Below are 264,352 nucleotides of genomic sequence, written 5' to 3'. Positions count from 1 at the left end.
GCAGCGAGGACTTGGAAGCTCCTACAACCGAGCAAGCCAAGGTAACTTTGACTAGACGAGCAAGCATCGGCCTTCAATACACAACGCAAAGCTCAATTATTGCCGCGCAAGCTTAAGTACGTCTTCTGTCTACAAAAATAAAAGCCAAAATGGAATGTTTATTAAATGCATGCATTTAATAAGGCAGAAGCAATAGGAGAGGCCATATTTACCTATAGGAGTTGCCAACAGGTGTACCACCTTAATATTGATTACTCTGGATTTAGAGAAAGATGTTGGAAGTTTATTTTTCACTTGGTTAGACTATAATAAATTTAGTTTAATCATTTATCCAAATGTAAGCAAACAAAGTTTGCACCTGAAAATATCTTCAGGACTGAGGTAAGGTAGTGCAACTCCGAGCAAAGGTGGACCAGGCTCTCATCACTCCTTGTCTCGGTATCTCCCATAATGCAAAGCACATCTCCTTGCTGACATGTATACTGCTATGCATTAAGGGAAGGGCCACTACCCAGACCGGTTTCAGCCTTTATTTATGATAGTCTAACCAAGTGAAAAATAAACTTCCAACATCTTTCTCTAAATCCAGAGTAATTCAATAATAAGGTGGGACACCTGTTGGCAACTCCTATAGGTAAATATGACCTCTCCTAATGCTTCTGCCTTAGTATCTCCACGTTTGGGTCTGCTTCCCACTGACGAGACCTCAATAAAAGTTGAAACCGGTCTGGGTAGTGGCCCTTCCCTTAATGCATAGCAGTATACATGCCTGCAAGCAGATGTGCTTTGCATTATGGAAGATATCGAGACAACGAGTGATGAGAGCTTGGTCCACCTTTGCTCGGAGGTGCCTGGTGTTGCACTACCTTACCTCAGTCCTGAAGATATTTTCAGGCACAAACTTTGTTTGCTTACACTTGGATAAATGATTTAAGTTAGAGTAGTAATTACAGAATTTATTGTCTTATGTTAATACAATGAGATAAAAAAAAGATCTCAAGTAGTGACCGCGGGAGTCCATACTCCCCCTCCCCCCTTGTCGGGCCTGTGACAGATGCCGAGCATTACGAAGTAAGCATAATATAAATATCCTATAACGATCTATATAAGTAGGATACAAAGTTGTTTTTCGAGTCTTTGAGAATGCATTTTAACAAAATATTTACCTGCGACTAATTTTCTTCTAATCACCTAAACTCGGTATTATATGATTTGTAGCGTTTACATTTAGCTTACTTGGTGGCATTCACACTAAAGGCAGTAGTCAATATTTAGTTAGTACAGAAAACTGAAAAATGGATATTATGTCTGAAACACTGAAAAGGGGTATTTTTCGTACCCCATTTAAGATTTTACAAAAGGGGTATTTTATAAATTTAATTCAGTGAATGGGGTATTATATCCCGAAATGGGGTACGTCTGGTCACCCTATGTGTGTTACACCACTGGTTATCTTAAATCTTGCAGATTCATATCTCACTATTTGATATCTGTCAGCCATCCTCTTATCCATGCTAACATTCTATAATCCAAACCATATTCTCCAATTTATGCAACAGTCTACTATGCTGTATTCCGTCAAAAGCCTTAGCAAAATCCAAAAGTATGGTGTATCCATTCCTCTTGTCTAGTTCAGTGGTAACATTATTATAGAATGTGTGCAAGTTGCTAAAACATGACCTTCCCTTAATAAACCCATTTTGCTCATTGCAAAGTAGAGATTCACTGTTAACCTATTTCTGAATGCGAGCCTAACCAATATTTTCAAAATCTTTCACCCACTGAGATACAAAAATTGGTCGATAGTAGGCTACATCGACCTTTGCACCGCCCTTGTGTACTTCCATTGCACTTTCTTTCCATTCCCAGAATCTTCCCTGTTCTGAGACTCATTAAACAGCCTGGTCAAAGGAATAGCCAGTTTAGCTGAACACTTTTAACACATGATGATATCCGATCAGTCCCTATTGCTAAATTTTTATTCATTTTTTTCAACAGCTCATACATTGTTCTTATATGCCTGAGTTTCTTCATCAATTAAAGAGGTAACAATTAGCTCAATGTTGCATACACCAGGTTAATAGCTTTTAACAAAATGGGCACTCAGTTGAACAAGCTCTTTATCTGCTATCATTCATTCTTTCCTTTACTTGCAGCATATCGAGAGAATTCTTGTTGGTTGTCTTTAGCACACAGAGCCAGTTTCTTTTATTCTCACGCTTACTTTCCGTACAATTTATTTGTGACTGTTCTAGTCTGCTGTATATACTTTTCATAACGGATTCATCCTTATGTACACGGTATTCCTTCCACATCCTTTTCTTATGAATCTTGCTTAATAAGATTACACATCCATTTGACTTCCTACCCTATTTATTGCTTTTAATTTTCCAGGAAATGACAACGTATACTAGAATATTAATTAAAAACTTTAATCAATACCTTCCTATATCCTATATATCCCTGAAAATGGAAATTCCATTTTCAGCGATCACAAAACAACATGTTCCTGCAGGCACTAACACTAAGCAAATGAGTATGAAGAAAGGCAACTGAAGTCGGTCTTGGAGATAATGCAAGCCTCCCAAATTTGGGACAGTCTCATGTACCCAAAATTGTTGAGCTTTAGGAAGTTTTTCAGAGCTTTAGACAATTTAGTTCTCTAGTGGACACCTTTAGGACTCTTGGGCTGACTTCAGTTGTCTTTCTTCAGCCTCATTTGCTTGTTGTTAGTGCCTGTGTGCATGTATCATTGTTTTGTGATCCCTGATGATAGCAATGTAACACTACCGAAATATAGGAAGGTATTGATAATAAATAATGATAAGCTAACGCCTTTTATTCCCTTATATAGGGAATAAAATGCCTTTTAATCTGTATAGCTTTTTTTGGAGACTGAATGGGCAGTCTTAGTCTCCACTAGTAGCCAATCACACTGATTTTGCATCATTTAAGCATAAAGACATAACAGCCAATCAGAGATAGCTGGCCGTTGTCTATTACGAAAGGTGGCCACCAATGAAGAGACTGGCAAACAACCTAACCCTAACAGGATATATTACTGTCTGAAACAATGTGGGTTATATGGTCGATTTTCTTCAGTTTGCTGGACGAGAAACCAGATTTTCCGGGAGAAAAAATCCGCTTGCCCGTGCCAAAGATCAACTAATTCGGGAACCAGTCGAAGAAAGGCTTAGAAAAAGTTCCTCCCTTTGGCGCCTATACTTGAACTATAAGTCCAACTTTGGGCAGCACTTGCATCAGAGGATGCAAGTGCCACTTCCACTGAGCTACAAAAGTATAGATTCAAGTTTTTAATTAAATTCTAGTAATAACTATATTCTAGTAATATTCATTTCCTGAAAAATTAAAAGCTATGTATAACCAACATATAAGTTTATCTACAAGAATTACCCTATTTATTCTTCGAACTCTCGGTACATACTGATATCGCATCATTTAAGCATTGTTTAAATGCTTCCCATGCACTGTCGATATTCTACTCATCCATCAACCGTTCCAATTCCACTAAACTTAGTATACTGCTCAGTTGGTCATAATTTCCTGGTTTGTAGTGCAGCATATGATATTTTCTGAATGAAACATTCATAAAATTAGTAACTTCCCAAGTGAGTACTACATAATCACTATCATCAACCAGAGACAGAATAGTTACATGTTTAACTGAAACGCCCTATGACTATAAATCAAATCTAACACTCTTTGACTTCAAGTTCCTTCTGTCACATGCTGCTTGAGGAAGTTGTACCACGACATCTCAATAAATTCATTTTCATTCTTCTCATAAGATTACTGCTACCCAATCAGTATTTGGATAATTAAAGTTTTCCATTATGATTACTCTTTTTGCGCTCATCTCTTCTGTTTGGTGATGCATTTCTTCATCTCTAGCAACTGATCCACCAGGTCTGTAACAATCACACTATGTAATTGGCCTTGTTAGATTCGACTTCACACCAGATGACTTCAAACTCACTGCCACATGAAATACTGTTAGTAGTAGTACTAAAATCATAGGTCTCAACTCTAACTGGATTCAAGTCATCCGATATTATTAGCAGCACGTTCCTTCTCATCCTCTCTGTCCTTCCTAGAAATACTGTACCCCTTTACGCTTCATACCAGTTAGTATTTCTGATTCTGATAGCCAGGTCTCACTAATGCCTACAATCTGAGTCCCATCATATTGACTAAGGCAACAAACTCTACTCGCATGTTCTTTTGTATACTCTTGACTGCAGTCTGCAGAAATGATGTTGCTATGTAACTATGTAAATTCTGGGAATGGGGATTATCACGAAACTTACGAGAAGAGAACGATTTTATGTTCTGTTTCAGACTTAATAAGCATGTGCAAGGGTGTCTGCATAAGTAAGGCACTAGATAAGGACAGAGATTTGAAAGGTGTCTGTGTCATACAGACTACAGATGAGTATACAAAAAAAAGCATTCATTAATTTATTATGCATGTATGCGAATGCCAGGAGCATCAGACACAAAGGGATAGAGTTTGTTGCCTTGGTCACTGCGGTGGGAAGTCAGATTACAAGCATTTTTGAGACGGACTGTGAAAGGCAGATGATGATATCGAGTATAAAGGGTATGGTATTTTTAGGAAGGATAAAGAAGAGGGGCGTGCTGCTAATGATATTGGATGACTTGAATCTAGTTAACATTGAGACTTTCGACTAATACTAGTAGCAGTTTTGTATGTAGTAGTGAGTTTGAAGCCAGCTGATGTGAGAAAGCGTTTAACAAGATCAAATGCACAGTGGGATGTTACAGACCTAATCAGTTAGTACTGACGAATTAATGGATCACTAAATAAAGACAATGGGTTTCAAAAAATAATCTTAATGAGAGACTTTAACTATTCAAACTTTGATTGGCTAGGATTAAAATCTCACGAGGAGAATGAAACTAAATTTATTGAGCTGTTGCAAGACAACTTTCTCAAGTAGCATGTGACAGAAGGAACAATCGTTCAAAAAGTGTTAGAAGAGGTTTCAGTTAAAGATGTAAATATTTTGCCTTCGTTTAGAGCCAGTGATCACAGTACTCGCTTAGAAAGTGACTAAGTTTATGAATGTTCCATTAACAAAACAGTTACATAATACAGAACTTCAAAGCAGGAAATTGTGATCAATGCTAGATTCTGCACCAAGGTATCAGTTGTTGGATGGAAAGAATATCAATCGTGCATGGGAAGCTTTTTAAAAAATAACTAAATTATGCAATATCGTAATATGTCGGTGAAGATCGAAGAATAAATAGTGTATGAGTTAAATGAATGTGTAATCTTACTAAGCAAGAGATCCTTATGAAAAGGATGATATGGAAGGAATACCACGTGCATAAGCATGATGTCACTTAGGAAAATTATAAGGAACAGGCCAGAAGAGTAACAACTGTTGTACTGAAGGCTAATTAACATAAGTCTTAGTATGAAAAGAAATTGGTTCTACAAGCTAAAGACAACCCAAAATAATTCTATTGTTAATGCTGCAAGTAATAGAAAAAATGAACATGAAAGAATAACGCCAGTGAATGAATGGGCACTCATCAAGTAATGAGTGCCCATTTTGCTAAAAGCTCTCAACCTGGTGTTTGCAACATTACACTCACTCTTACCTCTTCACAGGATGAAGAACTCAGGTGTATGAGGAGGATGTATTAGGGCTATTGCACAAACAGAATAAGAATTCGGCAATGGAGACTTAGGATATCAGTACATATGCTAAAAGAGTGTTCAGCTGAACTTACTATTCCTTTGACCAAGCTATATAATCTGAGTCTCAGAACAGGGAAGATTTCACAGGAGTGGAAAGAATGTATGATTTACTAAGGGGAGGTCATGTTTGAGCAACTTGCTCACATTCTATAATGTTTTCATTGAGTTAGACAATGGGAATGGATATCCCATGTTACTTTTGGATTTTGCTAAGGCTTTTGACAGAATACTGCATGGGTAACTGTTCCATAAACGTGGAATATTGGATTCGATTATAAAATATTAGCATGGATAAGAGGATGGCTGACTAGCAGTTATAAAAAAAGTGCCACACACGGGGAGGTACAAGAATCCATAATACATCAGTGCTGTGTGTAAGGTGTAGATGAGGGCTGAGAAAGAAGAAGCCTATTAACATCCTTAAAGAGCCGTTGGTTGAAATTGTTGGGAAACATATTTGAGGAAGCCTATTCCAGAGGACGGGTAGATGGAATAAATGAGGAAGAGGAGAAGCAAGTTGGATAAATTTACAGTTGCACTGTAAAGGGATGTTGACGGTACCTCCATAGTCACTGCACCAGCAGTGACTATAAAAGAGACACAGGGCTGAAACTTTGCACCTGTGAGATAGAGGTTGAAGTGAAGTGAGAGGAAGGTCATCTATGAGTCAAACTCCTCTGGACAGCAAGAATATTTAAGGAGGTTTTAGTTGTGTGTACAGTATTCTGATGATGGGCAGATTTGGATTTATATAGGTTATGGTCATCTGGAAGTTTTGTTTTATTGATTAATAAGATAGAACCTTCGTAAATGAAACTGAATGGAGAGTATCAATACAAACATTTTTTCATAATTATCTTTCCTTGAACTATAAAATATTTGTGCCTTTAAAAAATGAAGTTACATTTTTGAACCTTTTATGATAGGCTTCGCAGAAATTGATCTCTGAGTCTTCTCACGTACTTTTAGAGATTCGACTTTATCTATTCGTACAGACTGCTAATTCTCTACAAATCACAATCCAACTAGCCATTGAATATCGTTTTAGCTTTTGGTATAATACTCCTAAGACATTTCTCTAAAACGCGGAAGAAGGCAGTTTAAGGAATTTACACCATTTTATTAAACCATAGAGATTATATTCCTTCTACATTCATTTTCTAAAGGTTTTTCACCAAAATTGATAGAGGAAATGATGCATGCTACAGCACTTTTATAGTTCAACTCTAAACTCAGTGAACATTTCTCTGTCTTTTATTCTTTCTTGAAATGTACAACTGGAATCTATAAATACAATTTTTTTAGAAAAATTCTTTTAGTTAAGTATTATGTGTATTTTAAGTAAAGCTTGTATGTATAATTGCTTCAAAGAAATTAAAATCAAAGAACTTGCTTTGCAGAGATAGACATTGTTCGTAACAGTTTATTTTGCAGCATGGTGCAGAGGACAAGTATATATAGTTTAAGTCTGTTTCAGTAGCTTAGTTGGTAAAAGTCACTTTAATGAACTTTTTTATTTTTTTTTTATATAAGCCTCTGCCTTTTCGAATCCTGCATAGAACACTGATATTTTTAAATAGCCTGTTCTGTGCCAGTTTTGCAAGATTACATTTTTTTAAAACATTGCAAATCATAGTAACTTTGTTGCTGTGAAGCGTGGCGGCTTCAAATGAGCTTCAAAGGGGGATAAAAATGTTTTTCTTGGTTATCATGATTGCAGTGTTTAGGGAAAGATTTTTATCCCCCTTTAACGCCAGATTTAACGCTGGTGTAACTGATGTCTTGATACAATCCACAATGTGGACTATGCTGAATGTTGGTGGTCCAGTTAATAGCTTTGGATATCCCACATTTCTTAGAGGAAAGTCGGATCTTCCGTGATACCAGTATTTCGCTTATTGGAATATTAGTAGAAGTAGCTTATTGGATTCTAGAAATAAAGACCCGGTTTACATCTTTTTTCCTCCCATTTCTTTCAGCATGCACTTATAACTGATGTTTGAAGAGTTACATCAGACACCATGGAGAGACCCATTATTTCTTTTTGAGGACGCAGCTTTAAAAAGGTTTCTCCAAAGACTGCTACATAATATACTACTGGACCGAACTTATGGTAATGCTTTAAGAGGTTTCTAGGTCATATAGAAAATAATTTTGCTGTCATTATTCTAACAGGGAGGCCTTTGTAGCTCAGTGGAAATGGCACTTGCATCTTCTGCGCTAGACCACCCGAAAATAGACTTCAGTTCAAGTCCAGGAACTTTTTCTAAGCCTATCTTCGATCGGTTCCCGAGTTAGTCGATCTCTGACACGGGCAAGCTAGTTTATTCTCCCGGAAACTCGGATTTTTCGTCTCGCGAACTCAAAAAAATCAACCTTAGAACCTACATTATTTCAGACAGTAACATATCCTGTTAGGGTTAGGTGCCAAGAGATGGCAGCACTTGTTTGCGGGTCTCTTCATCGGCGAAGACTTATAATTAGTGATAGTCACGGGCCAGTTATCTCTGATTGGCGACCTGTCGAAATTGATTTTCCCACTCTATACTCCCTATACTTCGTATAAGGGAATAAAAAGGCGTTAGCTTATTATTATTATTATTATTATTATTATTATTATTATTAACAAAGCACTATGCCAAAATATACTAAGATATGCTATAACAACGTATGCTTTCTGTGCGGTCAATAACGACCTTATATACATTGCAATGTCAGAACACAAAATACTGACAGCAAAACATTTATGTCACTATGCACCTTTACTGAAACATTATTTCGATGCCAACTACAGGACAGTCAGAAATACATACCGTATAACAAGACCTCAGACTACTAATTATATCACATATAAATACAATAATCACTAAGGAAAGGCCATGCGAAACTTCTACATCCCAGACATGATAAACAAATTACCTTTTGAATACAGAAACCTTATAAACTACAATAGCCTGAAAAGAGCTCTAAAGACATACTACGAACAAGAAACACGCACCCAAAATACCATACAAACTTAATGAAACACAATATATTCGTTCAGGTTTCCAGTTCAGCGACGCATCAATACATTCCAAGTTGTGTGTGTGTGTGTGTGTGTGTGTGTGTGTGCGTGCGTGTGCGTGCGTGCGTGCGCGCGCGCGCGAATTTCTCAATCATAGATTTCGTAGCTTCCCAACACAGCAAAAAAAAACAACAATAAATAATTAAATAATAACCAACTGGTGTCATCCTCAGATAAGCTTACATATAAGCTTCGAGGATGAAAGCAGAGAAATTAGTTTTCATCCAAGATGTATCATATGTAACCAAATGTATGTAATGTATGTATTATATGTAAACAAATGTATGTAATGCAAGTATCATATGTAAACAAATGTAAGTAATGTATTATACGTAATCAAATGTATGTAATAACCGTAACAAAAGTATGCAATATAGAGTGATTATACAATATTTTGATATTGTATATATAGAGTGTAAAATGGCAAAGAAACATCTGTAATAATCATCATTATGACTATTATAATAATATATGTTGTAAACAGTTATTGTTATTATTATTATTTTTAAAAAAAAATTATGTACGAGAAAGTATTTGTTATGCATAATTGTCTTCATTTAACGTATGTAATTTATCTGAAAAAAAAATTATTATAAAAGTTAAGTGGGGAGAGACTTTCAAGGACAAAGATTTGCTAAATAGAGATTTGGGTAAAATTTTCCATGTGTACAGTTAGTAAGGAATCAATTACTCTATATTTCGTGTCCCTCCCGATTTCATTTGAACTTAAATTACCATGAAAAGTCAAGCCAAATGGAAATAGACTGGAATTAGAATATATGCGAATAAAGGCAAGCCGTACAAACCTGCACATTCACTTTAAAAATATACATATAAAATAATATGAAATATAGTATGATATAATATAATATGAAAATATAAAATAAAAAAATAGAAAATTGATGAACATAGATGCTATGTTCATTGCGATATACTATGTCGCAGAGTATCCAGTTTCATTTTTCCATTTTTGATCTTCTTTAGCTAAAAATACCTCTGCTTGTTTCTATTAAATTCATTTGATGTCTGTCGAAAGTCTTAAACGCTGATTTAGCTGTTGTCTCCCATGCCAGCAACCGTTTTGAATTTTCTGATTGCCTATCTGGAAATGTTAATTTTCTCCAGTCAACATTCCTAATATTGATATCATCGTCCTTGGAAATTTCAGCCTTCATAGCTCCAACTTTTAATCTTCCAACTGCTGATCAAGTACATCCTTCAATGTTGACTTTTTATTCAGAGTAATAGCAAATATGCTTAAATATTTGCTATTTCTCTGACACAACTGTATGAAGCTGACCAACTCACTCTCAGTTTAAAAGCCCTTATCAAATTCTTCGAGTCTATAGAAGGTATTCGAACCAAGACCTTGCTGCCATTTGTAGCTGGTCTGGTAGATGATCAGCCTTCTACTATTTCTGTAGATACATCTATAGTGTATACTTATAATACATCTATACATATATGTAAATACATCTATATATATAATGTATTCACAGTATCCACTCGGCCAACCAGGTGTCGGCCTGGTTGGCCGAGTGGCTAGCAGCATCTCCAACCAAAAGGCTGCGGGTTCGAATCCCGCCTTGGGCATGGGTGTTTGTGATTGTCTGTGAAAATACTAGTGGTGATGGTGGTGGACAGTAGATGGTGTTGGTGTAAATGACGCGGTTCTCTGTAGTTGGTGGATTCAGTGGTGAGACGGAGAGTGGTAGAGTAGGTGCCCTCCCTCGATGAGCCCTTGGACTCCTTGGAGGTGTTAGGTAATAATAATAATAATAACTGAAATAATGAAGACCATAAAAATAAAGGAAATTGCGAAAAAGGACAAGAAATTAGCCAAGTCCAGCCAACCAAATATGTCTATCATAAACGGTGATTCAAAACCAGTTGATGCTAGTCGCTTAAGTTTTCAAATTAGGAAAATATTACCAGCTGAAAAGCATGCTGATGCAAATTCTCTTTACACATAGGTATGTCGAACAAGTAGATGTTGGGGAAAAAAATTCTGAAATTGTTGCTTCAGGACGTGGTGACAATACCCCAAGCCTCAAAGTGCATGGGGTATTGTCACAAGCAATGTGATGGGCATCTACAGAAAATGTTGAGATTTTGACTCCGCCTTCTGCTGTGCTCCTATAGAAAAGGTAATAGTTAAAGAATATGAAGAATATGAAGGATAATTAGATGTCCATCTAATCCAAAGAAGTAGATATTTGAGCAGGTCGCACCTGATTTAAAAATAAATGATTTGCTTCATATAAGGAAACCTCTTTGTAGTAGGTGATAAAGGCGTGATAAAAGCTACTTCCAGGACAAATTCACAGATTAACTAGAGAGTTAAAGCAAGTTTTACTGTATTAATTTTCATACTGAAGCAAGTGAACTTTGTATAAGCATGATAACATTAAAACTGTTTTGTTTTGAAAATCAATCAATCAATAAATAAACTATTGAAGTTGGCGGTTACTAAACTTTTATTCAAAAATTCGAAGCACACCGCTGATGTTTTACAACTGTAGTCATTTCGATATCAACCTGATAAATTACATTAAATGAATAACGCATCGTTATTGAGGAAGACAGTAATTAATGATAATATTACTTTTTTTTTTGTTTTGATAATTACGAAACTACCGGATTTTGTTTATTAATAACATTTCAAGTAAAATATGGTTTCGAATTTTTCAGTCTTTCCAATCTTTCTGTCTTTTATGTTACAGTGCATGAATAATTATAAAGGATTAAAATACTTTACCAAGTTTTTGTTTTGTTATATTGTTCGAAAAACTAAGCAAAATATATTCTATATTCGCGTATTATTATACACATGCCAGCAACTAAATTACAAGGTGTCCCAAAATTCACGCAAGAAGTAATTTTGATAGAAAACACAGGTTTTTAATTAAAAATTGTAATTTCTTATTGATTCATAAAGTATAGGGTTATGCATGGAATAGCATATCGGGTAAATGGCCTCCACGGCTTTACTGGCACATACGCACTCTTTTGTCGAAATTTTCCATGACCGTTTTGCATAAATGTGGCTGAATTTCGTTGATACAGCGCTCAATTTCCTCCTTCAAGGCGTGGGTGGTCGTGGGCTTGTTGGCATAAACCTTAGACTTCAAAAAACCCCAAAGAAAAAAGTCCAACGGCGTTAAGTCACATGATCTGGGCGGCCAATTCTGATCACCAAAACGGGAAATTACACGACCAGGAAATGACTCGTGCAGTAATTGAATTGTTTCTCAGGCTGTATGGCATGTGACACCGTCTTGTTGAAACCACATGTCGTCCACATCCATATCTTGCAATTTAGGCACAAAAAAAATGGATTATCATGTCGCGATAGCGAGCACCATTAACTGTTATTGCCTTACCAGCCGCATTTTCGAAGAAGAATGGACCGATGATACCTCCAGCCCAAAATCCGCACCAAACAGTGACACGTTGTGGATGCATTTGTTTCTCAACAATCACTCGTGGATTTTCTGAACTCCAAATGCGACAATTTTGTCGATTAACGAAGCCATCAAGATGAAAATGAGCCTCATCGCTGAAGATGATTTTGTTCGAAAAATAAGCATCCACTTGTTGTTGTTGTTCCATAATCCATTCAACGAACGCTCTTCGCTGTGTGTGGTCATTTTTAATAACCCTGAACTGTCAGCTGTCACGCTGTCTTTTTTCCCTCGTTGGCAACACTTTACCGCACAAATGGCGCTAAATTTAAATCTTGCGTGAATTTTGGGACACCCTGTAGAAACCTCTATGCAGATATTCGTAAACGTTACTTACACTGGATATATGCAAAAATACTTGGTCATGTGTTCTAGACAACTATTTAAGCTGGTCACTAATCGTCAATAGTATAGTATTAATCACAATGGGAAAAACAAAGGATCTTTCCAAGTTCGATAAAGGGTTTATTGTGAGTGCCCGTCTGGCTGGAACCACGAATTTAAAAGCAGCATAGTTGACTGGTTTCTCAAAAGGTGAGATATCCCGGATGTTTAAGCAGTGGGAAAATAACCCACATTATTTGTTCTAAGAGGTCTTGCAGTGGTCCTAAGAAGACGTACGTCTGAGAAGGCTTAACGGAGACAAACAGAACTTCCTGTGTGCACTAACTGACCGAAGCATTTAATGAGAACTATTCCTGATTCATATCTCACTGAACGATGTGCAGGGAATTGAAGAGGATCGATATTGGCATTCGCATGCCTATATGGAAATCATTGAAGAACCAGAAAGTTCGTCTACAGTGGTGCAGGAACATTGACTGGACACTAGAAAAATGGAACAAAACTCATGTTGTCCGACTAATCACCGTACTCCTTGTTCTGTACCGACGGTAGGCAGAGAGTTTGTTGGGAACCTCATGAAGCAATGAACTCAACTTGTCTTGTAAACACAACTGAAGGTTCTGTAGGTGGTGTCATGGTGCGGGGCATGTTCTATTCGTACGGAACAGGTTTACTGATATTGCTGGAAGGTCGGGTGTCCACCAAGGAATATCTAAACATGGTTGTCAATCAAGTCCATCCTGCAATGTTGACTTTTTATCCAGCAGTCGAAGGTTGTTTTATGGAAAACAATGCTACTGTCAATATCGCAAGAATTTTTCAGCCGTGATTCAGCGAGCACATGACAGCGACTTCCACCATCTTCCCTGACCACCACAAAACCCGGATTCGAACCCCATTGAAAATGTATGGGACATGTTAGAAAAACAGATCTGGGAGCAAAGTCCTCTTCCATCAAATCTGAGCCAGTTAAAGGATTGTCTGATGAACTCTTGATATGCTGTAGACGTAGATGCAATCCAACACCTTGTGGAATCTATGCCACACTGCCTATGTGCTGTAATTTGAGTTAAAGGAGGCTCAACACGGTATTAAATAAGTTTCTAATTCAGTAGCCGGTATGCTTCTAATATGCTGTGTAAACGTTGACCTTTTTTAAATAAGCTCGTACTTTTCTAATATATTTCTTAATATATTCGAATAAATATATGTAGTACAATATGTATTTATTATTATTTTTTTTTTAATTTATGAATTTGTTTTCACATACTCCATTTCTTTTGTTGAACCGGAAAAATAGTCCTCCCCACTGGCAGTTTGTATACAGTTATATCGTAACCATAGAATCACATTTCGTAAGACGAAATATCTGCGTAATAAATTTAATTTTTTACTGTGGTATACGAATGATTCTATAGTTACGGATATCCTACAAGTCTCATAAAACAAGAAAGTCTTATTCCTTAATAGCAGTATCGTATTTTCACTCTTATTTTAACAATTTAAAGTATTGTGTTAAAGTAGGGATATCCGCAGTAGCGCAGAATTTATCTTCCATTTTTTATTTTTTATCGTGTCAGTTTATTCATAAGTATAAGGGTGACGTGACGTGCTACATTAAGAAAGAAATATGAAGTTTGATTCTTGTAGCACTTTAGATACAATGTAATCTTTTATTCATGCCGTCGTCGAAAGAGAAAAGATGGCCAAAAGACTATAACAACCCATTCTGTAGGTAACAATTTCGATGTATTTGAGCATGTTACAAAAGTGAAACAGAAAAGTTAAATATTACGATTGTATTGTAAGTCCACACTCCATAGAACCGACCTTGGCAATGTGCCAAGAATAGTCAATTCATGCCGAACGGGAGAAAGAAATATAGGATGTATGAATTGGTCACCAACACGCCAAATCACGTGCTTTGTACGTAAATTTTCCAACTGTTGCACAAGCAAAATAGTTACCACTTTAAGAATTAAAATTTTCATAAAAGAAAAGCTTTTTCCTAAGTATAATAATAAACACTCATCCCACGAAATGCATTGATTACCCTATTATCGGAATGGATTCTCCTTCTTCTGACATTAGCAGAAGTGTCGAAGGGTTTTGCATCTGTCGGCGTACAGTACACAGTGCTCACAACAATGTACGAAATAATGTCATTTCGTACATTGTTGTGAGCACTGCTATGCTTAATGTCAAGTTCGGAACCAGATGCGGTCTTTCTCACTTCAAAGATTTGTAGATTACAAAGAAATTTGAAAAGTCACCATATATGTGATATGAATTAAATACTGCTGTCTTTTTATTTTTTTGAGTCTATTAAGCATGTCTCAGTATACACCAGGAAGGTTTTAATCGCATCTATCAATGTAGAGAAAGAATGGTTTCTTTCTCGGAGATTTAACTACAATGTTGGATTGTTAGATAAAGGTTGGGCGGAGGATGAACTTCTAAAATGTAAAACACTAATGAAAAACATCATTCAAATTTGCCGTTGAAAATACAGATTACAGAGTGGACGCGAGAAGCCCAATAATCTGTTCTTTATCTGTAGTAAGGACAGTCCACCTTTTGTCAGTTATTACGTTTTGGTCTTACCAAAAATAAATAAATTAAATTATTTAATTTAATTTAAGAAATCCTTTTTATTTTTTCACTTCAAGTAATAAATTCCATCTATATACAAACGAGTTTCGATTTATACCTATTAAATTTTAATTTTTATAGTATTATGACCTTAGAAAATTATCTAGGAAAATCATATTTTAATAGGCCACACTGTTAGAGTCGCAAAGTTTATATAATACACAACACGCTATGGCACGGAGAGAGAGAGAGAGAGAGAGAGAGGATATATCATAATATAAAGTCGAAGAATTATTTTAAGAAAATACTCAACTTTCAGATCATAACATTTAACATAATGATAAGTTAACAAACACTCAGCATAGAAATGAAACAATTCTGAACAGGACCGTTGTTAGGATATATGCCACCCCTCGGCAAGTACTACTTTGCCGCCCCTTAATTCCAGAAAAAAATACGATAAACGTTTATTTTAAAAAAATGGTGTGTTTTATGGTTCGAATACAATTTTTCCATTTATTTATTTTTTTTTTTGTCTTTCTCCAAACTTGCTGTCCCTAAACATTGCCTTAGTAGGTTACGATGGTTTTGACACGTATTGGAGTCCTGACTCCAATAAGTCTTGTATTGAAGAATACAAGAGAGAGAGAGAGAGAGAGAGAATAAAAATAAAAATAAGAATATATTTATTATGCTTGAGTTTTCTAGACTTATGGGAACATATCATTTCGACTATTTTTAGTGTACGTAAGAAGATGAAATGTGATTGTTAACTTTCTCACCTATGGGAAATGTTGCTTTGCTGGAGGACATGACTTAGTGCAAGTACTTTGGATTGTGGTTTAGACTGTCCAGCATGTTTTTAGCACAGTGTTCCAACTAACATGATGGTTATGATCAGTTGAACCCGTTGCATCTTTATGGTTTGGAGAAACACGTACTCTCACTTATGATGTTTCCAGAGCTTTTGATTGGTGTGGCATCGAAGATTTCTAAACAAATTACTATGCTATGATATTCCTATCACACTTTGTAATTGGGTAGTCAGCTTTTCCCAGTAGATTCATTGAGTCTCATTGTCATTTGAGCTTTGCCACTAATTCAGGAAGTGCTGGAGGACTTTGTTCTGTCGACATCCTTTTTCTCCTATGTATGAACGGCCTTCTCTCAATCACCACGAATTCCAACCACAGCTTTGCTAATGACAGCACCTTCACCCATATTACTCATTTCACAAACCATGCAGTGTTTAGATACCCTAAGCCTAAAGAGTATCTTCAACCAGTGCCTTAAACGCTGATTTCCATATCCTTCAATGGGGTGAGGAGAACCTAGTCACCTCTAATGCCACCAAAACGCACGTTTGCCTTTTCTTTCACAAAAGCGATCTCTATTCATTCACTCTCATCTTCAGTAATACAAAAATAAATTGTCAGCCAGGATGAGATCTATCTGTTCGGAGTGACATTTCCTTCCAGCTTCTCCTGGCATAAGCACATTACATCAGTAACTTCATCATCATTTAAAGAACTAGGTATTCTCTTCCGCTCAAAATGCTATTTTTCACCAACACCCAGCTGCTAACTCTATACGAATCCCCAATCCGCCCATTAGAATACTGCTGACATGTTTCGGGTGGTGCATCTCATCCTTTCCTAAAAAATTCTCGTTGCTGTCCAGAGGAGAGCAATTCGCTCGTAGATGATCTCTCCCTTACAGACGCACATCGGTCTCAGTCTCACAGATTCATTTTTTCTGCTCTCTGTCTGTTCTAGAAATATCAACACAGCTCCAATAGACAACCATCATTGCATCACTTTCTGTTAGGCCTATTAAAACGAGAGCGGCAAACTGTTCAGCATCCTTTCTCAGTACAACTGTAAACAAATCGAACCTACTGCTCCCCTTCCTTTTTATTATCCCATCTCCCTCTGTCCTTTTAAACAGCCTTACTCATGAAGTATTTCCAAACACTTACAACCTGAAGCGGTTCAAGAAAAAAATCAATAAACTTCATTTTCCAAACCCTCGCCTGTTTTATACGTTTTCATAATCATTGCTGTGCGACATCAGTGTTATGAGGCGTTTCGGAAGGTGTAAGGACCAGTACCATTAATAATTGCCACAGTGAGAGCACGAACAGTTGTCCATAACATGAAATGTAACATCTAGATGCCGTGATCAGATTTGATCAATAACCACTGGATCAAACCAGCATCACGAGAAGCACTCCTGTATGTATAGTTTGGAGTGGAAGTACACTTCCACTCCAAACTTCATCTTTTGGATATCAAAGACAGATAAAACATTTTTGCTAGACATGCTCCATTACCCCAAACATATTCGTCAGACTGAGCACAGAGTGACTCATTGCTCCTCAAGGCTGGTTTCTATTGCTTCATAATGTGGCTAATGCGTGCTGTGCTCAATACTAATCGACAAAGAATAGTGATTATTATAAAGGATTACAGACTTCTTTTAATTTCATGACATGTGACCTGGCTCCCTAAATTTCGTAGATCACTTGAAGAATTGTTTATGCTGTTTGTAAATCAAACAAGGGGGGGAAGGGGGATAACTGGAATGATGAAGTAATCTGCCTTCTCAAGAAGTGTCAGCTCTTGGGAGGGAGAGTATTATAGGCCAACCTATTAGCATCATAGGACCGGTGTCATCTGTAGATTTCTTTCTTCCGATACGTTACCGATTATACTTTATAAAAATTAATTGCTTCTGGTTTGAAGTGATATTTTCTTGAAATAACATCCTACATCCTCCCACTCTTAAATAGGGTTAGTGCTTTTCGTGTAATCATCGTTCGTCGCACAAGGGCGAAACGACTTCTTAAAGATACCTCTTGTATAGGCCACAAAATTTGCATATCGCATAATGTCATCTCTTTATGGGACACACAGCCTCCAGTTTCGGATATAGGATATGAAATTATTGAAGTTACAAAACAACAACAACAACAACGACAACAAAACATCAACTTTATGTGGAAATTTTAAAAGCAAAACGACGTATTTCTTTAATTGTATGTTTGCAAACCACAGTGGCGAGACTAGCATTTGGAGAGAGTTGTGCCACCTTAAATTATTATTTCTTAAAATCCTGAAGAAAAAAAAAGTGTGAAATTATGATCTATTATCTTGTTGAAGAAAATGATGTAAAATCGGAAAATACACTGGGCCATAAATACTAAAAAAAAAAAAAGAAGGAAAAAACCTTTTCTTGTGCAGTTTTTTTTTTTTTTTAAATCGAAAAAGAAACCTTTTTAGTTTCAACAACAATGTACTCAATACATACAGGAACGTGTCTGCATATTATCTTGCCAATTTTACAGTTTCATCGTTAGAATCAGCTAATGAACAATGACAGATAGGCCATATTTGCTCTTGCTATAGTAGCTAGTGGTCAGCATTGGAAGTCAATTTGGTTTCCGCAATTTGAATATTGAAAATCAGAAAGGTTAAGAATGTAAAAGCTTTTGCAAGGCTCAATATTACCCGCATGCATGAATTAATCTAATTCCCAAGACCAAAGACAAATAGATACCTGTGTTATGGAATAAGTTCCACAAAGGCCCATTATAGGACATATGCATCTCTATTTGAAAATCTGGAAATTCCTCCCCGGAAATGAGGACAACACAAGTGGACAACCGATGACGGGAGACTTCGCCATGGTGAGATCATGTACACTTCCAAATTGTGATCAAGTTCCTAGCCAAACATAGTATTTCATTGGTGTGACGATTTCCTCGCTCTTACCAGATGTGATTTTTTTTCTGTCTTTTTTCCCATTGACGTATTATCTTCTTTTCTTTTCTTTTCTTTTCTTTTCTTTCTTTCTTTCTGTCTCTTTTTTTTTAAATTACTTTGCTTAGAGACTGCTATAAATTTCATCTCAGAATATTGTTTAATAGGTTAATCACAAATAATCACAGCACTACAATCGGCATTTGTGTTGAATAATAATAATAATAATAATAATAATAATAATAATAATAATAATAATAATAATAATAATCAGTGGCGGCTAGTGGCTTGAAATCGTGGGGGTGCTGCAAATTTCGAAATATACATACACACTGTAAGTACAGCGTGTATGTATATTTATAATAAACAATACGTGTTTGGATAAAATATCAAAATTATGATAAAAATTAAAAAAAAATTAAACATGAAAAAATATTGTTTATTATCGATAAAATTATACAGTTTGGTATAATTCAAAATTACTTAAAAATAAAACCCATTATCATAAGCTCAATAATGTTCTAAAATAAAAACTATAACAAGTGTTATGTCTTTACTTGTAATGTCCAAATATTTAAAGAGACGGAGTGAACACGATAAGCACTACGAACATTCTACTACTGGCGCAAACTGCATATAAACAATGCACATGGAACTGCGCGATGGACAGTGCCGCATGACGCTAATAGTTCAAATCTCACTATGACGTGCATATGCTTGCGCGCGTAGTAATATGACACTGTAGTAAACACAGCGCTACTAGCGTCCTTCGCCCTCCTAAGTGCTACAAGATGGATTTTTATTATTTTTTTTTATACAAAATAAGATGTTGTATAGGATTGTTGATGATAAAATTAAATATTACAAACAAATATAAATAAATTAATAAATATATTTATATATCGAGAAAAACTGGGGTGCTGCAGTTCCGCAGTGCCTATGCAGGAGTCGCCCCTGATAATAATAATAACCCACTCAGTTTACAAATGTTAAAAGGTTAAAAGGCCTCGCCTACTCCCTACAGGGGAATAAAAGGCGTTAGCTCAATAACAACAACAACAACAACAACAACAACAACAACAACAATAATAATAATAATAATAATAATAATAATAATAATAATAATAATAATAATAATAATAATAAATATCTAATTCCTTTAGAATGAGAAAAACGCTAACTAAACTCAACAGAATTGTTTTGAAGTGACCGTATAACCCTTAAGAAACTGTATTAACAAATTTGCTACTCATATCTGCGATTACTCAGTCATGTTATGTACCCTCTCCACCTTTCTTGAAATTCATCTATCACTTTTTTATTATCATTTTTTTCCCAAGACTAAATGTCCTTTCATGACTAAGTAATTTAGCTTTTTTGAAACATAATTAATGTATAGCAGGACGGATAACCTGTCTACCACTTCGAAAAGATTCTGAATATTCGAAAACATCCTAATCTCACAGTGCGATTCGAATTTATAGCTTGTTGAGTGGAGAACTGGTACTATCCACTTGGTCAGCTTGTCAGGTAATTATCTTCATCTTCGTTGGTTTATCTCTTTAATTTGCCAGATTTAAACTGTTATGCACAAGGAAAAAACTCATGTTTTTGGAAAATATATTATAATCATACTAATCAATATGTCACAATACTGTTACAGACTGGATTAATGCGAAATTCACAGAAGATATTAGTTGTAAAAAAATTAAAATTGCAGTTGTTATTTCTTAAAGCTCAAAATGAAATTCTTTCTTATTAAAATGAAAATCAAATCTTAAAATTAGACCAATTTTTCGTATTAAATTCTTTGTACAAGGTTTCAGTTGAAAATCTCGAAAGCTGGAAAAGGTTGATCTGCTACATTTGAAAGAGATGATAGCTGTTCTGAAACTGAATACTGTAAAGAAAAATGGACTCCACTATTAAGTACACAATTTATTTTTATTAACACGCGAGTAGGAATAATTTACAAGAAAGTTCGATAGCTTTGAGTATCAATAAACAACACATAAAGCTCTATAAAAGCTTGTAAAACCATGTATGTTATTAAGGTTTCCATCATATCACTCTAAACTGAATCAATACAAAAGTCAAATTACATTCTAAGTGTCATACGAACTGCTGTTTATTTCTGTGAATCCATCTTTATGATTATAATAATCCTTATTCTAGTTACAGCATTATTCTGATACCAATTTTTTTTTTTTAAATTTTCCGAACATTGGAAACAATACCATGAAATAATTTAATTAAGATAGTTTATTTTAACAGTTTAAAGTGAATTATGTTTTTAACAATATTCTCATATTTTTATATGTTTAATATTTTTATACGTTTAATATCAAGATATGAAATTAGTAAAGATGTGTGCGTCGGTTGCCACAGAAAAGAGCGCCAGCCTTTTAATTTTCATTTTTGAAAATATGTTTAGTATATTTCAACATTTCGTTTTTGTAGTACTGCGTCATAAATCAGTGTTTAGGTGTCGTTAAAAAATATATAAAAATGTGAAATTACTACTTGCCTTTGCTGATAATTCTAAACATATTTATATCTTTAAATTTATTTGAATTAATATTTTAAATATTGTTATTAATTATTATGTCGACACTTGAAACAAATTGCAATTATTTAAAAATAATTCCAATTATTGTACAATAAAATTTAATTATTTCTACAATAACAATTCATTCCAACTATTTTAAGTTGTTATTTCGATTTATTTATAATGTTCAGTTGCAATTTTTAATTATTACTTTAAAATGCATTTAATTCTTCCAACTTCATAATATGATTTTAAGCAACACACAAAATGTTTATTTATACTAGTTGACATAACGTTTTACATTTTAGTATCTATTTAACATACTTAACCAAAGCAAACATTTTGATTATTTTATTTATTATTATTTTTTTTTTAAATCTCTGTATCAAATAGAAAAAAAAAACTATTTTTTGAATAAAATAATTTTTGCTACTTTTTAATGACCTAATTAATTACGTTATGTCTGGAGATATATTTTATAATAACTACTTAATAAATGAGAAAAGTTAAAACAGAAAGTCTGAATTAATAATATACATTCATCCTACGATAATGATATTGTAAGCTTTAATATTTTATGACTCTGTCTTTCCTCATTCAGAGCACAGCCTGGCTTTTTGGTTTTCTCATCAGAATAAGAAAAGACACAGATATTTATTATAATATTAAAGTCATTTGCGAGTGCTTCGTCGGTGAATGACTTCCAAGCAAAATATGACTAATACTGTATTATGCACGTGATGTTAGTGTTAATATAACATACAGTGCTTTAATTTTGCCTACAATTTTGAAATTGTTTACATGTTGATTCATAAAATACTTATAGTTTGTAACAATAGGCCTGGTAAGATACAGCCAATTAACTGATTCATTTTTCGCTAAATAAAGATGATAAGAAAAACATCCAGTCTATATCTTCGTGGATTATGGATACATTCATAGTTTTTGTCACGACAGGAGTAACTCGTTCTATTGGACATTTCTCATTGCCCTGTGGACCGCGCCCTTATATTACCATGGAGTAATAAACTAAGAAAATTAAGTTTATAATATCTGATACGGGAAGAGTTCTCCTTCTCTTAATTTGAATAATAATTTCCCAGAAAATTTTATTTTACATAATCCAGAGAGAGAGAGAGAGAGCACAAATTGGCCGATTTGTACTTGATTTGTAATATAGATAAAAATTAACTAACACCCACTCCGAAGTTGGTGCTCCCAAAAATTAGGCCTGATTTCGGGCATAGAATGTGACCAAGTTGAATGCACAAGCAGCTATTTAAGATTGAAAAAAAAAAAAAAAAAAAAGTCGGCGGTTAGTTATATATAAAAATGGCACACGACAGGCCGATTCAAGCCGATTACAAACCGAATATTTTAATTTATTTATTTTGTTTCTCTCATCCATGAAAGTTAGTGAACCTATAGTACGTTATTCTCATGTGTGGGCTAAGAATGCTTTTATTTTAAAATATAAAAATCCAGGATTCCAATAAGTAGGGCAGTGGTCTCATACCAGGATGAAATTCATATCGCTGTTACCCTCCTGCCATGATCAGAGCTTTAATAGCTCAATAACACCTTATCCCTACACTGTCCTCTACAGATAACGGGTAAGATGAAAAGCATTCTTGCTTAGCCCCTTTAAGCCAGTCCTTATAAGGACTAATTTTATTTTTAGTGTTAAATAACTATTACCTTTCAAGTATTCACAATTGTTGCCATTTTTTTTATTATTTTATTTTTTTATGCATGTGACCGTTTAAAATTTAATGATGAAAGGAGCCTTTTCTCTAAGCAACCTCATGAAATACGACATCAAATATTGTTGAATTTGAGCCGATATTGCTTAGTGACATCGCCGCTATAGAAAATCCAAAAATCTAGAGTGCAACGATTTGTTTAAGGACAATTCAATATGACTATTAAATAATCCAGACATAATTAATACCGGTGAAACAATTCTTAATTAGGGTTATTGTGCCTGTTTACGTTACTGTTTTCGCTTTATAACTCGACCTATAGATCAGTCTGAGTTTGTGTCCAATCCCCATCGTACCTTCACTCGAAACCGTGAGTGACCCCTCAAAGTATATTTCAAAATTAGACATACATTTAAGCATGTTGATAAAGTTATAACAGCTCGGTAAATAATGAAAAAAAAAAAAACTATTTTAATCTAAAGAACGTCTGCATGTCTGTCCACTATGGACATTTTTTATTAACTTCAGTTATTAGCTTGGCTCATTTCATAACTTAAACTTTATTTGAATAGATTCGTCACATTCTTTATGGCTGAACAATTTTGTTCATTGAGTCGAAAAAATTATGTGATAAATTTATATTGCTTTATTGAAATGTATTAAATTTATCTAAATTTTTTGTATTTCAAATGGGAGAAAAGATAATTAATATAATATATTCTTCCTAGAGTGCAACGAAATTCGAATCGCATCTAGGACACGAAAAACTTTTAGCAAGGTTTTTGAATGCCCACGTGGTCTCCCCATGAGCGTAAAAACAGGAAGAATCTTATTACAGAGTAAAGGATTAGCAAAAGATGATCAATAAGCAAAGTAAAAATATTGAGGAAGGCAGAATCAAAGCTTTTACAAGCTAAAAATTTTAAATAAAAAATAATAAATTCTCTGACTCCATTTTTATTCCCTAAAAGGAGTAGGCAGAGTTCTTTTAGTCGTAAGTAACATTTTGAAGACAGATTGTGAGATAGTTTCCATCCTTCAGGTCTTTACCGATAATGGCCTAAAAGTATCAAGCGAATGTATTAAGACTTTTCAGGAGGAGAGAGTACAGCAGACAACTGCCGTCACTTGTGTTCCCAAACCCTAACACTCGTATTATTATGTATAACAGTACGAGTTCTGCAGTCGGTTTTTTAAGAAGCCTAGTTATAAACCCAACTTTCCCAGAGAAAACTTGGTACTTACTCGTACCAAAAATCGACTAACTCGGGAACCGGTCGAAGAAAGGGCTAAAAAAAGTTTCAAAATTTCTCTACTCAGCGACTAGAATCAAATGTGTAACCGTCTTTTTTTTTTTTTTTTTGACAGATTAGAGCAGCGCTAGGGCTGCACAGGCTCAGGGAAAAACAGTTTTGATATATATGTTTTGGTTAAATTTTTTAACAAATTCCACCACATCGTAGTTAATAGTTAGTCAACCCCCAAATGATTGATATATTTTATGTCATTTGTTTGATTTTTTTAAATATCTTATATGAGTGATTAACTGCATGCAAAATGCCTTACACTTCAAACCAAGCCGGAAATGTGAGTCACTTTTTTAAATTTAGAATGAAGTGAAAATAAATTGCTTTTACACACGAGTAAATATTCCGTTTTGAATTCAAGTTAATCTCAGCTGCTGATATATTTTCCCCTTTAAGTGAACCAACTTCGAACAGAGATGTCTGAATAACTTATTTCGCAATTATGTGTAGCTTTTTTTTTGTTATTATTTACTTATTAACGTTTGGCTCAAAATATGGAAGTGCAATATTATTGAATTTTATTTTATTTTTTTATTTGATTTTATTTATTTTTATGAAAGAAAATTCACAAGGAATACTGCCATATATTGTTACCGTCGCGTATTTCAGATAGGTGGAATTTTTGCTTCTTGAACACAATAATTTTTATGTGTATTTATATATTAAATATAAATATAACTTCTCTAAATAAAAATGTTCATCATTCTAATGTGCGCATGTCCGTTCTCGATTCACGCTCAATATCAAGTATTTACGCACGAGTTGTGTTGTTTTGAATTATTGAACAAGCAACTAAGTGTGGCGCTAGGGTATGTCTGTCAACGGCATGCGTTCTTGCTGTTGCCAAGAGTTATATGTAGGAAGGAAAACTTGTGGACAAAAAATAATAATAAATAAACTTCCTAAGCGTGCTTTCAATATATCCACAAATGTAAATTGACTGGCTGTAGTTTTATAAATACAACAAATTTCATTTTTCATTTATTTTAATGTCTTGCTTTCATTGTTTCTGAACTAAGTTTGTAGCTTTTATTTTGACAGATTGCAATGATTTGTCAATTAGCTACCATACTACTTGAATATTACCAAAATTTAACATTTTAGTAAAAAAAAAACTCTCTGCGCTGCCCCAGATGTTGCAATCCCAAACAAAAATGTACATTAATTTTATATTCTCGTATTTATTTTTTATGTAGAAACCCCCCACCCACCCCTCCGAAATAGGCAATTAGCATAGTGGATATTAATGATAGATTGCTATGTTCATTAACGTAATGTCTGCTGTAATCAAATATGGAAGACACCCAATAAATTAAGTCTACTGGTGGATAGAGCCCACGAAACATTATGAAAATTGCTCATCCTACATGCGAGTAAAGCTGCGTGGGTAATAAGCTACATTTATTACTCCATGATAACCCCCTTCCCCTGCTGTTATAAATATTTAAACTGAATAGAGAGAGGGGGAAAAATACAAGTGACATGTATTTATACAAACAGAAAAAAATAGCTAACCATTATAATATTTTAACAATATTATTCTGCAGGTTACGAATTTATCTTAAGTTCGTACAACTTTCCTTTTCAACAAAATGCCCTCAAATTATAAACGCAACCCTTAAAAACGGGTAAAAAATCATAAATATTATTTAAATTACAAATTTATAAATAAAATAAAATTATAAATATTATAGATAACTGTGCTCTTTAAATAAAATAAATAAATCCATTAATGCCTTTTAATTACATGTTTAATTTATTTTCATAAATAGCCCTTAACATCTGAGATATTGGTGCAGTTCGATTGAAAATCATAGCATGTAACTTACCACAGAACTTTTAAAGAAAATGCAATGAACGAAATGTTATATTACACATGCATTTTAGGAATCAAACGAAACTTTATCATATAAACAATTAATAATCATAAATATACTCGAAATTTATATCATTTCATGTATAGGCCTATTTCAGATAATAATACTGTATATAATGTTAACAGGGATCACGAGATGGCGCAGCAGTTGTCTGCCGTACTCTCCTCCCTGGAAACCTTTAGATCATTGATAGTCTTGGGCCGGTTATCAGCGATCACTACGGAGCGGAACCTAACTGGGCATCGATCTTCAAAAATAGTTAGGGATGGAACGGTCTTGCTACTCATTTTTAGGAATAACAGACATTAGCTGATCTGTTTATGCATTTATTTTTATTTATTAGGCCTAATAACCAGATGCAGCTAACTACTTGGCTTTTATGGCCCCCATTTTAATGTTACTTGCTAAAATGCACCTGTTAGCTTATCACGCGTGTCCGCCCGTTATATAGAAACGCCATAAACATGGAGTTATTCTGATGAAACACTATCAATATTTACAACTCAGGTAAAATTGTGTAGTAATTTTATATTTGTTATAGTTACGATATACTACGACTTTACGTGAAGATTACATTTCAACAAAAAAAAAGTGCCCCCTTCTAATTTCATTTCTGCGGATGGAAGCAGTGGAGTTATTAAAAGTGTGATTCTGATGGTTTTATTCTCTCCCTTAGGGTATTAAGTGCATCAGTGAATGTAATTTCATGCTAATTTTCTTGTCATTTGTTTTTTTAAAAACAGTCACTATGTAATGATTTGCGAGCCCAACACTGTTGTTGCTTTGTATGTACGTTTACTAAGCTGTTCCTAGTATAAGAAATCTTACCCTCACTTCTGGTGTGCATGACAATTATGTGTGCTCTCAGAATATGTGACAATTATGTTGCCATCAGAATATCTAAGTTAGCCATGTTTGTAAAAAAAAAAAAAAAAAAGCCTAGAAAATACCTCATGCAAGGAAACGCTATCGAAAGTTAGGTTTTTATAATTTCTTTATTTGTTAATCTGTATTTGAGTTGTTTGTAGTGAGTTTATTCTGTTGAAAAGGAAGTCTGACGTCTTTCACAAAGTTATGGAATCTCAATAATTTAAATTTTATATTTAATTTTATTAATTTATTTATAATTTTATTAATTTTCTTTACGAATTTTATTTTAAAAGTTTTAATAAATTTAAAACTATACTAATTTTACTTCATTTTCTTTTAAATAAAATTTTATTTTAAATTTATTAACTGCGGGTTAATTTTACTTGTAACACTTTATTTTATTCTTTAAAATTTATTCGTTGCAGAATAATTTTATTAACTATTGGAAAGTAATTGATTCCTTTCAAATTTAATAATGTTCAATAATTTTATGAATTTGAAATATCAAAAAATGCCAAAATTGATTTATTTTTATTTTTTCGCGTAACAAAATATTCGGCATGTAAACATGTTTTGATAGTTTTTTGGCTTGGAAATTTCTGCATCGTAAATAAACATAGTAGAATTAGCAGGTAATTTATAATCTCAAAATAATACCTACATACATATAAAGTGAAACGATTTCACATAAATAGGAAATTCGATGCAGATGACGTTTTGATGCTGTAACATTTATGAAATCTAATTTTCTACACCTTTTTATGTGATAAATTAGATAAATACATGGTTGTTATCAAAGGAAATATATTTTTTAATTTGAAATCAAATAAATTAGTCGTAATTAAAATAAGTTAGTATTACGAAAGTGGTTCTCAGATAATTATTTTAATTTAGTTAGAATTCACTTTACGATCAACGATATATTCATAAATATGTGGACTTGGTATGTGATGCATAAATACTGTGCCTTTGGTAACAGGAAACATCTTATCATTAGGTTTCTCAACCCTTAACAACTATGAAATAACAAGTAATAAAAATAAAATATAATGCTGTAAGAATTGCTTATTCTTATATATATTTTCAATAGCACCACTTTATATTTTTATTATAACATTAAAGTTAGAGATAATCAATTTTTTTAACCGTAAATTATGGAATTAACCAAAGTCATCTAACACGTCTTTCTCACCACAGTTCAGCATTAAAATATTGCATTTTGAGTCTTCGAGTTGGTCATAATCCATTTTCTTTTTGCTTCTCTGTCCCCAAAATCGTACAAATCACAAATGTATAATTCTTGCTACAAAAGTTTATTTTATTTTATCATCATCATGATTATTATCCTTCTGAATCAACAGAAGTTTATATTTTCTGTACACAACATTTTATTTCTTCATTTGGTAAGAAATCGGCACTTCTTCCACTTCATTAGCTAAATGCCTTATAACACTCTCCAACAAGAGTACATTAAGATGTTTGAAGTGGCAGCGGCATCTCGGGCCGAAGCGGGTCTACTGCTCAAGGTAGAGTTCATCTGTTGTTTAAATTAAGGTCTCCATTTTCTCTGTCATAGAGGTGTCGTTTCCGTAGAGTAGTCTGGATAATGCTGTTCCTGTACGAAATGAGAAAATGTAAATGTTAATTCAGATGATTAGAATATGATGTAAACAGTTTAATAATGTTTAAGCTGTTTATTAATGATTTATCAGTTTAATTGTAATGCGTATGGACTTTCAGGTAATAGAGTTCGGCATCCAAGTAGTTACCTAATCATGGGGTGTACCATAGGAATGTAAAACTCGATGTAGCTTAAAAAATACCAAAGCGCTTTACATCGATTTTTACAGAGGTCAAGTCTCATGAGAACTGTTACAAAAATAACCTTGTTTGTCTCTATGTATTCTATGTTAAATATTAATGTAAATAACCTTATTGGAATTTATTGTATTTACCGTTTTAACTAAAGTTTCTAGAATGTCAAAACCAAAGACAATGCTTTGCCTTTGAGTTGAGAAAGTTGTTTGTAAGCTCTGCGCATTAACACCTTCAAAGCTTAGTATCAAAGAGGTCCGCTGGTTTCAGAGAAATTTCCACTGCCCGACAAGACAAGGAAAAAAGATCTCACGGGAGGAGAAGAAAGAACGGGCTGGCCTTAACAGAAAGATCAAGGAGAACTACCGATTTCTTCGGGTTTACAACCCTTGGTGCAAGGTCCCGAGAAGGGAAAATAAAAGAGGACTGAGCCAAATATCAGAGGCAGTTTTCCGGCAGAGAACCAGAGGCAGTCGAGAGGAGGCGAGGTCCAGTTGCTGACAGAGGAGAGGCGAGATCCAGCTGCCGAGAGAGAGCAGAGGCGAGGTCCAGTTACCGAAGAGAATCAGAGGCAGTCGGCGGAGAATCAGAAGCATACTGACCCAGAGAAACAGACTTTACGGCGAACCCACGCCAGAGGGAAAAAAATTGGGAAGTCAACTGAAGCCAAAAGCCGCAGAACGATCTTCAAGCCTGTTCAAAAGCTCAGAAAATTTCTTTCCTGAACTTTTGAGTACCGTGAAAATTTCAGTCCAAGAACCGCTAATACTCCGACGAAACGCCCCCCTGAAGCAAGGCCAAAGATGAAAGAAGAACCATAGAGACGTTGATGCAGGACCTTAGGAAGGTATCGTGACAAAGAGCCTTCGTAAGTGTTTTCCAACCTCTAATATACATTCCTTTTGTAATATAGGAGATATGTCATAGATGGACTGATAAGAAATAGTAATAAGAAATATCTATAAGAGAGTCCTCTGAGTTTAACTGAAGTTTCTAGAATATCGAAAACAAAGACAATGCTTTGCCTTTGTTAACCGAAATATAAATTGTAAGATAACTTAGCTAGCTAATGAGTAAATTAGTCTCAGCAATTTAATTATTTTAAGCAGAGAAGTAACAGAGTAATTATATATATATCGTATAGTCATTTAATCTTGAAAAGGAAAAATTTGTTTCTTTATATATTACAGAAAAGAAAAATCTCGCCTCGAGCTTATCCAGGTATCTTAAACAATCTCATTGCGTCTTCCGATCGTCTCCTCGTATTCAGTTTCTGGAAGTATTTTGTCAAATAAAAATAATTTTAGAATTCTGAGCAAATTCCCACTCCCTAGAATAGCTCTGCATATTCTAGGGAGTGGGAACTAAGCATTTCAGTTTTCTTTTGTTGTCATTTTTCAGTAGAATTATTCAGAAAATAACTTAAATAATAAAAATCGAGTTGATTTAGAAGTGATTGGTTTGTATGTTTATGTGTTAGGCAAATTTACGCTGGAAAAGTTCATCATTTGTACTAGTCTTTTCAAAGAACGATTTCAGGCTTACAAAATACTTAGTTCATTGGAATTACAGTTTATTTATAAGAAATAAAGTGTAATTTTCTTATTTAAATCAATTCAAGAATCGCCAAGTTAAAGTGTTTCAAAAAAGACCTGTCTTAAGGAATTTGTTCGAACGCAGTTCTAATATTCTTACAATCCGTAATATGCTGCCTGAGGAAATTGTCCCTCAGTAATTCTATCAATGCGCTTTCCCTTTTCTTGCCCCTCTAATGTGATTCTTAACCACCTTGGAAATGGTGCCTCTAACATTAACTCAATGTTCACTATTACCCACTTTAACCTCAACAACAATTTGCAGAAAATTCCCATTAATATGATACTCAGTCTGCAATATCTTCAGCACAGATTGAATAACCTTTCAGGTGACATCATTAAACTGATACTCATTAACATTTTCCCATAAAACCAATCTGTTCAAGTTAGCCAGCAAATAATTCTGTCATAAATGTCTCTTATCACCCAACCCAACGTAGCATCGTTCGCATATAATTGAATGTTTCTCCTCCAGGCCATTATCAATATTGCTAATATACAAGTTAACCATGTATGATCGAAGCACAGATTCTGTAGTACCTCACTACTCACCTTGATTTTCTTAGATTCCGTACCTCCATGTATTAGTCATTGATACCTGTTAGATAACCACGTTTCAATTGATGCCCCAAGCCTGATTTTTCATATCCATCCCTTTGAGTTTGTATAATAACCTCTTGTTGGGAATTCTGTCAAATGCCTTGCCAAAATCTAAAAGAATCATCATGTATCCATTCCTTTCTCTTATCTAACTCTGCTGTGAATCTATTGTAAAATGAGAGTAGATTGGTAAATAAAATATACCTTTCACAAAGTCACACTGTCCTCTATAAAAAGATCAAAGCATTATCAGCACACTTCTGGATTTGATTCCTTACTAGATACTCTAGAGATATAGAATTGATGTAAATTAGCTGCGTCCGTTCTAGTTCCTCGCTTGTATAGTGGAATTATTTTGCCCTTCTTCCACTTATCAGGAGTAGTGTTGAAAACTCAAACAAACAGATTAGGGACATCTTACTCTCTATTCACATTCCTTTAGTATGCGAGTTGATATCTCATCCAAACCTACTGTAGTGCTAACATCAAGCTCTTGCAATATTTTTAACACCTCCATCATGATTATGCTGATGAGGTAGAGGTATTAAACGTTAGATCATTACTAACTTCCTATCAACAATTTTCCTTCAAATTAATCTATTATTCGTCAAGACTCCAATATTATCCGATCACACCACTTGAGATAAGCTTTGCTTCCTGAATGTTTACAAGTTCTTCACTATCCTCATTTTTAATATGATGCTATCATTGATACTATTAAGTTCATTCCCCAAATCTTTCTCAGAACTGCGGCTTACAGTCTTGATCATGTGTTTTATTTCTAATCCAGTTTTCAGATTTATAAGTTAAAATTGGTCTGAACATTGTTTTATATTGTTTTATATTACAGCTATTTTTGTGTTTTGACTAATTACCTCTGCATCTTCCACGTCAATCATTTCATCCAGATCCATCTCAGCTTCTACAGGATACATCAAGATATTGGATACATTCTATTGGATACATCAAGATTGTATACGTCACCGAAACGATTACTTAAATAAATCAGCTATTTCACCACTTCCTCCATTGATTAACAATCTGCCACGATCATTCTTTTTACTCGTCGCATAGCAAAAGAATTCCTTCAGATTTCTTTCAACCCGTTAACTAACTTCCTTTCATAGTTTGATTTCACTTTCCTCACCATGGTTATTACTTCATTCGCTTCGCATGCTCTTTATACTGCTCATATGACTGATCATCATGGTTCGCACGATATGGGTTCCATAACTTTTTTCTTTTCATCTAGCTCCTCATTGTTCAACACTTCTCATTCTCACGACTCTGGGAATGCAGTCAGTTATAGCTTCCTTGAAATATCCTTTGAGCACTTCCCATGCGCTACTAATTCTTCTACCATGTAATTTCCCATACATGGCAACAGCTGCAAGTTGCCTTGAGCATCATAAGCGCTGTTTTATAGTTCCAGATATATCCCTTCTTAGTGAAAGCTCTTACATGCATCGTCCCTTCCAAAACTTTGTGATCACTTCCACCAACTGGAGGCAAAATAGTTCTCTTTTATCGTCAGATTCTCAGTTGCTATTACAAGATCTAATATTCTGACAACATGATTCCCTTACGTAATGTGCTGAGTGAGGAAATTGTCCCTTAGTAATTCTATCAATCCTCTTTCCCTTTTCTTGCATGCTTTATTCTCCCTCCAGTGCATATTCCCATAGTTAAAATCACCCATAATAATAGTCCTTTCTGAGTTCGCAAAGTTAATTTGCCTGTGGAGTTCCGGGTCCTCTTCAGTTGATCCTGGTCTATAGCGTTACCCGACTATGCATTTTTTCCCCCTGCAAATTTCTGTTTCTCAACAAACAGCCTCAAAGCCTCTAAAATCACTAGCAACACTCCCCCATTCCCATCTTTCTTTAAGTCATATATAAAATCAGCCATAGCAGAGTGTTAATCCCGTAATTTTCACGAGTTTCCACTAAATTTAAAAATATTTGTGATTTTTTTGACGTTACAAATAGAATGTGATCAATTTCACATAGTAAACAAAATAATAAACGCCATCTAAACAAAAATAATAACAAATTTAACAATGCGTAAATATAACAGAGTAATTAAGGTTTAATGCCAAAATTAAGTTCGGGTGGTGCTTTGCAAGAACAAAATTTAAATTATCACCCAGAATCTCCTCTGATTTAAGTGCTATACGAAAGAAGTTTTAATTGCAAAGTAGGTTAATTGCTAAATACAAAAAAAAGTTTGCAAAGAAAACAAAAAAGTGTCCCAGTTCTTGACTTTACTTTTTAGTATAAGCGGGTCTCAAAGGAAAAAAAAAAAAAACATAAATAACATAAAAACGAAGATAACAAAGACACAAAAATGCAAAGTTGATAATTGCCAGTCATTTTTGATTTGTTAACTTTATCAAGAATTTTAAAGTTCTTTATCAAGAATTCTTCGAATTCTTCTAGAATTGAACTTGTCCATGAGAGTTATAAAAATAATTTAGCAATATTGATTTCGTAGTCAATCTAACAATAGTAATAGTCATTAATCGAAAAAATAAAAAAATAACAGAGCAGAATTTCATCGAAAAAGTAATTAATCGAAAAATTTGTTGACCGAAACTCAATTCACCGAAAATTTACAATTTATGCAAACACCATTGAGGAAAGCAATTCGCAAAAATCAGTTGAATTCTTCAAAATAGTAACAGATTGAGACCTGAAATTCTTTCAACACTTCTCGGATTATTGAATGTGTTATGAACTTTTGGAGCTCGTATTCTTTCATTAAGTGTAGATTATTATTATTATTATTATTATTATTATTATTATTATTTTGATACTTTTTCATTGTGGGATTCCTTGCTTTTCTGGATTGCATTTCTTATTTTGTTACTTCATAAATTAGGAGTCATTCTCAATATATGCATTGGTTTTCTATTTATTAATAATTTTGCAAACAAAAAAGTGCAGAAATAAAAACATGTCTTTATTTTCGCACTTTTTTTAATATGAGTTTACAATAAATAGATAATGAATATTTATAAATGTCTATTTACAATGATTTCACATTTTTATTTACTTCATGCTTTATCAGCAGATGTGCTAAAAGAAGGTTTCTTTATTCCTTCCTTTATTTTATATATACTGCCTAGCAAAAAAGTTCCGAACACCCATCCGGACACCCCACAGTGAAGGACTGTTCCGATGAAATCATGGTAAAAGCAATGTTCTGTTCTGCAGGTGTGGGTACGAGAATCAATGCCTCTAGGTACCAGGAGGTGCTGGCTAACCATCTTCCTGGAGCGATGGCGGGGTTCTATGGGAATGCAACCGATTGTTTTTTTTCCAGCAGGATAATGTCCGATGCGTACAACACAAAGGTGGTTCACAGAGGTTGACATTTATTTGTTGTTGCCTTGGCCGGTCCATCATCCAGAATTTTAACCCGATTGAAGTGATGTGGGATATTCTGGAGTACCGCGTACGCCTGTGCAAGCCACTCTCACTAACAACCATCATCAATTTCTGGAGCGTTTGTAGGCCGAATGAAAACGTATCCCATTTACACGCACGCACGCACACACACACACACACACACACACACACACACACACACACACACACACACACACACACACACACACACACACATATAATATATGTTTGTCATGTATATATATATATATATATATATATATATATATATATATATATATATATATATATATATATATATATATATATATATATATATATATACAGTACTGTATATATATATATATATATATATATATTTTTTTTTTATTTAACAAAAATAATAACTTCAACGATGATACAGTATTATTAATCATTGGATCTTGGGCCAGTAAATTTATAGGTATTAGCAGTCATGCCGCCATAAAAAACTGCCGGGCACTGAATAAGAAACCTTTATGAAGATTCACGTCACTTACCCAGAATATATGCAAAATACTTGGTCACGTGCGTCACCACGTATTCTAGACAACTATTTAAGAATACGGCTGTCGGTAATCATCAATAGAGTTGATCACAATGAGAAAAACAAGCGAAGCTTACTGTGGGTGCCCATCTGGCTGGAGCCACGATTTTGAAAACAGCAGAGCTGATGGTTTCTCAAAAACTGAGATATCCTAAGTGTTTAATCAGTGGAAAAATAACCCACATTGCTTGTCTAAGAGGCGTAACTGTGGTTCTAAGAGTGTTCGTCAAGAAAACGAGATCGCCTTCGTCTTGTACGGACGACGGACGAATGGAACTTCATTTGTGTGTGTGTGTGTGTGTGTGTGTGTGTGTGTGTGTGTGTGTGTGTGTGTGTGTGTGTGTGTGTGTGTGTGTGTGTGTGTGTGTGTGTGTGTGTGTGTGTGTGTGTGTGTGTGTGACCTCAAACAAACTTCAAACTTCATATGGACTACGCTTGTTCCAAGTGCTAACATAGGAGAATCCTAAATCTCTCATTGGAGAATAAAAGTAAAGTAAAGCACAGGTGTTTCAAAACCGGGGACAATTTCTCAAGGAAAAATTAACGAAGAACTATTTTCTTATAAGGTTACACTATTTAGAGAAATAGATGGTGTAATTAAGCACTAAAAGTTGTAGGAGTCATCCATTATACTTTTTAAGCTGAAGCTGAAATGATTCTGAAGAAAGCGAGATATTCTCTAAAACTGACCTTGAGAAAAAAAATTAAAGTCTCTATTTTATATGACAAAAGTAAATATGAGTTGTTTCCAGAAAACAATATAAAGAGGACGAAAATTGGGAGTCTTTGCGATTAGCAGTTATTAAAACTGGAATTCTGACAAGGGGAAAAAAAACCCTCAAAGAATGTTTTCATGAACAGGACTTCTCACGTTTTGTTCTTTGGCTATTAGAGTAAGTTAAAACATTGCCATTATCGAAAGATAATCTTCTGAAGATAGTTATTAAAATCCTCGATGACTGCATAATCGTGCTGTTTCTCTTAGATCATTTTTGAGAATTTCATCCAAATCATTAAAACACTATCTCAAGATAGTAAATTTAGTGAATTATGGATAGCAAAAATTGTTGTTCGACGAACTGTTTTTTCCATAATTTTTCATTTAAATAAATTCTTATTTTATTTTATCGATAAATTCGATAAACTTATCGATGTATTCTTTTTCGGTGAATTGTCTTTAGAAGAATTGCCATTCGGTGAACTATTTTTCCGATAAATTTTTATGGAGAATTTTTATGGGACATTTATCAATGCTTTGCAGTAATGAGTTCGAGTAAGTCAACTAATCTCAAACAGAGTTGAAAGGATTTTTGTATCTGGAAAAGTGGGCTTCCCGTCCACCGACAATAAACACACGACTGCAAGACAGAATCCACATTTTTTAACGAATCCAACCCATAAGCGATTGTTGCGTTAAATAATTTGAAATAAAACAAATTCGCACTACAATCTTTCGTAGTGCGAATTTGTTTTTCTTGCAATTTTTCTAGTCTTACCTTAGTATATTTCCTAAGTGGTAACGTGACAATATTTTCTAGAGGCACCTTTCCTTTTTGTTTTAAACTTTCAAATGGAATTTCGCTTGTCCTTGTGTCGATATGCTCGTGTTTTTCCTCGCTAATATACGCTGAAATAATAATAGTAAAAATTAGAATTAAGTTCATTTTGTACAACGTTTAAAAAATATGGAACGACATAAAATAAAATAAAAATATAAATAAAAAAAATATATATTTCATTCTGGTCTATTGTTTTAAGAAATAAATAATTAGTACAATCAAAGTATTCAACAAATCAAATGGCTTTTTTTAAGAAGAAATATTCTTATTAGCTATGCAAACAAAAAATATTGTTTTTAACGTAAACTCACACTCGTCTTAACTTTATCTTTTATTTTAATAGCTCATATTTATTATCTTACAATACGGAGATCAGTACATAATTTTCTATTTGTTATATAAATATATTTAACCTGCAAGAACGCAATGTGTTTAAATTAAAAAAATAATTCTTTCAAAATTGCAATTTCAGCTCTATTTTTACGATTTAAATAGTTTCTAAGGGAATTTTAAAGACCGCAACTATTTCTGATAATCATTTACTACAAAAGTCTGACCAAACAATGAAATAATAAGAATCAAGTCATAAAATACCGGTATACTTACTTTGAGGGTCATTTTTAGCTGGAATAACATCTGGACTTTCGACTGTCGTGTCAATAGGTTCTTCTTTGTATTGTTTGAGAGGAATATCGGTTCTGGAAATAAAATTAGACTTTTATACAAAAGAATTTTATTATTATTATTCAATAATGTAGATAGATACATATATATTAGTTATTCATTGTAAAAAATCTTTATAGTCATTATTGTTGATATTTTAATAATATGTATTGTAAATACATAATATATACGCAATAAAATATTATGATAAAAATTATTATTTTCAAACCTCCATGGAGTCCAAAGACTCACCGCGGGAGGTCCTAATGTCGAGTACACAGTTATAAATCTGCACCTTAAATACGAGTATCTTCACCATCTACGCACTTACCACACTCTATCGGGCAATGCATTCCAATCACTAACCAGTCTTCATGCAAAAATCCTGATCCTCACCAACATGCTCAGCCTCACTTTGTATGGCTTCCAGCGATGACCTCTTATTCTCTCCATGTCTTCACCCATTCTATGCAAATCTCGTTCACATTAATTCGGTAACAACAACAACCCTTTAATAATTCATGTCTCAATCATTTCCCCCTCCTCCTATCTACCATTTTTTGCAAATCGCATTTCCTCAATATGTCTTCGTACTCAACATTCTAGAAACCAGAAACCATCTTAGTCAATGGTCTCTGGACCCCTTTTCAATACATCTTCATCTTTGTGACCAACTCTGTGCACAGTAATCCATTTATGGCCTGATCAAAGACTTACAGAAAACCATAACGTCGTGACTTCTACAAGTCAATTCCCTCCGCATCCCCATTATCCGCTTTTCTGTCATCACAATATTAGCAATATATCCCCGAAACTTTAGATCTTGTCCACAGTCACTCCCAGATCGCTCATCTCCTCTACCTCTTCCAAGATATTTCCACCGATTGTATACTCTACACCCTATCTCTACTTCCCAAATTTTAGAACCTTAAACTTCTCCGTATTAGACGGATAATCCCCCACTGACTTGCATATTCATCCAGTGCATTCACGTCCTCTTGCAAAGCCACAAATCCACTCTACTCCTGACAGTTCTCTCCACTTTTGCATCATATGCGAACAACTGCATATCATCATTCAGACCTCTCCCAATATCATTAACATAAACGTTGAACAGCAACGGTCCCAAAGCAGACTCTTGGGGTACACCACTAGTGACTTTCCTCTTCTAGGATTTCGCTCTTCTATATAACTGATTGATACCTATCAGACAGCCCATCTCCAATCAAGTGCACTAATGTACTGTTCCAATTTAATTACCAACTTATCATGTGCAAATTTATCAAAGGCCATTGCAAAATCTAAATATACCACCTTATTCTTAATAAGCAAGTAGATGGCTGAAACGCGATCTTCCTTTAACCCATGCTGACCATCCCTCTCCCTTATGAATAATACACAAATGACATTCTACAGAAAGATACTGTACATATATTTAAATAAATGTAATATCATCTGAGTGTCGTGTCATTAAAACATGACACATTTATTAAACCAAAAATAACTTTTGGCAGTGATCCTTTGAAGTTTCTGTGAACTAGGAAATGAACTACGTTTTTTTTTGTATTAAGTTTACATTTTAAACCAACTTCAATAGCATATCACATTCGTCATGATGATGATGTGTACATTGTTCTTTATCCTTTACTATCTTTGTTGTTCTTCATTATTACATCCCAAAAAAAAAAAGAAGATCCTTGAAAATTGTAGACATTTAAATTCTTTTGGTATAATAATTTATATTCTATAAATGGCAAAGGGACCAAACCGGAATACATTTCAAAATCCATTAGAAAGTTCCATCAGAAACCAAAAGCTGAGTTGAAAACAACGTGCAGAAATTCATTTTTGAAGCCAGTTATATATTATTCTTGACTAGAAGTGTATTGTCACATGGTGTAGTCATTTTGATAGATGGATCTCGCCTGGAAACAAAGACACTGCAGATGAAAAATCAACTGTTACAAAAACTTAGGTTGGGTTAGCTTTCATTACACTCTTCACCCGTTGTAGCCATTCACTTGAAAAATGAGAAATTCTCTAAATTCTTGATGTCTTTTTCTACGTTAACCGGATTGAACATTTTAATATTCAGAAACAATAAACACAATATCAGTTGGGTCATTTGCTCGTGATACCTAATGCTTCTATTGCGTCTTAACTCCGAGTTCAGTCAGTGTGATTTTAACAAGGTCGTAGTGGTGCGACTATGCATACCCTCTGAACGACAACAGAGGGCCTTAGAAACTCCTTCCAAATCTCATTATCTCTTGGGAACTAATCTTCTCTTATCTATGGCGTCTATAGCCCTCACACCATCTGATGCTTTATTGTGTGAATATATTAAAAGCGCAAAGTATCTCGTGACCGCATTCTTTGAACCAACAACATCACATCAACGTAGGCATGTTTGTGGAACATTTTCTACCATTATTTCGAAGAATAACGACAAATCTTCAAAATAGCCTTTGGACTATGTCATTATTCATTGCTAAGTTACAGTTTAAATCAATGCAGTACCTAAGTTTTAATTACTGTTGTGTTATTTTGGTGCATAATGTATATTCCATATTTTGGTGATTTTAACGCTTAGAGACTTCATGTATGAGATCAGCAACAATTTTATAGAGACAAGTTCTGATATATTTGTTCATTTAATTTCGTTGTTTAATTAAATAATAGGTGATCAAATCAAAAATATCACGAATATTATTATGTACAAATGATAATGTCAAAATTCAAATCAAATATCCAAATAATCCACGCATCGATTATATTTAATTAACCCAAACTAAATTTAACTGAATTCCATTAAAGCTATCGATTAAACACACAACAAAACTCTTGAGATTTGTTTATGAAAAAACAATTTAAATGATTAATATTGTAAGTCGTCTACTTACTTTTTAATTTCTTCTTGTATGAATTGACCTGGATGCGTAAGAGAAAAAATACGTATCAAAATATCAAAATAATATAACTAACAAAACTGTTACAAAATATACACTGTATTATTAAAATAATTCGGGAAAATATTGTAATTTAATCCAGAATAAATAAAAAAATGTGAAATCCTAATATGTGTCATGCTAAGCGATAAAAACAATAATATGACAAAAGATTAAATCCGTTATCAGAGATAGATTTATGAGCACTAGATTCTCTGATGCTGTTGTACTAAATATGATATAAGAAAATCAACAATGCTATAAGTCCGTTAACTATAACTTCAAATAAATGAACTGGTATATTAGCTCGGTGTCAACTGGGCGACAGCCAACTAGGTGACAGGACAACTAGTTTACTGGGAGACAACCAGGTTAGGTCAAAGTTTTTTTAAAAAAACTTTCTTATACATAAAATAAAATATGATAAAAAGATAACTCTAACCTATCCAAGAAGGGTTCCAAATTTAAAAGGCTTTTATTATATATAAAGAAAATTTTCTTTGACAAAATAAAAGTATAAGATGTCTAAATTAGGTCCAATTATGTTTGGAATCTTGCTACTTTTTGAAGTCTTTTGTAAAATGTCAAAGTAATTCTCTTTTCGTTTATTATGCACTTTATGCACGAGGACGTATATGGTTTAAGATTACAAACTGGTGATGTTATTAGGATGTCAGCTAGTTCGAGTGGAGTATTATGGATAAGGAATTCGGGAAAGTACAGTGAGACATTGTGAGTGATGATGAACCTATAAGAGATGGGTGGGGTGGGGGGGCTAGTCGTTTGAATAGGGACCTAGTGGTCCTTTGTTTTTTGAGCCGGCATCTCAAATTGTTGGTCGTCAAGTCTGCCTCCCAGTTGTTCGTGAACTATATATATTATTTAAAAAAAATAAAAAATAAATAATGAATGGTCCAACTCACCTTTATGTTTTTCTGGTGCTCTGGCCTGCCACCTCATGACAATAACAATTATAATAGCTACCAATACTAAAGCTGCCACAATACCTATTAGGACTCCCAGGATTGGACTTACAGGAGAATTATCAACGTCAGCTACAAGAATACAACAGCAATTTATATTTCATTATTTGGGGATAGTTTCACATTTAAATTAATAATATGATAGATTTTAGCATTAGTAAGCCAAAAAAATACAGTATTTTGTTTAAATAATGATGAAAAATTATCCAAAGTGGAGCTTTCTGTATGGTGAGATTTTCTTCTGTGTTTCTTCTCGGTGCACTAAAACTAACTGCATGACATTTCTCAGCTCTAATATAAATATAACTTTATCCGTCTCAAGATTTTTCTTAATTAATGAAAATATGTCGGATGTTCTGTCTCTGGTGCACGGGAGGAAACTGTGAATAACAATTTGGTCTACAGCTGAACATTATTAAGTTGACGATGGTAGCATTCTACCAAGAGTTAAACAGCAGTAAAAAATATTTCACAGCTTTTAAATAGTTTAAAAATAAATTCCATAGTACTCATCCTTTCCTTAGTCATTTGTTGGATTTTGTTTTGGCTTTTCAATTTCTGAATAGGAAGCTAAATCAAAATAATCCTTAAGTGATCAACGATCTCATCAGTTGAATACCAAATGGGGAATTTTCTGTCGCGAATTCGATTTTCTCGTTATCATTGATTCCCACATGGAGACCGTAATAACATCATTGTCAGTCATTGAATTCGTTCACTGGCTTTCTCTGTAATAACCGTTACGTTTATTAACGAGAGTACTTAAATGCTTTATTGTATGTTGATTTTGTACTCAAATTGGTCATCTCTCTCTCTGAAGATGGAAGTTCTTTAGTAATCGTCTCGTATGTTTGATATCCTAAAAGAATAGAATTAATTGCCTTAACGATGAACTGTTTTGTAACATGGATGAAAAAGACAATTAACATGCCCAAAGAATTCTCTAATTTTATCCCGGGCCACTTATATTCAGTGTACAGCTATGATGAAGTTCTAGTATGCAGTAGCATTGGAAAACGCAACACACCAAAAAACAAAATGAACTTTTGTTCTTTTGTGGTGTTTTTTTATACTTTTAAACAGTAACGGCAACATTTAAGTTTTGTTTTACATCACACGTTATTTCTAAACTGGTCTATTCATTGATTGTCTTGAACTTAATCAGATCTTGTGAGACATTCTTGTTCTGTCTCTCGTGTTGTCTCGAACTCATGAAATGTGAAGATTGTTCTTCTGAAACTATCCTTTCTGCAAAACATAATGACCACACGCAATTAACAGACAGACACACAAATTATACGTTTGCCGTAACGACAAATAACCAAATCTAGTTAGGTGGAACTAGTAAAATAATTTTGGAGGCATGGAGACTCTTGGAGAAGTTATTTGATCTCTATAATTTCGATTATCTGACCCTTAGTTCATCCACAGTACGATAGGGCTGCAGCCTTTAATAGAAGGAATTCATATGAAGTTATCTCTGCTCACCTATTTTAAATATTACGTGTTTGAAGCCACTTGTTCACTACCTTAGTTTTACCCAGAGGCGGCTCGTGCATAGGCACTGCAGAACTGCAGTACCCCCAATTTTTCTCGATATATAAATATATTTATTAATTTATTTACAGGGTTCGGGATAAATTTGACAGTTTCGTAAGGAAAAAGAAAATCTTCTTTGTATCTATTAAATTTAATGAATTGACAAAAAAACATTACAGGCAGAGTTAATTACAATACTATCAACAAGATTTACTCAAAATAACCACCATTAGCATCGATCACAGCTTCAATTCTGCTTCGGAACCTCGAACAAGCTGATGCTACAGTCTCCCTGGGAAGGGCCGCAAAAACTGTTTTAATTTTATCCATTAACTGGGCTTTTGTATTACTGGAAGTGCGATTGGTGTCTTTTTCAACTGCGCCCCATACAAAATAATCCATGGGGTTAAGGTCTGGGGAGTTTGGAGGCCAAACATTTGGACTGGTGAAGTCGTAGAAATTTTCAGACAACCATTTTTGACTTTTCCCAGAGGTGTGGCAAGGGGCCGAATCCTGCTGCCATACATACGGCCTACCATTGGCTACCCTTGTTATCCAGGGCTTGACTACAGTTAGCAACTCCACGAACAAAGCCCGAATTCCAATGCCAGGGTTCTTCAACACCTGTTCCTGCAGATTTGCGAGGAATTCTGCTGTACGAACGCAATCAGATCGTCTGCTAGGGATCTTTCTTCTTGCTACATCCTCGTAGTCACCATTGCAAGTCTCTAGTTCATGCCTGATTGTTTTTACTGTATTCAGGGAGCATTGGGCAGCAGTCGTAATATCCTTATTTTGATGGCGGGCACGAATCATCATGATACAAGTTATTCTCTTCCATGATTCAGGTGGGTTCCAGCTATCCATCCTTTCTGACATCTTGTATATGAATGAAGAAGGGTCCAAACTTTTAAATGAAGAGAAGTGTGTGTTAATACATGTAACTTACGGAAAAATATAATTAATTATAAATATGTCAAATTTATCCCGAACACCCTGTATGTTTGCTTGTAATATTCAATTTTATCATCAACAATCCTATACAATTCTCTTATTTTGTATAAAAAATAATAAAAATCCATCTTGTAGCACTTAGGAGGGCGAAGGACGCTAGCAGCACTGTGTTTACCACAGTGTCACACTGCTACGCGCGCAAGCATATGCACGTCATAGTGAGATGCGAGCTATTAACGTAATGCGGCACTGTGTGTCGTGCAGTTCCACTGTTGTTTATATGCAGTTTGCGCCAGTAGTAGAGTGGTCGTAGTGCTTATCGTGTTTACTCCGTCTCTTTAAATATTTGGACATTACAATTAAAGGATTTAATTGTAATATCCAAAAATTGTAAATCCATAACTTTAATTACAATTACAGGAAGGATTTTATTTTTTAGTAATTTTGAATTATACTAAACTATATAATTTTATCGATAATAAACACTATTTTTTCATGAAACAAAACAAGAAGAATATAGTTTAGTTTTAAATAATTTTGAATTACACTAAACCGTATAATTTTATCGATAATAAACAATATTTTTTCATCCTTTCTTTTAAGCTTACACGGTGATCCGAATACATTTTTGAAAATTATGGAGACAACGTAGAGAATGTAGTAAGATAATGTAAATTTTAGTTATATTAAACTAAAGTTTTTATTTGAACACTGTAGTTGTCCATGATTTTCAAAAATATTTTTTCATGTTTATTTATGTATTTTTTTACCATAATTTTGATATTTTATCCAAACAGATATACACTGTACTTACGGTGTGTATGTATATTTCGAAAATTGCAGCACCCACAAGATTTCAAGCCACGAGCCGCCACTGGTTTTACCTACGATTTTCACACCACTATTCTGAGTTGTTCACCAACGGTTTTTTTAACCTACTTCTCCTGTTAAAATCTGTCAATAAGGATGTACTTAGCACAAGTTTTTCTTCTGTCTCCAAGTAAATTGATTCATATATATGCTGGAACGTAATGTCAGTCCTATTCAGTGCAGTTATCAAGAATTTATCATTATCATCTGCAGCCTCTTCTCTTAACTCTTCCAAATTATTTCTACATGCCTGCAATTTCTTTCTTGTGCTCTGTTTAAACATACAAAAACGTATTTTTGGATCTTTCTTAATGTAATTTGTCTTTTCTAATGACGCAGAAATATTCGTCTACTTCATTAAACCACTTTCAATGAATACAAGTTGTACTGTTGAAGTTTCTATTTCGAAGTATGTCCACTTTACGAAACTTATAACATTGGAGACTTTCTTTAGTGTCATTGTATTGATTTATTTCCGCGCATTCTCTCTCTCTAAGAGGAAACGAACTGTTTTTCCCTAAAAGTTGAAAACATCATGCATTTGTAAGTTGAGATATACTGGAATTAAGGAAGGTGAAGAACAATAATCATGCTGGCTTAGCCAAATATTTATGCATAGATAAAGCGGGATTTTTGCTGTAATCCATCGTATATTCAGAATTTTTGTCTTAGTGCCTTAGTATGATCCAAAGAAGATTTCCAGTTGGTTAGCTAACTCACGGATGATGCTCAGATATTGACCATGAAAATATATGGATCACTATCTATAAGTTGACTAACAACTGGAGTTTATTTTCATAGTTCAAAAATGGATGGGATTGTTGACGATGATGGTAGTTGTGAGCTTCCATTAATCCAAAAAAGCATGAAACCCATCAAATATTTGGAGTTGTGCTGATTGTTTCTTCTTCGCAAACAAGTTTTAACATCTGGGGGGGGCGATTTATTTTTTTCCAGTTTAGAGCAAAATGTGGTGCACGTCTTGTGCTCTTTGAATTTATGTGATTTTTTGATGGAGTAAACATCTCTAGGTAAGCACCGCATTTATCTTCAGTCCGGTTGAAGGTGCTTACTGGAGGCCTGAAGTGGCTTGAAAAAGTTCCATGAACTCCTTATCTCCATGTTTTGTTTCTAGTGCAGGGTTTCTGGACTATATAAAAATACAAAAAGAAATATATAAAACTGATAAAAATAGAAAAATAATCCTCAGCCCACTCAAAGTACCCAATGTATTATAGGTTTACAAATACCCTTTCGTGGGTGGTGACAACATAAAAAAAAATTAAATAAATGCCAAGTGAATTAGATTTCATAATATCTATGTCTTGCATAGGAGATAGAGAATTTTTACCATTTTATATTTTTATTTATTTTTTTCGTTTACTTATTTTTTTACATAGTCCTGAAACCGTGCTCTATAAACCAAACTTAGCTCTTCGGTTTTTAAATAATCCATTTATTTATTATTTTTTATCAGTTTGAAAACGATATTCATTTCAACTGAAATGAATTAACCGGTCTCATTTAGAGATGGAAAGATCTATCAAGACACTCGGATTTTTCATTCTCCAAAGCAGGCTAACATGTAGGAGAACACAAGCAATTAGCAGTTGGTAATACTGGCCTCATAGCACGAAATGCTTCGGAAGTAATACAACTGTACTTTGTTTTGAACACGGCAATTCCATTTATGTTATTGTTTGCGGAGGTTCTTTGCAGAAATCTAGAATAGTTAAGCAGTGAAATTCTAAACAACTAATGAAAGTCACATGATCCTATTATGTTTAAATTGACTATAAATGTTGGCTTACATATAAATTGAAATATATAAAAACTGTACTGAAATGCAATACCATCATAATTTTAATGAATTTCTACAAACATTTAAAGCTTTGAATAAACTTTAATTTCCATATAACGTATTTGGAAATTAAATACACTAGATGAAACTATTTCGAAAATATCCTTCAAAGAAAACAGTAACTATTTTTTTTTTTTTTTGGCGTATTTATTATTCAGATAATTTTCCACATTTCCTGAAATGCAATCAAAAATTGGCAAGCGAAATATGTTTAGGCTTATCTAAACACTTATCTGCCATGAAACGAAAATCGTCTGCCATTGCTCATTTCATTATTTGATCTACGAGTATTTGACCAAAAGACTTATTTTCTTTATAAATTTCGGTTAAACTTATCGTATTTGTAAATGTATAGTAATTATTAACTTAATGTAAACAGAATTTTAATGAGAAGAAAGGGTGTGTAAACGGAAATTATGTTCTACGTATATTTAGATAAAAAGTAATGGATAAAGTAGGTAATTTGAAGGCTAAATTATAAATTAGTTTATCTGACTTGCAGATTTCTGCACTTTCGCCTGTCTCTAATGGCTCTTAATGATAGAGAGAGGTAGAGAGATTGCTTAAAGTGAACTGCGATCTAATTACCACGCAAAATATTATCATAAAATCTGAAATATTATTAATATCTTCACTTGCCTGTTCTTCTCTCTGCAGGAAGAAGAGTACTAGCCAAGAGAGCAACAGAATTACTCCGCCCTTTCGCGTTCGAGGCATACAGTACAAGAATAAAAGATGTACCGCTGGGAAGCCCCTCAACAGTAAAGACGGGACTGTCTGATGTCATATTAGCCTGCAGGTGCTCTACGGCAGAATTGTAGACTTCCAGATGAAATTGTTGTCTCAAACCTCCATCATACCCTGCGTCACACTCAACCGTAAGGGAATTTATCGTTTGATTTGTCACGATGCAATTTCTGATTGTTTCTGGAGGACCTGGATGGAAACAGTAAATATTTAGCCTGGAAAAAGAAAACCGACTGTCAAGGGCGTTAATAGCATCTATAAAAACTACAACTTATTTCTTTTTTTTTTATTTGTCTTCTTTTTTTTATTAATGTTATTATTACGACTAATTTGTGTTACCTATTAGTTGTTAGTTTATTTATTTATTTATTTATTTATTCGTTTTCCTTTCTATTTGTATGCACGGTATCGAATTAGCCTTTATTAAATGAATATTACTATTTTAAGAAGAATTAAAACAAGAGATGGCGCCACTAGTATACACATAGTTTATAATGTTAAAGGTCGTTGGTTTGTTATTGAAAATATATTATAGCATGCAATTGAAGAAATAATAATTAACTCTAAATTGCGTGCATTTATTTTTTGCTGCATGAACTAAAGGCACAGGGTATGTGGAAGTTAAATCTTTTCTTCAATGAGCGAGTTAAGTTTCTTTCTTTCATTTTTTTTTCTTTCGTTGTAAAACAATCATTTATTTATTTTTAGTTTTAAGCAAGGAATACAGTTTGGTTACACGTTTTAAACTGCAGAGTAAGAACATAGCAAGAACGGAAGTTGCTATTTAGAAAACGAAATGTAATTACTAACAAATTATTCAAAAAGAACAATTTAGAAATCACTTCTGATTTTAACAAAAATGCACACATCTTATTATTTTATTTATTATTTTAAATATATATTACAATCGCATGAGCACGTTTAAGCAATCTCTCAACATTTTAAATTTAAAATAAAAATTAATATCCTATCTACACCCAGTGATTTGCGTTTTATTTGTCACATAATACGTGAAGCTATAAAAAATTATATTATTTCATATGCATATTTCGAGTTAAAAATGAAAAGTTACTGTTAAATTATAGCAATATTCTTTGATTTAGAAAGTTGAAGTAAAAAAAACAGTTGATGTGTCAATCTAGATAGTTTAGAAGGGAAATAAGTGATTTTTTAATCGTTTACAATAAATAAATAAATAACCAAGATAAATAAATAATAAATAAAGAAAATAAATAATAAATAAATAAATAAATATATAAATACAATTTTATTAATCTAGATATATTAATAAATATAATAACGAAAAAATAAAAATAATAAATAATGATAAATTTAACAAAAATAAAAAAAATAAATAAATAAACTGAAATATCACATTTAATAATAAAAATTTTAACAAAATATAAAAAATAAAGATAAGAAAAATGTAAAATAATGACAATTATTATTATTTGTTTATTTCAGATGGTCCGTGAAAAAAATTGCAATAAGCTGTGTTTTGTTGATGATATTTAGCAAATAAGACCATGATAAAGTGCATTTCTTCACGAAGGTATTTTTTTTTAAAGTCGTATTTTTATTAAATATACTGAAATATAGCAGCAAAATAACATTTATTGTTTTGTTTGTCTATTTTACGTTCATGACAAAAAAATATATCGAAAGTGTGTAGGGAAAAGAATTTTGAAGCTGGCAATATTTTTACCAAAATCATAAGTTTTGAATGCTCGCTGTTGTTGATCTGAGTAAAACACTGTTCGGAATAGAAACAGGAATGAGGAGAGAAAAGGTGCAACGTAATGTACGGAAAACATTTGCGAAACTTCAAACCAGGATCAGAAAATGAAACTGAAATTATAATCAGCGGATTAGATTTTAATTTTCAATATTAATTCAATTAAATTGCCTTTAATGAGTAACAAACAATCAAATTAAAAATAAGCAGACACTTAAACAAATTGAGCCTATAATATTTTTCTTCATTTATTTAAAAAAAAAATATATAAATATTATTGCAGGACACTTCCAAGAAACTAATTGTGAAAGGAAACTCCACACAATCCTCCATCTACACACAACGTCGCTGTCCAACATCTACTTACAACGCCATCTACCGCCCATTAATAACATTTTTAGTAAATAGTAAATTTTTTGAAGTTCATGAACTTCGCAAATTAGAAGCATCTAGCTAGACCACTATGATGGAATGCAGGGGCGAATGCTGGTCTTGAAATTCAAGCTTGCTCTTGTTATCATTGAAGGAGTGAGAGGTGTGATTGAAGTCTGATTAGCGGGATAATGAATTACTGGCCGTTTAAAACGATATATAGGTAACCTTCGTATAACGCGGTACTTATACAACGCGGTTTCGATATAACGCGGTCTACAAATTGTAGTAACCCTTGTTGAACGCGGTACTTATACAACTTTGATAAAAACAGTCTACAAATTGTCTTTACACCGTGTTTATCATGTTTTTACATGTTTTTCACCGCGCGACTTAAATCAAATTTTATCTTCGTTAAATTTGCGTCCGCCCGTATCGCGCATGTAGTTATAAGTAGCGAATTTATATTAGGGGAAATACCCTTTAGCACGCATGTACGTCAATTGTTACCGTATGAAATGTTTATTACTGAAAATTGTCTTCGTTTTCTGCCAGGAAAGCGCATTAAATATCATAAGTGTGTTCATCTCAAGCTGTGCACGTTATTTTTTGGTGAGTTACGTACAATATGTCATTTTTTTTATGTAACAAAAATATTTTTATAATAATAGCCACTTAGAGCGCTTTTGCGATATGGTTGAAAACGAAATTAGTGAATTAACTGATGGAGAAATAAATTTAAATGAGGAGGAACTGGTACAATTAATAGATGACGTCGAACCACATGACGGAGAAAGTTCTCCCGAAGATTCTGATTGTGATGAATCCGTTAAAGAATTCAGTTTAAAGAAATTAGCAGAAGGATGGCAAGAAAGTTATTTTATGGATAATAATCTCCCAATGGAGCGCTCCGGAAAATTCACGAGGTAATTGGATATTTGTTTAACTCCGTATTATGAACTTAATAAAAAATTGCAGCATAGTAGTAAGCAAGGTCTTATTACTGACTTCTTGATAACTAAACCAGCCGAAATATGCAGTGAGAATCATACAAATGATGTCCAAGAGATTTCAAATGATGACATCCGGCCACTCGTAAATAAAGAACATCTACGAAATGTTAGTTTTGAAGAGAGTGATGACGATTAAAATATACGCTTTATTTTATTTTGCCTAAAACATTTATGTATTATGTGCAATGAAGTTTACGTACAATTTAAAGTTTTTTATAATTTTATACTATGTATTTGTTTCATAGTTTATTTGTTTTCTTAACTTACATGAATTACCTGAATTAAATAAAAATATTTTTTTGTTGAATATGTCATAGTTCATATAATCTTTAAAAAAACTATTTCGGAACCTAACCCTACTTTTTTTTTTATGTGATCTGAGTCTCGCATAACGCGATTTATATAACGCGGCATTTTTGTGGAACCTAACATCCGCATTATACAAGGGTTACCTGTATTTAGAAACTTATGAGAAAAAAAAAATCAGCTAACGCCTTTTTATTCCCGTATATATAGGGTGTAGGCGAGGCCGTTTTTAGCCCTATCTCACTTTTGGAGACTGAGTGGGCAGTTCAATCTCCACTGGTACCCAATCAGAGGTAGCTGGCCTAAGGCTCTCACTAATTAAGAGGCACACAGTGAAGAGTGACGGCTCAACAAGTGCCGCCATCTCGTGGTCCCTAACCCTAACACTCGTATTTAATGTCTAAAAAATAATGTGGGTTCTACGGTCGATTTTCTTGAGTTTACGGGACGAAAAACCCGAGTTTTCGGGAGAAAAAACCAGTGCCAGAGATCGACTAACTCGGATTAGATCGACTAGAAACTTATGTACATTTAATTATACACATACAACATTTATTTTACAAATGATATTCTATCTTTTTCAATTTAGCTACTTGAATACAAATTCTACCCTACGGTTCTTTTTTTTATGAACTGGTCAATCGTCATAAAAAATTGGTTGTAACTTAATTTTCCCAAGAAACACGCACACTTGTAAAGGTTGACTGAAGCTCACTGGCTAGAGCTACTTTGTTTGCGTATGCCCTTGTGTTTAAGACGACGTGAAGGGAGCGGAAATGGTTATGCGCGCGCATGAAATCACAGTGCCACAGCGAGGACCTGGAAGCGCCTACAACCGAGCAAGCCGAGGTAGCTTTGCCTAGACGAGCAAGCATCGGCCTTCGGTACACAACGCAAAGCTCAAATATTGCCGCGCAAGCTTAAGACGGCTTCTGTCTAAAAAAATAAAACCCTAAATATAGAATACTTATAAATGCATGCATTTATTAACAAATAAATATTACTTCTTTCTCAGTTAATGAGCTTGCGCAGCAAGCATGAAGAATTCGCCACAGATGGAATGGTAGAAATCTCTCTTTTTATGTTTACTTTAAGAATAGCAAGACAAAAGAAATAATTACATTGTGATTAAAATGCCAAAGGTCAATTTTTAAAACTGTAGCGGTAAAAAAGCTACTTCAGCGAGCAATTTTTTTGGCAGCCTGCACATGCATAGGCCACCTAAGAAAAACAGATCAGTGATGTTTGCAATAAAAATGGTAACGAGTTTTTCCGCTTTTTTTATTGCAAACATCACACATTTATTTATTTCATTCAATGAACTACTGAACTATCAGAAAACCCGTTCTTTACTTTATTTAACATAAAAAATGTTTACCAAATAGTGATTAGTCTATTCCTTTTTTATTTGAGCCAAGGATATTTTAAAAAATTATTTTTAAAACTTTTGTTCATGTTTTTTTTTTCTTTTTTTTTCTAAATATTTTTATTTAACGAAAATCGCTCTTAAAAGATCAAGGTACTATCCCTGTTTGCATTTCGGAGTTGGTGGACGTTGGTATAACGATCTATTCCAAATCACACTGCAATTGCTTGTAAGTAGAAGAAATAAATAACGATTTTGAGAAAAAAAAAAAAAAAAAACTAAACATACGAAGGCATGGTTTAAGCATCAATGTATGAACATTTACACGACTACACACAGAACATTTGTTTCACAAACCTTATAAAAATGTCTGAACTTTACCTTAAATGAATTACATTTTTTTTTTTTTTTTTTTTTTAGGCAATCCAATGCCTATTGGTTATGGATAGCCAATAGACTATGGATTGGAAACCCAATGTGGATATGGCAGTTTTGTGAATGTCTGTAGGTGGTGGGACGGGGGGGGGATGAATTTCATCACGTGTGAAATCAACATCTTGCTTACTGAAGGTCTGAAATATCATCAAATAAGTTCCATGTTTGGTATTTAGACAGCTCAGAGCTGGAAGAGTAATTTCCTTAGCCTAACACTGGTATACTAATGCAGAATGAGCATACAAGTCTACATTTCGCAGAGGGATACACACATAAAAATTATCATCATATATACATTAATAAGCATTGTTTATTGACGACATGAAGATAAATAAATAGAATAAATAGAAGGAGGAAAAAAGCCTTCCTTTTTATTATTATTATAATAAAATAATGAAAACATATTGAAGCAAGTAAATAAATAAATAAAACAACTGTTTAAATCAAGTAATAAACGCAAATCAAGAAGAAATATAATGCTATTGCAAAAAATTAATAAAACTCAATTAACTGTTCTTATTTTTAAATATAAAGACTAATATCATGATGGAACTTCTCACCTGCCGGTATTATCCTCACGACACAAGGCTCTTTTTGGACACCGATGCTGTTTTTCGCCCAACATAATAAGATCCCGTAGCCTAGCATAGTTTTCGGAGTGTACGTCACTATGCTTGTGGTTCCGTTGTTGACGAAGGAATGAATATCCACCTTTTCCACCGAATTATTTAGAGCCCATCGAAAATTTAAATCAGGCGGATCTGCTTCCACCTCGCATGAAACATTAACCGATTCATATCTTGTGACACCGTACACACTTCCTTGAATATGTTTGCACACGGGAGCAACTGAAAGTAAGATATAATTTGGTATGTATTCAAATCTATGCATTAAAAATGGAAGCGAAAGTAATTTGATGGTAATAGGACGCATTTGCCATAAAATAATATTTATGAACTATAATATAGAAGGCTAAAATGTCTATAAATATTTTAGACAGCATTTCTCTTTCTTTGTTTAATATTATTCTGTTTTTGACAAACAAAAACACTGGTATTGGAATAAAGTACAAAATACGTGCATTAGCAAAAATGCATTTGGCTGTAATCTTTTGGCTGCATTTCAAGTATTATGTTTCCGACAACCAATCATTTTCGCTTGTATTTTTTTATTTTATTTTATTTTTTATCTCGTATTATTGTTGAACTGAAGCTTATTCTTACTGTTGGTTGATATAAACGTGCGCTATCATATCTCAATCAGTTTTGCAATTCCAATCTAAAAAAAAAAAAAAAAAAGACGTTTGTGTGTAAGGAATAAAGCAGATGAATATTTTTAGTCATAGATTTAGATATGTAGACTTTAGATTATTGAGGATTATTGACTGATACGTCAAATGTGCTTTTGAAGTGTCAGTCAATTGTTGGAAAACGTCTGTGGCTATTTAATTTTTAAATTTAAATGTAATAATATTTATATCTTATTATTATACAGGAAATTTTTTAAAATTTTCCCTTTCAACTAAAATTAGCCTTAATTTTTCAACTCACAAAAGCAATGTATTATGTTTAGAACTTGTTTGTAGATGCTATAACAAAACGAAAGAACTAGAAAAATTAAAAAAAAAAAAATAAGCCCTCACATAACATCTTAAAGGGAGTAGTTCATTCGGTATGGGCGAAGCCCTTTGGTTGGAAAGACCTGGATTCGAATTCCGTGTATGACAGAGGAACCTTTATCAGGGTTTTTTTTCACTCAAATGTTAGCCGGTCTCATGGGATTGGATGGTTTTTTCTTCCCGGAAATTCGGGTTTTTTCATCCCTCAAAACAAGGATTAGGAGCCTCAACCCTTCTGAGGACGAACGAGAATGTTGAAAGGAACACTTCCAGTGGAGTTTTTAAATAAATGAAGGATTAACCTTTGAACAATCTCGTGAGATAATACACGGGAATCTTTGTCATTTCCCCATGTATTAAGAAAGTATAAAATATCCTAATTTCTTAATAATTTTTTTTTTTTTTGGTGGTTTGGCTGGTTGAGTTGGTAGTACTGCTCTTTAACCAGTAGGTCGTGGATTCAAATTATTTGTAGACAGGTGTCTGTAAATGCCTTTAGGGTGGAGATGAATTTCACCACTCGGTGTGAAACTAATTTTCTTTTCTAGGTTTTAAATTAATATCCCAATATTAATGTTATGAGTTTTATTGAAACTACTTAGTACTGATAATATTAAAAATAATAGAGAAGATAGAGCGTAAAATAATTTATATTGGTTGTTATTACTCAATAACTATAGAAGGAAGGGGGGAGGGGATAGTAAGGATAACAAATAAATTCACACTTTTAGCTAAGTAGATTATCCTATGGAAATGCCCGATGGAATTATAAGAGTTTCTTGCTTTTTTACGAGTTGCCTGTTATTGTATTACTTGAAAGACACGATCCTGAGGTTTTCATACTTGTCTTTCATTGATGTTTTTTTTTTTTTAATTTATCCTGTGATCTTTGCTTTATGAAATGTTAAGGCTTTTTTTTTTCGGGAAAATTAATCCCAAAAAAATTTCCAAGATGCAGCAGCAATTTCTGATATCCCAATTTTAACAGTGTCAGATTAAAGATTATCTTAACATTGAATCGAAATACGGCACTAACTAGCTTCACGCGATTTTTTCCCTAAGAATATATTAAAGAACAGTTGACTTACGAGTATGGACGCTTCAAATTTTGAAAGAATTATAACATTGAATTTAAGTGTACTACAAATTCTAGAAACAGCATGAGAAGAATTAAATGCTGCTCATGGGGGACATTTTAATTACCACTCATGGGACACCAAATGATGCGTAATAACAATTTATAGAGGGTATGTTCATGATTTGAGTATATTTCTGTTAAAAGATTCATCTTTCGTCTTTCATTATGGACTTTCTTGAAATATAAAGATACAAGGATAATAGACGAAAGTGAAAAATATATATCAAGAATTTGTAATAGAAACTACGAAAATGAAAAATGAAAAAAAAAAGTACTATTCGATGACGGATTGATTCTTTATTCATTCCCTCTCTCTCTCTCTCTCTCTCTCTCTCTCTCGTAACAATATTGAGCTTATATTCTACTGAATATATTTTTTGTTATTTTTATGATTGTTTCTAGTGCCAGTTTTCAACTATTGGAATGCCACAATTTTGAGGAATGTAGTCTATTTATTCGTCAGTCTGGGTCCTACACACACACACACACACACACACACACACACACACACACACACACACACACACACACACACACACACACACACACACACACACACACACACACACACACACACACACACACACACACAATAAAAAGGCAAGGAGCGAGCAAATCATTCAAATGGATTCAGCCCTCCCATCTTACTCGATTACCGTATATTATATTCACTTGAAATTCCGATTTCTAACAAAACACCGTTTTATTGAAGTGTTTTTTATTATTTAACCTCTCAGTGTAGTTTAGAAGCCTCTACTTACACTGAACATCCAGTAGAACTTCCTCGCTTTTTCCCTCTCCTTCACTGTTTGTAGCCACACATTGGTATTTTCCTCTGTGATGCTTCTTTACGCTCTGCAATACTAGCGACTGGTTGCTGATGATGATGCCGGCGCTTTTATTACCATGCAAAGGTCTATTCTCAAATCTCCATTCCATTTCCTTAATCCAAGGTGTAGCCCTTATGTTGCAGTCGAAGTAGACATCACTGCCTTCTTTTATGGCGGTGTACTGTATATTGGCACCAAGGGCTAAGCGTAGTTCGGGAACATCTGTAACAGAAAGAGCCAAAAAAAAAAAGTGTATTTGCAATTAAAAGAATAAAATACTTGCCTAGAGGTTAGGAATAAAAACTTTTGCAAGAGTAATGCTATTTAAAGCTGTCATGATTTATTTGTTACGCTATGCAGTTCTGAAAGTATTTAGCATTCAAAATATTTTTTCTTACTCTAGCAGGCTGCTGAAAAATGTTTCAAATTATTGACGAAAAAGTTTCTAGGAAGGATTATATATTTTTTTTTTCTTTATATATAAGTCCAATATCTTATTGAAACAAATTTTCAATTCTTTGGGGGGGGGGACATGAGACTCTATTTTATTTAATAATAAAATAGAGTCAATTTAATAGTATTACAAAATTAATATTAAATATACAGTATATGTGCGTCAGTCTGCCATTCTATCTTCATTTGGTATTCGGCCTATTTCTCTTTACAATCGAGCAATTTCTTCTTGTAAACTTAATTTTAACAGTAAATCTTCCAATCTACATAGTCTGATGTACCTGATGCGCGTGTGTTCTCTAGCAGAAGTTGGAGTTGCTTAGAATTAGAATTAATTGCGTATGTCCTTCGAGACAGTTTGCTTGTTATGAGTATATTTTTGTTAAAAGATTCATCTTTCGTCTTTCCTTATGAATTTTCTTGAAATATAAAGATACAAGGACAACAGACGAAAGTGAAATATATATATATATATATATCAAGAATTTGTAATAGAAACTACTAGCGAAGAACCCCGGGTGTTCAGAGAAGAAAGTAGAACTGGTTAGCTTACTTTCAATTGAAAAAGTGCATATAAATGATCTTCGAATCCCAGAGGGGATTAAATCCTAGTCTTTCGAATCAGAGGGTGTTGTCAATACCCACTATGGAAAGCGATGAGAGTTACAATAAACAAATTGTCTGCTTAATGGGATCTAAAACTAAATATGAATTTTCTAAAACGGGTTTCATTTATTATATTTTTATCTTTCCCTTTTTTATCTCCTTTCCTACCCTTCTCATTCTAACACGAATAATGATGTCAGAATAAATTCATTTATTCTGACATCATTATATTGGTTAGAAATCTATTGCATCTATACATCTATTTTATTGGTTAGAAATCTATTGCATCTATACATCTATTTTATTGGTTAGAAAACTCGTGTTTTCTAACCAATAAAATAAAAAACAAAACTGACCAGAAGAACAAACGTAGTTATTTATTATATTATATATAGTCCAATATCTTATTGAAACAAATTTTCAATTTTTGGGGGGAGGGTAAACAGACATAATTGGAATCTTCGCAACCTTAGATGCTTGGGCCATAATTAAAAACAATATAAAAAAAATATAACATCTTCTACCACTGTTATTGCTTTATAGTGCTTACTTAGCTTAAATTTTGTATGGTCGTATTAAATAAATAAATTATCCTCACATTTAGATTTCAGCCTATATTCGATCATTTTAACACACAACCAGGCACGAATCCACCTAATTTAGATGCTTCAATCATTTACGTCTCGTTCTTCTAAGATATCCATGAAATACTTTTTTGTAATAATAATTATTATTATCTATTATCTGTTGTATGAATGCGTTTTGCATCATTAGGCAGGCCAAAATGATAATTCTGGAACGCTTTCTAGAAAGGAGAAGGAGATCTTCAGTGTTATATTAAATAAATATATCTTAAAGTCACCGGTCACTCCTTTACATCACGATGCACATCGAGTTGCTTTTCATCTCTTATATTGCATCCTTCCTCCTCCTTCCTATCTCTATTGACACATGTCAGTTAGAGAGAGAGGAGTGTGTGTGTGTGTGTGTGTGTGTGTGTGTGTGTGTGTGTGTGTGTGTGTGTGTGTGTGTGTGTGTGTGTGTGTGTGTGTGTGTGTGTGTGTGTGTGTGTGTGTGTGTGTGTGTGTGTGTGTGTGTGCAGCAACATGAAGAAGAAACGGCAGATAATATTACCTACACTACTCGGTCATATGTTGATTTAAGTGAGAACACGAAATATTGCTTAAAATTGAGAAATACGTCTTTTGAAATGGAAGAAAAACGTGCCATGAACGATTTCTTTTAGAATGATGTGTGTGTGAAATTGCCCCACTTTTTTTTGAAATTGGTTTCGTGTAGCCATGTGTGAATGTGAGATTCAATATACACGAATTGGCAACCAGTAAGTTGTCAAAACAGTGACGAAGGCATGTTTGTAATACTGGCGCTTCTACAAATGAAATCACGAGTTCAACCTCATTTTCTCGGATCATAAATTTAACATAAATTCTCCAAAAATAAACTAAGGCTGGAATTGTCTGACACACAATTTAGTGTTAATAAATTTTTCTTCACTTCTGAATGCGAGAATGATTGAGAAATAGATCAATTATTCTCTTTCTCTCCCTATGGTGTGTGTGTGTGTGTGTGTGTGTGTGTGTGTGTGTGTGTGTGTGTGTGTGTGTGTGTGTGTGTGTGTGTGTGCGTGCGTGCGTGCGTGCACACACACACACACACACACACTTGTGAATTGACTTCAGAAATTGAGGTTGTTTGGAATTACAGTCAGAACAACGTAAGTATGCTTGTATTATGTGTTAACAGCATGAGTTTTTCGATTTATTTGTTTGTTTTGGAGATTTTAATGGCAGCATTTTTACTTCTGGAAAGAAAGCCTATTTTCTACCACCATGAGATCAAATGACTCATTCTCAGTTATACAAGTCCTCATAAAGAATTTTTTTCTCTTCATTGACGGACAGACACACGCACATAAAGACTTTCACTTGCACTAAATCTCCCAATGGGAAAACGAAGAAAACGAATGCGCTTGTCCAAATTAAATCCCACTAAATATTACAGTAGAGAACAGAGATAGCGTACTAAACAATCAATATTTCATCTTGTATTCTAGTGACATATGGCAACACTGTGACTTCGAATAATTGATTGATTTTTTCTATTAGTTCAAGAAAAGTTCCTAGTTATGTGCTGATATAGGCTATATCATATATAGAATGTATAGGATGTATACAGCATTATTAAGAATATTACTCATCGATGAGCAACTTTAACGGTATTTGAATTCTAGTAAAATATTATAACTTCGTTTAGATAAAAATATCGATTTCATGTCTAAAGATGCGACTAGTTGTTATGATTTTAAATTTCTAAAATATAACTAAAAAAACTTTTATGATTAATTCCTAAATGAGCTGCTTTTTTATATATATTAGTCCCACTTTCAATGTCGAAAACGCTGCACTATACTAGTACAGTTCCAACTTCTAACTTAGTAAGTAAATACTGTAGTAGTTCATGCTGTAGAATGAAAATCATCTGCTGCCTAGGAATATGAGCTTCCTTTTAACAGTTTTAATTTAATGCTGTTTCCATTGTGCATTACTTTTTTAAAAAATAAATGTAACGTAAAGAATGGGTAATACAACAGGGCAAAGTTTTATGGAGAGGAAAATATTATAATAAAATAGTTTATAAAGAAAAAAAAGCTTCAGATTGAAGACACGCACTTGCATTTGAAAATAATTCTTGATTTTTATTTATTCATTCGAGCAAGAAGAATGCAATGAAAAATATCATCTATTTAGCTGTTTCCATTTCACTAAGCAACTCCCTAAGCTCATTAACAGAAACTTATTTTTTTTTATTTATCTTAAAAAAAACGTAATCCAAGAAAGGATCGCTAATGTGTTACTTTATTACTTCAATAAATGTAAAGAATTTCTTTCCTAATTTTTGACATCGGTGGAAGCCGCATGTTTTTTCGCTCCGATGATTCAGATAACTACCGATTTATTTCTCTTAGAGTAGAAAGAAAAAGAAGCCTTCTCGCAGACTCATCCTAGTGGAGTAACATCTGGCATAGCATCAGCGATATTCCGCAGATCACTGCAACATCTTTGCTTGTCACTATAGCCGAGTTCATTAATTCAGTGATATTTATAATTACTAATACATCTGGAGGTACATTCAGCTACAACCAACACTCATTACATGCTTATTATTATCGTATATATTTCTGTGGAGGAAGTTTTAATTAAAAAAAAAAGAACTTGTTTTGACATCTAACATTGTTATACAAACTAGTGTTTTTACATATATTGGATTACCGTATCTGATTTTTTTAAAAATGTCATTTTTTTAATAACAATGCCAAGCATAATATTAATAGAGCATGCGCATGCGTACAATACCGCTTTCCTGACAAAGAATCAAAATCGTAGTGAGTAAAATGCACAATAAATGAAAAGACAAATCTCTTTAACAATTACCTTTTCAACATTCATTATACTACATTTATGAACTCAACAACTAGTTGAAAGAAATACAAATAAAAAACTTAAAACAATTAGCACCATACCATTGAAAATTACATAATGTCTAAAACGAATTAGTCTGTCTAGCGCATGTCTCTTGTGGTCAAATAAATAAATATTTTAACGTGTATTTTTATTTATATGTTTTTTACCGGCAGAGGTCAGGCTAGACAGATTAATTAGTTTTAGACATTATGTCGTTTGCAGTGGTATGGTGCTTAATGATTACGTATATGTATATATTCCTGAAGTTATAACCAATATAAATAAATAAACTACATCATTTTAATTAACATATTAATAACTCAATAGACATTTGGGCTAACTAGAATTTATCATTACTTTCTATTATGATTCACTTACAATGAACACTAACAATTCTTTCGTCCTCAAGTGCGCTATCTGGAAACGATGGGTTTTCCGCTCGGCAAACAAATCGCTTTCCGTTATCTTCAGGTGTTGGAACAAAGGTTAGGGTGGTGAGGGTCAAATTGCCGTTATCAGAAACCACGTCATTTCCGCTGTGTAGTTTTTTGCTTCCTTTCCACCACGACATAATAGCTCTTGGACGGGATCCTGAAGACTCACATTCCAGCATCGCCTTCCTGCTGGCCGACAACGGATGTTGCGGACTTGTGATTCGCACATCTAGGGGTTTCACTGCAGAGGCGTTCGTTTGGTGAAAAAGAAAACGAAAAATAAAATAAATAAAAGGAAGAAATGCTATCTCAGAAAAACAAAATGCAGCATTAACAGAACTGTTAATGTTGATATATTGGCTATTTTTATTTTTTTTTATTAGGGTTTTATTTCTATTCAATTTATTTAAATTAAAAAAAAAACATTTAGTACTGAAATAAACTGTTCAGCTAATTTTATAATATGGCGGTGTTCATTTTTTATAAGTAATTTTAGCGAGACATTTAATCGAACATTTATTTTAACCAAACCATACACACTTTATTATTATTAAAATATTATTAATATCTCCCTATGTTTGCCGTTATATTATTTACATATCTTGAAACTGGGTTATTAGAACCCTCAAGGCGACCGATCATTTAGTTTAATCTGATTACTGATGTTAGTTGGATTAACAGAACGTTAAAATGCGAGTATCGCTTGGGAAAAAGCAGCTACTTAGCCTTTTTGGTACTCAGAGTAACAACATATATATATATATATATATATATATATATATATATATATACTCTTTAAGATACGTTGTTGTAACTAAACCATAACTTCGGTTTTTTTTTTTTTTTAGATTTCTTCTGGTTTTTATTTCATATCGTTTTAGTTCTATTCTTTTAAGAATTATCTTATATTTCATCCGCGTCATGGATAGGCAACTCCTTCAGATTAAGAACTAGATCAGATCGAACGTAATTTAACACCACTTGGCAAATAATTTGATTTCAGTAATCACATCTGATAATAAGAATTTTCCTTTTTTTTTTTTTTTCCACCGGTAAACACGAAAATAAACTGTACTTTTCTATCAGGGTTTCCATAAAATCCCATTTTCCCCTTTATTTGTTTTAGACATAAAATTCGCTTTTATCATATAATATTATTACCAAATCAATAATATTTTTGTTCCAAACATTACAAATTGTTCTCAAAGGTTACAATCCACCTGATTTATAATTCCTCACGTTTTGTTTTGTCCAGAATAGTCCTTTTGGAGTACAAACGAACTTTGCTTTTCTTCATCAGAAAACCGCTCTATTTCTTATATCCAAGATCAATATCATCTTGTAAACCAAGTGTCCAGCTGATTTTCTTAGGTTATTTATTTCACTCAATAGTGTGTTATTCCCATATATTATTCTTCATTCGACTCTTTTCTTTTCTTCTTCTTCTTCTTCTTATTATTATTATCAGTAGTAGTAGTAGTAATATTTATTTTATTCTTCTTGATTTTTTTTTTTTTTGACATTCGGAGGGAAAGAAGTAAAGCCCACTTTTGAAGAATGGCTGAAACGTCAGTATTCTTTACGGTTAAGGTGATGTCCAGCAGAACACCATTAGTACCAGAACAAAAACGTCTTACGAAATTTTAAAAAAATATATGTATTATTTAGAAAATAGCGATGAGTAGATATCCTTGGAAATTCTATTCTTGAAAAAGAGATTTAAATAACTTCTAACTCATCGAAAAATTCAAATCTAGAGTTTGACCATTAATTTCAAGCTGAGTTATCAAGTTATGTTCTTTCTGTTGGATTGGTGGATGCATATGTTTCATCCTTATCAGTACCATAATATCATAGGTCGTTCATTTCAACTTATTCTTGCTACAAGGATTACAAGAATTTGAAACTAGTAAGCTTTCACAGCTACTAATCGTACGTGAAGGCAAGTAATTTAGGGTTGTAGAATATCCGCAGATTTTCTATTAATACGAAGATCTTTTAAGATCTTTCCCGGTTATAAATATGAACGTGAATCTGATTCTCAACTGTTGTAGAATTCTATTTGAAAATTAACATGACATGAAGAAACAAGTATTTACTGAAAAAATACGCTTTGCAGTTCGATTTCCTAAATGTTCAAAATGGTGTTGTTAGCTGTTAATTCATTTCTTTTTAGCAATCCTGAGTTCACCAGAGGAAAATTTTGTGGACCGACGCGACCGATCCATCTATCGATTAGGGAATTGCTCATCCAGTGACTTATGCGAGCGACACCTCTACTAAAATATAGGAAGGGATGGGTGTGTCATTTCCTACTGGAAGTTACATGTGCAATTACGTTTGCAGAGGAATCTTCTTAAAGACGGTTGCCATGTTCTTTCTTAACAATTACATAAATATCACTGTTAGAAGTTGCGAGAAGACGTGTTCGTAGAATAAGTTCGTCATTAACAATAACACGCTACACATATACACAAAAAAATACGTTGAAACTTTTCTCCTATTTTGTGTGAGTTTTCTCGAGCTCTGCTGATTCAATCGCCAGTAAACAGCCTCATCGGTAAGCGGAGATAATCGAATAAACCAAAGACAGCAACCTCCTTCTCAGTTTCGTAATGAATTCGTTGGATGCAGTCCTTCATCATGTCGCTTATCCAAGACTCTTAAAAGCAATTTTCTTGGTTATTTAAACAGCGAGTGGGGTTAATCACGTTATCTTTCTGTGGTGGCACTAACTGTAGGTGGTAGTTGGTGAACATACCTGAATCTGCAATTCTTTGTCTAGAAATCACTGCTCTATTTACCAATAACAGTCGTATTGGTGTTACAAAACTAACAAACAAAATTCATATTTGCTTAATCTTTATTGGAAAAATGTAAATGAGTATTAGCAGTTATTTTTATTAATGATGTAAGTCTTAGTATTACACATCGCACAGTTTGACGCCTTAAATGCCAACATTGTGCTGGCATGTCTATGAAAACGTCCACAATTGCTCTCGCAAGATATGAAGTTATATTTCAAATGCTCCATAATCGTTTAGAATTGGATCCGTGGTCGTATGAAGGAAAATGGTCTTCTGAGTTAATATCCTAATGGGCTGACACAAGATTTCTTAAAACCCTAGATAATTTTACTTTCATTTTTTTAGGAAAGAAATCCATTCCAGTCCTACCATATCATAAAATACTGTTATATAATGTAAATAGGAAGATAATAAAGGAAACAATTCGTATGAATTAAAGATTCAAAAAAATGAAGAAAAAAAAATCCTAACATTGATATACGTTGGGTGCAATACTGACTAAAAAATAATTTGTCAAAATACTTCTAACAAAATTCTTCTAATTTACAGTGGTATACTTGTAATGAATTTAGATTGTGGTTGACAAGAGAACTTCCTGTAATGTTTTTATTTATTAAAATTTCTTAGAAATATCTTCATGTGATGTCCACTCTGCAAGTTTTTTCTTTTGTAGGAATTACAGTAGTGTGATCGATAACAAGTTTGGCGCACCACTAAGAGCATTTGAAGCCCAGCTACTGCATTAAGGAGAACCAAATATCTAAAATTACAGTTCGAAATACTGTCGTAACTTTTAAATATATCAACATTTGTTTATTCAATACTTGTACACCCTTCAGATACTTACAGTTCATTTCTAGGGTTATGGTGCTCGACGTGGGCACAGTGAGGTTAGTGTTTGATGCCTGACAAGTGAATACAGCCATTAGATCTCCCCTTTGTAAGAGGGGGATGAACAGTTCATTGCGTACAATACCCTGAGTTGTGTGTAAATAGCTGTCGTCCAGCAGTAAGGAGGCTCGCCACCACGTCACTGATGGCGATGGAACACCTGGAATTAAATTTCATTATTTTTATCGATCACCTAATTAGCCTTTATCTGCAATATTTAATTATATATTACTGTTCTTGGATTACTTTTATTGCTTGTTTTACAGTCGTTTCTTTACTATGTATATTTATTCTATATTCAAATTTACTACTACAAAAATTAATTTTATTATCACTTTCTCAAATTTTTGAATTAAAAACATTAAATTTAAATAAATAAAAGCAATACATCCGCTAAGGAAATTAAAAATAAATTAAAAAATTAAATTAAAAATGAATTTAAATAATTGAAGTAAAAATCAGATTTGAATTAAAAAAAATAAAAGCCTCAATTTTTAAAAAACACTAGATAGTTAATTTTTTTTTAAAAATTAAAAAATAGAAGATTTTTAAAAAGATTAAAAATAAGAGATTTTTAAAAAGATTAAAACTTGAATTTTAAAATAATAAAAATTAATTAAAAATTAAATATTTAAAACAAATAAAAAACAGAATTTTCAAAAATAAATAAAAATTGAATTTTCAAAAACAAGAATCGAATTTCAAATTTTAATTTAATTAATGAAATTTAATACTGAAATTAAATTAAATTAAAGTATTAATAATTTAATTAAAAATTAATTTAATTTTCAAAATTAAAAATTAATTTAAAATAAAAAGTGAATTTCAAAAAAATTTCCAATTAAATTTTTAAAATTCTTCATAATAGTATTTCCTTACTTACGACTACCACTTACTACATAAATTACTATCTACATACAGATACAAGGGGATGGTTTGGACAGTTTTGATAAACACCTAGAACAAAAATGATATGAAAGCAACTGATGTAACCACAAGAAAGAACAGACAAGAATTCAAGAATTAAGTGATCTTCATAACTCTCTACTAGTATGCTCTTTCTTGTTATATCAGTTGCTTTAATATCCTATATATATATAGATTTTTTTTTATTATTTAACTTGTTAAAATAAACATTTACACGATAGGTAACAAGGACTATTTATATATTATAAGTATATAAGTGTATATATTACAGAGAAAGAAACATTTTCCTTTCGGGTGTGCAATAGAGAATGCAATAAATGAATTCAAAATTTACAGTTCAGTTTCAGTCTTAGTTATCTTTCAGATGAAGCACATTGTCGTCGCCAATCCAGAAGAGGGTACCAGTTGGATTCCACTCCTCTATGAATTTCGCGACAGTTCTTGTTTCTTTGAAGTACTCAAGTTCCAATAAAATCCTGCTTTTTAGTTTCCGACGGCGGATGTACATGAGGGTTTGTGCAGTTTCAGTGATGGATGGGTGCTGGTTATTTCTTGTCTGTTTTAGGTAGAACCTGTAGATGACGGCCTTAGCGCAGATGAAGAGGAAATTGCATGTTCTGTGTCTGTTTTTCTTTTGTGTGGACTAAATTCCAGTAGTCTTCTTGGCTGTGTGAGTAGTTACAGGTGCTAGAGGCAGTATTCAGGGGCATAGGTGATTATCACTTTGTTTGCGGGACAGGTCATATATATATGTTCCAAGGTACCTGAAACGTCACAGAATAGACACAGATCCGTTTCTCTTAGCTGAAATTTGTAGAGCTTTGAAGGACTTGGCAAGATGTTATGCCATAGTCTCCACTGTATGTCGGAATCTGATTTGGCACACTTCGATTTATATGGCAGATCCCACTGAAAACTGAGTGGCATATGCAGCTTTGTAGATGAGAGGGTTAAGGATGAATATAAGAAGGCCGAGGTTGGAGAAATTGACACCAGGAAGTGGTATATTTTCTTGTAGTTGGAGGGAAGAATTGGAAGTGAGGCTTCAGATTGTACAAGATGAAATGTCGGCCCCGAGCAGTTTCTAGAAGGAATACGGATTTCCTGAGGTGTAGCGATATCTGGATAGGCTTTTATAATGGAGGCTTGCAGCTGTTGATATTGCTTTTCAGTTTTGGGGGTTCTTCATTGGTAGGCTTGTGAATGCTTTCCACTTTAGGGTATGGGTTAGGAGGTCCCCTGACTCTTATTCCTGCCCAGTTCCATGTAGGGAAAAGAAAGGGCTGGCAAGTTGTGAGACTTCTTATGTTTCTGTTCGAAAAAAGTGGTTCTGTTAGTACAGCTGACTCTGTTGATCCTGTAAGTGTGTGATGCAGGCCTGTGTTTTTCCACCGCTGTACAGCATCTTTGTAAAAATGAGGTAGTTTAAGAGGAGATGGTGCAGGACTGGCCATTCGGAGGATTGTGGAAAGTGTAAGTCCTCTGGTGGATGATTTCGTGATGTAATCGAAGGTTTGTAGAGCTTTGAAGGACTTGGCAAGATGCTATGCCATAGTCTCCACTGTATGTCGGAATATGGTTTGGCACACTTCGATTTATATCGCAGATCTCACATAAGTGTGATTGCATTGAAGTGTCTTTATGAGGAGGATTATCCTGAAGGATCTAATCTTGTTTTCAAGGGAAATCAGACCTTGACCTCCCTTGCTGAGTGGCTTGCAGAGTTGAGGGTATGTTGTCCAGTGAGTTTTGGTCCAGAGGAAACGTTTGATTTCCTTTTGAATGTGGTGGAGAAATTCTTCAGGAGGTGTGAGTACTTTGAGGGTATGCCACAAGACACTCGCAGCCATCTGGTTAACCATTAGTACTCTTCCTCTAAGTGAAGACATGGAACGAACGCTGTTCCATTTACCTAGCACCGGTTTAAAACGGTTGTGCAGCTGTGTCCAGTTCAGTGTGTTATATATTTTGGTGTTGCCAAGGTGCACACCTAAGTATCTTTGTCCTTCGCTTGACCAGGTACGTTTTTGCAGAATTTAATTTGGCCCCTGAGGCTTGTGCATATAGTCTGTGTGCTTCCTCGGTTACTGTCATTTCTTCTTCATTTCGGACTATTACAGTGACGTCATCGGCATATGCTGATAGGGCAATTTTTTGATGTGGCTCTATTATGCAAGTTCGTTTGGAGATGATGGTGTCGTGTACTCTTTTTAAGAAGGGTTCTATGGCCAGTGCCGAGAGAGGACATCCTTGCTTAATTCCTCGAGAGTATGACAAAGTGCGAGTGAGCCTGTTGTTGAATTTTAAACAGAAGTGTACACACAGTTATTCAATTTAGTCAGAGAATCTCGCAGACTTGTAGCGGATTTATTTAGAAGTATAACATCATCCGCATAAAGCAAAGCGCTGACATTAACATATAGATAGATATTCATTTTATTATCACTTTCTCAAATTTTTGAATTAAAAGCATTAAATTTAAATTTAAATATATATATATATATATATATATATAAAATACTTTATATATATATATATATAAAGATTTATATATATATATATATATATATATATATATATACACACACACACACATACACACACATACACGCAGTCAATCATGTCCTTTTGTATATATATTTTTATGAGTACTTCTAAATCAGCATACAACTTCTCAAAGACGCCATTATACCTCGCAATGCGCTTTTGTGGAGTTGTATGTAAGCTGATTTAGAAGTACTCATAAAAGTGTATACAAAAGCTCTTGTGGTTGACTATTGCACAGCATCTTTGGAATCGACGTATTATTCCATTACTTGTTGTTGTTAGCGTATAGAAGCATCCAAGATACCATTATTGGCATTTGAATCCGAGACAGTCAGAAGTTACTACTTCCTAGCCGGAGACTATTGCAGAGCTACCATCATTCCCAGGAGCGTTCTATGTCTGTAGATTTGCGTGTATAAAAGGGTAGAAAGAAATCGAAGAATCTAGGTCTTTCCGAACAAAAGGATTCGTCTATATCGACTGAGCTAAGAAGGCTCATTCTATGGCTTAATTACCGTATTTTCCCAGGAAAGAAAATAAGTCTTCGCTAAAAGAAAAACACCACTTTAGTTTCCTTTGACTTTTGTATATAACAGTCGATTTTCTTTCTTTCTTTCTTTTTTTGTTATATATTTTAAAAAAAACTGCTGTAAGTTCTGGTTTCGAAATAACTCATTCCGAAATAAAGATCTCATGAGATCTGAAATATTCATATTTCAGATCTATAATTTATAATTTATGTTAAAATTATTAATTATGCTTACATAATGAAATTAATACATTGCAGAAATTCTTGAATTACTAATAAACAAATGGATCTTCATCATCATCATCATCATCATCATCAAATTCCTGATGTATACCCCTCAAGGGGTGTACAGGATATGATAGTACTACATGAAAAATTTACATCATTACTAACTTCCTATCTACAATTTTCCTCCAAATCAGTCTGTTACCTCTCAAGACTCCAACATTATCCGATCTTATATTTCTATCTTCTAAGACACTTTTCAGTATCAATCCGCCTATACATTGGTCTTCCTCTGGGTCATCTTCCTGTCAACCTGGCAGGGAACACTTGTTTTGCTAATCCTTTCTCTCCCATTCTGTTTAAGTGACCATACCACCTGAGATTAGCTCTGCTAACGCATTCCTGGATGCTGACAATATCAAGTTCTTTCCTAATATCCTCGTTTTTAATATGCTATTGCCATTGATGCCATCTGTTCACCCCTCTAATGTTTCTCAGGACTCTCATATCTGCGGTCTGAAGTCTTTGGTCAAGTGTTTTATTTCTAACCCAGCATTCATATCCATAAGTTAAAATTGGTTTGAACACTGTCTTGTATATACAGCTAATTTAGTGTTCCGACTAATTTCTCTCTCATTCCATATGAATTTATTCAATTGACTTCCCACCCTACTAGCTTTGCTGATTCTGCTGTCTATTTCTATATTTAATTTACCATCTTCACTAAAAATCGTGCCTAAGTAGCTGAAATGTTTTACTTGTTCCACAAGTTCTCCATTCACAACACAGTTGACATTTTCAATGATTCTGCCTATTTTCTTTGTCTTTGTCTTTTTATTGCTGACCTTCATACCATATCTGTTACAACAGCAATTGAATTTAGTCAGAGAATCTTGGAGACTTGTAGCAGATTTATTTCGAAGTATAACATCATCCGCATAAAGTAAAGAACCGAGAAACAAATGGATATCTGTCTATATTAGTGTGTGTGTGTGTGTGTGTGTGTGTGTGTGTGTGTGTGTGTGTGTGTGTGTGTAAATAAGCATTCTTTATAATGATTTATTTATAATTTCGTGCTAATGTAATTACATATTAGCATATTTTGCAGTTATTTTAATTCATTTACCATTTAGTTTTTTTAAATATTACTTGGTTTGTTTTGCGCTTATTTATAAAATGCAAATTGTATTATTTTCTCCAGAACTTTCGGCATAACAATGATTAAAAAAAATGCTATAATAATACATCCGAAAACTCACTTTGCAATTGAGATAATTTATTTAGCAGCAACACGGTTGCACTGCAGAGGAATCTCTTTCGAAAAGTACGTTAATGTAAACATCGATAATCGATTAAGGTTGAAATGCCAAACGAGAAACTTGAAGAGATAAAAAAAAAATCATTGGAAAATTTCGTACTATCTACTTTCGTGTAGAGATTCATCTTTAATTCTTAATGTTAGATGCAATTAAGTTTTTTTGTTGTTGCTTGTTTTCTGTTCTAAAATATTCCGCGAGAGATTACTTCAGTGAAACATATTATGAAGCCAATTGAACATCCGAAATCAACTCTAAAATGCTGTGAAAAGCTGATTTATGAATGCATTCGTTGGCAAGATCGAACTCAAAAGTGTAGCAACACAAACGGGATGATAAGATGAACAGTATTTAAGCTTACAACACACATGTAAGAGTTTGTTTTCTTTGCTAGTTGCCGGGAAGAAAGTAGATTAATTCTATTCGTGTCGCAAAACAACATGCTAATGACTTCATGCATCAAAGTGAAGCTGGAATTTTAATTCCCTTTGTTCGAGTTCCAGCAGTGTCTCTTCGCCGCAAGTTAATTCTGGATACTCCCTAATGGTACGCGCCTGCTAACAGGGGTGGAATCACTCGAGAACTTACGTAAAAGAATTAGAAACTCAGGTGAAATACAGAAATCACCGAAAGTCTTTTTGGCCTTTCGCTCACAGTTCAACGAGGTGAGAGAAAAAGTACTCAATACGTCTTGGCTTTCTAAGCTCTTGTGTAACATGATATATTGTTTTTCAAGAAATCTGAATCTCCTTTTTTTTTCTCCTCATACATATTAAACTCATGCAAACAAGGAAGCAAAATTTTATTATTTTTTTTTAGACAGGATTTTATTTGATGCCGATAGAGTTATTAAGTCTTTGTTTACTTCTGATGTTTCCAGTAATGGAATACATAATCACATGACACTGCTTTTTTTAGGAGCCTTTTAATTCCTAATTTCATAGAATACGTTAGCGACTGACGTCTTATCAAAATATTGAGATCAAGTTGACAACCGTCTATTACAAAAATTGCCGAAAACTAACACATTCGCAAGAAAAGTTAGACATTTATAAAAATGCAATTTTTCTAACCTGATTTTGCCATTGAGCAATATTTTTAGACCTAATTTTTCTCAGAAATCTCAAGTCTGTGGTCAGTCTTCCATCAAGTGCTTTATTTCTATTCCAACCCTCATATCCATAACTTAAAACTGGTTTGAACACTGTCTTGTATACTGCTAGTTTAGAATTTTGGCTAATTTCTCTCTTATAATTCAACTGATTCTCGACCACCCCAGCTTTTCTTATTTTGTTGGATATTTTCAGATTTCACTTGCCATCTTCACTAAGACATATTTTACTTGTGCCATACGTTCCCATTGAGAATGCAGCTCAAGATTTCTATATGCCTGTCTATATTCATAGTTTTGCTCTTTTCATTGCTAATTTTCATGCCAAATGGATTACAGCTGTTATTCAATTTAGTTAGAGAATCCTGGAGACTTGCATTCGATTGTTTAGGAGTACAACATTATCTCCATAAAAGCAAAGAGCTAAGTTGTTTAATTCCACTTTCTTGAATAATGCGATCCATATACACTGAGTTATCTTTGCATTAGGAATGCAAGTTAACTTTGCATTGCGATTTACATATTCAGCGCGAATAATGAAGTACTACGTGATAATAATGTCACGTGCAGCTAAATTAATGGCACACCTGTCCTCTGTACATAATCAATAAACGTAGCTTTGGCCGTGTGCAGATAGTTGGGGGCCATGGAGGACAGGTGTCAGTATTTCGAAAAAAAGCTGCAGTTGTTGGTTGTTCCCATACTAATGAATTAAGGGTGTACCAGGACTGGATTAACCATGAACAGACATCCAGCAGAAGGGCTCACATTGCTTAGCCACGCGTGGTTGATCCTAGAGGTGTCACGCTGATATCTCAGCAATCACGCGCAGCAGTCACACGGCTCACCTACTAGTACAACTGATAGCCAGATTCCCATTTGGCGTAAACAGCATGAAGTCCTATCCCCTGGTTGCACAGTTGGGGTTCGACAGGCTGGTCTGGGGAGCTCTTTCCTGGCACGTCTTAGGTCCGTTGGCTATCATCCCTCAAACACTGAATGGCTAACGCTACAGGGACCTATTAGCCAACCATCTCCATCCATATTCTGCAGGTGGTCTACCCCGACCACAGTGCCATCTTTCAACAGGACAACGCACCTCGCTGTAAGGCTCGTACAACTACTGGGTGGTTGAAGGAAAACGACAATAAATCGCCATATTGCTTTGATCTTCACAATTCTCTGACTGTAACCTAATTGAACATGTGTGGGATAAGCTATGACGGGAGATAAGAACTGCTGATCCTCCACGGAATAAGCGTGATCTGATGGGATTGTTGCAACAGACATAGGTGGAGTTACGCATTGGAGGGTGTTTAACAACACCTTGTGCGTCTGCGAGCCGTGACTGCACAGAGGTGGGAGGGGGACCAATGTGTTATTAGATGGATGTTCCTAATGCAAAGCTAACTCCGTGTGTGTGTGTGTGTGTGTGTGTGTGTGTGTGAATAAGGATAGAGATAATGTGCGTCCTTGTCTCACACTGGATTTTACCGGTGTGAGACAAGGATGTGAGACAAACCATCTTCCTGTATTTCCTTCAGTTGTAACTGCTCATTTAAAACTTAAATATAGACTACACATTTCTGCTGTATATAATGTTCCATTGACTTCATGTAACTGTATTGTTTTGAAAAGCATTGTTTTGTATATATTCATATGGTTTCTTCTATATTGTTTTTGAATGTATGGATTTGAACACTGTCTTATATCAGGAAAGAGAACAAACACGAAACAAGATATTTGGTCTAATAAGCAAGATAGTGGTTTCACATCGCGCAGTGAAAGTCGTACCACTTAAAGCCTTAAACAAGCATCAACGTTCAGTGAGATTCGAACCCACAACACAGGCAGGAAAGAAGAGACTATCCACACATTCAGCCGGACTGGCTATATTCTTGTTTTTATTAGTATTTCAACCGATGCTTAAGGAAACATGTGATGATTTGGTATATAAAAGGCACTTGAAATCGATTAACGTGCTAAGATAAATATACATGAATAGCATCAGACTATGATTGTTTAAACTCATAAATTAATTTTTAGCACAATTACTATGTTTTTCCCTTTTATTCTGTTTGGAAATGATCTCATTACTTCAATTGCAGTTCGGAAATCATTTACATTTAGCCTAAATATTTCAAAAACAGATTTGAAGGAAAATATATCTCTAAAACTTGGCTGTCAACAATTGTTTCTTCCATCATATCCTTAAAATATCTCTACAGTCGGCAGTCGTGAGACAGAAGCTTCGAAAGACAGAATGTTGTACTTACAGACACACCAGGGATTTCATTTTTTTAAACTATACTCCTTCTGCATGCACCCACACTTCCAATTTGTGTCAAAATCCAACCGTTTGCCTTTCAAGTTTATCTTGAAAGGCAAAGGTTATCTTGAAGAAAGAGGGGAAAAAAGACCATACGAAAACATTAGTATGGAGGATAGCGAGCTATGGGATAACTGTTATTGTTCAAAAAGTTTGGGACTGATGTTGTCGTTTACAAATCACGTGATTATCGATGTATTTGAGGAAGTTCTTGTGAATTTCTGGCTACTCGTCAGATAGAATTTCCCCATCTAGAAATAGAAGTATTTGTTTATTTACTTATTTAATGCCATATGCACATGATTCCCCTTTCTGTACGATTCAACTCGATGAAGCCCCTCGATAATAACTTCAAAGGCGGCAGATCAATCACTATAGATGCGTCAGTCACTGTGCGATTCTGGTGCAGCTTCTTCATCAAGTTGCTCAAAGCGTTTGGCAGTGAACTTTTCAATGAGCAAGACTCTCTTTCGCTCATAGCAAAAAAAAAGTGGAAAGTAATGGAATAATTGTATATCGTGTAGATGATGATGATGTAGCATCATCATCATCATCTGGTGATAATTTGTGACACTCATGTCGTTATGTTACTCACAGTTTATTCACTAAATTTTGTCAGTCTGGCATTATTTCTTTTAGTTTCCTGTACATTACGACTTTGTGAAGATTTAAAAGGAAACAAATGAAACAAAACCTCGATTTTTTCTCCCCTCGAAACAGTCGTTTAAACACTCGCGATTTCCAGATATCCATAGCTTTGGCCATAATTAGCTTAGTTTCCTTATCTATAATTCCAAACTAACCAAACAACTGCATTTATCCATCTGGTAGAAGAGTGCAGAGTGTTTCGTCGCCCGAATTCGGATTCCAATCCCATATTTGGATTTTGTTTTTTACATTACTAGCTAGTCGCAGCAAATTTGAACAACAGATAGTTCAACAGAGGGATGTATTTTCGTCATACGTGTTTATTTTATTAATGGATGAGTTAAAAAGTGTCCATAATCTGAAGACGTTTTTTTCAGAAAACGGCCAGAACACCGTCGCATGTGCTTTAATTACTTTACTATTTTTTTGTTTCCTTTTCTTCTTTAAATTTGGTTTTACCAAATTTTAGACATTATAATTTTAAATTCAGAATGTATAGTTCAATTCTATTGATCAATTTATTTGTTTACTTTTTATATTCATGTTTTATTTTAGGCCATTAAACGTACGTTTAATGTATGTAAATAATGTAATATTTAAGTTCACATAAGTGAGTTTCATTCTCAACACTTTTCTCATATTGGACGTTTCGATTCATCCAATTCAGCTGCAAATATTTTATTATCCCTACCAAGCATGTTCTTTTAATTATCCTTCATATCCTTTAGTTGCAAGCTGGGTAGTTCCACCACCCAATACATCATTACTGCTATTACAGGAGCAACACGAAACTAAGTTTCAGAAAATTTCTGTATTAACAAATTTTCCAGTTAATTTGGAATTGTGAAGTAAAAGAAATCAAAAAAGTCAACAAAACAACGGGAAGCTGACATTCTATAACTTATTATGAATTTCATTTCATTTATTATGAAAATCAAAATAAATAAAAGGCTTCGATTGTAGTTTTATGAAAGTCTGCTTTACAGAGGGCTAAATGCAACAGTGGCTCTCAGAGGGGAATTTTTAACTTTGGCAGCGATAAGTAGTGTTAAAGATTGAAAAACGTTGCCGATGTCCATTTGCTGAATGTTTAAGTGTCAAAATGATTATTAGAACCAATTTGCTTTCGAAGAGACCAAATTAAGATTTATCCCTAAAAGAATTAGGGAGATGGTTTATATCAAACATATCAAAAATTGTTCCATAGCTTTGCTTATTATTGCAGGTTACTCAGTAGTAATATGATGAGGTACGATTATATTCACGCGATATCCTCATAGGTACTTGGGTAGCTTTTTTTTTTTTTTTTTTTTGAAGATACCGTAACAAACACGTGACACTTTATCACTTCATGTCGAATGATGTACTTTCCAGAGCATCTCATCTATTTATAATTTCTTAGAGAGAACCCTTAAAGTACACTTAAGAGGTTTCTGTAAGAAAAGATTGTTTGCTGGTTCAATGGAAGTGCATTTAACAGAGATGGTGTATTGTAATTTCTTAAGGTGCTTGCCTTGGGTGTTATTGTAGCCCCTGGAAATGTATTGCTTTGTGTGTTGAACGAGGTAAGTTGTTTTTCGTGTTGCTGTGTTATTCTTCTTCGTCGTAGTGCTGTAGCATTACCATGTAATGTCGTAAAGAAGGAATATTTAGGATCTTCTGTCACTGGACTTCTTTCTTATAGCTGTGGAGAGTTGCTACAATTGTAATTTGTCCTTCGTACAACTCTCTTTCTCTCTCTCTCTCTCTCTCTCCCAGGTTATCGAGTTGTATCGCGCGTCTATTCCGCATCAATCACGCCATAACGGATTATTGCTTCACACAAACATTTGAATATCACATTTGTGATGTTTGATGGAACTATGCCTCTAATATTAAAGAGTTTCGTTGTGATAATGCTTAATTTCTTTTGAAGGTAGTTAATATAATCCACTTCGCATGGTGATCTATGTGGTTAAGACATTTTTATCATTGTAACCTGTGTTATAGCAAGACATTTTCCTAAAAGGACCAAGCGGCGCTCTTAACATTAAGTTTTGAAAATTTGTTGGCAGCAAAACTCCACGTTCATCATTCATCCAAAGATCAGTGCGATCTCTACTGACGAGTATGGGCGAAAGTGTAGGAGAATGACAGAGAACTCACTAACATTTTGTGGTCGTCATTTTGAGATGGTATCATTGTGTGTGTGTGTGTTAGGTATTAAAAAAGATCCTCAAGTTCCTCACGTCTTCGCTGGGAATCGAACCTGGGATACTCCTTCCCCAGGCATATGGTTGCGAAGCGCAAAGCCACTAGGCTAACCGCGCGGACAATAATAATAATAAAAATAATGCATAGAAAAAGTTCCTCCTTACGGTGACTAAAATCGAATGTATAAACCAGCCTTTCTTCTGCCAGTCTAACGTCACACATGTCACGAGTTATAAGCTAACCTTTTCTACTATATAATTCATTAATCTGGATGGCGTATCTTTCAGATTAATCGAAATCTTCTGAATGTAATATAACTAGACGTGAATCTTTGCTGAGTTTTGGCTCGTATCGAGTTCAGTCCGCACTGAAAGAGAACCTACCGAGATCGCTACTATAGTCAACGGCTACATTTTGATATTAGTAAACCATTCAAGGTTCAAATTTTATATCAAATAGAAAACAATTTGTTTACATAGGATTAAATATTATTGTTCTTTCTTTTAGTAATTTATTATTAAAGTATTAAAAGAACTTATTTATATATTATTAAAGATTTTATTATTAAACTGTTTTGGCCCTTTCCTTAATAAGTAAAACGTTCATTCCATGAATTTATGAAGGCCCTTAATAGAATTCTGTAACAGAAATATCAATCGTTATCAAAGTTAAACGCTGAAATAAATAAATAAGTTCCGTCGTTATTTGACAGCTGTTTCGAAAATTAAGCAATTTAAAACGTACTTTTAATTTTTAGGACATTCAAAAAAGAAAAAAACTATTTTCATTTAATTACGAAAGAAAAACAGCAAATGATTGACATTGAATTGAATAATAGGCAATTCCCTATTGCATCTGCATTTGCCATTACAATGAACATAACACAAACTAACAGAAACTGACATCGAACAAAAAAAAGTCTGATTTAAATCATGATCATTGTCTTCAAAGAAATTCGGTAATAAATGTCATCTATAGGGGTAAAACGTCAAAATCATATTGTACGTGTATTCACCAAAACGACATCTTTTGAGTGAATGCACATGTTTGCATTTTATATTGATTTACGTTCGAGGCTTAATTTCTGCAAGAGATGCTCGAGTATCGCGTGTCACCATAATTGAAAGACTTAGTTAGGGAATGCGTTATTGGCCTGGGCAGTCATATGCGAAGTAAATGACTGTTCTGCTTCAAAACTGGATACTTGGTGTTCAGTCATTCAAAGCGAACAGAAAGATAACTCCAAGAGATCGCCAGAGCATTGTCTGTCAGTTGTGTATGTTGTTATTATTACACTGATTCTTTTCCAGGAACAAAAACCAGAGTTTCAGGATATATATCAGGGAAGAATTCTCTATGCTTGCTGCGCAAGCTCATTACTTGAGAAAGAACTAATATTTATTTGCTAATAAATGCATGCATTTATAATCATTCCATTTCGGCTTTTATTTTTGTAGACAGAAGACGTCTTAAGCTTGCTTGGCAATAATTGAGCTTTGCGTTGTGTATCGAAGGCCGATGCTTGCTCGTCTAGTCAAAGCTACCTTGGCTTGCTCGGTTGTAGGAGCGTCCAGGTCCTCGCTGCGGCACTGTGGTTTCATGCGCGCGCATAATCATTTCCTCTCCTTTCACGTCGTCTTAAACACAGGCCATACGCAGTCAAAGTAGCTCTAGCCAGTGAGCTTCAGCCAGCCTTTACAAGTGTGCGTGTTGCTTGGGAAAATTAAGTTACAACCAACTTTTTATGACGATGTTATTGACCAGTTCATAAAAAAGAACCGTAGGTTAGAATTTGTATTCAAGTAGCTAAACAAGTAGAATATCATTTGTAAAATAAATGTTGTATTTGTACGATTAATCGTACATAAATTTCTAAATATATAGTTTTAAATGGTCAGTAATTCATTATTCCGACTTCAATCGCACCTCTCACTCCCTGAATGATGACAAGAGCAAACTTGAATTTCAAGACCTATATATACCCGTAAACCAGTACAAGTCTAGGCAACTCATGGTAAAGTTGGAATAAGCTCTGATCACTACTCTTGATATTTACCCTTAATGCAAAGCCCATCTCCTTGAGGAGATGTATGATGCTATGCATTAAAGGCAAGAGCCACTACCCAGACCGGTTTCGACCTTTATTGAGGTCTCATCAGTAGGAGCCAGGCTTAGAAATACCAAGGTTAAGTAATACAGAGCTTATACGTATTTTACCAAAACAAGTCCAAAAGGTGCTTTGACCTTATTAAATAAAAATCTCAGGATGAGAGATAGGTGTAGAAAGTTTTTTAAATGGAGTAAAACCAGGAAATAGCTTGGCATCTTTAACATATATTATACCCAAGGTAAAAAACTTTCTACATCTATCTCTCATCCTGAGATTTTTATTTAATAAGGTCAAAGCACCTTTTTGTAACTTGTTTTGGTAAAATACTTATAAGCTCTGTATTACTTAACCTTGGTATGGTATTTCCTAGCCTGGCTCCCACTGATGAGACCTCAATAAAGGTCGAAACCGGTCTGGGTAGTGGCCCCTTGCCTTTAATACATAGCATCATACATCTCTTCAAGGAGATGGGCTTTGCATTAAGGGTAAATATTAAGAATAGTGATCAGAGCTTATTCCAATTTTACCACGAGTTGACTTCCAATACGTGCAGGCGCAAACTTGACTTATTTGTCTGTTTGCTTACTTGGGAAAATGGAGTAAAAACCAGGTTTAAAATAGCTTGGTATCTTTAACATATATAAAGCTCTATCATCTTGGTGTGAGAAAGCTAGTTGTGTTTTAGGTGGTAAAATATGGAATTTACTTCACCTTTGACATGAGTTGCCTCGGTATTGCCTGTACATGGATAAGACTAAAATTTGGCTAGTAAAAAGTGCTTTCAGATAATGTCTTCAAAGTAAATAAATATGTTAATCGAGGTTAATACTATTATATTTTGAATTAATAACGAAATAAGTAACCTAACCCGATTCTATTATCAATTAATAATAAAATCAATTATAATATACTTAAATATTTTCGCTAAAACCGGAATCTTGTTAATAGAAGTGACAATAACAAGACAGATTTAAAAAGTATTTTGTTTTATTTTCAATTCGCTCAGTTAATTAATTTAGCTTGGTATTTCGTTAGATGCACAATGGAGAATACATTCTTGTGATAATGAAGAGGTACTTGCTAAATTATAATGCTGATAGATTCTTGAGTAGGTTCTTATCCGTCATGTAAATCCCAATGATGGGACTTGTAGTTTATTGATATTGATAAGAAGTTAGCATTTAAGTATCCAGAGATTCCTTTTCTCACACGTATTTTTCTATGGAAAGATCGATGGGACAACTAACCAAGGGAAAATTGGACTTACAACTTACATTTCATTTTAAGTTGAAGGCGAATTTATTAAGGAAGTTATCTTAATTAGCACTGAGAATACTTCTGTAAGAGCCAGTGTTATTAAAGGGTGTGAAATCAATCGTTTCATAACAACTGCTAGGCGAAAACAAACGGTAGATGGCGTTGACAGCGCAACGCTTGTAAAATTTCTCGTGTTGCCAAGCGAAGCTAGTTATTTGTGTTTCTATGTATGTAAAAGGTTATTCGACGATAGTGCAGGTGCATTTTTATGGTAATGATTTTGTTCCAATTTTTTTTTCCACTTTTTCTACGCAGACTCGTTATTTCTTATTGTTGTTGACTTGTTTGTAGCTTTGTCGCAATTCCGAGTTTGGAGCAAACGTCTGTTTAGCTGCACAGAGGTAAATGAGAGAATACGTTTTGACACTTTTTTCCCCTCTGAGTTTACTAAGTCGATTTTTTTTTAAATTCCTTAACAAAATACGTAGCTTATAAGTTTTTTTTTTTCCAGTTGAAATAGGAAATGTCATCTCATTTTTTTCAACGAAGATAAAAATTCTTTCAGCAGTTACAGCAATGAATAAATAAAACATGGACCACATCCCTGCACCTTAGCTGAATATAAGGAATAAAAGTGATCCACCTTTTCAAAATTCATTTACTTGTGTAGGTGTCTTAATTATGAATCACAAATAATAGGAAAAATGGTTATGAAAAAGGCTGAAATAATGTTTAACCTCAATTGCTGTTTTTCTTTATCTTGAGGGCATTTCTTTTTATTCAAAGAATTTCTAAAATACATTTTTAGGGGGGGGGGGTAACTCCTGTCATACGTGATTTCGTTTTTTACGGTTTCATTATTACAATACATAAAGACTATCGCTGTTTCCTATTGCAGGTATGGAAGCTTCTGCGCATGCGCCTTGTTTCCTACTCCCCCCCCCCCCCTTAAGTCGCTGTGCTTGGTGTCCATTTTATGTACTTACTGCCTTATCGGTCTGTGCAGTATGTCCGTATTTATTAAAAAACTTCTGCATCTTTTGAAGACGCGTTGTATACGAGTCCTCAACTTCAGCACGCACATCAATCTTGAAAGATCGGCATTAACCCTGTTTGGGAACGTAACTTCTATTATCCCATGTTTCAAGCTTTCCATTTTAAATTAAAATGGAATTTGAAAAATTTTCGATATACGCAGCGGTTTTCGAGAACTCCATCCACTCGTATAAGGAGACTTGCTCCTATTCTTGCCACAAAACAATGAACTATGTGTGTTTATGAAGTAAAACTGACAAAAGAAGTAATCCTAGAAAAAAAAAAAGAACTAAAGCCTGCTTGCAAAAGCCACACATAAACAAGTTTTTTGACACCTGTTGAAATATCAAGTATTCTATAATACCCGATATCCCCTATTTTGAAATGACGCTTGGCGTGGCCACGAACTGAGAACCAAAACAAACGGGAAAACTAGGTCGAAATGAAATCCAGGCTTTGTTCTATAGATAGTCGAGAGCGATTAAAGATATGAGGAATACAGTCATGGATAACAAAGTTGAAAAATACAGGTAAAAAAAAAAAAAAAGTTTAAAAATACGGAAAACGACAAAAAGAATGTCTACTCAATCGGAAGCTACAACAAGAATAATTCCTAGCAGGCATTGGGGAAGAGATTAAAGGAGTTAATAGTTCCACTCTAGTCAGGTAGGCCTTTATAGACGAGAAACAGTGGCATTCATCATCATGCGAACTTCCTCTATAGACATTTTAGAACGTGGAACTGACGCGTATGTGCCTCATGACCTCTGTAGTAATCATGCCGCGAATGTCTGGCTATTGTTATTATTTAAATATCAAAGCATGGAATATTATTGCGATATCATTGCTGCGAAAATGGCGCCAAATCGCAGCAGTTGGAAGATAAATATCTGAGAAGTAGATGATGCAGCTAAGGTATTGCAACAGCTGCGCGCAGTTCAATCGACCTGCTTTTGTACAATATTCTTATTGAGATTAATTTTAATGGGTTCGTTTTAAAGACAGCGGAAGTTTATTACATTTTATTAAGTTCAAGTGTAGTCGCCGACTGGAGGAACTTCTAAGTCTATCTTCGACGGATTGTTCCCGAGTTAGTTAATCTCTGGTACGGACAAGCGGGTTTTTTCTCCTGGAAACTCGGGTTTTTCGTCCTGTAAACTCAAGAACATCGACATTACTTTTTCAAACAGTGGCATATCCGGTTAAATAGATAATATGGATATCCATTCATGACAATTAATAATAAAAAAATAATAAAAAAAATAATAAAAAAATTAATAAAAAAAAGGATAAAATATTTTTCAAACGACTATTGATATTTTTGTATTATTTTAGCAGTTTACTTCTTAAAATTTCATCTGATGTAATATTAGTCTGAAATTCGATACTTTTCAGCTAAGATAATTAGCTAAAATTTAGCTAAGATAATTTATGTAAGATAATTTGCATCGTGTAAGATAATTTATGACAGAAAAACGGAGAAAAATCACTAATGATAATTTGAAATTTAAATAAATAAATTTGAATTAAATAAGTCTAGAATTAAAGTATATACTTCATTGCACTTTCATTACAGATAAAACTTTTGGTAGAATACTAATGGGACTTACACATTTTACTATGCATGCGATTCCCTATAGTTTAGTAGCTCTGAGAACATACCTAGAACGTGTTGGACAAATTAGAGTGCATAATAATGAAATCATTATCCATACTACAACACACAGGGCTAAGTACCAAGCAGCAACCATTGAGTTATTAATTACACAAGATGATTCTCTCACCTACCAACAGCGAAATTTTCATATTTGATATGGAGAGTGCCAATGGCGGTTCATTAGTTAGCTTAGTAAACGCGTCTTCAGAAATTAGCCACAGAGGACTCTAATAGCCGTGCTTGACGAGAGCCACGCATTTGCAAATGGAACATCCGATAATAATGCATTATTCTTAAGGAGCAAAGAAATGAAGCGATTCCAATTCTTCATTGAAAAGTGTGGTCCTCTGGGTTTCCGAGTGTCTCAATAGGGCCATTGGGAAATTTTTGTTATTGTTTTTTCTTCTATGAAATTGAATAAACGTTTCAAGTTATCCTACCTCTATGGGACTTTGCATGATATTCAACAGTTGCACAACACCATTTGCATAAAAACGTGCCTACGTTATTTTAGACTGTCCTTGATGTAGAGTCGTAAGAACTGAGAATGTATCGCTATAAATTGCTTCTTCAACGCCAGTATTAAATTTTCTCCCGTGCTGTGCTAGTATTAATTCCCAGGTGCAATATTATGCCTACACAAGACGCGTTGGGATAAAGTAAAATTTTTTTACTTCCCATTTGTCTTAAGCCTATTGGGTACTTTTTGACTAACCTTATTTACCTGATATAAATAGACAAGTTGATTTAGGAAAAAAATAATAGATACATAATAATAATATAAATAATCTGCAATATACTTCCTCGCTTTTAAGGTCAGGTCCAGGAAAGGCAAGTTTTATTCTTGACGCATCAGTCAGAATAAAACATCAAATTAGTATCTTATCTATCATCTATGGTAAGAAAGCAGGAACATCTTCTAGTTGTTGTTTTTTTTTCTTTCTTTTGTGTAATCCTTCGTATTCTATCCGTTTTTTTCATTTTGTTTATTCTTTTTTTTAACTAAAAAAACTGATTGGGTAGTGTCAAGATTGGTATTTTTACTCGCACGTATGTTTGTTTACTGATTGTATTCCTGTTTAACATTGGCATTTTCATTTTTTTTTTCAATGTTTGACTTTCTCTTATAACAGATTTGTTGATGAAAGCAATGGAAAACAGAGTAAGCGCAAGCTTGCATCTTCTTCTACTTATACACGAGCGCATTTGTAAGAGCAAGTTTGTACACTCCAACAAATCTGACGAATATATTTTTCCTAATGCATTTTAATCAACTTTTCTGCAATCAAGCAACACCAAATAAATAGCATGTTTCGTGGCTAAAAATGTAATCGCTGGTTTTAGCAGCTTATTCCACCAGATGCTGTCAAACACTGTTGAACTCTGTTTTAATGTGGTGCATATGAGAATAATAATTCCACTAAGCCTTATAAGTTTGATGATTAATTCATGTTGGTAGAATTTCGCCAGTTCGATTAGGCTCTCTGCCCGGACTTTTATTTTTTATTAGACCATGTCAAGCCTCGGAGAAAAACACAATTTGCATTTTTCTTATAAAAAATCGGCAAGACTGGTCTTTCTACAACAAAAAACATTAGCATATCTATTAGATTTTTAACCAAAGAGTCCTCAGGGCTCACTGTTTTCTCGTTTTTTTCTTGGAAGAGTATAACATTAGCAGAAGTGCATATCTGCAGCTTCGCATTGTCTGTAAAAGGAAGAAAGTGTAATTGCATGTTTATCTGGTACCCCTTTTCTCTTCTTCTATTCACTTTTTCCCCCCTTCGTTCTATTTTCTTTTTTGTTGTTTTGACTTCTCTTTGCGGGTGTTGACCAGAAAGCGATAATAAGAACGCCTTACAGACGCCTCTTCTTTGTCGCATTATTTATTTCTTAAATTTGTATAGATCTCCATGTTAAAATTCCTCATTCAAATAGAGCTTTGGACTACGTCACTTAATTGGACATTCATCAATTTAATTAGATTTCGTTTTCCATAGATTCTTCATGGACTTATTGCAGATGTGCTAATAAATCATTGGCATGTTGGATTCTAAAAGTTGAAACGAAAGCAATATTTTTAAACTTTTATCTAGCAAACATCGAACGGAAATTAACTTTCAATAAATATCCTAAGTAATAAGCGTATGAGTATGATCAACTGCCATCAAAAGCAAGAGTACTTTTTTTGCAGTTAAAAATCACTAATATATCGCATATTTCGTTATTTTGATCCAATTTAGAAAAACTCGTTATAGTATAAGTTGGAATAGGACTCATAACGTTTCTAAGTAGCAAATAATCTTTTATTTATTTACATTCTTTCACTCACAACACCACTGCAGCATTAAGGCGCACTGTCTTAGTCAACAACAAACAAAACTCTTTTATTATATAGATTGATTTCCGTTTTTAAATTCTTGAGATATTAGCAAATAACTGCTTGTAATGTTCTTTAATATAGATCACATTATATAGTCACGTTGGCATGTATTCAGTGCTAGGCGTACTTGAAGGTCATAGCTTTTTTTAGAACAGTTATGCAAATACAACCCAATTTACAATAATTAACCTTACATTTGAATTGCAGTTCGTATATTTCTGTCTTTCTTAGTCAGCAAGCATAGTTCCAACGGAAATATCCCCTTAAATATTTAAATCGTCTTCAAGTTCTAATTAAATATCTTGATTAATTATTACTTTTTAATATGTAACAACCGTGGATTTAAATTATAATTCCAATTTCAACATCGCATCGATGTAAATAATCGATAACTGCATGAGTTATGATTTCATTATTAAATAAGAGATGGCGCTACGATCGTCTTTCTTTCAACTGCGTGTTTAAGTCAAATATAAAGTATAAAATAACGAATTTGTATGTAACGTTTGAAGCTGTCTCTAGGTCAATTTATTAATTTCTATTCATGCTCAAAAAGCAATGAAATTTAATTTCTTTCGCTCAGTTAAGTTGCAATTTTCTCTTAACTATCACAGGATATCAATTATTCATAACAAGCCTCCACAATGCTTCCAAATTAAATCTCTTGAGAACACTTCTAAACACATTTCATAAACAAAAGAAGGTTAAGCTTACCTCCTTCGGCTTCACAAATTAAGGATAAATTGGATCCCTCATCATAAGGACCGATGACGTCAGGTACTCGCTGCTCATCTTCATCCATTATGATGACTTCTCGAGGTGGAACTAAAAAAAAAGATAAGTGTTAACGTCTTAACTCGAATGTTCTTAAATTGAATGAAGATTTATAAGAAGATTAAAATTTTAATCCGCTTAATAAAGGCAAACTTCATGAAAAGATTTTCTCTGGAATGGTATAAAAAGGGTTGCATGGAATTCTAAGAAAGGATTTGTTTGTTTAGCAACATTTTTTTTGCTCAGAGTTTGCAACTTTGGGATGTGTTATAGAAGAGCCCTCATCGACGTTCTATTCTATTAATCAAAGCCAATCAGTGAAGGCCACAGAAGGAATGTCTTTCTCTAAATAAATTGGAGCCAATGAGTCCAAATGATTTAAACTATTGTTCAAAAGATAAGCAATCGCTTCTGATTTATTAAAAATTACAAAAAGAATTTCTAATTCAGAGTTAAACATTATTTTCAATTAAAATTCAGTTCAAGTCATGTAATTTGTACCCCGTGGGTGGGCCATAGTGGTAAATAAAAATTATCCTTCAAAAATATATGATTAAATAGCTCGATGTCAGTTTCTTATTGTATGGATGTAACGCGATGATTCGTCCTTTACAGGCTTCCCATATTTCAGTTCCTAGCTCGTATCCTACTTAGGCAGTTCCCTAGACATAGATTTAGGCGTCCATCATTCTTTAGATTACTCCTAATCAGGGGTGGCTAGTGCATAGGCACTGCAGCACCCCCAGTGAATAAATATATTTATTCATTTATTTATATTTGCTTGTAATGTTTAATTTTATCATCAACAATCCTATACAATTCTCTTATTTTGTGTAAAAAATAATAGAAATCCATCTTGTAGCACTTAGGAGGGCGAAGGACGTTAACAGGACTGTGTTTACCACAGTGTCATGTTGCTACGCGCGCAGGCATATGCACGTCATAGTGAGATGCGAGCTATTAGCGTAATGCGGCACTGTCCGTCGCGCAGTTCCACTGGTGTTTATGTGCAGTTTGTGCCAGTAGTAGAGTGTTCGTAGTGCTTATCGTGTTTACTCCGTCTCTTTAAATATTTGGACATTACAATTAAAGACATAACATTTGTTATAGTTTTTATTTTAGAACATTATTGGGGTTTTGATAATGGATTTTATTTTTAAGTAATTTTGAATTCTACTAAACTGTATAATTTTATCGATAATAAACAATGTTTTTTCATGTTTCATTTTTTTTTAAATTTTTACCATAATTTTGATATTTTATCCAAACACGTATACACTGTACTTACAGTGTGTATGTATATTTCGAAAGTTGCAGAACCCCCGCGATTTCAAGCCACGAGTCGCCACTGCTCCTAATCAAAATGTTTTACCTTCAGCCACCTATGTTTGGTCAGTTTCATTGTCAGGCCTTTTTATCTAATTACTACATGACAAAATCGAAGGGAAATCTTCACACTTTCATATAAGAAACCTAACTCACCTTCTTGGGGAAAAAAAAAAAAAAACTTTTTCATTCCGAAGAAATGTTTCTAATCATCACCTACGAGAATCGAACCCATGTCTTTTCCAACCGAAGGGCATGCTTCGTCAAAAGTGTGACTCTCCGATGCAGGTGATTAGCATCGCTACATACATAGATCCCCCAGTGATTTGAAGACTATTCTTTACGCGCAAACTAAATTTAAGCTCAAAATGTCAACACCGATGCGGAACAAAGTTACTGGTAGACGCTCCCATAGAGACTCACTTGAATCTGACGAGTGAAGTAACTACAGTCGTAGATATTTTCTACCGCTGTTGTCCGCAGAATAGTAGGTAAATTTGTTGAGAGTGAATGAGCTAGGATTTCTCCAGAGACAGTCGTAGGAATTTTCGACTGCCAAAGGTTGATAGAATGGGACTCTGTCAGTTCCATTCTATCAACAATTGCCAGACTGTGAACAGAGGAGAAAAATCCGATCAACGATGTACCATTTTTCACGTAAGAGTGAATTACACATTTCATATGTATAGACTTTCGACACGAGCGAAAAAAAGAAAGTTACTAAATCGTATTGCAGAATAAAAAACAGAACATGAAGTGCTCTATTTTATTTCACAGTTGATTTATTTATTTTTTGGTTATAATTATTACACGAAAGGTCGAAGACCTACAATATACTATCGTGAATAAACCAAGGCTCGAACAGATACACGAGAAACATCATGGAAACAACAGTAATATTTTGGGAACGGAGAAAGCTTCCAAGAACGGAAGAAACAATAAGAATGTAGAACTAGATTTGAATATAATTGGAGGATTTGAAACGGGACTTGGAATGAATGGTGATTGATTTCCATTTCGAGTTCAATAGGTTTTGAGGAGAGTAGAACGCCACTGCATGCAAATGGCAAACAACAGTACCGAAGGCACAGGAGTAGAATGCGTTACTAAGAAAGAAGTTATTAATTCATATGATTGCTTGTTATAGAAAAACGAATAGAATTTTTAATGAAGGTCGGAAGCATTACCTACCTGGATGGATTTGGAATTTTTCGAGAATAAGCAGTTGTTTGGTAAAAACCATTTGAATTGAAACTCTCAAGAGTGTTACTTGTGCAAGAGGATAACAAAGTCCTCTTGCATGATAAGAAAATATTCGATTATATTATCAACTCAACAATTCCGATTTTTTTAAAAATAAGATTAATACACACTTAATAATTAATTATGCTTTTTTAAGGGAAACATTAAGTGCGAAGATATTTAATTTTGCAATCACATAATTAGTTCCACTGAAACGAACTGAATTCAGCTAATTAGGAGGAAGTTTTTTTTTTAAAGCAAGAAATACAATGCACTCTTTATTTTTCAATTCTGTTCGATTTTTCATCATTTGACAAACCCCCATAGCACAATTTATGTTTATTTTTGAAAGGCTGAGATTTTGTACAACCAAATCCTTCGGTTACGTTGTTTTTGATCTGCAATTCTAGTTCCATCACCTGTAGTTTAATATGTATCTATAATCTGTAGATGTGCTACTTTCATGAAACTTCTGAAAAGATAAAATGGTAGCAAGTCATCCACAGTTCAACTTCGAACTTTATTTTCCTATTATTCATCTCACCTACTTTTTAAATCTTTTAAAATATCTTTTTAGATCTTTTAAAATATACCTTCGATTATCAGTATTACCCAGATATCACAAAGCTACAGTGTTTATATCAAATAGCTATTAGTGCCCTTTTGCTCTATCTTTAATCTCCATGATATTAGTGTAATGTAAGTTCTACGACTTTTCTTACGTTGGAAAATTTCAAGAATTCTTTGTAATCCATAAAAGTACACTTAAAAGGAGAATTCTGAAAAACGCCATTACGATATCACATGTTACAGGATTCTACTCCGAAAAAAATATTTTTACGTCACTTTTAACTTTTAACGACTAAGTGCATAACTCTAGATAATGCATTTTATTTTACAAATCTCTTCATTTACTTATCTCATTCTTCATAAGACAGATAACAGTTATCTGGAATAGTTCATACTCATATTTCTGAATTGACATAATTGCCTGATCCAGAGATGAGGCCATAACAGAGAACCCCGCTTCCAAAAGAAACCATATATATATAAAAAAAAATATTGTGCATTTTTAGTCTCTGTAATAAAACTGTTTCATTCTGTTGTCTAAGACGGATATGGCATGTTTCTCTAGGGAAGATGGATTCAGTTTGAGCACAATAATCAGTGCGTGGTTCAATATCAGCAATTAATGATTTTTTTTTCAATGAATCTTTGAAGTTGGAGTTTGTTAATTGCAAGTAAATGAAGTAGCATGCGTTATGCTTCGATGAAGAATGTAACTGATTTTTTTTATATATGCGTATATTATGTGAATATGAATGTTATATTGTGCTCTGTTTGGATGTTAATCCCACTCTTAAAATTTCATTCTTTAATATTTGCCACTTAACGATGTTTATCAATTTTGTTTCTTTTCCTTCTCAAAATTAACTTACTTGAATTACTTATTTCAGTCAATCCCGAATGCATATGGACCAATCAGGTAAAAACGAGCAAGCTATTCTGTTCAGCTACGTGTAATTATAAGCCAATACGAAAAAGCCTGACTTAATCTGTGTAATGTGGCAAATCATGAGTAATTATATTTTCATCACGAACTGATAAGGAAAGTAAATTAAAGCTCTCGGCAACCTTCAAAAAGAAACTGAGATAATGAGAAACAGACCACCACGAATAATGTTCTATGTAGCATGATCATTGCAGACTACAAGAAAAAGGCCAACTGTTTAATAATTAATTCCACAGTTGATTTGCGAATATCTCAGAAACTTGTAATGGCCTCTAAAACATTCCGTTTTATGAATATTGAAACAAATTTATATTGTCATTATTATTTTACTTTTGTCAACTACATATTTAAATTTAGGATATATTTTATACTCTGTTGTTTACAGAAAAGTGGCTACAGAACATATTCATTATCAAAAAGTATTAGTTTCTCTTTTTATTACGTTAATTTTTTTGAAGTTTTCTTGTAGCTGTCAGTTATGGTCACCAGCTTCGTGAATCTCGTTAGTAAGATGTGATTGTGATTGTGGTTCTTTCAACTCTCAATTCAGTGTTCGCCATCCACGCAGAACAGTATTTTATTTTATTTAATTCGTTTAATTGGTGAATATATAACCTCGCAGGAATATGTACCATTGAAATCTCTCTCTGTGTACAGTGTTTGGTATTTTGAACACGTGCTTCAAGGAACTTGCTTCCAAACGTCTACAAATGAACAATTCTACTACTTATCCATAGAAAACAATTCTACTCTTTTTTTAAATGAAGATTCGTTAGCTCCATTTCAAGACAATTCATATCCGATGTAACTGTTTGTAAGATAAGATAGAAATTTCTTATATCAATTAGAAACAGAATTTCTAAAATGACAGATAAATCAGTGTAAGAACTCTGAACTAAATGCAGAGTCCGTTACAATTTGTTGAGAGTAAAAAAAAATTCTTCATCTTAGATCTCTTTGGAAGAGCCTCAGTTTATTTTGTAAAACGGATACGAGTTGTTCTAGATGAGAAACAGTTTACCATTTCCTTGGAGAGATTAAATTTAGGAAGGCTAACATGTTGTACAACATCCGTTAAAAAAATGCCATCGCTCTCTTGTAACCATTGAACACTTAGTCGAGGAGAAACTGCCCTCGTTTGTAGGAAACCCTTTAATTGGTTCCAACAACAAAAAAATGCTTAACACGTTGTTGACTGACGACCACTTAATCAAACAAAGCCACAGGATATTATTAAGAAGTCCTTCATCAATTTTTGGAGAAAGTTTTTAAGCTCCTGGAGTGTTTTTGCCTTCGTACAATTATAACTGACGATTTTCCTAACTTTCTCCATTACATTTTCATATTTAAAGGATAGGGCTCCCAAATGGTCTCAATAAATCGGGAGAAAATCAAATATTGAAACGACAATAAATCGAATTTGTTGTTGTTGTTTTCAAGATCCTCAACAGAAATTACTTCTAAAACGCTTTCCTTAATGAACCCTCCGTTCGATTAGGGGGGAGGGCACAATATTAAGAGGCAAAATAAGTCCTCCTTCGATAATAAATTTAGTTTAATCCTTTATCCAAGTGTAAGCAAACAAAGTTTGTGTCTGAAGTATCTTCCGGAGTGAGGCAACTCGTGGTAAAGATGGACCAAGCTCTCATCACTCCATGTCTCAGTATCTCCCATAATGCAAAGCACATTTCCTTGCGGACATGTATAATGGCTCCCACTGACGGGACCTTTATTGAGGTCTCGTCAGTGGGAGCCAGACCCAGAAGTGGTGATACTGAGATAGAAGTCATATGAGAAGTAATGGAGAAGTCATATTTACCTATACGAGTTGCCGAAAGGTGTACCACCTTATTATTAAATTACTCTGGATTTAGAGAAAGATGTTGGAACTATTTTTCTACTTATTTTTCCGTTGTGACATCTGCTCTGTAGTAAACGCTGAACAGGACTTTGCTTCATTTTCACCTTAAGATTTCAAAGAATGTCGCCTTATATCAGAACCGGAAGTTCTCGGTTAAAGTTAGTGCGATGGGTGTAATGGTGATGATTCACATTATTTGCCTTAAACTGGGATGATGTAGTTTGATAATAGCTTGCTTCTTTTTTCTTTTTTGATAAACATACATTATTTCTTCCCACTGTTCCTTAAATATTTTCTTTTCTTTTTTTTTTATTTTTTAGATAACATCACTATACCTTTGCAATAATGATACAACGACAAAAAATATTATATCAGAATAGAATGGTTTAAATCATTAGATCACAACACATCGACGTCCATGCAGCAAATAAACTTAATCTGACTGTCAACAACGAAGACTCGTTACTGTCCTGATTTATCAACACCGAAATGTCACCCCCCGGCTCTTGCAGATGTTGACCACTAAGTGCCACTCTCGAAGCGTGACTAACTGGTCTTCTCTGATATATTTTTGTGTCTACAGAGTCACTTTAAATTTTAGTAATTACGTTTGGTCATTTTCGGCAGACGACAAAGTTGGATATGAAGCATTAGGAGACTATTTACCACAACGGCCTCTGGTGTCAAAGCTTTTATCGCTCTCATCTTTACAAATATTATTCAGAATAGTTAAAAAATACCTCATATGAAAACAGATCGGATACCACTAAAATAAATATTTGATAAGTGATGAAAAAGTCCAGCATACATAACAAATATATACATTTTTAATAGCGTTGTAATGTTTTTAATTGACATTTCCATTAAAAAAAATCGAATCCTGTGGTACATCAATACTCGGACAGGTATAGGATTACATAATTGAATACTGCTCAGTTGATCAACTTTTTTTTTTTTTCAGATATGTATGCAGGTCGGTTGTATCACGCCGACCGATGAAAATTATATATTTTCCTTTCACAAAATATTCATCGCATAATTCAAACCCATAGCTTTCTTACTAGTAAAAGAGTGAAATGTTTACACACTAAACTCAACCTCAATATTTGCTTATTTCTTCGGAGAATATTAAAATAGGATAAACGCAGAACTTTGTAAATACGCTATAAAAAAGTACGATATGGAGAAATTTTTTTATTCAAATCATAAGACCGAGGTGTGAGACTTGAAAGTATTCAAAAATCTAGGCGAGAAGCTATGAGATTATAATAACCGTATTTACATAGACATTTTGGGACTTCATAATTTGTATCTAAGCTACTCAGCTGAGGAAATTTAATTATTTAAATTTTCACCAGTCTCTTGATGATCAGTATTCGTCCACACTCAAAAAATCCATGTTGTCCACTGATGTGATATCCCTCATATCGAGAGCGAGTGTGCTAGTTAAGCCTTTTATTGTAGACAAATGAGGTTAGGCAAACATTTTAGGTAAATTTATCCAGTATACCGCAGGAAGGCTCAGTGAAGGGGAAATAATAAGGGAAGATATTTTAAAGAAAAAAATATTAAGGTATAAAAAATTCCTAGAATTTCAATTAAATGTGAATTTTGGGGTATTATAAAAAAGAAACCTGTTTCGTAATGAGAAAATAACTATTTAGTTACTTCAAATAGTATTGTCGAGTTTTTCCACAAGGAATTCGAGTTCAATACAGGTTCGTTCTTTCAATCTCCCTCTACGAATCATTCAGTAAATGAACTGTTTGCAAACTTATCGTGGGATATGAGATTGCAGAAATCCAAATTTTAAAATAAAATCTGATTCAGAAATAGAGATGTGGTAGATGGAGTTGAGTAGTAGAAGGGTAGCCACTTCTGACAAAATCAGGATCAAGATAAGATAAGGAATCGTGACGTGATTGGTTATTGAGATGATGACGTCATTGTGTGTGTGTGTCATGAGTTTGGAATGTTAGGAATTTTTCTGTAAACCATCTGCGTGTGTGACGTCACGTTGTTTGTTTTGTTCGCGTATGGAATTATGGGTGATGATGAGAGATAAGATTCGTGACGTAATTTGTTAGTTGTAAATAAGTGACGTCATTTGTAAGTTGTAAATAAGTGACGTTATTGTTTTGAATGGAAAAGGAAGATATTAGTGGATAAAGATTCGTGTCGTGATTGGTGGGATACTATGAACAAAATAGGGGTAGGGTGAATGGGGGAAGCGACGTCAGTGTCTTGGATGTGTATTGTTGTGAGTTATAGATAAGTAAATGGCTTGCGTATGGCATTATGGGTGATGGATAGTGACAAGATAAAGTTTGGAATGTTTGGAATTTCTCTGGGGGCCCTCCTTCTGTCAGGGACATTCTTTATAATTTTTCTTTATTTCTTTCTTTCATTCTGAGCTAATTTTCATTTGAAATAAGAATAAATAATTATTTATTTGTATTAGAAAGAACATCTAATATAATAATTGCATTAAAATATATATATAAATATCCCTACTGTGAAATAAATGTCGGGCTGAGAGGACAACAGTCAATTGGGACTGACAGAAATGATTTTTACATAGTTGAACTATGTAAAAACTATAGTTCAACTTGTTTTGAAATGTCACATGGAGAAAAATCATGTGAATTACACGTAAACACCAGTAGCAAATCATACACTATGAACATCAGTGCAAATGTTAAAGCAGAAGAATAAGGGGGGAGGGGGAATACTCTCTTTTTCACTTTATTTAATTTCTGTATGTTAGATTCAATAAATACAATTTGTTAATAATATTACAGTCAAATAAATGGTAACATAGAAATTAACAAAGTATATGTTACAGAGCTAATACTCATTTGAAATAATAAGAAATAACTATTTATTTGCTGTGTAGGCAAAAGAAGTTTCTAAAAGAAAATGCTACAGCGAGTTCAAAACCTTATTTGTCTCATATCCGTTACTTAAAATTACTAATGCTAAAGGAAAAAAATAAATAAAACGAATTTCAGTTACAGAAATAGGTTAAGAGAACAAGGAATGGGAGGTAAAATTAATAGTCATATTGGTTTTAAAAAAATAAATGTAAGCATTAATTTACTACAGCAATAATTTCCCACAGGAACGAAGAGTTCCAACCTAAACTTTACACACTTTCTCTCACCTACGTACAACAAAATTGGCGACTGGTAAGATAGATATCATTAAGATAAGACTTAATGAGAAATCTACAGTGGAAAATAAATTCATACATTTTATTTATTTATTAATTTTGCTCAGTTATTCTGTTAGAATATGTAGTTAAACTAAATTTCAAAAGAAAAATAGAAAAAATAACCAATGAATTTGAAAAAAAATATCATTTCACTTGTCAGAATTCCATATTCTAACAACACTCTGAATTCGAAACCGGAAATAACACTAACCATAAACAAAACGGCAGATAGACTTTCCTACCAAGCTTGGAAAAACATAGCATGAGCAATTGTGGGAAGGAATTAATACAGAGAACTAATCGGATAGTAATCTAATTTAAGTAGTCAACTTGCTTTTTTGGTTATTTACAGAAACATCTTTCAACTCCTATGTTTTGTGTGTTTTTGTGCTGTGAATATATGTTGGCCCCAGAAACCTATAATGAAAAAGTCAACTGCATTTTCAACTTGTGTTTGTGCTCTTTGCTGTGAATATATGTTAAAAATCAACAATTTGGAATATTCAGAAAACACCTAGATAGTACCAAGATGTTCCCATTCTGGAAAGAAATGTAAGTTAATTTTTTTTTAACTTAAACATAACAATTGATAATTGTAATTTCAATAATCACTGCTTGGATGTTTTGGTAAGCGTAATTCTAACACTGAATAGTTTTTTTTTTCATAAAAATAATCATAGGGTACATATTAGAGTATCAACATGGATACATTAGCGACTTTTCATGTCTAATGTGTGTGTGTGTGTTTGAGGGACACCAGAATATAATTAAATTATTCAGAAAAGCCTAATCACTGCCGCCATCACGACTCTACTCTAAGACCACCCATTAACAGGAAAGAAATACCCCAAGATGTATTGGAAAATTAGTACAGCCATCTATATACAACCAAAAACAAAACATGATGTCAATGACAGATGTGTGTGTCACCCTGGGAAAATTCCAAGATATCTTATCTCAAAAACATCGCCAACAATTCCATTGGCAAACCAAAACAACATGTGATATCACAGAGAGACATATGTGCCCCAGAAATTTCCAAACTTGTGTTTGGAAATTTCTGGGGAACGTCACGATTCCTTATCTCTAAACAACCCCCAATACTTAAGCGAACCAAACACACCATGTGATGTCCCTGACAGATGAGGGCCCAGCGAAATTCCAAACATTTACAAACTTTATCATTCACTATCCATCACCCATAATGCCATACGCAAACCATTTACTTATCTGCAACTAATAACAACACACATCCAGGACACTGACATCACTTCCCCCCATTCACCCTACCCCTATTTGGTTCATAGTGTCCCACCAATCACGACACGAATGCTTATCCACTAATATATCTCCCTTTTCCATTCAAAACAATAATGTCACTTATTTACAAATAACAATTACGTCACTTATTTACAACTAACAAATACCGTCACTTATCTTCATCTGAAAACAACACACATACACGTCACGATTCCTTTTCTTATCTTGATCTTGTCAGAAGTGTCGCACCAATCACGACATGATTCCTTATCCACTAATATATCTTCCTTTCCATTCAAAACAATAACATCACTTATTTTTCAACTAACAAATTATGTCACTTATCTACATCTCATAACAACACACACCCACGTCACGATTCCTTATCTTATCTTGATCTTGATCTTGTCAGAAGTGCACCACCAATCACGACACATCTGATTATCTACATCTGATAATAACAAACATTCACGACACGATCCCTTATCTTATCTTGATCTTGATCAAAGTGTCCCACCAATCACGACAAGAATCTTATCTCTAATCATCACCCATAATTCCATACGCGAACAAAACAAACAACGTGCCGTCACACACAGATGGTCCCCAGAAAAATTCCTAACATTCCAAACTGATGACGTCACACACACAATGACGTCATCATCTCAACAACCAATACATCACGATTCCTTATCTCGATCTTGATCTTGTCAGAAGTGGTTACCCTTCTACTGAGTTGGTGTAGTCGCGTTTTTTGTAGTTGGTGGAGACAGAGCTGTAGAATAGGTACCCTCCTTCGATAAGTCTTTGGATTCCGTGGAGGTGTCACGTAATAATAATAATTATTATTAATTTAAATGATTTATTTGCATTTGTATTTATTGGAACGTAGTTGGAATGATTACTTTACGTAAATCCCACCCAGGAAAGCTTGAGTCCATAGGATTAGAACAATATTCCGAACATGGAACTTTTTTCAAGCTACTTCATACTCCAATAAGCACGGAGGTGGCCCCACACTGAGCACAAGGCATCCATGCCCACGGTAGACTTCGCGCGGATATCGCCAACCATTCATTTTTTTTTTTTACTAGTCCAGCTTAAGCAAATGTTGATGTTTACTTTCAGATGTAGAAGATAGGTTCCAATAATTTATTTTCTTCTTCTTCTTGAGAATTTTGGTCATTACTAACATCATTAGATGGCTTGAGATTATATAGAAACCAAAGTCGTTTCTTACTGATCATTTAGAAACACGCAGAGAAAGCTGCTGGTATTTAGGATTCCACGGAAGAAACTAACTAGAAAGGAGTTTATCTTGTCTGACAATTGTGTTCTCGGACTTATTTGTCTGTTGTTGTTTTTTTTTGGAGAAAAAACCCTGCCATCTTTATAAGGTATGAGATCGCCTAACTTATCTTCTACTGCACAGGAAAGTTGTTTGCTTTATCTAAGTCTACTGTTATCTTTACTTTATCCGTGAGTTTTTAAGTACTGCAGTGAAACTCATGTGGATAAACAAAAATACTTCATGAAAAGAGAAATCTGTGTAGATGTTTCTTCTAGGAATACTGCTAATTAAAGTCGAGTCAGAGATATAATGATGCCTTTACTGATTAGTCCAGTTGTCATTATCATAGTAGTATCAAAATACAGATTCGGCTAAAATGTAGAATCAAAATTTAAAACGTAAATTTTGGCTGTCTTCTTGATGGAGTAGAGAGAGGTTTTTGTTGTATAACTAGACTTTGGGTCATCAGTCTAGGATACGAGGAACCTTTATAATGATTTTTAAAATTGAAATTGAGTTACCGGTCTTGTAGAGAGTTGACAGGGTTTTCCCTCCGGGATGGAACTCCAGTTTTTATCCAACAAAACAGGAAAGTTGCCGAAGAACATACGCAAAAAGAAAATACGTAATAGCACGCATAGTGGGTTGCTTCAGCCTTACAGCCTCCTTAGCTCAGGCGATATAGACGATGTCCTTTGGTCGAAAGACCTGGGTTCGATTCCCGTCTATGACGAGAAGAACCTTTATCTGGTCTTTTTTGACTAAAGATGAGTTAGCCGGTCTCAGACGGAAGTAGAGGGGTTTTTCGTCCAGAAACTCGGGTTTTTCATCGCTCAGAACAAGCAAACTGGCCCTTGAACACACACACACACACACTGATTTACAGTCATAAATACATACTTAATCCCTCATTAGGAGGGCTCAATCGGTCCTAAGGGATGGGTGAGGAACAGGTGATCCCCATAAGAATAAATAAAACTTAAGCTTTAATTCTAATCAAGCTAATCCAAACAAAATCCCATGTGAATATCGTATATATACCAAAAATAGGATTTTTTGGTACATTAGTGTATTCTTAAGTTTCTTCAACTGCTTTTTTTGTGTGTGACTCAAACTTGTGTCAAACAAAGGCCACAAAAAGTTAATATAAATGGCTCTTCTGCCCTCCTGCCACAGCCTTGACTGTGAATTGGAATCTGGTTTAGTGGTTTTTACTTTAATATGATTCAATGAGTCTCGGTGAGATGAGTTTGTAGGGAGTCTTGAGATTGCATAGAAGATAAAATTTTTAAAATTAGTAATAAATATTTTTAAGTTTAAAGAACCTACTATTTTTATCTTGACTAAAATACTTATTTTAATTATAAACTTAATTATAATATTTTAATTATAACTTTTTATAATTATTAAAATAAAAGCAGCGAGAAAATTAATACAAGTGCAGAAGAGATTACTAGTTAAAAAGTAAGAAACATTTGATAGACATAAAAAGTTTTTTTAACTAATATGTTATTTTTTTAAATAATGAAACTACTGACCACGTTAAGGTTGCATTGAAATCTTTAATAAATAAATATCGAATCAACCCCCCCCCCCCTTTCTAACAGACACGCGATTTACTTAGCGTGAAGGTCTCATACTTTTATGTACACTGTCGTCGTAAAAGGTTATTTATTATTATTATTATGTAGTCGGAACTTGCATAGTGCTTAGCGCTTTTCTCGTGAACCTGATGATTCCATGTTTATCTTAGATAAACATGGAATATCTGAAAGAAAACGAGTCCTTTGATGGCCTTTAACATCTTTATTTCAGTACTGATTTGCAACTAAACTATTATTGTATACAACAAATATAACATGGGAGATGGTTACGTACCTTCTGTTTGCTACGAATGCTGGAAAATTTAACAAAGAGAATTTATAATAAATAAACACATCGAAAGGTTTCGCTTTACCAGTCTTCTCTGGTGTATATAAATCGGACCTGATGGGAAAAGACTGTTGCAATGAAAATATAATTAAACCAACCTAATAGTACTATTGTATTATTTAGCGAATGCTATACAAAGAATACAAAAGAGAATACGGTAAAATGTAGTTCCATAAATCACCATCAGGTGGAGTGGTGATTGAGGCTGGAATAACTAAGATCGATATTTAGTACATTTGTCTGAGAAATAATCTAGTGTTCATGTGAAATCATTGTGCATTCAGCAGTATAAAACAAACTTGCACCAGTACGAAACAAATCTATGACACTGCAGGTTTTCTCCTGGTGGTGATGTCTGGAACTACTTTTGTGTGGAATTGTCTTTTGTATTCTTGGATTAGTTAGTAAATTGTGGCCTGCCATCTGCTGGTATTAAAATATTTCATACATAATTCAATGCCCGAAATGATCACTGGGATTTATTTATACTGTAAAACTGAATTTTTAAAGAGAGAATAATTGAATGTTTTTCTCATTAAATATTCTTCAAAACTACTTCAAGCTTATGATTCAAATTATACCAGAAATACAAAAATGAAAAATAAAAATAAATTGTCTCAATTTCTTTTTGAAAATTAAAGCAATATTAATAACTCAGATTACGTATCACTTCACGTGTTTCTGTTTTTAGTAATTATTCAAGAGAATGTTTATTGACTATGCCATTCGGGGAGAAAAAAGTGTACAATTTTTACTTACGAGTACATCACACAAGCAAATATTAAAAACTAGACCATAATATAATGAAGTTTTATTGAGATTAGTTTATTTTTTCCAAGAGACGTCTGATTTGGTTGTAGATTGAAAATAGTTCCGGTGATTAGAGATATTAAATATTTATATATAAAATGCATGCCATTTAATATAACAAAACAGTGAAGCGGAAATCAACGAATGTTAAAAAGATTAAATTTTACAAGTACTTTTTTTCTCTAAAAGATCGTCGCAATAATTATAACTTGAATAAAAAAACACATGGAATTATTTAGAAGTACACGTCGTTTAAAAATGAAAATCCGCCACTAGCAGATATAAGTGAATCTATATTGAACCAAGACAAATGCATCGTGATTTTTAATTTAAAACAGTAAACAGTTCGTAAGGAATCTTTGAATAGATTGTCATTCAAAACATGACAACATATCCTTTCATAGCACTAATATATGCTACAGATTTCCAAAATTTCCTGAACAGAATTCTAATTAAAAAATCAAGCCGATTAAACATTAAAATGATCTAAACACTTTTAGCTCGCCATTGAATCCTTATGCCTGGGTGCATAATAATAGTTGTAATGTTTGGTGCTGAAAGTGTAAATGGTTTAGAGCTGTTTCTTCTCGTATGGACTTTGGTTTCAATGTCTAGAAGGTTGAACAGGGACTAAGAAGTTACACTTTTGGATATCGTAGTGTTTCCTACGCAGTGCTAGTATTAATTAATAATCCTTAGTCTTATTCAACACAATAATACGTACTGGCGATCACGTTGGATGTAATTTCGACGTTGTTTGAGGAAAATGATGTGCAAAATTTCAGTGGCTTAAGCAGAATCCTCTTATCAATCCACTAGACGAATTTTAGGACAAATGAAACGTCAGATGCTGGCCAGATTACCACAACCGTACTTGGATTAGTCGTCTTGTTGAAGGAAGCACGATCCAAAATATCTGATTCATAAAAGGTGGTGAGTATGTTTAGAAGGATGAAAAGGGTGATCAAGGTTAAGGAGGAGGGACCCACATGCCTTGAGGTATGAGAAATTATGATTTTTTAATATAGTGCTCTCCCAATACTTCAATATGAATGTACCGTAATTTATTTATTTCTCAGTATCAATGTCGTTCATTAACTTGCCTCCAAAGCTAAGCCAGGATTCCTTATTAAGACTTTTTAACTTAATGTGAGGATCCTGCCAAGATGTAGCAGGATTCTTTACCACCATTACCTTCCGAAACTCGGATATTTTACTCCCGAGAAGCAGATCAACTGGTTAAGAAAATTTAAGCAATTAATATATTATATATTCTTCTTAGGCTCAGTCACTTGAGTAATTGTGAACACCAACATATTTCGTATATTAAGAATAAATCTCGGCTTTCTTTAGAACAGCCTTTCCAAATTTTTCCTACTACGGAACACTTCACAAATCCTGAAATTTTAACGGAACATCTTGATTAGAGTCGAATATCGTTGGTCTCGTATTTAATGTAAAGCTAAGCGCACACTATCGCCGAAGCAAGCTGTATCGCATCGCAAATATGCGACGGCACACTACAGGCGTGCCGGGTCGCATCGCATCGCATTGACCTTGATTGTGACCGCACGTTTCCTAGAATAGATACCTCCGTACTTCATTCGCGCTCGGAGGTGTCGATAACCGCGGGCGGCTGAGTCAAGGCCTTAATAGCACAATCCACACGCAAAGTGAGGAGCGCCTGATTTTGAAACATGTTTGAACTTGTCGCAGCACTTAAAACCATTCCAGGCTCATATTAATTTTGATAATTTTTCACCGAACACAATTTAAGAAACCCTGCTCTAGTAGATACACAACCTCTCTTATAAGTCGATCCACTTGGACGTGCATATGATGCCAACCAAAAGTTGAAGGTGATGGGATGTTCAATAGCGTACAAAACATACGCGTGGTTTTATGCTGATCAATACTTTTATTTAATAACATTGGCGATTTAATAGAGGAAGAACATAGGTAGGGGGTTCATATCGCAGCAAACTTGCACATGCATGTTTCCATTTTCCGCCACTAGCAGACGAGTGACGATATAAGTGCAAGCGAAATGAAATACAAACATTTACCGGTTATGCTTCTGACAGGAGTGTAGCGCTCTGAATTAACGAAGGTTTATTACACTCAGAGCTGCAATGCAGAGGCAGCTGTACTCGCATATCGACGTGTGCTTAATTTCTGTCGTGGTCCGTGTTCGAGTCAGAGCGTGCATGATTTGATAAACAAATTTGAAGCAACAGGTTGCACCTGTGACAAGCCATGTGTGTGATGATTCTTACCCCCCCCCCCTTTTCCCCAGACTCTTTTGGAAGCAGTTGCTCAGATCTACTGGTAGTGAAGGGAAAGACTAAAACAGCGAAGATATACAGTAGAAAATGTTTAGAGTTTATCGTGACAATTATATATCGCCTTCATTTAAAGCTCTGTATTTGTCAAAAACATTGATATATATTTGTATTTGACTTTGAATTTGTATTTGCTATAAGTTACAGTAATGTAATTATTGAGTAATTTTTTAAAGTTTTTTTTTTCTTTGTATAAAGAAAAAAAAAAAGTAGCCAAGTTTTATGATCTGACGGAGTGTTTGCGCAACTAAGACCAAAGATATCCTCTTATAAATAGTGAAAGCTTGTGTTCCACTCCCTTTATTTATTTATTTGTGAAAAAAGCAGAATTTCTGAAGGCAAACAGTTTGACCACTTCCGTCGGAAATCAGCTAACTCAGCTTTGGCTCAAGAAATTTAGACATCGAATCCTTTGCAGGAAGGAAATTCGATTCTTTCCCACTGAAAGAAGTGTAATCTTTCCAAATGTAGCACAAACGTGTTCCTCTAGTTATACACATTAAGAAAAAAAAAAAACATACTTCTGGTGCAGCGAAAAAATCAAGGGAATCACCGCAGGTAAGATGACGGAGTCCCAAGAATTTTTTTTTATTATCAACTAACTGAGTAGAGAATGATTTATTTATGCTTTTACAAAAATAAATAATTAAACTTGACTTCTATGCAATGAAAAACGTTTAATCCTGACGCATTCTTGTTATTTGGGCTCTTTATTACTTAAATTGGAGCTCAAGAAGGAATACAGATTTACAGTCTTCGCATTTAAACTGAAAGAAATGGTTAGAAAACATAAAAAAATTTTAAAATAGTTAATGGCATAGGACGAAATAAAAGAAATAGCTAAAAAAACTCTTTTTCCTTCAAAAAAAATCTTTTTTTTGAAGGAAATTTTCCCCCGCTCCACCCCGGTTTCCTCCATTTTAACTCAATGAACAAATTCATACCGTAACATTTCACTGGTTAAGTCACATGTCCAAATTTGTCTCTCTCTGGGGATATTTCTGCACTGAAGGCACTTCCACTACTCCGCTACTTAATTTTGTATAAGGGACATAATCAAACACATTGCCTTTCAATTTTCTTATTCCTGTATCCCTGATGATGAAATTCTCTTCGAAAACAGCTTCACATCAAATCATTCTCGTCTTTGATGACTCGCCGAGTATAACCAACATTTTAATTGCATTTTCTGAACTCGTAGATTTATTTCTCCAATTTTACATTAGAAATGTGATCAGTAAGTTGGAATATCTACAGCTCCTACCCCCAATTTAATTCCCCAAATAACTTTAAAATATTAGAAGAATTAAAATTAGGAAAAAAGTCCATATTTTTCTGCTGTGATTCCGTACTTTTTACTGTTATCATATTGTCGTATTTTAATTCAAATATGGCATGCAGACTTATTATTTTGGATGGGTAAGCTGTGTAATTTAATAATCTATAGACGAAAGTTTTGTATAGTAGTCGTCAAAGTATGTATGTATGTATCGGCCAATTTTAGTGGCCGATACGTAATTAAAAACATCGTAAATAATAAAACCTAAAAGGATAAACCGCTTGGGGATGCCATAATTGTAAGAAACTCTTTTTCACTTTCTTTCTTCCTTGACATCTGATGACAGTTAACCAAGAAACGAACTGGCATGCCGTTGATTCCAAGACATTTTAACCTTTTTTGCTTTTATTAACCGCGTTTTGGATTACGTCATCTTCTAAAAGATGATACAGTTTTAATTCCATTTTTAAGTAGTTTCAATTCTATTTCTTATTCATTCTTTCCTTCATTTTTATCGTTTTGAATTAATTTAGGACAACAATTAATGGAACTGCTAACTTATGACAAATTGTTAAACTATACAATATAATTCACCCTTCTAAAATAATTCGAACACCGGCCCTGCATTGTCGGTGTTTGAATTAAAAAACGAATGTATAATAATAATAACAGTAAAATTACGAATCGCAACTTTTAATGGTATGGATTTTTTTTTTCCCTAATTTAAATACGCTAACCACTCGGCCAGCCAAGCTGGCCGAGTAGTTAGCGTATCCGATCCTCAGCCAAAAAAAGACTGCGGGTTCGAATCCCGCCGTGGGCATGAATGTTTGCGATTGTCTGTGGAAATACCAGTGGTGGTGGTCGGTGGTAGATGGCGTTGGTGTAGTTGCGCTCCAGTAATGCCCTCCCTGGAGGTGACTAATAATTCTAGTATTTTAAACTAGTTTGACGATTCTAATCAGGGGATAACTACCATTTCGATACACATCTGTTCGAATTTACCTTTATTTCGGTATTTGAATCTGGATCGATAAAATTAAAGAAGATCATCTTATGTTAAGAGAAAATGCAATATTATCTTCGTGTGCTGAACAAATTGTGTCCAAGGCTGTCTCCAGAAAACGTTTACATATAAGTATTATAATGTAATTTGGTCATCGTAATAAATGAACTTTTGAAATCCTTATTACACTCAAATAACTACATTCGTATAAGGAAATGTTTTTACTTTGTTATACCGAATAAGAAAATTGCTTCAAAACTTTAACAGCCCTTCCTGTCTTCAGAGCGTTTTCGTTCGAAGTACGCATTAAGATACATGACGAAGACTTGCATTAATAACATTTGTCATTTATTTGATTAAAAATGTATTTTAAAAAAATAATAAATATTGGAACTCATTTTACAGCACGAAATTTCTCAGAATGCGGTGTACTTAATTTACAAAATTTCCTTACAGCGTTGAGGTAAATGTACACATCTCAAATGGTAATTGTTAACTGAATAGTGTTTAAAATATCGAATACGACGGCTTTATTTTATGTGTCTACAGATTTAAATGATAATACCCATTTGACTTAAGTAATTTATATGTATAAAGTAACAATTTGAATTAATTTTGTTACGGTTAAAATTTCGTGTTATTCGTGAAAATTGCGTCAGAAGTTTGTTCAAAATTTACATTTTATGACAATTTATACAAGTCTTATAGCTGGAGAAATGGGGTTTCAGATTCCATTTTCACGGGCACTATCCAATGGAAACTTTCTCAAGCCATTTCAGGCCACCTGTTAGTGAGGCGATGGCCTTAGATGAATAGAATCGTCTGAGACGATGAAATTTATCTTCCACCTAAAGGCAATCACGGACATCCACACCCACGACAGACAACCGATAGCCTGTTGGTTGGAGAGCTGATAGGCTAATCATTCGGATAGCCAGGCCAGCAAATTTGTTTAATTTAAATGTCATTCGTGAATCACTGCAAGAGAGAGAAAGAGAGACATTACATCAATGTATTGATGTACACTACATTGTGGTGCACTACTACGTTTTACTAAAATGTAAGGTCATTTATTAATTTGTCAAATAAGCAAGCATTACATTTCATTGGATGGTTTATAGTTTCTTTCTAATTACACACCAAGAAAAGGGTTGACCAAATCGATAAAATTTTATATCTTGTTTTTGGTTTTTCTTACATTTTCTTAAGGTTACTTATCCGTTCTGTTAATCTCCCAAACTGGATAATAAATGTTCGATGAATAAAGACAATGCATCAGAGATAGTAGTTTCTTGACACACGGCAAAGAACCACACCTACTTCGATGTGTGTGATATCAAAAATATACCGTTACGTTATTAGCGAGGTCATCTTTATTTTATATGTGAAAAAATTAACAAATTTCTTAATATTACAAAATTATAAAAAATAGTGTACTTCTATACGTCAAATGACTGCATTTTTCTTACAAAATTTCAATCTAAACAGAAATATTCTGTATAGGGTACTAATATTCCATATTAGTACCGTATAGCGTACTAATACTCCAGCCCAGTTCATCTGTGATGTTCGTGGTTATTAGTTTCTGTAAAATGTTTTTTTTTTTTTGATAGATTACTGTCGTAATAATTAAAGAATATTTTACCTCGTGATTTTTTCAAGTATTTAAAACAAAAATAAATCAAATAAATCCGTGTTTTTTATGATAAATAAGAGACAGAGAGGTTTAACTTAAAAATTATTATGACGTAATTCATTTGATTTATCACTTAAATAAACAATTGTATCCAAACTGAGAAGATTAATCTTATTAATGATGGAATGTATACAATTCATCATTTCTTAAGATGTTTTGTTACTCTAAAATAAGATATTCTCGTTAAGGTATTTCAAATGTAATTTTTATAAATATTTTTGTTCATCAGCGCGAAAAAAAAAATAGGACTGACTTCTTTTTAACGGGAACTGAACTCCATCAACGTGAAATATTTTTCATTTACTAAAATACATATTTAACGCATGACTTTCTTTCCGTTTCTTTTTTTTTTCCTTATCAATCAATAGGTTACTTGACTGATTAAATATTATATTTTTAATTCACCTTTCTTACCTGAGGAAACACCAAAAATATCTATAAAAGGTAGCGCACAAACATAAGCGAATAAAAACTACTTACGTTAATGCCGTAAAAATCTTTTATTTCTTTGCCTCTTTGATCTTTTTTAGAGTGTGTCATATTTCTCTATTTCTCAAAAAGACAGACTTACAGAACGATATCCTACTTAAAACAAATTTTGTTTTCTTTCCTTCAATATCTTACTCATCAAGCAAAATGTATACCGATAGGCCTTCATGAAAAGTGTATGAGTTTTAATATATATATATATATTATTCTGCATTTTATTCAGAATTTTGCAACTCCCAAATGATTTTTTTAAAGCCAAAAAAATGCTAGACGTTATCAAATAACAAAAACGTAAAACAAAAATAAAGAATTGTTTTTGAAAAATATCTTCTCGTAACTTATATTATTCTTATGTAACCGCGAACAGAGAAAGAGAGAGATGAATAATAAATTTTGTAGGAACAAATTTATTTAGTGTCATTTGTGCCAATCATGTCTGTTATATGTGAATCCTTTCTTATTTTGACAGTTTCAAGAAATATTAAATATTTATACACGGCAAGATCTAATTAGTACTAAATCTTTTTATTTGGTTTGCCACAGATTTTTTGGCAAGCGATAGCTAAAGGCAAGCGAGACATTATACGAATTATTTATGTGGTTATTGTAAAAATTGTTTTCAGAAAACGATTTATTTGATGTTGTTATTATTTGACATAAAATATGCAGCGTAAGCTACCGTACAAATATTGCAGCTAATAGATTGCTTGAAGAATGGTAATACCACGTCAACTTTTATTACTATTAAGCAAATGAAAATAAGAGATTAAACACCATAATTTTAGTATTATTAAAAGTTGTCGTGGTTGAAAGTTGATTATTACTATTAATAAAATTTTGTTTTGTCACCATAAGTGACAAAACAAAACTAATATATTAATACTAAACATAATAAATATAAAATTTAAGGTGCGATCTAAACAGAATTAATAAATTAAAGTACTTGTGTTTGGCATGTGTAAGGATTATTCTAGTTTTAAAAAAAATCAGCTAACGCCTTTTATTCCCTAATAGGGAGAAGGCGAGGCCTTTATACCTTATCTAGCTTTGGGAGACTAGTGGGCAGTTCAATCTCCACCTGGTAGCTAATCAGAGATAGCTGGCTCATGTTTATCACTAATTATAAGCGGCTACTGATGAAGAGACCAGCAAACAAGTGCTGCCATCTCTTAGTGCCTAACCCTAACAGGATATGTTATTATCTGAAATAGTGTGGGTACTACTGTCGATTGTCTTGAGTTTACGGGACGAAAAACCCGAGTTTCCGGGAGGTAAAGCCTGCTTGCCGTGCCAGAGATCAACTAACTCGGGAACCGGTCGAAGATAGGCTTAGAAAAAGTTCCTCCAGTCGGCGACTAGGCTTGAACCTAACTAACTTCGAGGGGCCAATCGCAGAGGACGCAAGCGTCACTTCCACTGAGCTACACAGGCCTTATTCTGGCTTTAATGTTCCATAATTTTTATAATATTAATTCCAAGAAACATCTCAATTTTTGGTTTGGTTCAGAAACTCGGCTGAACCAAGTTCCCGAAGAGTGATGAGAAAACCTTCAAAAATTTTACTTCTCTTCCTCCACACACACACACACACACACACACTACAGTTTGTATTGTTGAACCGTTTGCTACCAGATCTGGAATATAGCAATTTCTTATAATGTTGTTTATGAGTTACTGGAACTTCAGTACAATTGAACATAAATAAGGGGACTGTTTTAAGAAGATTGCTTTCTTCACAGACACTTTTCCAAGTTTCATTGTTCACCAAATTCAATTAAATTTAAAATATAGTTCTTCCTATCATTGGTCGGCCGGCCTGGTTGGTCAAGAGGTTAGCTTATCCGCTCTCCAACCAAGCGGCTAGCCGGTTCTAATCCCGCCAGAGGCCATGGATGTTTATGACTCTCCTACTAACTGTGTGCAAAGAGCATCTGTGACCTTACCACTTCTTGCAACAGAAGGCTTCACTCCCAGAACCCCGTGCGGTATGGGAGTGAGCATACGGCATCTACGGACGTCAAATGTGAATAAGAATCGTTGGTCGTCTGAGAAATTCAGCGAAATCGTATTGAAATGAACAGGGAATTGTAGAGAAGGCTGTCTTAACTGTTTCGACAATTTCAGAATATATTGTTTTATGCTACTTGGGGTTCTCTCAAAAATTCAATAAGCATCCTTTATAGGCTTCATCTTTCAATTGATATCGTTAGCTTATTTCATACAGAGGTGATAAGGAATTTCCTTCCGGAGACTATGGGGTTGATTCCGTAAAACAGGCAAACCAGACAAAAGAACACACCACATTAACGAATATAATACAGTAGCCACAAAGCCCTAGTTGCTTCGGTAGTAAATACAAAATAACCAACCATCTAACGAATAGATGTCGATCCAAATCGGAACTTTATCGTCTCGTATGTAGCAGAGAAGTTTTAACAATCGCACTCAATTAGAGGATTGGAGCTGCAAAGGAAAGAAAGTATAATGCCATTGACATCGCTGCAGTCGCATAGTTCACAGGTTATTATTTCACTGGTTTGTTATTCGATTTCATCTAAAAAAATAAGCGTTGTATCATAAAAAAAGATCCCTATGTAAAAAAAGGAATCAACTATTGAGAAAGTAGAAGGATTTTGCAATTTAGAATCACCCACTTTATTAGCATTATTGTTTTAATTTTGTTACGCATGTAATCCCCTCCCCCCTCTGAAATTCAGCCATAACAGCGGCAACAACAACACCACTACAAAAATAATATCAGCAAATTTGTCTTCTAAAGTGTAGCCATCCTCAGATAAAAACACATCTTTTATGTAAGAAAAAAAAAAAAAGTCAGACAAAATTTTGCGTGCCTTTCCTGTGAATCACTGCCATTTTTGTCGAATATTAACTAATTCACCCTCCCCATTGGAAGAAACAATCATATTGTTGATCGTCTTAGAGGGTCTGTACAGTCATATATGAAGTCAATTTTTAATGCCTTCAGTGCAGACTTGCTTTTCACAGAAAGTTATCTATTAGCTAACTATTAGTGCCTGTCTCTTGATAGCTTAACTTTAAATGGCGGCTTTACGATAAGTGTGTGTGTGTGTGTGTGTGTGTGTGTGTGTGTGTGTGTGTGTGTGTGTGTTGTAGTATAGAATATTGATACTCGGTCGTTCCCTTACGTCATAATGATAGGTAAACAAAGCATTCAATGAAAAGTTGGCTAGACGGGAGCAAACGTTAATTGATTCCAAACATGAAGTGGCGTGCATAGAGTCAATATTGTCTCCTAAATTGACAAGGGTAGCACTCTTATTATGGCTTGTTGAAATACCAGTGCACGAACACATAATACGAACTAATGCTTAGCCACCAACTCAGATATTCTTCGTTATAACAGAAAGTTAGAAGACGACACAATAAAAATAAGCAAATACTTCGCCTATAGGAAATAATATACACTATATTAGGCATATACTATAATATCGGTGTCATGATGTACATAATAGTTTTACTGTTTTCAGTGTTGTCACTGATCAGTCCACGCGGTTAGCCTAGTGGCTTTGCGATTCGCAACCATATGCCTGGGGAAGGAGTGTCCCAGGTTCGATTCCCGTCGAAGACCTGAGGAATTTGAGGATCTTCCTCAGGCATAGCCAAGTTAGCCGCTCTTGAACGTGAGCAGTAGGGTTTTTCATCTCGCAATCAGGCCCCGTGAACATACTCTTCTACAGTCAAAAATATACCCAGGTAGGTTGGAAGTGTTACTAACAAGAAGTCGCATCTAAGTAACACGCGGACCCTGCATAGGAAGCGGGAATAACGCTTAGTGAAGGAAGACGTGTTGTCACCGATCGTTGATATAATTATGATGCCGAGAAAAGATTTAGTGGCTTCAAATCGGGTTCGAAACTTTTAGAAGAGCTTTTCAGCTGTTCGTTATTATACGAAGGTAGCAGAGATTGTTGCTCATTCCAAAATGAGCTCAACCGGTCAAACGAAAACACTCAAATTAACATAATACGATGACGTCATTAACCATACTTTCTCTGCTGAAATTATAACTAACTCAAATCCCTTACACTTCAATATCTATTCCAATTAAGTTTTAATATGTACAAGATAGTAATCTAGGCATTGCATTTAATATCAACACGATAAGGGGAATATTTTTTAAGTAACCCTACTGCTGTTGATTTGAATTTAAAATGGCAAAGTTATTCAAAGTGTTCGAGTAAGGACATTGACCTTTTTTGTTTCATCTTGAGTAAATTCATCAAACAAGCACTGTATTCGAATGCATGCAAGTAATTTACTCTCAGTGATTGCCTTTTGTTGAAGGGTTTTTTTGAGTAAATGCAATGTTTGAATGTAAATTAGTTAAATGTTAGAGTGAGATAGTTTATTTGCTATATAATGTGATTTAGTTGTTTAGATTGCGCTGAAACAACTAAAATGTTTAGTAAGGAAAGATCTAGATTTTATTTTCGAGAATTTAATAATTCTATTTTATTAATATAACTCATTTGTATTTTTATGGTAATGTTTATGGATTAAAATAAATCAGTAGACTTCGTCTTTGTTATTCTGGGTTTTTTTTTTTTCTGATTTCTTAGGGGGAAAACAGTCGATCGTGTTATCCTTCCCCTTCTGCTGGTTCTGAGGCGTGTGCGTCGTCTGTAAATTGCGCATAACCTTCAATTGGTTGACTTTTATGCTTCACAGGATTAAAAATTCAGTTTCAGGGAGAAATTTTGATACACATCCGCATAAGATGTGACTTATCTTCAATTGAAATTTCCTTGTAAATGTTTTATATCAGATATAAACTAGACCACCAGTTCAGATCACTTAGAATATACTTACATTCGCGATTTCTTTTCTTAAAGTGCGCTAATAAAAGCAGGAAAGAGAAAAAGAAAATATGATAACCATCGTAAGCTTATAGAAGTCAGTTGCAGTTGGTCCATAGAGGGGATCGTATAATCATCTTCCAAGTAAAATATTCACAATATTCCATGTATTTCGAAGGAGAAAAAAATTGAAACTGTGACTACTTATTAGGAAAAATGACGTGTTTCAAGGTGAGAGTGACTTTCTGTAGTATCACCAATCTACAGTCACACAAATCATTTTAGAAGTTATGGTTTTCTTCCCGGGTGGGTTTGATAGCTGTTTGAAATCGAGTTTCACTGAGGACTAAACAAGGAGCCTACCAATTCACGTGAGAAATCGCGCTTCACAAATTTAGTGTATCAGCTAAATAACAAGAATAAGAAATTTGCAGCAGGCGCATCTACTTTCCAACGCTGAACATTACACGAACACATTTCAACATAGAAATACATTGCGGGCGGATCGTTGATCCGCTGATTCTTAACTCAAGTTCTTTTGCCATTCACAGCTTTGCACTCGCATTCTCCTTATGATAAGAAATAGCAGTGAGTAAACAATAATTTTAAGAAGAGAGGAGAAAGAAACTAAAATCAGAGGAAGAAAGTAAGAAATAGTAATAATTGACTTTTCCAACTGTGCCAGTGCATTTCTCGGAAAAATTGCGTAATTCAAAAACAAACAAAACGTCGTCGATATTAAATTCAGTTTTAGTATTGACCTTTTGTTCTTTGTAATTATAAGACCCTCAGCAGTATCTATAACTCAGTATTCAATCAATCTTAATGCTGACTATTATGATAGATTAGATCCTGAGTTGTGCTAACTATTTCCTACTAACAGTAAGCGAATGATTTTTTTTTTTTTTGATAATTGTTAGTGACTAGGTGAGGAAGCCTATTAGTTGCGTACATGCTACACTGCAGACTGTCACAGTACAGAAATTTATGCACACAGCATCAGACTGTCCGTGTTATATGATTAATGCAATCTACACAGTAAAGCCTGTCCTAGCTGCTGGTCTGTTTGGCCAAATGGATTGCGTCTCCTCTTTGTAACTATTAGGTGGGTTCGAACCCACTAAGGACATAGATGTTTATGGACTGTCTTTCGGTGAGAGAAGGGCTCACCGGGTGTGAGCCCTCGAGATCAAGGTTGTATGAAATTTTGATAACGAATTCTAAAAAAAAAAAAAAAAAAAAAAAAAACACCTCTTATCTGCCCACGAAAGGGGTACGATATGCACCCTTTCGTGGGCAGAAGGTATATAAAAGAATACCTTCCATGGTCATATTTACCATTACCAGGCTATTATTTTTATTATAAATGAATGAATATTTTAGCCTTGTATAGCCATGGCCGGCAAATAATCTTCAGTCCTCGTGAGACACTCTCTTGAATCCATTTTATGCGGTCCGCTAAATATTTTCCTAACACTGGTATACAATTTTATCAAAAAAAGTTTTACGATGAATCATAAAATCCGCCAACCTTCTATACTTACCAGTTGGTTTTATTATTTTGATGTTTTTAATAATTATCTTTTATCGTATACTGGTGGAAAATTATTTGGAAATTTTTCCACCAGTATAGTATACACAGTATAATACAGTACAGTAGAGAGTATAGTTAATTTTCGTAATAATTTTAATATGAATCTTTTTTTTAATAATTGTCTGGAAACTATTAGATATCTTATTTTAAACGCAAAATAAAATTGGAAGAAAATTAATTACTTTGTATTCTATTATTGTAGAACCTTAAATAATACCCAATAGATAAACTTGCTTCCGCCTGTTCTATAGTACCTTCCGCAGAGCACTTCTAAATGAGTCCATTAGCGCTTTCATTGTTCCCGTTCACAGAACGAGTGAAGTGCAAATGGTGGGTCCACTATGCAGTCAATTGAAATAATCTAATTTTCTGAAGGAAGCTCTATAATCATCTTTTGTATTCTACTAAATATTTTCTTTCCTTTGGCTGGTATTCTACACGACTACGAGACACGCACACACCCACACACAAAATGTCATTATTCTTAAATTTAGTCACGTCAATGTACTTGTATAGCCCACAAAACACTTCGCACATCAACAACAGCGCACTCGACCAAGCATCACTGGGGTGGCAACAAAGTTCTGTATTCCAAATTATGTTCTTTTTGAAGCGCGAATCTCCTGCATGCAAAGAAGGATTATATTTTCGATGATAATATTAAACAAATAAGGTTGGTTGAATTTAACTTACTCTAGTAGCATGAATAAGTTGAGAATTATTAACCTTCTCGTGTAACCTTTGATATTCAAATTCACATTTCTGGGTTCGAATGTATTGCATACAACCTCTGTACGTTGCAATAAAACTATAAATCATCTCAATTCATTCAAGTTGTCATAGAAAAACGATACAAAAAATGCAACTTTTTTGTATCGTCAGTGCACTATTAGTATACAGAATCTTTTTTCCTTTTTTTTTTAAATAGAGAAGTAAAAGTATTCTCATTTCTCAGTCAGCCCTTTTCGTTAATGGTGTGCCATCTCCTGTTGTAGACCCTTGCACTTGGGAGAAAGCACGCAACTGCTCAGCTATCAAGAGACTTGCTTTTAATGAACAGAAGCGAGCAACAAGCATAAGATATCAGTCATCGTTTCTGTGCCCTTATCGAAAGTTAAGCTCCTTGCATTAGTGTGATGGATCAGGTTTTAGCTGCTTGTCAACGTCTTTGTTTGTTGCATTGTATAAGCCAATGCGTGCTTATAAAATTGCGTATAAAACATAAAATACATCTCTTATTATTATATATATATATGTAGAAAGTATTTTACCTTGGGTATAATAAATGTTAAAGATTCCAAGCAATTTTAAACCTGGTTTTACTCCATTTCCCAAGTAAGCAAACAGACAAAAAAGTCAAGTTTGCACCTGCACGTAATGCAAGTCTATTTGACCCTGCAGGTAGTGCAAGACCAAGATAACTCATGGTAAAAGTAGAATAAATAATATATATATATATATATATATATATATATATTATTTATATATATATATAAATTAACTGTTACATACTGTTACATACGTCTTAATCAACAAACAAACAAAATTATTTTTACCAGTATTATTTATGCATAGTACATAATTCATCATTCAGAGACAATATAGCTCAAAAATCGTGTTATAATACAAAGAATGAAAGCTGTTCTGAGCGTCAACTTTTCTCTTTTCTCTTTTTTTTCCCCCATCTACCTAAAACAATAGTGTTCGAATATCTCTGAGCAATATATGTAAGAACGAATGCGTTCACCATACCGTGTATATATACAGCACTTACATTGCACTTACATCTTTGGCCACATTTCTACCTTTTTTACCGCTAAGAGCAAAAGTGGCTCTCACTGGCTTAGACATATTTGCTTCCCTACAGCAGAATAGCAAAGAGTGGCTGGTAAGAGCTCGTTGATTCGCCGCTGTTGATAACAGGAAACATGACTGGCGGAAATTAACAGATTCGGTCGACAGTATGTCACCCACCTACTCGATATTTTTACAGGGTAGCGAAACGTCAGCTGGTTCTTGAAAAAGCTCTAGAGCTTGTTTCAACATCACACGTAAGTATTATCGTAGCTTCACATAAATTTCCACTCAAACTTTTCCAGACATTTGCTGTTTCAAATGCATTTTTTGGGGGGGAGGGGGTTAATATATACGATAAGAAGTGAGTAAATTAAGATGGTTTATTGGATATTAAATACTGAAAAATAAAATGTGTAAATAATAGTAATATTTTTCAAACACTTGTTAAATTGCTGTATAAGCTCGATGCCGTGGACAATATCCTTTGTTTAGAAATCTGGATTCGAATCGGTTTTTTTCCCTCTCAATTTTCTGAAATCTTCTATTGCAAGAAAGCAAACTGTTTTGGGGTTATACGAAGCATTACTAAGCTTAAAAGAGCCTCCCTTGTTTGTGAATTTCATCTAAAAAAGAATGCCAACGAACACACTCGGTTAGGTTCTTGAACTGTTTAAAAGGGGCTGGGCTAAGTGAGGTTCGACATTGTCACGTGATGCAAGCGAATATATTTCGATATTACCCATTCTGACCAAAAAAAATCTGATGACCGCACGTTATTCAGTACAGTCAGAATGTCAGGTTTTGACACCAATGAAAACACGTTTAGACTTATTTATCTGTGCGTTCTGAGATACTGTTTTATTCTTACATGTGAATTACTGTTTGAATTTTTATCGTACCCTACAGGGATGAGGGAAAAGTAGTAACAAATACATTTTTTATCTCTCGCCATCAATCAGTGATGAAAAGTATATAGTGCGTATGGCGTGTAGGTGGCAATGCAATTCAGTGACCGCTACACATATCAGTCACTGAATTAGAAACTTTTATTTAAAACCGTGTTGGCCTTACTTTAGCGATCCTTTTCAATTCTCTGCGCATAATTTCGATGAGATATGAATCGGAAATAGCCCTCGTTAAATGCTTTGGTCAATTGCTGCACAAAACAAGTTCTGTTTGAAAGTATAACTCTTCTCAGGCGATGGCGATCTCGTTTCTAACAGACTGTCTTAGGACCCCCAGTTACACCTTTTAGACAAGCAATGCGGGTTATTTTTCCACTGATTAAACAATCGGGATATCTCAATTGAGAAACAAGTCAGCTCTGCTTGTTTCAAACTCGTGGCTCCAGCCAGACGGGCACCTGTTGACGATTATTGACCACCAGCATTCTTAAATAGTTCCTAACAATACGTGATGACGCACGTGACCAAGTATTTTGTATATACGCTACGTAAGTGACGTGTGCGCACATCTGCATAAAGGTGGTTTCTAATTTAGTGGACTGTATGTGTACGATCAAACATCCAGAATCTTCATCTGCATCTTTCATGTAGTGATGGATCAACATCTGGATCAGAAATATGTAAGACATTCTAGACAGCTGAAGGGAACTCCTATACCATCCATCAAAACACCCCCCCCTCCCTACAATCTTTAATAAATGAACTGTTATGTGTTAAGAACGGCTCTTCCTTTTGTTCACGTGATGTGCATTTGGGATATTCTGCGAGTTTAACATGTCCATTATTATGCAAACACCAACATATATTTGACAAAATTAAAAAAACATTAATTTTCGAAGTTTTGCTTCCTTCGTTCTCTCTAATGAGTTCATCTGTCGTTCGTTCTTTTCAGATCAAATTCATAAACCAAAGAGGCGTTGCAGCCTGGTAATGTTTTGAATAATCCACAAAGCGGTTTGTTTGCTTGTTATTTTTATGGGGATATTCGTTTGTTTAATGGAAAACGTTAATGAATAGGTTAACATAGAGAACGAAAAATGTGTGTTTGGATTAACAAAGTACGCGAATAGACAGCTCGGAAATAAGTAGGTAGGCGTGCTTTTAATTCAAATGAGAAAAGAGAATTACGCTATCTCTTTGAATAATGTGTTCAGAGGTAAGGAATGAGAGAAAGCAATGCGAACTTGAATATTGTTTTTATTTTTCCAATTATATTTCCATGCGTAAGTACTTATTCTTTAAAGCAGATCTTTCAATGAGTTGGTTATTCTATAAATTTCTTTTGCTATTTAGATTTTCAGTAATCCTGGGAAACTACATATGAACTCGATAAAACCAAAAATGACAAAAATAAAATAAAATACAAATACAAATATCGAACATCATTTGAAAAAAGCTTTTTTTTTTATTAATGAAAGATTTTTATCACATCACAACAAAGAAGATAAGCACTTTAAAAGTAACTAAAATTAAACAAAGCTTTAATATATAAAATTGATACAAAATATTTAAGGGTATATTAATAATCTTATTTTTATAATTTTAGAATATCGATAAAATTAAGTAAAATTGAAATAAATTCATAATAGAATAAAATGCACTGTTGTTTCTAAGAAATATTACTATAATTTTTAGTGATAATTGTAATTTAACAGAATTAGAATGAGTATACTTCATACATGCTTAAATCTAATCTCTATACACTTATTTATAACTTAACATTGGTTAAGTTATAAATAAATGAATAAATTAAATTTAAGTAAATTAAATAATTAATTAATTAAACAATTTAAATAAAAAACTAAAACACATAAAATAAAAATTAAACGTAAATAAAAAATGAATATAAATTTATTTATTGTTTTAGTAACCATACATTTTTCCAATATAGTTTTTTGCTTTTCCTATAATTTGACTATTTTAATAACAAGCAAAGTAAGGTTTTCGTAGATTTGAACTGCTATGATATATGATATGATAGTGGAAAATATAAGAAAAACGATTTTGAAACGAATCTTTTTGTTACTGTCTACTTTCTTCGATTGTTACTTATAATCATTCTCATGATTGTTTGTGCCATTTCTTTAATTGTTTATTTTCTATAATGTCTTTGTAAGAATTCGAATTCTCGTATTACTTTCACCGTAAGCTATGAGGAGAGGAAGGGGGAATGGCAAGATAAGTAGAAAAAGAAAACTGGAAATGGCTTATCGTACAAATTATTTTCAGAAAAAAACTACGTGAGATTTCAGCAAACTAAGAAAAATGGGATCTTGTAAAGAGAAAAATAAATAAATAAAATGATTAAACTGATTAAAAATTAATTGTAATTAGAAATGTCACTGCGTAGCGACCTAAATGTTCCACATTCTCGAAAAGAAACTTTTTTTATTATTAAGAATTACTGGAACTTATTTTTTCTTTTCCTTTAGCGTAGAAAGAGAAAGAGTCCTCGTTTAGTTTTTTTTCTTAGGTTCACTTTAATTTCTTCGAATTGTTTGATGGCCTGAAAGGCTTTAAAATGGGCTTACAGCGAAATGTCTTCGGTAGAACTGAATTAACATTCCAAATGACGAGTGAAACATTTCGATAGGGTTGATGGCAAATCAACAATTAATAATTCATTTTAATAGCATATCTCAAAATATGCTTTCAATTACTAATATGCTGAGTAAAGTTGATGTTGGTGCTTTATTAGTGAAATTATTTAAATGTGTTCGTTAGCCATTATCAACGATCTTTACTTGGAAATATCTGGATTCGAATTCCCATTAGGACGCAAGACAAGCGCCTTTAGAAAGCCTTTTTGGCTGAGTTAATTAGAATATGAAGAAGGATTATTAATGGATTGGCGATGCGTAATATAAAAACCTTTTCGGATCGTCAATCCCGCTTTCCTCGAAGTATGGCACGAGTCCACCAGGGGGGAGTTCTGGCGTTTTCAGCAAGTACTCACGCCTATTTGGAGAAAATGCCAAATAGTAGTTCATTGTCCGGTAAAATCCACAGCCCTGTTTATTGGGCCTTAAGAAGTGGCTGATGCTATTTTGTGCCCCGAAACAGAACTGACTTCGGTTTCTTCATTCTTCAAACACGTAGTGTGAGTGATGATAACCTTCAAGGGCATTCCAGACATGCAGTTGAAATCCAGATCACTTCCCTATCTTCGAGGGTATAGCAGGAAATCAGTTTCATAGTCTGGACGCCAGACGGTGTACCGGACAGGACCTGATGCAAACTCGTTTCGAAGTTTTTCTGATTAACCGGCGCTTAATCCAGCTACATATAATATACACTGGCAAACTGCACGTGGGAAGAGAGAGAGAGAGAGAGAGGTTGTACAGTGATATGCGGAGGGAACTGTTGATGCCATGCTATGACACGAACGCTGGATGCTCTTATTGAAGACGTCTAAGTGTATCTCCTCCCACTGCATGTTCACGATGCTGTTTTTCTTTTCACGTCTGAAACATCAACATGATAATAAACTCGGCACGATAAACAAATAGATGAACGCAGTGTTACTGCGGTTAAAATAAATAAAAAAAAAAACGAATCCCTCAAAAATCTATTTTTTCTAAAATAACAAAAAAACTCTTCACATTCACTTCATCAACATCTTTGGCATAAATTCCAATTTAGCGATGTGCACGATCGCTTACAGACATCCAAACCTTATCGATTGCTTTTGACCGAAACCTAAATAACTGATCCAACAACAACGAAAATCCGACTAAATTGTCGAACCTACACTCTACAGGATTCATTCTAAGAAAGGGTTTGTACAAGAGCTTCAGTGCAGTTTGAAATTCGTTGCTAGAGGATTCTAAGTCCTTAATCTTCTCTTTTTAACCTTCTGTGGCTTACGATTTCCTTGTTCCATTATCTATCAGTCATCTACGGTCTCTATTTATCCCCAATTCTGAAAATTACACCAATTTATTTTCCAATTTGCTCCCTTTTTCAAATTCTCTTTGCGAAGCTGGGAGAGAAGTTGAAGTATTTGCTAGAAGCAACGACTTAAAACAAATTGTTTATCCATCACTTAGAATATCTACGACTCAAACAACTTTCTTAACACTACCCACGCATGCACACACACGCACACGTCAATAGGAGAGGTCACCACAACATAATCTCATATAAGTTTTATTTCTAGTGAAACGCCCTCGCTTCAGCATCCGAAACTTTGTATCCTCTGCCACAACAATACCAACTGCTTATGCTCCAGATCCAGTGTCGGTAGCGATACTGAAAACAACAACACTTGATAAACAATCAATAAGCTTAGTCTGACTTTGAAGGGGCACTCTCTCTCTCTCTCTCTCTCTCTCACGTACATACACCTAAAAGATAGTATTTTTACATCACTTAACGCCAAATCTAACTTCCAAGCATCATTCTTCTCATTCAATTACTGCTATATGAGAAGGGAAATCACTTCCAACTATACCTGGAACATCATGCCTGTTCTTCTGGCCTTATGATGGATACGTAAAAGGCATTTGGTCTTGAGAGTATCTCGCCGATTGTGTTTAAGAGATGTTCTGAACCAGCGCAAGTCCTCTTCATCTCCGCACCGCATTATATACTAAGATGGCACCACTCCACAACACAAAAGTAAGACAATATTTAGCCGATTCAAAAAAAAAAAAAATAAGAAAAAGAAAGAAAGATAAAAAAAGAAATCGTTATCCATCAATATATATATATATTCATTTTTTTTATACTGACTGAAATCCGAGAATTAGACAAACGATTAATTTATTTAACACAACATGTTTCGTCGAAAAGCCAACTTCTTCAGGCATGAGAACATTGAAAGTAAATAAAAAACACTACAAAGAAACATTGTACCACTACAAAATCGACTATAAATTTCAGTTAAGTTTGAACTGTAGCTACAGTCCGCGCTAAAGTTCTATTGTTAGGCATCTGTGCGCGTGTGACTTCACGAGTGCGCCAGTATCTGATACCAGAGCTAAATGAGTCCAGTAAATTGTAACTGAGGTTACTGCTTATGTGATGAGAGTCCAGGACAATTTCCTTAGACTCGACTATGCGGCGTTCTACCTCGTCGTGGCATATATGAAGGTTTGAAGTTGTTGTCCAGTTTATCTCATGTTGGCGGTCTTCACTATTTGTGTTCACTGAGAACAGGACATGACTTGAGAGGGCGCTTGCTCTGGTTCTGTTGTAAGCAATGTCCCTTTGATGTTCCCCGAGACGTAGGAGGATGGACTTCTCAGTTTGGCCATAATATGGCTTCCCGCAGTCACATGTGATTTTATACACCCCTGGAAACTGAAGATGGTTGTGAGCCTGTTTGGGTTTGCTTAGAATTGAAGATATATATATAAATGGAGTAAAACCAGGTTTTAAATAGCTTGGTATCTTTAACACACACACATATATATATATATATATATATATATATATATTTCCGTTCGCGTCGTTTAAAAATAACAGGTGTAATTAACTCTATATTTAAACCAAACCTAGTTCAACAACAAACCAGGCTAAAAGTATACAATACATTAGCCCTACCGGTCTTAATGTATGGAAGCAATATCTGGACAATGAAACAAAAAGACAAACGAAGATTAATAACAGCAGAAATGAAGTTTATGAGAAAAACTGCGAAGTATACCCTATTTGATCACAAAAGAAACGAAGAAATTATGAAAGAATTAAACCAAGAATCAGTAATAGAAAAAATTAAAAAATATAAACATAAATGGATGGAACACGTTCAAAGAATGAAAACAGAAAGATAACCAAAACAAGCCTTAAAGTACAAGCCATTAGGAAAAAGAAAACCAGGACGTCTCCTCTTAAAAGATTACTTCTAAGGCCGGAACAGGCCATGCTAGGCCTAAATCCTTGATTTGCATGAAGATGATGATTACGTCACATCTCCAAGAAGTACGACTCCTCGAAGGAGGGCCTGTACACCGCACATACCAACGCTTCTTAAACTTTTTCCACTCGCTATCCCTCTTCACCGAAGAAATTTTTACGCGATCCGGGGTATATAAATAGGTATACAAATAAACATTTATTGGTAATAAATCATAAAGAAATTTATTTAAAAACAATTCTTTGGTAAATCATGTAATTTTGCCATTTACATAAAGAATTACAAACAATAGCCTCGAATCTGAATTAATTTTTGGTCGTTGCTCTTTCAGAAACCTTTTACTGTTGCCAAATTTTTCACCACCCCCACATTCGGTTACGCGATCCCATTTGGGGTCGCGACCCACAGTTTAAGAAGTTCTGGTCTAAATCATTTATCCAGTCTCTCCACCAGCTACACACAAAGTCCGCTAATAGCAATTCTGTCTGTTGTGTGTCATGTGTTCTGTTTCTGAGCGTGTGTTTTCTGGCTGATTTCCCCTGTATGCGGATTATAAACAAGTTTTAGGAGAAAAAACCTTCAACCTCCGTTTGAGATCGGCTAATTTGTTCAACTGAAACAACCATTTTAAGATTCCTCTCGTCACGAACGAGAATTGAATTCCGAAGGGTGCAGTGTCCTATTGTTCTTCCAACTACACTACGAATCATCCAAGAATTTTTTGAAACATATATAGCAGCTTTTTCTTCCATAACAGTGCGCAGTCTCACAAACTTACAAATCACTGCACATATTCGTTGCTTTGGACCACCCACCATACTTTACCTCATCACATTTGGCTTCGTTCTCTTTCGATAATTGAAATTAGGTTAAATGTAGCTATATGAATGAACGTATGGCTAGATTTCACGTATTCTAGTTCTCCTTGCATGATTTCAACAAATAAAATGAAAGTACAAACATCATAAGCACCTCCTACAGTTCACTCATTCTTAATATAGTTCAGTTATGTAGGTCGTGCATCCCAAGTTGCATTTTATTTGGAAGGTGAGACAAGGGGCATTGCATTTATTATAAACGAAAAAATGATGTAAATGGACACACGCACACGGGCATTCGATAGCATAGAAAGGCCTAGGATTTTATCAAGAATGATCATGCGAAATGACATGTCAAATAATTCGGAGAATTCGTATCTCCATATGCACGTACCATTGATGTAGACAACGCCTTGATAAGATGGGTTCAAGCGAAAAAAAAAGTACGAATATTCACTCTCTTATTGCTGCCTGCAGAAATAATTCGAGATGCTGGGAGATGTCGTGCAGCGCGAGATCGTTAGGTGGCTTTGAAGCGAGACTCGGAGTCTGTCTCTCGGAAAAATGAGAGTCTTCACAGTTTTTTTTTTATTATTTATTTATTTAAATCTACACTAGTTTGTTCGATGGCGAATATTTTCAATGTAGGAATAAGGTCTGGTTCGATATTCGGAGAGAGAGAGAAAGAGGGAAATTCAACTCTACTCTTTTATCTTCATCGGTACACCTGATATTCTTAGCTCGATGACTCTAAGTTTTAGCTTAACTATTTTAAAGAGAATTTCTGGTTATAGTTTTCGATTCATCAAGAATCCGAATAAAAATAGTTGAGACTGCTCAGTTAATTTAGCCTCAGATGATAAAAGTTGAATGTTTTTTGTTCAAAAAGATCAATACTTTTATTAAAAGTGCTCAGAATATTAGTCCAAAGATATTTAGAAATATTTCCACTTGCACAGTCACTTCCTTGGTTAATTGTTCTCGATACTTCAGAAGGGCCCTTCAGTACATTGAGGTAAACATAATTTCATAATTTATATAATAAACAGTGGCTCGATGTAACCAAAAATTTAGTGAGCATCGCTAATGTCAAATTTCATCAAAATGCAGATGTTCATAAGTGCGACGGACCGACGGGCATGGTGATCATAATAGGTGCTTTGACATTTTAGACATTTCTTTATTACATTATATTCAATGAGCAACTATTATCAATTCTTTTGGTATTATAGCTTTGATTTAGATTTATTCTATTTTGTTGAATAATGATGAAGGAATTAAACCAATCGACATATGTATTTTCATGTATTACAAATTACCCTGCTTAAACAAACTTTTGAAATAGTTTGAATAAACTGTACGACTCACGCTCATGCTAATAATTACATTTCTATAAATGAACAGTTTCATCTAAAACTAGTAACGTAATGGAAAACTAAATAAATCATTACTCTTGAAGAGATGCTAATAACATGAAACGAAATCATTTTTCAAATAAAAAGACAGGAAAAAAGATATTTGTTGTAAATCGTTCACGACAATCAACTGTTTCGGTAATTCTTCGCGTAATTCAAAATAATGCATTTGTAACTGAGAGAATATTATTGTTCTATAGATAACGAACTGGGAAAAGACAAAGAAGAAATAATACGAAATGATTTTATATCAGTAATGACTAAAAGTTGTTATCTTTATTGCGGTAAAAAAACCTGTTAGCTGGAAGAAATACAAACATTTAGTGAGATAGGATAAAATATCCACATTTTTTAAACAAACAAACAAAGAGAAACTAAAAAAAAAGCTACTGGAGTGATGTGAATGGGATAGCTAAGGGATTTGGTTTTATCTTCGTCACAAATTTCCTTGGTATTGCACTAATTAAAATATGACTGTGATGGGTTATTTTATATATATATATATATATATATATATAAAATAACCCATCACAGTATATATATATATATATATATATATATATATATATATATATATATATATATATATATATATATATATATATATATATATATATATATATATATATATATATATATATATATATATATATATAATTACTGAAGCAAATATATCCCCTATGGGCTAATTGCTAAAGTAGTACAATAATAATGCGATATAATTGTAATTGATATAATTTGTATAACTGTATAATTGATGCTTGCATCCGCTGCGCTTTGGCCGCCCGAAGATAGACTTATAAGTTCGAGTCTAGTCGCCGTCTGGAGGAACTTTTTCTAAGCCTATCTTCGACCAGTTCCCGAGTTAGTCGATCTCTGGCAGAGGCAAGCGGGTTTCTCATCCTGTAAACTCAATAAAATCAACCGTAGAACCAACATTATTTCAGACAATAATGTTGGTTCTACGTAATAACATATCCTGTTAGGGTTAGATACCAAGAGATGGCAGCACTTGTTTGCCGTTCTCTTCATTGGTGGTTGCCTATAATTAGTGCGAGACATGGGCCAACTATCTCTGATTGGCTACCAGTGGAGATTAAACTGCCCACTCAGTCTCCAAAAGCTAGATGGAGTTAAAAAGCCTCGCCTACTTATTATTTATTTTTATTTTGTATAATTGTACTAACTAATTTCATATACTTATATCTCTAATGTTAATTAGAAGCAGTAACAAATCAAACGTCACATGATACAGGAACTCACCAAGTTTCCTGTTAAACAGTAATTCTTCTTCCATCCACAAACTGGTGTCTTCGTAATGTTTCAACCATACTCCACTAGAATTCGTGTGAAGATGGGCGAAGGCACGCGCTTAAATTCCATCCGCTATCAAGAGCACTTAATAACAGAGCGAAAGTGTTCGGAAAGCCATCACATCAATAAATGTGGATATGTTACTGCAAGACTCACGAGTTTGAACTCAGACTAGATATATGTCGTGTTACTAGAAGTTCTTTGGAATCCCTGTCACTTGGAATAAAAAAGTTACTGTTTGCCCCTGTTAAATGATGTTGAATAGATTTCAGTGGCGGCCGGTGAAAATTTTAAGTATGGGTGCTGCATATACAAAAAAAAAAAAAAAAAAAAAAAAAAAAAAAACTTTTTTTTTCATAATCACTAACGAATTTATTAATAAATAAATTTACATATTAAAAATTGCTTCATTAAAAATATTTCATCCTCACCACGAACAAACACCAATAATAAACGTTTCGTATCAACAGCAATGATAAGTGCAAACGAACATCGGCGTTAGATCGCAGTGTATTTGTTTCGTAATCTAAAGCGTTAATCGAACAATTCCAATTATTAACTATTCAATCAATGTCGAAACATAAGCTGCAACCTTTAACATCTTGTAAGCATTGTTATTATTTATAAACACAAACAAAATTTAATTTTTTCATTTTTTCCTTGGGGGTGGTGCTGCAGTGTCCCAGTGCTTATGTACGGGCCGCCACTGATAGATTCTAAACTAGTAGCTGTGCGTGTGCGTGTGTGTGCGTGCGTGTGCGAGCTATATTTCGTTATTTAACTCATAATAACGAAAAAATGAAGAGAAAATCAAACTAAATATTATATCAACAGTAATAATAACAGTAATATTCTTAAATTTAAAAGTATAAGCTAGAGCAAGTAAAGAAAATTTAGGAACATTACACGAGTTTGTATTTCAGTATTATGAAAGATAAATATTCAAACTAAAAGAGGATTAAAAATATATTGGTAAGGGCATTATTGTCTGTCTTATGGACGTGCAACCACGAGAACAATATTATGAGATAAATTTTAAAAACTCCTAAGAATAAACAGGATTAGAAACAAAGATGTGGTAAGCATAGCAACGCGAAGACTAGAGATTAGAAAAAGAAAAGGGAGTTTATTTATCGCTGAGATAAGCTGAGAATACAAAGTGGAAGTGTGTTATGTTTGTTATTTTGTGTATTCAACCGAGAGTTTATGTTTTGTACGAGGAATATCCCAACATTCTTCTGGACTGGATAAACCAGAATAGCTCCACACGAGGCGACTTGAATCCAGGAGTCGAAAGAAAGAAATTTAAGAAACTTCGCTTCTCTCATTTTCTTAACCTCAAAGGAAAGTAACTTCGCATTTAAAATTAAGAAGTTTTAGATGAGAATGCTTTTGTCTCGAAGGATGAGAGTGAAATAAATTCGACTCTTAGGAGTTAACAGCCAATTGTCGAATCTTTGTTACATCCCGTTAGTCGAATTCCATAACAATATATGAAATTCATTTTTATGGTATTGCTTGCTTTGTGATAATATTTACATATGTATTTATGACTATTTCGTATACTTATAAAATATATAATTGATCTAAATTCAAATTGGGTTCTGTGAAATGGAAGTCTCCCTGCTGTGCATGTAGTGTTGGGTGAATACGTGCAAATGTTTCAATTCAGTGTTCAAGTAAGTTATTTTTATTTTTTTTTTGTCTGTAGCATTTTCTGGATTTTGCACTTTTATTGAAACAAAATCACGATTGAAATATATGCGTATAATATTGAATAATTTTCTTTTGAAACTTTAAAAAGTTTCGGAAGTGATCGAGGGCTTGCCAAATTCCAAATCTTCATGATGAAAGTTTCAACTTTGTGATCGTATTGCTCTACTTAAAGAGAGGATTTCACATGACGAATTAGCAATTTTGATAATTTTATTAGTGCTTCGAAGTTTCGAAATTGTTGGTTCTCATCAGCAACTAGAAAGATACTTCAGTAGTTCACACTTGAAAATTCCGCATTGGTCATAAGTGAATATTATTAATGACAATGAATATTAATAAAACTTAATTCATATCGATTCATAGCTTTCAGATATGACAAGGGTGTTATATGTAAAAGTAGCAGTTCAAATGGAGTTTAGAATTGGAAGTGTAATGAAGAATGTAGAGTGCTTCTTGTTGTATGGGTTATATATTCATCGGTTTCAGTGCAAAATTTTACTGTTATACTATAAATGGCTATTCTGGATAACTGTTGATGTCTAACATTGTGGGAGTTTTATGGTACCCGTCCTCATAATTTATAAATAATATTCCATTTCACAAAGCAATGAGTGTAAACATGTGCTTAGAACAAAAATTATCCCGTTTGTCAGTAAAGACGTTTTTTGTTTATACAGGATTCACGCAAGAAGTAATTTTGATAGAAAACATAGGTTTTTAATTAAAAATTGTAATTTCTTATTGATTCATAAAGTATACAGTATAGAATTATGCATGGAATAGCATATCGGGTAAATGGCCTCCACGGTTTTGCTGGCACATACGCACTCTTTTGTCGAAATTTTCCATGACCGTTTTGCATAAATGTGGCTGAATTTCGTTGATCCAGGGCTCAATTTCCCCCTTCAAGGCGTGGGTGGTCGTGGGCTTGTTGGCATAAACCTTAGACTTCAAAAAACCCCAAAAGAAAAAAGTCCAACGGCGTTACGTCACATGATCTGGGCGGCCAATTCTGATCACCAAAACGGGAAATTACACGTCCAGGAAATGACTCATGCAGTAATTGAATTGTTTCTCGGGCTGTATGGCATGTGGCACCGTCTTGTTGAAACCACATGTCGTCCACATCCATATCTTGCAATTTAGGCACAAAAAACTGGATTATCATGTCGCGATAGCGAGCACCACTAACTGTTATTGCCTTACCAGCCGCATTTTCGAAGAAAAATGGACCGATAATGCCTCCAGCCCAAAATCCGCACCAAACAGTGACACGTTGTGGATGCATTTGTTTCTCAACAATCACTCGTGGATTTTCTGAACCCCAAATGCGACAATTTTGTCGATTAACGAAGCCATCAAGATGAAAATGAGCCTCATCGCTGAAGATGATTTTGTTCGAAAAATAAGCATCCACTTGTTGTTGTTCCATAATCCATTCAACGAACTCTCTTCGCTGTGTGTGGTCATTTTTAATAACCCTGAACTGTCAGCTGTCACGCTGTCTTTTTTTTTCTCGTTGACAACACTTTACCGCACAAATGTCGCTAAATTTAAATCTTGCTTGAATTTTGGGACACCCTGTAGTTTATATCTGTACTTGTATTATAAGGAGGATCTGTTAACAGTCTCCTGAAAGAGGTTTTCCAACAGATGATAGGTAGACACACAGTGAATAGTATTATTTAACATCAAAAGCCTCTGAAAAACCGTCTTTCAAACGCGTCTACTCACTACTAATATGATTTGTTTTTGACAATGCTCTCTAGTAGTCACCATTAAGTGAATCAAAACTTAATAAATATATCTTAGATTCTTCATGAGTTGTTTAGAGTAGTAGAAAAACAACTTCCTAATATCAAAATATCCATCATTATATGTCTTTATTATAATTAGTTGTATATGTTTATGATAACAAATAGCATTGTTGAACAAGCAAAATAGGTTGTTATGGCAACCTTTGATCTTTCCACTGGAACGATTCATCTAACAAAGCCACAAAAAAGGAGAAAATGGAAGAACAAATTATGGAGTTGAAAATCAAATAAACGAAAGTCTGCAACAAGTTCGTGTTGGAAAAATAATAGAAAATGGGTATAAGTAGATTTCAATGGGGTTGTTGGGGTTCTCGTTCTCTTAAGCTTCACGGCCATTAACTATCCACATTCTTACAGCCTTTTCGAATAAGCTCTGACATCAGAACCCCGCGTGCAGTGTGCCAAAAAACGGAAATCCTAAATTGATAAAACATTAGGCAGTATATAGGCTGTTCACACGCACACCCAGCGACAGCTTTTATGAGTGCAAAAATTGGAATCCGAGTCAAATTAAAACATACTTTACAACCGTGGCTGACATTACTTCAATATACCTGATGCAGACTCGATTTACGACCTTGCGTCACAGCCTAATGACAGCAGCCTGAAGTTGGCAAAAAATTGGAAATAAAAAAAGAAGATAAATGAAGGGGAGGACAATCATGCATACTATTTGCTCTCTCTCTCTCTCTCTCCATTTCATTTTTATTCTAAATTAACTCCATTCGACTTAACTTGCTTTCAGTATTAGCTTCACTTCTCTCATTATCTTTCTCCTTTTTTTAAATATTACCTCTATCTCTCTTTCTCTCTAACTTTCGAGACTAATATCAGTATGTGTGTGTATATATATCATTGTACTTGTTTTCAATTAACATTGAAATCGTCCATCATTATGAATAATAATTTATCTGCTGTTTCGGAAGATCGAATCTCAATGGATAAACTTATTTGTTAGATGACTTACAAGTTTGTTCATAAACAAACGCTTGCAATAAATTCTTTCAATAATATCTACAACACAAATAGGTTGTTATTGTTTCAGACTTGATGTGCGGATGATTTTCAATTGTCACTGGACTTTGATGTGCACATTGTTGAAAAATTTCTATTGTTGTCCATCAACACATCCATCACCACAATGCAAAAAAAACAATAACATATTAATGCTGATTATGGAAGCGCGTCTTGCAGAGTCATAAACAACACAACGCCAGAATTCTGATCAAAAACACAAACACAAATTTCCTATGCATTTATCAATAATAACATTTATCCGCCCTGCCATGTAAAGCATTCTTTAGGAGCATTCAAAATAAGCAGTGATGTAAGTGATGTGAATAAATGCCGCCCCCCAACACCTACACACACACACACACACACACACACACACACGCCAATATGTATCGTCTTTTCAGCCTACTTTTTTTACTGCTTGAGATGCTTTCTGACCTCTAGAACGAAACTAATTTTCTGTTCTACCAAGCGGTCAAAAGGATGCCCAAATAATTTCTCTCGGCAAAACGACTCCATCCCATTACCACATCTCATCACGATTTCTCTTTTCCTTCTTCGTGCAGGTCAAAGGTCAGAAGTAGGAGGGAAAAAAAACTGGAATTGCTATCATATTGCACATCATCTTATGACCTCGCGAGGAACCTTTGTCCTCAGGTGCAGCAACGACCACAAAGAAGAAAGAAGATGCAGGTAGGAAAACACATTATGTCACTAGAGATCATCAGTCGTGTCACAAATCACACGAAATAAAAAAAGAAACCAAAGAAGAAACACTAAACGCCTGCCTTAGCGATAGGGGCGGATATAAGATACGCTGCCCATTTACGTGAGATAGTTACATGACCGGTCTGCTAGATGCTCAGTCATAAAGACTTATTTTAAGCTTTAACAACAACTAATAATGAGATGGTAAAAATAGAAAGAAAAATTTGTTCTTTTTTGGGGGGGGGTCTTAATTTCGATACATGTTCTTTCGCGTAACAGTTTATAAAGAAAATGAACAAAATATATTAAGTATGTTTTACACGGAAGATAATCTCGGTAAAATTTACTGTTGCTATGGTAACAGAACAGATGCTGTTGATTACCATTGTTAAAGCTATTGGCAAGTAGACATGAAAAACTTAATGGATGAATTGAATTATTTGTAATAATTAAAATATTGTTATAGATTAACTGAAATATGCATGTTATTAGTGAGTGATTATTTATGACTCCTAAATGCGGGAAAAATATAAACTCCGTAAATTCATGTTTTGTGATCTTTAATTAAATACGACTGACTAGAAAGTGTTGGTAGACAATCAAGTAATTCTTTGGTTTTTTTTTCTGACGTTTACAGACAGACTAGGCAACTGCTGCATTGTCAGATTGGAAGAATAATACGTGCCCTTTGAAAATCTGGGTTCGAACCTGCTTTCCCCTTCTTTCTTTCTGGAAACGTATTCGCTAACCAGTCTTCGAAAATATCAGACTGAGTGCATGCGAGAACTAAAGTTCAGGAGAAGGAAAAACGCATACTTGCTTTTCTACAACACTGTAATTTATGTATGCTACTAAATATAGATCGTAATCAAGAATAAAATATTTTTCTAACTTATTAAAGAATGCCCATAAAACGAGATTCTATTTTGCGTATACAGAAGGTTTTTCGTAAAATCAGTCCGTAGATGAAAAAGAAAAAAAAAATGAAGTATAACTTATGTCATTACTTTGCCTTCAGCAACTATTGCGAGTGACACACACACGACTCATACATTCTCTCTCTCTCTCTCTCTCTCTCTCTCTCTCTCTCTCTCTCTCTCTTTCTCTCTATTGCAAAACAGAACTGAGCATCTAGCGCTGCATGCAGTACGAAAAAGGCTGACGACTCACGTATCTTTGGAAAACTCATTACGTTTCTTGAAGGCATCTTTTGAAGACATTTGGGAATGGCATGGTCGAGATCGAATCTGCGGGGAATATGGGAGTCCAACGTAATGGAATGTTATAGCCAGAGAAGTGTGAGGGGGGAAGGAGTTTAGTTGAACATCATCAATGAGTATTTTCATGTATTGGGGCAGATGTTAAAAAAATAGTGCAACCGCAACATTTATCGAGGAGACTGGATATATAACTAGTTTTACACACACACACACACACACACACACACACACACACACACACACACACACACTTCATTTTTCATGTGCAATTCCGAAAAAAAAAACATTTCGACATTCTTTGCCCCATTGTATGACAATATTTATTATAAACATTAATTAAAAATAAAATAAAGTGTAAAATATAAAATTAAAATTAAAAGAAAGAATATTTTGAAAAATATTGTCATTTTAATTTATTTGAATGGAGTATAATGTTTGTTTACAAACAATTATTCGTTCTCATTAAATATTTACTAGATGAATTCACAAGTCCATAGGATCTCTGAGTTCGATGACCTCAGAGATTTGACCAACTCAGCGATACGTTATGTACATCATACAAAGTTATCTGACACTCCATAACTGAGTCCTTTTCGACGAAGCTCTTTGATTGGAATCCTGTAATTATAATGATGATTATTAAAGCCAATTTGGGCAGGTCGTAGACCTTAAAGGCATATAAATAGTTACTCGGAATATTATTATAGATAGCCACCATAGGTAACTGAATTATGTAATAAAAAACAGTCGATAACAAAATAACGTCAGACAGATTTTGTCGTTGTTGACTATGGCAGGAAACAAATGAAAGAATTTCAATCAAGCGAAAAAGTTTCTGTGGTTAATGATACAAAGTTATCGCATCGTTTTCTCAATAGGATGCTCCAGTTTTCTACTTTCAGTCAAACCGATCTTTAGATCACACAGCTTACATAAACTGTCATCGGTTGATTTTTTTTCACTAATCTAAACAAGTCTCGCTATCCCTATCTTAATGACAAATATTTCTTCTTATGAATTGCTATACGGCCAAGCATCCTTAGCAAGTTAATGCCTCGGTCAACCACCGAGTCACCATTTTAACAAATAGATAAGCAAACAAAAAAAAAAAAATAATAATAATAAAATAAAAATTCAGTAACAAAAAAAGACTTCACATTAATTATAGGAAGTTTTTAAAAAATTTTTAAGGGCGTGTTTAGCCACCACAAGCAACGTGTACGTACCAATGACACTAAGGCGAACAGCGTAGCTGAGCGTGCGAGAACGTCGATATTCTGTCCGGCACTTATAGCTTCCTTCATCGTCGGCATGAACGGGTTCTATTTTCAGAGCGGGAGGATTTATGTTCACGTCGAAGTACATTCGCGTGCCGTACGCGGAGCTAGGGAAGTGTCGGGCTTTATCAATAGGTCCTTTTCGAGCGTCTAAACTGTAAATTGGCACCTTTGTGTCCTCTTTGTACCACAAAATTAATGTGACGTCGTCTTCCAGGACTGGCTTCGAGACATTACAAGGAAGTAAGACTTTTCCTCCCGCAACACCGTACAACATCGTGTTGGCTACAGAAACGGGAAACAAAACACCATGTTAGTCACGAATACCTCAGAAACACAAGAAATTCAAGCATTCATTAAAATAAGCCGATTTTAATGATTATTTTCTGAATTTCTGGCCAGTTTTCTTTTAATCAAACGGCACTATAAATAAAAAATTTCAAATTTCATTTTTCTTAAGATAAAATTAGATAAAGATTATAAAATAGAAAATTAAATATTATATACTAAAACATATTTTTAAGAAATGGAGAAAGCTTTAAAATTTTAGATTTATTCTAAAAATTATTTAAACACCTTTTTTTTAAAGTTTGAATCTAATATTTATAAATTAATGCTTTGTAATTGAAAGTGATGTAGATTAAATATGGAAGGGATCAAGCGATCATGAGTTGTGGTGATTGATTCATTCAATCCAATACCCCTGGAGGGTAATGGATGGCAATGCTGTAGCCAATGAAGTTCTAACTGAGGCTCGGCTATTACTGTTACCCTCCTGCCATGATCAGAGAGCTTTAATAGCTCAATAACACCGTATCCCTACATTGTTCTCTACAGATAACGGGGAAGATGAAAAGCATTCTTGCCTCGCCCCTTTAAGTCAGTCCTTATAAGGACTATAAGGAAAGTGATGTAATATTATAAATAAATACATGTAGTATACCATTTTATTTTTTACTTACATGACGTAAAGATTTCATTTGTATGATGTCAATTTGTTATGTTATATGTTATTATATAACATGTTTGTTATGAATTTATAAAACATTAATAGTCATTTTTAGAATCATCATAAAATAATTATAACATTTAATAGTAATGATAATATTTAACAATAATGAAAAAAAATTTATAGCATTTGATAATAATTTGAATAACCTTTAAAATAATTAAAAAAATTGTATATCTATTAGCATTTAATAATAAGTGAATTCGTTTGCAAAGTATATATACATGTTAAGTATTACCATAAATTAACATCTATCTAACAAAACTGTCATATAAATTCAAATCATTGAATTTTGAAGTTGAAAGGTGGTGAGTAAGAGGATGAAGAAGTGACGCATGGAGAATGGTCGTATCATGGAATGCATTGTTTGAGAGGGTGGTGACATGCAGACGGTGAAGGAGCTTAAGAAGCGGTATGATAGATTTTGTATTGTCTAAGATGAGCCTCCCGCGATGAGTCTTCTGACGTCCTGAATAATTGTTGTTGTTGTTGTTGTTGTCACAATGCTATTCTTTTACTGTTTGTCTACTAAAATTTCTATCTATCTCCGCTTGGTAAAGTTGATGTCAAAAATTAATGCAGACATACACAAATATAACGATTTTTTTCTTTAGTAATACATAAACCAATGTTTCTGACCTATTTCCCAGATGCACAGCGACAACGTTCTCTACCTAACAGACTGGAGGTTTCAAAGCACATGTTAGTCATGGTGGTTGTTTGTGGATGTTTACAGGTGGAAGATGGATTTCATCGCTTGACGGGTTGATTGCTGAACTGAAATGCTTGGAAATTCCATGTTTGGTGTTGAGAATGAGATTTACAGATTATTCCGCCATTAGACTCATTGTATTCAATGTATTTTGTTTGTTATTATCAGTGTATCATTAATTAAAACCTTTCGTTGTTGGGATTAACACTTAAACAATAACAACACTAATTTTTTAAAACACGTTATTATGTCTCAAGTAAATCACATGTATATATGTAATGTAAAAGTAACAGAGCCTCCATAGTTCGGTTGGTATAGAGCCTTTGGATAGAAAAACACGGATTCGAATCCCATTAAGCGGAGTTTTGCTAGACGAAACTCCAAAAAACTTGGGATTTTTCGTCCCTTGAGGGCCATGTAGGTTGAAAGCTTTTAGAAAAATGGAGTATGCAACATTGTGCTCAGTGCTACCTCTTCAATAGATGAAGAAACTCAGGTCTATGAGAAGATGTTGTTGCGCAAACTGAGTAACCATTTAGCAACAAGGGCTGTAGGATATCACCACCAATGCTAAAAGAATGTTCAGCTGAACTGGTTGTTTCTTTGATCAAACCTTTGATTAGTTGAGCCTCAGAACAGGAAAGATTCCGCAGTAATGGAAGGAATGTATGGTAATTTCATTGCACACGGGTAGTGAAGGTCTGATGTATCCATTATCGAACTATCAGGATCTCTGGAGTGGTGAAGATTTAGGAAAAGTTGGTTAGGGCTCGCATTCAGAAATGGGTTGACAGTGAATCTCTACTTTGGAATAAACGGCATGGCTTTGCTAAAGGAAGGCTATGTTTTAGCAACTCGCTCACATTCTATAACAATGTTACCATTGAACTAGACAAGGAGAATGGATATAACATGTTACTTTTGGATTTTGCTGAGGCATTTGACAGAATACAGCATAACAGACTGCTGAATAAATTGGAGAATATAGCTTTGGATTATAAAATATTAGCGTGCATGGATGGCTGGCTGACAGATATCAAAAAGTGATATACGGGGATCTGAGTGTGCAAGGATTAAGGTAACCAACCAGTGGTGTGCCACAAGGATTATTCCTTGGTCTACTTATTCAATCTCCACATTAATGATATTAGGAAGGATTTGACAGGCAACAGGTATATAGCTATTTGCTGATGCAAAGATAGGTAGGGTCATCAGGAATGCTGCTGATACTTGCAGTACTTGCAGAATGATTTGAATAGGCTGGAATTGTGGGCATGGGAAAATGGGTGTCAGTTCAATGTCAGTAAAAGTAAAGTTCGCTTTGTGTGATTAGATATTCAATGTCATATTATATTAGTGGGTTTAGGCTTAAAGAAACTGATGAGGCTAGGGATCTTGGAGTGTTAATAGATAGGAAGTTGAAGTTCAGGGGCCATGTAACAAGGATTGCGAATACAACTCCAAAGATAATTGCAATGCTGAAACGAACGTTCACATGTAAAGATAAGGATGTCATTTTGCCTCTTTACAACGCCTTGATAAGACCTCACTTGGACTATTGTGCGCAGGTCTGATCTCCTGGTTTCCGTTGTGATTCTAATATGTTAAAAATGATAGTTAAAATTAGTGTTAAAAATGATATCAGAATTGTGGAATATGATTATGAAGACAGATTGAGAATTTGTATACTACAGGAAACAGGAGAAAAAGGAGTGATATAATTGAGACTTACAAACTTCTGAAACAATCATACAGGATATCAGTTGATGGAATTTTTCATTTTATGGAGGGTGGGGAAAGGACAAGAGAGCATCCTTGGAAGCTGAGAATGAATGCCGCTAAGAAGGGGATGAGGGCTAGGTTTTTTCTCTCATAGAGTGGTGCATGGTGGGAATGGATTGCCATTGGATGTGGTGTATTTAGTGAGAATGCATTCAAGAAGAAATATGACAGCTGGTGCTGGTAGTATGTGGCCTCCCTTGATGGGTTCCTGACTCACTGGGAGTATCTCTTAATAGTAATAATAATAATAATAATTCGTAGTGTTTACTATGTCGGAAAGCCAGGAATATCAAAGATGTATAAATTCGTGTTCTTTCTAGGATGCGAAGAATCACCTTCATCAGGGCTTTTCACTGGAAGATGATTTCGCCTTCTTCTTCCCGGTAATCCGATTTTTTCAGCCCTCAATCAGCAAATCAGGCAGGAGAATACACACATGAATATATATTTAAGAATATATTCATTAATATAAAAATATGCACATTAAGAATATATGAATATAAAATTATGGTTATTACAATCAGCCTGGAAATAGTGAGTTTTCTTCTAATTTTGGCTTTGAATGTTTCTTCATGCAGTGCGTGGAACAGTAAAATATTTTTCATATTTGGGAACAAAATGAAAAGTTTCCAAAAATATAAAAAAGTGTCTAACATATGCTAATTTTTTGTTAGGAAAGAATAACCCTTAAGGAAAAACAATGTTTCTAATTTTTATTAACATTGTTATTCATAGGTATCCTATAATTAAATGAGATGAAAACACATCATAATTTCCATTATTTTAAGTTTCGCATCTCAGATCACTCCCTCCCACCCATGCCAAAAATATCCAAAGAAATGATTTCTGAGAGAGAGAGAGAGAGAGTGACCAAGGAATTTCTTTTTCACTATGTAATGTCCTAAACATGATTCCAATGAGGTAATGTCCTTCTTGGCAGAAAATTCCTCATAGATGACGTCCCCTCTTTCCTACCAGAATCCCTGAAGAAACACCGAGAGTAATTCGGTGTCATTTCGAAATAAAATATTATATGATAGCATGTTTATGATAAAAAGATAAATATGATGTACTGCACATGATAAATAATATGCGATAACTTTCAAGGATTTCTAACATCGGAGGCAGACTGATGGCAGAATTTTGACATCATATTTCGTCTGGCAGTTATTTGATTCAGAGGGTTATTACTACATTACAAGGATCCTATCAAATGTCCCAGGTCGTGTATGAAGCTTTCTAAATTCTAAAGTACAGCGAAAATGTTCATCCTTTGTCCAAAAATGATTTGCCAAATGCATTAAATCTATCAACTGCATAAAGAGGTCTCATTCAATTATTCCGCGCGATTTCAATACTTTCTACCCTTGCAGTATTTGCTTGTGTCAGCCTTTTTCTTACTATTCATAAGAAAGCCTGCTTCATAAGCCTTTCTTATGAAACAGGCTTGGGAAACAATGGAGTTTTTGTTAATCGAAGAGTAAAGAAACGCAGACGGTGCGTCATTGGTTTATCACCAGCCTAAGCATTTTTAGCAAAACTTTCCATGCCTTCTAATTCTTCTACCGAGCCACGATTCTTTTTCTTTTGTAATTACTGATCTGATTTCTTCCTTCTTCCTTGCATCCTTATAATAGAGTAAATTTAAAGCGCTCATCCTCTGCTAGAAAGTTGACAAAACACATTGGCACCATTAGTTATCTAAACCCTGACCACCCACGTTTTAATAAACGTTAAGTTACATGCTCGTTTTTTTTTCTTTTGACAAAATTGTCACAATGTTGATGAAATGAATTTTTTCAAAAACATATTTTTTTATGAAAATGTCAACTTGAAGGTGAACTGTTTTACTGTCGTCCTTCTGGTTGACAGGCTTTTGACCCAGACAGTTCCAACGGACTTTTACTTACTTTTTTTTTTTTACTTTTTAGCTGCTTTTTTATGTGGTCAGCATTACGCGTTTATATAATTCCTTCGACAGGCGTCTCCTTTAAGTTTCAGCTCCACTTAGCTCGCAGTATAATTGGGCGTTTAAAGTCGCCATAGCAACGCTGCGGGTGGGATAAGTTCAGCAAAGTGTGCATCTGTCTAGGTCATCTCACTCATGACAGTTATTTTATTTTATATACAGATATATATATATAGACGAAATTCAGCCAAGGATCATATATTTGTCTCGATTGATCTATTGCAATAATCGTATAGCAACATGAACCGAAACGCTTGCGATTTCTAAAGCAAAAGAAATAAGACAGCGTCATTATTCTGAGATGATCTCAATAACTATTTCAAAAATATTTAGAGAAATTCAACAAATTATAAAAGGAAATAAAAATCTTAGGAGAAAAATCTGAAGACTCACGTCATATTGCCCTTTTCTTATTAGCTATAACTACAAAATCAAAAGCTGAACGATTTATTTAGTAAAAAAAAAAAAATCAATGGAATATTCTGGACAATCATGTTAATAACAAGCAGTACAACACTCCCAGTGATTGACTCTAAACGGATATGTAATGAACTTGTTTTCCAGAATCTTCCCGATATCTTCCACGGTGTTCTTTTTTTAAATGGATCTTTTATCAGTTCAACCGACATCCATGGATTCTACAATAGATCGCAGCCTTCTGTAAGTTGGAAAACTGGAGTCACGCGTTTGAAAAGGACTTATTTCAAGCATCGGGACTCTACGCACAATCTTATTTACAAGAATTACACACATAAGGATTTCTCCCTACTAAATAGTAATAAAATAATTTGTTTGTTATCAATTAAGATGTATGCGACGTCCTGTTTCCATGGCAACAGTAGGTTTTACTTGCATTCGCTAATGAGTACAATGTTACCGCTGACGTTCGAAAGATATCGTCAATAAATATTTTTTTTTATTTAGCTATTGGAATTAAAAGCTTACTAATTTCAAGCCAATTGAGTAATTATGATAATGAATTAATTGATCGGTGAGTGTTAGCACTTGTAGTACTCGTATGTCCTAATCTTAAAACTATAAGAAAAATCTCTTATTCTCCAACTTGTGCTGTAATCATAAAGTTTTTATGACAATAAAAATTAGCCCAAATACTGAATATTTAATATAGATTCACTGAATAACATAAATTCTCTTGAAAACAACGAAAATATCAACTCCGATCCATATAATATAGGCTGCAAAGCTGTATACTTCTAATACGTTACCATAGATATTGAATGTAGTGTGTGTGCTCCTTTTCAGCATAAGTATCCTGTCTTTTATGGAATGAAATTAGCGGTGAACCGTGTTTGTATAACAGCACTCGTAAAACTTCATTAGCTAAATCAAATAAGTGAGTGTAAAGTGAACAACACGCCCGAAGAGAACGAGAAAGTTAAGAGTGTGATAAAATTCCTCTCAAACAGTGGCTCAGTATCTTGCTCAGTCTTGTACTCAATACAGCCATGTTGTTTCTACTGCTGGATAGTAAATCAATGGCTATTTCAAGAACCTTGTAAGGCACTTCATCAAAGTACTTCGCTTCAATTGCATAACTCTTTTGATTTTCTAATAAAAGTACCCGACATGATTGCCAATCTAGTACGTTTAATTAAAGCACTCCAATTGTACTGTTCTAACTACGCTAATTCGTGTTTCTTTTTTGTTTTGTTTTGTTTTTATCTATTTTTAAGGTTCAATCTGATTAAGTGTTATTATCTTCGTTCGTCAGAGGAAAAAAATGGATTGAGTTTTCTCTCTCTCATAGGTGCTTAAGAATTTTTCTGGTCTTTACGTTAATCGTACTAGAAAAATTGTGCCAACTAAGAGAAAACAGCAACACAATCTTGTAACTACATATGCAAGCATAATCTTCATTTATTTTGTTCTAGAGAAACTTCACTACTCAGGTTTCTCCATAAGCCATGGATTAATAAAGACGTGATGAAGGTAATTATGTTCGCGAGATCTCTCTCTCCATAGACGGGCATTTAACCTTCCACACCCATGTTCTTAAAAGTGGGTAGAAGAGTTTACCGGAGAGCTTGTGCAGGCTTATTATTATTATTAGAAGACACGAAACATGAATTTGAAAGAGAGATAAAGTTGTTCAACTAGCACGATTACTGGGAGAACGTGGGGATAAAAATTCTCAGTTATAATTGGCTCAAAATCATTAAATATTCAGGAGTGAATATTGTGGACGAAACAGGCAGACTTCACTCGAATAGATGAGGTATTAAATTGACTCGTAGTCGCTTAGGCGATCGGCTTAATGGTTATTCTGATGAAAATGAAACTGCAGAATTAGTCAGCAAAGAGTTAATGGAAGTTGCTTGAAAGAAAACATTGCAAAATCGGAATTTGCAAACGAATTAATTATTTAGGAAGTTGTTCAGGAATGCGGCAGACTATATCAATAACATTTTTAAACGACTTCGTTCGTGTTGTTAAATTTAGGAATTTGTGTATACTTGGTAGCACAAATAATAGTGTACTGGAGCAGTCCCTATCTATTGCATCTCTCATCTTATCAATTACATTTCTTTATTATTACGAGGCGCCATCTAGTGTCAAAAGTTTTCCCGCTATGTTTTACATCGTTCATTTTTATCAGTTCTATTCTATCATGACTTCGAGGCGCCACCTAGCATCGAATTTTGTATTTTCGACACGAGTGTTCTCAGAATATTTAACAAAGTTTTCGTTTTCATAACCATTTTCCCAGTGTGCTCAAACTAACTGAAAGTGACCTTTTCAGCCAATGCCACTCTTTTGTTGTTTCGTTCGGTGTGTTATTTTCTTGTACGGCATGCCTCTTTAAAAGTTTTCAAGGATGCAGAAGAATGACATGTTTTAAAAGAGTGTTTCCTTTCATTACATTTTGCTTTAATTAAAAAGTTTCAATGGAAAGTGTCGTATTAATTTCAAACATCAATCTTGTTTTCATACTCGAATACATATTTCATTAATCTTAGACTTATTTAAGGATTTTTCAATTTTTTATAATAATCCCAAACATGAGAAGTTATTAAACCTATGGATTGTTTTGTTTAGCAATTTTATCCTTTCATTACGATGACAGCTATGAGTATCACGCAACTGCTGGCTAAAAATAACCAGTAATTATAAATCAGCGGAGAACCATTGTGTGGAATAAATCAATAGATAATTCAATAGATATCTAAGCATTGATATGTTTTATGAGAAAATGGAGTCTATTTTTGACTCTGCTCTTTGGTCTAAGCTTTTCACGTTTAATCACAATCATTAACTATGAAATAATTGTTGTCACTTTTTTTTATCAGGCCATGTTACATCACTTAACAATATTTCAGTTGTTGAACAGAAACTATTGTTGAATTATTGAGAGCATTTATTACTACCTATTGTTGTAATTATTGAGGATAAGTGATCAGTAATCATTGTTTTAATTATTGCAAATGGATGCATTCTTTAAATCAAAGTACTGTTGAAATTGTTCAGCTATTTTAGATGAATAGCGCAACTTCTGCGAGTGTGCTTCTGAAATACAGAAAAGTGTATTACACTTTGTCTTAATTTGAACTAATTAACAGTCAATAAAGCATCTCTGTCTATGCTTCAGTTTCAGAATGTCAATTAAGATGAATTAATTAAACAAAGAGGGACATCTGTTTGTCTCGAACGTTATGGAATCATTGAGATTAAAAAAATAAAAAAAACTAGCAATCAACATTTTCTAAATTCTTTGAGTCCTAGTCGACACATTTGTACAGACTTTTTTTTTTTTCAATTCAAAAGACCGAAACATTACACTCTGTATGTTTCCAATTTCTATGTAATCCTCAGTCACTATAATAACGAGTCCAACAGAGTTAAAACTTCGATCCGCATATTTATGGTGTGAGTTAGATTTAAACGCCCAACATCATAGTTGCGAAATAGCGATGATCTGACCACTCATGGTTTGCCTATTTCGTTCTTTATGAAGTTGTTGCTATGGAAACATTGCGTTGAATTCGTATTAAAACAATCAATAAACCTATCTTGATTATAACAAATGAAAACGCGTACATCTCTTACTTGAATTAAGTACTAGTTAATTAATAGTCAAAAATAATATTTGGATTACCAATTTTAATTAGAATTTCGCATATTTAACCCTTTAACATACAAAGACGTTTGTGACACGTCTTTTGTTTATTGCACCAAAATTGATTTTGAATTTTGGTTTCACATATAAATACAACCGAATATAGACGCTAGACAATCTTGTGCCTATTTCCTTTCAGCCAAGAAAAGTTGCCAACGACGTGTATCGGCTATTGCGTTTGCACAAATTCATCATTATTTTTCAAATAATGATGAATTTGATCCAGCAAATCATCCTCGCCCAAACAATTGGCAGAAAAACGACCGCTTTCTGATTTTTTAATTGGTACGTTAAGGGGTTAAACTCAATCAAATTGCACCCGGTCTTAAGAGAAGAGATAAATGTTGCGAGGCAGATAGAAATGTGGTAATCAAACGTTTCACTATTTGAAAGCATTTTTATGGGAAAAAAATAAAAATAAAAAAAATACCTGATCTCTAACAAAAAACTAAAAATAATAGAAATAGACAGTATATATAGTCCTTATAAGGACTGGCTTAAAGGTGGGAAGCAAGAATGCTTTTCATCTTCCCCGTTATCTGTAGATGACAGTGTAGGGATAAGGTGTTATTGAGCTATTAAAGTTCTGATCATGGCAGGAGGATAACAGCAATAGCCGAGCCTCAGTTAGGACTTCATTGGCTACAGCATTGCCATCCATTACCCTCCAAGGGTATTGGATTGAATGAATCAATCACCGCATCTCACGGTCGATTAATCTCTAATTCTCCGAGTTCAAGAATCAGACAGTATATATAATAGGACGCAGGACATATATGGTGCAGAGGGTGAAGCTTGACGCTTTTCATATTCTATTGTCTGTTTCGGGAGCAGTGATGGGAGAGATTTGTGAGCTATTTTAGCTCGCCCTGAGTGGGCAGAAGTGGTTACACGTCGCTGAGTGTTAGGATGGCTTTCGGTCTTTTATGTTTCCAGTGGTCATTACCGTCATAGTTTCCGACTTGTTGTATTAGTTGGTTAGTTCTTCATAAAGAACTTTTCTGCTAGGGAGTGTAGTAGTGGAGAGATGTAGGGGATATTTATGTCCCGGTGGATCTGGGCATTCCTGATTAACCACAGGGCGTCCAGAATCATTCGCAGGCATTTGTTCTCTAGTCTTTGTAGCTTGAGGATGTTTGTCTTGGAGGTATGGCTCCAGTCTGGGGAGGCATATATAATTGTGGGACGGATCACTGTCTTGTACAGTTGAATTTTGTTTCTTGAGATTAGTTTGCTGTGTCTGTTGATCAAGGGGTATAGCTGGGCGATAATATTTGAAGCTTTGGTGCATGTGCTCTTGATGTGGCTGTTGAAGCATAATCGTTTATCGAGAAGTATTCCTAAGTATTTTGCTTCAGTTTTCCAGGGAATTTGGAGTTGAACAGGGTGATGTTTCCTTTAAGGGATGCTCGTCTTCTTGTGAAGAGTATCGTTGTGCTTTTCTGGGGGTTTAATTGTAGTCGCCAGTCTGTAAACGATTTTTCTAGATTCAGGATGGTATCTTGTAGTTTTTTAGTTACGAGATGTGGCTGGCGGGATCAGGCTAGTATAGCCGTGTCATCTGCATAAAGGGCGATGGTGGATGTGAGAGGATTTTAAGGGATGTCTGCCATATAGATGTTGAACAGGATCGGGACTAGCAGTGATCTATGGGGAACTCCAGCGAGGATTTTCCGTTGGGTTGAGACTGTTTCACTGATTTTGACAATGAAGTTCTGCGGAGCCAGAACTTCATTGGCGATGTGTAAGTAAAGCCGTCTCTAAAAATTCGGACGATCCCTAGGCCACTCAATCGTGGGCGAAAGACCGTCCATCTCAGCGGTGGCTCCATTCAGTGATGGCCTTTCACCCACACACCACCACCGAGCAGAACCGCTCATATTCCGAAGAAAATCATTCGCCGACAAAGCCCCTCAGCGGGCCGTGCTGGAGAACACTTTCTCCGGAGACTCAAATCGCTCCCTTAAGGCAAAAACCTTAAGAGAGTGAACTCAAAATTCTCGAATCTCTGCGTCCCAGGGGGTAACAGCAACAACCGAACCTCAGTTAAACTTCATTAGTACAGCATTGCCATCCATTACCCTCCAAGGGTATTAATCATCTTATCCTTATAAGGACTGGCTTATAGGGGCGAAGCAAGAAATGTTTTCATCTTCCCCGTTATCTGTAGAGGACAATGTAGAGATAAGGTGTTATTGAACTATTAATGCTCTGATCATCGCAGGAGGATAACAGCAATAGCCAAGCCTCAGTTAGAACTTCATTGGCTGCAGCATTGCCATCCATTACCCTCCAAGGGTATTTAAATGTTTAAATGACCGCCTCCGGTATTAATCACCGTCAATTTATATAAAAATATATAAAAAAATTATGTGAGCTTGAAAAAGGTGTCTTTAATTCTCTTATTAAAACAGGATTAAAATATTTGAATTTTCTTTATTAGTAATTTAAAATATTCTAGATGTGTTTAAAATAAACGTTGCTTACTTTAAAATGGAGCTTTCTATAGTAGAAGAACCTAAAATCTGAGCTGCAGAGAAAGCTCTTTGGGAAATTCAAAGGCAATTTCCGAGACAATAAAAGATCGTATTACAAATTTCGCTAATGCAACGAAACTTCTCTGCAGGAGTTCAGTTCTTGACTGCTGCGAGTATAGTTACGATATCAACGTACTCTCTGTGTGTCTCTGGACAGCGTAGTAGATCAAGCGCTCAAAATGGAAGACGATGAAAAGCAACCTCGAAATTATCAAGGAGAAATTTCGCCGTCTCTGATTATGATCAACTAACTTCATAATTAGTGATAAAAGAAAAGGATGACAGCAGGCGTCTTCATCTTTCAAGATGGACTACCGTTGGCCGCACTTAATATTCACTTTATCAATGACATTCTGCGAATAATTTTGTGGAACAATACGATTATTGATTGTCGAATTTGTGAAATAAATTCATTAAAGCACTATTCAGAGTAATCATTTAAAAATTAGGAACGATTAAAGACATTATGGAACAAACCGCATTCATGTTAACAATTAATGTTTTCTTTTTTTATATTTATTATTTGAGATAACTTCAGTAGAAAATTAAATACTATCTGTACTTATTATTATTATCTTTTTCATTTCTCTTTAAGACTGCAACAACTAACTTCCAGAAGGGAAAAAAATTGTATAAGCATCTGACAAATATTCAAACATATAAATAGAATAATTTAATTAAATATTGATATTCAAAGTAACATTCTTCAATCTATTTCTTTAAACTCGTGTGGTTACTATGGAAACATTGTCAATGACTACGAACTTCAGTGATAATCGACTTTTCATCTAATTTATTAAAAGGGTTTTAAAAATACAGCACTTCATAATGCTCATTTTAAATAATTATTAAGCGTGTAATCTTATTAGTAGCTCTATTATCCAAACCAAGTTTACAGATTATATATTTATTAGCGTATATAGATTCGAAAAAATGTTTAATTAAATTAAAAATAATACACGTTTGAGGTGTTCTGAAATATTTATGCAAATAAACTGAGTTTTGGAATTTCAGCAGAGGTGATTACTATACTATCCAGAAATATGACTAAATTTAGTGCAAAGTAAACTCACACACAAAAGTACTTATAGTCTTTATAAAGACTGGCTTAAAGGGGCGAAGCAAGAATGCTTTTCATATTCCCCGTTATCTATAGAGGAACAGTGTAGGGATAAGGTGTTATTGAGCTATTAAAGCTCTGATCATGGCAAGAGGGTAACAGCAATAGCCGAGCCTCAGTTAGAACTTCACTGGCTACAGCATTGCCATCCATTACCCTCCAAGGATATTCGCATCTCTCCACACACACAAAAGTCCTTATAAGGACTGGCTTAAAGGGGCGAAGCAAGAATGCTTTTCATCTTCCCCGTTATCTGTAGAGGACAGTGTAGGGATAAGGTGTTATTGAGCTATTAAAGCTCTGATCATGGCAGGAGGGTTACAGCAATAACCGAGCCTCAGTTAGAACTTCATTGGCTCAGTTAGAACTACATTGCCATCCATTACCCTCCAAGGGTATATCGTGTTCCTTCATTTTTATTAAAATGGTTTTAAAAATACAGCCTCAATTAGAACTTCATTGGCTACAGCATTGCCATCCATTACCCTCCAAGGGTATATCGTGTTCCTTCATTTTTTTTTTCACAAAAAAATTTATATAAAATATATAAAAAAATTATGTGAGCTTGAAAAGGTGTCGTTAATTCTCTTATTAAAATAGAATTAGATTATTTTAATTTTCTTTAATTATTAGTACTTTTCTAATTATTTAAAATTTCCACCATTTTATATAATGCATTTATCAAAATTTTTTAGAATTCTTAAACTAAATTTGAAATATGTCGACAAATTTATCTACGGATCCTTTTTGATTCCATTTCCCGCATGCATACTGATGGAGCTTTTAGGTACTGGATACACACCTCAACTATTCATCACGTTTTAACCGTTTCACGATAATATGTAAAGATTGATGTACGGGATCATACACACCAAAACATTTTTCTTGGTGAATAAATGACTTTGAATGTTCACTCTATCATTGTTTTGAAACTCTCAATACCTAATCAAAACCCAAATTTTCCACCATCCACAAGTATTTATTCACTAAAACTACATAAATGGAAATTCCATGCCACATCAATAATTACTTGTGCTATTTCTACTTTAACATAAAGATAACTGGTCTCCTTTAAAAAAATGTACGTCCAAGTTTTTTACACTAATACTTTTATTGCTAGAAATTATAATATCACGATATTACTGTTATAACTTTTATTATGCATGTATGTTTCTGGACACGTGTTTTTATTAATATTGGAGCATTTATTTATACTGTATTAATCTCTTCCCATTGTTATAATTCAAAGAATGCCGATTGTTATTCAAGTATCGCAATTATTGAGAACCATAACCATTCAAACATCACTGCTAGAAGAATTATGGTTAAGAATTATTCTAATTTTGAGCAAATAGTCACACTGCTTTATCGACCCTAAATGACAGCTCTTTCTGAAACACATACCCTGTAATATTATACGCTAATAAGCGATACTTGTGAAAGATAAGTCGGTTGGTAGCCATCGCAAGCCCTTCTCAATACGCTATAGCAGTACGCAAGCCTAATCCCCGGTCATTGCTATATGAAGGGGAAGTATGTGTTGGTTAGAATTCGAAGCAAGGATGAGTAACGATGTCTATATTTCGCAGATCATATCACGGCTTCCAAAGGGCACATCCGAGGCTATAGACGCTCATTACATAAATGACCATCTCATGACCTATAATAAATTGGTGTAGTGTGACCAACACTCCTTGCCCTTCATCTATTACCATAATAACAGGTTACTAATACAAGGGTTTCAGGTGGATGTGCCTGGCAGATTAATCAACTGCACCCATGGCACTTCATGCCAACAAACGCACGGAACAACACCGAGAAAGGTGCGAAAATGATAACGATGATTGCACCAAGAGGTGGAAAAGCTTACGCATTGGTGGAACACAAATGGACGCTTCGACATCTCTCTGAGTGGACGCAATTTCATATTAAAGAGTTTGGTTAAGTTATTATCGGGTAGCTCTCAAAATGGCTTTATTTATGAAGCGAGCAGTTTTTTCCTCCTTAAGATTCGATTGGATTATTAGTGATCTGATTTTGGATTGACCACTGCGAAATATTTCGATTTATTATTGTGATTATGAAGATCATTTTATTGTTCTTCTTATTATATACGAGTACACCTTCATAATGATCTATAATATTAATAATGATGCTAATATATTGCAACTTGATATATTATTACTGGATATATTATTGGATTGGATTGAATTTTATTGCCTATAATGCAGGCTATACCTCCGAAATGAGCAACAAACGAGCCTTAACTCTACCTACATCCATTTGAGGAGTGTTGTCCAACTACCTTAGTGCCATCTGGTCAGTTCTGGATTTTTTTCCATTTTTTTTTTTATCAACCGTATACTATTACTAACTGCTTGTCTATCAAATGGTCAGTGAAGACTGTGAGAAACAGGATTGAGTTTTATGTAACAAAATTAACTGTTCACTTAATTAGCTCTGGGTTATGTAACTGACTTTTTTTCCTTATGATATGTAACATGATACTGATCACTTTTTTTTTTCAGTCTGACACGACGACCTTCTTTTCGGCTGCCATAATTTGAATGAAATTGGAGCTTTCGATCATGCAAGGAACTTTTCCCCCCTTAAAAAAAAAAAAAAGGAAACGTCATCTGATGCAGTGCAGGCAACTAGCAATGGATTACTTTGTTTTCTATGAGTCTAATGATAAATGGGATAACTTTAGAGACAGGATAGTCATCTTTCTCTAACGTTTTAAAATAGCTCAATCCATTTAACTGGTCATGAAAAATAAAAATGAGTTTGTATAATTGCACGATTATGTTTACTTTGCATTCAAAAGGCGACTTCTTGTCCTAATTTCATGATTTCATTGCAGTCAGTTAGAAACTTTATTTTTTGTAGCCTTCAATTTACAACGAGTTTTGTTTCGAATACAGTGAAGTTGCTGATCGTAACAGATGTGATTTAATAGTTAAGACCATAAACAGTATAAAAACTGATCAGCAATGAAGACTATAATATTTTTTATCGATGTGAAATGTGAAATATATTTCTATAAAATATATTTTATAAAACTTAAAATTAATTTTTAAATACAACTATCTTGTAGTTGTTAAACGTCCACACTATATTCAGTAACTCTTTCGCGAAATGCAGCAAACCTGTTTTTTCCAGTGTCTTGTCTTTCTTCCCCCAATTATTAACCATCCATCACGATCCGATTTAATATTCAATTTTTATAAAAAAAAATTAAACCTCATTGGTCAAGTAGACAGTGTCTTTTCTTACAACCAACAAGCTACGGATTTGAATTTTTAAATGGGGTGTTTACGTTCATTAAAGTTTTTAATGAACGTAAACATTTTCGTTGTTCAGTGTAAGTCTTACTTAATAAAGATCTAAAATGGTCTAAAAATGTTCCATGTTTGGTCTCAATCTTTTAGCTCATCCACGCTCAGTCCCTTTCGGGAGAATTCTGTTTCAATACGCAAACGTTTGTTTTTCTACTTGTTAAAAATAATGGTAGGATTTTTTCTACCAGAAACTGGATTATTTACTCTAGCTAAGTAGACAAACCAGCCGAAGAACACAGTCACAGTCAAACAACATATATTAGCCTTTATTTTCAATATCTTGAAGTATATTATTAGTAAATAATGGTATATTAATACAGCGAAGATGTACTGTAATAATTTACTTGCCTCCTTAAACAAAAGAGACGTCTGCAATTTCTTTGGTTAGCTGGCCATCCCCATTATGACATGTAATCCTATAGAAAAAGAACATTTCCGAATTCACATTCGGCAGTTATTCCTACTAAACATAGAAATGTTCACTTAGTTTCCGGTCATCATAGTTCTTCGACCTTTTGTGCCATTAAAATTAAATTCCGTAGTTCAATCAGTTCTAAATTCAACTGAAAAACAAAAGCTTATATTTCCACCGTGTATGGCCCTGTTTTTGCTACGAAAATAACCCAATTCTATAATATATGAAAGGGGTTATTTTATAACTGGAATTGCACAAAACTTTTACAAAGTTTTTAGGAACGAAAGACTGCGTTCTTTATAGGGATGAATACAGTATCTTGCTAAGAGTTTTCTGTGCAAAAGAAACTTATCAGTACAAGAAAGATTATCTTTAATTTCGTCCACTTTTCTAAGCAGTAACAGTTTCTATGTTATTTCGTTCTGTCTAGACTCATTTATCAACTGGACAAGATGTGTTTAAGGCTTATTTAGCCAGCCCCCAAAAAAAATCTTAGATGTTTTCTTATCTTTAAGACTCCTCATCGAAGCTAAGTTCTTACCAATGATTTCAGATACACGATAAAATCCTCGCCTGCATAAACCATTTACACCTCGTATATTTCTATGAAAATTCAATTTAATTTTTTTTTCTTGGTCCTTTTTTTTTACAGTTTCCTAGCGAATTTCTAGAATTTGATCTTGCGAAATAAGACAAAAAATGAGCAGCGGTTTAGTGTAGACCTTATGAGACGTTTATAGGATAAGAAAAATATCGATATTCGATTGGACTGTCTTTGTTCACCGGAGTACGAAAATTCACTATCAAGTGGTGACATTTTTTGAAGGCACATTTTGCAAATAAATGGCTCTGCCTTCCTCACAATAAAAGAATCTGTAGAAAATGCATTTATCAATACGGACAAATATGAACTTCTTTTTTTAAAAAAAAATGAGAAATTTTATCGAAACAGAAGGTGGAAAAAAATAAAAGCCTCACGTTAGGCAATTTGAAAAGGAACAACACAAAAGAATAGCAGTTGATAGAATATCGTAAGACTATATCAAATTTTGATTTAGTTTATATTGTTTTTATTTCTATTTCGATGTTTATATACATATGATATATTTATATACATATAATATATATTTATATACATACGTATATATACGTATATATATATATATATATATATATATATATATATATATATATATATATATATATATATATATATACGTATATATATATATATATATTTATATACATATAACTATTGGCAAAAATACTGTAAAACCTAAATAAAGCAATATACTAAGATTAATTATATTAAATATTATATATATTAAAATATTAACATCATTTTTATCAAAATTTGGTTTTAATTCTTTATTAAAAGAAATATTTTAGAATTTTGTTTTCACACCTTTTTTTATTTTGCAATACTATCTTTAAACGAAAGCAAGCATCACTTGCACACTGAACTATTAGTGTGTGCAAAAGGAGACACTAAAATAATGTCTTTTCTTTTTCAAGTTGGTTTTCTGTCTATGTAATTTGTAGTCCTGTCTCAACGTTTCATCGTATGTTTATTTCCTTCGCTAACAGAATTAAGACGTGGAACTTTTCTAGACTGAAGATATCCGAAAACTTTACAGTTACCCTAAACAGGCAGAGCACATTCTTCAGTTTAATGATGGTAAAGTGGAAACCCGAGACAAATGCCCTGGATGTTTATTGATTTTGTGGATGACAAGCAGAAATTTGTTTCTATGGTTAATATTAACATGTAATAATAGTAAAAAAAAAAGTTTTTAGTTTCGTAAACGCCGAACACATTTTTCTAGAGTTTGAAGCAGACACAAAATTGCATGGGATCATTAGAGACTGCATGCCTTCTAAATTTAATTTGTCGAAGTAAATTGTCAGAGCACGAAGTTTTTCTCAATATTAAAGAGAAACTTTTATCTATTTTTTTTTGAGCACGCATTTATACAAAGTTCTCAAAAGAAGTAATTGCAGCTTTCAATATTTGTCATCCGCGCCCTCTGGAGACGCTCTGTATATTAATCTATATACATGTATGAAGTAACCGATCTTTAAAAAAATATGTTACTAACGCCCTCTAGAGGATCCTTGTTGCAAAACGTGCTTTTTGAAGTAACTGAAGACTTTATATAAATAAATGTTATTTTTTGTATAGTCTATAGCGCCCTCTGGTGGCTTGCATATAAAATTCGTCTTTTTTATTTAGTCGAACTTGGTTATTTCATATAGCAACTATTATGTATTAAAACCTACCGAAGTGTGGAATTTTACCCAGAAGGGGGGGGGGATCACTGAAAGGTTATTGAGTTTCCAAACAATTCGAAATAGACAATTAATGAGAATTTCAAATATTCGCTCTTGAACTACAATTGACTCATCGTATTGTTAAACAAATCCTTGAAATGTTAACAACAAACAGTATGTGCGAGTTCAATGCATTCTTGAACTGTTAAGATCGCGCGAGGAATCTTGCGCAAAGATTGGTTGCCATGGTTACAAATGATGGTGATGGTTTTCGATCAGAACTCTCGTATGACACAAGGACAATGACGTCTTCCTTAGCTGGATCTAAATATGCCTGTTTTCCTCCTCAAATACAGGTAATTATAGTGCTGCCAAAAGTTGGAACAGAAATGACAAGATTCAAACGAGGGGATGGTTTATTCCTTCAGGGCAAAACGTCAGATGCAGCTAAGATTTGAAAGGCTATTCATCTTAGTAAAGATGAAATCAATACAACTGCAGTGGTAAACCCGAAATTGCTTAAGTTAAGAGATGAAAATCATTCAATTCGCTCTTGTATTTTGCAATTTTCTTTCGAGTATCGAAAGTTAATTTTCGTGTCTTGTTTAAGAGAAGATAAAAGTCAAACAAATTCGGTCCTTGGTTAATTAACTAAAGTTTTGGTAGGGTACTGTACATATAAATTATTTGCATGGCTTAATATTGAAATGGGAAAGCATTAATCACTACGGATGCACATTACCTAGCGATATACCATTAAATCATCTATAAAATGTGTAATGGGAGATATCAATTATAGTTTAATGCAGAGAGAGAGAGAATGGCTATAATTATACCTGCCTTCTCAGTGATTATCATTATACTCGAACTACTTATATTTCACACTGAAGTGGAGATAAATGCAAATATAATACTGGCATATAAGACTGTGACATAGAATAGAGAGCTTGGATGACGTCTACCAAGGAATGTCTAGGCGCTTGGTATTAAGAGGGAGGAGAGATGACGTTTGTGAAACGTTTTCCTTAAGAATCGAATCATTACGCTATATTCGAAGCTGTCAAACAGATTACTGTATCCAAATCAACTCACGGCCAACTGTCTTAAACAAGTGATCATTTATATTTCAAAGCGAGGACATGATCTTTCATAAATAGACGATTATATTCTACATGCGTTGTTTAAGTTGGACTGAGACAAAGGAGGCGGACATGCCTGCGAGGAAAATATGCATTTAAATGATGTGCAGTTGTAGGAATAATTTCGCTAATATATTTGATGATTATTGTGTATTATGTCTATATATCAATACATCTATGATATTCTAGCATTTCATTTTGTTAACCAAAAACGTTTCTCTTTAAAATTAGCTAATTACATCAAAACAATAGGGTGACGACCTGCTTGGTAGAGTTGCTACTGCACCAGTTCTCCAATCAGCTGAATTTTTCATCCATAAATATTACTGCGTTACTTGCTTGAATATGTGGAGAAAACGACTTAGGACACGCCTATTAAGGGAGAACAAACTACTCGCGAAACAATAATAGCAGAATATTTGAATTCTGAAGATTGTTACTTGATAGTTCTCAAGAACGCAAAATTTCCGATATAGTTAATCTAGAGCTGATTAAACAGAAATAGGAATACTAATATACAAATTCCATTTTAATTAGTATTAATCACATATCTTTAAATAACTCGTAAAAACGTAAGTTTTTTTTTAAAATAGAATAAAATAAATCTAAATATTATAATAACATTAGAATAAAGTAATAAGAAAAATAAATTAAGATTAAACTTTCTTTAATTTATTTAATTATTTATAAAAATCATTGCAACACCATTTAAAATAATATATAATGTTAATAGAGGATGATATATAATATGGAAATATATCTGTTTTTGCAATTGCAGATAATGATCACGATGCGTTTTTGTCTCACTTATAAATGGGCTTTTCCGATTAGTTATTTTGATTACAAAAGTAATCATTGTACATTGTAAATGTCTTTGACCTTCCGTTAATTTTTTAGGGTCAAGAACTTTCATATGCAATTTAAATACTTTTATTTTTAAATAAAACCAAGAAGTGAATTGTTGTGTCATTTCTACGTAATGCCCATATTTTTCCAGTATTTATGGGTGTACAGTGAAAATCTTTGTTAAGCTTACGAGTTGCATACAATGGCAATGCGTTGAGCTAGCCAAAATGCAATTTTTATTTAATATTCTACACTTAAAACCTTCTGATCTTTAAACTTTTTAAAGAACCTTTCCACTGAAAATTTCAAGATAGTTTAAGTACAAAGTTGGCGTTTAAGAAACACAAAAACCGTGTGGATATCTTCCTTTATTAGGAAGCATATAACAAGATGTAGGCATTGAACTAAAGTCAGCGACTCAAGATGGTAAAAGAGATCCAGGTTTATACATAATGAGAGAAAAGAAGAGAGTGAAGAGGGGAAAAAAATAACAGGACAATTTAATGATTCTTCTTAGACGGACGTTTCTATTGTGTTTCGAAATACAGTGAGGGAAAAACTCTCTTGGACGAGAAAGATATTCGTTTTTATTTGTAAAGAAGGCCTTCCATTAATAATCTAATTTCTCCAAGAATTCGGGGGATTTTTTAATATTTTTTTTATAATTCCAGATGAAACATGGTCTACTGTTATGGATACAAAGAAAAGTATGCAAAGTATGAAAAAAAGTGAAGAGGTAAGTTACTTGCAGTAATAGATTTTTCTTTAAGAAAAGAGAAAACTTAAGAAAAATAAGAAATTTCTTTCCTAATCTTAAGTATGTTACAATAGCATTAGAATAAAGTAATAAAAAAATAAATTAAAATTAAACTTTCTTTAATTTATTTAATTATTTAGAAAAATCATTGCACCACCATTTAAAAGAATATATAATGTTAATATATTCTTTTATATATATGCGGTGTTTAAGCTTATGACAGTATTTAAATTTCAATATCGTATTCAGGATTCTTTCTATTCAAAATTACTGAAACTGAAAACCATTGTTTTAAAATTCATAATGTAAAGTTGTTTCCTTAGTAATTATTTTAATTAATTAATTTAACTAATTAATTAAAGCTTCGAAATATATTCACTGACATTGTTATATAAGACAGAATTCTAATAGCAGAACTGCACAATACAGTATTTATAGAACTGTTCGTATGCAAATATAATTATTTTTATAATAAAATAGGTTTGTTTGTATGAGTAAGAGAAATAAGATGCTACGATTCCTTGTTGCTATAGCAACAAGAGTCTAGTTATATGACATGTTAAACGACGTCCACTTCCTTGGCAAGAACGAAATAGGCAAGGCATTCGTACCTCAATGGTAAAGGGTGTGCTGTTACTTTTAACCGCATTCGTATCTCCGTAACCTAGATTGAAGGGACAGGATTCATTTAGGCTTGTTTTCGATTCCCTTATAAGATGAAGACTATTCACAAGAACTTCATTCGAAAACTTTTGTTTTGTTCTTGCTACATGTGATTTGAATGCCGATTTAAAATATAAGGAGACTGATAAAGAAATAGATGATGAATCTGAAATAGAAAGTACCGCCACAACAAATGATGCGATTTAGTGGATGGATGGAAAATAAAGAAATGATGAATGTTTACTGTAAGTAAACTTTACTTCTCTCTCTCTCTCTCTCTAGAAAATTCTCTTCCATAAACCGAGAGTGAAGGAGCATTGAAATCGCACGTCTGAAAGGAGTGAAAACTCAAGATGAAGAGTTTCAAAACGACAGAAGGAGGCTATCTGGTTATGCACTAATTACTTCTCTCTTTCAAGCACTTTTCCAAAGCAGTTAACAATATTAGGTCTTCTAACAGCGAAAATGTAACCAATCTTGAGTGGCGTCAGCTGTCACACGAGCTCAAGTCTTGCAGAAATGTACTTAAATATTTAAAAACGAACAATTAAGAGAGCCGGTGACTAAGCACATTCAAAACCGACCAACAGCAAACCAATTAGCGGGACTTCATTACACAAGAAATCTGAATATTCAGATTTTTCGGGAGAATTTGTTTGTGCAAAGGCCAAAGGTGTGCTTGCAGCTACTTAAACGTTTCTTGTGTGTCGTGTGCTTAGCAGAGGATGCTAAAAGTGTCTTCTAAAGGTTAGCATTAAAGAATAATCAGCCATGATTAACGGCTTGACCTACTTCCTTGCGTGCCTTCGAATTAATATTTTAACCCTCCCTTCTTACTGTCACTGCACTTCCTGCCTGTGGCTCAGACTGCATTCCTTTAGTGTGCGCTCAACGTCATAAAACCTGTCGCTTTACCCTGTAAATAACGCGTCCCTCGCAGTGGGGATGTCGTGAGCGAAACGCAGTCTTACATGGGCACAGCAAATATTTGTGATGGTGTTATTAGAGAAGGGGGGGGGCACATTTGCTCATTTTAAGTAGAGTGTCGAGAATAGATGTTGATTAAAGGAATGACAGGAAGTGAGAGAGAGAGAGATCTTTAAAAAAATAGGAAAATAGAAGAGCATCTGACAAAAAACACTAAACATAAAAGATTAAAAAGAAATACAAAACGTTTAAAAAAGAAAGAAAAAAAAGGAAGAATGGAAAAATACAAATGCAAAATGCAAAATGCAAAACAAAAGAAAAATGCAAATGACAGAAAAAAATTACTTCAGAAGAGGGAAGAAATATTTATTCGTATGATGTTCCTCAGGACTAGTTGAGCTCTTCTAGTGAGGAATTAAGTATTTATTTTATGACTGTAGATCCGTGTGTGTTCACGGGCTGGTTTGCCTGTTCCGAGGGACGAAAAACCCGAGTTTCCGGATGAAAAACCATCTGCCGCATGAGACTGGCTAACTCACCTTTAGTCGAAAGAGACCAGATAGAGTTCCTCACGTCATGGACGGGAATCGAACCCGGGTCTTTCCGACCAAAGGGCTTATAGACCGAGCTACGGAAGCTAGGGGAATAAAGAAATAAAGATCATAAAATATAAAACAAAGAAAGATGAAAACGACTGATACAAAAAAGATCTTTTCAAAGTGGCATTATTATATAGTTACATTAATTACTATTAATCACGGACATCCCCTCATTTTTCCTGATTTGAATGACCTTGGTTCTAATCCCATTAGAATGCGAGTCGGCTTAATTACCCTTTTTTTTTCAATTGAAGGTGTGTTAATGAGGTGGGAGTGCTTTATCCTTCTGGTTGTTCATTGCATAGACAACCGGTTGGAAAACACAACAGAAATAATTCACTAGATTCACAGCATAGTTGCTTTAATTGTATTTCTAACCAATACAACCATATACTGTAAATATATAATTTAATTTTGTCTAATTTTATCACTAAACCGGGTCCTTTGTTTGGAAAGACCTGGATTCGAATCCCATCTGTGACGTGGAAGAACTTTTATGAGAGTGTGCCGGCAGAATATAAGTTGGGTGGACTCATATGGAGGTAACAGAGTGTTTTCTCCATTCAGGTTTTTTTCGTTTATTTTACTACAAAAAAGAATGCCCGAAAAACACAATAATTAGGGGACGTAATATATTTCCTCATATCTTCAGTTGTTTCGTCATTTTAAAATGCGTCAGAAATGTATTATGACCGGGATTGAACAAATCTTTCCAAACAATGGACATCTCTGCTATCGACTACTCCACGGTGGTGCTTATTTTAATAAAATTTAATGGACTGCAACTGAGTTTCTCTGATTAATGCTGACGATCCTCGAATGCCATATTAAAAGCGAGAAGTTATTTACACGAAATCCCATTTGGTAAGGTCGCTTCATGTTGATAGCCTTCACTCCGCTGTGCTATTAATATTCGACTAATCCTGTTAATCTACTCCTTCCTGCTCTCTCTCATACATAGAAGCACACACCTGCATATTAATGGCTTTATAAATTGCCAAACAGTTGACTTCGCTTTGAATTTTACGGCTGCAAAACATCAGATGGAAAGAAATCACGCCAATACCGTTCCTGAAGATCGGCAAAGAAAAAAATAAATCCATAGCACCAATCAGAGGGCGCCATGGCAACAAATAAAGTCTAGGCAGCGACACGTTTTATAGTTTGCCATGTCGCCACATTTAAGTCTTATTGATCAGGAGAAAAAAGTTCAAACTATGAACACAGCAACATCAACCACGTGTTTTCTGCTGTCTGAAGAGAGCGAAAAAAACAGTCTTTTTTTCGCTCTCTTTTTTTATAGGATATGTCTTTTTTTTTCTTTTTTTAACGATTGTTTGATTTGAAGTTGAAATTATTTCTTCCATCATAAATCAAAAATAAATAATTCGGTTCTTATTCAAAGACAAAGAAAGAATGAGGAGGCAATTCTTTCAATTCACAGAAATATTTAATAATTCAAATCACCTTCCCATTTCATGCTCAGTACTAACTGGAGCACTTAAATAGAGTGTTGTATTCTTTCGTATTTAATTTGAGTGATATATGTTAAATACATACAGAACAATGGTAGATTATATAGAAAAAATCACATTTCACTGACTACAATTTGCTAGACTATTGATTCTGAGGTTCAATAATAATACTGAGTTCCAGTTTGAAATTCTGAGACTGAAATGTCTTCAAAACATTTGTCTTTTTAAAAAATAAAAAAAAAATCTATCCATATACTGAAGTAGCTATCCATGAAAACGTCACAACATGCCTAACGAAATTTTGTATGAACTATGATATCTATTTCGACGTCCATTTATATGCATTCTATAATGAGCAGTAGCGAAATGACAGCGTGATACACAACGTAATTAATTAAAACATTAACTGCAGACATATGTTGCGAATACATTACTGATCTCATCAAGAAGAACTTGCTGCTAGCTGGGATTTCGTACACTATGGGTGCTTAATGCAACTATTGGGATAACTTCTTTGGGTTTAGTTTAATCCTTTATCCAAGTGTAAGCAAACAAAGTTTGTGTCTGAAGTATCTTCAGGACTAAAGGATTAGGCTAAATTTATTATAGTCTAACCAAGTGAAGAAAACTTCCAACAAACTTCTTTCGATAAGAAGAAAGAAAGAACACATTGATTGGCCAATTATTAGTACACACCTATCATTCGAGAATCCATGCCAGGACAGGTCCAGGATATGTCGACAATAGCATACGGATTCATTGTGTCAAGTGAAAACATTGGTTGGCGGTATCATGGAATGTGGACTGTTTCTTGGTGTTCGTGGTGTAGATCGGAATTGATCTACAAAGTAGATCAATTCCGATGACGGTCCTGGTGGGCCAACGTCTGATTATCACAATCCTACTTCAACATCGTTGCTGACCAGACGCATCCCTTTCTGCTCACAATTCACCCATCTGGTAAAACTACTCTTATAGTAAAAGAGGACTACAACTTTCTGTACCTAATAAACTGGTCACGTGGTATATATTATGTTCAACTAACAAGATGATATATATAGTCATTACCGACCACTTTTCTTTCACGCTTCCAAAATGTTTATATACAATAGTATTCAAACTTCATTATAAAGAATATCGAAAAGAAAAGCCGTTTATGTTATGAAATTCGTTGGCCACTTACACGAAATGCACTTTATGAAAAGGCTAAGTGGCTAGGTCATTAACCCTAAAGTTTCATCTCTTGCTTTCCTTTATTTGATTTTCTGTTACTTGCCGGGGACAAAACCAATCAATACTCCGCTCTTTCTAATCTCAAAAACAAAAAAAAGGGGGGGTGGGCTTGATCTGTACCACTTAATGTTCTCTTGAAGACTATTTTTGAAGAATACTGGACTAACTAAAGACATAAATTAGGCAAGATCAAAGTAAAGTATGTTATACAAAGCATCATCGCATGTAGTATCTCATCACTCCGTTAGAAACAACTCACAACGCATTATAAAGTGTATTCTTTCTATATCTCTAACACCAGCAATATAATATTATTAGGAATTTAAGGAACAAAGACTCTGTAGAAGTGTTTATTTGTGTGCATGTATACGATGTATGTATGTATCTGTTAAAAAAAGAAACTGTGTGTGTGTGTGTGTGTGTGTGTGTGTGTGTGTGTGTGTGTGTGTGTGTGTGTGTGTGTGTGTGTGTGTGTGTGTGTGTGTGTGTGTGTGCGTGCGTGCGTGTGCGTGCGTGCGTGCGTGTGAACATCATTACAAACTAGCTCAACGTGTAATAGATATACATGTTTACAGCGAAATTAAATCCTTTAAGATGATTATTTAGTAATTTTTAATCGAAATAATAGAAAAATGGAGGGAAAGAAAAGAAGCACAAACAAGAACTAGAATAAATGTACTGGTGTATCTATTACAAAAAGAAAGCATTATAATATTATAGTAATACCTAAAAGAAGATAAATTACCGAAGATATAGAAGAAGTGAAAGCAATATTTTAATAAACATAATTCATAACAGCCTATGAAGTGATCGAAATGCAAAATCAAATATTAAAAAGAAAATCATTAAAATTTGGAGACAAATTTAGCATGTGTAGATTATGAGAAAGCTTTTGATCAACAAGCAGAGAAGAATTATGGGTTAAAATGAGAGAGAAAAAAGCAAGGATATCCATCATTACATTCAGTATCAGCTAAAGTTTAATAACAAATTAACAGAAGAGATTAAAGTTAATCAAGTGGTAAGACAGGGAGCATTATATGCTTCCTTTATTATATGCTCTACTTCATTATTTGCTGTACATATAATGAAGACGAGCTTTCAAAAAGCAGTTTATGAATTAAATAAAAGAAGGCAGCAATACAATCTACAGAGTTATTAATCTATTTACGCTGCAAAATAACAAATTGAAAAGATAATAATTTAGATGAAAATCACGTTACAGGAAATCTGTGGGACAATTAAAAGGACACTGAATAGAAAATAAAAAATAAAAACAAAACAGGATGAGAGAGTCATCTTAAATTTTATAAAGCAGTGGCCAATGTGGTGTACGATTCAGAAATGTGAACTGTTAAAAAGAAAGATCAAGGATATTACACCAAAATTAGACTTTACGGATACGCGAGTTAGGTATTTTTAATATAAATGAAAGAATATAGATGGAAATGGATATAGCATTGAAAGAGGCTACCAAGATATCAGCTACCAAAAGAAGTGGTGAAATAAGACCAAAGGGAAAAGAGAAAGAAAGATCAATTGCAATATCGAAAGATCAGTGAAGCCGGAAGAGACAAATGCGTAATCCTTGGTGAGAAGGAGGGGAATATATTTGTGCATACATCTGAAGGCTTCGGGAATTTTAAAATCGGAACCCTTTTCAGACTTCTAACTAATTTATTATTCTTACTTCGATCAATAAAGCCAAAACATAGCTCTGAAAAGCCAATTGTTTTCAACCAAAGGACATCATCGCCTTGACGTAGCCAACTATCAACTTGATAGTTGGCTCTTATTCAGCTACTGTTAAAATGATCCAAGAATGCACACCTAACACTGCTTTATTTTTTTTAAAAAAGTAATCATTTTATGACTGTATTTCTAGTGTTTAAATCGGCATTTTTACTTCATTGAAATTTCTGCGCTCTGATGAAGTCGTCTGATGGAATGACGAAAGCAATCATTGGAATTCAAAAATGATTCATTGCAAAGAGGCTCGCAGCATTTAAATAAATTCTCAAATTTGAAAGAACTCATTTAAAAAGTATTTGCAATGTTCCAAAAGATCCCATGACTTGTAGAAACTCCATGTTCTGCAAAACCAGATCATTCCTTGTGAACAGTCCTAGAAGTCTGGTAGAAACAGGATTACCGAACAAGAAAAAATTTGGTATACTTCACTCTTATCTTATGGGAAGGTTTATCTTTAATGGAAGAAAAGATAAGAGAAATCTCTTCAATGGCTTGGAAGAAGCCTAGAAATCAAATTCATGGAACTCTAGAGATCCATACCGAGATGTCTTTGATACTTTTTTTATATAGACATAGACATTAATAGATCTTAATCTCTGGAAAACTGCTCATAGTAGGAAAGTAATATTTGATAAACCTCTCACCATTAAAAATTATAAACCGATTTTTTTTTGGCCCGCTTCAAGCTTCCTTATAAGCAAGGTGGAGGTCTCACACCGGCAAAGAAAGTCATCTCCCCATGTGAAGATATTCATAAACAGCAATATTCTCTACAGGATTCGAACCAGCAGCTTGGAGTTGCCATTCAACCAACTAGGTCGACAGTTTTCCATGAGATGTATTATTTGAATGGACCATTGAATACTATGTTATTCTTCATGCATTGTAGGATGCATGAAGAATAACAGAGAGAATCTTCAAAAGAGCAGTGTACAGAATTGTGAAGAATGGATCTACCAGCGAACAGGTGTTTCTTATAAATAGAGAAGCTAAGAAAATCGCTGGCGTCGTCTGCTTTAGAAGTATCAAGGAATGAAAGTACTCCATTGTTTTCTTTTGTTGCTGTAAATTTTATTCTAGTAAAAATATTAATTTTGACTAAAAATAGATTCCTCATTAAAGTAAGGTCAAATAAAGATCGCATCATCATCATAGCTAAATTAAGTGTTGCGCTGGTTCTGGTAGATGAGTCGCTTTTCCAAGTGCTCCGTGATAGATAACTGCAGACACAAAGGGCTGATCTTTTCGCATGTTTATCGAGGTTATCGTTCGATGAATATGTGTGCGTGGGTGGGATTGCTATGTATGTTTAATTTTTACATTCGCTTGTACTTAAGATAATTTTGGGCTCCATTGGCTGTATATCATTTGTTCCTTGACTTCTTAACATTGCCAATATACATTTTTGGAGTCAGAGAAGTAGAGAGAGGATGTATGGAAAGAATGCACTTTGTAAAGCTTAACATTATTATTGGCATTTTTGTGTCGTTCATTTAACAATGCATTTAACGAACAGCACACCTTTGACTTACTTTGGTCTAAACTAAAGAACTAACTCACTAACTAACTCGAGAACTATTTCACTTTCCCCACCCTCCGCCAAAAAAGAATTTACTTCATGTCACAAAGGCTGCGATGAAATCTTTTTCCATTAAATCCGTCTACCTTCTGCACTTCTCCTATAGTTCACATCAACTACTTTGCTTTCGTTGTTCAAGTAAAAACACTTTATCCGTCATTCTTAAATGATGTGACACTTTTTTTTCCGACTGTTTTATCCTCCTTTCTCCCTTCCTCTGTCACAAAATGTCACAAAGCTTAACCCTCCCTACCCATGTCGCGTGTCACTTTTTTTTTAAGAGTGGGAATTTTATGCAAATTTAGCTCTCTGCATGACGGTTTGTTTTTTTTAAATTTTTCGGATATTTCTTTACTTAAATCTTTTTTTTTTTTTTTGTATTTGCATAACCAACTTTAGATAACAATATCCACATTAGAATACGCTGAAATTAGTAAAATAAATATACAAATAGATTTTGTTCGCATTTGATTTTTTTAAAGATTTTAACACACGTCGAACTTTTGAACGATGCGTCGTGAAATCAAACTTTGGACACAAATATTCAATTCAGGTTGGAATGGAATGTTGTCGTTGTCTTCGTAGCTTCGTACACAGAAGGAAGGTTCGATGAGCCTGTTTTCTACCAAACTCATTTCCAAAACTCAGGGTTGAGTGTTGAGAGATTCAGTAGTGCTTTTTGCTTTACTTTTCTTTGTTCTTTTATGATTTTACTGTGACGAAAATCATAACATTTATTCAAAATATTTAAAATATTTTTAATGTAATGCATGTTTCAGAGAAATAAACGTGGAATTCCCCCTTCATAATACGAGCTATGATTCACCCTATGATACTCTGGTTCAAGGTTTCCTTTTAGTTTTATGGTTTTCATTTGATGCTTTTACTACTCTCCTAATTCTGCTATCTTCGACTGTTTATCTCTAAAACTTGATTGCATGGTTTAATTAACTAAACTGTGAGATTACTTTCCTTGGAGATATTGACATTCACAACACAAACTTGTTCCCTTTCTCTAAATTCACAGATCAAGCTGAAAGGGAAGCTCAGTCATTTGCTATCAATCATGATCTAACACAAATAGTTAACTTTCCAGAATATCAGATAATCTTCATCCTTCTTCCAACATTAGGGATTTTTTTTAATCCAACGATCCAACGAAAGCAAACACTTCAAATACATTGGAAGTGTTTGCTTTCCTCTTGGCAACTCCAACCTTACAACGTCCTGTTTTTTTGAAGATCGATCTCCTCCCAATCAATGTCAGCCTCTGCGTTATGGAACTGCAATGATACCAAGTGGGATGACCGCTGGGATTTCTACGCCTTTTTCTCTCCAGTATAAACACTTGCTTTAATTAAATAACTGAAATGATTCTTACCGGAATAAGAGTTTATTTTCCATTTCATGGCATCCCCCACCTCCATCCAAGCCCTTTTCTAAAACAATGTGTTCTTGCAGTCACATATAAAAATACTGTATATATTTCATGGTTCAAATCAAAATCTGAACCCGTTCAGTCACCTTTCACTACTGACGGAATTTAGATTGCATCTAAATGCAGTAAGCTTCCCTTCTGATCAACTGGCAGTCGAGTAAAGTTCTAGTCCTTGCTGAAGCGATTGGGCGTAACTTCTGCCATTCCTTGTCATCACATCTCTCTCTCTCTCTCTCATACACACACGCCGATGGTTACCATGGCAACATTGCATTACAGAAAGATAAGGCGGACATCGTGGCATTAGCCCTTTTTTCCCAAATTTTCTAAAGATAACCAAGTCCAATCAATCACCTTCTACCACAAAGTATTCACAACATAATTCTTTCTTTTGCCACAAGGATATTAGAAAAATTCTCATTTTTCTTGATACTAATAAGACTCTGGATCCAGATGGTATTCCTCCAGGTTGTGTTTAAAACTTGTGCTCCAGAATTAACACCCATATAAGCTGTTATACTCTACCCACCCACCTACCCAACAGCATAAAAGCAATTATTATCCACCCTATTCCTAAAAATAACAATGACAGCTAACCTTTGAACTTTCGTCCCGTTGCTTTCACGCAGTACTTTGAAAATGGCGAAGAAGGTCATCAATAACAAATTTCCGTACTACCTAGAGACCAATAATTTAATTAATGATCATCGGCATGGATTCCGCCATTCGCTTTCCACAGAAACCTTACTCATCTTTGGACACAGGCCATAGCGTTAGAAATATCAAGAGCTTCTGAAAACGTAGCTCTTGATATTTCTAACTCATTTGGTCGCATCCAGATCTCACCGAGCTACTCTCTTATGGGTCTGTTTGTGGTCGAATGCCAGCTTCCTCCATATCCTCTGATCAGATTTCACCATCATTGCTGGAGTACATTCGGGTTCTGTACTCTCGCCCACGCTCTTACATCACCAAACTCCTCTCAATAATCTCAGTTTTTTCCATAGTTTTGCTGATGACAGTATACTCTATTTCTCTTCTTCACTCGAGAAACCTTGTACTATTCAAGTGATTCACTTTTCAATATTTTTCGTAATTTAAGTCATTTCTTACCGTCTAAGACATTAATCTTCTGACCGTTAAAAAGCGTGCTTGAATATAACCTAGTGAACCTCAGTCCAATCAAAGCATTCCAGAAGAAAATCACAACTTCACTCTCTCTTTTACTTTTGTTAATGTTCCAATTTCCAGTCAAGGTCATTCCCTTCTTGGATTGGCTTTCACATAGTTCATTTCAGCACAAACATGTTACATCCATAGCGTCCTCAGCTTTCAAAACTTGCTATGATTTTTCTTTTAAACTACGACTTCTCTCCTGATTAACTGCTAGATCCCTAATCCGACCAATCTTAGAATGACATTCTCACATGTGGAGTGATGCATCCAAATTTCCTTAACAATTCTTGTTTGCTTACAGAAGAGAGAATTCCGTCTAATAGGTGACCTCTCTCTCTCTCTCTCTCTCTCTCTCTCTCTCTCTCTCTCTCTCTCTCTCTCTCTCTCTCTCTCTCTCTCTCTCTCATCTTCCAGTTACTTTTTAATAAGTGCTCTGTTTCCGTATTATGCCTTTTTATAGATATACTTTCACGAGCAAATTGGCAGCACCGTTCCTCAGCTTCCCTCTAATCATGTAAACACACTTGTCAACATCAGTACGTAGTCCAACTTCAAACATATCCAACCAACGCCACGATATCTTTATCCCTGTTCTTTAGAACAGTCTTTCACATATTGTTTTTCCCAGTCAGTACAACTCCCCATCCATTTTTTACGAAACATATCAATAGACTCCTTCTTTATCCTTAACCAATTTCCCCCACATGACAATGTTATATTATAGGTATTCTGACCTTTTGTTTCGGTTTAATAAAATTCTATTGCGTTTTTGTTGGTGTTTTTGTTGTTGTTGTTATTTTACTCTGCCTGTAAAAAACAGTGATTTTAGTCTATCCACAGTCGCTTGTTTCCCACTTCTATTCTAGGTGTACCTCGCAGAGGGACCTAAAAATAACACTTTCTTGACACCACTAGATGGTAGAGTGGATAGCATCTCCTCTTTTCAACCTACAGGATTCGAATTCCATGTGCATGGGATGTTTTTGAATGTCTTTAAGTTGGTAAGTGATTGTCATCATTTAGTATGAAACCTCTGACCTGCTTGCTGGAAACTAGCTGTGGCATAAAATTCCATGTTTGGTCGCTAGCGCATGGCTTCCACTATTATATAATCCTTGGTTCGCTCTCGGTATTATAGGAGGGGGAACATTCAATCTCCCCCTCCCAAAGTGCGATTTTTAAGAGGATATTTTCAGTTCTGATGCTACAATATGAAGTTTGAGAAGATTTTTAAGGGGTCTCCATTTTCCCCAAGAGCTAATTAGTTCACTTTAGAAATGATGTACTATCAATTTAATAAATTTCAACTTAATATTTTAATATTACAACTAAGTGAAATTCTATCTTAATTAATCTTCTCGGATGACAGAGTTGATTTTATTTAATGTGTTGATTAAACATACACCCCCCAGCTACCAATACAGGGTAAATGATACCAGTTTGTTCATTGTTAGAGTTTTCTTTCGCGCAGTTCATAAGGCGTTGAGGAGTGTTGCTAGCAATCCATCGTCGGCGGGGTGGCTGAGAGAAACAAGACAGTGAAATAATGTTCTCCGTTAAGAATCCTCCGCTATGCTGTATGTGTCAAACTAAGCGAACGTCGTGAATAGCCTAGTGAAGGATAAGTTTGGAAACTAAAAGCTCATCACAGATTTAACTCCACCAACTCGCATTACTTATTAAAATTAGCAGCTCTTTCAAAAGTTCATTCTTCTTTGTCAGCTAAGAAGGGGAGAAAAAAGATTTCAAAAAAAAAAAACAACAGAAATTGGCCAAAGTACACATTAAATGTTCGTGTCCCGAAGGGTAATTAATATCAACGGTAGAGATTGACGGCCTACGTCTGCGATAGATCAATCAGAAAAATTGATTAGCTCTTTAGAAAAAGAGGAAGAAAAAAAAAAGGAAGAGAGAGAGAGAGAGAGGAGTAAGAGGCTGTCAGTTTTATTTAAAAACTTAATTAGCTATCTAAGACTACCTATAAATATATGTCTCAGTAATAAATTGAGAACAATAGACGTTCAAAGGTCGCCTGGTAGAGAGCTTATTCTTAAATAAAGAAAAAAAAGAGATCGATCTTATTCCTTCAATTAATAAACTGGATTTTACTGGGCTTAAAACAAGATGGACGACACAGAAAAATACACCCAAAGTTAATCCTTAATAAGAAAATAAAAAAATTGGCATAGAGAATTATTTAAAATATAAAAAAGGCAAAACGTGAAGTACAAAAGTGAATTTTTATTTATATAAAAAAATCGTAATTTTAGACGAATTAAAATAATGTGAAAAATCTTTCAGCTAAGTAGCTAAACTATTCACCACGATGTGTCTTTTATTTATATTCATATTTATTAATAAAAACATTACTATTTTAATTAATATAATCACATTTATGCACACATTTAGTACCGAAGTCAATAGGTTTTCAATTTTTCTGGAGTTCCAAGCATTCATATAAAAATAACCATATTATTATAATAATATGGTTGATAAAATTATTAAATCTAGTTTTTCTTTACTTGGTTCGATTTGCTTGGCCACTTCATTTTCTGATTTATTTACAATTAGGAAACGTCTATTATCAATGAACTTCATTTATGCCCGTCATAGAATTTCCACTATCAAAAAAAGTATTAATGATATCTTTTGAATGTAAAAGGAAACCAATTATTGCTAGGTCGTAATCTTGTTCCAATCTTTCGAATCGACACAGCTTAGTTGTGCCGATTCGAAATGTTGAACGAGAATTCAATTAATTAGATGATGTCGGATTATCCACATTCAGCAGTTACTGATTTTTATTATTATTATTATTATTATTATTATTATTATTATTATTATTACATTACTACACAGGGCGCTGTGTAGGCATACGAACGGTCGCACGGTGATATCGCTGCTCCAGTTTTTTATAGTTTTAAAGTGGTTCCAACTCCTGTTTTAAGTTGACAGTGCTCCCAAGTAACCCTACTTATGACGCCGATGACAGTGATATAAAATTCAACGTGATCGGCTAAGAAGAAACCAAGTTTTGAAGTGTTGAAAAGGGAACAGAGAGGATCGTGGTGAACAACCAGCGAAGAACAAAGGACGTCTCCATCTTTATAATCACGCCTCACTGCCAAAGGGAAGAAAGGTGAGTCATGAAGTGTATCAAATGCCTGGAGGAGTTATCGTCCAACGGAAATAATATAACTTGTACGAAATGCAGTAGGATTCTACACTTACAATGTGCCGGCTTTTCAGAAACAACCGGGCAACATAAATATGAACCCGATGTAACACGTGAGGAATGGAAGTGTGTAATCTGCTTGAGGAACAAAGAAACGCACGTAAGGCAGCCACCTACGATGCAGCTGATTATACCGGAGGCAAAATCAGATGACGAACTGAACAGACAAAAAAACGCAGGTGAGTCCTATAATTTAAACTCTTTAAGTATACTAATAGAAAACGGTCTAGTGACTATAAAAGCCAGCTTAGTAGATCTTGTGCAAGAACTCTTTAAGAAACAGAACGAACTAATAACAAAAAAATCTAGTGAATATGAAGATTTGGTAAAACATAATAATTTAGCAGTTATAGAAGTGTTGCAAACAGTAAAAGACATTAAAATGAGCATTAACGCACTAAAAGACAGGCAACACAATTTGATGAAAGAGACATCCGAACTCCGTCAAGAACTTCATTCTATAAAACTACAATACGAACGTTTAAATCAGCAACAACATAAAAAAGATCTTGTCATAAACGGTCTTCCTGAAACTGCACCTACAGAAAACCTCAGAGACGTGGTTTTAAAATTAGGCCATGTAATTGATATACCCCTACAGCTTAACGACATTCAGACCGTAAATCGGATTCCTAGGAAGAGCAAAAACCAAGGATTCCCACGACCTTCGTCTTAAAAGCAAGTCCACAAGAGACAATCTCATAAAAGCCAGCAGGCAGAAAAAACCAGTTGCCAAGGACTTGAACGCACAGCAGGACAATACACCAATCTTCCTATCCGAATATTTAACACCATTCAACCAGAATCTGTTGTACCAAGCAAGAAAAGCAAAAATGGAAAAAAATTACCAATTTTTGTGGACCAGAGATGCCAAGATATTCATAAGGAAGTCACAAACTTCAAAGCCGATACAAATTAAAAGCACAGAAGACATAGAAAGGCTGCCACTGTGAAGAAAAAAGCCTCCTAAATAGTTCAAAAAGAAGCCCACAATAAAAAAAGAACGTGAACCACCAAGACAGATGCAATAACACAGGATATATCGGCAATTTCACTTTGATCCGACCTTTCAGATCATTCATTTGACCTCCCAAAGATCTGCCTACTTCCAACACAGCAACCAAATCAATAACAAATATACGTATATATAACCACTATCACCCTCAGATAAGCTAATTACAAAGCTTCGAGGGTGCAGTTGAGTTACATCCCAGTAGTAGTATTTATCTAATATTATTCACTTAACATTCTGTAATGAATTCTAGTAGTAAACAGAAAATGTGATAGTAATACTTCAGTTACATATTTAAGTTTAAAATCATATATTTAATTTACAATTTAAATTTAAAAAAAAAATAGTATTATATAAATTGCAACATAAGTAATATTGTTTAACTTGTGAGTCATTAACAATAAACACGATTACTATGATTATTATTAATGGTAATAATACACACTTTTTACTCTTGTGTCAATGAGAAATTCTGCAAATGATAATGATATTAAGAGTAATTATAATTCTTACTGAACCATTTTGCAAGAAAAAGATGCATTGTTGCCTAAATGTTAGTATATTCATGTAATTATTTGAGAGATAATAAACTTAAAAAAAAAATATTATTATTATTATTATTATTATTATTATTATATAACTTCCGTTTTGTTATTTATGGAATCTTGACTTTTGACACAGGCCAAGATTTTACTGAAGGTACGTTATAAAGTTCCATCGTCCTGGACGAAATTCAAAACGTTTGCTAACTGTAAAAAATAACCTTAATATTAAATGATTAAAATTTGAGAATGCAAGTTGTTTTTCCTTTTACAGAAACATATTTAGAATACTAACCAAAGTTTGTCTAACATGGAATTTTACGGCTTTAAATCACAGTCAAACTAATTATAAACCAGGTCGATTCAAAATCCTTACAAGATTTCCGAGATAAAAGCCAACCACAGGAAGTGAAGCAAAAAAGTTATTGAAATCCTCACAATTCCAAGGCTTCAACTCTTCCGTGAGTTACTTTAGAGAGCTTTGAAGTGGAGAAGCCTTGGTTGCTTCACGTAGTAAGTGGTCGATGCTTGGAATTCAGGAGCAAATATTAGCCTTCAGAAACATTCACAGAATGATTAAAAGAAGAGAAGCAAATGCGTTGCCCCAGCAACCGACCTTTTCCGTTACCTTTTATTATTATTTTTTATCGTGTCGTGTTTTTTGTGGTTCAAAATGTGCTGAACAGTGTTCATCCATGTTAGTTAAAGATAACATCCGTACTATCTGATTATTCTTACTTCTGACAATAGAGAAATGTTTTCTCTATTGTTTTGTCTATTTTTCTTTTCAAATTTTCTTTTCCCTAAACCTTCTTCTATTCTCTTCTTCCCTCTGATTCCGGCAACATAACGTTTTCTTATCCCTATTTGTTTCAAACTTAGATGATGCTGTCGGCTGTTACTTATGATCGTTAAAATCATTGAAAAACGGATTTAAATTGCAAAATCGTACAGGCAGAGTGATGAAAACAAACGACCTATTGATTATCCTTGTCGTTCTTTGAACAGTTTTTCTTTTTTTTGTGTCCAGGGCCCCCTTGTTCGTATCATTTCTGTAACTACAGTACGAATTACATTATCGGACAAATAAGCATAATTTTCCAGCTGACGGTATCGGAGAAATTGACATTTATGGCAGAGGCAGTTAAAGAAAAACGGATTTTCTTTGAGTCAGTACCGAAAACTAAGGAAGTCTATAAGGAAAGGAACTATGTTAAAAACAAAACACTTATCGACCAAGTTAAGCAAATCGGGTCTGTTTTATTTCAAAATTAAACCCACAGGATTAGACTAGAAAAAATTCGATTTGAATTTTTTTTAGTTAAGCAGTAAAAGCCATAAAAACTCTGGAACTCTGTGTATTTTTGGAGAAAATTGAAAGCGACACAAAGAAACTCATTCTTGTAAAGTATTTAGAATGTTGTTGTTGCGACTGATTACGGTAGATGATGAAAAAGAAACCATTCTTAAATCTATCCCTCTTTCTTTCCTGATTTCAGCATGAGATCGCTCGTAGCCATAATTAAATCAGATCGAGGCACCAGTCTTCGATCAAAGCGCAGTTTCCACTTAAAAAAAAAAGTTTATGGATTTTACTTCGATTCGTCATAAAGTGTTTTTGTTCTGAAAGGAAGTTTTAAGCGTTATATTGCCCCTGACCTTGCCACTAGCAATTTTCATATTTGTCACTTAGGATATGATAATACGGATATCAACTGCGTGTGCGTTTCATAGCTAGTTTGTCTGTTTTGTGAAGCAAAGAAACCTTTCCGAGTCATATAAGACCAGCTAAAGATGAAAAAACCTTCAGATGAAAAGTTCTTATAAAGGTTCGCCCACTGCTAGAAGGGACTCGAACTCAGATATTTCCAGCCAAAGACAAATCGTTGCGTGGCCACATGAGAACTTTACGAACTATTTATGGTATAAATAGTTCATAAAGTTTGGCAAAAATTAATATTGAATTACAATTCGCAACTTTGCTCACCCAAATTGTAATAAATATCACGAAAATATTGAAAAGAATCAAAAATATTTAGTATAGATTCATCATGTACGTGGAGAAATTGCAAATATTTGGAGGGAAAGCCGATACATCAAAGGTTTACATCTCAAGGTACGTTAGCAGATCTCTTACCCAAGTGATAGATTTTCTTCAGTTTTGCTGGTTTTTCACTAAAAAACGAAAAACAAACACTAGGTGAACCGATCACGTAAGCTTCACTGCTATAGTTGCTTCGGCTTTCATGCCAAACTACATTATAATTACGAAATTTTGATGCTAATTGAATGTATAATAGGAGATTGAATACATATTATTCCTTGTAAATCCACGCTTTAGGAAAATTCTGTACTCTATGGGTTGTTAAGTGATTCTATGCTATTCAGACTTTTCATAAGAATGTCGCGATAGGCGAGGAGTGATCGATCATCCACTGGATTCGAATCCGTGAGGTGCTACTTATCAAAACAACAAACATCTGCAGCAAAGCTCGTTTATAAACAGAAAATGAACTTGTGAAACAAAATATGTTGATCAATAATAATTTCTTTATAAATATCTTGTCATTTAATTGAAGTGGACTTATTGAAAATTCACAGAAAAATTAAGAAGATAAAACCGACTTGCGCACTAGGAAACACGATGTGGTTTTCACATCGGATTTCACCAGCGTTGAAAGAGTGGGCAGACATTCTGGTCAGTGGCAGGACACACACACACACACACACACACAAAGCCAAGAATCAATCATGTCAATTAACCACACAGATTACATTGTCGTGCATCATGACTGGTCGGCACAGCGTTGGATAATATGAAGCGACTAGTCATGTCACTCTAATTAAATGGATGAGCATTGGTATCGAGAATAACTAAATGCATCATTTTAACTGCTCAGAAGGTGTTAAGGTCTGGAGCTGTTTTTCCTGGTATGGACTCAGGACTTAAGGTGTCGTTCCTGGATGAATGAAGAGTGACACTTCTTGATCGGAGTCGTTTTTACTAAACAGATCCATGTGTTTCTCCACACGACAAAAATCCAAATATTGCATAAAAACTTGAGTGATCTATACAGAGTCTCTCAGTTAAAATTAAATAAACCGCGTTCAGGATATTAGTATAGGTCCTGCTGGAGGAAGAATAGTCCAAAATCTGGTGAGGTTCCTTACACTATCGAGATGCATTCACTTTAGATCAGCGCTGTCCTAATACGTATTTCAACCTAGTGTAAGTTTAGATTAGGAAACATCACCTATTATTGAGTGGTGTGGTATATCTGAGGATCATGGTAACATGCTGAATAGATTATGGTTCTTTCGCCAAAATAATTCCAGTAAGTTTTTTACCTCATTTTCTTTCTAACATGTTAGGATGACCTTTCAAGGCAAATAATTTATCTTCACATAACCCTAATGCCGTGACAGGGCGGTTAATCCTCACCTGCAATGTTACCGATCGCATGTTTTCTCTCGCAGGTTGCCTGGAGAGAACCCCCCTCCCCCTTATAAATATTCCTCGCATTCTAGAGAATTCCAACTGACGTCTTTTTAATCAAAGGAAGCTTTGTTGTCTATTGAACCTTAGCAGACTCTGTTACTCCATTTAATATTACATTAATTAAATGGTTCGTAGCAAGCACTAAGTACATATTCTAAAGTCCCCCGGTTTGCATTAATTTTAAAGAAAACAGGTCACCCTGTAACAAAGTCGTACCAAATATTTTTTTTTTTTTTTTTTTTTGCTTTTTCGGCAGGGACTGCACATGCCTATTTCTGAAGGTTTCTCATCTCAACTGTTTGTTATGAGGCTGCATAACGCGAGGGCTGAAACACTTCATTAGTAAAACAAACGGTGCCTCTTGCATCACAGAAATAACTTTCATACCGTCTGACAACTACCCATAGAATCGTACGCTTTTAGTTAGTTCAGAGTTAGTAATTTATAGACCTTCCTCTTTAAAATTCAGAAAAAAGGAGTGTTTATCTACCGCGCACTCTGTCGATGTCAAACTGTTTGTCTAATCTACAAGAGGATTCCCTTGTGTAGTTGGTAATCAAGCGTCAGTTTGCATCCGTGTTTATCATCAGAATCCTTCGTGGATAATTCTTTTCGTAGATTAAAAGATCTGTCATTGCTACACTATAAGACGTAGACTGTTGATTTAGTTGAATAGAAAATTAAATAAAAACAATCTATTATTCAAGATATCCAGAAGGTTTTATCAGTATTTCAAACTTTTATAAAAAAAAATTAAATTCATTAAATACACCATTTTTAATCCCATATAAAAATTATATAATATATTTATCTAGAATGTTAATTTCAAGATGGTTACTCCGTGTGGTGGCCGGGTAAGAATAGCGCCACCGAAACCCATACATGTCGTAAGAGGGGACTAAAATGGGACGAGTATCGAGAGTTTCGCTCCCTCAGGTTTCTTCCGAAATTTTGCTACCGGTGAGGGAGGAGGACTTGACCTGAGAGAGCATTTCGAGTTTCTGGGGAGGATGTTCTCCGGCGTGGCCCGTGAGGGGGGAGGGGTGTCTTGTCGGTAGATGCTTTTCCTTGGAATATGAGCGGTTCTGCTCAGTGGTGGAGGACTCCGTCACTAAGTGGAACCAACGCTGATTTGGACAGTCTTTCAGCCACTCGTAAGGAGTGGTCCGGGGGATCGTCTTAATTTTTAGAGAGGGCTTTATTTACATACCATTCCACTGTAGCCCATGCATTGTCGTACGAGGCGACTAAAATGGGTACCAGGGAGGGTAGTGGATGGCAGTGCTGTGCCAATGAAGTTTTTAACTGAGGCCTAGCTATTGCTGTTACCCTCCTGCCGTGATCAGAGCTTATAGCACTATATTATCCCATCCATACATTTTCTTCTACAGATAACGGGAATATGAAAAGCATTATTGCTTCACCTATCTAGCAAAATAATAATAATAATAATTTCAAGATAAAAAAATACGTTTATCTACAATCTATAATGTTAAAACTGGGATTTAGTGTTATGTATACGATATCTAATTTTAAGCTATTCTAGGATATAATAAGATATATTTAGAATATATAAAAAGGATATATTTAGGATATATTTTCATGTTTCAAAAATGAAAGGATCCCCATTCCCCCCCCCCCCACAAAAAAAAGTTTTTTTGTTTGTTTTCATCCATGTCAAATCTACTTTATAGAGAGAAATACGAGAAACGGAAGCCAAAAAATCATGAAGAGACCAGTAAATCCACACGGGATAACAGTTGTTTGAGAGACTTTTTACAAGATAGGAACAATCTGGGTCGTTATGTGTTGCATGTTCTTGCTTTATGTGTAAGAACCATCTATTTAAGTAACTAAGATGAACAACATCCGAGCTTTTTTATTATTCTATAGGATCCAAAGCAGTTCACTCCTATGACTACAATTATATTTTTATCGTCTTCTATAATTAAACGAGAGAAGGGAAATAAGAACTGTGACTACGAAGAAAAGTTTTTGAATGTTAAATTCTAGCGTTTTCCTTCAGTTGATGATCCAGTTTATTATCTCTCTCATCCTGAACATCCCGTTCGCAATGATGCTCATTTAAACGAGGAAGCATTTGCATAAACTAATGTTTTATGATCGTTCGTGTACTAAAATGATCGCGAATGTGCAACTATTATAACTGGAAACCAGCCAAGAGATTGCAGCAATATTCGCGGTGCCGAAAAGAAACCAATCGCCCACCAAATATAGTTTCACTTTTATTGTAGTTGAATGTATCGCCGGCAGATTTCTTGATTATTTTTAAACATCTAATTCCTTCTATTGTAATTTTATATCAGCAATATAAAGTTTAAGATCTGTGCCATGATTATGGATTAAAATGTGTTTTGCAAGTAAACATCAAAAGTGAATGTTTTTATTTCACATCAAAAATGTTTTTATTTCACAACAAAACTTTCACATCAAAAGTGAAAGTTTTGTTTTTATATTTCTAATATGTGTCAATCAACTTCACAACTTTAACATCAACAAATGATGATCCCTAAATAACATTTTTAAAATAATTATCTGGACTATCTCAGGTATTAAATTTATGCTTACCAGTTTCACTTTCAACTTGAAATAGATCGAGTCTGTACTATACTAAACTAAAGAATGTAGGAGGTTATTTTCTCCGAGATTTTCTTTTGTAATAGAAGATTATGCTAATTATACTAAGGAATCTTGATGTGGACGTCTTCAGTTGAAGGTGAATTACCTGATTTCATACGGATATATCAGGATTTCTTCTCCGAAAACTTGTTTTTTATGCTGCATACAGGAAAAATTGACCAAAGAGCACATGTAATTTACAGACAAAGCAATATTTGTGGGAGGTAAGGTGTTGTGCGTGTACGGTGATTTAAGTAGAGGGTTCTGTTTTGTGGAGTATCCTCACCCAAAATCATTGGACCCAAAGAGTACCACGTAATAATAATAATAATAATAATAATAATAATAATAATAATAATAATAATAGTTGATTTGATTGTATTTTATAAATGTATGAAAGTTGCGATAAAGATTTGCTAAAAGAACAGTTTGATTCTTTTCATTTAAGTTCCATATATTCATACAATTGAACATGAAAGGAACTCTGGGCAAAATGTTGGACACCTGAAGTGGTTTTTAACATAAAATAAAATCTTTGCAGTCGAGCATTGCTTCGTGTAAGATAGCTAAACTAAAGAATTCTATATTTTCCATGTTTCTATAATGTTTTTGCTGTTTCGCAACTGCCAGAAAAGTGGACCTAAGACCTCCTAGCGTCAAGTTTAAAGAAAGATCAGAGAACCTCATATAGAACATTAAATGAATCTACTAACTATTTCTCTAAAACAACAATTAGACAGGAGTCCAGCAATGATAGTTTGTTAAACAATTGATTAAATTCGGGACTAGATACAGTTTCCAAATAAAGACAAATAATATTCTTTTATGAATCGTGGTATGTGTAATTCTAGCTACGTCGCACGAAGAATCTGGACACAACTGGCATTATTTTACATTACATCCCACTTTGGTGACCTATAACGCTCGTGCATTAGCTTCTTATGTTTCTTTTTCAGCAAACGTTACCCAAGAGTTCTTACAAGAGCAAAACACCCATGAACAGTACTCCTCACTTTTCCATTACACGTCCATCTAGACGACCTCTTGCTTCATTTTTCACTATTTCTTTTTTTTCTTCTTGCTTTCAAGTAAATAAGATTTTCGTGTACTCGATTCTTAATCCTATTTCGTGTTTTTTTTTTTAACATCTCTCACTGGAGCTAATATAAATTGTTTAACGCGAATAGAGTTATTTAGTTTTCTAAAACTCCGGAGTAAATAATTATTGTGTGTTTTTAATGCGTAAAAAATGGGTCATTGTTCTTACAGATGCATTTACTTTTTAAATCCCAAAGCAGAATTAAAATACAAAAACGCAAAGCACGTGCTAAATAAATGCTGTAGCCGTGGTAAAACCTATCGCATAAGAATTGTTGCCCATCAAACGAACTACTGTTGCATAGCAACGGAAGCTTCTGCGAACTTTCATTGTTGTGATAAAATATGTCTTCTTGTAATTGTTAGCATTCAAAATTATTACTTCTAAAAACAGAATGTGGATTTCTGTTTTTAGAAGTAATTTGAAAAAGAAATTCAAAACTAGTTTGAATACTCTCTTTTATACAGTTTAACCTTTTGGCTTACTTATGCCATCTTTGTTTATTCTATTGTCTGTTCCGTGTTATTTGACTTTTCATCTAAAAACGGATCATAAATATCGAAAATATCAAAATTGTTCTATAGGCTTTCCACTGAAAATGCAACTGTATTTTATTCAATAGGTAATAATATTTAAATTTATAAATGCTTTAAAGTTCTATTTTTAATGATAATCCCACCCGCAGAAGAAGTATAACTTTATCGTACGTTACTACTGTGAGCGAGCCTCGGTAGCTCAGACCTCAGTTCGATTCCCGTCAGTGAGGTGAGGAACTTGACGGAAACATTACCAGATTACACGAAGTAATGATTTCATCCTTGACCGGAAGGTGAAATGGTTTATTTCCGGAAAATTCAGAAATAAATTCGGAAAATTTTTTAATTCCAGAAAACAGGCCAGAAATACGGCAATAAGAACTTACCGATTCTATTGGATTTGTTTTTGAAAGCATGAATTGTACATTGAGCTTACTAAGTTTAAATTAAAATCGGATAATTCCAGTTTTGGATTCAGTTCATCGAGTTTAGTGAGTAAAGTAAATCAAAATTATATGCCAACACTGCATAAACTAAAATGGCTCTGAAGTTCCATTCCATTTGCTGGCGATAATTTCCAAATAATGGTACAACATATTAGCAATAGATGGCGCAATATTACCGGAACACTTTTTTAAAGCATAAATTCCCCTTTGATGCATAATTCCTGTATCGTTCTTATTGTTGCTGGAAAATTAAAACAGGAAATATACGCAATGTGTACACGTGCTCTAAGAAAAGAAAAACGTCGAGTTGGAATCCTCATATCTTTTACCAATTATGACTTCGCGGTATGCTGCTCCATATAAATAGCCTGCAACGTTGTTTTAAACTGCAGGTCCCCAAGTGTTAACGCAGTTTGCATATTTTAATCGTTTGCCACTTATTCTCTTTGACACGCATTAACTAGATTAGTTATTAAAACAGTACTTACCAGCTACTGGAACACGAAGTTGATAATTACTACCAGAAAAGATAATAACGGAATGAAAGTTTCCATTAGAAGCTTTCATTAGCGAACATACCGATGAATGTAAGGAAGTGAAAGCGTCGATTATTTATCGTCGTTTCAATTGTACTTTAGTCACGTGGCTTACATTCCTCGGACATATTTATGATCCCTAAGAATACTTAATACACTGAAGTGTCATCTTTTGTGATGGTTAAGAATTTACAAGCATTTAGCAAAATTCATTCGGGAATGGAAACCAGAACTCTATTAACACAAATCTCAGCAGCCATGATGACGTCAGATGACCCCCGGAAATATTTAAACCTCCCAATTATGACGAACCATCACGACACATCGCAGTTGAGCAGCAAATGCTGAATTTCTCATCGCGCAATTCCTTAGCAAATACAAGATTCATACGCGACTGTAAATTGATGATGAAGATAAGGAAAGAAAAGAGAGAGAGAGAGAGAGAGAGAGAGAGAGAGTAGTTGAGTCGTTCTGGTTTAATCCTTTTGGCAACATGAATAGAACTTACAGTTAGTGGTATTCGAAAAAAAAAAAAAAATCTGTGCTTCGAGAGTCCTGTTTGCGCCATCAGTGAACTATGAGAGTGGTCTGAAAAGTTCTTGGCCTCGACCATAGATGGCAACACTATCGGCAACATTTTTTTTCTAAGTTGGTACATCTGTCATAAGCATCCATGTGAAATTGCAAGTCATTCTATCAAGTAGTTTGTTTTATACAGCTGTCTGAAGCAAAAGCGTTGTCTGTATCCCTTGAAATGGATAAAATTGAGTATCGTGCGGTTATAAAATTCTTTGTAAAAGAAAGTTTAACACCAAACGAAATTCATTCGAAGTTCATAAAAGTTTATGGGCACCCTTCTTCTTCTTCTTCGTTTTCGACAATTAAGAAATGGACTGCCGAATTTCAATGTGGCCTTACCAGCCTTGAAGATGATCCATGTGAAGGACGTCCAAAAAGTGTAACAACACCAGAAATCATTGATCAAATGCATAATATGGAATTGGATGACCGGCGAGTCAAAGTGCGTGAAATTGCTGAGACTATAGGTATTTAAAAAAAACGTGTAGGATATATTTTGCATGAAGAATTGCAAATGAAAAAGCTTTGCGCAAGATGGGTGCCTCACTCGCATGAAAATCTCTGAACAGAGCTTGGAGGTTTTAACAAGAATAAAACTGATTTTGTGCGTCCATTTATTACTATGGATGAGACTTGGATTCACCATTATACACTAGAATCCAAACAGCAGTCAAAACAGTGGACAGAAGCCAGTTATTTAGCGCCAAAGAAGACAAAGTCGGTTCCATCAGCAGGAAAGGTCATGGCATCGATGTTTTGGGATGCTAAAGGCATTTTGTTTATTAATTATCTTGAAAAGGGTAAGACAATAACTGGGGAATATTATTCCAGTCTTTTAACATACTAAAGGAAAATATTCGTGAGAAAAGACCCCGTTTGAAGGAGAAAAAAATCATCTTTCATCAGGCCTGCCCACAAAGGTGTTAGGCAATGGGAAAATTAAGGGATCTGCAGTATGAATTATTGGAACAGCCACCCTATTCCCCAGATTTGGCTCCCTCTGACTTCTATCTCCTTCCAAAACTAAGACTCTTCCTCGCTGGTCAGCGTTTTTTTTTTTTTTTTTTTTTTAATCAAGAGGTGATTGAAGCTGTAAAGGGGATATTTTGCAGATCTTACTGAGAACTACTACAGGGACAGGATAATGGCGTTGGAGCATCGCTGGAATAAATATATTAGTCTCAAGAGAGTCATGTTGAAAAATAAAAATAATTTTGAAATTATAAATTCGTTTTTTCGTTGTTAGGCGGGGAACTTTTCAGACCACCCTCGTATGTTGATAATTTTTATCTATATATGCATAAAATGAAAACTCTCTGCTGTCCCTTATAGAGATGCTTTAGACTTTAGGCATGGCTGTTCGGAATATCCTGACTTAGGTTATGGATTGAGCTCTGTCTTCTTACTAAATAATGAACCGCTATGGTTTAATAACTGAAGTAAACCGTTATTAACTATGCAACAACGTTGTTTGGTAAAAGAAAAAAATATAAATACAAAATTACTAATGATCGTATCGATGTTCATGGTAGAGACTGAGATCGGTTGTTGACTCGGGAGCGACAATGCCGTTTTCGCGACAATTTGCGAAAACGTAAACGTATGGAAAACATGAATGAAGAATAAGCGAGAGACGGTGATGGTGGGTGAACCAATTGCAGTTGAGGGATGATGAATCCGTCTGGTATATTAATGACAGTGTCCGATTTTATAACTGCGTTTTGACGTCCTTAAAATGGGGTCAACAGAAACATCTCAAATTAAAGATCTAATTATGGAAATGATCTTATTAGGGAGGAAAGAAAACAGTCAGATTTCAATCGCTTAAATTAGAACTTAACAATTCCCTAAAGTTACGAACTGCATCGAAAACTATCGGTTATCCAGACAGTGGCGTTGTTGCTTCTCTGAGACCAAGAGTGAATACTACTTAACGCTGCTAATGTAACAGCAATACCAAATTAATCATATCGGACAGAGCGCCTGTGGCTGTGGCCTACAGCACTCATATATGTGAAGAGAGTACCACAAGATATTATGAGCGATAAAATTCATTTTCGTGCTAAGTTTATTGTTCTTGGTGGAGACCTGAGATAAGTGATACTACGTAATCCTCGCTCGATTAAAGTATCCCAACCCACACGACGTTTTCATCTATTTGTTTAAAGTTGTTTGGAAACTGCGGCAACGAAGAAAGATGTGCGCTTTCTTCATCTTCATTTCTTCTAGTTCAAATAAGAAATAAAAAATCGATAATCTAAATATTACTAAATAGTAAGAAGGAAGTTGAAGTCGTGTATACGAAGTGGAATTTAATATCGTGATAATGCTTGTTAATGGTTACTGTATATGCTCACGTACAAGGCGACTGGACATATAATACGACCCTTCGAAATGCCATCAAACTACCGTCCTCTGCCACTCATGTCAGTCCTGTTTAAAGCAATGGAGAAAACTATCAATTTCCAACTCCTACACTTCCTCGAAGGTACTCATCTAATAAACGACCGACAGTATGGATTCCGTTGCTGCCGATCGACAGGAGATCTGTTAGACAAATGCCATGAAGAAGTTTGGCGAATCTCAAGTGGCTTGCATTCAATATCTCTAAAGCTTTTGACCGGGTCTGGCACAAGGACTTACTAAGCAAACTCCCAACATTTGGTCTGATCCAGGAATTCTGTAGTTGGGTGGCCAGCTTTCTGTCTGGACGCACACTATGTGGGATGGTTCCTTATCATCACCATTCAAATTTGACAAAACACACACGCAAATTTCCAGACAATTTGAGATTTCTCTTCTTGGAATTACCATGACATCAAGCCTCTCCTGGTATAAACACATCACAATCAATTGCATCCTCAGCTTCAAAAAAACTAGAATTTTTCTTTCGCTCAAGAAGTTGCTTTACCCCTTAACAGCTGTTGACCTTAAACAAATCACCTATTGAATACTGCTCTCGCATTTGGAGTGGGGCCCTCTAAGAGTTCCCTCAAAATGTTTGACTCAGTACAGAGGAGGGCAATTAGATTGATTAATAACCCACATCTTACCAACCCACTCCCCTCACTTTCACATAGACGTTTTGGTTTCCGCACTATGGGTATTCTATAAATATTTCCATGACAAATGTTCATATGAAATGACATCAATAATTCCCCAACTCAGTATCAGGTCGGTATCCCCCCCCCCCGATACGTTTCCCAAGGAATACAACATTTAAATCATTTAAATCAAATACAAACAAGTCTTTCCTTTCCCAACCCACTACCCATACACGGTACTAAGGTACTATAAGTTGATTAACCGACCTCTTCTGTATGGGCTTAACATAATAATAATAATTTCAGAACATTCATTTTGTGCTATACTCCTGTTAAAAGACAATCTCGAATTTAGCACGTACCACTAATAGCCTCTTGCACATTACTTCTACTTTAATATAACGTAGGCACAGAAATCACCTCAGGTATTTTCTTTACTGTAATTTATAAAGGATGTCTTCCAATACGAGATGTTCGATAAATTCTTTGTTGCATTTATACCAGTCTTCGGTTTCGTATATTGTAACTCACGTGATCACCATTAAGGTTTCATTAATTCTTTTACTCTATCCTTTCTATATTTTGGGATACAAAATATTATTTCTGGACAGCAAGACTCGATGTTCATAAATTTACAAATTTCACAGTATTCAGTACATTTAGAAATATTGTGATTAAAATTTACTGATATTATGAAGATATTGGGTTTATCACTTAATTGTGTGATACAGCAATTTTATTGCTTTTCTTTATGATAATTTTACTTAAACGATCATAGTGCTTGATAAAAAAAGATTTATGTGAAAATAAATCATGTCTTATTGGTCTATAAATATAATTTATGCAGGAAAGTTCGCGTATTTTCTTTTCAAACATAGAAATGCATCCTCTTAATATTTTATATACTTCATCATTACACATAAATTCATTGCTAACAATTTTTCTAGTGAATTTTCCAGACCAAAAGTCATTTATAAAAGTTGAGTGGAATGTCTTGAAAATATTTTACTGTACAATTCCCAACAGTACAGGTGGGATGAGTTATAAAGCAAGAGGAAAAGATCGATAACAGACGTTGAAAAAACTAGGGATACAAGCTAAAAGATGAGACAACGAACACACACACACACGAATGGTTAATTTTTGGACACAATTTTCAACCAAGATTCCAAGTATGAAATGTTTTTATCGATTTTTTTTTGACGTTGCCTTTTCTAAAAAAAAAAATCATTAATCGCTATTGAGGTTTTAAATCAAGATTAGTTTACAACCAAAATAAAAAAGATAATAATAATACGGGCTTCTTAGATCGCACGCTCAACAATAAAGTCATGATGGCGAAATGCACGAAACGATTTTTTTTAAAAAAAACTTTGGACGAGTTTTAAAGTAGGCCAACAGAGATCGTTTTAACTGATTCCTTAAAAAAAGATAATAAAAGAAACGAAAGGAAAAATTCTAGAAGATTCACTTTGTGACATCCCATATTTTTCGTACGGTTGCAAACTCCAAAAAAAATATATAAGCAAAGCCTACATCCGATGTTTTCCATTAGGCCTAAGCTTCTGCCATATTTAGTGCGTTGACCTATTTCTTTTTCGTATATACATGATCTTATTTTATAAATGAATTCTGACATACTATCAGTGGTACTTTCCATAGGTAATGTAAGAAAGAGATTTCAAAATTCAACTTTGAAATTGAAATCGAAGATTGGGGACTTGCTTAAATGCAATTTACTCTGTGGTTTTAGATTTTTGAAATGTTCAATGACAGTTTCCTAACAGGATCAGATTGAGCAGTATAACGATTTCAATTTATCGCCTGTTGTTAGTTCGTAAATGATATTTTCTGATGCTATCGATTACTACCATTTAAAACAATATTCCGATAACTGGTTATCTTTGTAGTATTCAAAAAGTGATCACATTCTCCAATAAAAATTAGACAAGGTAAATTCGTTTTAATGACATCCCAACGCCAACATTTTCCGTTAAATTGCACATTTTTCTTTGTATTTAGCTTAGAAAAGGGCAGAATTTTCATTCAACTAGAAGACTCCATTCTCTAATGAAGTCCTTTTACTCAATTCCCACATGACGTATTATGATTGAGAAGTTTTGTTTGTCTTTTATCCTCTGGCGATTGCCTATTTGTTCTTAAGTCCTATTTTCCATCCATTTACATTTTCGTAAATGTTTATGTTGTTAGTTGATTTTCATAAAAGCTAGATTGACACTTTCGATTTGCTAATTTACAATCACCAAGGCAATTACTGAAGAACTTCTTACACTAACAGCAAGATAGTGTGTTGATGGAAAAAAAAAATTATGTATAGAGATATCTAACATCGAAAACACAGATGCATACTTGAAGCAAATTGGTAGTTTGCATTTTTATGATATGAATACGCTAAAGATATTTTTAGATGAAGATTTTATTAACAGTTCTGAGAATTCCATTTCAAAAAATGTGGTCGCATTTTTTACATCACATCATTCATCACACTCTATTTCGTAAAATTGATGACATGGAAATGCTATACACAAATTCGGGTGGCGATCAAGTCAACCTTTTTTGCAGACTCGAGTACAAAAGTTCACTGCCAGCCAGTGACGTCATAATTAGTGTTATATCTAGCTGTAATGATGTGGCGTCTGACTCGTGAAAATACGTGTCGAAATTATATGCTGTGATGATTGCGAGCGACAATTTGTGTACGTTGTCATTGAGAGTTATTTATTTATTTTTTAAATGTGACTCCCACTCACGAAACGTTGTAAACTTATGGTACATTATTACTGTGGGTGGTCTAATTAAGCCAAACCTTGTGATTATGAATGATAAAAATCTAAATTTTACTTTTTTGTACTGTTGGTTTTTATCCTTTAGTGGATGAGATTCAACATAATAATTTATTATAACAACATAATTATTAGAAATAATTACTTCAAAAAATCAAAGGAAGAATAAAAAGATATTCAGTATTATTTTTATACAGTAAGCGACCTTCAGAATGAGTTGCCTTGGTATTGCACCAATCAAAAGACATAGTTTCAAATTATTGCCAAGTCAAAGGCTTTTAAACTCTTTTCGTAATCAAAAATTAAATCGAAAATAATTATAATAATTAAATATTAATTAAAAGTTTTAATTAACTGGAAGCTCAATATCTAAAAATGCAATTGGTATGTCATCTTTAATCTCTAAAACCAGATGTTTAGGTCCATTTATTAAACTGCACTATATATAGATCTAAAATTATTATCATTGTGACGTGAAGTGATTAGAGGGAGAATAATTGTTTAATTAGAATTGCTGAACTCCAGTTATTCTCTGTCTCTTGCACAACGCTCACGCATACAAATATTGCACGTGTGAACGTATTTTGATAATTATCTACTTGCACTGTATATGGATAACTGTTGCCTGTAAAGGCTTCTATAGAGGGCGTTGCATGATTATTCTGAGAAGTATTTCGAAATTGCAACCGATGTATTAGGAATAACGAAATTCCGGGATCCTGAATATCTAGATCTCATTTTTTTTTTCCAGTATTCAAATACTGGTACAAAAATACATGTTTTTCGGTGCTAATTAAAAAAATAATTGTTTATTATTTATAATTTATAGTTATATTTTTTATTTTTAAAAATAAAAATATTTTAAAATATTTACGAAAGTATGTTGTAGCAGAAAATTTGGCAAAGAAGTTATCTTGCAATTAGAACCTTTCAAGTCTCGTTGGAACAATTTACTGTCCATGCCTGCAAAAAATACTAAGACGAGATATTGTGTGCAGTGCATAAAGCTTTGATTTAGATTCAAGTATTGATTTATGTGAGGATCAATTTAATTGATTATCTGCGACTATATCTACACTAATGCCTATAAAGTGAAAGGCCACTGAGCTTACACCACAAAGAAACAAATCTTTTAGTTTTAGATGCTGCCGTAAATCTTATGGTAGTTATTCTTGGCAATCAAAATTCTGAAACAGAATTGCACACAACATTAAAACTCAGTATTTTACAGAGGCATACAAATTTATCACGGGTCCTTCAGTATTTGCAAAGCGGAACACGCGGTTATAGAGAAGACTCAGTAATGATACGCGACTGAAAATTATACTTCGATTAATAAAATGTCTTTATAATTAACGAGGAACAGAATTCGACCTTTAAAAGATCAACAGAATATCACTGTTCCGAAAATTGACCGAATATTAAATATCAACACTAAATATGAGTGATTTGATTTTAAAGATGGCATTTATTTATCATTTAATAATATATTTTATTAGCACATCATTTTTGCTCATTAGTTTGATCAACAGTTGATCAAACTATTTTTGCATAGAAACGTCATTCACTATCAGAACAGCTTCATGATCAATCACCTAGACTTCGATGCAATACTGTAACACATAAATCAGTTTGAGTAGTCCGATTTAAACCTAAAAAAACGTCAAATATCAAAATGCAGTTTTATTTATATGCGTAGAGACAAATGGACGAACCCTAATGGATGTTTATACATCTGAGAAAACAAACCTAAAGTTTTAATTATATCATCTAAATGTCATTTCCTGTTTAAAAAAAAAAATCAAGAAATCGTTCGTTGAATGCTGAAGATTCTTAAGATTTGGAATCCATCATTTTCTTCGTAAAAGTTTTATTGTCTTCCTTAAAATTCCATGTCAGAGGAACGACAAAATAGGTATACAATCATTATACAGCAACCTTCTTGTAATCGATAAAGGGAACGTTCGATATAACAGTCCATCGGGAGATTGGAAAGTCAATCAGCTACAGCGAAACATGTAAGATTCATTTCTCATCATCATTCCGCTTGCTATTTCACGGAAAATGGCCACGAATCTAGATTCGACCCATTTACCCAACATTTCAATATATCTGGTCTCGCCAGACATTTCCGAAAAGTGATCTTTCATGATTTATAACTTTTTAAGAGTGCGGCATCACTCAGAGATACTTGACAAGCATTTCTTAAAGCTTATAACAATGGAGTCGCATTAACTGCAGTAAGAGTTCCACGGGATATAAACGAAACACAAGTTGAAGCGCCCCCTGGTGTCCGGAATTGGCAACGTGATCACGTGTGATTGGACGTGTGAGGTTATGCGAATAGCAAACATTTTCTTTTGTTTCCAACAGAATCGTTAGAATTCGGGAAGGAGGGGAGAGACTGGGATTAATTTAGCGAATATTTCTGTAATGCGTTGACTGTTTTTTTTTTTTTTTTTTTAAGAAGAGAATCGATGGCGTCTCGAACTTGGTAGCCAATAATCGCATTAAATTTAATTATCATTAATCTCAATAAACTCGTGTATTTCGTATTAAAGCAAATGGAAGCACATCTAGTATGCTGCCGATGTGTGTGTTGCGGTTGCCTCAAATATTTCATGATTAACTGGATAATTTATTGATGCTAAATGAATAAAATTTTTCATGCCAAATGGGGGTTTTGCTTTAGCGTAATTGCGTGTTTGTTTTTAATTTGCCGTTTCACTCTGACACTTATTGTAATAAATTAGCAACTTGGCAATAATTGTTTTTATAGTAACTTTACAAAAGAGATCGTTATTTATCTTTTGGACTTGTGGTAACGTGAAGAAGCACAGTTATTGAGATTAAAATCACAACTAACTTCAAAGTCATTCATATTATGAGAAAATTAGCGAAATATATTATCTATTTTTTATGCAATTTCATTCTTTATAGTTTAATGATGAAAACAATTTCATTGTAAGCTCGTATCATTTTCTTATCATTTATATAAAAGAAGCGAAAAAGGTAAAGGGATGTTCGTCATAAGCTTAGAATAGTAATGCATTAGTATAGTGATGCAAGAGAGAACCCGATAGGATTAGAAGAAAGAAAAAACAGATGGATTGTACGAGAGATAGAAAAAAAACCTCAGCTCTTTTTATATCATCGTGTAGCCAAATACTATCTTTTTTTCTTCATTAGTCATGCATTTGAACAATCAAAAGATCAATTGAAACTGAAATCCAAAATTACATTTAAAAACCTCTCATAGCAAAAATAGACAGAATTTTATCCCATCTGGTGAATATTGTGGGTGGCCTACACCACCTATGGTTTTCTAATCCATGTTTCTTTCTAATCTTCCATAAATGGTATTTTAAATTATTGATTATAAAAATCAAAGCTCTCTTCCCCTTGCTTACAGGTGGTGAATGCTAAAAAAACTTTAGTTGCTAGTAATGGAATGCCCAACTTCTTATGCAATCTGTTCCAAATATGCAGGGCAAGAGGACACCTGTATAAACACTTGTTCTATTGTGAGATACATATTTTATTATTATATACATTTTATTTTATTATTATACTGACAGAAATATTACCATATAAAAATACTTAAGTAATTTTATTTTTGGAAACAAAAATGCTTTTTATATTCCCCGTTATCTGTGAAGAAAACGTATGGATGGAGTAATATAGGGGTATAAGCTCTGATCATGGCAGGAGGGTGACAGCAATAGACGTGCCTCAGTTAAAACTTCATTGGCTACAGCATTGTCATCCATTACCCTCCCAGGGTACCCATTTTAGTCGCCTCGTACGAGATGCATGGGCTACATTGGGGCTGATGTGTAAGTAAAGCCCTCTCTAAAAATTAGAACGACCCCTAGACCACTCCATAGTGACCGAGAGATCATCCAACTCAGCGTTGGCTCCACTCAGTGACGCCCCCCCCCCCACCGAGCAGAACCGCTCCTATTCCAGGGAGAAGCATCCACCGGCGAGGCCCCTCACGGGCCACGCCGGAGAACACCCTCCCCAGAGACCCAAAATGCTTTCCCAGGGCAAACCCTGGGAGAGCATTGTATGGTCTTAGCCACCCTGACTCTATTGCGAAAGCTGTCCGTCAATATTATTAATTTGTAAGGTCTATTTGTATGTAGAATCGATTGTAACGGTAGACTAACATATTTAAATCTTCGTTTTGCTGAGTTCGGGTATTAAATATGAAATCATTGGGAATTTAGAATAATTTAGGATAATTTATTTAATAAAGTAATCTAGGAATTTAGAATAATCTTAAATCGTCTTACCTTTAACTGAGTAATTAATACAGGATATTGAATAATCGTTAATATTCATTAAAGCAAAAATGATACCACACCGTGAAAATTGTACAGTTGGCTTTCAAAATCTCAAACACGATTCTTGGATCTTCTCTCATAATTATTATCAAAGAGATCTTTTTCCGTGTACACTACACAGTCTTTGAAGTAAATGCATTTCAAGTAAATACTGAATTGAAGGGTTTGCTTGGTTCCACAACATTCTTCACTTCTTTCTCTCCGGAATTTCGTATCAATGCTTCTAAAGAAAGAATTCTAGCTGATGATAATTATACAGACGTACTTGTTCTCAGCGAAATTATTTACTCGTCTACTAGATTGCCTTCCATTATTCAAATGACTGTAATTTGCATCCATCACCCCAAGGCATCTTCTTAAGGACAAGCCCTATTCATGAGAGATTCCCTCGACATTAAGTTATAATCTTCAACTGTATTCATTCGCTTATCAGTTCCATACAATACATTATATTTGTTTACGCATTTGAATCCCTAAATAACATTATATGTACACTACGCATGTAAAAGTAAACCCTCACTCACAAGGTTATCACGATGTTGTTCCATTATTATGAAGATGAGACTTTTGTACCGTTAAGACAGCTATCCATTCGTAGAATTTTTTTTCGATCTTTGCCTTTGTTGATGCAGCTGAGAGGACGTCAAGAGACCTCTGATTGAAAAACATCTGGGTTCGACTCCTTTCAATGACCCTGAGAAACTAGGTTCCTTTTCTTACAATCACATACAAGTTTACGACAAAAGGTCTTAAATTGAAAATAAATTAAAAAGTGTTAGTTATTATTATGGGCGAGTTATACAGGGTGTCCCAAAATTCACGCAAGAAGTAATTTTGATAGAAAACACAGGTTTTTAATTAAAAATTGTAATTTCTTATTGATTCATAAAGTATACAGTACAGGGTTATGCATGGAACAGCATATCGGGTAAATGGCCTCCACAGCTTTGCTGGCACATACTCACTCTTTTGTCGAAATTTTCCATGACCGTTTTGCATAAATGTGGCCGAATTTCGTTGATACAGCGCTCAATTTCCTCCTTCAAGGCGTGGATGGTCGTGGGCTTGTTGGCATAAACCATAGATTTCAAAAAACCCCAAAGAAAAAAGTCCAACGGCGTTAAGTCACATGATCTGGGCGGCCAATTCTGATCACCAAAACGGGAAATTACACGACCAGGAAATGACTCATGCAGTAATTGAATTGTTTCTCAGGCTGTATGGCATGTGGCACCGTCTTGTTGAAACCACATGTCGTCCACATCCATACTTGCAATTTAGGCACAAAAAACTGGATTATCATGTCGCGATAGCGAGCACCATTAACTGTTATTGCCTTACCAGCCGCATTTTCGAAGAAGAATGGACCGATGATGCCTCCAGGCCAAAATCCGCACCAAACAGTGACACCTTGTGGATGCATTTGTTTCTCAACACTCACTCGTGGATTTTCTGTCGCATTCCCCAAATGCGACAATTTTGTCGATTAACGAAGCCATCAAAATGAAAATGAGAATCCATTCAACGAACTCTCTTCGCTGTGTGTGGTCAGCAGGCTTCAGTTCTTGAGTCAATTGAACTTTGTAAGCATAAAGATGCAAATCTTTCGTCAGAATACGCTGTAGAGAGCTTCTCGAAATGCCCAATTCAAGACCACGGTGCCGAATTGATGTTCCTGGACTCTCAGCAACACTCTCACGAACTGCTTCGATGTTTTCTGTTGAACAACTTGTTGAAGGACGGCCAGAGTATATAAGATCACTAATTGATCCAGTTTCCTTGAATTTTTTAATTAATCTTTTCACGGTTGATGAAGTTAAATCACTATTCCGACCATATTTTGTACGAAAATTGCGAACTGTAGCTGCCAAACCTTCATTATTTTTAAAATATTGCTCAACAATGAAAATGCGTTGTTCTTTCGTGTAGCGCTCCATTTTTAATAACCCTGAAATGTCAGCTGTCACGCTGTCTTTTTTTTTTTCATGTTGGCAACACTTCACCACACAAATGGCGCTAAATTTAAATCTTGCGTGAATTTTGGGACACCCTGTATTTGTATTGCTTATTTGCTTAATATTCCTCTACAAAACTTGTGTTTTGGACATTGTGTTAGTCAACTGGTATTTAGTTCTGCTTACGTTTTTCAACGTCTACCCTACAGGAGAGGAACAACATATGTTTATATTTTGTGAGAAATAAAAACATCACGCTTGGAAACTTATTAAATGCTCAAAACTCCTTTTTGTTTGGTAAAAATGAATGCTTGTGTCAAGAAACAGTATTCGCAGATATCAAAGTTTCATAGACATTAAAGACAAACCGTTAACAGAGAAGATTTCTATTGCTTGTAGTGATCTTATAAACTTTCCCAAGGGGTATCAAGAGTTCTCAGAACTGAAGATTCAATTAAAAAACGCGTGGATTGAAATCTGATTATCATCCTGAAAATCTTGGGTTTTGTCACAAGAAGATGGCAATGTTCGGAATCAGATGATTTTTATTCCGTTTTTATTCCACGGAATAAAAACGGAACATGTTCCCTTTATTCCACTTTTGTATCCAGGACTGCCCCTGAATACCAGTCTATGAAAGAATGCAATTAGCATACAAGATATATTTTCTTCACATCCTTAGCCGCTTCAGTCTCTACTCTAAATAACCAATAATAAATCTTCTTAGCAGTCCTCGAGTTCTCTTATGCAAGCAGAACTGATTTTAAGAGATTTATTAAAGGGAATGAAGATCCAATGGTGCATTACAAACGGTTGTAGACGTTTCTAGATTTCTGCAACAAAAATGACATTTTTCTAACGACCTCCGAGGCCATTATTGGGATAAATTTATGACCGTGGTGCATCCAATAACTGCTTTTAACATCATTGACGTCACTTACACTTTCTGACAGCACACAAGCAGCGGAAATGTCAATCTTCAAATGTAATGATAACCCCTGCCGTTGTATATCGATGGTGTCATACGACATTTGCATATTTCTTTCAAATGTGTCGTTCCACCCTTTAATTTAGTGCTGGAAATGACTGACGAGAGGGCAGGGTTGAATATCCATTTCCCGAGTCTTCATGAATAGCATTAAAATTCATTTCTACAACTGTGGACTAGAGAATGTGCTCCGAAGGGATTTGAAAGATGTTATTTTAAGAACTTAATCGCTAATGTAAACAGAAAATAAAAAGATAAACATCGATAGCTTCATGTGACAGTTACAGTGATCTCTCTCTCTCTCTCTCTCTGGCAAAAATAAATCTTAGATGTATTCAACTATCCAGTCTTGTGCTGTAGATGATTTCAAATTCACTTCTTACGACACTTTAAACATGAGTATAAAATCTACTACAACTTTATAAGATCAAATCAATGATCAAATGATAAAAAGAAGGGTTCGCATTTTGCCATCTTTATTTTGAACCACTGACCAAAAGGGAAGTAGCCTATCATTGGTTACCATCGTTCTAGTTAATGTAAATCTGTTAGCAAATCTATATATGGTGCGACTGTCTATTTCATCAGACTATTATAAGCTCTTCTGATATGGAAATATTGACTATTATAAATTCAAAACCTGCTTACTATAACGTTCCGTAAATCCTGAATCAGAAACGTCTGTTAGAAAGGCAATGAAAGAAGCCAGTTCTTCTGACAATCATCTTGACAATCATCTGCTTCAAAGAAGAAAAAACAAAAAAAAAAAAAACGGAAGAGCAAACATGACACTCTATATTCCATTGTTTGGAGATGAAGTTCTTTGTTCATGTGAGCGAACAAAAACGTAAAGTTTTCTTTCTATCCTTTCTTCGTGATATACGGAACACTAGAGAAGTGTTGAATACGAATAAGATGGAACTGTACAAAACATTCTTTTAAATGTAAACTCCATTCCAGTCGGATTTTAAAAAGGTGGATAATTCTACTAAATAAAAGTCAGAAGATTTATTCCTAAACAACTAATATAAGACGTCTGCATCCCTTGAAAAACAGACTGCGACGGCGCTTCTTGGAATGTGTAAACAAGGACAACTAAATAGAATTCGTGTTCGTAAATGATTCTCTCAATAAAAAAATTGCGAATGGCAGCTTGAACATTGTTTGACTTAAAAAAAAAAGATACGAAGAAAAATATTTTCTCTTATATATTTTAAAGTGACGTACAGATCAGGAGTTGTGGGTTTTATCCATCTCTTCAAAGAAAACATCTTTGGCATACAAAGAAACAGTGGACTTTTTTTGTATCAAAACATCTTCAATTCGAATTCGAATATTCCTTTGCATAACAAAGATGGCTGTTCAGCTCATCTTAGTTATGCAATGGCCTTCCAGGAAGATTTCATCAGGAAGTCTATTTCAAGAAACTGTAAGTGGTCATCAACACATCTGTTGCATAGATGAAAGAACATTGATGATGTTAGCGCCATATCCAACCAGAAACTGTTAGCGAAAAATCATTGGAATAGCTTGTGAATCATTGAATAGACAACATTTCTCAACACAAAAAAAGTGGAGAAAAATACCAATATATACTGCTAGAAAAAGCTTCATTTTGGCAAATTAATTAATCTGTAATGTGAATATTAAAGATCCATCATCTTTTTATAGCCAAATAAAATTAAAGTTGAAAAGTTTCGAAATTTTAGCAGAGAATTTATGAGAATATAACCTTCAGCATCGGAGCTACCTTGACTTGCACTATTCGTACTGAACAGTTCGAAATAGCTATCAGACTAGTGAAGCCCCTAATCAACGCACCAATAAACAGCGAATATACAGGGTGAGTCCTGGGCAGAGTTCGTGTCTTCTAAGTAAGGCAAGCAGTCTTTTCGAATGTGATAAAAACAGTGCGTTACTGCTTAGAGCAAAATGGTCCCACAAAACCTCACAAATAAGTAAATAAAATATCGTTTTATTGGGAACTCGCTGTGTCACATTTTCATAGAGGAATCATATTAACGCTTTTTCATGCACAGTTGTGTTTAACGGACACAGATTACGGAGAGGGACTTTTATCATTCAAAACAGACATACCGGCTGTGGACATAAGCTTGATCACCTAATTCATTTGAATGCTCATGACGAAGATATGAGAATGGTAATGGTGCTGTTTTTCTGTTCTTTATTTATATAGGGAGCCATTGAAACTTGAAACGAAAGCAAAATGAATTTAGACATCAGGAACAGTCGACCTATTCACTTCATCCATCAGTCATGAATTGATCGATCTACTTCGCACATATCCCTCTAAGGTGATATGTTATTCAGTTTTGTTCAATAATTTATTTATATTTATAATTTATGTACATCACGATTAGTACAGTAGTCAGTAGTCCCTCCCCCCCCCCTTCTTTTTAATAAAAAGAAGGGGGGGACTATTTATGTTATAATTTTCAGTGCAATGCAAAGACACTTTCCACCAGTTCTATAAGTTTTGATTTGCTTTTGCACAATTAATAAGCCAATTGTTAGATAGAAAACCAATCGCTCGAGACCGTTTTCACTTTTCTCGAGCGATCGGTTTTCTATCTAACAATTGGCTACGCCATCTTCCAGTGGTTGTCGTGGATCAATACATTCTCCAGTGAATGAACTCTCACACATGTATTGTCTGTTAATTTATGGTTCGTCTCTTTCGGAGAGGAATGTTTGCATAAGTTATTAGCTCCTCCACCTGACATTGAAAATCCTTTCATCTCCTTAACATCGAAGATCAATTCGACAGGAAACTAGATGTTCTATTAGACCAAAACGTGTTTAGCAATGTTTATCCATTTTATAAAGAGTTGGCTTTAATGTCAACAGTAGATAAGATGCTCTCCAATAACAAAGGCGTTGATGCTGTTGAATGTAAACAGAAGTGGCCTATGAGATTCCATCAACGCTAAATTGAATCACCGCCTGTACAACACAGCTTTATTAATTTGCAAATAAGTTTCCGAACTAAACAGGTGCCCCTTTCATACCCAGGTAGTATGCTAGTAATATCTCTTTAATAAAATGGTTCATTTTATTAAAGAGATACTAAATACATTTTAAAATATTTCAGTTATCAGCTATAGCGTATCTTCAAAGATATTCTCATAACTGAAAACTTCCAAACTCAATCCGTGCCCTATTAAGTTAGAGTTTACATTTCAGACCAGATCTAATAAATTGAACTCTTAACATGAAGTCTCGAATGCATTGATGTCAAATTAAATTATTGTTTTCCTTAATATAAATAATGAATTTCGTCATTATTATTTTAAAATGTTTTGTATCTGTACAATAATAACTGACGAAAAATGTCCCACTCATGGTCAGAAATCTTTCATAATAACATAGACGTCAATCATGCTGATTACGTCACATTCTACAAGAGATAGTATCTAAAAAAGTAATATAAAATTTATATAATTTTAAATTTTATTTTGAAATTAGAAAATATAAATAATTTTCAACTTACTTTGGTAATTTTTTAAATTTTATTTTTAAGAATAAATTTTATATATCTTAATTAAAGTAAACGCTATCTATAAAGAATTTTATAACGACACCCACTATTTTTAAATATAACTTAAGAATAATTTTATTTGCTATTGAGTCTTAAATAAAATTTTTTGTTAGTACATTTGCAGCAACGTTATTGCAAATAGTATGCATACACTCCTTTTCACTCAAATATTGGGTGACAGTAAAAGCAAAGAATGCGCGATAAAAAAAAAAAAAAAAAAAAACTGCAGTTTAGTACAAGTACGGTTATACGGGAGAAGATTAGAATAAACTGACTTCTAGCGAGCTTGAAGTGTTATCATATTACGTAGACCTCATGAACTGAGAGGATGGGATAGGAAAATGGATTGTGGACGTCTTGACTCAACAAGAAATTCAAAGCAACCGCAGCTGTAGAGGTTTCTAATAGAACGTGCAGTACCGAATTCCTTAGCTTCGGTTTCCATGGAAACGCTGCTGCATACAGGTCAAACATCATCCGCAAATATTCAGATGGATGTGTTTCGATATGGAAGCTTTCAGGAGTATGTTATTTACCAGAGTGCATCGTCCATCTGTTAAATGCACGCCTAAAGTGTTATCATAAAGGCCATTCTTCTAATGGATTGGACGATGTCTCCTTATTGTAACATCTGGAAGAAGTGAACACCGAAAAGTATATTGACAATCTTGGAATTTTAAATTGCATTGCTTACGCTGACTGTTCTGTGAAAATGATTTGAATGAGTATCAACAGCATGATAATGCACAATGCCATTAGGATGGCAGATACAGTTTGAGGAACTGCAAAGACTGTTTAAAACCTGACCAGCAGGTTCGATTTCACTACATGAAACGAATGTAATTTTGTTGACGGAATTAATAAACAAAATGCTATTAATATTTAACGAAATATTTCTTTAATAATTTTAAATGTGATTGTCCGCGCGGTTAGCCTAATGTTTGTGCGCTTCGCAACCATATGCCTGGGGAAGGACTGTCCTGGGTTCGATTCCCGTCGGAGGCGTGAGGAGCTCAAGGATTTTCCTCAGCCATAGCCAAGTTAGCCGGTCTTGGGCGTGGATAGCAGGTTTTTTTCCCAGTTTATCCTGGGGTTTTTTCCTCCCGCAAGTAGGCAAACCGGCCCCGTGAACACACGCTTCGACAGACATGAGATACCACCAGGACTAAGGAGCAACCAACCTATTCCGTTTATTGGTTATGGAAGCTTATGCGGTAAAATGTGTAGGCCTGCGCGAAAGCGTAACATACGATTACGATGAAATGTGATTACATGTATAATCATGTAATATTTTGTCCATGATTATAGGCGCAATATTTTGTCCATGATTATAGATACAATATTTTGTCCATGATTACAGATACAATATTTTGTCCACGATTATAAGCACAATATTTTGTCCATGATTACAGATACAATATTTTGTCCATGATTACAGGTGCAATATTTTGTCCATAATTACAGATACAATATTTTGTCCACGATTATAGGCGCAATATTTTGTCCATGATTACAGATACAATATTTTGTCCATGATTATAGGCGCAATATTTTGTCCATGATTATAGCTGATACAATTGTGCTGATATTACAGATACAATATTTTGTCCATGATTATAGCTGCAATATTTTGTCCATGATTACAGATATAATATTTTGTCCATGATCGCAGACCTAATATTTTGTTCATCATTACATGAGATAGATTAGTCCCAGATCATGTATAATCATGGACAAAATATTAACATTTTGTGAAAATAATCTTGGACATTTCGGACCGCGACTACATGTGTTATCATGGTCAAAGGTGTATCACTCTTTGTACAAAATAAAGATTTTGTTGTGTATCTATATACAGTAGCCACGTTCATTATGTATTACTGACTTCAGTAATAAAATTTCAAGAACACTGGAGCTTTAATCTCATTATTCTACGCTGTTCAGTGAACTTATATCCTAACTTTTTAAAGAGAATAAAATTTTGATTGGTCTTCCAGTGCATCGCGTATAGGATGCTCCAGCCTTATGACGTAACAATGATATATCTCAGAAATATATAACTAACACATGCAGTAGTATACTGGAGTCTACCGAAAAATACCGAAGTAGACTTCCAGGCAAAGAATTTCGACAGCACTTTCTTGAACACTGGCAAAATATTTGTACATGATAAACTAGTTCTGTTTCCACCAACTGATGTTGACTCTTACTAAGTGCCTCGCAGCTAGTTAACTTTAATATTTGATCACGCCAAATATTTCGGCAACCCGGGAGAGTTTATAGTCCATAAATGTCTCGTATTTCTTAAGTAATAGGTGTCGCTACTGTATGTCATGGTGCTCGTAGCTGGTTTATATCTAGAGGGGTAAATAAGCCATGTCTAATACATGATACATTTTTTCAACGGTTTTGAAATTTTTTTAAAAAAATAAGAAATATAGCAACGGATTTTTAAAGTCTTCTATGATACCATCTGTGATTCTGGTTTGTTTTAATAATTAAATTTCAGTTTCAATAGGAAGCGATCGCTTTTTTAAGTGATAGCCACCCATTCAACATTTTCAACATTATGCCTGAATGCATCGTGAGCCATCCATGTCTATAACCACGCATCACGACACACTAGTCTGCATACCTGGTCTTGTCGTGATGCGTGCTTCTGAAGTTGGTGGCTGTTATGATGTATGCATAGAGTCATGGACGGTTGTGATGCATGTCTACAGACGGGGGGGGGTGTCCGTCTTAATATATTTACATTAAGTAAACCATAAAAATTATTATTGTATTCCTTAAGATATTTTAGAAATTTTCTGCAACAAATTCCATCTACATATACACCTCGTTATCAAGTTATCTTTTGGAGGGAGGGGGAATGATCAACTCTATTGAATCAATGTGAATTAACTTCCTGCCGCAAATAGTGAAGAAATTTATAGAGGGCAGCACCGTATACATGTAATATTCATCGAAGTGTTTTGATTACATATTTTTCTTTTCTTAACGTAAAATAAAAAACATAAAAAAGAAGTTGCAGAGCCAAATAACAGTTACAATTTCTTGGCATGTGTTCGTACGTTTCGTTTTACTTTTCTTATCTCTTCTTTCTGGGCCTATGAGCATGCGTCAGTTATGCGTTCATGTAACGCTACGATGATAAAGTCGAATGTATTTCAGAGACTATTATTTAAAGTGTGGGAATGAAAAGCTGGCTGAATGTTTTCAGATGAGATATTATAATGCGATATGATACTGGCACGAGCCTTTTGAAAGGGTTACATCATCGTGTTGAAATTCAGAAACCTGGTGATCCTTAGAAAGAATCCATACACACACACACACACACACACAGAGAGAGAGAGAGAGAGAGAGAGATTTAAGATTAGCTGTAGCTAAATATTTCTTGCCACAAGCAAATAAAGAATGTATTTTAAGATTTTTTGGAACCTTGCAGTTGTTAAGAGAAGGAGATATTTTTTCTGTGAAGCTATCTGATTAAATTTAAGCTATGTACACAGCCAAAACATATAGGAATAGGACCTTTCGAGAAAGCTGTCAAAATGAATGCCGATATAAATATATGTTCATCGTCACGTTATTGCATCACATTGAGCAATTAGTATCAGCATAAAATAATATTCAAGGGGCAAAGTTTATATATCATCCACGCCACAACTCAAATCAATCGCATCTAATTATAAACTACAAAAATTACCAACTACACTATACTAATGTTTCCAAATACTTGCCTACAGCTTGCATGTTAGGAATTGTGTAAATCTGTTTACACAATGTTTGGCGAAATTGGTGACTAATCTTTCGCTAACAGAATATTCCTTGAGTCTAACCTAAAACAACTCCTTATTAATTTGGAATTCTTTATCAGTAAGCTATTCCGGGAAAACGTAAAAAATATCCTTCATAGGCGTTTATAATCTCCTCTTATTCGTCTGGTCTCTAAGGTTTCTAATCTATAAATTCGAAGTCCTACTTCGTAAGAGTAGCCACGCATTCCAGGCATAAACCTGCTCTCTCAATTCCCTGACCTTCCTTGAGATATCCTTTCTAGGATAGGGAATAATCAAAACTTTGTTTCACTAGCAAAGTTCACCAATAATGAAAGAAACCCATTTGCAATCCTCGCTGCCTTTCATACATTGTTAGTGAAATGAAAAGGAAAAAAACTAAAAAGGACACAAGATTAATTCTAGATTCTGTTTCATTATATTGCAGACACTAGTTGCACTGTTTTCACTCTTATAACCGCACTATTATTAGTGTAGTTCAATAGGAACTTTTCTATTATTAGTGCAGTTCAGTAGGAACTTTTCTATTATTAGTGCAGTTCAATAAGAACTTTTTTATTGTTAGTCCAGTTCAATAGGAACTTTTTTATTATTAGTGCAGTTCAATAGGAACTTTTCTATTATTAGTGCAGTTCAGTAGGAACTTTTCTATTATTAGTGCAGTTCAATAAGAACTTTTTTATTGTTAGTGCAGTTCAATAGGAACTTTTCTATTATTAGTCCAGTTCAATAGGAACTTTTCTATTATTAGTGCAGTTCAATAAAAACTTTTCTATTATTAGTGCAGTTCAATAAGAACTTTTCTATTATTAGTGCAGTTCAATAAGAACTTTTTTATTGTTAGTGCAGTTCAATAGGAACTTTTCTATTGAACTGCACTGATAATAGTGTGGTTATAAGAGTGAAAACAGTGCAACTAGTATCCTCAATATATTGAAACAGAATCTAGAATTAATCCCGTGTTCTTTTCATTTTTTTGTTACCCAAATATTAGGTGATCTTCGGAGATTTCTTACTTAGATGAAGGACTTCACATTTTTCAAGCAGTCTTAAATTATTCTGTTAGTCTTCCTGAATAAACAGCTCTGGTTCTTCAACATTATTAAAGTCTATTAGAGATGTCTACTTAATAGTATGACTCGATAATGAAAGAATCGACTACGCAGAATTCCTGAAACATTCCACAGTTAGCCTACTCCAGATGGACTGAGATGAACATTCACAGTTCCATCAGATTTTCTGACAGTGGATCCTTAACTCGGACGTCTCTCGTTTCACCACATCAAGAACCTTATCAATAGGATTAAGATTGGGAGATTGCGATGCACGATTCACGAAAGTAAATTCACTATGATGGTCCCAAAACACTCTCGCTCTACACGGGACCTGCGACATGGAGTATTATCTTGTTGGAAGTGTCCATCCTAGTAAACGGTCAACGTAAATGGATTTACATGGTCATCGAGGCTGTTCGGGGAGGTTTCACACTTCAACCCATCTTCTACTGGCATCAAGAGGACTAAGGAATGTCGGGCAAATATGTTCCAGGACATTACAAATTTTCTATGCCTAGCATTTTTGCGAAAAAATTATAAGGAGTTCATGGTACCTTGTTTTGTCATTATGCCCTCATGACATAACAGGGGGAACGGCAATATTCCTTAGCCTACTGTAGCTACCATTGTAGTTGTAGGCTGTAATGTAAGCCTTGCTGTTGTACCCTGGTTTGGGACGATGTACATCCAACAGTACGTTTAGATATACTCTAATAGAACCATCCAGTCATTTGACCAAATATATGACATCAGTTGGTCGTGTACGATCTTGCTCATCGTAAAAATCCATTGTCTGCTTTTGGCGTGTCAGATTTCAGGCCACATGCTTGATAATGACTTGATGATTTCAGACTCGATGATTTCGAGTATCCAATAATGGTCTTACCAGACCATTATTGGATACTCGAGTTAGTGATCATTTGGGTATCCTAGCAACATAATAGTTTCTGAGATACTTTTAAAAACCTACTCATTTGAGCTCATGTTATCATCTCTTGTTTAGTGTTAACGAAGACCATAACCTTTGATCATTATCACACACACTTGAACGTAGATACGTTTCTTGTTTAAAGCATGCTAACCGATGGTCTCTCTGTGTGTGTGTGTGTGTGTGTGTGTGTGTGTGTGTGTGTGTGTGTGTGTGTGTGTGTGTGTGTGTGTGTGTGTGTGTGTGTGTGTGTGTGTGTGTGTGTGTGTGTGTGTGTGTGTGTGTGTGTGTGTGTGTGTTGCTTTGTTGGTGGCGAATTCTGAAGATGTTTCTAATACTTTGGCCACCTGAGTATACGTCAATTATGAAAATGAACCGAAATCTATTTACGATAATGGCTTATTAAATGAACGTGTTTACTGCCTTTTAAGAGAAGGAAAAAAAAACGAATCAGCATTTAGTAATGCTTTGATATTTCTTTAAGATCCATTTTTGCACGCATTATTTCTCGTTAACAAGAGAGCCTGTTAATAAATGAAACGCGTCAAATATTGTAATTGAAATGTGAATTTAAGAAATTGCTGGGAAGAAAAGGCGTCACATTAATCATACACAGAATTTGAGAAGTACAGAAGCTGAGCAATGATAACAGGACAAATCAAGAAGACGCTTACAAGTTGTTTATTACAATACGAAGCAAACGTCAATTTAATTAATGGTTCGCTACATCCGACTAGCGATCGCTAACTGACGATTAATCTCATTAAATACTTAATTCTAAGTAGTAACTGCCTTCTCAGCAAGAAGATAGCAAATGTTGTACTCAATATTTTACAGCGCTCATCATTAATATTGAAGCAAAGTATTACTGTTCCCTTAGGAGAAAGGATTATCGTTACAATTGTTCATTAACTGTTCAACGTACAGTCCAAGTTTGCAGCTAATATTCAAGTAATTTTCATTACCCTATAAGATGAATGATTTGTGACGCGTCATCCTCAGAAGAGTCAATTTTGTTTTGAGTAATTATAATTTGGGAGACCTACTATTACACGTCTCTTCTTAGAGAGATAAACTTTACCAAATTTTATTTTTTATTGTTGAGTTCAATCATGCCATTTTAATGTTTTTCGCAGCAATATTTACATGCAAACATTTTACGCACTTCTATTCTTTTGTTTTCTCAATCCTGTCTTAAGTGTCCATCAGCCAACCTGATCAGCGTCATGCATTCCTCTAAACAACAACCAAATAAACCTGGAGAAATTTATCCTAGAAAAGCACTCTTCACAATCAGGTTGGTTGTGAAGAGTGAAAAGTTGTGAAAAATTATTTCAACAATACTATCTTCAACAACCACCGAACAATAGACCGAAACACACCTGCATTTTGTTCATTGTTGATAGCATTTATTGTTAACAAGACATATTTGATGCTCCTGTAGAAAATTGTAATTTTGCTAGCATTTCCATAACTTTTGAATTAATGATCTATTACAATTTCATCCACGTTTCCGTTTTACGTTATTTTGTAGATGGAAGTCACCTAAGCTACCTGAATGGCGTTTTTCAAAATGTTATTATATTCTCGTAGTAGATCAATCTAATCAGTGCTTATCGGAGAATGACTATAAAATCTCTCTCTGAAGTCTTTGTCAGAGATTAAGTTGTCTCCAGTAGATAAATCAGTCAATGCATATTTAAAATTTATTAGCCAATTTTTTTATTCAGAATTTTTTAAAGTGTTACTATAAGAGGGCATTAATATTGCATAAGCAACATTATTAAATATTCAGCTCTCTGGTAATCACAACAATAGTAGGATTTGCAACAATATAAATTTCGCTGATAAACAATAAAGTAGCTTTGATTTCTCAAAAATTGTTTTTCCAGTAATAGCTAATATAATGGTGTTCGTTCCTGTAAACAATGTACATAATGGCTTTTGTGATAACATTTACTTACTCTTCTTAAGAGTAAGTAAATGTTATCACAAAAGATAACATTTATCGATGAAATGTGGACTAAATGTAACCCAGATCCAGCTTTGATCCTTGGGCTAATTAATTCCATAATAATAAAGAGATGATCACTCTCCTTACTCACTGCAATACAGCCCTTGTTAATTATGTTTCAAATAAGTGTAAAGGATTATCAAGGGAATAATGGCGAGTTGAATTTTCATAATAACGGAAGCTTTGTTTTAAACGCCATGATTTTAATACCAACAAATTTGTAATAAGAAGAAGCCATCAACTCTGTAAGATCTACGATCATTTTGATTTTAAGGCACATCTTTAAAATTGCGATACCGTTCCATCAGAGTTTTCTAAATTATCTGCGGGCAGAATAAATTTTAAGAAACATCATTCAAAATAAAGTAATATTCTACGATTCTGGACGTTACGTCTGACTTCTTTTTGAAAGTCATCAATAAATATTTTATTAATACTGGTAACCTCCATTCTTTTATGCTGCTGAATTTTGTATTTGTTGACTAATATTTTGGAGAGGGAAAAAATCATAATTTAAGTGCATCCTTATACATTCCCAAATTACTTTTTATACGTATTAAAGGGATGTTTGTGTGTGCCATTCTGCCATGCTTATAAAGAAATTTGCTGATCTAAATTATTCATCAAATACCATCAACTTCATTTTATCGTGTTTGCTTGTTATATGGAAAATTATAGGTGACATACCTACGTTTTTATATTGTATAATGTATTCTATTCTTAAAAACAACCAGCCAAAGCATCGAGTAACTTAATTATCTTAACCAATTCGTCTGACGTTTATTTTCCGTGTATTATGTTGACTGACATCCCGAAAAAAAAAAAAAGAAATACGTGAACAACGCTCTTTGATTGCAAAATGTTATTCTGAAAAAATTGGATTACATTAGAGTAGATACGTATAGGAATGTTTTGAAACTTTCCTATACGTCTTAAAAATAGCACGGCTCTTCTGTAGAGAACACTATACCATCAAAAGTGAAAGAAAATGTTTGTCAAATATCCATTAAACTTTAAATGAATCTTTTGGAAACGCAAGCCTCTGTTTCACAAAGCTTCAAAAGAATTTCCATAAAACGAATAAAGTATAAATGTTATATATGCTTGAACAAAGAACGAACGAAAAATGTTATTTATGGTTGAAATAAGTACAAGTAATTGTTAAAAATATTTTATTGTTGCATATAACAATTACTGCATATCGTGATGATTTTAAATTTCAGTTTTGAGCTTAACAATTAGACAGCAATAATGCTTTCAAATATTCATTGTTGATTACATAGTAATCAACAATGAATATTAATTACATAGTAATTAAATAACAATAATGGTTTTAAACAAACTTCAGATGAAAACTTAAGTAATTTGAAGAGTCAAGTTTTTATTCTCTTAGTTAATAAGAATTAACTAGAATTAATAGCGCCATCATTTTCTAGAAAATCATTACGATTATTTTAAATATTATTCATATGCTAGGCCCATCTGTTTTTGTTTTCTTATATCTACTTAATCTATCTTGAAGGGAAACTATTAAATAGCAGACTGGGGAATTTTTCGACATTACCTCACTAATTTTGTGCAGTTATCGTTGATAAATTTATTTTAATGATCATTTAGTTGAAGGTGTTTTCTTTCTTATAAAGAGTGCATTCAAAGCAGATGGCTAACCGTAATGGCTTCTGGAAACCTTGGGAATAATACTTTTATCTGAGCAATTTAAATATTCATGATTCATTTATCAGAGTTGGAAACACAATCACTTTTAAGAAATAATTTTGCTAGATCAAGTGCTAAGCACTTCTCGTGTGAATTGGAGAAACAAGCAAGCAATCAATTGGTTGGAAGAAAAACGAACAAAGAAAAGTTACGGAACACCAAAATGGGAACATAATGAACCATTGCGTTTGGGTCGTGTATTCTTTTATTAGAAAGAACAAACGGGGCGATATTTCCGAGTATTTAATTAAGTAAAAGTTTTCCATTTCTTTTGGTTTTGCTAATTTCATTTTTACGAAGATTTGTCTTTTGTAAAAGTTCTTGAGAACTGCATTGATGGCACTGAAGTAAATTAATCACGTGAATTAAATGGGAAGGGATGGAATAATTGAAGCAAACCCACTGCTGTCTCCTCAAAGACAAACGCTATAATTACGTGAAAAACACAGATCGTACAAAAGGTGAAGAAGATGAGATCAATTTTCTTACGTGTTGAGTTAAAAATGAACGAATGCGTTTAAAGATTCTATAAATCATTCCTTGGCTTGGGACCAACATAAAAGGTTTCCTTGGGATTACTAGAGTTAGAGAAGGCTGTAAAAGGATGTTCGGATAGTGCTTAACCCTACTGTGAGTTGGCTGTTATGTGATCCTTTCAACTTTTAGTTATCTGGTGGATTATTGTTTTCTGGATTAGTGCCAAGGCAACTAGGGCTACCTCTTGTGGTGCCTTATCTTTGTCATTTACGTGTTCTTAGACAAGACTCTTACTTTTATCCGATACTGCATAAGTAACACTCGAAAAAGTGGTTTATTTTCCTTGTTACTTGAGATCCTCAACCTGCTTTCAGTTTTAGGACCTTATTTGGAGTTTATATTATATAAAAATGAAATAAAATTACTTATATTCGTTTAATAAATCTAATAATCTCAATGTTGCACCTTTTTATATTTTTATTAATAATTTTTTCTTTTTAACATACATACATACAAAGTTTAAACTCATACTTACACGTATGTCGCGCGCGTGCGTATGTGTGTTTTAGTAGGATATCTATTTGGCATTAAATCTTTGCAATGATTTCTTCTAAGCATGCTAATAATAATACGTGGTTTTGTAAATGGAACGTGTTCACTCTATCTTCTCTCACCACAGACCCTTTTCAAATCCTTAAAAGTATTAATGAAAGACGTGAGTAGCTTCTCCCCTTGGGTGTTTCGAACACAATTACCATGCCGAAGCAATCAGCAAGGCCCTGTTTCAGAATCTGCATGCTTGGTTAATAAATAATGAGTTTGTTTATCCCTCTTGAATGATCTAATAAAAGATTAATTTAAAACACTGATTTAAAAATCACAATTTCGACTCTTTCCTTCTCTATCTCAAGCCAACACCCACTGTAGAAAAATAAAATAACAACAGTGTGTCTTTCCAAATACTTTAATCAGGCATCTTCCCAATGGCGATTTTTTCTTTCTAAAATATTAAATATTCTTCCAATCACGGTGATGTTTTCAATACAAACTATTTTTATTATACCCGGGACTACTGATTTATGATATTTACAAAAATTAAATATCATCGTCATTTTAATATGATTAGAATTTAAACAAAAAATCTTTCACTTATAATGCTCGCTATAAATCCACTCGGCTGAAAAGTTCAAATTATTCTCAATTGAGAGAAGCTGCACAAATACAGGAAAGCTGCAATATTGAGATCATTTTGCGAAGCAAATTGCTCAAGGACTGAACTTAAATTTGAAAATAACAAAATCAAAAAAAAAAAAATTATCCCTCCTAAAAAATGATATTGCAAAGATAGTTTAGTCTCTTGGATACTTAAAACCGATCTTCCTATGGCACGGTTTCTTCTTAGACTGAACTCATCTTCCGGTTTTGATACCCACATGTCCTTAATCAATACAAAATAGTAGTCTAAAACTTTTTTTTAATCTCCAGTATATTACCTGATTTTTTTCTTTTTTTACTTTTTTTCTTTAAGTTTCCAGACAACACCGCATGGGAATATTAGAATTCTAATCAATTTGTCGCCTCTTTGAATATCGACTGCTCTTTCCTGTCTTTATATTAGTCAACTCCTCCTGTCTTATGACTTCTCATTCAATAAGAATAGTCGAAGAGAAGTATTAAGAAATAGGTTGCGGTGATAGACACTAAAATATAATTTCACAAAAAAAATCAGGATTTTTGAACCTTTACACCATTACCTAATATGGCATTCTACGATGGGATTAAAAGAAAACTACGACTGCTCTTAGAGTTAAAGAATCATCGATCCCGTTGGGATTACTGTTAATTAGTTTTGTTATATATGCACCTGTAGTGATAAATATGCAAATTGTCTACTTGAAATGCACTTTATTATATATAATTATGGCTTAATTACGTTTCAGTGAATATAAACACACTCAAATGCAACAGGATAAGTTACTATTAATTACTAATTAAAAACAATTATCTGAATGTGTCAACAGTGATTATTTTAATTATTACTCTAATTTAGTCAATTAGATTTTAAGCTAAGATCAACCTAACCAAAAGAAATTTTCTGTGTGTGTGTGTGTGTGTGTGTGTGTGTGTGTGTGTGTGTGTGTGTGTGTGTGTGTGTGTGTGTGTGTGTGTGTGGCTTTTAGCTAGGAAATTAGGATAAGTATAGAGAGAGAGAGAGAGAGAGAGAGAGAGAGAGAGAGAGAGAGAAGAGGAAAGCGCTGATTCTATACGGATTTTACCAGCTGGGATTTATAATAATAATAAAAAAAATCAGTGAAATATTTGGCATGTGTGTAAGAAGCGCATTATTTTTGTTACTGTTTGGATGGCTTACAGCAAGAGAAAACTCAATTATGAAACATTTTTCTTGGAAAGTGGTGCTGAATTATTGAAATATGCAATAAGCTAATGACCTGAAGTTTTCTTCTGTTTTTTTTTTTTTTTTTTTTTTTTTTTTTTTTTTTTTTTGCGATATGTGTAGCGCAGTTTAAGCAATATAAGTTGCTTCTACTCCTCACCCAAAAGAAGCATAAAGTGGTAATTAATTATGTTGGCTTTAGGCCAAACTTACTGATGGAGCAAAGAAAAAAAAACTAGAAAAAAAAGCTTGATTCATATTCAAAGCATACAAGGCAGTTCTTATCTGATATAGCATACCTTTAGTGAATTTGGGTGTGTTTTTAGAATACCTGTTTTTTTTTTTTTTTTTTTTTCTGTTTGTTTCATATGAATAACAATGACTGTTTTTTGGAATCGCCACAAAGTTTCAAAACTCTGTTTGAATAATCACAATGAAGAAATTTATAAATACGTTAGCTCAAAAAAATAAACAACAATGCACTGTGGATTACAAAAAATAATCCTCTACCACTTCTCCTTTCACAAAAGGTCAAGGCTTGCTAGATAATGGAAATATTTCTAATCCTAAAGTGTGTGTTCATGATGAGTTGCGGAATTAAAAACTTTTATTTTCGTCTGTCTTTATAAAAAGAGAGAAAGTAAAAAGAATCTACTAACGCAAACAAAATAAACTCAAAAAGAAGGTTAAAAATTAAGATATCAAAAATGATCAAAAAACATTTCAATTTTTTAATGATAGCAAATAATAAGTTTCAGCTTTAAATGTACCCTTGGAGGGTAATGGATGGCAATGCTGTAGCCAATGAAGTTCTAACTCAGGCTCAGCTATTGCTGTTACCCTCCTGCCATGATCAGAGCTTTAATAGCTCAATAACACCTTATCCCTACACTGTCCTCTACAGATAACGGGGAAGATGAAAAGCATTCTTGCTTCGCCCCTTTAAGCCAGTCCTTATAAGGATATAAGTATTTTATTGTGGGAGGCAAAAATCCTGGGAGGGTAATGGATGGCAATGCTGTAGCCAATGAAGTCTAGCTGAGGCTCGGCTATTGCTGTTATCCTCCTGCCATGATCAGAGCTCATAGCTCAATAACACCTTATCCATACAGATAACGGGGAATATGAAAAGCATTCTTGCTTCACCCCTTTAAGCCAGTCCTTTTAAGGACTTAAGTGTTTTATTGTGATTCGGGAAGGCTTGCTCCTCGTGTGGTTTGCCAGGATAAGAATAGCGCAACGCAACTCATGTGGGTGTCGTAAGAGGCGACTAAAATGAACGCAGAGTTTCGAGAGTTTTGCTCTCTCTCTGGTTTCTTCCGGAATTTCCGGTGAAGGGGGGGGTTTGTCCTGTTAGAGCATTTTGAGTCTCCAGGGAGAGTGTTCTCCGGCATGGCCAGGTGAGGAGCTTCGTCGGTGGATGTTTTTCCCTGGAATATGAGCGGTTCTGCTCGGTGGTGTGGGAGCCCGTCACTGAGAGGAGCCAAATCTAAGTTGGACTGTCTTTCGGCCACTATAGAGTGGTGTAGAGATCGTCCTAATGTTTAGAGTTTGACTTTACTTTAACAAAAGCACCAATGTAGCTAATGCATGTCGTACGAGGCGACTAAAATGGGTACCCAGGGAGGGTAATGGATGGCAATGCTGTAGCCAATGAATTTATAACTGAGGCTCGGCTATTGCTGTTACCCTCCTGCCATGATCAGAGCTTTATATAGCTCAATAACACCCTATCCTTGCACTGTCCTCTTGAGATAACGGGGAAGATGAAAAGCATTCTTGCTTCGCCTCTTTAAGCCAGTCCTTTAAAGGATTTAAGCTTTCGTATTTTATTGTAGGTTATTGATTTTCACAGAGTCATTGAAGCTAAAAGACTATTGGGGTTATGTAATTAAACTAATGTGTTTCCAAGTGTTGGTGACGTTCAGTTATCTGAGCAATCTTCAGAGTGGAATTTAGCATACTAAACCACACATGCAGTTAGTTCCCAGTATTGTGCAAGCACATAGTAACCGAATTGAGCTGAGTATAAGTCTATCTATACGTTCCGAATAGCTGAAACTCCCAGTTTCAGCATAGTTGAACTGAATATCTTTAATTGGAAATGGCATTCAGAATTGTGTTATTAGGTAGCTAGAGAAACATGTATATGTGCGCGTGCGCACAAGTTCCTAACTCAACATCTCTTTCTCTGAGAGTTCGCCATTGTCTATAATTTGGATCAATTTTCAGCTTCAGCTCTGAATTCAATTCATGTACCAAACTGACAATGTCGATTTGGGAGTATGAATCGAAAAAAAAAATTGAACGAAAAGTGGAGTGGGTTAAAAAAAAACATCGAAACTAGTAGAATAAAGAGAAAGAATCATTTGGATATAAATTAGATCCAAAGAAATAGCGTGGTTAATCTATTATCTGCAAATTACCTGTGTGTTCGTATTACTGATTTGCTTGTTTTATAGGATAAAAAAAAAAAAAAAACTGATAAAGTTTTTTCGGGTCGGGTCTACGAAGGAATTCGACCCCGGTCTTGGTTGGTTCCAACCAAAATGGCATCATCGAAACAGACTGAGCTAAGTAGTTCGTCAGTCATGCGAATACATCATCAAATAATTTCTGCATCCCTATCATCTGGCATTTTCCGTAATAATCAAAATATTGCAATTACAAATATTCAGAACTCATTATGCATTGCTTAGAAAGAAGTCAACGGACACCCTATGGACATAATTGCATAATTATATACTGGGAAAGGTGCATCATATCGTATAATGAGCCACGCAGTATAAATTGGAGGAATATGAAGCTCCCAAGTGAGTGTAACTGTGTCCAGGTGAACTGCTACGAGAATGGAACTGATGGAGTTTGAAAGTGGGTGTTATGTTGCAGACCTATCTGCTGGGCAAATTATTAAAAAATTAGGCCATCTTAAGTCAATAATCACTGATACCACACTGAGACGGAAGTGCAGGGAATCAACTGCAAGTGCTACTCGCAGTGGACAACAGACACACTCTCCAAACGTAACTGTAGGGTGCTACGAAGGATAAAATGTAAAAAACAGCCATTTGTCGGCAGACATGTTGAATGCTTGGGATCGACTGGAACACGAATCTGCATAAAATCCTAAAAAAAAATCATTCAGAACCGAAACTCATAACACGGGTTCCAATGGTAGGACCTCAATATATAAGTCCCACATTACACCGTCGTCTTCAGTGATGCAAAGTGCGTTACAGTGGGACGTGGAAGCTTGGAAAACTGTGTATGAATCAGAGCGATGAATCATGCTACACTCTCTACCGAGCAGATGTGGGTTGGATAAAATGAAGCGTCGGGTGAGGTCAAGGGACATCCCCTCCCACAACAGTCCAAGACCTCATTACGTACCTACAGGAATAATGGTCTAAATTTTAGACTCTAAAATTTCCATTGATCGCTATCGTATGCTAGTGGAAAGTATATCCCTAGGGGTCGCAGCGAAAGGAGGTCCTACGTCTTATTAAGGTAAGCGCCATAGCTGTTTGTTCCTCTAACTATGGTGTCCGTTGACTTTCTTCCAAGCAGTGTGTGCGCGTGTGTAAGACACTTTCAAGAAAGCTAGAGAGTGAATAGATGTTGAAATACAGTTACCTATTTGAAAGAAGCATGCACTTAAAATAAAGAGAAACAAAACTTTAAAAATAAAAAATATATTTTAAAATACTAAATATTTATCAGTCTGGTAGGCCGATGAAATACCTTCTCCAATAGGCTGTGGATTAAAATCTTGCTGCAGACATGGCTGTATGGAATGTGTTTAGGTGGGAGATGAATTTTATCGCCTGGTATTTAGAATTTGATCTACAGAGCAATGTTTTTGGATTATATAATCCATGCTATTGATATGCTAGATAATCGTTCTGTTTTGGATGGGATTATCATAAACATATGCACAGAAAAGGGAACATTTTATATTAATATAAACAATTTGAAGATTGTCAAGCTACAAGACGACTGTGTATCTTTTCTTCAGTCCCTTAGTTGGTGTTCGTATATATTCCTCGCAATGTAGGTATTTATTACCAGCAACCCATCTTTATTTATTATTTTAGTAGATCTTTGCAGTGAATCAGATGCGTGTAGACAGTCGAGTTGAAATTATGTACGTCTCACTGCACTGTTTATATATATATATATATATATATATATATATATATATATATATATATATATATATATATATATATATATATATATATATATATATATATATACATACACACACACACACACATATATATATATATGTGTGTGTGTGTGTGTGTGTGTACTTTGAGGAAAACTTTTTTTTTCGTTCTTTGTTGACTTTATATATATAAATATAAATATAAATAAAGCTCTGATCAGTACTTCATTAGCTATAGCATTGATCCATTGCCCTCCAAGGGTTATATATATATATATATATATATATATATATATATATCGTGTTCTCCCAAGCACGTCCTCTTTGTTGACGCAGGACGCAGGACATATATGGCGCAGAGGGGTGAAGCTTGACGCTTTTCATATTCCCTGTTGTCTGTTTCCGGAGCAGTGATGGGAGAGATTTGTGAGATTTTAGCTCGCCCTGAGTGGGCAGAAGTGGTTATTCGTCGTTGAGTGTTAGGATGGCTTTCGGTCTTTTATGTTTCCAGTGATCATTACCGTCATAGTTTCCGGCTTGCTGTATTAGTTGGTTTGGATGCGTAGAATTTTTCTGCTCCCTAGCAGAAAAATTCTTCATAAATAATTTTTCTGCTAGGGAGCGTAGTAGTGGAGAGATGTAGGGGATATTTATGTCCCGGTGGATCTGGGCGTTCCTGATGAACCACGGGGCGTCCAGAATCATTCGCAGGCATTTGTTCTGTAGTCTTTGTAGCTTGAGGATGTTTGTCTTGGAGGTATGGCTCCAGGCTGGGGAGGCGTATATAATTCTGGGACGGATCACTGTCTTGTACAGTAGAATTTTATTTCTTGAGCTTAGTTTGTATTCTGTTGAAGCATAATCGCTTATCGAGAAGTATTCCGAGGTATTTTACTTCAGTTTTCCAGGGAATTTTAGAGTTGAACAGGGTGATGTCTGCTTTGGGGGATGCTCGTCTTCTTGTGAAGAGTATCGTTGTGCTTTTCTGGGGGTTTAATTGTAGTCGCCAGTCTTTAAACCGTTTTTCTAGATTCAGGATGGTGTCTTGTAGTTTTTTGGTAACGAGATGTGGTTGGCGAGATCTGGCTAGAATAGCCGTGTCATCTGCATAAAGGGCGATGGTGGATGTAAGAGGATTTTGAGGGATGTCTGCCATATACATGTTGAACAGGATCGGGGCTAGCAGTGATCCTTGAGGAACTCCAGCGAGGATTTTCTGTTGGATTGAGACTGTTTCATTGATTTTCACTTGCATCCTCCTGTTGGAGAGGTATGATTTGATCAGGTGTATCATGGTTAGTGGCCCCTTTGTTGTCCTTATAATAAGGACTGTCTTAAAGGGGCGAAGCAAGAATGCTTTTCGTCTTCCCCGTTATCTGTAGAGGACAGTGTAGGGATAAGGTGTTATTGAGGTATGAAAGCTCTGATCATGGGAGGAGGGTAACAGCAATAGCCGAGCCTCAGTTAGGACTTCATTGGCTACAGCATTGCCATCCAGTACCCTCCAAAGGTATATTATATTATATTAATCACCGCATCACGATCGATTCAACCTTCTCCTCGCCTCTTTGTTGAGTTCTTATAAGAACTGGGCGATGGACTGAGTCCTTGACTCTTTATCCCGTCATCTGAATGAAGAATGTGTGGATGGGGTGTTATTGAGCTAAAAAGCTCTAGTCATGTCATGGCTGAGTAACGGCAATAGCCGAGCCTCAGTTAAAATTTCATTGTCTACAGCATTGCTATTTATTACCCGGGAAGTCCTAAAAGGGGATTTTCACTCGCCTCTTTATTGACTAGTAACTAGTAACATTACTGGCTTAACGGGTGAAGCAAAAGCTTTTCATATTCCCGGCTATCTTAACAGAGACTGTGAGTGGAAAGAGTTTATGAGCTATATTGCTCGCCCTGATTGGGCTAGGAGATTAATCCTCAGTGAGGGGGTTTAGGATGGCTTTAGGTCTTTTGTGCTTAGAATAGTCCGTTGCATCATAGTCAGCGGCCAGTTTGATCAGTCTGTTAGGATGCACACTTGCCTTTGAAAAGAATTTGGTTGCTATTGTCCGCATGAAGGTGTAAATATAGGGGACCTCCGTGTCGCGGTGCAGTTGGACAGTTCGGATGAATCATGGAGCGCCCAGGATCATTCTAAGACACTTGTTCTGAATGCGTTGTAATTTAATGATATTTGAGTTTGAAGTATGGCTCCAGGCCGGTGAGGCATAAGTGAGTATTGGACGAACCATCAGTTTGTATATGAGAAGTTTGATTCTGGTGCTCAGTTTGATGTTTCTGTTTATTAGCGGATAGAGCTGGGCTATGGTTTTGGATGTGTTTGCACAGAGAGTCTTGATATGGGAGTTGAAAGTCAGTTTACTGTCCATTACTACACCAAGGTACTTGATCTCTGTTTTCCACTGAATTTTTGTGTTAAAGAGGAGAATATCTTCTTTGGGAAGCACTGATCTTCTAGAGAATAAGACGGCTGCGCTCTTCTGAGGATTCACCTGGAGACGCCATTTGGCAAAATATTGCTCTATTTGCAGTAGGTTTTCTTGCAGTTTCTTGATGGCTAAGTGAGGCTTTAATGATCTGGCCAATATCGCTGTGTCATCAGCGTAAAGAGCTTTAATTGAAGATAATGGGTTGTGTGGTATATCATGTAGGTATAAGGAGAATAGGATTGGTGCTAGTAAGGACTCTTGTGGAACTCCAGCCAAGATGTGTTTCTGTGAGGACACCACTCCACTTAGTCTCACTTGCATGCGCCTATCGCAGAGGTACGTCTTTAAGAGTTGAATGATTACGATTGGGATACCAGATGATATAAGCTTGTATAGTAAACCATAATGCCAAACCTTGTCAAATGCACTGGCTAAGTCTAGTAAAACACCCCCAGTGCATTGGCGCCAGTTAAAACCTGTGATGATATGTTCCACCAATCTGTGTATTTGTTGTGTGGTACTATGTAACTGTCTGAAACCAAACTGCTCCTCAGGCAGGATGTTTAACAGGAGTACAGAATCTTGAAGCCTAGTAAGAATTACCTTTTCAGCTATTTTTCCGAGATTAGAAATGAGACTGATTGGTCTGTAATTCTGTGGCAGAGTGGGATCCTTTCCAGGTTTATGAATTGGAACAACGTATGCCAATTTCCAGTAGGAAGGGAAATACTTGTAGTGAAGTATGGAGTTGATTATGTTTACCAAATGAACAATAGCTTTGCGAGGTAGAAGTTTTAGAACTTTGTTGGAGATGCCGTCGGGTCCAGGAGCCTTTTTATTTTTGAATTTCTGAATAATAGCATATATTTCAGCAGGTGAGGTGGGTGTGATTTGAGTAGAATGTGTGGGAGCAGACTTGAGTGAATATCGGACATTACGGTGTATCTTGTAGATATGACTAATGTCAAGGTGACCGTATGCGGGTTTGCATTGATTTTCAAGATGATTCGCTATTGCCTCAGCTTTATCAGTATCGGTGTGGATGAGACCTGAATCTGTTTGCAGAGGGGGAAAGAGGTTTATTTTTGTTCTTGATCTTTCTGATAAGATTCCATACAGAGTGGCTGTCAGCGGAGATGGAGGTCAGTTTTTCTTCCCAGAGTTGAGTTCTATGAGCTGCGAGTGCATCTCTCACTGCAGAATTTAACCTATTTAAGATCCGTTTATCTTGTGGCGCCCTAGTGTTATGGTATCTTTTTCTAGCCTTATTTTTTTCCCTAATCAGATTCATAGTATCTTCAGGCAGGTGGTTGGACTTGTGGGTGGTTGCAGGGGTAGTAACTGCTGTACAGGCTGCTGTAATCTGTTCTGTTAGATTTTTGACAGCTATGTCAATTTCCTCTTTTGATTTAATGATGTGAACAGGTCCAATATATTTCGGGAGCATCTTGGAGAGCCTTTCCCAAGGAATAAATGAGTGAGGGGATGGGGATGATTTTTCAAGATTTCCTAATTTTAACCGTATTGGATTATGATCTGATGATAAATCATTGATTGTTATTAGATTGTATTGGAGTCTGATGTGCTGCAGTATGGCTATGTCCAATACATCGGCCCTACCATAGGTGTTGTGATGGGTGGGATCAGCAGGGCCTATTACCTGAAGGTTGTTGAAATCAGCATAGTTCTGTAGTATCTGTCCATTTTTGTTAGTGGAGTAGCTATTCCAGGTAGAATGCTTGGCATTTAAATCACCTGCCACAATGGTAGGCTCTCCAGCGTCAAATATGGCGCTCAAATCAGAAGGTAGTAGTGCTTTTTGTGGTGGATGGTATGCTGAAAAAATTTTTAATTTGCCTACTGAGCTCGTGAGAATCTCGATGCCAGTGATCTCAAGATTGGAGGTAGTAGGAATGTTTATGGAGTGATGAGAGATAAAATTTTTGATGAAAATTGCCGTGCCTCCACCTCTGTGGGTTGATCTGTCAGTTCTATACGACTGATATCCATAGATTTTGGGATTGTCTGCTGGTCTTAGATGCGTTTCATTTATTAGTAGAAGATCTGGCCGATGTCTGTGGGCAAAATTTTGGAGTTCTAGGATCTTATTTCTTAAGCCGTTTGTATTCCAGGCTATTATCTCTAGGGCTTCTGGTTTTAATTTTTTACCGTTCATTAGTGAGCGCTGAAATGATGACTTGAGTATCTTTTAGAAATCTGTTAGTAGAACTTCGTGAAGGATTAGATCTGCTGAAATCTAATAGCATATTTGCCAGGGACGCGGTAATGATAGCTGTCATATTTGGGCGTGATGTTGACTGTTCTAGGGATGTCTGTTTAGGGCGGGTTACATCCGCATATGTCCTGGGCTGCCAGCTTAGAGTCGTTTTTTGAGGGACCTCAGTTTTCAACAGATGGGCTTCTGAGTTTTTATTCTGTACTTTAAGAGGCTGTGAAGTAGCCGCAGATGTAGGCGAGCTGATGGAAGGAGAGAATGGTCCCTCTTCAGATTTCCTGTTACGTGGATTGTACAAACATCCTCTGTAGTTGGATGTGTGAGGACCGCCACAATTGGCACATTTAGCCGGGGTAGATTTTGATTTAGAACAGGTGTTGGTTGGGTGACCAACCCCACACTTCAAACATTTAAATTCGGCCCTACACATTTTCTGGGCATGCCCAAACTTTTGACATCTATGGCATTGCCCAGTAGAAGCTCTCTTCCTTAACGGTTCTACCGAGATTTTTAATCCACAGATGGTTGTCAAGTCATATATGTGTTTATAGGTTTGACTGATCTCGATCAGCACTAATGGCATTGGAGTCTTGTCCCTCCTGGTCATCCTGCTGACCTTGATTGGTGGTAAATCACTTGAGTGCAGGTCTGTGATGATTTCATCGGTGGAGACATCCTCAGGCACGCCTCTAATCACAACCTTGAGATTTTTTTCCGAACCGAGTGAGAAATTATGGTACTGAATTCCTCTGGAATTTAGTTCTGCTGTTAACCTACGATAGTCTGTGACAGTTTTAGGGTGAATTTTTACACCATCTGTGATATTCTTTGCATTGTTATATGAGATCTTTAGGTTGTTCATTATGCTCTTTAGAGTCATCCATTTGTTCTTCTCACGCAGGATAATCGGGGGGATCTTTTCCCTTGCGGAGGTAGGTGAGTCTGGGGCAGAGCCATCTTCTTCCATGACATCTATAATTGGTGTTTCGGAGGTCACAGTTTTGCGCTTTTTGCTTGCGCGAACCTCCTGGAAATCAGTATGGTCAGTACGGGAATGATCTTCAGCCGTTGTGGTTTTTTCAGTAGCGTTGTCTTGGAGTAGTTCAAGAAGTTGAACGTCGTCCGTATCAACTTCTTGGATTTCATGAACTACTACCTTACCTGGCCATTTTGTGTGTAGCAGATTTCCAATATGCTTGAAAATAGCCAGGAGCTGTTTGAAGGTGAGTTCCTCGTACGGCAGGTCTGTAGTTGGACCCACGTTTTGTTCTGGAGAACAGGACATGCTTTCCATTTCTATCTACCGTATTGTGATAATAGGTAGTTTCTAAAATAATAACTGATGCAATGAAACAATGGCGATGCTGATGGCAGTAGGCCTAGCGTATCGCCGTTGCTTCGGAAAAAAGGTTAACTTACCTACTGAATTAGTTTTTATGAGCCTATACAAGAACCAAACCGGTTGACTATACCAGTAGGACTATTCACTGTCAGTAAAAATATTTGTTGAGTTCATTAAATCACATTTTATATCAAATATCAGAATCGCGAATCAAATGTATGAGCACTAGGCAAAACGCCATTTTTTCCTCCCCGCACTTAAAAATCACCTCTTTATTGACTTTATAGTCCTTATAAGGACTGGCTTAAAGGGGCGAAGCAAGAATGCTTTTCATCTTCCCCGTTATCTGTAGATCTGTAGAGGATACTGTAGGAATAAGGTGTTATTGAGCATTTAACAAAGCTCGGATCATGGCAGGAGGGTAACAGCAATAGCCGAGCCTCAGTAAGAACTTCACTGGCTGCAGCATTGCCATCCATTACCCTCCAAGAGTATTGGATTAATCAAGATCTCGCCACCTCTTTATTGACAACTTCTTTTAGATTTCATATATTCTAAATATACAAACATCAAAAAGGTGTATTGATTTTTTTCTTAAAATACTTTAAAATAAAGGTAATTATTAAAGATTTTCTACAAATTATAAATTATATTATATTTTATAATAAATTATATTAATTATATTATTGTTTAATCCTTTTTCTAAGTCTAAGAAAACAAAATTTTTCATTAGCTCCAATACATTATTATGTTCATTTTTTCAGATTACCTGGTTTTGCAAGATCAGTAATATTATAGTATCTCAAATTGTACAAATTAACTGCGGTGTAACAAAAAAAAAAAAAAAAAAAATAGCCCATTCTGCCAGAAAACATATGCTATAGTTGAGATTTCTCTTTTACTATCCAAAAAACGAAGAGTTCGTCTAGATATTCCATAGGAGGCTTCTACAAACAGCAACCCATTCTTCATAATAAACGCACCTTCCATTCAACCCTAACTGTCATCGCATTTCCACTTATTGTAAAACCTGATCTTTCTGTTCACAGGATTCATGATTAATAATGTTGTAAGCGAAAAACCCTACGAATATTCTTTGTATCCAAAGCGTATACTTCAAAATAAACGTGTCTGATTCTTTCTTTGTTTACTGCAAGCAAACCTTTATCCAAATGATGGCATTCATTTCTGTTTTCTACGGGCCTGTATTCGCGACAACAATCCATAATTTAGGTGCCATATAAAATACTTTTAAGCACGCTTTCTTATATTTATTATTCATCAGTTTGGAGATTTGGGCTCAGTTTTTTTTTTTTTTTTTACTTTAAAACTCTTCCACTTACGACAGACTTCTAACATATTATTCATAATATCAGACGCCACTTTCGAGGAAATGGCTTCAAAAGAAGGAAATGGAAGGAAGCATTCCATTGAATTAAAGACGTCACGTAAACATATTTCGAGCTTAAAATATAGCTTCCATCATATTTATCTTAATGATAGGAATATCAGACGAATTTTACATTGAAGAAGTTTAAGAAAGGCCGAAAATATGCTTTACATTTAGCTATATTTTAGGAAGCCTTTGGTAGTCATTTCTCTTAAAATCATCCCTAAACAGAGTGCTATTCTTATAATTTTATCACCAGAAGAGTTTGATGGCTCTTTTTTCGTGTCTTTAAATTCCACTGAAAGCTTTGCAAATGTCATTTACTCCTTATTAAGGATTAATATTTATTCTGCTTGTCCAGAGAAAGAAGATCGATGCAGTGTTTATGATCAGTTAATAATAATCATTATATATATCCTCAAGAGACGTTCAGATAAGTTAAAAATAATGAACATCCCATTCCTTTAAATGCTTTCTTCTAAATTATCTTATTAAATTTGCCATTGATACCATCTGTTCCTTTTTTTTTTTCTTTCAGATTATCATATACGTGGTCTGTCTCCGACCAACTACTTTGTTTTTAACTCATTTTTCAGATCCATAAGTTAAAACTGGTTCATGCTAGTTTAGTGTTATGGATAATTTTGCTTCTGTTTCATACAAATTTATTCCACTGACCTAATATACTAGTCTGAAATATTCTACCATTAATTTGCATTTTCTCCCCTAATAGTTACGTCAAATACCTACACTACATAATCTGTTCAAAAAATTCTGTTTTTATGCTAAGAATTCATAGTTTAAACCTTTGTTTTCGTTTTCACAGTTTTAGACCATTGTTTTCTAATTTACAAACCAAATTTGTAATAGTAAATATTTAAATTGGATAAAGACAACTCGACACTTGTAGTAAATAAACGTAAATGAACTAACACCTCCAATTTTTATGACATAATTTATATAGTATTACTTGATCTTATGCATTTATTAAACAGGAGTAAAAATAGCGTACAATTTCTACCTTATAATTGATTTACATCTTTCAATTTTAACATGTACGAAGGTTCCATTTACGCTCCACAGATTTGATGTTTCGAACCTTTTTTTATTATTAGTATTTTGTTTGGTTTCGACCTGCTTTGCTGAGTGCATTGTGATTACACTCTGCAGTCAACGGACTGTACAGTAGGTTCAGTCGTAACAGTAGAATTTCATTGTGATATGGATGGTTTGTGAAAGGCTATAGGTAGTAGTGTTTTCGTAGTGTAGGTAATAGTGTTTTTAATATTGTTTTTGTATTGTGTGAGGCCACTTCGCAACTAATGTAAAGGTTCTAATCTTTCATGCAATTAAAAGGTTTCTGGCTGTGTCTAATGGCAGCGCATGCACGCTTAACATTTCAACAGTTCACCAAATATTTGCAATGTAAAATCTCTGTAGGTAGCGTACAACAAAGATTTCAAATAGCTCCACAAATAAAAATCAACAAGGTTTAAGTCAGGCTACCGATTCATCTAATTGGTCCATCTCGACTAATTCATAATTGCAGTGGATTTTGAGGAGAGAGAGAGAGAGAGAAATCGTTGATCCCGCGTACATGATCTTCTAGTAAAAGTGCTTGAACAACCTGTTGGAAACGCAGGACTCTCGTCACAGTTGCTTGAGAGACATCCTCTTCCATGTATGCTAGTGCATGGATTCCGTGCCACCCGATGTTTCTTCAGTTTCCGTTACCCTCACAGTCCGTCTCCCTCCATCATTTGGTGGTGAAGAAAATGTTCTAAACCCACAAAAGTGATGAAGATGAGTGAAAGATCTGGGAAAGCTTCTTGGTAAAACGGGCGTGTTTCGCGTGCATTTCCGCTGGTGCTCCCATTGTAAAAGTACATGTAAATCAATTCAGTAAATCTGAACTCACCCTCCATTGCAAAATATCGCACTATGACTTCGAAACACTGATGCAAGGAGCAATTGTCGATTGCTATGGGAACCCATTAGAGTGAACGGAACTCCAAGCACGTATTTCTGGTTGTTTACGTGATTTACCAAATCTGCTTTTGTCAGCGTTTGTGTTGCAACTACAAAGGAATGCGATTTCCATAGCCATATATCACTTCACTTTTCCCTTACTTTTATTGCACTCAACTCTCTGAATATAATCAGGTTTCTCTTATTAGGTGCTAACTTACATATTTAGCGTCTCCAACAATATGGTGATTTAATTTTATTCTAGTAAATATGACTCTAGAACAAAACCGAAGCTTCACATCCATCCTATACTTTAGTTTGCAACAGCTGAAAAAAGCATGAAAAATTCAAATCCGACCATGAAAGTACCAAATGTGGAACCATTTCATCTTGTTCAAATGGCACCAAGCCTTCTTCTCCCTCGTCAGGCTATCTGGTCGCAACTTTTGTCCATCCATGGTCCCACCTCTCTCGCATCCGGATGGCAGTGACGTTGTAACATCAAGCACAAAGTAAAATGCTGACTACTGGCTTCATTCTTCTCATCCAACTCCTGCATAGATGACCATGGTAAATTACCTCGTATATTATCAAGAACAGATTACTCTATTTCTTCTCTAATCTTTCGTCAGAAAGAAAGTGGAATAATCTTGAACAGATTGGGGACTAACGTCATCTAGCCTGAGATATCTCGCTGAAAACCTGTAAACCAATCCTATATCGCCTCTTCTATATACCCTGCTCTACTGGCATCTACCCTACAACATGCAAAAATCCTATATTCCGCCGATTCCAGTAAAAAAAAAATTATATATATAACATTCAGCAAACAAAGTATCACCCATCAACAGTCAACTTCTTCACTAAGGCGAGACTCACTAGCTAATCAGTGACTAGCGATATGGATTTTACAGCTCTTCAGTGACAGCCGATCTTCTGAACCATTACCTCTCTTCTTTGAACACAAACACGGGAAAATTCGGAGAGCCTCAGGGTATCGCTCTTAAGATTTCTAGTGTTTTTCATCATCTAACATAGAGGACTACTCAGCAAACCCATAATCTTATGATTTGCCTTCTACTCATTTCAGCTTGTGATGCTTTGCAATTTGGTCGCCATCTTCTTTTCTGTCCCTTCACTACCCGTCTTGATTGATGGTTGCCTCCTTCAGATTTCTCCACCAGTGATGAAGAACCACATGGGCTTCTCCTCTCTACTGCGCTGATGTCAGTACACCCCATTTTTCTTTTTTATTTGATAAGCCTTGTAATGCTCTCAATCGTTAAAATCTTCAAGATCTCCCATAACGAGTATGATAAACTCTGACTTTTGATGTTGTTCAGTGGGGTGAGGACAACCTTACGAAGTTCATTACTATCAAAACATAATGCTCTCTTTTTCTCGCACGAAGCAGCTCACTTCACCCCTCCCCCTCCTTACTCTTGATAGCATCTAGTTCTCTTCTTGGGCCGACTTACACCTCTCGCTTTTCCTTGCACAAACACATTTCGATTTCATTATCGCACTGTTCGTTGCTTCAACTGAAACCTCAATTGATTATTACGTTACCTCGCACCAAAAGTAATATTCTGAAGCAATCATAGCACCTCATAAACAAGCTGGTAGCATTGGTCGGTCATAATGAGTGCAATATCTTTGAGTTGTGTTTTTCATTTATATGGCTACGGTGAGAATACTACAGACAATACTGTGTATATGAGCTATTTTAAACGACCTGGTTTGGCTCAAGTTACGTACAATGGCTTTTAGAGAACGATAAGATGTAAGTCTCTCAGGAGCAGCCAACATGAGTTCTTTGACTGGGGGAAACTGAGTTCCCTTGAGAAACTCAAAGAATTTTCAAAATAAGTAGATATATCGAATTTGTGATGAAGGCAACTTCATTTTTTCAGTTGTGTTCCATCAGTTTGGCTGAAGAAAAATAATATGTTTTCATTGGTGGTTTTTAGTCTACGTCATTAGGTATGCGTATTATCTGCTTGTTTTCTTCGTCCGAGTTTTTGTCTGAAGCTCACACTGATGTCTGAGAAAACATCGTCAGCGTAACTCGGCTAGGACTAACTTGGAAAGTTCTCTTGTTGTTTACATTATATGAAAGCGGTTTTTTTAAACCAAAAGGCTGTCTTAGTGAAGAGAGAAAGACTTCTCCTCACTATAAGGAAATCCCTCTATGGAGTATGGATGGGATTACCTTTACGGAGACCGTGACCTCCACGGAGGTCTTCACAGCGATCTCAGATAACCCTATGCTGACTAATGTATAGTTTTATAACGAATCGAAGCAATTCTTTACATGTTTACTTTCTGTTTTTATAAATGCTCATCAGCTTACCGTCCGCACTTGCTGTATTTGTGGCGAAATTACTTCTGAAATGAGTTCAATTTGGAACATTCAAAGTGCATGAAATTGGATGGATATTAATATTCAACCACGCCCTTTTGCATACAATAATCGCGCCGAAGAATTCTTGGTATTATAAATATACTAAAGTGTAATAAACTATCAAATCCGCAGTAGATGGCAGCACCAGTATCTATCGAAATTGATTCGATTAAAAGGAATGAATTAGTGAAATCCAAAACCTTTATGGATTATCATGATCCTTAATAGCAACACGAACATTCAAAATAAATCTATTGGAACAGATATATACAAACGGATCTCTAACATAGATGTACATATTGTTTCTATAGATACAATGATATTTGAAGTCAAAGCACACATACCCTATCAGCATATATATGTGAAGAATACTTTAGAGTCATTTCGACTTTCAAAATATCCGTTGACATCTGATAGTAGGTCGCAATGATCAGACATATTGACTTGCCAGTTTCTACTGCCAATAGTCGCGCTTCGTAGTGTTAAAATTCATAGCTGGCACCCGAACATCATAAGTGATCAGAGCTCTAGCTGGGAAACAAAATTGATTTTTTGATAATTGTGTGCGCGCTGAATCAAATAGGGACACAATTCCAATGCATGCAGAAGCAAGTAGGAACAACAAAGAATGGCTGTCAGAGAGGACAAATTTATTTTTCATTGCACGTCTTTGCCATACGTAAACAGATCCTCTATCAAATGGAGGTCTCTCTCTGGAATGAGGTTAGAGGATCATTGCAAAAAAAAAAAAAAAAGAGAAAGAACACGTGATTGTTAGAGATTGGCGAAAAAATAGATCCCTTGAACTTTGCCCCCCCCCTCCAATTTCGTTAAAGTCAAAAGTTAAAATGAATGCCATGTCTGACAGAAATAACGGACTCTATATGAATGAAACACAAAAAAAAATCCATTTAGTGGACTTTTACCTCTCTGTGTTCGTAAAGTCAAAGGTCAAAATTAATGCCATAGCTAAAGGGAGAAAAAATTGACTATATATGAAAGATATACAAGGGTTTGCTATCAAAGCGAAGCATTAAACGTCTATAAAATTAGTTTTTTTAGATATAATTTAATCTCTTAAACACCCACGCTCTAAAACTATCTGTTGAACCATATTATGGTACTCAGCTGTGACCCCAGCCGTGTTATGCACAGCATAATCGGTTACTAACTGCATTTCCTCAGACATTTTTCGAAGGAAAATTAATATGTATTTTAATTAATAATTATCATTAAAATTAACATATTTCCTAATGTTTTATCCACAATCCAGTGCATGTTTTCGATCTCTACTGGCATCTGTCGTTCATAACTCATTTTCAATAACAAATGTAGAACATGAAATAATCTCGGCCCAATGCTCATACACACATTATCCCTTGTAATAGGGACTGTATTTATTTATTTTTTTAATAGCGTTCTCTGACTGCACTGGGTGATGTAGTATTTTCTGAACACTTACCACAAATATGACAGAATAAATTGCTGGCAGAATATTATTCAGTGTATTCGTCTACGTTAAGCCAGTCTTATAGCTGCTAAGATATATCTGAATTTCTTAAGGATGGTGCACTTTATTTATTCTGTTATAATGTGTGTGTGTGTGTGTGTGTGTGTGTGTGTGTGTGTGTGTGTGTGTGTGTGTGTGTGTGTGTGTGTGTGTGTGTGTGTGTGTGTGTGTGTGTGTGTGTGTGTGTGTGTGTGTGTGTGTGTGTGTGTGTGTGTGTGTGTGTGTGTGTGTGTGTGTGTGTGTGGCTTTGGCGAGAATGTATATTTCATGACGTACTCTAAACTCTCCATTAACTAAAGAGAAAGTTGCTTCAACGACTCCTTAAATCATTTTAGAGATAAGTGCAACATAGAATACTTTATTTTGTCATTCGCTTGTCTCCTATATCGCTGTTATTATGCTTATTATATCCGGGGAGTTTGGGAAAGCGAAAGCCTATCGGCTATGATGTTTGCGGTATATGAAAGCAGTCAGTGCAATGAACGTGGCGACATCTAACGGCAAACTTAGGTGGAATAAACACAGCATTAGCTTACACAACCGAAGAGAATATTATCGAAAAGATATTTCAAAAAAGATGGAATGTTTAAATCATAGACATTTATAGAATTATGGGAATGGATAATAAATTTAGACAAAAAAAATTCGTCAGATAAGCACAGGATAAATAAATAGAAAGAAAAACAGTGTGGAAAAATAGTATGAAAAAGAACTGAGATAACTGCCTAAATCTATTTTATTTTTTTCACAAAACAGAATATTGGTTCTCGTATTTTTTTTAACTTATAGATATAATAGTGGCTATGCACTTGATGGTATTGCTGTAACCATACAACAAAGACGACAATTTTCAACCTATAAACAACATAAAATGTAAAAAAAATCCTTTATTGGTATTTCATTAGCATTTCAATGAAAGAAGGTTAACAATGTAAGTATTTATATTTCACTGATCCGAACAATGACATAAAAGCCATGAATGTTTTCCAACATTTACTTTGTGTTATTAATTCGAACAATGTAAGCTGTCAATTTCCATCTCGAAAAACATCATCGTTTGGTTTTGAAATCTACCTTTTAATTTATGTTGCATAAATTGTGCATATTGTTTGTTATGATTCGATTTAGAATAATAAATTGACTTTTAACCATTCATTGTTAAAATATTTTAAATGAAATAGTTCAATAATAATGAAAACTATGAGGGGAATAAAGCTGCTTTTTTTCGTAATCAACGAAGCCCATGTTTAGTGAATATTTTTAATTTTATGCCTTCTCACGTCCAAAATAATGCACAAGATTGATAATAAACATAATAAAAAAAAGATTATTTTTGTTTTTATTAGCCTCTTACGGTGATAGACGGTTAGTGGTGAGTTGAATAGAAAATAAATCGTAAATTACAATAAAGGAATTAAAGCTGCCAAGAAAAACCACACACATCGTTCTTTTATAGCACGATAGTTCACTCTGCGCTAAAATAAATAATTCCGCTTCTTTACTGTGCCAAGCGCACAACTGTAACGGAAATATATAATTGTTCTGTTTTCCCAATGCTTACGAGGTCATTAACTCTCAAGGGAGGAAAACGGGCGCATTATTTTATTACCATCGCACTTTTTACCCCTTTAAACTCCCGGAGAGCTTTCCCGCATAGCACCAGACTACATGGATAAAATGTTAGTGATAACTGTGAACAAAAATAAAATGTAAAACATATTAAAAAAGGTACTTACCGAGGACTCCGGTAATATTTATCAGATAGAACAAGCAACATATATACTTTAATATCCGTGGAAGGACGCACCGGCACATATGAGTGTGCAACATCACTCTCTTGCAACCGATATTCTACCGGAGCCAACTTCTCTCTACAAGAGTCGGAACACACACAATTACACTTTCCTTGCACCAGTTGACGAACGTAGAGATATCTGCAAGTATTAAAGCACTATTACAAGTCCGGTTAATAATGGGTAACATTAAACTATGTGTATCAGTGGATAAGGGAGAGTTTAGTCCACTTTTGAAATGTTGGGACCAGTAGCTGGCGGCTTCGGTCTTACATTTAGCGCATGAATCTCCCGCTGTACCTATGGATCGACCGGCAATTGTCCCTACCACTACTGGCAAGGGGTGATGGGTACGTCCGTTTGTAGTTGTCTTGTTCCTAGTGTGAGATAGCCGCCTCTCAGTTCCGGAGCTAAACGATGTCGAAGAGGCTTTTTAGGACCTTTTTTTTTTTTTTTTTTTCTGTTTCTCTCGCTCTTTCAGTTCACTTACAGAAATGTGTTATGTTCCGATGCGATAGGATGAGTGATGTGTGCGGTAACCCGATCGGAGATGGAATAATATTCCTGTTTGATAATACGGGCATCAACCGTATTTTGCAACTGTGTCTTGATATCTTAGGAATCCGTTTATTCCCGTTCTTACAAAATGTACAGAACTTCCAAAAGTAGCAGAACTTATCAAAGGAATAGATATAAATGTGTTTTTTTCGACTGCCTTTGTGAAGTCTGAAAAAGAGACTTCAAAACCGTCATAAAAATATCTTTTTCCATCGCCCTTATGACTGTTTTCAAATCCCGTTGACGACACGAGACTAGGTCTTTCCAGTTTCAGGTGAGGTAACCGGTCTCAGAGTGAAAGGACAACGGTTTTTTCTTCCTGGAGATATATTGGATCATAATTTACATTACAAGCACTGAAGCTAAGGTCATAAGATCGATACGCGTGACTGTGTTTCCTGGCTGGTTGGTCTATTTAACGGAAGTAACTCGCCTGTAAAAGCTACTCCCTACACACACACACACATATATATAAGACTAGCTAAGGATTTTTTTACGGGATCAAACTTAGCTTTCCCTCCAGCAAAAGAGAAAAAGTATCCAATTATCGGATGTAATATGTTCGTCTCATAGCCTAAGCTACTTCAATTTTAATTTCAAATAAATCAGCTGTGTTTTCGCTTTTATGTTTCTCATTACTGCGCGTTGCTTTCGAAAGACAGAAAGTCTTAATAAAAATCCGAGCAAGAAATTCAAACAGCGTAACATATAGTTAGTAGAAGGGTGTCTAAGGAGGAGAGAGAGAGAGAAGAGTCAAAATAAACATCAGAAAAATAAAATTGAAATAATAATGACGATATTGGTAAAGAGTCTTCGTAGCTCAGTCAGAAAAGACCTGGGTTCGATTCCCATCCATGGCGTGAGGAACCTTTATCTGGTCTCTTTCGACTAAAGGTGAGTTAGTTGGTCTCATACGGAGGTATGGTTTTTTTTTTTTTTTTCACCTGGAAACTCGGCATTTTCCTCCTTCAGAACAGGTAAATCAACCCCGAGAACACACACGGATTACAATCATGATATTGCCCTTAGGGGATGCAGTAGAGTAGTGACGAACCGCCAGAATGAAATGAGTCGTGACCCCCTCATTAGGGGAGTTACCCGTCGTAAAGGGATGGATGAGATGAATCGATCAATCGATATTGGTAAGAGGTGGCGGAGGAAAACGAAAATTAGGATAATATACGATGATTACGAAATAAGGAGAGAACAAAATATGAACCACACTCGTTTCATATCTATCATTAGATAGATATGAGTGTTGCGTCTGTTATTTGCTTTCGAGGGGGGGGACACGGAAAGTTTTGATAAACACCGAGAACAAAATGACATTAAGCAACTGATATAACCACAAGAAAGATCAAATACTAGTAGCGGAGTTATGAAGATAACTTATGTGCTTATATTCTTATATCCTCGTAAGTTCGTTCTTGTGGTTCTTATATCAGTTGCGTTCATGTCACTTTTATTCTAGATGTTGATCAGAACCAGTGGCGACTCGTTTCTTGAAATCGTGGGGGTGCTGCAACTTTCGAAATATACATACACACTGTAAGTACAGTGTATACGTGTTTGGATAAAATATCAAAATTATGGTAAAAAAAGTTTCAAAAAAAAAATTAAACTTAACAAAATATTGTTTATTATCGATAAAATTATACAGTTTAGTATAATTCAAAATTTCTTTAAAATAAAATCAATTCTTTTAATTGTAATTAAAGTTATGGATTTACAATTTTTGGACATTACAAATCCTTTAATTGTAATGTCCAAATATTTAAAGAGACGGAGTAAACACGATAAGCACTACGAACACTCTACTACTGGCGCAAACTGCATATAAACAACGGTGGAACTGCGCGACGGACAGTGCCGCATTACGCTAATAGCTCGCATCTCGCTATGACGTGCGTATGCTTCCGCGCGTAGCAATATGGCACTGTGGTGAACACAGTGCTGGTAGCGTCCGCCCTCCTAAGTGCTACAAGATGGATTTTTATTATTTTTTTATACAAAATAAGAGAATTGTATAGGATTGTTGACGATAAAATTAAATATTACAAGCAAATATAAATAAATGAATAAATATATTTATATATATCGAGAAAAATTGGGGGTGCTGCAGTTCTGCAGTGCCTATGCACGAGCCTCCCCTGATCAGAACTATCCTGAACTCCGTCGTATGTTCTATGGCTGTCTGTTTATGCGGAGGCACTCCAGTTTCATTGAAGAAAATCCTTGCTGTCTGCGTTTGACAATCCAAAATCTCTCCTCCAAAATCATTGAAACAAGAGCCACTGTTAACCAACATCATTTTACAGTCCATCTTAAAACTCACCAAACCAACTTCGCTGCCACCTCTTTCGTTCCCTCAGCTATTCAAGTAAAACAAGCTCCTCCTTCTTCTATCCCTCTTGCCCACACACGATAGAAAGAAAGAGAAATGCCATAGTGAAAGCATGTGCTAAACGATGAGAGAAAGAATAAACGAGATGAGTTTTCTCTTTATGTGATTGTCAATTACGAACGTCCATCGTTGCTTCTTGAACAACAAAACCCCTTCGAGCCACAGGATGCCTACTGGGGGGTGTCCGTAAGAGGCTCGAAAAAAAAAAAAGCCCTCAGAACGACATAAAATCAAATTGTTTCGTGCGTTCGTCAGATCAAACCAACACATCCTGAAACATTTGATTGATTACCACGAAACTCGCATCACTGTTCAAGATCAGCGGTATGTTGACTTCCAGTGCAACGCTGAGAACACGCCATTCATCACGAGCGTCGGAGGGCACACCATGAATTTCCTACCAGAGTTTAACACACTAGACGAACAACAGAGTTCGCGTCACTGAACATTCGCTTTATTTTCTTCAATACAGACGTTTCCGGTTTTCACACTACGCCACCAAAAGTGTTGGTATTCGGGGTTCGCATCGCTCTTGTACCGTTACGGTAGTCGACGTACGTTAGCATCAATCCAACAGATCGATTTCGATCGAAAATGTGGACCCAAAATGAATGTTAATTTTTAAATTAAGATTTTAATTTTTAAATTTAAAATTTTTAAATATTTTGAAATATTAAAAAATGTTCATTTATTATTTCACTCAGTAATTTCTGATTGTCGATTATTTTATGAATATTCTAAATACACATTTTTTTTTTAAACTAAAATGCGATGGTTCAGTAATGCTCGTTCATTTATCGAGTCCGTTATTATCATTCTATTGATTAGAAGCTTCGCTAGTTCGTCTATAACCAACTGTCTCATTGTAGGAGTTTGAATCAATTGCTTTGTCCTTAGCTCTACTGATCTACGTCTACAAATGGAGGTAGCAGACATGCCATTATAAATCCACAAATTTCTATTCAAATAAGACAGTTCAATTATTGGACGAAGGCTCCAATGAACAACATACATCTCGCCTCGCAGTTAATGCCTACAATCATGAGGGATTTGCGTAATGTATGTTTCGCCATTTACATTGCCCACAAAGCCTTCAAGACTTAAAAAAGTTTGTTATTATTCAAACATATTCTTCTTCGCTACGATTGTGGAGAAAATTTATCTTCAAGAAGTTTTCGTATTCAAATAACAAAAAACGCAGCATATACAACGAACTATATAACATCGTCCACAGTGTTGTTCATATCAATAATATTATTAAGAATTTTTACAAATTCTGGTAGGCCATATTTAACCACCAGGGCGCATGTCATGCATATGTAACAATGTGCTGTAGCTATGGATACAAGGCAATTCAAAATGTAATTGCTTTGTATCCATAGCTACAGCGCATTGTTACATATGCATGACACGCGCCCTGGTGGTTAAATATGGCATACCAGAATTTGTAAAAATCTATTATAATAGTGCTTGAATATTAGAATGGTATGATTTTTAAAACAATAAAATAAATTTATTTTTACAAAAATAAGAATTCTTATCTCAATATATTTGAATTCATTCCAAGAATATTGAAATCATTTGATATAACGATATAAAAATAGTTTGTATAGAAAAAGATGAAAAATATTGGGATAAAAATTGTCGTCACTTGAGGGGAAAATTGACCCACAAGGCGTAAAAAAGAAAAAATAAGTTACAAGAGGGTTATATTTCGGCGATAAAAAAGGGGTGCAAAGTAAATTTACTAAAATATCCTTGGAGACACTTAGTGAATAAAACTATTGAATAAAACTAAAAGGGAAAAACAACAAAGGGAAAGCGAACAAGAGACGCTGTTACTAACCTCGTATACGGTCAAGTGTTGCACTTTGAATAGAAGATTCGCCCTGCTTGTTCGGTTCGGTAAAGGGATATCTTCATGTAAGCGTCTTTCTTAGGCCACGATTGATTACCGGAAACGTAGTGAAAGGCTCGGGCCTAAATTTGAAGTGACAGACAACAACGAAAGGGCGTTTGTGAGAACAGAGAAAGGAGATACGCCGTGATCATTGAACGCTTTAATATATCTATCCAGAAACCCAGTAAGATATTTTATAACTTTTAGCCCAAATGGCTCACTAGCATTCAATTTAGGAGATTCTATTTGATAAGGTTTCTGGAAAGTGTTTGATCTTTCTACGGCCCGGTCGATGAATGGAGTTACGGGGAAGTTTTCGCCACTTCTAAAAGGGAAATTGTCACACTTATCTCAAATTATCTGCACGTGCCAGCGGCTGATGAAAATAGATTATAGATGGATTCGATGTTTGTCTTTTCCTCATTTTAATTGGTTGGTTGAGCAAAATATTTATTTTATGTTTTTTTTTTTAATTTTAGTAATTATTTTCGATTAATTCGAAGTTAACTGACTTATTTTTATTGAGTATACACTGAAAACAAATTCTAGGTTTGATTAATTTGAAATTAAATCGATTTAATTTGTAGCTGGAATTACTGTATTAATCGAAAATTCCCTTTTTTGTATTCTGAATAAACTGAATTAGTTATTTTAAGCATATGGATTTCGGACAATTATTTTCTCACTCAACAGAGGAATTTTTAGCTGCTTTTTTTTTTTTAATTCGATTCGAGAAATATTCGATCTTTAGCAGAGGATTATTTTTTCCTTCCAGCAAGAATTTTTGGTTTTTATTTTAACAGTTGAGCAACCGACTGTAGAAGAGACGCGAGTACATACAATAGCAACAATTAAAATGGAAAAACAATAGTTGTACGCTAACAGAAATGTACCTCATCTTCCACGATAGTTCATCTAGTGGAGGCTAAGATGATCTACAGATTTTCAAAGGGGTTGAATTTAAAGAGCGGTTCTACTCTCTTAGTGCTAAGTAAATGCCTCAGAGGATTTATAAAATTCATTTCGAATTCCGCTTATTCTTTGATTCATTTAGGTTTCATTAAGAATTAAATTATTTGAATTGTTTTCCTATTACAGACAATAATACGAGTATTAGGGTTTGGGGACACGAGATGGCGGCACTTGTCTGCCACGTTAATTGCTTGAGCTAACCACGAGTGTTGGCTGAAGGGTGGAAGAGGACTGCCAATCTATCTTCAGAAAGTTAGGACTAAAGAATTTCTGTTCATCCCTTTTGAAGAATAAAAATTAACGCGTTTAAAAGACATCTTTGTGTCAATAAGAATAAAGGCTTCTAAGGATTTGAGGCAATTCGTATGGCTATTAATGGTCCTCAAAGACATTCTTTACAGGTTCCTTAATGGATTTAACCCTTTTGAAAAACTGGTTCGAGTTGGATGGTGGGTTCATGGATATCAACATTATTGCCTATCTAACTTTAGAGAAGCTCGATGCAAACGAGATTTGAAAATTTTAATATTTTTTATAAATAATCACACGTAGAGTGCTTTTAACAATATTAAGAAAAATAAATAAAATAAATAAATATTATATATAAATATTTCTTTGTTTTAAATTAACCCAGAAAGACTTGCTTTGAAATGTACTCAAAATATGGATTCATGGATGGTGTAATACTTTCTTTTAACATGGACGATTCTCTCTCTCTCTCTCTCTCTCTCTCTCTCTCTCTCTCTCTCTCTCTTTCTCTCTTGTAGAGATTTACCTTTGTATATTCAGAGATGGTCGGGTCTAGATCTAATGCCCGACTCCAGAACATCCGTACCCTTTTCTAGAAATTTTTATTATCAAAAATTTTGAATAAGAAAAAGGTGAAAAATGTAAGGTTATTACTTACATGCCGGGTTGGCCTGCAATTGGGTAGCGTATCCAACCGTGGGTACGGATGTCTGTGATTGTCTTTAGAGGGAAAATGAATTCATCGTTCTGTGTGAGACCATCGCTTACTTGAACTCTGAAGTGGCTTAGAAAAGTTCTATGTGAGGTCTTTAAATTTCTGGACGGGATCAAAAATGAATAAAAATACAGGAAAAATATAAAAACAGAAAAAATCCCTAATGGTGCAAACGCATTATAGTTTCACGAAAACTTTTTGTGCGAGCAACATAAAAAATTAGTTTGCGTTATGGAAAAAAAAAGCAATGAAATTACTTAATATGTTTTTTTCTTATATTCTTTATATATATAATCTTCTTATATCATTTTTAATAGCTGGAGGTAGTCTAGTAGCCCTTGCAAGTTTACTTTACTAACGGATGTAAAATTATACTCCAGTGTTTTCCGCTGTTGTATTTGTGTGCATCAGATGCACATGATGCAGTCGATAACTAAACAGTCAATCACCCGTAGCTCATGTAGGATTCTCACCACTATTTCAAAATGTTTTGCGTTATAATCTGACAGATGTCACCAAGAAATGGCCGTGCTTTTACTAACGGAATGGACAATAATTGAGTGCGTGCCGAAGTTCGGTATAGGTACGTTTGTTTAGACATTTAATGTCCTTGAAATTGTATTTACATTTATACATTACCTCACAGAAGAAATAAAAAAAAAATGACCATACAGGCGAAATTTAAGAGAGAGAGAGAGAATCCCACAGAAGCGAGCAACACATACACACACACACACACACACACATCGAACAATAGAGGATAATAATCAATAACGACTAAAGATGCAGTCGCAGTTGATCCAAACGAGTTCTTTACCATTTCAATAAGTATCCGTAGACAAGAACTCAGAACGGAGTTGCTCATCTTAAGTACTTCCAGAATTGTTTACATGCATTAGAAAGAATTCATATCACGAGATTGTGGCACTAAAAGGCCCAGCAGCACATCCATTATCCTTTAGGAACCAAAAACTCCTCACATCATGATAGATGTGGATTTTTTCAATTTATTTTTTATCCTAGCACTGTGCATTGTCAGGGTTGGTCTGAAAGAGAGTGTTTCTGTCAGTGCACCTTCTTAATCGCGAAAACTCCTCTTAATAACACGAAACTTTCAATAATTTGATTACAGTCTACTTCTTCTAATAGCCATTTGGGAAACGCAAACGCATTTCTCCATCTAACCGACTTAAGCCTAACATATTTGATTTCGTGGTGCATTTTAAGCATTAGCAAGTTAAAGCGTTTTATCATATATTGAAATCCAACGAGGGCCACCACCAATAGTGACCTGGAGATTAATAAAAACGCTATTACTTAATAAGTTCAGAAGATGAAGGATGCCGATAAGCTGCACAGATGTATTTAGGAAGATATTACACACCTTGTAAAAATGCACTTGAATAAATTAATTCTAAGTACAGCTTTACCGAACAGAAGTAAGTTAGACTCTTGTCGACTTGGAAGGATTATAAAGTCTAATAAACGTGGCAAGGATATTAAGTTATGCTAAAAGTTTTGGGCCTAAGATTATTAAAACACAGCTCTGATGTGTACTAAAGAATTTCCGACCTCTCTTTTCCCTCCTTCCCTGTTCTCCCTAGGGTTAGCGGGGCATCTACCCTGTCGCTCCGCCCTTCCTGCTGTGGCGTAACCTCTAACATTCGCTAAATAGCCAGCCCGGAATTTCAGAACAGAGTTTCAATGTGTAGCCTTTTGTTGCTATTAATATTCAGCAACGGCTGAACAGTATTCGTAGCCCTACTACGAAGAAAATTGACTTTTACAGGTATGCGTGACATTCAGGGTACGGGAGCTACAGACGTTAGACATGAAAATGCGAAGTGATGTGTGAGGTCACGGTATAAGAGTAATACCAGTCATTAGATGATATTAGCAGCTGCTGCAAAATATCTTACCCTCTGCTTCTTAAGTGCAATCTAAGTGTGGAAGGCCTTTTACCACTACGGCCAAACAAAGAAGAAAAAAAAACTTCTTTAAGTATTTACTCGGTTTAGTAACTGCCATCACACACACACACACAGAGTCAAGGACCTTGCGAGAGAGCAAAAAAGAACAAAAAACACAGGAATTTAATATGGGTAATCCGATAAAAGACATGTTAAATGCTTATGTATGACATAAAGGTTATTATCAACGTGATTAGGTTGTTGTTCACCGTTAAAATCTTAAGTGACCGTCATTAATCATTAGTGTGTCTTTGGGCTGGTTTGCGTTGACTCATCTTGGTGCTAGATCTGCTAAAAACGTATAAAAGAAAATATTCTCTGCCTTCTGGATTTCTTGAAGCGATTCAAACTCACGTCTTTTTTTACTGAAGAGACATACACCCTTGAGAATGGATCGAATCGGGTTTATTGATTTACCCAATCACTGATATCGAATAAAGTCAATGATTTCATCGTATACTTTATGAATTTGGATTACTAATTGCTCAGAAGAGGAATTAAAATCTTAATCTGTTAGAGTTCTATTACATGCTTGTTACACACAAAGTTAATTATTTTTTATGTGACTATCACCAACGAAAATTGTCAACTTACATTACACTGGTACTCACCAGTTTAGATCAATCCTAACAGATTTTGGTATTTGCCGAAGTTACCATCCCTGGAAATCAATTCCTGGAAATTTACTAAATTGTTCTCCTTATCATATATAGAGAATGATAAAAACAAATACAGCTATAGCTTTAAATATTCATTGTGTCGTTCTGTTATAGTATCAACAATGCTGTGGACGATATATTTTGGGAAATGCATCATACAAAATCAAAAGACAAACCATAAGATGAATTCGTTCAAAGATTCTTTGATTGCCGAAATTCATCGTCTAACTTTGACATATCGAACACTTTTGTTTCAGGGGTGTCACGACTTTTCTGAATCGATGAATCAAGACGACCAGGAGATGATTGTAATTAGCCTTCGCCATTCATTTATAAAGAACAGGGGAGGGAAAAGGTGGGTGGAAGGCTTGTATGACAATTGGATGGTAAAGATTTTTGTTTCCTTTTTTAACAAGCAGGTTGAATGTGTCAATATATGCACACTACTACTTAATAATGAAGACAAAGTAATGCAGTGAGTAAGCTATATCGATCAGTTCTGATTATTTTCTCATTAGAAATAAAAGTGAGCATCGAGCAGGACAGAGTTAAAGTTTGCCTGGATAGGTCATTCACGACAGAAGTTGGGAAAAAATGTAGCACACCAATAGTTGGCCAGTCCACCCTCGTCCTACAAACAGAGTAATATTGCAACGCAACAATCACTCAGAAAAAAAAAAAAAAAAAGAAGTACTCTCCGACCACAGATCCGAGAGATCCACAGTTGGCAACGTGCCAAGAAGAGTCCATTCGTGTTGAAGGGGAGAAAACGAATAAGGCGATGCACGAATTCTTTACCAACACGCGAAATCACGTGCGTAAATGTAAAATTTTCCAACTGTTATACAAGCAAAACAGTTACCACTTTAAAAACTAGAATTTTCATGAAAGAAAAGCTAATTTTCCGACGTGTAATAATAAACAAATCATCCCACAAGACGTTTTGATTACCCTATTATCGGAATGGATTCTCCTTCTTCTGACATGCGCAGAAGTGTCGGAGGGGTCTCGCATCTGTGAGCGTACAGTAGAAGTCATTCTCGATTACTGAATATTCACCTTAAACTCATTTGTTATCGGATAAGTGAATGAAGGTTACTAAGGGGTGTTTATCATCTGCGAAAAACAGAACGCTATCACAGCTCAAAAAGAAGTGACGTTTAAAATATTCAAACTCAGCGATATAAAAATGAAAATAAAAATAAAAATATTAAAACGGCCCAAGTACCTATTGCATGCTGGGAAGAATGGTTAGCGTATGTCCTCTCCAACTGGCAAGCTAAGAGTTCGAATCTCGCTGTGAACAGGAATGTTTGCGATTGTCTTTAGGTGAGAGATGAAGTTCATCACTCCGTGTGACAAATATAAAAAAAAAATATTAATTCGTTCATGTAATTGATGTACTATAGGTTTACTAACTCAACTAAGGACTTTTGGTTCATTTTTTTTCTAATTACTTCTGAGTGTCGAATATAAAAAACAATCATAATAATTTGCTTGTTTCATACAATCCATAGATCAAAAAGGAAATCGCATATTAAAAAAAAGCAGAACAACGTCTTAATCTTACAAATATATCCTAAAATGAATTTACACTAGGGGAATGCAAGAATCATATCCAGAGATCAGCATTAGAGTATTTGATCTGTGCACAATCATAACATGAAAATAAATGAATCGCCTTTTATTTCACATAGAGGTTAACAGGATCTCTTTCAGCCCTAACTTTTGGGAATCGATAAGCAGCCAATCATAATCCATAGTTGAGTTAATGGCTACCGACTTTACGGGTGACGAGAGTATGACAACAACTACCTTCATCTCGTGTGCCTAACTTCTGTTGGTGTTATTGTCTGAAAAAATTTAACGTTTACTGTTGATTTCAGGGTTAAAAACTCTAGTAAAGAACAAAGTCTCATATTTTCTTTTGCCAAAAAACTGACCAACTCAGAAACAGACAGAAAAAAAAAAATCTAGAGGAAGGTCCTATGTTCTGCGACTATAATCGAACCTATAAGTCTTTCTTCTGATGGCCTAGCGTTATGGAACCAGAAACTTTGCCAGAACAAGCTACGCAGGTCATTTGTATGTCCTGGTCATAACAGACTAGAATAATAGAACCGACATTAGCACAAATTAACGAAAAAGAAACGAAATGCCCATCAAGTTTTATTTATTAATAAAACTAATAACTCGCACACCTATTGCGTTTGTAAACACATTGCAAACTTTTTTCCACATAAAATTGAAAATAACCCCTTTATCACAACTATTTTTTATGAAATAAAAGCGTGTTGAGCACACCATTACATAGTGAAGCTCATTTAGGAAATAACTATCTGAAAGAAAGGGAATATTTCTGCAGCTGTTACCCATCGATCCATACTTGACATCCGCATGAAAATTCATGAGACAACGAATGCATTTTGATCATCATTACTTTCATTAGTGATTTAATTTCATTGCCAAAACTTTGGGAAATACAACATTATGATTTGTTATCTACTGTTACCAAAGACGCAGTGTTGTCTGGAAGGATTTGATAAGGAAGTAAAGGTCACTCGTGGTCTTATCTTTTCCCTCGAGTTTAACGTTCAGGTGACCCAAATGCTGAGTAACGACAACTAAAAATACCCAATCACACTTCTGTTTCACTATCATGAAAATTTTGGGATACCATCGTAAGGTTAAGTAATGATGGCTTCCCTCCATAATTAGAGTAAATCAGCCTCAATGTATGCTTTATTGAACCACAACCTCTCACATCAATTGTTATAATTCGGAACCAATCCAAACCACTTGGCTGACAAAAACTGTTTCTATTATTAATACACTTCTTCTACTCTGGATGTACAATTATTTCTGTCATATTTATTCCCAAAATCAGAGGGAATATAATAGAATCGATTAGAAATATAACTCCGTTTCTGGATGCTGATGGAAATACGAATTTCCATCGAATTTCTGTATCAAAGGCCAAATACAGAGTTGCATATTTTCAACGTAATCCAGAAATTCTTTTTTTTTTTTCAGTACTCTCCTAAATCTATCCAGTCCTGATTCACCGAATACAATTATTAATGTATTAGATATTCCAACAGTCGTATACCACGTTCCAGTAGTTGGTGATATGCTCTGTTATTGTTCTTGCATTATTGGCAAAGTTTAAAAAATATAGACTCTTACATTGCTAATAATGTATTAGCAAAGGTGACGAAGTAATTCTGGTTTAGTTAAATGGATAGTGTCTTCTGTAGGTTCGAATCCCGTTTTGGCAGGAATGTTTATAATGGTCTTTAGTTGATGGATGGTTTTAGAGTAAATTTAAAACAAAAATATTAAAAATTCTCCACAAACATTAATTGGATGAAGAGCAAAATCAGCGCTGTTAGTCAAGGATCGGCTTACCTTGAAATATGCATGAAGATGTGCGAATAGAACTAAGTGATTGAGTGAGCACGTGGTGATTGCTATTTTCTAAGTAGAATTTCCTTTAGGCTAAAAACGGCGTCTAGGAATTCAGGTTAGTACTTCAGTGACCTGTTTTCATCCCTACAGTCATCATAAAAAATGGTAATAAAAAGTAGTACAGATTTGCAATTCAGAAGTGTCAAGTCCGGTTTTTAATTAAGAGTCTAATTAACCTACTTTTGTTCCATATAATTTTCATCTTAAAAAAACGAGTTAACAGCATTTTGTAAGCAACAAAAGTCGATGACTAAAAAAAAAAGGTTTTAATTTTAATAAGAAGTTTGTGCTTTGACTTTCTTTGATATTCTTAACAGAGGAAAAGTGATAATTGAAGTTAAATGGAACAAGAAAAGAAAATTGTTTAACAAAAAGACGATGTTGTCAAGTTTTATTAAATAACAATGCGTAGCTAGTAGGAATCTCTTTGTCTGTTCAGCCCGTTCGACGTTGGAGATAAAACTTTCAATAGAACTAGACGAATTTTGATGAAATTGGTAAATTTCAGGAAATAAGAACTTGAATGTTCATAGTTAAGAATTTATGGAGACATAACACACGTGTTAAAATAATTACTTTACTTAATATTAGGAATATAAGTAAATTAATAATATAATTATTATTAATTTACTTAATATTCGACGTTTCGCCTTCTGTATTGAGGTTATCATCAGGAAAATACATATCTTTAAGATCCAAGCTAAAGTTACTGCACTTTAAGGTAAAATGAATCTAAAGTGCTGTAAAGTGCAGTGGCGTGTAGCTTGGATCTTATACATATGTATTTCCCTGATGATGACCTCAATACAGAGGTCAAAACGTCGAATATTATTTTCCTAATATAAATTAAAGTAACTATTTTAACAGGTGTGTTGTGCCTCCATAAATTCTTGAGTTTGAATGCTGACCACCGTGTAACCTTAAATGAAAGAAATTGAATGGTACCACAACACTTACCACAAAGCTAATAAGACGGCGCTAAAACGAAAGTGTTTAATTCTCATTATTATTCATCATCATCATCATCAACCTTATACCCTCTTTTACCTTGCGGTGTCGAGGGTCCATTGATCATCGGACCTCACTCCGTTTACAGGATAAGGTGGTCAGCCTTATGCCCCGGTGTATCCTATTGAGTTCTCAAGGCCAGTTTGCCTGCTTTGCGGGATGAAAAACACCAGAATAAACTGGGGAAAAAACCTTGCTGTCCACGCCCAAGACTGGCTAACTTGGCTATGGCTGAGGAAGATCCTTCAGCTCTTCACGTCACCGACGGGAATCGAACCTAGGACACTCCTTCCCCAGGCATATGGTTGCGAAGCGCATAGCCACTAGGCTAACCGCGCGGACTCTCATTATTATTTAGCAAAACAAAGTAACACAGTATCTTAAAGATTAAGGGATGACGCACAAGTGGCGCCTTGAAGTACCACTGGAGATGTCGAAAATTACAAAGCGCTGAATTAGTTCGAGCAGAACTTATCTCCCCAGCGCGCGCGCGCGCGCGCGCACACACACACACACACACACAGACCAGATTGTCTTCGCTATTAGAACGCTCTGGGATGAATTCAGGAATACCAGTCGTGATCAGTGTATATGAAAGACCATCCTCGCATCCCCGTCAAATAGCACTTGTAAGTGGTCTATCTCCGAATGCACTGGAGATCACACCAAGAGATGATCGATTTGCTCAACACTACAAGCGTCCATTTTGCTTTTTTCCCTTTCAAGGCCTTGATGTTCATAGAAAAACTTGCACCGTAAAGAACGTAACTGATGATGGTTTTATTTATTAAGATTACATTATGGAAGAAAAGAATTCTTATCTTTTATTTTTGCCTGGAAGGCAATGAAAGATGTAGGAGAGAGATAAGAAAAATAGACAACAGATGTTCCCGTCTACAAGTATGATACATAATTGATAGCACACAAAAAAAAAGCCATCGGTTTATCTCCCATCTAATTAAAGATGGAAGCGATGTCCAAGGATCTAATATGAACCCGGAACTTGCTCGCATAACACAGAGACATTTATAAAGGAAGGGAGCTTATAGTTTATGGATTATATATGGCAGTAAATTAATTAATGAACTAATGAGTTTGTTAATATCGGAGCTAATGATATCAAGTATCTTTATCGTAATGAATTTTGAGACGCTAATAAAGTTATCAATGACGAACGCAGCTAATTATTACAGTTAATACACTTAATAAGTATCGAAGGTTCAAACCGTAAAAAAAAAGCACCAAAAGTGGCCTTAAGCATCTCTTTTAATATTCTTTGAGTAACTCTGGATTCAAGTAACGAATCTTGTTGCCGTAATACAACAGTTGTTTTTCATAAGCAGAACATTTCACAATAGTCTACTACTCTCCTTTTAATTTTGCTTGAACTGGTTTCAGTATTAATAGATTAAAAAATAAATAAACAGGTATATCTATCAGCTATTGATAACAAGATATGAATATCAGCTATTGATCTGTTTGGATGCTAGAGTCAAGCAACCCTTATATGTCTCAACATATCGCAGTCTTAATATAGTAATATTTATATGACCCTCTATATCAGTGATGGGGAACCTATAACACGCGTGTCAGCACTGACACACTTGAGGGTTTCAGGTGACACACCTTGAATATTGACAGATATTGGTATTCTGATGAAAAAACTGCGATAAATCGTGTAAGATCGCTCTCAGTTAAGGCGAAGGTTGGTTTGGGTTCATTGAAAGAATTATATTTTATTGTTAGCCTATTTCTATTTTATTTTGTAGTTAGAGCTAAAGCTCTTCTAGCAATTTTCTATTCTGCATGCTCTTGTGAAACTCTATTTCCTGCCATAAATAATATCAGATCGAAAGCGAGAAATAGATGGAGCGCTGCCTGTGTAGTATTAAAATGTACACACTATAGCCCTTCTATAAAGCAACTTTCTACCAGTACTCAGCAACAGAAAAGTCATTCAATGTAATGTAAGTTTGTAATTTCACTTTATTAAATTAATTGCATAATACGAATTCATAGATTTTATATCAATGTCCTATTAAATAAATAGCGTAATATGATATGTATAAGTCACCATCTATGATTAAGTAGTTACATTTATAATGCATGTATGCAAGTGCACATCAACAACGTCAATATTTAAAAAAAAAAGATGTTTGACACACCTGGGTAAAAAGGTTCGCCATCACTGACCTATATCAAAGCCCCCAACAAGCAATACTCATATACCTCAACGTAGTAAAACCTTAATTGCACGTTTATATACTTCAACCTAGCCCTTATCGAATAACGTGGATATTTTTCTGTTCAGCAACAATTATCCCAATCAAGAAACAAGTTCAATAATAGCAATAATAAGTACTCTGTCTAGCAATAATTATTCCTCAGTATAGCAAAAATTGCACAACTTATTCTAGAACCAACACACGTTCTGTCTAGTAACAATTATATCCCTTAACTAGAAGCAATGGCATTATTGTATCCAGCAATAATTATATAGCGCAATCTAAAAATAATAACATAACAACAATAATATATTCTATCCATGAACAATTAAATACCTTAACCTAGAAACAATGGCATATTGTGTCTCGCAATAATATTGTAACTTACTATAGAAACAGAACAATAACATAGTCTCTCTATCAACAATTACATTCTGTCTTTCAACAATTATATGTCATAATCTACGGAGAATGTCATATTCTGTCTAGAACAATTATATGTCTTAATCTAGAAACGAAGACATTGATTCTAGCAATAATCATATAGCGGAATCTAGGAACAATAACATATCTGTCTAGCAACAGTTATTATGTCTCGTTATTTATTTTTAGTTCGTTTTCTGATAGTTATTTTTGAAAGAAGAAGCCTAACAATCTTCGCATTATAAGAAACTTGAATTTTAGTACTCAAAACTATTTCCTTACATTTTTTTTTTTCAATTGTAGTTTCAAGTGATAGTATAAAACGTTCAAAAATCTGCTCTAAAAGGACAGTCTAAATTTTAAAAATAGTTTTAAAGTAAAAACACAAGTTAGAACTAGTTTCTACACAAATCGATTTAGAAATGAATATATATATATATATATATATATATATATATATATAAATATATATATATATAAAGATTTTGTCTGTGCATCCTGAATTTCCTCCTTCTCCTCTTTGTCTTTCATTTTTTCATTCTCTCTGTGAGAGAGAGAGAGAGAGAGAGAGAGTGCAGAAAAATTTGGTTACACAGAAGAATGTCCAGAGAGAGGTCAAGTAAAGAGATGCAGCGGTAGCCTTACTGGAGCAAATACAATCAGCAGGAAGAATTGTATATTTCGGAGCGGCACCGTTTCCACATCAGCGTCAGCAGGGAGCTTTGGCAACAGCGAAAAGGCAATACCACCACTACCATATATCGTTGCATTCCTTCTTCGCTCAAGCTTTATTAAATACCTCGTCTTCCACCTCACACTAGACCTGCCTGTTTCTTAGCTCACAACAACCCTAAGGAGGCTTGACCGAACAATATGTGCTATGTGACCTCGGTATGCTTTGAACAAAATACCTTTTAAGAAAAAATTGATTTTTGAGTCATATGATATCGTAAAAGGTTCTTAGCTTAGATTCCAATAATCTTTTGAAGAATATTTCTCTACATTATGAACAGCATATTGTCTACGTTTTTCTCTGGTATTATAACGACACCAATTCTTTCTTTCTTGATGATTTCTACTTCTCAATCCCCTGGTTTATCTTGTATGGTTGTTTATCTCGTTCGTTTCCTAGTTTTTCCTTACAGTTGAGATAAAGCATCGATCCGAGTTGGCTAATTACAAAAGAATAGTACAGATTTATCGCTTTTAAGATAAGGATAGAGGAACTGTGGAAATCTCACACCTGGAAAACGTGATTGGAGAATACTTAGCATCGTTACGAAGAAAGCCTAGTGTACAGTAAGCTTCATTTTTCTCTTCATCTATCAGTAAATGCTTTCCTATCTTACATTAGTAACAGGGATATTTAGTAGCGAAAAAAATAAATGCAATAATTGCTTGTGATGCTAAATTAATTCTACATGGTTTCATAAGCGAATAACACGCAATAAGTGCAATACATTAACGGATAAAGGATTAGCAGAAAGATATTAACAATTCGATGTTGAAAGAGCGAAAGAATTAAGTCGATTAACCAAAGCCTTTCCGAATAATAACCTCCATTTCCTTTGTGTTGAATTTCAATAGGGAATTACTCATTCTATTCTCAACACGGACGAGAAATAGGAGCTCGTCCAATCACTGTCCATTCACTACGTATGCCTTCTATCAGAAGGTTGGAAAAACCTCGCATTAGTCTCAATAGCCAGAAAACTGCTGCCATCTGAATGTCGATGACCCCCGAAAATGTGAGGTTAAGAGCACTTCTATGATCATTGATGTGAAATCAGGTGCACCAGAGAGAGTTTGGTCAACATACCGTACAAGTAACGAGTTTGATGCTAGCTTTAAGGTTACGATGTTTGCTGCCTTATATTTGTTCTCTGTTGTTGCTATTCTATGTTTTTTAACAGTCGATCGTATTTTGTATAAAAGAGAAAACAATTATCAGCCCATCGCTTTAGTAAAAAACCTAGGAAAGTGCCCCATTAAATCTTTAAATATGTGGCATGTTTTGTATATCAACTGGTTCTTCATTGGTCAATGCCGTAGGCATTGTAGAAATAAAATTTATAGCCTGACAATATTTATGGACATTCAAACTGGTTTTTATCTACTATCAAAGAAGGCTAATTTTCCCCATGCTCATGATTTGCATAATTAACTGTAATCATCCATTATTTTCCTCCTTATCGTATTCAATGGAGATCTAAATCTAAATGCATTTGGAATTGCGATAATTTACGAGCTTGTATTAAAATTCATTCCGCAGCAGGGTGGATATTTTAATTGCTCGAGGTGGTTTAGGTAACGCCTTAAGATAATGTAAATTATCAATTATTTAATACGAGACTTATCCTTGAAGTTATCGGCAATATAACTTCAAAGAAGTGATGCCGATGAAAAACTATCTTGACCAAAATCTTGTAGCCTTCGTCAATATGGTCGAAAATTTTATTGTCAATAACGAAGACATGACGGCTTGTCAATATTTCAAACATTTCACTTTGACAGCTTTTGGATTGTTGTCAATAACTGATTTTTTTTTTTTGTATCTTTTGGTCAATAACTGAAAAAATTGTCCATAGATTTTTATTTCTAAAAATATTTTTTGCGTGCTTTGTAGGCCACCTATCATTATAAATAAGCCAATAGAGTGTCTAAGTCTTAAAATTCAAAACTTTTTCAACATTTGATAAAAACAAATCGCTATTTTACGTATAGTTTTTATCAAACATCATTAAACTTGTAAATTTTAAGTTCATTTCTTCAACTTATTAGCCAGTTTTACTAGCTAAGACTAATCTATCTTAATAATTATTCAAATGATTAATTTCTAAATTATAAAAAAAATAATTTTAAAACAAATTTCGATTAATGAACGGTAATTTGCATGATTCGTCTTTTTACTATTTCCGCTCTTTAATGGTTTTTATATTTTTTTTCCCTTTTATTTCTTCCTAGGTGATAAAAAAAAAACACACCAACCCCGTGATAATGTCTGCAATCTGATTGATTAGGACGGGAGAAACGCAAAGTAGTTAAGACTTTTAATGGATTTGGGGGCATGACGGTTTTCTGTGTGAAATAAAATCTGTACCATTCTCATCCGAGCGCAAGGCCTGCTGGGTAATTACTGCTTCTCAAATATACAGACAGCTTTTGTTCACAGTTTGTTAACTTGTTCCTATTAGTAACGGTGCAAGCTTTACTGGGTTCGACTATACATTTCTCACCTCGCGAGCGTCAATACGAGATATATTACATTTCGTCCTCAACCAATGAGGAGGACGTCTATTCCTCAGGTGTTACCGAAGTCCTTGAACGCGGCTACAAATTAAGCGTGTAATTGGACATTAGGCAGCTGCAACATCCCATGCGGCGAAATGTTTGTTTTACGAAGAACCTGCTGCCAGCTCTTTTGTTATCTGTCGGGTGACGCGGTAATGCATAAAAGCAACAAGGACATCCGGCTGTAGTGCGATGAGGTCAATATTCGACGTACATCACGTTAATTTGGGAAATTTCGTTAAATATCATGGAATGGCAAAACCGGAAATCGATGGGCAATGCACAGAATGAGAATAATGCAGAGAATGAGAGAGTGAGAGAGGGAATAGATGGTTAAATTCACTTGCTGTGATATAAATGCGAGATTGAAATTGTTTTCCAATTCTGCTTTTGCAACAATGCGCATCCGAAATCCCCATAATCCTTGTGCTGCAGTGTTAAGTATTTACATGTGACGTCATGGTCACAGTTAGTTACTCAAGTAACTTTTTCCAAGGTTCACTTGAATCTGAAGTTAATCGGTCTAGCAGTAACGGTGTCAGGGCTCCTTCTAGTGGGCAACCCGAGTTTCTCTTCCCCAAAAACAGAGAAACCAGATAGATACACGCAAGTTGACACATTAGGTAGCTATGCTTCTCGGTCTTAGCTATCTTTTCGCTAATTTTAACTACCTAACGCAACCCAACTCTGCGTTATGATCTCAGCAAACTGCTGCGAACGCCTCAGAGATATCCCATTATCATAATAATTTCACAAATCTCCACAAGATGCGTGCAGTTATGAAAGTCATGCAAACACAGCTTAAACGCGAGTATAGAAATTTCGTGTGGGAAAATGGGTGTGAGTTGGTTAGCGGAGATCACTCTGTTTCCGTAGATGTGCAGTTGGTATTTATTGCTATTTCTGCGTGATCATTTAGGTAAGACAATAAATTTAATCAAAACACAGCCTACTCAGTGACAGAAATACTGTAGGTTGTGAAACCCCCCCCCCTTTCTTTGATATATATCCAGTCGTTTCCCTTTGAAGACTATTCAAATTCAACTAATATAATCAAGCATGGTGCTTATTATTTCTGGCATACAAGGCACAAAATAGACATTACTGTTTTAAAATTAAAAAAAAAAAAAATTTTTACCTTCCTTTAAAACGAAGGATTTGATATCCTGAAATCTTTATTTCGTTTGTGCAAAGAGCTTAAATTTAGAACATAATCTGTAGCATACACAAACCACAGATTTCTGCGCAATCATAGGCCTACATGAAGGGTATCAAGTTCTGTACTACCTCGAAGCGAATCAAAATTAATTATTCATAAGTATGGAAATGTTCTGAGAGACTACTCATAAAAAAGAGTGTTTTGTAAGTATTTATAGAGTGACGTAATTCATTATTATAACTGTACGTAATGTTTAGTTTATGTGGGAGGTTTGTTTCATTTGTAACACAGTTTAATATTCTTTCGAATCTTTTCCCCTAGTTTTGCCATTAAATTTAGTTCAATTTAATTGAAAATTGATATGACTCGATAAATTTTAGTGAAGATCCAAGTTCATCAAATTGTATTTTTTCAGAGCGAAGTTATTGCTTTATATAATTTCGAAACTTTTTGCCCCGATTTGTCCATACAAATGATCCGATGTACTCCACAATAGAAAAGTCAAGAACATCTTGAGAAGAAATTCGAATTCGATTCGAACATTTGAGATACATATTTGTAACAATTCCAAATACTAGATTTCAATAATATGCTTAGAAGAACAACGCCATAAACAGAAAATAACAATCTATAAGCCAAAGTGGAATTCAGTTAATAGGATCATAAATGACGTCACTGCAAAAGAATGCTGTGACATCATTTATTGCGAGAAAGCATGTTGTTATGATTACATCCGATTTTTTTGTTGTTGTTGTTGTTGTCGTTCGTTTATCCAAATCCAAGGCTTAATTTAAGTCAAGCTAAAACTAAAATAAAATATTCATTTAGTAAACACTGAACATGGAACCATCCATATCTTCTACGCACATTAGCGAACCGGTTCCCTTTACTATTTTTTTAAGTTGAAAATCTATTCATATGTTCCACTTGCTCTGCACTGCGTCATGTAAATATATTCCACCAAGAAAAACAGAGCGAATAAAGTTTTGTGACAAACCATTTCAAGCATGAAATTTTATTCGTGTCCGATGTCTTGAGGATTTTATGATGGAAAATTCTGTTGTTAAAAAATAAAATCATTCTAAACTGCATTCCCATAATTTTTCGTATCTCCTACTCAGGGCGCTCTCTACCGTACACGAAGAGAGAATGATGTATATCAAGTACGAGGTTCAAGTGTCCCCAGTCTGGTCAATTCTGCAAGAAAAACCATTAAATATGTATAAGACAGACCTTCTAACTCCGAAACACTTTAAGAGTATATTCTAAAGGCAAAAACGTGATGTGCCAAAAAATAACCGGAACTGCATTTTTCCTATGGCTTGCCGCATTTTCCATCTGTAACCTCTAGTGAGGTAGCCTCCAAAGCACGTTCATGAGTATCTAGTAAAACTTTTATGGGTCCAGAGACCACACTGATGAATACTTTGCCATATTATGTAACACTCTTGTCTCTATAGCGTTTTATGCAGTTTATTTTATTTTATTTTTCTTGACTTTATATAAATGAAACAAATCAAATAGCGTACTTGACTCGAAAGACCTTCCAGTTGTCGGGGAAAAAAAAAAATTCAGTAAAAGAGATCGCTTATGGGGAATGGAGACTGTAAAAGTGCAAGCATATACAGCTTATGTTACATAAATAAGATTATAATATGAATGCGTGGATTATAAAATTATTTGCGAGTTTTCATGCCGAAGATAATACAGTAATGAAATGTATACAACCGACATGTATAGTTTATATAAAATTTAGTATACAGTTTATTATTACAGCTTATACAGTTTCTATATTTTATTGATATAGTTTATAATTCATTATATTTCTTTCCCTAATAATAATGATGCCATTTTTGAATTATGGACAATGAATAAATTTAGACCAATGAAGATGAGCAGAAGCGATTTTTCTAAGAAGAACAGGTTACACTAAAACAGATTAAATTTTATTAGATACTTTTTTAGATTAAATTTTATTAGATAATTTTTTTTAGATTAAATTTTATTAGATAATTTTTAGATTAAATTTTATTAGATAATTTTTAGATCAAATTTTATTAGATAATTTTTTAGATTAAATTTTATTAGATAATTTTTTAGATTAAATTTTATTAGATAATTTTTTAGATTAAATTTTATTATTAATTATTTTTAATTAACTAACAACAAGAACGAACTCTACAAACAATAAATTATAGTAACAGATAACTCCTCAATTGAATAGAATATCACCAAATAAATACCAAAAAAATAATAATAATAATACAAAATTAAAAATCAAAAGGAAAGAGAAATAATGGAAGACACTAAAGAGATAGTGTGAAGTCCGAACAGACCAGTAAGCCTAATACAATAAAAGAAAGACGAATTCTTCGTCTTTCTTTTATTGTATTAGAATGCATGTCGATATATTATAAGATTTTAAGATATTAATAGCCCATCTTTCCTTTGGTCTGTAATTGTAATTCTTTTAAAGTATTAGCTAGCATTTATCTGCACAGTCGTGAAAAACAATTCTATCCCTGTAGTTGGAAAAGAAATGGGTTCGAATCCCATCTAGAACATGGGAAAAATTATAACCTTTTTTTTTTTTTAAATTGGGGACGAATTATCTAGTCTCGCACAGAGATGATGGCAGGGATTTCCTACCGGATTTCTTCAACCATCCCTCCAAAAGAATTAACTGATAATCACGGACTGTTAAGCGACACCATACCCTCCCCTCATGGTCCGATGCTTTAACGTTACACCAATTTTCTCTCTCTCTCTCTCTCTCTCTCTCTCTCTCTCTCTCTCTCTCTCTCTCTCTCTCTCTCTCTCTCTATTACTGTTATTGTAGGGTGAGTTAAGCTTGAACGCTAAGCGTGTTTTTTTATTTTTATAAACGGAAGAAGCAGTCGACTAAGAAGCAGGGCTATGGTTGAACGTTACCTACCTTTTTCAATGCGGCTCCCAATGGACTTCTCTTGCTAACTGTTCCATGTGGTGCCAGCCATGTTTCTGAACAGGACATTGATGTAAATGCATTTACCTATTAGGTTGTGTCTGAAAAGGGCTTAACGTGCAGCGGAACCAGTTTTGTAAGTGAGGGAGTACTCGCAGCAGGAGGCAAGCGTCTATTCGCAATGGCTATCCTTTAGTAGGTAGAGGTCACAGAACTGCTTAGGGAATAGCCGCCAGATGACCAAGGTTAGGCAGCTGCATTACGGCAAAGAGTCAAGACCTCATCGTTCTCGTAATGACAAGTAAAACGGCCTGGTGTTCGGGAAACACGCTTGATTCCGTTCTTGCATCATAAAGAAACTGCTTAATGTGTGTGGTGAAACCCAGCAGGAAACCCTCGAGTCAAAACAGAAGTAGAAAAGCCCTTTTGAGTTGGAAATCATTGGACTCTACATATGTCTTTAATAACGGTCCACTGGGGTCCGCCCACAACGTGTGGATTTTGTCAGTGGATCACTTGTTAACAAGTCTGTAGCATCTACAAGTATTTCTCTAACAAAGATTATTTTGTTTCTTAATCTTGTACAATGGATACGCTACGTTACTATGTTTCTTTAACCCTGAGTGTGTTTTACTAACGCTGTTATCTATAAACATGTTTTTGTTGGACATCAACAAAATAACTGCTTATGTTAACGCACAGATAAACGAAGCAAGTCATCCACATCTGATTAATAACCCAAGGTATCCACGGTTAAACTTTTAGCCGTTCTAAAAACAAGAATCATTTATCCTAAAAGAAAACAAAGACATTTTTCTAGTTTGTTCACCGCGTTTTTTTTTTTTTTTAAAGTATTCCGAAAACTTTTTGAACTTTCGTTCAGTTGGTTGCTACGAAAGAAGATAAGAACCAATAAACGTGATAAAGTAAGCTTCTACGAAAAGTGAGAAAAGTTTAGGCCAAAGGAATATCCCAGAATACGTTTAACGTGTTTCATATTTTACTCTGCATGCACTGGTTGGTAATAGATGAAATTATCTGAGCGTGGGAGCTCTTCAAACGACAATAATCTTCCTTCTCTTACCGTTAATGACAACACTAAAGGACGAATAGTTTCCAAAGAAGGACATTGTAATGCTGCCATCCTGATAAGAATCGATTTTAAGACTACACAGTGGCTCTATGGTAATTTCGGTGAGAAGTAGCTCCAAATAAAATAGGTATTGTAGCCTCGTGTCTAAATAACCGAACATTACCCATTCGAAACTACAAAGGTGGGTGGTCATTAAGCTCGTTTTCCCAATAGCAAAATAAAGAGAAGATCGAATATCCATGTATTTAAATATCTTACCGTTTTATGACCCGGGGTTAACCCGGATTATTCAAGTCTGCCTGTAAAAGTGAGAGAGAGAGAGAGAGAGAGAAAGGGTGTCTGTATATTAAGCTCCTCTCTCAATCTCCTCCTCCTCTTCAGCTTACAGTACTTCCCTAGAAGGAAGGCTTAACGAACGCTCCATTACACAAACGGTTCTAGATAAAGTCGACTCGTGCGCCGTTTACTCCCTAGACAAGTGTTTTGGCCAGTTAGGACACAAACTCTCATACTCCTCCTCCTTCTCCCACTGATAACTGCATTTTTAGGGTTAATGGGTATACGGGAGGGCGGGCCGTACACTGTCGTTAGATCCGTAATGATAGATTACACCTTCTTATTTTTTTATATATGTTTTTTTTTTCTTTGCTCCTCGAAGAAGGGACCTCTGGTGTGCGCTACGACCACAGGGAAGGGCGAAATAAGATAGTCAAGGACAGTCTCCAGCAACCTACAGGATTGTTTTTAGCATTGAAGTATAGCAGTTGGGAAAAGCGTTTGAAGTATTTAATATTATTCAGCGATGTGCGTTCAGATTTCTGTATAAATAAGATCGTGTAGGTCTCTTTATTTTAAGTGTCGTGAAAGATATGTGCCCTCTAGTAATTCGCTGACGTTAATAGATTGTTGTAATTTTTACTTCGTGAGAATGCAATTGGGTTTAGAGGTCAAATGTTGTGGAGGTCATTACTGCTTGTTAACAGGTCATCCACCCATTGTTGAGGCTAAGGACCGACAGTGGAATTATTGGAAGTAGGATTATCCAATTCTGTTTTCACTCCCGTGGATGTCAGTGGATGCCACCAAAAGTTATAATTAATAAATGTAAATGGAATGAACTTTCTCTTAATGGTCTATTTACAGTTAGTGCCCCGGCATCTAAGGGCAGGAATATCTTGGCTGTTAATTGTGTGTGTGTGTGTGTGTGTGTGTGTGTGTGTGTGTGTGTGTGTGTGTGTGTGTGTGTGTGTGTGTGTGTGTGTGTGTGTGTGTGTGTGTGTGTGTGTGTGTGTGTGTGTGTGTGTGTGTGTGTGTTCATCAGCTGGTTTGTATGTCTGGTTGGAGGAGCCCTTTTAAAGATTCGACGTTATTTGTGGGATTCTAACACGTATCTTTCCAAAGTGCTGGGCTCAAACAAGCTATAAACTAAATCGTTTTCTTTGCACTTTCTTTTCAATCTCTGGTGTGCACCCAGAAATACCCTTTTGCCCAAGAAAAGTTGTAAAGTTATTGCATGTTTAGTATAGTGGGTAGGCTAAGGAGTAGAAAATCCGGATTCTCTTCTCATTTCCTTTAGAGACCAAACATTGAACTTTGTTCAAGCCACTTCAAGCCACCCCACGATAAGCGGAATGGTCGTCTCATAACGGGCGATTAAATTCATCTACTACCTAAAGGTCAGCGGTTAGCCTAGTGGTTACGTGCTTCACAATCCTATGCCTGGGGAAGGAGTGTCTTAGGTTCGATTCCCATTGGTGACGTGAGGGGCTTAAGGATCTTCCTCAGCCATAGCCAAGTTAGCCGGTTTGGGCGTGGACAGCAGTTTTTTTCCCCAGTTTATTGTGGGGTTTTTCCTCCCGCAAGTAGGCAAACCGGCCCCGTGAACACACGCTTCGATAGACATGGGATACCACCGGGAGGACTAAGGAGCAACCAACCTATTCCGTGGGATTATCGGTTACGGAAGCTTACGCGGTGAAATATGTAGGCCTGCGCAAATGCGTAACATACGACTACCTAAAGACACTCGCATACATTCATGCCTATGGATGCATATCAATCCGCAGGCATGGATTTAAACCCAGAACTTATTCCATGTTTTCAACCAACATGAAATCCATCAGCGCAGTTTGGGTTTCTATAAGCAGACGTTTTGTGATATATCCACGTGAATACTACCACAAAAGAGTGCAAACCTAAAACATATTAGTAGCATCAAATATTTTCCTGTAGGACACTTCAATTTTTTCCTTGAATAGGAAACTCTTGCCTATAAAATACGTAATTGATAGATAGACATAGCATAGGGTGTAGCATAGAATAGAATATGTGATAGATATAGCATTGATATGATAGACATTGTTGTTTGATTGTAGTGGAGTTAGCCCCCAATTTTCTCCATCTGTCCCCTCAGAACCGGGTGACGTTATGCCCTCCAAATGAGGGATTTTTACATATGTATTTTTGACTATAGATCAGTGTGTGTTCATGGGGCTGGTTTGTCTGTTCTGAGGGACAAAAAACACGAGTTTCCCGGGAGGAAAAAAAAAATCCTCTACCTTCTTATGAGACCGGCTAATTCACCTTCAGTCGAAAGAGATCAGATAAACATTCCTCACGTCATAGATGGGAATCGAACCCAGGTCTTTCTGACTAAAGAGCTTCGTTTATATACCCCCTGAAGCGTAGCATCGATACGAATCCAATTAGCACAATGAAGATGGTTTTTTTAGCAGGAAATTCAAGATTTGTTTACCCCAAAACAAGCAAAGTCATTGAATTTAACTGATATGATACTCTGGCTTCCTACTGTTATTTTCTTCGCATGAAAATTCCAAACACTATCGCCTCCAGAGATTAACTTTTAACTTTCTAGCATTAGTAGCTACTGAGCTTCGATTAGAAGGCATAATTCTAATACACTTAACAAAACGTATTTACGATCACGTAGCAATTGGATATTGTGGTTAGATGAAACATTCTAATTCTAGTGAGCATTCAATATTTCCACTCACCTCAAGGAAAATCTCTTCCTGCAACCGCATTTCTCCGAAAGTCAGCTGTTTACATGATAAACTGTTGTGACCTGCAGACTTCAATATTGATTACTATAATAAACAATCCATATTGATGATCGGGATACAGCGAACGCTTAATGATTAGAACATAATCCTCACTACCTGAGCGCGTTAATACATACATCGACGGCTGATAATTCTCTCCGATATTAACCTTCGACTACGGCAAATGTTCAGGTGATTGTAGTGGACATACTAATATCCTTTTTGATGATATGCCGTGTTTCCTCTCACGTTTACAAATCGTGTTTCGCCCAACCCACTCCTTCCTGGCGGCTGTTTTCTATAATAAATAGTATTCGCCCATTGCTCAAGACATACGAAGAATTTTTTTTTTTTTTTTTTTTTTTTTTTGTATAAATGTATGGAGAAAAAGAAAAAACAGGTTCGGCATAAAAGCTTAGGTTTTATCTTGCTGAAGGAATCACACCTCTTAATTAACATGAAAATTGTGTTCCAAACAGGATTTTTTGACGAAATAACTGACAAGTGTATGCACTCGAATCTGGCAAGGTAAGCCTTAAATGTAGTTGGTTTGATCTTGAGGCAACTAAGGCAATGATGCTTTATCGTGTTGGTCAATCAGTTTATGACAGTTGAATGTGTTTCTAAAGACGGCTTTGTGGCTTGAAATAAAAATAGAAATGAAGACTTTGGAATTCTTTTAAAATGAAGGCGTTTAATTTTTTTAAAAATTTTAAACTGAAAGTGACCACTTTTAAAACTTTTAAAGCTGAATGAACCAATCTTGAAGGTGGTGGAAAGACTTAGTGAAAACGAGATCAGTAGAAAAGCACGCTCCATATTTTCCTACATTGGGACGAGTTCCTAATAAAATGACCCCTCAATGTATAATACCTTCCAGAAATTCAGATTTTTTTTTTTTAATACTTTGGTTTATCAATATGTCTTTTGAATATTGGTGAACAATAATCTCAAATAATGCCACATTTAACAAAGAATTAAACTTTCAAAGAACGAACATAAATATACGAAATCCAATCAAAAATAAATATCTATACATCTGAAGAAACATTTTACTTAGTATTAAATCTGTTAAATGAGTTCCTAAAAGTACTAAATAGAAATAGTCATTTTTATCTTCAAATACGAAACACTGCATACTTCCCACTGTGACAATGAAAAGACGCGAGTACTTAGAATTAACTGACAAACTTATAAAAGAACGCCTTCTTGGAAAAGTCAAGCAAGAGATGAGTACATAACAGAATAATGAGTCGTCTGATTTCCATAGAAGAATAATAACGTGTTGTCTCACTCTTCTATTGTAACGCCACACGGAGAGCAAATGATAAAAATCAATATTATCCCAAGGGGGGGTATGTTGTTAAAATGGTAGTGCGAATAATGTGCACGTGTAGCCTTACTTCCTGTCAAGCAAATCACAGAGAAGCAGCGTGTATTTGACAAGAAGGTACGTCGCCTTTAACGGTAAACAGCACGCTCTTTCTCATAAAATTGTCATGAGCCTCTTGCAACAGAGATGAAGTGTTGAAGATCATCACAAAACGCATAAATCAAGTCACAAATATCGCATTGTGGCTAGTCGCGATCCAAAAGATGAGCCGGAAGTTAGTGGCACTTAATAAGGACACCCAGGTGGTGTCCAAGCGTGATGTGTTCGTTGACAGACAAGAAACAGGACTAACTGAAACATGAGGTCCCAGCAGGGTCGTTAAGAACATTGATATTTAAGATGTGACGTAATAAATACGAAAGTATGATTAGTAGAAACTAAAATTAGATGGATGAAAGATAGATAGAGAAAGAGAGAGAGAGAGAGAGAGAGAGAGAGATGATAATATGGATAATGTTTCAGTTAACAACTTTCACGAATTAATGAGCACCAGAAAGATTTTTTTTTTTTCAAAAAAATTTCCTTATCAATAAAAAAAAAAGAAAAAAAAAAAGAGAATTTAATACATTTACGCTTGAAATAGGCTTAGCTGTGCTGTCTAAAAACACCTTTTAAATCAGCCATGGCATTACGGCATTCATATATTGGCAAGTTTACATTCTTCTTAACTTTACATTCTCCTCGAGCTTACATTCTTCTTCATATATTGGCAAGTTTACATTCTTCTTAACAAAATTATAACGGTGGTAATGTTGAGGAAAAATTGATTTCCATGTGGAATGTGTCAACACAAACAATATCCAGGAGCTTCAACCCGCCAACTCGTCTCAGGCGGAAAAAACTTCAAGGCAGCTAGAAAACTTTTTAAAAAACTCCCATCTATTTGGTGCTTACTAGCTAGCTATACTGGAACGGAATACGAATATAAAGAACACCGAATTGTCTTCCTTCTTGATTTACACGTAGTCGTAGACCCACACTTTACTGCGCATGTGTTTGAAACCAAATCCAATCGAATAGGGTGGTTAATCCTTATTTCCGTGGTGTTCTATGTCTGTATATTTTTTCCCAGTCGGTTTGCCTGTTTTGAGAGACGAAAAAAAAACCCTTGGAGAAAATCACCCACCACCTCCTCATGAGATCAGCTACCATTTGATTGAAAACACTTGATAAAGATTTCTCACATCATAAAATGGGATTCGATTTCCAGCTAAAGAACTCGTCTAAACAATCAATTTCGACAAGATATGGATCATTATTACGAAAACGTTTCAGTCTAATAACCCTCTATAACTCTATAACAAGACACTGTATCCTCAAGAAACTCAACTCCTTCGACAATGCCCTGAAGTAGGAAGCAATCTTTGAATATTATTTTAATCCATATTTTGAACTTCATATTCCAAAGTATTGTGAGTCGACAGATCGCGCTGTCTCTAAGATGTTTTGCCATGGTTTCCGAGTGTCTAAGAACAATCAGCAGTGCGCCATTCCGCTTTGAGTGATATTTGATGACTTTTGGTTGTTTGTGTGGAGTAGCTTATATAGTATCAGCAAAAATTCGTTTTAAACCAAAGTGGCTAAAAACACATAGAATTGAAAATTATTACCAGCCAAGCTACAAAATTTCTTCATTACAGGATCCTCAAGTTAGACTACAATATCAAAAATGCACAAACTTAAAAACAGAAACCACACATGAATCAAGTGACATAGAAGATGAATGGGAAAATTTGAAACAAATTCTCACAAAATTCTCTTAGGAATAAAGCACAAATGGATTAGAAAAAGAGGACTACGAGACTGGAACAAAGAAATAGAAAATATAATAAAAACCAAAAAGGATAGTTACCAGAAATGGCTAAACTCCAAAACAATAGAAGCAGAAATAGAGTATAAAAGAAACAGTGCAATTGCAAAACGAGAAGTAAGGAAAAAACATAGAGAAAGATGGAACAATTTCGTAACAGAACTAGAAAAGGATTTATTTAAGCCACAACCCAAAACCTATAAAGTAATAAAATACATGAATAAAGAAATAAAAGAAAAGATAAAAATACAAGCAATAGATTTAGAAAAATGGGTGACCTATTTCCAAAATCTCTGGACAGATGAGAACAATGAATTAAAATTTTATAAGACAAAGAATGACCTAATAGAAAATATCACAATGTTAGAACTGAAAAATATAATAAAGAAGATGAAAAATAGGAAAACGCCAGGAGAAGACAATATAAATATAGAACTATACAAAAGTGCAGGTGAAAAATTTAATGAAAGACTTTTGAAATTTTTTAATATGGTTTGGATGTCCGGAAAAACCCCTAACTCTTGGAAAAAAGAACTAGTTATCCCAATCTATAAAAAAGGAAATAAAGACAATTGCAATAATTATAGGGGAATTAGCCTGCTGAATACAGGATATAAAATATATGCAGGAATATTAAAAGAGAAACTAAGCAGCATTGTAGAAAACAAATTACTAGAAGAACAAAACGGTTTCCGAAAAGGCCGATCCTGCATAGATCCAATTTTTACTTTAAAATTATTAATAGAAAAGAGAAGAGAATTTCAAAAAGAAACACACGTGGCTTTTATTGATTATGAAAAAGCCTTTGACAAAATTAGCAGACAAAAACTGTTTAAAATATTAACCGATTTAAACATACCAAACCAACTTTTACAATCTATTCAAGAAATATATACAGGAAAGAAAATAGCAGTTAAATTAGAACACACCTCAGAATGAAAGATATATCAAGAGGAGTACGACAAGGATGTACCCTCTCACTTCTGCTTTTCAATATATATATAAATGAAATATTAACAATCTGGAAACAGCATAACCCATTTGGTATACAAATGACCCCGCAAATGAAGATAGATACACTACTATTTGCAGATGATCAAATAGTATTAACTACATCAGAAGATAACTTACAAAGATCATTAAAATCATTAAATGATATCTCAAAGCAATATAATACGACAATATCCAAAGAAAAAACAAAAATAATGGCATTCAAAGGAGAAAACCCAATAAGAAGTAAAATAGTGATAGATAATAAAATACTAGAACAAGTAAACATTTTCATATACTCGGGATGTGATCTATCATACGAAGAAGAAAAAGACATAGACACTAAAATATCAAACTTTGTCAAAGTAAATGGCATAATAAATAATATTTGTAAGCCATCCCTGATACAAAAACACACTAGAATCAGACTACATAATGTCTTGTCAAAACCAACTCTACTATACGGAAGCGAAACATGGACCATGAAAAGGAAAGATGAAAAACAAATTCAAACAGTAGAAATGAAGTTCCTCAGAAAAACAGCTGGATATACTAAGTGGAACCACAAAACAAATGAAGAAATCTTACAATCCCTGAAAATAAAACCAATTAATTACTACATAAGACATCTAAACAAAAATGGCTAGAACATTTAAATCGAATGGACAACAGCAGACTACCAAAAATATTATACAGATACAAAATAAGTGGAAAAAGAAGAATCGGAAGACCAAGAAAGAGATGGCATGAGACCGGAACAGGCCACATGGCCTAAATTCCATGTTAGGAAGAAGAAGGAGTGTGGAGTAGCCTCCCTGATGCATTTACAGGTGAGTTTATTGATGTTTTCATCGTCCATTTCATACTTTTAACTTCAGTTTATCAAGATTGTGCAAATATGTTCAAATGTTTTGGATTCCTATCCACTAATCATTCATTGCATTATTTTAAAAACTGATTTTCGTCCTTGATCTTCCATTTGTTTTCAAAACATTTCCATTTACTTACGATGATTGACATATTTTTATTTGCATACTATCCAACGATAAATTATGCATCATTCAATCTCCATTCTGCGCTTTTATACTTATTCCTTTTGCTCTTGGATAATACATATTCGCAATATATTTGTTGAAATGAGCATGCACAAAGGCATCATCTCTCAACACAGCCAGCCTTGCTGACTTTGATTACAGTTGGTTCAGAGATGCACAAACTTGGGAATAACTTCAGAAAAAAAGTGTTACAGCACGTCATCTTTGTGCAATCCCCCCCCCCATGCATCTATTCATCGCTCCACTGAACACTTGAAAACGAATGACTTCGGAGATAGAACCCAAAATAATCTATATTTGGTTTATCTCCTTTTGATAGTAATCCCCCTCTTTTGAGAATGTGTTCAGATTTTTTCAATATTTTCATCAGTCCTTGAACCAACGAACATCACTATCGTTAATCTGCTGTAGATGGAATTCCACTAGATGAAACTTTATTTTCCTCTTGTAAAACAGACTCTCTCTCTCTCTCTCTCTCTCTCTCTCTCACACACACACACACACACACACACACACACACACACACACACACACACACACACACACACACACACACACACACACACACACACACACACACACACACAGAATCCAGATAAACAATTGTTTGTGATAAAATAAAGAAAGAAGACATATTAATGCTTGATTTTCAACATGCGAATCGTGTTTCCATCTGTTATGTATGATCGGCTAAGAAGAGAGTTCTCGTTTTATGTGCGCGCCACCTGCAGTTGTAGAAACGTTTTTTTTTCTTTTTTTTTTTTCTGTATAGTTTGTGGTTGTCATTCCTGTAAGTCAAACCAGAAACATTATCTCCAAAGCAAGTCACGCCCTTGAAGATTTACGCCTAGTCTTCTATAGCTGAAATTCTCTTTCTACTTTGATGTCAAAGTTCAAGGCTGTTTACATATCGAAGGAATGGTTTAAGTTGCTTCTTGTGTCGAACTGCAAGTAAAAGAAAAAAACTAAGTGTGCTGTGCAACAGGAAATGTGATACGCGCCTTAAGGTTAGACTGCTGTGGATATTTTTGTGAACTTCTTATATATAAAACGAAGATATGGTGTTCGCTATAAATATAAACGTTTAGGTAGATTTTATTTCTGTATAAAAAACACACTGAAACCAAATGAAATATTCTAGAAGAGCGACATCTAGTTTCCTTTCTAGCAATTTTCTGTAGAAAATAATACTTTTTGTATAAAATATAAATTAAACTAAAATATATATTTTGAAATAATAATTAATAGATTAATTACTTAGGAAACAGAAATTTGTTTTATTAAAGACTTATCCAGTAATTTTTTTCTCTCATATTTTTATATCAAATAAATAATTTTGTCAAACTATTTAAAAACTTGTATAATTATTGTATACTTTTTTTTCACAACATGCTGTATTCTGCTTCTCGAAGAATGTAGGTGTGATAGATGATAGATATACATGATTTTTCCAGCTGAACTGAAAAAAACCATAAAGAAAGATAGAGTTACAGGTGGGTTTGTTAATCTAAAAACAAAGCATCAATTTAATATGCTATTATCGTTTTTTTTTTTCAAAGTTTCCACTAAAAAATTAGAATCGTATCATCCATTTACTGCATAATGTACTTTAATATCCAACATCCTCTATATCCAAGATGAAGAAAACTTAATTTTTATAGGGTAAATATCAATGATAACAACAAAAAATGATTTAAAGTCTAGATCACATGAATAGTTCGCAGCTAGACTATAGGAAAATCCACACCTAGACTACCAGAATTTCTTACTTGGTTGGCTTTGAACAAAGAAATATTTGCTTTTAAGATAACTAAACGTGCTAAGTTGTGAACACATTACAACTGTTGCTGTTTTAACCGATTATCTTAGGAAGATAATCGTAATAAACAATCTCAAACCCAATTTCTGAAACATCTTTTAAAAGAGAAACTGAAAAAAAAAATCAAGTAGAAAAAAAAGAAAGAATAATTCATATGACATTCGTGAACAAAAAAGAAACATTGAAAAGCGGAAGGAAAAAAAACATCAAAATTTAGAAAAATATTCTTCTGATGGATTAAAACGCATTCCTAATAAATTGGGCTTCCAGTGTACACTTTAAGCTCAAATTCCCAAATTGCTTCATCATTT

At 34.6% G+C, this 264,352-nt stretch overlaps 1 protein-coding gene across 1 annotated transcript; it reads right to left on the bottom strand.

Moving 5' to 3' along the window:
- Positions 1–28,773: 28,773 nt before the first annotated feature.
- On the bottom strand, positions 28,774–228,883 carry LOC150093776 (nephrin-like). The gene is made up of 13 exons (XM_090413068.1): positions 228,818–228,883; positions 133,483–133,818; positions 85,860–85,970; positions 64,835–65,038; positions 61,125–61,421; positions 56,137–56,427; positions 53,180–53,467; positions 47,285–47,581; positions 41,362–41,493; positions 40,394–40,421; positions 37,434–37,525; positions 36,765–36,895; positions 28,774–28,898 (listed from the first exon to the last, which is right to left on the bottom strand). The coding sequence occupies exons 2-13, from the start codon at positions 133,808–133,810 to the stop codon at positions 28,854–28,856; spliced, it is 2,244 nt and encodes a 747-aa protein (XP_090269194.1). The 5' UTR covers positions 133,811–133,818; positions 228,818–228,883; the 3' UTR covers positions 28,774–28,853.
- Positions 228,884–264,352: the final 35,469 nt, after the last annotated feature.

The sequence above is a fragment of the Typopeltis vanoorti genome, chromosome 23 (genome assembly GCF_054136105.1).
Source record: "Typopeltis vanoorti isolate ZY-2024b chromosome 23, IOZ_Tvanoo_1.0, whole genome shotgun sequence".
Lineage (NCBI taxonomy): Eukaryota > Metazoa > Arthropoda > Arachnida > Uropygi > Thelyphonidae > Typopeltis > Typopeltis vanoorti.
The sequence above is the reverse complement of the archived record's forward strand: the minus strand, read 5'-3'. Positions and strand labels throughout refer to the sequence as shown.

What these genes read in the sequence shown, in the direction of transcription:
- LOC150093776 (XM_090413068.1), bottom strand. Translation starts at nt 133,810, where the DNA reads ATGTTGTACGGTGTTGCGGGAGGAAAAGTCTTACTTCCTTGTAATGTC. An exon ending in AATTTGTGAAGCCGAAGGAG is followed by an intron (nt 65,039 to 85,859) that starts GTAAGCTTAACC and finishes ATTTAATTCCAG; the next exon opens with GTGTTCCATCGCCATCAGTG. An exon ending in AGCACCAGAAAAACATAAAG is followed by an intron (nt 40,422 to 41,361) that starts GTGAGTTGGACC and finishes TTACGCATCCAG; the next exon opens with GTCAATTCATACAAGAAGAA.